General features: G+C 40.7%; 4 protein-coding genes across 4 annotated transcripts; 2 read left to right on the top strand and 2 right to left on the bottom strand.

The window, feature by feature from the left end:
* Positions 1-25,129: 25,129 nt before the first annotated feature.
* Positions 25,130-75,621, top strand: LOC134578721 (SITS-binding protein-like). The gene is made up of 10 exons (XM_063437722.1): positions 25,130-25,874; positions 52,517-52,688; positions 55,340-55,547; positions 55,938-56,088; positions 56,483-56,677; positions 59,815-60,083; positions 62,345-62,481; positions 70,801-70,922; positions 72,120-72,299; positions 75,104-75,621. The coding sequence occupies exons 1-10, from the start codon at positions 25,410-25,412 to the stop codon at positions 75,278-75,280; spliced, it is 2,076 nt and encodes a 691-aa protein (XP_063293792.1). The 5' UTR covers positions 25,130-25,409; the 3' UTR covers positions 75,281-75,621.
* A 47,758-nt stretch (positions 75,622-123,379) lies between these two features.
* LOC134579005 (ras-related and estrogen-regulated growth inhibitor-like) lies at positions 123,380-191,409 on the bottom strand. Its single transcript, XM_063438142.1, has 4 exons — positions 191,168-191,409; positions 163,859-163,915; positions 127,936-128,009; positions 123,380-124,838 (listed from the first exon to the last, which is right to left on the bottom strand). Exons 1-4 carry the CDS (start codon positions 191,274-191,276, stop codon positions 124,356-124,358), a joined length of 723 nt encoding a protein of 240 aa, XP_063294212.1. The 5' UTR covers positions 191,277-191,409; the 3' UTR covers positions 123,380-124,355.
* A 14,898-nt stretch (positions 191,410-206,307) lies between these two features.
* Positions 206,308-224,392, bottom strand: MRPL21 (mitochondrial ribosomal protein L21). Its single transcript, XM_063437284.1, has 7 exons — positions 224,248-224,392; positions 215,941-216,001; positions 215,596-215,681; positions 212,544-212,707; positions 209,795-209,847; positions 207,931-208,034; positions 206,308-206,427 (listed from the first exon to the last, which is right to left on the bottom strand). Exons 1-7 carry the CDS (start codon positions 224,318-224,320, stop codon positions 206,363-206,365), a joined length of 606 nt encoding a protein of 201 aa, XP_063293354.1. The 5' UTR covers positions 224,321-224,392; the 3' UTR covers positions 206,308-206,362.
* A 128-nt stretch (positions 224,393-224,520) lies between these two features.
* IGHMBP2 (immunoglobulin mu DNA binding protein 2) lies at positions 224,521-282,496 on the top strand. Its single transcript, XM_063438127.1, has 15 exons — positions 224,521-224,610; positions 228,756-228,925; positions 231,299-231,491; positions 232,105-232,202; positions 234,082-234,245; positions 236,945-237,145; positions 238,892-239,039; positions 242,539-242,713; positions 243,225-243,407; positions 245,274-245,392; positions 248,697-248,791; positions 258,739-258,862; positions 265,750-266,598; positions 269,660-269,841; positions 282,232-282,496. The coding sequence occupies exons 1-15, from the start codon at positions 224,540-224,542 to the stop codon at positions 282,421-282,423; spliced, it is 2,964 nt and encodes a 987-aa protein (XP_063294197.1). The 5' UTR covers positions 224,521-224,539; the 3' UTR covers positions 282,424-282,496.
* Positions 282,497-288,358: the final 5,862 nt, after the last annotated feature.

The following is a 288,358-nucleotide window of genomic DNA, read 5'->3' as shown; positions in this document are numbered from 1 at the left end:
CACACACACATACACACACACTCTGCATCCACTATACACACACTCACTCTGCATCCACTACACACACACTCTGCATCCACTACACACACACTCTGCATCCACTATACACACACATACACACACACTCTGCATCCACTATGCACACACTCTGCATCCACTACACACATACACTCTGCATCCACTACACACACACACTCTGCATCCACTACACACACACTCTGAATCCACCACACACACACACACACACACACACACACACACACACACACACACACACACACACACACACACTCTGCATCCACTATACACACACTCACTCTGCATCCACTACACACACACTCTGCATCCACTACACACACACTCTGCATCCACTACACACACACTCTGCATCCACTATACACACACTCTGAATTCACTATACACACACACACATACACACACACTCTGCATCCACTATACACACACTCACTCTGCATCCACTACACACACACTCTGCATCCACTACACACACACTCTGAATCCACTATACACACACACATACACACACATGCACTCTTCATCCACTATACACACACACACTCTGAATCTACTATACACACACACTCTGCATCCACTACACACACACACACTCTGCATCCACTATACACACACACACATACTCTGCATCCACTATACACACACACTCTGCATCCACTATACACACACACACTGCATCCACTATACACAGAAAGTAAATAACCAAAACACATGTATTCACACAGAGAACCAAAAAAATATAATAATAACAATAATTGAAAAAAAGATTTATATACGTGCTCGTACATTAGCGTTCTTTTTTGATTACGTGATCATCCGTAGAAGTTACATGAAATCTGCTATAATATGCAATAAAATATTGAATCTCTGTAAGCAGGTAATAAGAACAGTATATACACACACTTGGCAATAGATTTTTGTGACCTACTGGTTAACACAAGGCCAGCGCATGATACAGGGTTATCAGTAATGATTAGAATGGAGATTCCACCTGGAGCCGAGATAAGCGTGTTCACATATGATTTTATAAAATGTGTCTACTTTGTAAAGGCGAAGAATACAACAAATTACAGAACTAATCAGTAAGAGTCCTTGTACGGGTATATTTTTAGGTCTTTTTTTTCTAACACGTATGCTCACCTTTCATGCAGTGATTACGTGTATTTTACATGTATGTGGAAACTGGCTAATGCCCAGAGGTGCCATTTTTACCAAATATTTTCATTTTATTATGTAACATTTGCCACACAATTCATGAAAAGGTAACAAAAAACAAAACAAAAAACCCCCCTAGAAGCTCTCAAAAGCCCAAAATAGAATTCTTTTTATACGACTCAGACATAGTTAGCCTGCCACGGTGGTACTGGTTAACACAATTTGCGAGCTACGGAATTGTTGAGTATTATAAAATTTATGAGGATTAGAGAGCTGATCTAAAATGTAATCCTTAGCGCTTGGCATAGCAAAGAATTATACCATAGAGAGTTAATCTACCAAAGAAAGGTTTCTTTAAGTGAGAGATTATTAGCATGAGGAATTTACTGAATTTAAGACTGTGATTGCAGATATAAATGCATAAAGTCTTTACACTCTCTCTACACTTAGACTCACACAGAGCATTGACCCAGAGGACTATTTACCCACGATAGCACACAGCGTATCTTTATAATATGAAATCAATTACTATGCACTGATCACATTTGCCAAATCTATTAGATATATCTAGTACAATGTTTGATTGAACATAAACCTTGGTAGAATTTGCTATTTATAAAAAAAAAAGAAAGTGGGTCACTCTGCATGACTGGGATATTACTTGATCCACCTGTGCTCAATCAATCATCTTCTTATATGGTCTGATATGTGAGCTTTACTTGACAATAGGTTTTGGAATGACATAGTTGTTAGATTAATCCATGTGGCTTTAAGGCGTTTAGTATTCCATTCTCCAATTACAAAGCATTTAAGTTACATTCTATCCTTGTCCTGGGGCCCATGCTAAGAATGACTTAAGGTACAGACCTGCAATGTCTTCTCATTGATCTGCTCTGGGAAGTGTGTGATTGGATGGCCACAGAAAGTCTGGGCGGGGTGAGAAGGGGAGGGCTTCCAAAGGCTGCAGACATTAGAACGGAAGGTTTTGCAAGCTGTTTTTATAAATACACCCAATGAAAACAATCATAATTAAATGTTTTAACTGGGGGTATATCTACTAAACAGTGATTTAAGAAAAATGTGGGCAGTGGAGTGTCCCTTTAAGGACATACCAGCCAACTGACTGTATGGACTTCATTTCCTCTGATCATTTCCTCTGATGTCGTGTAATAAGTGGTCATTACAGAGGGAAAACACTGCCACTGTAAATTTAAAGGAATACTACAGTGTCAGGAATACAAACATGTATACTTAACACAATAGGTGTGAATTTGTGAAACACATTTAGGTCCCCGGCCCACCTTGCCCCCTGTGAAAATGGTAGTTTACTTACCTCTTTCTAGTGCCGCACTGGTCTCCTTGTGGCTATAGGAAGCAGTGGGAGACAGCACGGAATAATGCAGCCCTGGCCAATCAGCATCTCCTCATAGAGATACATTAAATCAGTCCATCTCTGTGGGAAACGTTCATTGCCTCCATGCACAGCCTTGAGACACTGAACGACACTGCTGCACATTGTGGGGTTCCCTAGCCACCCCACACATGGGGAACAATATGCCAATATGTTGGGGGATGGGGCAATAGAAATACACCCTCCTTATTTAATTAATTACATGCTGCCTATGGGTGCTCACAAATTAATTTAATAATTAGGGCCCTCAGCCACCGCCAATGACTAGGGGCTGGGAGGAGAATGTTAGATCCTCCCTCATGAATATTAATATTAGGGCCCCCAACCCTGGGTCGTTACTTTTAAATGTTAAGTAGATATACCAGGTGGGGGCATATGGGGTGATAGTATTATGGAGGCCTTATTGACCCCCAGAGGCTTTTTATTTATTTATTTAGTGTGGTGACTGACTAGCAAGCTCTGGCCAGCTGCCACATAATTAACTCTTGCGCCACAGAAGTTGTTTTTTCCCCCTGGTGGCTGCTAGCCCTCTCACTCAGCAAATAGTACTTCAAATTATCATTAACGTGAATCATAATTTGCGATTTCCATTTGGTTCCAACTTTTATTAAAACCAGTGATTTGTGAATCTTCAGCATCCGATTTAGTAACTTTGAGAATTGCCAATGCAATTGAAATCAGTTTCACCGGATTTTTCCCTTCCGTTCAAAATTCATTGTTTAGTGAATAACCTCATACGATTACAGGTAACAATCATTCGTCGTTAACTGACTGACGTGTTTGGCTAGCTGTATCTGTCTATAAACCTATTGAGTAATTATATTGGTGTGTTAGCTGTGGGGAGTCTACAGCAACATGTGATACACTGACATCTAGTGGTAGTAAGAGTTAGCAGTTGCAGGTTAGATTCACTGCATAAAAACTCTCAGAGGTTTGTTCCCTAAAGTGGGAATTCGAGGTGAATTTAAGGAAAAAAGTTACCTGCGCTTTCTCCTTAATCCCTATGTATATTTAAACAAATGGAGGTCATTTAGTTACTCCAATGGCCATTGGAGGGAATGCCCGCCTGCCAACATCAAGGCAGACCCCCCTAAGCGGGTCCTAACACTGACCCTTCAGCCTGCTTCCTTGAGCTTCTGGCAAAGATATCTCTAATGAGACAGAAAGGGGTATTTTTTATAAACACCCCTATATACTTATTAACCCTTAATAGGGAACACATGGGATGGGCAGCAGCATTGTAACCAGGCTGTGTGATACAAAAAGTGAATACAAATACAAAGAAACAAGTCCTGCGCTCAAACTCCCATTACTCCTGGGCGGCAGCAACAACCACAGTACACATCAGCCCAAATATATACAGTAAAAAACAAAGAAAAAACATTGTTTTTTTAATATTCTTCACATGCTTTCGCTTTTTTTTTTTTTTTAAACCTATGGGCGTATTCCATGGGCCTGGAGCTGCAGCTCCACCAGCCCCTATGTTAATCTGACCCCGCTTATCCCCCTTACTCCCCTTTTGTCCATCTTATCCCCACATTTGCCCCTTTTGTGTCTCTCTCATACTTTTGCCACTTTTTATATCTGTCACACAATGAGTGACAGGTGGGGCGTTCCATTATTGAGTGACAGGTGGGGCGTTCCATTATTGAGTGACAAGTGGGGTGTTTCATTATTGAGTGACAGGTGGGGCGTTCCAATATTGAGTGACAGGTGGGGTGTTCCATGCATCCCCTCCTGCCTGCCACCTGGGTTGGACATCCTTCCCCTTGCACATCCTCAGTTACTCTTCAAAAAATATGTTTTTAAGTATTATTTTTTTTAATCAAGGATCCATAAGCGGACCGGTGTTGCCTGTTGTCTGTGACTTGTACCGACATCACATCGTGTAGTATCCCCAGGGGCTCTTCGGTCTGATTAAAAAGTATCTCCTGGGTTGCTGGCTCCGCTTGGTAGTGGTGGGCGGCTGCTCTTGGTGCTGGATTCTGCCGTACCTGGCTCCATGCTTGGCGGCTCCGGTTCTGGGTACACTCTCTCGCCATGTGGCCCCATTGTTTGCACGTATGGCACTGGATATTGGCTCTGCCCTTATATCTGGATGGTGGAGTGTGCCCCCCCAGGGTTGGCCGGAATGGGTTTGCTGTAGGTGCAGTAGGGGTAGCTGTATGAGGTTGAGCGGTGGGTCGAGGGTACCCTCGGTTGAGGTTACCGTGATGCCTCCTGGCGTCATAGTGCTGGTCTGCTAATCTTGCAGCTTCTGTTAGGGTGAGGGGTTTTCTATCTCTCACCCATTCATGTGCCTCTGGGGACAGACCATTGAAAAACTGTTCTAACAGCAGCAATTGCCGTAACTCCTCCATGGTGGTTGCTTGACTGGCTTGTATCCACCCCTGGGAGGCTTGGTCCAGTTTGCGGGCCCACTCTGCGTGGGAATCTTTCTCTGGTTTGCGCAACCCTCGAAACTTGCGCCGGTATGCCTCTGGGGTAATGGCGTATCTTTCCAGTATAGCCTGTTTTACCCGGGCATAATCTTTACTGTCCTCCCTGGGTACAGCCCGATAGGCTTTGGCTGCCCGACCTGACAGTTTGCCTGCCAGTAAAGGTAGCCACACTGCCTGCTCCAAATCATGCAGGTCACATAGCCTCTCAAAGTCTTGTATATACCCATCAATCTCGTCTTTCTCTTCACAGAACATTTTAAACGCATGGTATGGGATCTTAGGCTTTACCTGGCTGACGACTGAAGCAGTAATAGACTTTGCTCTGGGAGGAGCATCCTGCGGTCCGTGTGCCATCACATACTCCTGCACATCCGCCATCAGTACTGTCAGTATTTCTAGTGGTACTGGCTGGGGTAAAAATTCCATCCTGGTCCTCATTTCCTTTTGGAAGGGGGTTTCTTCCATGGCTGGTGTGGGTGTAACGCTGCAAGCTCTGTCTCCCTCCATCAGTTCGGCAATCAGCACAGCTTTTGGCTTATTGCTGGCTATCTTACCCCTGGCTTCCAATAGTTCCTTTAACGTCTGCCGTTTCAATGCAGTGTAGTCTGTCTCCATTCACCTCTGTGTTCGGTTCTTTGTTGTATCCGAATTGCCATTCACTTTCCTGTTCGGTAGTTTCAATTACCCGAACACCGCTTTTCGGCTGTAAGGTTGGATCCCGTCGCTTGCCGCCAATTGTAGCGGAGCTGCAATAATAAATCCCAATATCTCCGCTGGTATAGAAGGTAATCCAAAGTAAAGCGCTGGAAAAGAAGGCAATATCCCAAATCCCCCAGTAACCGGACGAAACACAGCTCAGGGAGGCAACTGACAATTTTTATTCACGGCTCCAGGAGTTAACTGACAATTTTATTCACGGCTGTTAGCCTATGCATGCTCTCTATTCTAAAACCCACAAATAAATTTTTATACCAGGTTAACACAGCTATTTCAGACAACCTTTAAATGTTCTGCAATATGACCTAAAGTGACTAGGTTTGCCACAACCGTCACTGTATGGAATTTAGATTATGTGTTGATGCCCAAGGGGAAAATGGGAAGATAAATATACCTACCTGTGCGTGTCTCCTACCTCCATGTTTTTCTCCGGTCCATCTTCATTTCCTGCTGCTTTATCTACTAGTAGCACATGTCACTGGTGTAATCCTGCACTTTCCCAAGGATACAAAATGGAGGGCTATGGGAGATCCCATGAGACTGCAGGTCCCTTCTTAGATGATATCTTGCTTAGAAATGATAGGAATTGCACAAAATGATGCCAGTTCTCTCAAGGTTTATGAAAGCGTATGACAAATGGCGAGACATAGGAGTTGTACTTGTTTAAAGTTTCGCCCTTTGCCACATTTTTTCTCAAAAATCAACACTTATATGAGAAGACGTATCGGTGAGGAAAAGTAGTCCCTACACGGTCAAAAAACTAATTTCAAATGTTCTTGAAAACTACCAGAGTGTTGGAGTATGTCCGCCCCACCCCACATACTGGACCCAATGGAGCGTGTTTACGGTCTATTTAATATACAATGAAGACGTTGTGGTGTCGGAAGTATTTATTTCAACATAGCGATTTCTTGCTGGGGATAATATCATAAATAATATGTTACCTGTGTAAAACCAGAAAGGGAGTATTTTTCAGAGTATCTCTCTAAGTATTATTAAGTAATAAATACGTAAAGGGACGTTTGATTCACAGCCTCCAGTTTAGCTCCCACAATGCTGATTCACCACTGGATAATACAGAATAGGATTGTAATACTCTATAGATCAACAGCAATAGCAGATCTGAGAGAGACTGACCTTGACGGACTGATCTCTCTTTTCAGCTATGTAACTATGTAACTACGTGACTACTAGAGGTCATCGTCCCTTTCAACACTTACGGAATGTAACTCCTATATTTGGCGTCTTTCTACATTTTATTTTAGTTTAAAGGGGCAATAAAAGTACCATAACCACTTCACGCATTGGTTAGCTAGTATAAGAAATTCTGTCAAAGTTTGATGCCAGTCATGACATAAATTGGTGATTAAAAAAACCTAATGGACAACTCCACAGTTAAAACCCATTAAAAAATTATATTTACTAGATAAACCCCCAATGAATATGTGCATGCATTTTTCAGGTATATATTCGTTGGAGGTACATCTTAGAAGAGCTTGCAAAAGCTGAAGTGCTTTATGGGTCTGGAGTTGCCCTTTACGGAGCACAATACTGTTAAGAAAACAAACCTTCTTCGGTGCTGCTCACATCTCTGCCTCCCGGGATGGCCCAATACAATGCTTTCCTAGGGGCTCCCACATCACATGACTGAGTTTTAGGAAGCCCCTCCAAGGAAGCACCTCTAGTGGCCATGATCAGGAAAGAGAACTCTTATCTCTGTCCTACCTCTGCCTATATTTCTCACTGCACCCTCTTCTGTTTTATGCTCATGCGCACCCACTAACTACACCAGCAGAGGTTTCTACTCTACTTCAGTCCTTAAAAACCTACCACTTACTCCCTCAAACCTATACCCGCACATCTCATTTGCACTCTGTCTCCTTCTCTGGCTCTGCCCCTCACTAAAATATTCAATCTCTTCCTCTCCTCTGGGATATTTACTTTACCTCCAAGATCCTCAAGAGAGTTGTGTATGCTAGACTGACTGACATCTTTGATGCTCGACCCACTTCAGTCCGGATTCCACACTCATCACTCTCTTGAAACTGCCCAGACCAGAATATCCAATGATTTAATTGCTTTTAAATCAAATGGTCACTACTCTCTCCTTAGTCTCAGCTTTCGACACTGTTGATAATCAACAACTTCTTCTCATCCTCCATAAGCTCGGCTTACGAGACTCTGCATTATCCTGGTTGTCCTCCTATCTCTCCCAGGGCTCTCTCAATGTTTATTTTTCTGGATCTTCCTCTCCTACGCAACTCCTCTCTGTTGGTGTTCCCCAAGATTCTGTCCTTGGTCCCCTACTGTTCTCAATCTATACTGCCTCCCTTGGTAAACTCATCATCTCTTTAGACTTCTAATATCATTTCTATGCAGATGATGCGCAAATCTATCTGTCCTCTGCTGATATCTCGCCATCCCTCTTGACTCATGTCTGCTATTTCCAAGTTAACCTGTCCAAAACAGAGCTTCTCGTTTTATCTCCCTTATGTGATGCTACTCCTGTGTCTGTGTCCCTCCAAGTCAATAGTAAAAACAAAAGGGAATTGGGGGCACACGTGGAACATGCATCTTGCAGGAATGGTGCTGACATAATGACCAACATGTATACAGAATACAGATAAAGAAACAGTGCACAAATAAAATACATTTCTAAATTCTATAACACTTTAAAATTGCCTATCTCAGCACATATGGGGATTTAGTTCCACCATATGGCCATATAGTGTTAAGCCCAACACTTTTTCACAGTACCCCAATATCGGTGGGTCCTACACTAATCCCGACGTGGGAGATAAATCAAATAGTGATATTGCTAAATAAGATAAAGTGTTTTTATAAGAACTTTGTGAATATATATCATTCAAAACAATTGTGATAAACGCAATAAAAAAAAAATTCAATGTCAAAACTAAACTCCCTCCAAGCCAATGTCACATGGGGGTATTTCTGTACTTGGGAGCAGTAGCAGAATTTAAATCTGGGTTTACAGTAATGAGACACACAGTCTGTGAAACTCCCCACGAAATGAAACATTTATTAAAATATACAAAAAAACTATATATATCCAGCAGTTTTGCTAGAGATTGGTCATAAAATAGTTAAAGGAAAAGTGTCTATATAACGTTTGGATATACATCCTACTTTCTACAAATATATACCTATAGTGCATTTTATGTTTTATTCCATGGCTGCTGTTATAGAAACACCTCAACAATAAAACCAGATATTTAATTTTTTTTTACATATATATTTACATTTACAAAAACAGTTACATTTACTTACCTTTTTCTCTATTTGTGAATTTTTGCCCTGGTAGACTGTTGGTGATGACCGACGCGCTTCATGTCTGGACAAAACTGGTGCATGCACGACACTTGCCATAAATGCGCCAATTAAAAGTGGCCATCACCCATTCAACTAATTTCCCCTTTAACGATCATGTAAACTGAGTGCGCTAGCAAGCCCTCCTTGCTTTCAGCTTGACTGCCAGGGAGGTGTTCCTCAGATGGTTCCTCCAAGCATCATAACCACTACAACCTGAATCAACCAGAATCTGCCTATAGTATTATTTTCCAAAGCTAAGGCCTTTAAAGATGTTTATAATTTAGCAATGTGGAATTGTTTGTTTGTGATATGTGGGTTTTCTGTAATAAATGTTCACAGTTTCGATCTAGAATGGAGTGGAATCTTAAAATCGCAGATGTAATTAGTTTTTTGACTTCTCTGAAAGCATTGCCAATCCTACGTATTTGCTCAATTAATACATTTTAAAAGCAAACTCCATCACTCTTTGTTTAATTGCTTAGCCTGCGCTATAATTAATGTCTTCCGTACCATAACTGCCACAGTAATTAATTTTAAGTATCTCAATTAAGCTCTTGACAGCAGATGAGGTCTAGCAGCAAGTCATACTCTTGAACAGCAGGTGGTGCACTGGTACAAGTGTTTGAGTTCCATTAGTACTGTATACCAGCTTACTATAGTCTGCCTTTAACCCCTTAAGGACCAAACTTCTGGAATAAAAGGGAATCATGACATGTCACACATGTCATGTGTCCTTAAGGGGTTAAGCAGTTCTATAGCTTTAAACCATATTGTTCTCGTTCATGCAATACACGTGTTCTTACCAGCACACATTTATGACTAATTATCGTATGAGAACATAGGCAGGAACATGCAACCTGTATTGTATTTGGAGTTTATCTCTGTGCTGGTAACAGTACCTGTGTTATTCAAACATGCCAGATGACACTTCGGATTTTGTTTATTCCCATTACTGGTTGATGATCCGCTTCATGTTTTGCATGGTCTGTCCATTTAAATTCTTTATCTTTATATGCAGGTAGGTACAGCAGTGCCTGTATCGCCACAACATTATTATCACGCTCGAGTATTATATCCATAGCAAAACAGTATTATGGCATGTTGAATTTGCATATTTTTTTTTTTTTAGAGTTACGATTTTAGCTAATAGTGTTTGAGTATTAGATAACAGGCTTAATTATTCCACCTCAAAACAAGGCTAAACAGTCGAACCTCGTATAAGCTGCAACATTTAGAGTCTAGGTGTGTCCCCAAGTGTTAGGCAGCAAAATAGTATGTAACAAGCTTCATTATGAATAAGCTAACGCAAGGCCTGCCAGGTGCTGAGTAAGCAGGAGTAATACTGTAGGGTTATGGTAACTGGCACATTTGGAAGTCAGCAGAGGCTTATAATAGTATGCCTCGGAGTTATGACTAGTGTCTGGCAGATCAATACGTCAGCTTGGGATTGTGAATAGGCAGTTGAGTGTTTAAGCGCAGATGGGCGTTGAGCCGTGAAGCAAACTGGGCGATGGCAAAAGGACCCCAAAGGGACGCAATAGCGTAAACACCTCTACATCCAATCTCTAATCGCTGCTGTCTGAGACATAATGTGAATTCCAATCCGTCTGAACATTGTGCAGGCCCGGGAGATATTCCGCCTGTGCCACCAAGTTCTGTGTCAGGCAGAACTCCCAGAAATCCATTGCCAGACGAGCCAATAATGCTGATTGAGTTCCGCCCATGTGGTTGACATACCGAACAGCCAATATGTTGTCCATACATAGGTGAATGCAGTCCTTGGCAGAAACTCCGAATCGCAAACGATCCCGCTAGCAGCTCCAAGGCATTGATGTGCATTCTGGATTCGCTCAGAGATCCAAATACGGCCCTGCCGTTCCATGCACATTGTTTCCCTGTCCAAGGCAGATTTAGCAGTCAGGAGACCTAGGATGGAGGGAGTACATTAAAGAGACAGTATAGTTACTAGAACAACTACAGGCATTTTCATGTGAACACTGCCTTTTTTGAGAAAGGGCAGTGTTTACACACATTTTCCCTTTGGACACCATTCCTCAGATGGCCAGTATACATGCTTCCTTGGGAAGTGCTGCACAGACTGCATGGAGATGCTGAACTTTCCCCATGAGATGAATTGATTCAATGCATCTCTATGAGGAGATGCTGATTGGCCAGGGTGGTATTTGGCTCCGTCTCCCACCCACCTCCTTGGCTGAGATCATCAGAATTAACAATCTCAGCCAATTGAATGTTTTCTGATTATGTCAGCCAAGGAGGCAGTACGTTGGCAGAGCCAGACATAAGAAGCCCCGCGTGGTGCTGGAAAAAGGTGATTAACCCCTTAATGACACAACTTCTGGAATAAAAGGGAATCATGACGGAATATATCCGTCATCTGTCCTTAAGGGGCTAAATCAACTTCCTCACTTATTTAACCATTGTCTGGCTATAACTATATTAGACAAACTGTATTTCTGCTTCCTTGCTGGTATTATCTCATGTTTATATTTACATGCTGACTGTGCATCCTATAATTAAACTAAATTCTATGCGGTTTAGGAAAATTACAAAGAGAAAGGATTAAGATATTCATCAACAAAATCTCTTTGGGTAAAGCACCATTTTATACCAGCCGTCTTTACGCTGCACCTTTCAGTGTTCCTGTAAAACATTATTTCACCTTACTTATCCAAATGGTTAGAATAATGACATGATAAATGAAAACTCTTGGACAGTTGGACGGTGGGTCAGCGTTCTACCAAACGGTATTGAAATCTCTGAGTCCCGATTTTTGGCAGGGCGCTTTGTTCTTAGCAGAGTAACTATTTAAAGCATACTACGTAAATACGTTTTCTCTTTCACTGATCGCTCTCTCTCTTTAATTTTTATTGCAATGTCATATTTTTCTCCATCTCGTTGCACATCAAAATGAAGATTACTGTCTTGACGTCTTCCGCGGATTTAAATACCGCCAACACTTTATCCGAAATTTAGAAAATCTCTGTGTCAGCTTAAAACTGAATACCGTAAGAAGTGTAATTCTTTTAAAGTGACAGCATATCATTCTTCTGGGAGAAAGGACACAAAAAAGGACACGCGCTTTACGAAGTCCATTATTACTTTATTTTAATGTAAGGTGTGAAGCTATTTTATTATTTTATTTTATCCTGCTTAATGACCCTTTCTGTGGGCACTGCTGTACTTATTGTGATGACTCTGAACTTTCTATAACCACTGCGTGTTTTAATTCATTGTCAGCAATCGGCTCCACTCCAGTATCCCAGCATCATGTGCATCATGTGAGCCAATGAGATAAGTCCTACACCTGATAGTGGACATAGACTCTCTGTCTGAAGTAGTAGAGACAGAGAGCGGCACCCAATGGATACCATGTAAGGTTCGACTCCTTACAATGGAGGGGGGCATCAGGGCACTAATAACTCCATAAACCCAGCAGCGTAGTGGTTATAGTGCTTGGAGTGTTCTTTTAACCAGGCCACTCTCAGGTTAGAAATGTGAAGGTTTATTGAGAACCAGGACTCTTAAAGTGGAAGGAGACCTAAAAGGGGGAGAACTTGAATTAAAAAAGATGAGGGGGGGAACCCTAACTTTTATTGAAACTGGGGGGATATTAAAAAGCGGTCTCACATGATATTAGCTTGGATATTAGCCTGGCTAGATCTCTGATTAAACAAACTAATAGGTAGTTAACCTCTGTTTAAGGTGGTAAAGTGGTAAATTAAACACAGACCGCCAACAGGGTGAAACAAAAATCACTCGAGATTTTATTATTTGCCATATGCTCGTGACACCTGTTACTCCGAAGGAATTCAATATCAAACCACTCACTATCTTGTCATCTAAAAATGACAGGGTACCATCATTTCATCGTTATCATAAGAATAAAAAAGACTTGATAAGTAGATTTATAATATTTCCTGTAGATGGCGTCATTGAGTTACTGCTAATTGAACGGTATGTAACAGCATGAACTCGATTTAGGGCTTCTGCAAGCTGTGCTTTCAGTTGACAGTTTTCGGTTGTCAGAGACTGTACGAGTTTGTAGAGTGTATTGTATGCACATTTTATATCAAATCTAGAAACAAGCATGGAGTTAGTATGTTATGGCACGTGTAGAATGGATCATGTTTGCATTACCAGAGAATGAAGAAAAGTTCCCTGTAGGGGATGTAGCAGGCAGAGTACCAGGGAAGTTGCTTTGATAGATCATTGTTGGCAACTAATGACCATTTATGTAATCCATCATTAGGAACGAGGCAAATCAATTAGTATAGTTTAATAATATTTAATTATGATAGAAAGTCACATTATGGTAAATTTTATTCCTGTGTAGTTATGTTACATGGTCATAAACTAAAATAAAAAATAAAGATTTTGAGCTCCTAAAAATAAGGACAGATGATTCTGTTCACATAGAGAGACTGTTTGACTTAAAGAGGGGCACATGGGAGGTATAAGGTGTCATAAAACCAAACAAACAGAAACCAAAACGTTGTGTGATAAACGTTGAATTGCTCTCTGGTGGCTCAGATAAGGGCTGCCAGGTATATTTCATCCAGTTATTCGAACTGCTTGCAGTTATCGCATTGTTTGTGACAGCTGAATCAGAGAGACAGCTGGATGCCAGTGGCCAAAGTTGAGTAAAGCAGTTGGACTCAGCTGCAGCGTTGTTGGCCTCTAGTTTGTTTGGCTCTGAGTTGTCCAAACACGCACTAGACCTGACCTCTAGAGTAGTAACATTTGTAGACCATTTTACGAGGCCATATAACTGGGATAGTGATGGCAAACATTTGGAATTGTAGTTGTAGAGGACTACAATAACTATTATCCAGCCATTCAGCTGTAAACATTGGACCCGGGATGTACAGTGACCAGCAATGGCTGCTCTTTCATTTTGCAATTGATATGAATAAAGTTAACCATCAATGTGAATTACGGATTGCACACTTTAAAATGTATAAAGTACAGCAGTTATCCCAGGCTCTGTCCTTTTCATGTCCCATTCTATTATTAAATACATAGTAAACATTTACAAAACGACATCACAATCACACACCTCCCAACATTTCAAATGGACAAAGAGGGACGCTCTAATCTTAGGCTGTGAGCGTAAGAGTTGCCAGGGGCAAGACTGTTCTAAAAAAAAAAAAATGAGATGACTTACTAATAACAATTTATAGAACTAAAATGTAATTTAGAAAAAGAACAATGTATCCCTTTTACACAGACTGATTTCTAAACATATTTATTGTAGTTTAAAGTCACATTACTGGGAGTATTATTACTGTGGGGCTCTGTTATACACTCAGACACATTACTGGGAGTGTTATTGCTGTGGAGCTCTGTTATACACTCAGACACATTACTGGGAGTATTATTACTGTGGGGCTCTGTTATACACGCAGACACATTACTGGGAGTATTATTGCTGTGGAGTTCTGTTATACACTCAGACACATTACTGGGAGTATTATTGCTGCGGAGCTCTGTTATACACTCAGACACATTACTGGGAGTATTATTGCTGTGGAGCTCTGTTATACACTCAGACACATTACTGGGAGTATTATTGCTGCGGAGCTCTGTTATACACTCAGACACATTACTGGGAGTATTATTGCTGTGGAGCTCTGTTATACACTCAGACACATTACTGGGAGTATTGTTGCTGTGGAGCTCTGTTATACACTCAGACACATTACTGGGAGTATTGTTGCTGTGGAGCTCTGTTATACACTCAGACACATTACTGGGAGTATTATTGCTGTGGAGCTCTGTTATACACTCAGACACATTACTGGGAGTATTATCGCTGTGGAGCTCTGTTATACACTCAGACACATTACTGGGAGTATTATCGCTGTGGAGCTCTGTTATACACACAGACACATTACTGGGAGTATTATTGCTGTGGAGCTCTGTTATGCACTCAGACACATTACTGGGAGTATTATTACTGTGGAGCTCTGTTATACACTCAGACACATTATTGGGAGTATTATTACTGTGGAGCTATGTTAATTCTTCATTAATTCCCCTTCTATAATATATACCCTCTGTCACTTCCCTGTCACTCAGTTATTCCGTTGTTCATTTATTATACCTTATCTAGTTGGGGCGCTCCCTTTAATTAATTCGATCACCGTGTACCTCTTGCGTTCCTGACCTCCATGACCAGCTTCTCGATCTATAATTATCCCTACATGTCATTGCCTGGCAACACGAACACACACAGGTTAAGTGGTTTCTTTCTCTCGTTTCAGGGTTTGCAGTGGGTCAGTGGACCTAGTGGGGGAGATTTATAAAAATGTTCGGAAAAATTTCTTTATATCTCTAATCTGTTGTCGTTTATTGTTCTAAAATTTGTCTAAATCTGTTGGCTTTTCTCTGCCTAAATTCCTTCATTCCCCCCCCCCCCCCCCATAAATATCCACTTGAGAAAAGTCTGCCAAGTTTAGAGTGATAGGGAAAAGAGAAGTGAAGATTAATTTTCTGTTGCTTCACCAAAAAAAGATGCGAACTTAGGGTGAAAACACGATTTAATACATTTTACCAAAACAGACAGATGTGCTGCGCTTACATCACCATTCTTGAAGACAAGAGAAGTCCTTCCTGTTTGGCGAGATTAAAGCTGTCGCCTAATGGCTCCTCTGCCGGCCCAATCAACTTGTCCAGAAACAAGAGGATACTCAGACAGATATCAGTCAGCAACCTTCGAAAGAAGCAGGCCGAAAAGACGGACTGGCGTGTTACTGGACCGTAGAGTGGGCGGCCTTAATGCTCAGGCAGGAATAAGAAGTATCAGAGGTAAATACTGAAACAATATAGGCCAGTGTTAGCTATACAAAGTCACGGCAAGCTGGGTCAGGTACAATGGAGTACAGGAATTAACAGAACTCAAGAACGTAGTCTCCTCTCATGCACTGGAAGTACATGAGTAGGACAAAGCTCAGAGTCATGGATGTAGCTTGGATCTGGTACAATAGGGATATAGGACTGGTCAAAGCTGTAGGTCAGGGACGTAGGGTCAGGAATAAATGATCAGGAACATCAAAATGAAGCCCACATGATAAGATGAAATGCGTCACACTGGAGTAGAGTCCGTGTTTAAATCACATTACTGGAATTACAAGCTTTTCCCGGAGGGCTGATTACCATAGCTACATGTATTGCATTTGATTTTAGATTTTTGGATATGCAATATATGGTGTAACACTATTGGCCCCGTTTGTTCTTCTTTTATTCTAATGCTGCATTGCCTGTGCAAGGAAAGAGTCGGGAATCATGTAGGGTATTTACCCCTCTTCATGGAAGCTGTTTTACCCAGAGCCAGGTAAAAAGGCTCTGGTATATGTGAGTGCACTAAATACAAGACACACACACACCATTTCTTCTATGATTAACAGTATGCTCTATGGATATGTATATATATTTATTTATAAAATACTTTACCAGGAAAGATACATTGAGATTTCTCTCCTTTTCAAGTAAGTCCTGGGTCCACAAAACATTGCATTGATACATTATGGTACAATAAAATACAAAAAGAATATTAATACTCAATATATACAAAACATAACATAGAACAGGTAGGAAATATATAATCAACCCTAACACGTGCATTCTGTTTTGAGATATGTAGAGAGGGATCTCTTATTTTATAGGATATGAGAACAATGACAGCAATACTATATATAAGTATAAGAAAAAACAATTATGCATTAGAAACGGCACATTCGGATATCTGGAATTTCATGCACTTTATGATGTTTCTAATGCGACACATTGATTGCATTTTGCACGGTGTGGGGAATGTAAGCAGCTGAAACTTTATTGTATTTAACTAACACTAGTTAAGCGACTCTCACGTTATTTTTGGTTAATACTATTGACTTTGGCTATAAAACCACAAAAAGGACACCGGGACAATGATGACATTTTAGGTTTGATCAGCGCTGACTTAGTAAAAATGATGCTGTGTCAAAACATTTGAAATCATGGCTAGATTAACGCAAATGCATCATAATTGGGGAGTGACCTTACAAAACGAATCTCCCCAGGTTGCTGGGCAAAGGCCTAGAGCTTCATCTCTAATAAAACGCCATACAGATTTATCAGAGACATTGATCAAAGGCAAATGCAGACTATAAATATATCTACTGTGTAGTTTCCATTTCCCTTCCTATCTTTAACCTTTTTATATAAAGAAGATATTCAAGATTGTTCCATAATTCCTCTCAAAAAAACAGTTTCATCTTCCCATATATACATCTTATAAAAAGTGCATTTATTACAATTGACAACCTTTGAACTTGTATATTAGAATTAAAATGTTTGCCAATTATCTCATGTGACAGACCTCTCTGTCTTTGAATTACTTTTATTTCCCCTTCATTTGTCTGTTTGTTCGGCTATTTCCCTGTCCATACAGTGCCTACGCTTTATTCCCTTTTTACCGAAAGATTTGCCGAACGGCCGGCCACCCAGCATGGAAGTGTGCTGCTTGTTAACCTCTTGGCCCCATCAGAACGTTGTGGTTAACCGCAGACACTTCCTAATTGTCAAATGTCGGCTGGGTGGTCGTCGTTCGTATGAACAAACGCTTGGCGGCGGCCATCTTGGACATACGAATGCCCAGGGGTGTTCGTCGACGATTTCATGTTACTAAAAACGGCCACTATTTTCACATGAACACCGCTGAAGCCGCCGACCACCCTTCATCTGTTCTCCCATTCATACGAACACAGTCCGTTCGGTACTTTTTGCCATGAACAGAGTCACCCCAGATAGCTATCCCATGGAGCTCATTCGTATAACGAAAGACTATGTGAAAGACTTTGGCTCCATGGCAATTGAACTGTGTGTATGGGATCTGAGCGCTATTCGGTAATAATGTGCGCTCAGGTCCAGGCTATCTGGGGATTCGTTGAATGTGGGGGTTCGGTTCGTGAGTTTTAGAGTTGTATATTTTTTCTGTATTTTTTTTTTTTAAATTTGACAATTTTTAATAATGTTTTGGGGTACAGAAAGGAAAGAGGGATTATCCCATATGGATTTGGCTTTGATGGTGTTGGGGTTAGAGGCTATGTAGGAGTGCGCCATTTGCTCGTAGTCCCAGTTAAGGGTTACTTGCTCCCTTAAGGCTTTTGTGCTCGGGACTTTACCTCTTTTCCAGGCTCTTGCAAGCAACGTGTTCGCCGCTATTAAGACCTGGAAAGTAAGTTTGGTCAGTGGTTTAGGTATATCTCTCGGTAATATGAACAAGATACAGTGGTCGAGGGTACAACACCACTCTGTTTGGGTAACGATTGATACCTCCTTTGTGACCATTTTCCAGAAGTCCTGGAGGCTCGGACAAGACCACCAGACATGTAACATTGTACCCACTCCCTCCCCACATCTCCAACATTTATTGGATACATTTGGATATATGCGGGCAAGTCTATCGGGTTACGTAGTACCATTTGTACATACGTTTTCTCATCAACCCAAAGTGCGTTGCGTTGTGTTACCTCTATGTGCCATATGGGCTTTATCCCATTGGTCTTCCGGGATTGTGTATCCCAGCTCCTTGTGCCACGCATCCCTGTATGACCTGGTCTCTAGTGGTTGCGTATCTATCAACACTGTGTAAGTGGTAGAGAGTACTTTCCTCGGGGGGGGGGGGGGGGGGTAAGGGTGGTGGTAAGGGCTATGCATAGCTTTTTGAATTGTGTCAGCTGTGTGGATCCCATGTCAGCTTTACAGTTTTCTAATATGTACGACTTTAGTTGGAGGTATGGGAACAGTTTGTTTCCATGGAGCAGCTGGTACAAGCGTGTGCATCCCCGCTAGACCCATGATCTATAGTCTAGGAGTCATGTAGGAGGCTGGTGGCGAGGGAGGACTGCCCCTTGAGCTCTTCCTGCTAAGCTTCTTTGCGCGCCCCGCAGTGATGCCGGAGCCGGGATATGACGTCACTCCGGCCCCTGCATCAAGAGGCGTGCGAGGGAGCTGAGCAGGAAACTCGGAGCTCCCTCGCCGCATGCATTGACCGGCTGCCTGGTACCACAGCACAACAGGAGCCAGCCCAGCAGCCCAACTGGGCCCCACGGAAATAGAAAAATAATAAATTTTGTGTGTGTCTGTTAGTGAGTGTGTATGTCTGTCAGTGTATGTGCGTCTTTTAATGAGTGTGTGTGTCTGTCGGTGAATGTGTGTGTCTGTCAGTGTGTGTCTGACTCTGATTTGGTGTGTTTCTGATACTGAGTGAGTGTGCATGTGTGTCTGTTGGTAAATTTGTGTGTCCATCAGCGAATGCGAGTGTGTGTGTATCGTTGAGTGAGTGTAACTGTGAATGAGTGAGTGTCTTTGTCTGTCAGTGAGTGTGTGTGTTTCAGTAAAAGTGTGTTTTGGTTAAACAGTGTGTGTGCCAATGACTCAGTGAGGGCGTGTGTCTGTGAGGCAAAGAGCATGTTGGTTTTAAAAAGGTACATTTAGATTGGAGGGAGGGTGCCTGAGTTTTGTCATGCAAAGAGCAGCACAAAACCAAAATACACCACTGACCACAAGAACCTGTTTTGTAGATTCCCAATGGTTCCTCATGAGGGAAAACAAGGAAACCTTTAGCTTCAATAGTACGAATCCTTTCTTCCATCTTCCTTCTTAGCCCCTGATCTTATTGACCTCTTATGAAATGGTTTATCAGCATACCCTATTCTCCTAGTTAGTCAGCCTGCCAAGGAGACTCAACCAGCAGTGACAAGCCTTACATTTTTAGATCACCGGGTCACTCCTGCTTAGTTAAAGTCATGATTCTACCAGCCAAGCGATTCTTCCAATTGTTGTTATGAGTGTTAACTCACTTCCATTCTGCTACTAGAACTATACCATTAGTGTATCAGAATGGCTTATTACTTCAAAATGAGGCCGGGCAACATGGTCTCTCTGGAAGAAAAATATCAGGCGAGATTAATCTACGATGAGTTACAGCAACCCTAAATGTGATCTCCAAAAATTAAAATAAGCCAGAAACAAGGTGGAGGGAACACTCGCCTGAGAAGGGGCGACCTTTATTATGCTTATTTTTTTTGGTCAAATTAATTTTAGCTCCTTGTGTCAATAGAGGGGACACCTATAGATGGAGTCTGTCTGCTGAGCTGAAATGATTTGTTTTTGCTCCTTGTCATCATGGGATACACATAGAAACTGATTGAAGCAGCCAACTCAAGCATGTGGAGATATAGTTTATTGCTTCTTAGTGGGACTGAGAATGCTTTGAGTGTGTCGGAACTTGTCTATGGTTATTTCTGGTCAGACTACTGAATTCAGACCTATACAAAATATCCTGCAGGGAGGCTGGATATGATGGGAGGACCACACGGACACCACTCACATGCTTTCCATTATCCATGCTTACATTGGCTGTCAACAGCTCCATTGCCTTTTACACTTAGGAAAACCCAGACATGTGCAAATTATTGCTTTAATATATTAAAGAATGCAATCTCAGTTGAGCAGTCTCTGTTTTAATAAAAATATGTACTGAATTAAAAAAGACAACATTCACAAATTCTTCATAAATGTTTGTCAATCATGTTGTAATTGATGAAGAACATCAGACAATGTTTAACTTGTAAATATTGTAAAAAGAATTTGGATCTTAAAGGAACACTCCAGGCACAAAAACAACTTCTTCTAAATGAAGTTGTTATGGTGCCCTGAGGCCCCTGGCTCATTCATACTTTCAGTTGCCTCCAGCTCTGTTCTCAGCCGCTCCGGCGGCTTCCGGCTTCTCTAATTTCACTTACATTAAGAGTGGAGTGTTGCCAGGCAGGGGCGCTGCTGATTGGCTGGGATCCAATCAGTGACTCACCATTCACAAAACTGTCTTGAGAAAGTTGTTATGGTGCCTTCTTGTGACTAAACTGTACTTTTAATATTCCTGATACATTCCCACACACATGACATTCAAAATGCCCAAGAAGAGCACTTATTTTAAGGGTAAGGCTGAAGGACTCTATTGAAGGAATCTATTCGTCAATATGTATATATTTTTTTTATATACATGTGCTTGAAGTCAAAGCTTTATTTTGGGAAATTAAATTGTTCCAGTGCCCAGGAGACATATTTAAACATTGTACTGGGTTATGTGGAGATATAATAAAAATCCCTACGCCCCCAGATTTCTGGCTTGTGAAGGGGCCTAGAGACCAACCACCTCCCCACAGACTATGGGCCCTGTCCAAGACATTATAGGAAATTAAGTTTTGGGGGTCAGATTCCCTGGTGTCTTGTTGGGAGGGGACACAGAAGAGGAAAATATTGTGTTAGTATTTACGGTTCTAATTAACTCTCATCAGTCCAGACCAAGTGTTGCTGGGGAGGGGATTGGGTTGTTTTATATTCTATTGTTTGGAACACTACCTGGAGTTCAAATCTACATAGGAGCTGTATATATAGAGTGTTGTGTCTTCAATAAAGCGTGTTCATTTCCCCACCTACATATAGTCTTGACTAATGTGTGGGGGAAAGGGATATTAGCCACAGTAGTCCTTCCAATGGAATAGGTCCCCAGAGATCACAGTTTATCTTTGGCTACAAGATTGGAAGCACTGTATGGTCCTCTGGTGGAGGAAGCTGGTGGTGGAGCTCAGCCTGAGTACAGGAGTTCAATTACAGCTGGTGGAAAGTGGCAGTATGCTACCTTGTTTCTGCTTCCACAATCAAAATAACCAATCCTAGGCTGCATCTCTAGGGTGGATGGAATGTTACTACAACAGCCTAAATCAGAGCACACTAAAAGTTCTGCTGGAAGTACGGGACCAGCTGGCCAACAGCATATTGAAAGCGGTCCTTATGGAACTGATGAAGGAGGACCAGAGCCACGATGTCAGTGTAGCTGAAATCAAGGAGCAGGCATTTCAAAAGAGAGTTTGAAAGTGACTGAAAGTGTATGTTCCCAACTTACCAGGGCAGTGATCTGACAAGTGGTGGCTGGCATTATCAAGCAAAAAGAGTGCTTTGCTTAGCCGAGCTCCATGCCATCACCAGGAGTTCTGGCAGAGAGTATGGGTCCAACCAGTCAGAGAGGGTGATCTGAACGTCAGTGGCCAATGTCGCTAGACAAATGAGGGGGGCTTCTCTTATCTGAACTGCAAGCCACCATTGGGACCCACTCTGGAGGAGAGTGAGTTCTAGCAGGGGATTCAGCAAAGACTGGCAATGTAGGGGCTCAACCCCTCAGAGACACGTATCCAGCAAGTGGTGGCAATTTTCACTTCGTTTTTGTCTTCTGTTTTAAAGGGAACTAGATCAGAAATGAAGAAAAGATTCTGAAAGTGTAAGAGAAGAGAAAACAATATGAGAAAGGTAAGTTTAAGCTAACAAAATCACTTTAATTCTATAATTTATGGAAGCAGCAGCTCTACATGTTGCTTTACCTAGATGTGACAAAGTTCTTAGTCTCTTCATTGGCGATAGTATCGAGTTCATTTCCACGCATAATACGACAAGTGCGGTGCCTTAATACTGCATTTGATCGATGCCAATGCCCTGGCCTGATCCATTCCCCAGTAACCTATGGAGTATTGCTAGAAGGCTAATTGGACTAAGACAAGCATTAACTGAGTAGAAACAAATTGGCGTTACACAACTTAGCAATTTTGTTCAGTTGATTGCCCAGTCCAAATATACATCTTTCTTTGTATTTACAAAAATATTAAATAATAGTGGGTGTTCTCAAACCTTCTATCTATATCTTTTTAATATGTCAGATGATTGTATAGTAACAAAAACAATTCTACACAACCTATTTGTTTTCTAATTCTTTATTTTTGTTGTGCACGCATTAACAACATGCTTGGATAGCCACGACAGCTATAGCAAGCTTATTAGCAATAAAGTATAACAATAGCATGGTATTTCGAGTGACGGCACAATTTTTAAAATAATAAAGATAATTCGCAGAATCTAACAACATAGGGTGAAAGGCAATGTGTGAAAAGAGTTTCCATTCTGGTCGTAGGGTTAGTTTTGGTGTATGTGCTTGTGGTCTGGAGTGAGCATGTAAGTGAGGGCATGGTGTGCGCTTATGTGTCGCATGTGTCGAGGTTGAGTTAGGACCTTGCCCTCTAAGGGAGTCGGTCAATATGCCTTTGTTGCGGGGTACAGGGAAACTCCATTTGTAGGCCATGTGGGTGATTGTAAGGCAATGTGGAAGGTGGAGGCTGTACATAGCCTAGGCTGTAGTAGGTAATAAAGATTAACGGAGGATACTGACGTGTAACCTGGTGAGGTATTTGAGCAGCTCCTTGTTAGTGACCACGTTGTGAAGTAGTTGGGGTGGAGCTGGGGGCGGGGTGGGTAGTGAAAGGAGCCAACATGTCCGGGTTATGCCCAGTTCGGCGGTAAGTGGCCGCCGTGTAGCAGTCCTGCTATGTGTGTGCAGGAAGCTCTGGGTTATACATCCATAGAAGCCTATGCCTGTTAATCAACATTCATATTATATTAATATGGATAAAAAGGAGAACATGAGAAAAGAAAGTAACATAAAAACAAAACGAAAGTCCCGGTTCAGGTGGTCTTCATTCCAGGTGATCCCCTGGATGCTGGAACAAATGGGACAACATTGGCTGGATCCAAAGCAGTAATGGTCGATTTGGTTAGGAGTCCCATAGCTGCCAAGACAGTGTCCATCTCCGCGATGTCTGTCGCTTTATATTCCTTGTTGGATGAGGAGTACGTGTGATGGTCCCCAACGATACTTCACTCCCTTGGCTGTCAATGCCGCTGTAAGTGGTCAGAGAGATTTACGCCATTGCAGGGTTGTGCGCGAAAGATCAGAGTAGAACGTTAAGTCCATGTCTTCAAAGCGGTAGGGATTCTTCCCTTTGATGGCGCCCATTAAAGCAGCATTGTCTTGCCCATTTTGAAATTTGACCAGGAGGTCACCTGTTGCAGAGCTTGCGAGTTGTGGTGGTTTGGGCAGGCAGAACATGCCATCCAACTGCACCCCTTTAGCTTGTTTAGGGGACAGGAGGGCCATTAAAAGCCGTCTTAGGAGATGGGGAAGCTCAGCTGGGGATATAACATCTGAGAGGCCTCTAATTTTAATATGCTTCCACCTCCTCTTGTCTTCCACAGCTGCTAGTTGGTGGGTGAGTGTAATGTGAGCTGAGGAGAGGTCTTTGACCTGATTCTGTAGCTCTGTCATTTGTACTGCCTGTGCCTGAGTGGTTTGCTCCACTGCTGAGAGGTGATCAGTGAACCCCTTAACATCCTCCCTTACCTGGGAGATCTCCATGGAGAGCGACTGACGTAGGTCGGTCAGGAGAGAGGTAAGTATCTCCATGGTAACTGGGAGACCCATCGTCAGTTGTTTGGGTTTGTAGCCCAATGTCTCAGGGCAGTGGAGGGATGTGTCGTCTGAGCTCCCAGAGTAATCCTCAAAGTCAGCCGCCATATTGGGTCCTGCCGCGCCATGCGGTCTCCTCAGTAGGTCGCCTATATCGGCCGTGAACCGCGGGGGATCTGGGCGTGGTTTTTTAGTTTTTCTCCTCATTGGTGGAGGAGTGTTAGCAGGCTGTCTGTAGTGTGGTAGGGTGCTTTTTGCGGTCGATTTTGGGCCTTATTGGGCTGCGGTCGACGGAGAGCAGTATGCGACCGTTCAGTATGCGACCGTTCATGCCGAGAGCTGGCTCCACCCCTACACAACCTATTTTTTATGTAAAATATTTTGACTATAATCTATAAAGAAATAAATCAAAGGTCAGTGCAAATCTGAATGTGCAAAATCCAAAACAGCTTAAATACAATAATTCAAAAAGCACTGATCCTGGTTTATAATAAAACCAATTATTAAACTACATTCAGTTGATTTCTAACTCATAGTTACTTGGTAAAAGGAGAAGTTAAGCTTTTGTCCTGATTGGTTGAGGTTTTAATTCTTGGGGTCACTAGAAGTGTAACGGATTAGTCAAAGTCCACATGCTGGAGACGTCACTCCTCAAGCACCTGAGTCAAATCTGGATGTGGGATGTCTCTGGCACTAAAAGGAATCAGCACAGTTGTAGCTATTTCAAGACTCTCTCCTTCCAGTGTTCAGAGAGAACACTGTTAGATAGAATAACTCTCTGTTACTTAGAGCAACATGTGCTAGGCTGAAGATGCCTTTTCCAAGATCACATATGAAAATGCTTTTCCCAACTTAACGTATCTTGTTTTTTTTTTCTGTGAAATACAAAGGATTTTTTTGTTGTGATACTTTATTTTTTTAAATTTACTTATTGAAAGCGTAATAATACTACCAATAATTTGAAATGCCTCATAACCGTACACGGAACCCCAGCCCAGTTCCCGATGTAAACTGGGATTCTGGACTTAAAGAGATGAATGAGACGTGGAAAGGAGCGATCGGTTGCCTTGGAGTGGCCATCTTTTTCATTATGACTATCGGGATCATATATTGGCAGGTGGTGGACCAACCCAACAAAAACTGGATCCTGAAGGGAAGGTTTAGTGGGCTGATATGGGAAAGGACTACGCAAACACTGATCCTGCAGACGTTAAGTGAAAACAAAACGTTTGTCGAGATCGATGTAGGAAATTTTCCCGTTATGGAACAGCCGTTTGTTAAGAATTTGTGCTGGCTCAATAAGACTGAATTTTGCTACACGTGGGATTCTGTAACCGAGCTTAAAATTTCGCTAGACCACAGTTTCTCAGCTGGTACTGAGTGCTACAGTATAACATGGACTCCGATACATTGTGACGTGAAACTAAAGGTAGGTTCATGATCACATAGCACTTGGAATGGTCTGTCAACTAAACAGCGACTGAGTTGCGCTGAGCTTGCAAAATAGAAAAATATTTCACGATGGGTGTTCCAGCCTAATTTTCGCCAGCTTGTTATTGTGCATGATTAGGGTTGCCAGATCCACCATGATTGTTTTCCTGGACAGATATTGCTTATTTATAAAATGTACTTCCTTGCTGTATGTAGAACTCATATGCTACAGGATTTCTAACTGATTAATAATTGGATATCCTACTTACAGCATTGAATTTGACATGCTATGTACTGCTAATGTCAATGTGTATTAGTGATCTGTGTCCAAGAAAACATGCTGGATCCGGTCACTTTATAGTTCAATTTTGCTGATTAAAATGAGTGAGATGCACTTTAGAGCCTATTCAGTGGTGCTAGGTGAATTGAGAACCAGCTTGCAAATGTTGGTCAAAATAGACGATTTCGGAAGATCATCCATTGCCTCCAAATGAGAGAATATTTCTAATATTTTTACATTTTACATTTTGCAAGTTGGTTGTCAGTACGATGTTTAGTGAATACGCCCATGCTTCAGGAAGTTTTTCATTCAGCCAGATACACATTGCCAATTCCATTCTACGTAAGCTAAACATAAAGTGAGCAGGACATTGCATATATTCGTCAGGGCCATTTTTAGATCCAGTGAGACTTTGTGCAAATTTCTTCTAAAGAGTGTCAGCTCACAGGAGCCACTGAGGTGTTCACTAAACTGAGAATTTTAGAAACCTAAATGGAAGCTGCAAAACTGAGGCTAAAATAGCTGATTTTGAAAAGGCTAATATAACGCCAGTATTGTAATTCCTATTTAATCTTCTAAACATTGAAATGTAGCCAGTAACCCGATCTATGATGTTCTTATCTAGATTGTTAAGCCTACCAGGAAGATAATCTGATCTTGGGTACATTGTAACATTTTTCCATCTTTTTATTATTTATTTTCCTTTTCATCATGATAATCAGTGGTTAAAAGAAATGAAAGGACAAATGGCTCCTGTGAATTGGCCGTACTTGCACAGACAGCCCTGAGATTACTTCTTTTTCAAATAAAAGCTCTCCAGTCCATCCCTCCTCAGAACATCCCCCATGGCGTATTCTGGTGTCAAGTTATGTTAAATTACTAGCTGATACCTGTCTGTCCAAAAATACATTTCAGGAGACTCTGAAACCCTATACGCTCACTTAGTCGCAGGCTACAGAAGGATATTTCATTTGTAAAACATGCTTAGGTTATTAGTAAAATCTGACTGTGTCAGTAATTGCCAGCCAGCTGCACTGATACAAGAAGCTTCTGCAAATGTGTAAGAAGACCGATTTATTTTTTAGAACGATAAATGTCATATTACACATTTGATTGATTGTAATTGCACAATAAACATTTTGTATAACATTCCAATGTGAATGGCTACATATATTAGAGAGTGTACATTGAATGCATGCAGGAATTACATTCTTATACTTTGCTTTTGTAAGTTTAAAGGTGTTGGGACAAATAGGAGCTCATTCACTCTGATAGGAATTGTAGAAATAAGGGGAAAAAATGCACATTTTAGGCCAAATTTGAAACAATCTCTAGGTCAGCTATTTGGCATAAAACGTGCAATTATTCTGACAACTGTTCATATTTTACAGCGTCTGTGTGTTTGTGTGTGTGTTTCACTCTGTCAGGGTTATTCTCTACAAGGAGAATTCAATGTAAATTTAAAGATAATTTCAGACTTAACCCCTTAATGACCAAACTTCTGGAATAAAAGGGAATTATGACGTGTCAGACATGTCATGTGTCCTTAAGGGGTTAAGGCCAAAGTAGTTAAACTTAAAGCATAGTTAGCTGTGAGAACTTTTCCAGTGCAGCTATTATACGTGGAATCCAGCGCAGCGGAGTATGTTGGCGCTCTATAAATGTCAGTAATAAATAAATAAATCACTTGGAATTCTCACTGTAGTGAATAACTCTAGTCAATATGTTAAACCTGTTTTATTATGATTTCCTGCATTTCCCTGTGTCCAAGATTACGTTGGTGCTTTAAAAATAATAATTCCAAACTGCATTTATTTGGTACTTCCTCCTATAAACACATTATTTATACCGCACCATTGCCGAACCTCAGGCTTACCTTAGGGCCACGTTTCCGAATGTTTATGGAGAACCTGCAGTCACAGCCAGCTAACTCCAGTTTCTGTGTGGTGTACGGGCTCTCAGAGTACACCGAGTTTCAGTTACCCCGTCCTGAATGCGACTGAGCGCATTCTGTTTAAATTTCAATCAATCATTAACTCAGCTGCTCAGAGCTTGTTTTTCATATTTCTGTAAATTAAAAATGTATTAAATATATTGTGTTTAGGATTTGAAAGCGGGAGATGAAAATGTTTTGATTAAGAAAAACTCAATGAAAAATAATTTTGTGTAAATGTTATTTAATCTATGATTTAAATTTGTAATTTGGTCCCTTCAATTTTCTTCTTATAGACATTTGTTATATTAATAATAAAATATTCAATAAAGTGATGTTTAAGCAAATGTGGTTCACAAAGATTAATCCATAGCTGATTTACTTTATTAATTGAATCTTTTATAATTGTCTGTCAGTCTACAGCTGTCATTTCATGTCTGTCTGTCTGTCTGTCTGTCTGTCTGTCTGTCTATCGGTCTGTCTATCTATCTATCTATCTGTGCATATACAAAAATGCCTGTGCTCTAAGTTCTAGCCTGTCTATGAAATTATATACAATAATTAATAATTGATAATGACATGAACAAACCCCAATTTTATTAGGTATTATTTATGTGTGTGTGTGTGTGTATAAATATACACTTTGATCTTTTTGATAAAAATTCAGAGTTCAAGGTCTCAAGCACCAATAATAAAAACCCCCAGCTGAGGTGTTACTGCTAATAAGTTCTGAACAAACAAACATAACGCTTATTAACATGAATAAATAAAATAAAATTAAACTCCAAAAGTGACATTTAGAGATGTCATTTAAAATGGCCATCTTTGAATAATCTTAGAAACCTGACCTGTACTCAATTATAAATTATTGATAACAATTTGGTATAGAAAACTCAAAGTTACATAATGAATAAATAGATATAAACGAAAATAGTATTAAACTTTAAATGTAACGCTAAATCTCTGTAAACAGATTGTTAGACATGTGGTTTATTTATGTTAATTTATAAACTAAAATATTACTTTAGTTATATGATTATATTGCAGAATGAACACAAATCATCATTTCCCTATTTCTATAACTAGCTTTCAGTTGAATGGTTTTAGCCGAATTTTGATTCTGCTCACAGAGGTATCGATTGCATATCATACTTACATATTAGCTTTATTATTTAAATACGTGTCATTTTGAGTGTCCCATTATCACAATTGTTGATATTAAATAATCTTAAAATGCAAGTTTTGACATAAATGCAGGATATGTTTTATCAAACACTTTGTGTAGAATTGTGCAGAGTTTATTCTTTACATATCTTAGATATTAGTTATAAATAAATAATATATATATTTAGGGATCTTTATGAAGCTGGTCCTTAAATTTAGATGATGATAAAAACAATAATACAATTATAAAATCCCGAATTGTGTAAAAATGTACGGAACTTATTATGGACAGCTTTTTATGAATATTATAGAGAAACCAACCCACCTTACGTACATTCCATAGGTTTTTTCCTTGAAGTCCCACTTTTTTCCCCACGTTTAAATCTGTAGTTTGGTTTGATATTCATTTCCCATATCTGATTTCTTTAGACTAGTGGGAGAGAGCAGTAAGGGATCGACGTCACACTGCATTTATTAGCATAAAAGCTAAGTGCGGACCTTAAAATGAGCATAGTGATTGGGAATTTCTATATTCTGAGAATGGCATGCAATGTCTTGGAATGGGAATATGCTGGAATATGTGGAAATTAGACTTGGTTTCAAAGAAATTGCGGTTCATTTGAATTTTGGGTAATTCATCCGAATTTCGTAACTCCCAAATGCCATATGACTGAATCACAAAACAATACGTGCAAAGTGACCAATAAAGGAAAAAAAGTAATAGCAGTAAAAAAAAAATCTATATAAATATATACATACAATAAATATATCAAAATAGATTATTTTTTACTGATCTTTTTCCCCCTCTATTGACTACTTCTTATCACCTGATCTGTGAATCAAATTTTGGGAATATGCGCCTATCAGTGTACAGCAAAATATATACATAATATAATATAGATAATATTTACATTTTGCAGAACACTTTTGCAGTATACATTTTTGAGCAATTCTGTTTCCAAAAATGGCATGAAATTTGTTTTAACCGAAACACCCTCGTTTTGAATCACTCAAACAACATTTTTTTTCCCGACAAATCAGTTGGGCTTTACCAAAATTTTAACGGTGCACATGTCTTGTAAAAAGTAGTTAACAAAGAAAACGAGGCAGTATATTTTGGCAAAAATCCTATATTAGACATGATTTTAATATTAGTATGCCTTCTCTGATTCTTCATTAGGTCAGTAGGGGAATTAGAAACCTGCACAGCTTTTTAAAGCTCTTGTGTAGGCCATCCCAACCCTGTGGACTTCGCTACATAAAGACCTGTAATGTTTAATGCCACTTTTGATTAACCCATTGTCCAAGAGGCCTGCTGCTATATTTTTTCTGAAGTCCAACAATAGGGTCTTAAGCACCACAGCAGTGAAAGGTGAAGTATCTTTGTGATGCATATGGCTGTACAACTGTATCACTGTGCATCCCGGTACACAGCTGTATACCAGGTGAAGGAAGACCAGTTGAAGAAAAAAGTTCCATGCACTGCTATGCTTAAAGGCACATTTATTGGAACCAGAGAAACACAGCAATGTTTCGACCCAAAATTATCTTTGTCAAGCTGATTTTGGGTCAAAATGTTGATGTGGTTCCAATAAATGTGTCTTTAAGCATAAGAGTGCATGGACCTTCTTTCTTCAACTGGTATTTATATTTTGATGGGATAGTGCTGGCCCATGGTCCAGTTAAGCACCTTATAGGCTTGTGGATTGGGTGAAATTCCTGTTACCTGTTTATACACATCTCTCTGACTGGCCTGAAACAACACTTTGACTATGAACTGAATACTCATACAGACAATAATAAAAAAATACCCTGAGATATACTGAAGGCGAGAGTAGTCCAGATTTTTTGTTAATTTTTTTGTGTGTAAGATTACCCAATCATTCCTTGGAACCCCAGCAGTGAATACAATGCCTCCACATCACCCAGTAATGGAGACAAGGAAATGGGAAGAGTTTGGAGACAACACCATATATTAACCTGTCCCACCATCTATTAACCTGTCCTGAATCCTCAAATCCTTTTGGGTATAATGCGACAAGATTTGCACACCTGGATTTTCTGCCATTCATCTCTGCAGAGCCTCTCAAGCTCTCTCAGGTAGAATGGGGAATGTCTGTGGACAGCCAATTTCCTGAGATGCTTGATTGGGCTCAAATCGGGGCTTTGGCTGGGCCACTCAAGGTCATTCACAGAGTTGTCCCTAGGTGACTCTTGAATTGACTTGGTTGTGTGTTTGGATCTATGTCCTGTTCTAACATGAACTGTCAACCCAGTCTGAGGACTCTGGACCAGGTTTCCACAAAGGATTTCTCTCTAAAATGTTCTGGTCTGATTGAAGATTGAACTGGTTGGCCTCAATTTAAAGTGTTATGTCTGGAGGAATCCAGGTACCCATGTCACCTATTTTTTTCATATTTATCTGCTTCTTCTTTCTTATGCTTTCTTCACCCACTCCAGGTGGGATACTGGTCTAACCAATCATTGTCCTATCACTAGGAAAGCTGGGAAAGTGCATTGGGCGTGCCTGACAGATTTACACATGTGGGCAGTGGGATTCATGCAGAGCAGGTTTCAGCGTTGGGTTTCTCTCTCCTGCTGCCCTACAATGATGCCCTGTTTCTGGCACTAGTGAACTGGAATGAAACTGAGATGGGTTGGTAAGAGGCGGGGTGGGGATGGGCTGAAGAAACTCATTTAGCTGAGAGGCGTGCTCAATAATGCAATCTGAACAAGTTTATAGTGAGTTAATAAATGTTCATTACGTACTTATTAAAGTCTGTCTTGCTTTATTTTGGTTTGTATATTTGTTTAAACGTGTTTACTTGCTGGTTTACAAAAGTAATTGTCAAAAGAGGCATGTCCCTTTAATACAGCATTGGTGTCACATACAGCAGTCTTTAAATTGTTTGCCAAACTTACATTGTGGGTCGATACCTTAAATAGAGGCATTGTGTTAATCTGCTCAGTGCTTCAGAGGATCAGTTTAAAATCAGTTTGGGATGCTTATGGTTTCACTAATGAGACTCGGCAAACCTCATGGGAAACGTCCAGTCTCTTTGTGGTCCTAATGCTGTTTTAGACTGCCTTGGAAGTCATGTGAAATGTTAAGCTCACTAATCCTGGCCTGTTATAAAAGATAATGCTTTATGGGTATGTTAGGGGATGTGCAGTTAGAATGAGAAGCAGCATTGCTGAAGTATACGAAGAAAGCCCATTAAATGGCACGGAATGTTGAATGCTGTTGTCAAGGTAACTGTAACAACTCTCTGTTTTACTGCCAAACAATGAAAAAACACAGAGGAATTTCATAATCAACAACGCTATGTCCAAGTCAGAATTACTTATCAAATTCCTTTCTTTAGCCTCATAAAAAGACGTTTCCATGTAGAGTCATTTTCCTGAGCTGATCATTTTGAAAAAGAAAAAAAAATGCAAAAAACTTTTCATTTAGTCGTGGGTAATCAAATCTCATTATTAATAATATGAAGAAACATATCCATCGAGAGAGAGAACAAATGATTATAGCGACGTAATAAAACAGAGTGATCAGCCAGCAGTGATTATAGTGACGTAATAAAACAGAGTGGTCAACCAGCAGTGATTATAGTGACGTAATAAAACAGAGTGGTCAACCAGCAGTGATTATAGCGACGTAATAAAACAGAGTGGTCAACCAGCAGTGATTATAGTGACGTAATAAAACAGAGTGGTCTACCAGCAGTGATTATAACCACGTAATAAAAGAGAGTGGTCAACCAGCAGTGATTATAACCACGTAATAAAACAGAGTGATCAGCCAGCAGTGATTATAGCGACGTAATAAAACAGAGTGGTAAACCAGCAGTGATTATAGCGACGTAATAAAACAGAATGGTCAACCAGCAGTGATTATAGCGACGTAATAAAACAGAATGGTCAACCATCAGTGATTATAACCACGTAATAAAACAGAATGGTCAACCAGCAGTGATTATAGCGACGTAATAAAACAGAGTGGTCAACCAGCAGTGATTATAGTGACGTAATAAAACACAGTGGACAACCAGCAGGGATTATAACCACGTAATAAAACAGAGTGGTCAACCAGCAGGGATTATAACCACGTAATAAAACAGAGTGGTCAACCAGCAGGGATTATAACCACGTAATAAAACAGAGTGGTCAACCAGCAGGGATTATAACCACGTAATAAAACAGAGTGGTCAACCAGCAGGGATTATAACCACGTAATAAAACAGAGTTGTCAACCAGCAATGATAATAGCCACGTGATAAAACTTAGTGGTCAGCCAGCAGTGATTATAGCCATGTAATAAAACAGAGTGATCAACAGGCAGTGATTATTTACATTATTTACACTTTGGGTTAGACATGAATATGTTGGTGTCTTCTGGCAATCCAGTAACCTAATTTGGACCCTGTACTATAAGTATGCTGATAGCCTGATACATTTTGATCTCTCTCTTGCCCTTGTGCTACTCATGATCACTCCAGTACCTCCTACTGAAATACTACTGTTTCTGAGTCCCTCCATAACAGAACGTTTTCTTCCCTAGCTCAAACACAACCCATCGCATGTTAGTGTCCTTTAACAATAAACAAGCTACCATCAATTCTATTTACCAGACTGCCCAAGTAATTTGACTCAATTTTCCCAATTTCATCTTCAAAACATATTTCTGTTCTTTGTTTGCCCCCGTTTTCTGCCATCTTCCTAGTGGACTTCACTAAAGCTGTTCTTTTCTCATGTAATATCTTTTGTCACATCCCGTTTCAGAGCAGCACTGTCATCATTTGGGGAATTTGCCAAATTCTAAAAGTCCCCGATGGTGACATCGCCGCTGGTGGTCCAGTGGCCGTGGGGGTTAGGTAAAGGTAAGTTTACTTACTTGAACCTGTCCCTTGTGGGAGCTGCCATCTATATCCACATCCTACTAAGAGTTGCGGCTCCCTGTGCCACTGCGTTGTGAGCTCTCTGATGGTAGTTAAGCATTATGTGAAACCTAAATTAATTTGCAATAAACAAATTTAATTTGCAATTATACTAATCATTTATACACCATTGCGGGTTACATAGCCTGGCGGTCATGTATACATAAGTGGCGGTCTGAAGAAGTCATTGGAAAAAACTAATTTACCAAATAATAATGTTACAGGTCAGAAAACAGTATTAGATATTTTTACCACATATTCTATAATCCTTTTACGTATATAAACCTATATATTCTTTGTACATGTTTCCACATATATTGTATATGTATGCATATTGCATATATAACATATGTTGCCACTTTAACTTTGCATTGCCAGACACACACACTTATACAGGCACACATATACACACTGCTCTATGTCAAGCGTGAGCAGGACATTGACTCACTGATCCACTTAACTAGGATATGTAGCAAAGACATCGGAGTGACATTTGTACTAGATAAGTGTGGGCAGATGATGGCAAAAACAGGGAAGATGATCAGGGCAGAAGGAGTTCAAGTACCAGAAGGTCAACTAGGAGTTGTAGAGAACAGCTATCTGGGGTACCACAAACACATGGCAACCATGAGGAAGAGGAAAGGAGGATCCAAGTACCTCCAGAGAGTCAGACAGATCCTGAAGTTTCAACTCAATTTCACACTTTAAGTCCTGCAAGTTGTATGGTGGGACTTCCATGGATGGGTTTGTTGTCCCAATACATCCCACAGATGCTCAATCTGAGACCTGGGGAATTTGTAGTCAAGGCAAAACATAGAACTTTTTGTCATGTTCCTCAACCCATTCCTGAAGAATTTTTACAGTGTGGCATTATCCTGCTGAAAGAGGCCACTGTCATTGGAGAACACTATTGCCATTATGGCATGTGAATGGTCTGCAACAGTCTCTAGTTAGGTGGTACGTGTCAAAGTAACATCCACATGAATGGTTGGACCCAAAGATTCCCAGCAGAACATTACACAGAATATAACATTGCCTCCGCCGGCCTGCCTTCTTCTTCCCAAAGTGCATCCTAGCCATCTCTTTCCCAGATAAACAACGTACACACATCCGGCTATCAATCTATTCTAAAAGAAAATGGGGTTTATTAACCCTTTTCCATTGCCCCATGGACGATTTCTGATGCTCCCATCCCCACATGTACGTCAGTGAGCCTTTGGCACCCATGACACTGACGCTGGTTCGCTGGTTGTCCCTCCTTGCACCCCACCCACTGTATGTACTGTTTGTCTATTGTTTTCCTGGTGAAATTAGGTGATTGGTTTCACTGTAGGGTTTGGACGCACCGTTTAACACCAATTTGTATTTGTTGCACTTATTGTTAAGATACATGAAATTCAAGAGCTGACTGTTAACTTGCTGCCTAATATACCCCACCCCTTGACAGATGCCATTGTAACGATATAATCAATGTTATTCAATTCACCTGTCAGTGGTTATAATGTTGTGGCTGATCAGTGTATATATATATATATAATTCCAGTGAACACGTATGGAAATGTTAATTCTTTCTACTACCGTTCCCCACATTTTGCAGTACGGAGCATATAATGATTTCCTGATGTTTATCCCCTTTTGAACTCTTTCCGTTGCTGCTTATGGGATTAATTTAAACTGTCCTTTATTTTGCAAGAGAGGTAAAAGATTAACTAATCCTGTTGGGATTAATATTCCAATAATCCCTTTCTGTGCTATTAGTCAAAAGTAGCTAATTATTGCACTCACTGCTAATCACTTCACTGCCAGGGAACGTATTGTATAATTAGGCTTATTTAATTATTTGGAAGCTTGGGTAGAAATGATAATTCCCGGAGAGCCTTCTCATGCCAGCAGAGCGTAATATTTTATTTTATTTTTTAATTCACTGAACCGAAAATTAATTCATGGGAGAGCTATCAAAAAGGTGATAGGCAAAGCTCAAGGAGGTGGGTTTAATGCTGCCGGACGTAAAATAAAACAAGCGGAGATACAATTATTTAAAGGATTGCAATTCTGAGTTACCCAAGTTAAAAACAGACGTATAAACACATCAGGGCAAATATGGCCACCTGATACAGCTCAGGGAAGGGCTTGCAGCTGTTTGCCTGGAGAAATCACAGCCTAATTTTGATCAATGGATGGCTCTATTTATGCTATATGTATGGATTGATAGATATGTGGATCGATAGATGAAGGATATTTTGATATGTGACATCATACATCCATGCAACTACCATGAGTATGACTCGACCTGCATGACATTATTTGTATCCATGGATAGTTCTGCAAGGGCAGTGTGCCAGGCAGGCTTTTAAAGTTACCCTCCATTGCAAGCCTGAAGGGTCTTTGTGAATTTGTACTCGCCAGGGATACATTTTCACTCTTCAATGGCTACTGAAGAGTGGAGTGAGTGAACCCTGGTGACAGGTATGTTAAAGCCCACTATCTACAAAGTCTCGACTGGTTACATCCATGGTTCTCAAAATCAGTATCTAAAGGCACATTTGGTCTTTCCCTCAACTGGAGAATTGTGAAAATGCCTTATATCAGAGGTGGCAACTTTCAGCACGCCCCATGTCGTGGACTACATCACCCCCGATGCTTTGCCAGCATTATGACTGTAAGAGCATTATTGGGGATGTTGTCTTTTAACATCTGTAGGTGCCAAAGTTGCCCACTCCTGCGTATATTAAAAGTTAATATTATTATAATATAATTACAAGGTTGATATATTAATTTTTATAGGTGCTACAGATTTTACACAAATGTGCACAAAGTCGCATCAACTGTTCATGAAATGGAAGCTGAAAAATGAAAATTAAGGAGAAAAAAAGCCCTTTTTGTAATTTTGATGATTCAGCTGCTTAATAAACCAGTTCCTGATTTGCCCTCTTTATGAAAATCAATGGATCCGAAATAGATAGAATTAGTTTCAAATTCATTCATTTTCGATTCATTTGAGTTTGTAAAAAATTTGGAAATTCTGAAGCTTTTGAATTAACGAATTTGGATGGAATTTGGTTCAGAACAAAACAAATTGCACACATCTAACATTAATTCTTTATCATGGCAGCTCCATGTTGGCTCTCTGTCAGCCATCCTTTAAATGTTGCCCATTTCTGCCAATGAACATAGACCTCGATTTAATTCCTGCGACTTAACACAGTTGATAAATATTGTCTGTTTTCACCTATTTGTGATTGGCTGGAATGCTATGACGGCCACAGTTAGTGGAAGAAGAGAAAGAGTACCAATGTTTCATTAGCAATGTGACTGTGCTTGTACTGGACGAGACTCCGTGGGTTTATCTTGATAAGTCTTTCTATACATTTAGAAGAAGACGGAGAATCACATGAAAAAAAGGTTATTAACACAAGTTGAAAGGGATTTTCAATATTCTATTCAATATTCTTTATTAAAAACGTCACCTGAGTTGCTTTCTAGCAGCTGTGCTTTATGGGCAGGGCAATGGCTTCAGGAAGGTGTATTACACAGTTTACTACAAAGCCTTAAAAATTCTGAGGAGCATTATATGCTCAACATTTTTTTTTCTTACTTTTAAGATGATGTAAAATGAATACAGATATTTTTAAAGACAAAAAAAAAAAAAACGTCACCTGAGAGGGGCTATGATAACATTATACAAATATATTAGGGACAATACAAACCATTATCTGGAAATCTATTCATAAACCAGACTTTACATAGGACACGAGGTCATGCGTTTAGACAGGAAGAAAGAAGATTTCGTCTGAGGCAAAGGAAAGGTTTTTTTTACTGTAAGAACAATCAGGATGTGAAATTCTCTGCCTGAAGTGGTGGTTTTATCAGAGTCATTACAGATTTTCAAACAGCTACTAGATGCATACTTGCAAAAACAGAATATTCAATGATATAATCTTTCAATGTAGGGTAATAGCTTCTTGATCCAAGGATAAATCTGACTGCCATTCTGGGGTCAAGAAGGATTTTTTTTCCTAGTTTGTTGCAAAATTGGAAGTGCTTCAAACTGGGGAGTTTTTTTTTTTTGCCTTCTTTTGGATCAACAGCAAATTACAAATGTGAGGAAGGCTGAACTTGATGGACGCAAGTCTCTTTTCAGCTATGTAACTATGTAACAAACTTTTTTCCAGGTAGTATAAGCAAAAAGAAGTACAATTATGAACTACAACTTTGGGTCAAATTATTTTTGTCTGCATTTTTTATACGTAGCCAGGACCCACTAATACAACAAAATAGAACAGTATAGAACAATATAGACTCCGTTGCCAAATTATTATACACAAAATTCAAGATCCATAGATTTTGTTAAGATTGCAGTTCTTTGCAAAAAGAAAATTAACAAACGAGAAACTAAAACTCAGTTTTAGTTAGAACTATTGGAACACTATTAAAGGACAAATAAAGGCACCCAGACTCCTTCGTCTCAATGAAGATGTCATCTGGGGTCAGTGGTCCTCAGAGCTTAACCTTGTAATTTAAAGGGACACTATAGTCAACCTGAACAACTTTAGCTTAATGAAGCAGTTTTGGTGTATAGAACATGCCCCTGCAGCCTCACTGCTCAATCCTCTGCCATTTAGGAGTTAAATCCCTTTGTTTATGAACCCTAGTCACACCTCCCTGCATGTGACTTGCACAGCCTTCCATAAACACTTCCTGTAAAGAGAGCCCTATTTAGGCTTTCTTTATTGCAAGTTCTGTTTAATTAAGATTGTCTTATCCCCTGCTATGTTAATAGCTTGCTAGAGCCTGCAAGAGCCTCCTGTATGTGATTAAAGTTCAATTTAGAGATTGAGATACAATTATTTAAGATAAATTACATATGTCTGAAAGTGAAACCAGTTTGTTTTTTTCATGCAGGCTCTGTCAATCATAGCCAGGGGAGGTGTGGCTAGGGCTGCATAAACAGAAACAAAGTGATTTAACTCCTAAATGACAGTGAATTGAGCAGTGAAATTGCAGGGGAATGATCTATACACTAAAACTGCTTTATTTAGCTAAAGTAGTTTAGGTGACTATAGTGTTCCTTTAACTCCTTGCGGTGTTTGTGTTTAGCTGTAATTTTCCTCTTACTTATTTGCTGTACTCACACATATTATATACCATTTTTCTCGTCATTAAATGGTCTTACTAAAGATACCATTATTTTCATCATATCATATAATTTACTATAAAAAAATTATAAAATATGATTAAAAAATGTAAAAAAACACACTTTTTAAAACGTTTACCCCCAAAATCTGTTACGCATCTACAACCGACAGAAAACACCCATGCTAAATAGTTTCTAAATTTTGTCCTGAGTTTAGAAATACCCAATGCTAACATGTTCTTAGCTTTTTTTGCAAGTTATAGGACAATAAGTACAAGTAGCACTTTGCTATTTCCAAACCATTATTTTTTCAAAATTAACGAAAGTTACTTTGTAACACTGATCTCTGTCAGGAATCCCTGAATAACCCTTCACATGTATATATTTTTTTTTAAAAGAAGACAACCTAAGATATTAAACTTGGGGTATTTTGACTTTTTTCATGCAACCATTTTACCACCAATCTATGCTAAATTTAAAAAAATAAATAAATAATTGGTGATTTTTTTTTGACATATAAAGCATGTACTGAGAACTTTAAGGGTTACTGCCAAAGAACACCCCAATATGTGTTCAGCAACATCTCCTGAGTACAGTGATACCCCCCATGTATAGGTGTGTTGGGTTCTCTGGGGGCTAAAATAACTTATTTGGAGGGTGCGCATTCCAGTTTTCCAACTTAGAATTTTCACAGATGGCCATGCACCCATTTAGTGACATTTTTGAAGCCGGCCAGTGTAATTTACCCTTGTAACGGAACGCAGTATATTAGTCCACGATATCCGTTGGTATCTTCAGGAAATCCACAGTCAGGACAGAAAGCAGGGCAATATTCCCCATCCTCCCAATAACCGGACGAAACACAGTTTGGGAGTCAACTAACTCGCTTTATTCACAGACTTCCGTATTTATGCAGTTCCCCGTGCAAGGGGTTTCCTTACAGCTATTACAGGGGATTTCTCCCATCAGGCATTGTAATTATCCCAACAGGCATTGCTGCACGAGAGGGATACTCCCACTAAAATGGACGATTAAGTGGATTATCCCCTCGTGGAGCAAAACCGACAATTTATACAGAAATCCATATTTTATACATTTTTACTCGCTTTTAGACGAATGACCATTCGGTAGATAGCTGGGGTCGGCGGGCACATTTAGTGAGAATACCGCTCCGATCCCAGCTAAACTAACCGAACGCCGCACAAAATACATTCAAACATTGAGTTCGGTCTAAACGTACCGAACATTTATGGGGAACATAATGTACTAAACGCGGCACTCCCGAACGCTCTGGAAGTCCAACGGTGTTCGGATCATTGAGTAGCCGTTTTCGGTTCCAGGCTCTCGACGACCGAACACCGCTGCAGAGACAAAGGATCCAAGATGGCCGACCGCCGCATGGTCGGTAGCCGATCGGCGGCCACCTAGGAGAGCCCTTAATTACCGATTGCAACATTGTTGCAATCGGTTAATTGGTGCCACACGACTGGTGAATGTGTGATCTACCTGGGGAGCCCGCATTCGTACGGCGAACGGCCGGGATAGCCATGTTCCGTCAACGGATGCTTTGTATGCTGGCAGGGTACGGCGGCCAGTATGCGAACGGCTGTAACATAGCATTATTACAGGTAAAGACTTACAGTATACATTCAGCCTATGGACAACCTACAATACATATAGTTCAGAAGTGGCTAGGTTTGCCACAATGCTCCCCCAGAACCAAGCCGGCATACACAGTCTGATCCCAACGGATCGGCTTGGGGATGTCCGGGGGAGTACTCACAGATCATTTTTCTAATTCAGTCTGTCTGGATAACCCGTCGGCGTTACCGTTTTGTTTTCCTGGCCGGTAGTGGATGGTAAAGTCAAAGGGCTGCAGCGCCAAACTCCAGCGCAGCAGCCTGGCATTGTCTCCAGATACACGGTTTAGCCACACCAACGGGTTGTGATCTGTGAGTAAGGAAAAAGGTTGTCCATACAAATACGGCTGTAACTTTTTAAGGGCCCACACCACGGCCAGGCATTCCTTCTCAATGGCGGCGTAGCTCACTTCACGGGGTAACAACTTGCGGCTTAAGTATGCTACGGGATGCTCTCCGCCATCGGCTCCCACTTGGCTCAGCACTGCCCCCAATCCAAACATTGAAGCGTCTGTGTGGACAAGAAATCTTTTAGTTGGATCAGGAGCCGTTAACACAGGAGCATTAGTTAGGGCGGTCTTGAGCTGTTGGAATGCCTGCTCACACTCTGGGGCCCAGACAACCAGTCGAGGAAGGTTCTTTTTGGTCAGGTCCGTCAGGGGTTTGGCCAGGGTGCTGTAGTCGGGTACAAATTTCCTTTAATACCCCGCAGTTCCTAGGAACGCTAGCACCTGGGTTTTGGTCCTGGGGGTAGGCCACTTAGCTACGGCCTCAATTTTGGCTGGCTCGGGTCTCTGCTGCCCACACCCTACTCGGTGTCCTAGATACTGCACCTCGGCCATCCCTACATGGCACTTACTTGGTTTTAGCGTTAACCCGGCTTCCCCAATACGGTCTAGGATCGCCCCTATATGTTGGAGGTGATCTTCCCAGGTCTGGCTGAAGATGGCTATGTCGTCCAGGTAGGCACAGGCATAGTCCTGGAAGCCGTCCAGTAGCCGATCTACCATCCGCTGAAAAGTAGCCGGAGCGTTTTTCATTCCGAAGGGCATGACCTTGAACTGGTACAGGCCAAACGGAGTGTCAAACGCCGACTTGGGGATGGCATCATCGGCTAAAGGAATCTGCCAGTATCCCTTACATAAGTCAATGGTAGTGAGATACTGACCCCGTGCCATCTTATCTAGCAGTTCGTCTATACGGGGCATCGGGTAGGCATCAGACACTGTCTTGGTCATTCAGCCTCCGGTAGTCAACGCAAAATCGGGTCGTGCCGTCCTTTTTAGGCACCAGGATTACCGGCGATGCCCAGGGGCTATCTGAGGGTTCGATAACCCCTAACTGCAGCATTTCATCCAGCTCGGCCTTCATATGGGTCCGGACTGATTCCGGAACCCTATATGGTGCCTGTCGCATAGGTAGCTGTCCCGGGGTTTCAACCCGGTGGGTGGCCAGCGGAGTGTACCCAGGTAAATTGGAGAAGGTAGCCCCTTTAGCTACGATCAGCGCCTGTATCTGGGCACGCTCGCGAGGGCTTAGCCGCTCCCCCAGTTGAACCCCCCGGGAGGGCTCTACCGGCTCTTCCGGTTCTAGCAGATCAGGTAGTGGCAAGTTCTCCTGATCTTCTATGGCGGAGGCACAGATTGCCGTCACATCCTCTATCCGCTCGTGGTAGGGTTTGAGCATGTTGACGTGCAGCATGCGTCTCTTCCCCACCCCTGAGCAGGGGCCGATCACATAGGTAGTGTCGCATCGCTGCTCCACTACCTGGTATGGGCCTTGCCAGATCGCCTGCAGCTTATCTGTGCGGACAGGTTTTAAAATTAAAACCTTCTGTCCCACTTGAAAGCTGCGGTCCCTGGCTCCCCTATCGTACCATCGGCGCTGACGTTGCTGGGCCGCCTGGAGGTTGGTGTGCACAGCCTGGGTTAGCGCTTCCAGTCGGTCTCGGAACTCCAGTACATACGATACAATAGGGGTTTCGCTAGCGGTACTCTCCCCCTCCCAGTGCTCTCTAATCAGGTTTAAGGGTCCCCGTACTCTTCTCCCAAACAATAGTTCAAATGGGGAGAACCCGGTCGATTCTTGGGGAACCTCTCTATACGCAAAGAGCAGGTGAGGTAGGAACCTCTCCCAGTCTTTGTGGGTTTCCCCGAACGTCCGAAGCATCTGCTTCAGCGTCCCATTGAATCGTTCACATAGTCCATTGGACTGGGGGTGGTAGGCTGAATTGACTATTGGCTTAATGCCACACACCTTCCACATCTGTTGGGTAACCTCAGCAGTAAATTGGGTGCCCCGGTCGGATATTATTTCCTGGGGAAACCCTACCCGGGAAAATACTTTTATTAGAGCTTCCGCCACGGTTTCAGCGTGAATGTTAGAGAGGGCTACCGCTTCGGGATATCGGGTGGCGTAGTCCACCACGGTTAGAATGTACTTTTTCCCAGAGGGACTGTGTTTTGGCAGGGGCCCTACTATGTCTACTGCTACCCTGCTGAAGGGTTCGGCGATAATGGGGAGGGGGCATAACTTGGCCTTGTGGCGATCCCCCCGTTTACCTACTCTCTGGCAATTCTGAGCAGCTCCTGCCTATACTTCCGTGGTACCACTAACTGTTTGTTAGTCAAGGTGACAGACCCCCCCACGTCCTTGGCCGTGATACGGTACAATAACTCTTTCTCCCACGTGTAATGCTCCCCCTCTAGCCCGGCCTGGTCAGCTTGTGCCCGGTCCCTATAGACTTGTAGAGTGGGATCGGTCCGTACTTCAGTGACAAAGGTAGTCGGGCTATCCCAGGATATGGAAGTCGGGTGGGGGTCGTGGTCTCTTACCTGAGCCTCAGAGTGTATCGGTGTAGCCGTGGTGCGAGCCTGTTGCCGTGTGGTTACTGGATGGGCTTCCTGGTAGGGGGCCTGTGGAACAAAGGCAGAGGTCATCTGACCCAAATCATTCCCTAGCACAACATCTGCTGGTAAGTTCTGCATCAGCCCCACTTCTACTGTCCCCTCTCCCGCACCCCAGTTCAAATGTACTTTCGCCGTGGGTAGTCGGTATACAGCTCCCCCGGCTACCCGAACAGCCACAGATCCGCCGGTATGCGTGCCCTCCGAAACCAAATGGGGGGCTATCAGGGTTAAGGTAGCTCCCGAATCCCGCAGTCCCTGAACCTCGTTCCCCTCAAGTGTTACCAGTTGTCGGTGATGCTGCCGGTTATCAGTGGCTCGGACCGACATGACTTCGTGTAAGATACCCAGAGGTTCCTCCGTCTGCACACTCCATAAATCCTGAGTGGCGGGTTCCCTCTGGTAATGGTTAGCAGCCGCCCTGGGTGTGGGGTTTGGACGGCCCTGATTCCAGGTGGGCCTGTTGCGATTCTGGGTGCATTCTCGGGCCATATGCCCCCATTGTTTACAGGAATGGCACTGGATGTTGGCCCGCCCGTTGTATCTGGAAGGTGGCGGTATCTGTCCTTGTGAGGGACGGAACGGGGCGGCGGTGGGCGCTAGAGGTGGTGTAGCGCTAGGTAGTCCTGGGGGTCGGGAGTAGCTTTTGGCTACAGGTCCTTGGTGTCTCCGGGCATCGAAGTGTTGATCGGCCAATCTAGCCGCTTCCGTTAGGGTGAGGGGTTTCCTGTCCCGCACCCATTCTTGAGTCTCCGGGGATAATCCATTAAAAAATTGTTCCAGCAACATCAGCTGGCGCAATTCCTCCATGGTGGTGGCGTTGCTGGCCTGTATCCACCCTTGGGAGGCTTGATCCAATTTGTGTGCCCATTCTGCGTGCGAATCTCGCTCTGGTTTGCGTAAGTGTCGGAACTTGCGCCGGTATGCCTCTGGGGTAATGGCATACCTCTCCAAGATTGCGCGTTTTACTTTGGCATAATCTTTGCTGTCCTCACTGGGTACAGCACGGTACGCTTCGGCTGCCCGACCTGCTAGTTTGCTTGCTAGCAGTTGCACCCATACGGACCGTTCTAGCTCATGCAGATCACACAGTCTTTCAAAGTCCTGCAAGTACCTGTCTATCTCGTCCTTTTCCTCGCAAAAAGCCCTGAAGGCCTGGTACGGGATCTTGGGCTTTACTGGGTTGTAGAGGGAACCTGTGTTGGACTCGGTTCGAGTCAAGGTGTGTTGCGGGCTGTGTGCCATAACATATTCCTGCACATTTGCCATTACCATATTCATCATGGCCTCCGATATAGGTTGCGGCAAAAACGCTAGCCTGGTCCTCATCTCTCTTTCATAGAGCGTTTCCTCCATAACTACTGGGGGTGTAGCGCTGCGGGCTTGGTCTCCCTCCATCAGCTCGGCAATTATTGTAGCCTTGGTTTTGCTGCTGGCTACTTTCCCTCTAGCTTCCAGTAGTTCCTTTAAAGTCTGTCGTTTCAGTATGGTATAATCAATCTCCATACGAATTGCCTTTGCTTTCCTCGTACGGTAGTTCCCGTACACGAACTCCGTTTTTCGGCTGTAAGGTTCGGATCCCGTTTTTTGCCACCAATTGTAACGGAACGCAGTATATTAGTCCACGATATCCGTTGGTATCTTCAGGAAATCCACAGTCAGGACAGAAAGCACGGCAATATTCCCCATCCTCCCAATAACCGGACGAAACACAGGTTGGGAGTCAACTAACTCGCTTTATTCACAGACTTCCGTATTTATGCAGTTCCCCGTGCAAGGGGTTTCCTTACAGCTATTACAGGGGATTTCTCCCATCAGGCATTGTAATTATCCCAACAGGCATTGCTGCACGAGAGGGATACTCCCACTAAAATGGACGATTAAGTGGATTATCCCCTCGTGGAGCAAAACCGACAATTTATACAGAAATCCATATTTTATACATTTTTACTCGCTTTTAGACGAATGACCATTCGGTAGATAGCTGGGGTCGGCGGGCACATTTAGTGAGAATACCGCTCCGATCCCAGCTAAACTAACCGAACGCCGCACAAAATGCATTCAAACATTGAGTTCGGTCTAAACGTACCGAACATTTATGGGGAACATAATGTACTAAACGCGGCACTCCCGAACGCTCTGGAAGTCCAACGGTGTTCGGATCATTGAGTAGCCGTTTTCGGTTCCAGGCTCTCGACGACCGAACACCGCTGCAGAGACAAAGGATCCAAGATGGCCGACCGCCGCATGGTCGGTAGCCGATCGGCGGCCACCTAGGAGAGCCCTTAATTACCGATTGCAACATTGTTGCAATCGGTTAATTGGTGCCACACGACTGGTGAATGTGTGATCTACCTGGGGAGCCCGCATTCGTACGGCGAACGGCCGGGATAGCCATGTTCCGTCAACGGATGCTTTGTATGCTGGCAGGGTACGGCGGCCAGTATGCGAACGGCTGTAACATAGCATTATTACAGGTAAAGACTTACAGTATACATTCAGCCTATGGACAACCTACAATACATATAGTTCAGAAGTGGCTAGGTTTGCCACAACCCTCATCAAAACAAATATTTTTGAAACCTAGACACCCTAGCGTATTTCAAATGGTGGTATTTTAACACTCTCAATGCACTAATTCACCCACACGTCTTTGTCAACCTTTTGGGTAGTCATTGTTTTGTGTTATTGTTCTCTCACATTGTACTTTAGGCATGGATTCTCAGCTCCTGTTAGGTGTTACTGCCAAAAAACACCCCAATATGTGTTCAGCAACATCTGAGTGAAGTGATACTACCTATGCATAAGTTTGTTGGGTTGTTTGGGGGGTGCAATGCCAAACTTCTGACATGTGTTTTTCAAATTTGACATATCTTCTTTGCCTATCTTCATTTTGGGGGCCTTTTTGCATATCCCAATTTATTTTCTTGTCATGAACGTGCATATATTTGAAATGTTGACACCCAAAGGTATTGTATATGGAGTGTTTTGATGCCTTTGATACAACTGTTTTAGCCCAAAAAATTGGAGAAAGTGTGTGGTGGTAATTCTTCAATTTTCCTTTTTACACACATTGCTTTTTGACTGTGATTTAGGGGAGCCTGTTGTTGGTTATTGCAAGAAAACACTCCAGGTTGCTTTCTGCAAGGCCTCCTGAGTACACCCATGCCCACCATGCATAGGTTAAACTTGATCATAAAAATAGTCTGGAACAGTAAAAGTAAAAAAACAACAACTCAGAAAAAAAAAAAAACGAATGGCAAATGAAAATAACAATAAAACATGGACCAACAAAACAACAAAAAAGTGTTGTGGGTTGCAATCTGCATTAAGTAAACTGCAACCTTTTTGTACCAGGCTCTTGTCTTGCGTATAATTAGGTAGGGCTGCAGCAGCTGATCTTCCAGATCAACCCCACCCATATGCCGGTTATAGGCCTTGATGCACACTGGCTTCCTCGTTCTCTCAGCTCTGCCACGTACAGAGACCTCCACAGTCCCCTCAGTGTGGATGGTGGTAAGAAGGTACACATCCTTCTTGTCTCTGTACTTAACTGCCAACAGCTCCTCTTGGCCCAGAGCTCAGGTTTCCCTCCTTCGTAGCTGGGTGCGTGCAAGTTGTCCTGGGAAACCTGTGCTGTTCTTTTTTATTGTACCGCAAGCTACTGGATCAAAACAATACAGTAGCTTGAACAAAGGGACACTTGTATAAAATTGTCAGTATACAAGTGGTACCCTTTGTTCATCAGGGGGAATATCAGGTCCCAGACAATCTTGCCACTAGTTCCCATATGTTCTGGGCAACCTGGAGGGTCAAGGTGGGTATCCTTTCCCTCCTACACCCGGAAGGCCTGAGTATACACAGTCTCACTCTCACAGAGCTTATACATCTTTACACCATACCTAGAGCGCTTGGAAGGAATATACTGCTTGAATCCCATCCTTCCCTTATACTTCATCAGGGTTCATCCACGCATATATTCCTTCCAGGTGTATAAGCCTCTCCAAACCTGGCAGCGAAGTGGGTAATCAGGGGGCAGATTTTATACAGCCTGCCAAACGGGGGAGGCTCCCTAGAGGGGCCCAGGCTGTTGTCACTGAAGTGCATGAAATGTAGAATCACTTCATACCTCTTCCTCGACATACAGGGGGAGTAAATGGGGGTAGAGCAGATGGGGCTACTGCTCCAGTAGGAGTGGATGGAGGGCTTCTTTATGATGTCCATCAGCATAGTCAATGCCCAGAATATTTTTTATTCTAGCACATCGAAGGGGGCCCATTGTTGCTTTGCCAAAAAAGAGTCAGGCTTTGCAGCACGGAACTGATGGGCATCTAAATTAGTTTGGGCAACAACGTTCCCCAATACATCATCGCCCAGAAACACCTCCAAAAAATATTGGGGGCTAAATCCTGCGACATCCACATTGATGCCAGGATTTGTGGTGAAGGGTGGGATATCTGGCCTCTGGCGATGAGGCGCTACCCACTGTGATCTATATAGTGATCACTGGCAGGATAGCTCAAAAAGAGCTTTTGGGTCTCACAAAAAAATAATCACAAAAAATGAACCCCTAAAATAATGCACAGACAGCAGAAAAGTGCTACTGTGCATGAGCCAGTGATTATAGTGATCACTGGCAAGATAGGGGTTAATGGCTCTGAAAAGAGCCTTTGGGTCTCACAATTTTACAAATCCCTACCTAAAACTACCTAAATCTCTCTACCTAAACACAGATCTCTCTCTCTCACTAAAACACAAGTGAAGAGAGGGAGGGAAATCCATTCTGATCAGAGTCAATATTTACTAATATTGATCTGACCAGACAAATGGGGATCATAGTTATAATAAAATTGTTATTGGGGCAAGCTCTGATCGGATGACCCTAGCCTGCCTATATAATGAGGCAGGCTAGGGACACTCCCAGAAGCCCCATGATGCACTGCCTTTAGAAAGACAGCGCCATCTTGGGAGCCACATGGCGGGGGAGGGGGGGAGCTTAGGGGGTTTAATAGGTTTATTTATTTAATTTTTTTGTTTAATTTAATTTCTTCACTGAGTGCCTCCACCTGCTCGATGGCTTCCGATGCTCTGCCTCACTACCCGGTGCCACGTGGAGCAACCTGGAAGTGATCGCTCTAGGGGCCCAGCAGTGAGTGGGGCTATTGCACGGTACCTCAGCATTGAGGCATTGCTGCAATACCATCAGAGTGGCTGGAAGCGATCATGATCGATTCCAGAGCTCTAATTCTCCGCGGACGTATCAGGTACATCCAAGGTCGTTACTGACCGTTTTTTTCTTTGATGTACCTGATACGTTCGAGGTCCTTAAGGGGTTAAAGCATAACTGTTTAGTAGCTATGTCAATGCTTACATTGCAGGGTTAAATACACCTCTAGTGGTTGACTTCCTGTTTACTTGTCAAATGGACATTGTAGGCTTATCTAAAACTATATATTAAGTTTTGACAATTGCATATGTATATTGGTATGTATATTGTTAATTGAAATATCATGTGGTAAAAAGGTCCATTACTGTTATTTTTGAATGATTGCCTTCAGATAATATGAGTATTTGACCATCTAACAGTTGTAGAGCCGTGATCACAGATGATGTTGGACAACATGAGTTGAGCAGTAGTTTTCCTGCAGACATGAAAAACAGGCTTATTCGTGTTGGGCCGATAACATGTTCTGTGGGATGAACAGGTCTTGTGTTGAGTGATTAGGGAGGATTGGCTTTGGCAAAAAAAGAAATAGGGCTTACACATCCGTGATCTGATAATTTGTCACCCTGCCAGATCCTGTCATTTTTTCCATTAACTGGTGACAAGCTGTACACATAACTCATAAGTCTCTTATAATGCACCTGAATGCACAGCACAGCATTTCAGAACCTGAATCAGGGTGAGTATTGCACACAGACCATAGATAGGCAATACTTTGTGCTCCAGCAACTGTGCTATTCAACGTCCATAAGGCACAGGCAGTCTGTTTATTGAACAACAGTCATCATTTATGTCAACAGTTTGTGAATACCCAAATAAGATATAAGTGGGATATAACCATTCGGTACATGGGGGCATCAGGCTTAAGATGTACACTCGAATGCCAGACACCACCAAACCTGTTACTGTGTTGCAATAGAATTTTTTTTTTTAAATGTGGCTGAATTCATTCTACAGAGCCGTACTTACTTACGCCAGTTTGAAAATTGGTGTATTCAATCCATTTTCTGCACATTATCACATTTTAATTGTTGATATCCTATAGACTAACTGCGAAATTCTCAAAGGCCTAAACATACCAAGATGGTGCTTGTATGATAAGTTCATTCCATTTCATGTGCATGATAGTTTATTGAAAACTCCAGAACCATTCCTTCGATGAAGATGGATGAGTACAGGCTCATAAATCTGGCATAAAAGCAGAGACATAAGAACCATGTTTGTAGTGGATCACCCATTTTGTTAGAATTGAAATCGCAGTAAAAACATGATTTATTGGTGTATAGAAAGATGCAAGAGACCTGTATCTCCAACATATCTCGATGGACTCTTTACTGAACAAGCCCCACTTTGTGTGAGAAGGCGGGCAACAGACTACCCTGCAACCTACACAAAGACCATGGGTTGCAGAGATTGTAGGTTGAAAAGATCAGGTTTTCTTGTGCATTTTGGGTCTTTTTTAAACCATACTAATTTAAAACATTCATTACAAAGTATACTCTTATGTCCGGTACAGTTGGTTTTCATTTTACATACATAATTCTTTTGAATGTTAATGTGCTAACATTAGAGCTCTATCCACCAAACGTTCAATCTCTCTCTTTCCAAATTCCCAGGTGGTGCAACATTACTCATGTAACGAAAATGCTGTCACCCAATTTAGATTTCATTCTCAGGACAGGAGGTCACCACCCTTGCCAAGAAACTGATGGAGAGAGTAAACAAATTATTTAGTGAAGCTGTTTGAGAGGGTGCATGGAAATCGGAAGAATTAACGTTTTGCAGACATGATAAAAGAGAGGGTAGTTGTAGTGAAAGATTGTATGGACTGCAATAGTTTTTCTTTCTCTTGGTCAAGCTGCTAACTGCTGAAAAAACTATTTGATAGTGTAATCCATACACATGCCTCTCCCTGCACTCGTATAAGATATTTTAAGCATGTGGTCCGGATGTAACGCTCATAAATTAATAATAACTAGCTATTTGTATCCAGAGAGTGTGTTCTCTGCTTGAGTTTTGCGGAATTCAAGGGGCAGCCGCTATCATTTAACAAATGTACTGACCAAATGGAATTCCCCCAATATATATAAAGTATGACAATGGCCACGATTTAATATTTTAGACACGCTTTTTAAACATGATCTGATTAGACATTTTCTAATGATGTATCTACATTAAGGGAACCTTTGTAGATAAATAATTTTAAAAGGTTTTCTAACAGATTGTGATCATTTGTAAAGTTTATCCAAAAATATTAAATTGAGGACAATGTGATAAGTTTCAATGAAATCACAGAATGTCAGGGCTATAACTGGAGAGTAGGGAAAGCTAGGAGGGTATGAATGCAAAGATGTTTTGGCCACCCTCCCACCCACTTGATTGTTCACACAGGCACACTGTAATGAGCATCTTGTTTGGGTTGGCAGTGGAGAGGAAAGTTCTGGAGGTTCTTGAATTATCAGTTGATTAGTGAATTATCGATTGATGCCCACTTCATTGATTTGAAATGGTTATGGTGCCTGAAGTCAGTAGATGCACATACAGAGATTAATTCCTTAGCTGCGGGAGATGGAACACCACCTACGGCAGCATCATTAGCAAGCCCAGAGCAAAACTGAGGGCTGTCTAATATTGATTCTGTGCAAATTTGGACTTCCGTGTGGGTTCTGTCATCCCCTGAGTCTATGCCATTTGAAATGTTGGAAGGTATGTTTGATGATGTCTGTGTCGTCTACAGATAAAAGGCTCTTTGGGCACACAAATGGCAATATGATTCCACCTGGTCTGTCTCACAGCTAGCTAAGCTCCATCTTACTGTTTGGGCATGTAGGTAGCGTGTACATAATATAGCAAAGCTCTTTCCTACCCTGACAGAGGAGACAGAACAATGGCTGGGAGATGGCCTGATAAACAGTATGGAAGGGGGAAACGTGATCTTGCTGAGTGGCCCCTCACACTCTGAAATGGATTGTGACTTAAACACATCTATAGATTAACCAACAGAGCAGAAGTAGTATGTCGAAGGCATTGAAAATGTAACTAAAAGGGAATTAGCTCAGATCCAAAAAACAGCTTTCAAGGCTTCCCAATTCACTGTCCTTTTCTCCGAATGAATGTCAAAATGTGAGTGCCCGCAGCGTTTATGAATGAATGCTGAGAACATTGTAGAAGTATATAGCTTGGAGCCCTCTTGCCCCCCAGTTTACATTTTTTGAATTGTTGTCAGGGGTGCATGACAGTAAGAATCTCACACAATCCTATATTTGCTTCTCATTTATCATTATTTCATTTCTCTGCCCATTTGTGCTGGCTTGCAAAGATTGCACGGCTTCATTAATTGTTCCTGCTATCACTTCTGTGCCTTCTGCCTATGTGTGGCTACGTGAGTGACAGAGAAATATCTATCATTGGGTGTTCTTTTTTAGGATTGCTTTTCAATGACGGACATATTCTGGTATGGAGGAGCAAGTACGAGTGCTCAGCACTGGCCTATGAACAATATGAACATGGCACTTCAGCCTTTTATCATCAGCAACCTTAAATCCAGTCCTTCAGCCTATGGGTCAGTCCTAGAGCGATACTTCTTAGGATCAACTGGTAAGTTCTTGTAAATTCTTTTATGTGTTGAATTTACCAGCTTGTATGACCTAAGTGCTTATTCTATGAATTTGAACTCGTAATGAACTGTAATACACTGAAAGAAAGTGTAACATGTTTAGTAATACCTAGGTCAGGGGTAGGCAACCTTTTAGCAGCACTGTGCCGATATAGGTTTGTGATGTCCCGTAGCGTGCCGATCCTATTTTTTTAAATTGAGGCATGTATGCTGCCGTATTCTGCTTGTGTTATTTTAACTGTAATTGCTTTGTATCGTTGTATTTGTGCGTAAATGAGCTATTATATTGTATATGTTCATTAGTAGTTTATGGTATCGTGTATGATACATATGAATGTGAGGTGTGTATGAGGGCTGCTTGTGGAATTGTGTGTGGATGGATATGTCACATTGTGTGTTAGGTAGTGTATGGGGGCTGTTTGGGGTTTTGCACGTGAGAGACTGCATGTGGGATTGTGTGCATGTATGTAGATTGTTAGTGGTGTTGCGTTTGTGGGGATTGTGTGTATGTTTGTGTGTGGGCTGTTCGTATTATTTGTATGAGGGGAGGCTTATTCTGCAGGTCTGTGTATATCTAGCAGTGTGGGTGGCTTCCCTGGGTTCCAGTGGGGACCAGGCTGGCCAGGTACAGGTCAAGGACAGGAGCTGCAACAGCAGCTGCAGGCTGCTCTACTACAGTGTGGATTCTCATTCACAAGTGCTGGGAGGAAGTGATCTGAGGTCACTTCCTCTACGTTCTGCAATGCATAAATTGAGGATTGTCCTTCACCACCTTTTCGTATTAGCAGATATCTGAAGTTTTACTGAGACTCCTGATAGGCCAGAGCCTGTTTGGCTCTAGCAGCCTTGAGTGCCGTGGAAAGACACCTCGAGTGCCGTGCATGGCACTAGTGCCGTAGGTTGCCTACCCCTGACCTAGGTTTAGGCTCTGAGACCAACATTTGTCATTGTCTGATCTTTGGAGAAGAGTTGGTTAACACAATGGCAATCTCTTCATCACTAAAATGCAGACTTCTCCATAGATAAGGTTTCCAATGGGACTGTCTTTCTATCTATCTATCTATCTACATGTCTGTCTATCTCTATCTATCTATCAATCTATCTATCTATCTATCTATCTATCTGTCTGTATTTCTATCTATCTATCTATCTATCTATCTAATCTGTCTATCTATCTATCTCTATCTATCTATCTATCTATCTATTTATACAGTATCTATCTATCTATCTATCTATCTGTCTGTCTGTCTGTCTGTCTGTCTATCTATCTGTCTATCTATCTATCTATCTGTCTGTATTTCTATCTATCTATCTATCTAATCTGTCTATCTATCTATCTCTATCTATCTATCTATCTATTTATACAGTATCTATCTATCTATCTATCTATCTATCTATCTATCTATCTAGCTATCTATCTATTTATACAGTATCTATCTATCTATATATCTATCTATCTATCTATCTATCTCTCTGTCTATCTATCTATCTATCAACCTATCTGCCTGTCTATCTCTATCTATCTATCTATCTATCTATCTATCTATCTATCTATCTTTCTATTCTATATGTCTGTCTGTCTGTCTGTCTGTCTATCTATTCTATTCTATATGTCTGTCTGTTTGTCTATCTATCTATCTATCTATCTCCCTGATATTGTAAGTTAGATAACCTGTGTGGAGATTCTGTTGTTGAAGATTCATTACTGTCTGGCTCTGTGCAAGTGTCCAGTAACAAGTGCCTAGTGTCTATATTTCTTCCGAATGCCTCGATTGAAATGTCTATTTCAGTCTGTCCTCCAGAGAGAGATCCTCTCCTGTACTTTATGGTATTGCATACTCAGTGGCATATATACACGTTAATTTTACCTAGTCAGAGGTAGAGGCTCACCGTGTCCTCACTCCTGGAGACATATCCATCTTGGATCCATTTTAATTTTAATTTTTTTCTTGTGTTTATTATATTTTTAAAAATAAATTGATACGTTTAGCTAGCATCCAGAAATATATAACATGATATTAGTAAATTTACAGTTAAAGGAGGTGATGTGCATTTGAAAAATCAAAGATTATTAATTAATGTTTAATGGACCATTCTTTGTTATATTTTGAGGAGAGTTACAATAGTACTAAGACCCAAAGAATGCTATAGCCTATTTTTTTTTCACATGGCTTTTTTTTTTTAGTGGATAGAACATTCCTAGTGTAGTTTATTGTAAACCAAACCTCTGGTCCATATTTTTTCCATATCACCATTGGAACAAACCATAGAGACTCCAGATTCTAATCTGTTGGTTTATAGACTGCTACAATAGGTCACTAGTGTGTGATCTGATATTCTAGTGCACTCAGACACTGCCACAAAGAAGCCATGAAAGTCTTGAATATTTTGCTATTACAGTCCCAACTCTTTCTGCTTCGTAGACCAAACCATGAGGGATTGGATGGCTAACCCCTTTGATCTCTCACTCATAGCAAGTAGGAAGAAACAAGTGGTGGACACTTCGCACATCAGCATGTTGCTCTATTAATAATCAATTTCCTAAAAAGAGCCAATGTACTGGTCAGCTTTGTAAAATGGATCATTCCATTGCGTGACAAGACTTTCTTACATTTTACTTTATTTTCAACAGGCGTAGCAGTATTGATCAACCCAGATGTTCCAGTGTCTGTTTCTATAGACAGGAATAAATCATTTTGTGTGGAGACACCACCAAGTACAGACATGTCTCCACTGCAGTATACAGTGTGCGTTGGCGAAACCATCCAATCTGTCCATCATGAAATGGAAAGCCTGCTGTATGAGAAGCCGAGACGGCTTCCAAGCATGGATATACTCGGGTAATCCCATTGTAATACTGATTTATCTGACCACTTTTTGCATCCTGTTAACGTTTACCTTGTGATAGTCGAACGTTTCACACTGCCCACAAATCATACTTCATCACAAATGATTCCAAGACAAAATATCAGCAGTCACATCATCCTAAATGTTTGCTAGTCAGATGGTTTACGGTGAGCTATAATTAGTCCCAGTAATTAATTGTTCGAACCACTGGCAATCAAGTAGATATTAATAGAAGGTTTAGTTATTTTGTTGTCATTGTTTGTTTTTTGTGCAAATTGCATGGACTTTTGCATGGACCAACGTCGACTTAATATAGTGACACAGACTTTGACATTTTAGAATTTTGAATGTTTTTTTAATTTTTGCTTTTATTTTATACGCAGGATGCCGTTATGGAAACACTACGGAATATCTGATTCTGCAGCAAAGCTTGAAAGAGAATTACGATCATTTAATAATAAGCTCAGAAGACTTGGATTGGGGGAATGCCTGATTGCTATTGACGAACATTCCACAATGTTACTTTCTAGTAAGGTGAGAATATACATTTTTCTGAGACCAGCGTAAACCTTTAGTTTGAAGCCATAGGTCACTCCATGAGCGTTTTTGTAAGAAATAGCTCTTTCCATCAGGCATGTCCGCTTGACATGAAATATAACAAGATGTAAACTTGTGTCCTCCAACTAAAGCGGCAAAAAATCATTAACTGTGTAATTATCTATAAAATAACATGACCATTGGCTTAAAGAGCACTCTAATAACTACAACCACTTCTGCTTTTAGCCTGTAATCAGCGACCACCATCTTTTTACCATAACCACTGCACTGAGCTGTAGTGGGAAAGATAGCCCATCAAATTGCATTTCTTTTTACAATTTTTTTGCTCTGTTAAAAAATGTGATTGCTAATTTTTCTTTTCTCTCTGTAGGACCACAAACTCGGTATGAACCAAGGAGAGACGCTGCAAAGACACAGACGAGATCCATATCTCCTTAAGAATTTAAATTTGTTATTAACCACATCACTGTATGCCCATATCAACTCAGAGCCATTTCAGATGTACCTGCGGGAAGAGAATGAAAACTACTGGCTCAGTCTTCATTCAAAACTCGACGGCTCACTGGTACTGTCAGCAATGTATTCATACCCACCAGTTTAGGAGTTTTAAATACTGTTATAATAGAAACAAATAGGTATGCAAGTAAATTACAAAGTGTACTTTTATTTAAACTGCCAGGTGATAGTAAAGTAAAACAAAATAATGTTACAAATTGAGCAGTCTGCATGCTATAAAAACCATGATATTAAACAATACGCACTTACTGTTATCTGGTATCTTGGAATGAAAAGCTCCATGGGTAATACACTTCAACTTAACTTAAAACCAGTGGTTTTATGGGATGTTTTGTGGTGTGCTTCGGGCTCAAGACTCTTGTGTTTTTGAAACCTTGCAACACCCTAGTGAACTAATTTGACCTCAGTGTACTGAGATGCAGCCAAAGCGGTGGGATGGTCTACAACGCTTCCAGAATCCAGTTCAGATGCCTAATAATGGCCCTGCTGTCACCCGGCTGGCTGGCGCGCGAGGGAGCACTGTCCCCTGGGTGCTCCCTCTTCAGCTCCCTCGCGCACCGCACTGAAACCGGAGCAGGAAGATGACGTAATCTTCCGGCTCCAGCATTAGTACGCGGTGCGCGAGGGAGCTGAAGAGGGAGCACCCAGGGGACAGTGCTCCCTCGCGCGCCCGCCAGCCAGCCGGGTGACAGCAGGGCCAGCAACACCACTCTACCCCAGGGAATCCCCCCAGCTCTCCCACAGGTAAGGAGGCTGGGGGGATTAAAAAAAAAAAAGTTTGAGTGTGTTAGTGTTAGTGAGTGTGTGTGTTAGTGAGTGTGTGTGTTAGTGTGTGTGTTAGTGTTAGTGTGTGTGTTAGTGAGTGTGTGTGTTAGTGTTAGAGTGTGTGTGTTAGTGAGTGTTAGTGAGTGTGTGTGTGTTAGTGAGTGTTAGTGAGTGTGTGTGTTAGTGTTACTGAGTGTGTGTGTTAGTGTTAGTGAGTGTGTGTGTTAGTGTTAGTGAGTGTGTGTGTTAGTGAGTGTGTTAATGTTAGTGAGTGTGTGTGTTAGTGTTAGACTGTGTGTGTTAGTGAGTGTTAGTGAGTGTGTGTTAGTGAGTGTTAGTGAGTGTGTGTTAGTGTTAGTGAGTGTGTGTGTTAGTGTTAGTGAGTGTGTGTTAGTGAGTGTGTTAGTGTTAGTGAGTGTGTGTGTTAGTGTTAGAGTGTGTGTGTTAGTGAGTGTGTGTGTGTGTTAGTGTTAGAGTGTGTGTTAGTGAGTGTGTTAGTGTTAGTGTTAGAGTGTGTGTTAGTGTGTGTGTTAGTGTGTGTGTTAGTGTTAGAGTGTGTGTGTTAGTGTTAGAGTGTGTGTGTTACTGAGTATGTTTGTGCGTCTGTCTGTCAGTAAATGTGTGCGTCTGTTCATGAGAGTGTGTGTGTGTGTGTCTTAAGCACTTACCTTTCTCCAGCGCCGGACTCCCTTAACGCTGGGGATCTCTCCGTCCCCATCCGCCTCTCAGCTCCGAATGCACATGCGTGGCAAGAGCCACGCGCGCATTCAAACCGCCCATAGGAAAGCATTACTCAATGCTTTCCTATGGACGTTCAGCGTCTTCTCACTCGATTTTCACAGTGAGAATCGCAGAAAATCCTCTAGCGGCTGTCAATGAGACAGCCACTAGAGCAGGGGTAGGCAACCTTTTAGCAGCACTGTGCCGATATAGGTTTGTGATGTCCCGTAGCGTGCCGATCCTATTTTTTTAAATTGAGGCATGTATGCTGCCGTATTCTGCTTGTGTTATTTTAACTGTAATTGCTTTGTATCGTTGTATTTGTGCGTAAATGAGCTATTATATTGTATATGTTCATTAGTAGTTTATGGTATCGTGTATGATACATATGAATGTGAGGTGTGTATGAGGGCTGCTTGTGGAATTGTGTGTGGATGGATATGTCACATTGTGTGTTAGGTAGTGTATGGGGGCTGTTTGGGGTTTTGCACGTGAGAGACTGCATGTGGGATTGTGTGCATGTATGTAGATTGTTAGTGGTGTTGCGTTTGTGGGGATTGTGTGTATGTTTGTGTGTGGGCTGTTCGTATTATTTGTATGAGGGGAGGCTTATTCTGCAGGTCTGTGTATATCTAGCAGTGTGGGTGGCTTCCCTGGGTTCCAGTGGGGACCAGGCTGGCCAGGTACAGGTCAAGGACAGGAGCTGCAACAGCAGCTGCAGGCTGCTCTACTACAGTGTGGATTCTCATTCACAAGTGCTGGGAGGAAGTGATCTGAGGTCACTTCCTCTACGTTCTGCAATGCATAAATTGAGGATTGTCCTTCACCACCTTTTCGTATTAGCAGATATCTGAAGTTTTACTGAGACTCCTGATAGGCCAGAGCCTGTTTGGCTCTAGCAGCCTTGAGTGCCGTGGAAAGACACCTCGAGTGCCGTGCATGGCACTAGTGCCGTAGGTTGCCTACCCCTGCACTAGAGGCTGGATTAACCCTCAGTGAAACATAGCAGTTTCTCTGAAAACTGCTATGTTTTCAGCTGCAGGGTTAAAACTAGAGGGACCTGACACCCAGACCACTTCATTGAGCTGATGTGATCTGGGTGTCTGTAGTGGTCCTTTAAGTGTATGTGTTTATGCATGCACTGGCATACATACCGCGGTCGCACGGGTCGCAGCCCTGCGACCAGGTGCCCGCCGCCATGTGTTGCGGCCCCAGCCTGCGCAGAGTAAGCGCTCGTGCGGGGGGATGGGGGGGCCCCGGATCAGTTTTCGCACCGGGGCCCCATGGGTTGTGTGTACGCCACTGTTTCTAGTGCTATAATTATCCTTCTTTAGAACAGGTGCCCAATATTCAAGGTGTGGTCTTACATCATCAGTATAAGTTGACAGTAAATCAGATAAGAAAGATACTCTATATCTCAGAATGTAAGTGCAGTGCACAGTTAGATATGGACCCATTTGTGAATATATCTACACACACACACACACACACACACATAGGATGTTGTTTTGTGAGACATTATGGGAAAGTCATTTTATTATTAAATATCATTTTTTAGTCTAGGTGTCTAAGATGGAAAACTAATTAGAAATAGTTACACTAAGTGATATGGTACAAGCTATAGTTAGATTTTATTAGAATGTCTATTAGTGGTGTAGATTTTCCATGTTAACCATCGTTTATAATCCTTTTTCTTTGCAGTATCCAGTTCTTACAAAGTGGAAGGGGCAGTTTTCTGTGAGATTAAATATAACCAGTGAAACGGCTGTTAACTGGTATTTGAACACTGTGAGCTCCCTGAAGAGCAAGCTTGGGGCCAAATATGTCTCATTTGAAGGGGTGGGAGGAAATACATTTATAGAACAATCAATGAATCCTGCTAAGGGCTTGCAAGGAGACCATTACACAGGCTTCCTAGCCTCCCTAGTGGCAAAGCTTGGGAACTCAACCATAATTACGGCAAGCACAAGGTGAGTCAATAAAATCATACCTCGGATAGACACACTGCTTTAAAAATCACGTGTTTCAGTATTGGAGTTTGTGATTAAACCTATTTAACTTTTGGAGCTATCTTCCTGGAGATGAGTCTCTTTAAAATATTACTTTTATTTAAAAAAAACAATGCTATGTTACCTGATTAATAACTTTGTGGCAGATGATGTCACAGGACTGGGATGATATCATAGAATTTGTCTAACCCCTTGTCCTGGAGGGTTTAAAGAGACAGCATTGTAGTGTTGTTTATAATGATGCAGAGCACAGCAGTTTATTGTACGTAGTAGGTTTAGTGGTAGTTAGGTATATACACAAAATAATTGAGCAACAAATCAAAGAGTGACAAAAATCTCCCATCTACCTGCTGAAGAGGTACAGACCAGAGAAAAGGATACACACTGTCCATTTAGGAGAATTATACAGAAAATAAAAACGTGATCCCTGCTCACCAAGGACAATTTATTAGAACAAGTCTTTATTCTTCCAAAATATATATAAAAACAAACAAATACAAAATATACCATAGATGCTTAAGCTCCACAATAAAGTGATTATCCAACAAACAATGTACTCACATATAAAGACTCCCATCAGTACCCCAAGTCTTAGTATTGCATTTTACAAACAAAATTATTGCTCAAGGGATTCACCGCCTGTAGTGTTCACGGCCTGTAATATTCACCACTTGTAGTACTCACCGCCTGTAGTATTCACTCCCTGTAGTATTCACTCCATGTAATATTCACTCCCTGTAGTATTCACTCCATGTAATATTCACCGCCTGTAGTATTCACCGCTTGTAGTACTCACTCCCTGTAGTATTCACCGCCTGTAGTATTCACTCCCTGTTGTATTCACTCCCTGTAGTATTCACCGCCTGTAGTATTCACTCCCTGTAGTATTCACCGCCTGTAGTATTCACCGCCTGTAGTATTCACTCCCTGTTGTATTCACTCCCTGTTGAATTCACTCCCTGTAGTATTCACCGCCTGTAGTATTCACCGCCTGTAATATTCACTCCCTGTTGTATTCACTCCCTGTAGTATTCACCGCCTGTAGTATTCACCGCCTGTAGTATTCACTCCCTGTAGTATTTACCACCTGTAGTATTTACCACCTGTAGTATTCACTGCCTGTAGCATTCACTCCCTGTAGTATTCACTGCCTGTAGTATTCACTGCCTGTAGTATTCACCGCCTGTAGTATTCACTCCCTGTAGTATTCACCGTCTGTAATATTCACCGCCTGTAGTATTCACCGCCTGTAGTATTCACCGCCTGTAATATTCACCGCCTGTAGTATTCACCGCCTGTTGTATTCACCGCCTGTAGTATTCACTCCCTGTAGTATTCACCGCCTGTTGTATTCACCGCCTGTAGTATTCACCGCCTGTAGTATTCACCGCCTGTAGTATTCACCGCCTGTATTACGTCCATAAAATAATGATTTAATCCGACCCCAGTGCTTCTCTAATAAGCTGGTCCCAACTGGCTACAGGTCAAAATCTGTTTTTCAAAATTTTTACATTTTGGAAGAAACAAAAGTATTTTTTCTATTAACTTCATTCTAGTATCACTTTTCTTTTACACGTTTTGAGTCCTATATTCTGGGTGCACATGATTCATGTCTTTAGTGGTATTTAGAGTTAAGTGGTTTTAGACAGAGGGGCTGTTTAGTTGTATTTGTTTTTTTAGTTTTTTTAAGCACATATTTTTTCTTTTTTCCTAATTGTGGAAGAATTGTGGAAGGTTCCGATGACCTCCGTTAAATTTGCAGGTCAGGCATCTTTGTAGTTTATCCTTGAATCCTGTCCTTACAAAGAAAGCATTTTTCACGTTTTATGACTCTGAAGCAATGTCAGTGGATTTTCTTTGATCGACTACTCACATTAAATTACTGCCTACACCTAGAATTATTTTTTCTGGTTTGCATTCTGTGTTTCCCACTGAGGCTCAAATAATTCCAGTTGAGATGAAAAATGTAAATGTGAGTATATACCGGTATGTTATTATTTGGGACAATAGATATAATTCCAGTCAATACTTAATTAGTAATTGCTCTGTGGCTTCCATACCAAAATGTCTTCGTCTATTTATTTATTCAAAAAAAATCCAATATAGGTCGTGGTGTTCATAGACTATTGCTTTTTACTGGAAACAAATAAAAACAATCTTACAAAATACAATCGCATTAAAATAAATAAATAGAATAATTTATCTTTTTTTCTGTTTTACAGGTCAAACTATTTACCAATATTTGTTCAGATGAACCCATTATATTCAGACTGGAGCTACAATGGAATTAAAGGAATGATTCCGTCAATTCTTCATTACAGTTTGTTAGGATACAATTATTTCATTCCAGATGCAGTAGGTAATTCCCTTCATCCTATCTGTGTGAGCAGGCATTATAGGCTACCTGTAATACACAGCGTATATACTGCTACAATAATAATATACAGTCAATGTATCGGAGAACTAAATCCTTCCTTTATTATCTATGCCAACTCTTGAGTGTCCCATGTTTAAATTTTCAATCAGTTTATATGTGTCAATGACGTTTGATGAATTTGTACCTTCGTTTAGGTACCACACTCTGTGCACAACGGTAAAGAACTCTTGAATTTATAACCCACAAAGCATAGGCCAAATCAGAATGGGGAGGCAGAGGAATGCATTATGGGTGATAAGAGTGATCAAGCTTAAAGGGACACTTTAGTTTAATTAAACAATTTCATCTCACTGAAGTGGATATAGTGCTTGGAGTCCCCTGGTGCTGTCCATCCATTCAGTGTTAATCCATTTTAGAGTAGTTTAACACAGAATTAGGATCTGGATGTAGCCATACCAATTCATGCCAGCAGTTGACAGCTGTGATAGGCTGAAAGCCATCACCTAATACTCTCACCCGATCACAGTTGCCCATTGCTGCTCAGGCCAATGCTTCCTCGTTAGCCCAAGTAGCCCTGAGGGCATTTAGGATTAAACATTTAAAAACAGTTTAACACTGAATGGAAGGGCAGTGCCAATGGACTCCAGGCACTCCAATCACTTCAATAGATAAAATGGTAACAATTCCTAGAGTGTCCCTTTAATGTGATGCTTTAGAGTTAGAGATGTAAACTCTTTAATTTTCCTCTTCATCTGCAGTGTTTGCCCTGATTTTACCTTGTCTGAACTGGATTATGATGTAATTTGCTACATCATTCATTGTGGGGATATTTATGGGATAATAATAGTAAACAGTTGAGAATTGCCCACTATTTCAATTTTCAGATCCCAAAGATCGTTATCGTGTAAGTGAAATGTATTCCAAATAAATAAAATCACAATTTGTTATAAAAATAGATACAATTTATTGTGAAATTTTAAATAATAATAATATGTAACATGCGTGACAATAATCAATGAATATTTAGGATAACATGATATGCAATACAATGGCAATACAAAAACATTTTTCAATCGTTAACAGCCTTAATTGTCAAGACTAGATTTATGACTGTCTTTCACAGAGACAAAGAAAAACTTACACAGAGCTACAGAGCTTAAGGCCATAAAACTTAGCTAACAGTTAGAATAACCCTTTCAATGCTGGCTAGACCTCCTAAGTAATTAAGATCTATTCTCATGTAATTTTAAATAAAAGAATAATTAAACCAGTTCATTAGTCATTTCCTGGAACCATCTAATAAGATTAATCTACCATGTTCTATAAGCAGAATTTTAACTTGCCTAAACAGATATTTTATCTTATTTTAGAGCAAATCAATACATCTGGATAAATATCACGATATGCTAACAGGTGATATGTCACATAAATACATACTTATTCTAATTCCATCTGCAGCATGGAATGGTTATAAATATATACTTCTTTAACTAAGTTAACTAAGATTTCTAAATATCGAAATCTGATCGTGATTTATCCAGTCATATATCATGCTATTAATTTTTTTTTTTTATTAATTTAGATTAATTAAATGAAACCAGTATAATTACCAATTGAGTAGATGTTCTCATCAGATATTCTCAGGTAGCTAAGTGTCAATGAATGTTTCTTTCTCGCTCTCACTCTGCTTTTCTTTCTTAGCCTGCTTCCGACTGCCTTGCCCCCGAATGCTCAATCTCTTGCTTTCTCTGCATACCTCTCTCTTCCCTTTGTCTTAACTTTTAAAGGGAAAATTCACTAGGTGATAGACCAATAGAAACATTGGAGGTGTGGTTACCTTCCAGATAACAATTTAAGTATTTGGTCTATAGAGGGCAGTCTCGTCCCAATAAACATACCTATCCAGGAAAGAGTTAACTTTTCCTGGTGGCTATTTTGACGTCATTTACCTTATCTTTATGGATGTCTATAACTTAAAGGACCACTCTAGGCACCCAGACCACTTCAGCTTAATGAAGTGGTCTGGGTGCCAGGTCCAGCTAGCTTTTACCCTTTTTTTTATAAACATAGCAGTTTCAGAGAAACTGCTATGTTTATTCTGAGGGTTAAGCCAGCCTCCAGAGCCTCTAGTGGCTGTCTCACTGACAGCCGCTAGAGGCGCTTGCGTGCTTCTCACTGTGAAAATCACAGTGAGAGCACGCAAGCGTCCATAGGAAAGCATTATGAATGCTTTCCTATGCGACCGGCTGAATGCGAGCGCGGCTCCTGCCGCGCATGCGCATTCAGCCGATGACGTCGCGAGGAAGAAGAGGAGGAGGAGTAGAGCTCCCCGCCCGGCGCTGGAGAAAGAGGTAAGTTTAACCCCTTCCTCCCCCCAGAGCCCGGCGGGAGTGGGTCCCTGAGGGTGGGGGCACCCTCAGGGCACTCTAGTGCCAGGAAAACGAGTATGTTTTCCTGGCACTAGAGTGGTCCTTTAAGTATTCTCTCAGTTTAAATAGTTTCTTTAAGTTTTGTCCAGACTATGTGTCTGGCAAATTCTGCTATAATTTCTAATATGACAGTTATAACTAAATATGACCCCTAAACTTACAATGGGACGTTATACAATATCGAAAGTAAAATTAAATTATTTAATCTTCTCTGTCACAAATGTCTGGGTTTAGAATTGATTATATTCCATTAGCATTTAGCTAACAGTCTGTCCATCCCCGTTCTCATCACTTATCAACAGGTTTGTATATACTAAGCATTCCTTTAGCTCTGGCAAAGTGGTTAGTTTTACAGAAAGGATAGAAACCTTGTGTCTTTTGTTAACTTGAAAATAACAAAATGTAGTCTGCTCTGTTCAGAATGACTGACAATGTACATTTTAATTTCTATCATAGCACAAAATGTCTGCCGATATAAATACCCTGACATCATTTACATTTTAAGAAACAGAGCATCTCGAGAACAAAAAAGTCGAGACAAATTATAGGTGATTTTCAGTGATTTGTTTCCCATTTAATTAGGTGAAAATCAGTCTTTCACCAACTATTGCCTGTATTGTATCTATCCAAGCGCTGTAACCACTTCAGTGAGATGAAATTGTTGTATTAAAGGACCACTCTAGTGCCAGGAAAGCATACTCGTTTTCCTGGCACTAGAGTGCCCTGAGGGTGCCCCCACCCTCAGGGACCCCCTCCCGCCCGGCTCTGGAAAGGGGAAAGGGGTAAAAACTTACCTTTTTCCAGCGCTGGGCGGAGAGATCTCCTCCTGCTCTCCTCCTCCGATCCTCCTCTTCTCCTCCCCGTCGGCTGAATGCGCACGCGCGGCAAGAGCTGCGCGCGCATTCAGCCGGTCACATAGGAAAGCATTCACAATGCTTTCCTATGGACGCTGGCGTGCTCTCACTGTGAAAATCACAGTGAGAAGCACGCAAGCGCCTCTAGCGGCTGTCAATGAGACAGCCACTAGAGGACATAGGGGGAAGGCTTAACCCATTCATAAACATAGCAGTTTCTCTGAAACTGCTATGTTTCTGAAAAAATGGGTTAACCCTAGAAGGACCTGGCACCCAGACCACTTCATTAAGCTGAAGTGGTCTGGGTGCCTAGAGTGGTCCTTTAAAGGGACACTATAGTCACCCAGACCACTTCAGCTCAATGAAGTGGTCTGGGTGACAGGTCCCTCAGGTTTTAACCCTTCAGATGCAAACATAGCAGTTTTAGAGAAACTGCTATGTTTACATTTGGAGTTAAGCCAGCCTCTAGTGGCTGTCTTCGGGACTAGAGGCGCATCTGCCATGCTGGAGGCGAATTTCATCTCCTTTGCGCAGAGCGTCCTTAGTAAACTATTCCTATGGACACTTTGAATGCACATGCGCAATTGGCTCCGCTGACGTTGGCGGCGGAGGAGAGGTCACCAGCGCCTGGCGCTGGAATAAGGTAAGCTGCTGACACGGTTTTAACCCCTTCAGCGCCACGGGAGGGGGACCCTGAGGGTGGGGGCACCCTCAGGGCACTATAGTGTCAAGAAAACCGCTTTGTTTTCCTGACACTGTAGTGATCCTTTAACTAGAGTGTCCCTTTAAGCTTGGTCAGTCCTATCAAGCTGCCTGCGTACCACTGTTCCATCACTGCCCTTGTTGAGGAAGTGAATACAGATGATAGACACTCTTACCTCTGCTGCCCCTGAATCTTCTCTGAAGTTTGCTTTTATAAAATAGCTATTGCCACTAGAAACCACTTCTTATAATGTTATTATGACAAGTTTATTGTTGGCTGCAAAGAGAATAACTAATGCAGCTGACACATTTATCTGAAATGTTGTTACATTTTCAAAGCTCTTAGCTATGCCAAGCTGTTGGCTGAAGTAAATAATTAAATGAAGTGTATTGCAGTCTTGCAGCTTAGTTGGGCTAATGGGCTCAGCATTTCATTATAACACTTTATGTAACTTTATTGAAGCAGTTTTTGTGTATTGTATTAACTATTTAAGTGTAAAGTCAAAGAGAGATCTAAGGGTTCCATCATTTACTAAATGATGTGACCTGGCTAGTTTCGATGACCGTACCTACATTATTAAAAGCTTTTATACGTGGATCTTTTTAATTACATCACTAAAAATAATAATATCTATGTGGGGCATGCCTATTGACTTATTGAGGGTACAATATTATGCTTTTTGGGGACAGTTAAAGTCCTCTTGCTTATATTTCACTTGTTTTATACAATGAAAATAATGTCGTTTATAGTAAAATATGCTGCCAACAAGGTTAATGCCTAACACATATTGCATGAAAAGGTTGTCAGTTCTTTATCGCAATTCCTTTCTGGTTCTTCTTTATGATATCTCTAGAAAACAAAATCTTGATAGAGAACTGCCATTGACACATTTCAAAGAAAGTCTCCCCCTATATGTCTCCGTCATGGAGTGTTCTGTTTCCACATGCTTTCACCTACTCTGCCTTAACATAGGCCAAACACCGCACAAAGCTCGTAGACTAAGACAAGGACATTACTATAGAGCAGGGGTCCTCAAACTCCGGCCCCCCAGATGTTGCTGAACTACAACTCCCATGATTCTTTGAATTACATAGCTAGCCAGAGAATCATGGGAGTTGTAGTTCAGCAACATCTGGGGGTGGCGGAGTTTGAGGACCCCTGCTATAGAGCATAAAGGGAATAATGGGTACATAGCTAGAATCTTAAAATGTTATAAAATTAAATGTAGGTTTTCAATCTTGTAGCAGACTTGGTAAGTACTGAACCGTGATATATATACACCAATGCAGATATTCAAATTATTCAAAATGAGTTAAAATGTCATAGTTATTATATTATACACACACTGTTGCAACGTTCTGGCATGTTTTACTGGAAATGTCCTGATTGATCATAAGTCGTTGCAGCTGGTTGATATCCACGCAAATATTTTGTGGTTATACAAGTCCCATAGACATGGATACATTACTAGCATAGAGTTCCATTTGTATTCCAGCATCAAACCAGAGAGCATTGTGGGTCAGTAACTCAGAGCACTCCTCATTCATCTTTCTAGAAAAGGGGAATTTCTAGGTAACTCAGGGCAGCCCCATGGAGTTCAGCACCAACAGAGGACAATATAAAACCAGTGTAGACCAGCTCTGTGGGAATAAAATGGGCAGGAGTTTATGTATATGGAATAGAACTAGACGATTGTCTTACCAATGTATTTTTTAACTAATTTTTTTAACTATGGATTTACGATGCCGATAGTATTTGTGATAGGAATGGCAGTGAAGTAGAGCAGTAATTCCGGGTGGTAATAAATATCTGTCCTTTAAGACAGCGATGGACAACTTGTCTCCAATTGCCGATAGTCATGTTAAGTATCATCTGGTCACTCATCATCTTGTAAAGTGTCAGCGTTACTGCTTTGGAACTTTCCAGATAGAGTTTCCACTGCAGAGACTCGGTGTCAAGACGTACAAATGAGGACACAATGTTTTTTAAAATAAGACCATTGAAAAGTTGACAGATAGCAATATCGTTGAAGGAGAGGGTTCTATATTAATTTCTAAATGCAAAACTGGAGCCGAACTGAGGGAGAGAAAGGTTAACAATGCCGTTCTTTCCAACTTTCGGCTTTTAGTTCTATTAAACTGATGTAATAATGTAGAGAGCAAAAATAAAGCCTCATTTTCTGCAAAGTATTAAATTGCAAACAGCTCAATGGATATTTCTGTTAATGGCGTTGGCTTGTTGTCCTCTTTTCACCTGCATTGAGACATGATATGGTGCTATCATGCAAAACTATTCAACAAGTAACTACAATTTACACTTCAATCTATCAGACGACCCTCTGTATATTGATATTTACTTCAGAATACAGTCCGTTTTTTATCTACAAGCGGTTAAGGTACCTTTCTCAGCTGTTGGCTTACAGATAATCCTGTGATTTGTAGTCCAACAGGAACTGGAATTCCAAGGCTGGACCCCCTGTCCTAATTCTATAATTGAATCACATTGCTCACATAGCAGATTGGATCTCAGGTATATCCCAGGTGCAGGCATTCAGGAGTCACATCTATGGCAGGTGTTACTATCTCTGAAACATGACAATATGCTTTGGTAACATTGTTAAACCAATGATTTTACGTGGCACGCTTAACTGACCCAGTGATATGATCATTCTATGAATGTATTTAATATTTAAATAAAATTGACATTGCTATTGTGAATCAGATTCCTCTTGGATCTCTAGCTTGTGTCAAACTGCTCTAAAATGGTTTGAAACCTGGGGCATGGTGTCTGCTGTCTAACCACTGTATCGTCTTGTATTGGTCATAATGTCTAGAATGACCATTTAAGATTCTCATGAAGCTGGTAGGTTTAGGTTTGCAAGCACATATTGCAAAAAGAAGGGACACATGATAGTGCATATAGGAATAGAATCTCATTGTTTGGGATAGAGGGAATACAAAGGCTGCAGACAGCACATCTGGAACTTTTGCAAGCAGTATTAAATGCATGCATGTTTTCCTTGGGAGAACATCTATTAAATTGTGGGTTTTTTTTGTTTTGTTTTTATATGTATTTTGTGTTTGGGTAGTGGAGTGCACCATTACGTAGCATTCTAAGTACCAGTGGGGCACTGCAATTTGTAGGTGTTTGTGTATTCTAGGAATGAGACTTTATTTTTATTTCATTGAAATGTGTTTAGGATTTTGAGAGAAATAAAGCATGGAATATGGATTTTTCTGAGTTTATTTAAGCAACCATGACTTTGCCCTTTGACGTGTCCCTGGGCAAAGTGTGGGTCTACAAGGGTCTATTGTAAAGTCAAGGCGACCCAACCAAATAAGTCACTCACACTATACTTACTACACTGATGTATTATATTGACTTAATACAACGCTAATGTTTAACTAAGAAGTGTATTCTGTATTTTCAAACAGGCCATAAGCAACAAAGAGATCCCGTGTGCTTACAGACACATATATGCTTAAAGGACCACTCTAGTGCCAGGAAAACATACTCGTTTTCTTGGCACTATAGTGCCCTGAGGGTACCCCCACCCTCAGGGTCCCCCTCCTGCCCGGCTCTGGAAAGGGGAAAAGGCGTAAAACGTACCTTTTTCCAGCGCTGGGCGGGGAGATCTCTGCCTCCAATCCTCCTCCGTTCCGCCCAGTCGGCTGAATGCGCACGCGCGGCAAGAGCTGCGCGCGCATTCAGCCGGTCGCATAGGAAAGCATTATCAATGCTTTCCTATGGACACTTGCGTGCTCTCACTGCGATTTTCACAGTGAGAATCACGCAAGCGCCTCTAGCGCTGTCAGTGAGACAGCCGCTAGAGGATTTGGGGGAAGGCTTAACCCATTCACAAACATAGCAGTTTCTCTGAAACTGCTATGTTTATAAAAAAATGGGTTAACCCTAGCTGGACCTGGCACCCAGACCACTTCATTAAGCTGAAGTGGTCTGGGTGCCTAGAGTGGTCCTTTAATGTCACATACAGTAAACACATTTCCCAGGTTCAAACCACGCATCTGTACTATACAGGGCATTGCAGGCTGTTATTGCAGTGTGCAAAAATCAATCTAATACATTTTACAAATCTGTTTACTCACATTTTATTGATTATAAAGGCTATATGTTTTTATAATTTTTAAGATTCTTTCAAAACAATATTCAGCCATTGGGAAATGGAACAACAGCTCTACTTGAATGTTATTGAATTGCCAGAGTTCTAAAAAAACTATGCATATAAAATGTGTATCATTCACCATTTCAAGCTGTATAGCATTTTGTAACGTTTATGGCATATTTTCATCTTAAGGAGGAACATTATCGGGAGAATTTTTAACAGATGAAGAGTTATTTATACGTTGGCTGCAAATTATGACGTTCCTACCTGTCATGTCCTTTAATACTCCACCTTGGGTTTGCTGTGATGACTGGGTGAGTGAGATACTTTTCACTGAGGATGACAAGAGGTAACTGGATGATAGTGTACCTTTTATCTAGCGTTGATTAATGCTCTTCCAAACTATTTTATACCCTTCATTTTACAATAGTAAAACATGACTTAACTTATAAGTGTCAATTTATAATGTGCATTAAGAAACATATTTTATTGAATGATACTACAACTAAAGCACATATTTTATTGCGTACATTAAATATGTTACATAGTTACATAGCTGAAAAGAGACTTGCGTCCATCAAGTTCAGCCTTCCTCACATATGCTTTTGCTGTTGATCCAAAAGAAGGCAAAAAACCCAGTCTGAAGCGCTTCCAATTTTGCAACAAACTGTTCCTCTATGGGGTTCTGTTTTAGGCTGACAGTTCTTATGGGCCAGGGAAGGAGATCTTCAGAGGTTATCATTCTCTGATGAGCTCAATCATTAACTCATTTGATCTAATCATGAAACAGAGAAGGAGAAGTCTGTCTATGTTTCCTTCTCTAGACTGGTGGATGACTCATAAATGGCTCCAAGAACCTCACCAAACACGCTGGAACAAGTTAGAGATGGAGTCATCGAGGGTCACCAAAATGATAGCCCTGATAACCATGTAACAATGAAATCAATCTGAAAGAATTTATAGTGTAATAAACTGTAATTACTTTCATTCAGGTATATTCTATTTCATTACATTGTTACATTTCATTCAATACACCAGATATCATTTGATCTGTTTATCAGGAAGATCTGTTCCTCGTGTGTTTAAGAATTAAGAATAGGGTTAAGCCCTGACAGTGTTGGTGCTGTCCTGAAGGCCTGGAGTCACGGGGATCGTGGTAGTCTTCGTGTTTTGATTTTATCGTGGTTCCCAAAATGATCCAGCATTTATTGTCATCCACATAGTTACACCCTGAATACAGCCATTTATGTTCTGCAGCCTAAAATATCTTTTGTTGAATAGCCCATTTTATTTTACGTTACAGTAGATACTCATTCCTCTGCACACATGGTTCACAGTCCTTATATTTACTTTTTTTGGATGAATATCACGTTTTCTGTTTTCATTTTGATACTTTTATTATGTTTGTTAATTTTTTAAAAGATATACTCGTTATAGTACTGAGCAGAACCAGAAAAACACCCTGATTCTTTGTAACCATTACAAATGTATTTATTCTCTTTATGAAATAGGTCTTAAATCTTACACGACAATATATCCAGAAACATCAAGAGTTTGTTGTTCCCCTGCTGATGAAATATGCTGAGGAGTGGCTCAGCTCTGGGATGCCTATCTACAGACCAATTTGGTGGCTCAGTCCAGATGACCCAAGGGCATTCACAATAGACAATGAATTTCTAATAGGAGATGAGGTAAGCATTAAAAACATAAACGTGTTAAATATAGAATATAGGATTCTTTGCTCAACCTTATGCTCAAAATATATATATAAAAAAAAGTGCTTGAGAGCAAATAAGCCTAATGTTTCAATGGGGAGGACTTTCCTACTTAACTACTGTGTTAAGTAAAGCAATGAAACACACTAGGATTGCCAAAAATATCTTAAAACCACAACCACTTTTATTCACCCCGTGAGGCCATAAAATCAATTCAGAAAGAACCAGAGTGTAACCAAAGTCAAGAAGGTTTGGCAGATCAGCTTATCACTCCATGCGTCTTGTATAAACCATTTGAAGACCCCCTTAGGGTGGCATGCAAGTATGATGTGTAGTAACCTAGAAGAATTGTTTAACAATTCTGGCTTCAGCTCCTGGCATGTAATGCACAAGGTGAACTCTCACGCATGTGTGAATATCCAAAATATATCACAAAACTAAGGAAAATATCACAAAACCTACATAAAAGCGTATGAGAATATACTTATAAGGGACAGAGATGCTTTACAGCAAAATGTAAAAAAGACAAACAAAACAGAACATATAATAATCATATTTTTACCCAAAGAGGAAAATTTTAAATAAATAATTGCGTGGTCCTTTGCACCCTAGTTGAGTTAAACCATCCCAGTGTATGTTCCTTCAAATAAAATGTGCTCTAAATAATTTGCCAGTTCTATGGCTTGCATTTTATTAAATACCTCATTTGATGTAGACATTATTGAAAAATATAGATTATTGCACAAATCTGCACTAACTGATCAAAGCTTCTATATAAATGTAAAAGGTGAAAGGTTCTGTTTTGAAGTTGAAGCCAATTAGTCATTGTTTCCTTTGGAAAATAAAATTTGAATACATCTGTATTTGCTAAAAAAAAATAAAAAAAATAAGAATAGGATATTCCCAGAGCAATCTGCTATCGGATAACATTAATTGGTCAATCTATCCACAAAATAAGGATCCTGGAGAGATAATACATCTTGTTTGTCGGTTGTGGTTAATAACATTTTGCTCTACCTCAAGGAGACTCAATGAAATGAAGCTCTTCGTTGACACCTTAGTTTCACCCCCTCATGTTATTGTATCTGTGCATCGTCCTTGGTCTCTTTTTTATTTTATCATCGATTGTCTGCCCATCTCTCTGCTTTACCACCTCCACAACTTTCATAAAAATTAACCATAAATAAATCTAACTTGCCCGCATTTTCTTGAATGGTGTATCTATTCCATTAAGGGTGCCCATGGGGTCTCCCATGCTAAATGTGGCTTTTAAAGGTACATGATAGTCGCACAGATCACTTAATCTCAATGAAATGGTCTGGGTGCCATGTCCCTGTCTCCTCCACCCAGTTTATCAGAAACTGCAATGTTTACTTGGTGGAGTTAAGTATGACAGTCACTGGAAGCACTTCCACTGCACTGACCCAGGAACACTAGGTCATGTGATGTGGAGGCCCCATAGGAAGTCATTGATTCCATGTTTTCCTATGGGGAGGTTTGAATGCGTTTAGCGCTCGCCGCGCATGAGCGTTTGTTAGCCCCAACCCTCCTCTATGAGAAGCATTGGATTGGACCATCACGGAGGAGACATAAGCAGCACTGATGGAGCACTGGCACTGGAAAAGGTGAGCATACCTTTATGCCATTAAATTTTTATTGCATGGGGAGGGGGGTCTAGGAAACGATTAGGGATGGTGACATTTGTATTCCCAATGCTATCATGGTCCTTTAAGAGGGCAGGGATGATAATATACCCAGGTGACATCATTGTGGGGTCAATCACAAAATAAGGGGGTTGAGGTGGCAAAACGCAAAAGCCAGGCAGGTAAGTACTCAGATCATCCTTCCTACTTCCCAAGATGGGAACTAAAGTTTGGGGCTCTTTTCAATTACCAAGCCCTGGGCAAGGTTTAGCTTACTTACCTTTTATAGTCTAATATTTTTTTTTTTAATTTAAGTTAAAGTTACAGTAAAAACTAGAGTTTCTTTAATCTCCCCTTAAAAACATTCCTTTAATTTTAAGGACTTATATGTTCCAATAGCACAGAATCAATACATTCTAAAGAAGCAACTGCTATTTGAAGTGGCAATCACCAATGTAACCCCTCTCCGTTTAGTGATGGAAGACTTGCCATATTTCAGGAGGCAGGAAGAAATTACCAGGGTTATTCACTGAAGTGATTCTTGCCAAGAATCCTATGTTAATTTAAATTTTAAGAACAAAATAGCTGAACTCGTAAAAAGCCAAGTCAGGTACAATTTTTCCACAAAAATAAGACATCCCCGTAAATAACCCCAGTTTATTTTCAGGGAATGCTTGTAATATAAGCCCTACCCCGAAAATAACTCCAGTTTATTTTCAGGTGATGCTTGTAATATAAGCCCTACCCTGACAATAAACTCTAGTTGCTAGTCTCAAGTTCGCTATGTTTGGGGAATTTTCCCTGAACATAGATTTACGGGATTTCATACTGAACGTAGACCTACTTTCTAGCACATGCTTGCTAACGTTTTTCCCCGAAATAGGACACTGCCAAAAAATAAGCCCTAGTGCGTTTTTTCGGGGGAAACAAATATTTATATAAAACTGGGTCTTATTTTCGGGGGAATCACAGTGTGTTTCCAGTTCAACTACTTTGTCCTTAAATTTAAATTCACTTTGCATGTTTAATGTTAGTGAATATCCTTTGGATTTGGTCAATGTTAACTCATGCGATATATTGGTAGATAAAGAGTACTAGAACTGAGATCATTGATGAGATAATTCTCCTTCCCCTCAGATGCTGATCGCACCCATTACAGAGCAAGGCGAGGTTCAACGAGACATTTTTCTTCCAGGAAATGGCTATCAATGGGTGGACACAAAGACCTCCCAGGTGTTTGACGGCGGTACCATTCTGAAACGCTATTATTGCAGTTTGCTGGAGATTCCAGTTTTTATCAGGAAAACCACATAGTCAGAACTCTTATTGATAAGACTTACAAATATCACTTCTGAGAAGAAAATTACTATAGAAGTGTCTCTTATTTAGAGATGACTGCACTTTTCTACGCACTCCAAGGATCATATGCTTTTATTTTTAATTATCTTTCGTTACATTATTATTATTATTTTTGTCTATGTCCAGATTTTGACTCATTTACCTTTGCCACCACGGTGTCATCTTCTCTTACTGAATAACGGTGTGCTGTGATATTAAAAGCTCAGACCAATATCCACTATTATGTGTTGCAAAAAAAGTCTTAGTAAATTACTTGCAATATCTACCTCTCTCTATTAACAAAGTGATTTAAAACAGCTCAGCGTCTGTTTGTTTATTTTTAGATTTTTTTTTAAATGAAATGAATATCCATTCCATAAAGTCTTATGTTGACTAAGCACACAGTTTACTCGTCACTGGAGGTAACTTTGATGGGACACATAGATTTATCAACGTATTCTGTTCTAAAAAGTGGTGCAAACATGTAAAAAGCAGAGGGTTACTAACGGAATGTGCTTGCTGGTTCTACTGGTTACCGATAACCTGTTACTGTCCCGTTCTCGCACCCGACCCTAGACTCTCGCCTGTAGGACTTCTTCAGGCTGTAAGTGCCAACCCAAGGGACATCCGATTTTCTCTGTCTCTGCAGTCCTTCAAAAAATCACCCAAATAACACAATTCTTTAGAGATGTCTATGAACTTGTGTATTTGTCCCTTATCCCTTTAGATTGTGAGCTTCACTGTTTCCGTATGTCATATGCTTTTTGTTCGGATGTAATGTTTGTCTCATTGGCTTATTGTACAGCACTGCAGAATATGCTTGACTGTTAGCGGGTTTTCATTCCCCACCTCTCCCCATGACTCCTCTCCTGCAACTGTCAAAAATAACTCAAGTTCTCAGTAAATACTTTTCTAACAACCTACTTCGTTACCCCTACTTTTACCCTTTGTGTCACTATACCCCACTCCCTCTAGAATGTAAGCTCATTGAGCAGGGCTCTCCACCTCTCTGTTCCTGTGCGCCCATTTATCTGGTTACAATTACATGTCTGTTAGTCCACCCATTGTACAGCGCTACGGAATTTGCTGGTGCTATATACATAATAAAATAATAAATATTAACAATATGTTGACACTATATAAATAATTGTAAATGTGATTGCCTCAGTTTTAGTACTTTGGAAGACTTTTTAGAACAGAACACTTTGATTGGTCTCCTCCATTGTTCCTTCGATACTTGTTCTGATGTCATAGTTATATTTACTCGGAAAGATTATATTGTCACGTGTCAGATGCATTCTAAGCGGTGACTGAGAATTGAATCCAGGCTCTGAGCGTAGGGCGATGACCTCAGAAAAAAAATCAGGACTACATTGCATTATTGTAAGAAATCTCACATTGTACATTCGATATTAATTAAAAATATATCAAAATCCTTCAAATATTTGTCCCTGAAATATGTGTGGTTCTAACTGTTACCTTTTAGATGACCCTGTCACCTTACGAAATATCATATCGATCATTAAAGCATACATTCTTTGTTTTTATCTAACTACTGAATAGATTTTTGAAATGATACTTATGATGTAATAGATATATCATAGATGGTACGATCTCTTTTATCAGGATCATGCTTGAAACAATAAACTACATGGTATATAACTACCCCTGTTTCTTGGTTTATGGCTCAGTTACTAAATATGTATAAACATTTTGAAGAAACATATAAATTCAAGGGTCAAACAGGAGGTAAGGACCAGCTGCATGGTGTATATTGGACTCTCTAACCAAATAATCCAGGGAATATGAATGAAATAAAAATCAGTTTGTTGATTCCTTCATTGTTTTTATTTTTTGTTTTTGTTTTATTATGTCCACATTTGTATGACGGACTAGTAATTTATTTGAGCTACAATACGAGGGCAGCTGAATAATGCTTTTTGTGTGTTTGTTTTGCCGTTTATGTTTGTTGTATCGTTTACACTCACACTCACACTTTCATGTGAATGAAGCATGGTAATACATTTTTATATGATTCTGATTAATCGTTTCAGTACCAGAATTGTGTATACCGATATTTTCTTTCATTTTTAATTGCTGGATTAAATTTAGTGCATGGAATCTCACTTGCCTTCCTTTTTGGTCCAGAACTGAAGCTATGACAGACGTTACATGAGTTTCTCTACCAAACCCTCATTGTTTCCCTATACCTCAGTGTGAAGGGACTTAAAATAGCAGATGGACACCATTCCCCTCCTTCTAAACTATAAGCAAGTTAGGAATCACATTAATATATGCTAGCAATCTATGGGAGAGAGGAATGGTCTAAAATATATTGTTACGGAACATAGCTTAAATATTAGATGTTATTTCACCTGGCAAACACCTGTATAGTACAAGAGTTTAATGTAACCTTACTGCTACATATGGGAATTATACGGACCTATAGATACTGACCTGTAGATACTGACCTATAGATATTATTGTAATTAGGCTGCATTGCTGAGAATTCCATTTATAACACTCATAATGGGGTATTTAACCATTTTTATTTAACTGGTAAAATTGTATTTCTGCTTAATAGCTATTAAATCAGAACTTGTCTGAAAAGAAATGGAATTTTAACAAAGCTATAGAAATTGTATCCTTAATATGTCTGTGACTTTTTTCATATTTTAATTTTGGTGACAGCAATCTGTACTGAAAACGTCTGTCTGTTATATTTGTCTGCTAGCTATGTATCACGTTTCAACTGCCATGTCTGTTATCGAAATGATGTCTATATTATTCTGCATTTCACAATGCCTCTCATGACCCATCTATGTATTAGCCCTACTACTCCTGCCTCTCACGACCCAGCTATGTATTAGCCCTACTACTCCTGCCTCTCATGACCCATCTGTGTATTAGCCCTACTACTCCTGCCTCTCATGACCCATCTGTGTATTAGCCCTACTACTCCTGCCTCTCACAACCCATCTATGTATTAGGCCTACTACTCCTGCCTCTCACGACCCATCTATGTATTAGCCCTACTACTCCTGCCTCTCATGAACCATCTATGTATTAGCCCTACTACTCCTGCCTCTCACGACCCATCTATGTATTAGGCCTACTACTCCTGCCTCTCACGACCCATCTATTTATTATCCCTACTACTCCTGCCTCTCATGACCCATCTGTGTATTAGCCCTACTACTCCTGCCTCTCACGACCCATCTATGTATTAGCCCTACTACTCCTGCCTCTCACGACCCATCTATTTATTAGCCCTACTACTCCTGCCTCTCATGACCCATCTGTGTATTAGCCCTATTACTCCTGCCTCTCACGACCCATCTATGTATTAGCCCTACTACTCCTGCCTCTCATGACCCATCTATGTATTAGCCCTACTACTCCTGCCTCTCATGACCCATCTATGTATTAGCCCTACTACTCCTGCCTCTCATGACCCATCTGTGTATTAGCCCTACTACTCCTGCCTCTCACGACCCATCTATGTATTAACCCTACTACTCCTGCCTCTCACGACCCATCTATGTATTAGCCCTACTACTCCTGCCTCTAATGACCCATCTGTGTATTAGCCCTACTACTCCTGCCTCTCACGACCCATCTGTGTATTAGCCCTACTACTCCTGCCTCTCATGACCCATCTATGTATTAGCCCTACTATTCCTGCCTCTCACGACCCATCTGTGTATTAGCCCTACTACTCCTGCCTCTCACGACCCATCTATGTATTAGCCCTACTACTCCTGCCTCTCATGACCCATCTATGTATTAGCCCTACTACTCCTGCCTCTAATGACCCATCTGTGTATTAGCCCTACTACTCCTGCCTCTCATGACCCATCTATGTATTAGACCTACTACTCCTGCCTCTCATGACCCATCTGTGTATTAGCCCTACTACTCCTGCCTCTCACGACCCATCTATGTATTAACCCTACTACTCCTGCCTCTCACGACCCATCTATGTATTAGCCCTACTACTCCTGCCTCTAATGACCCATCTGTGTATTAGCCCTACTACTCCTGCCTCTCACGACCCATCTGTGTATTAGCCCTACTACTCCTGCCTCTCATGACCCATCTATGTATTAGCCCTACTACTCCTGCCTCTCATGACCCATCTATGTATTAGCCCTACTACTCCTGCCTCTCATGACCCATCTATGTATTAGCCCTACTACTCCTGCCTCTCACGACCCATCTATGTATTAGCCCTACTACTCCTGCCTCTCATGACCCATCTATGTATTAGCCCTACTACTCCTGCCTCTCATGACCCATCTATGTATTAGCCCTACTACTCCTGCCTCTCACGACCCATCTATGTATTAGCCCTACTACTACTGCCTCTCATGACCCATCTATGTATTAGCCCTACTACTCCTGCCTCTCACGACCCATCTATGTATTAGCCCTACTACTCCTGCCTCTCACGACCCATCTATGTATTAGCCCTACTACTCCTGCCTCTCATGACCCATCTATGTATTAGCCCTACTACTCCTGCCTCTCACGACCCATCAATGTATTAGCCCTACTACTCCTGCCTCTCACGACCCATCTATGTATTAGCCCTACTACTCCTGCCTCTCACAACCCATCTATGTATTAGCCCTACTACTCCTGCCTCTCATGACCCATCTATGTATTAGGCCTACTACTCCTGCCTCTCATGACCCATCTGTGTATTAGCCCTACTACTCCTGCCTCTCATGACCCATCTGTGTATTAGCCCTACTACTCCTGCCTCTCACGACCCATCTATGTATTAGCCCTACTTCTCGTGCCTCTCATGACCCATCTATGTATTAGCCCTACTACTCCTGCCTCTCATGACCCATCTATTTATTAGCCCTATTACTCCTGCCTCTCATGACCCATCTATGTATTAGCCCTACTACTCATGCCTCTTATGACCCATCTATGTATTAGCCCTACTACTCCTGCCTCTCATGACCCATCTATTTATTAGCCCTACTACTCCTGCCTCTCATGACCCATCTATGTATTAGCCCTACTACTCATGCCTCTTATAACCCATCTATGTATTAGCCCTACTACTCATGCCTCTCATGAACCATCTGTGTATTAGCCCTACTACTCCTGCCTCTCATGACCCATCTATTTATTAGCCCTACTACTCCTGCCTCTCACGACCCATCTATTTATTAGCCCTACTACTCCTGCCTCTCACAACCCATCTATGTATTAGCCCTACTACTCCTGCCTCTCACGACCCATCTATGTATTAGCCCTACTACTCCTGCCTCTCACGACCCATCTATGTATTAGCCCTACTACTCCTGCCTCTCACGACCCAGCTATGTATTAGGCCTACTACTCCTGCCCCTCACGACCCATCTATGCATTAGCCCTACTACTCCTGCCTCTCACGACCCATCTATGTATTAGCCCTACTACTCCTGCCTCTCACGACCCATCTATGTATTAGCCCTACTACTCCTTCCTCTCACGACCCATCTATTTATTAGCCCTACTACTCCTGCCTCTCATGACCCATCTATTTATTAGCCCTACTACTCCTGCCTCTCACGACCCATCTGTGTATTAGCCCTACTACTCCTGCCTCTCACGACCCATCTATGTATTAGCCCTACTTCTCCTGCCTCTCACGACCCATCTATGTATTAGCCCTACTACTCCTGCCTCTCATGACCCATCTGTGTATTAGCCCTACTACTCCTGCCTCTCACGACCCATCTATGTATTAGCCCTACTACTCCTGCCTCTCACGACCCATCTATGTATTAGCCCTACTACTCCTGCCTCTCACGACCCATCTATGTATTAGCCCTACTTCTCGTGCCTCTCATGACCCATCTATGTATTAGCCCTACTACTCCTGCCTCTCATGACCCATCTATTTATTAGCCCTATTACTCCTGCCTCTCATGACCCATCTATGTATTAGCCCTACTACTCCTGCCTCTCATGACCCATCTATGTATTAGCCCTACTACTCCTGCCTCTCACGACCCATCTATGGATTAGCCCTACTACTCCTGCCTCTCACGACCCATCTATGTATTAGCCCTACTACTCTTGCCTCTCATGACCCATCTATGTATTAGCCCTACTACTCCTGCCTCTCATGACGCATCTATGTATTAGCCCTACTACTCCTGCCTCTCATGACCCATCTATGTATTAGCCCTACTACTCCTGCCTCTCACGACCCATCTATGTATTAACCCTACTACTCCTGCCTCTCATGACCCATCTATTTATTAGCCCTACTACTCCTGCCTCTCATGACCCATCTATGTATTAGCCCTACTACTCCTGCCTCTCATGACCCATCTATGTATTAGCCCTACTACTCCTGCCTCTCACGACCCATCTATGTATTAGCCCTACTACTCATGCCTCTCATGACCCATCTATGTATTAGCCCTACTACTCCTGCCTCTCATGACCCATCTATTTATTAGCCCTACTACTCCTGCCTCTCATGACCCTTCTATTTATTAGCCCTACTACTCGTGCCTCTCATGACCCATCTATGTATTAGCCCTACTACTCCTGCCTCTCATGACCCATCTATTTATTAGCCCTACTACTCCTGCCTCTCATGACCCATCTATGTATTAGCCCTACTACTCATGCCTCTTATGACCCATCTATGTATTAGCCCTACTACTCATGCCTCTCATGACCCATCTATGTATTAGCCCTACTACTCATGCCTCTCATGATCCATCTGTGTATTAGCCCTACTACTCCTGCCTCTCATGACCCATCTATTTATTAGCCCTACTGCTCCTGCCTCTCACGACCCATCTATTTATTAGCCCTACTACTCCTGCCTCTCACGACCCATCTATGTATTAGCCCTACTACTCCTGCCTCTCACGACCCATCTATGTATTAGCCCTACTACTCCTGCCTCTCATGACCCATCTATTTATTAGCCCTACTACTCGTGCCTCTCATGACCCATCTATTTATTAGCCCTACTACTCCTGCCTCTCATGACCCATCTATTTATTAGCCCTACTACTCGTGCCTCTCATGACCCATCTATGTATTAGCCCTACTACTCCTGCCTCTCATGACCCATCTATTTATTAGCCCTACTACTCCTGCCTCTCATGACCCATCTATGTATTAGCCCTACTACTCATTCCTCTTATGACCCATCTATGTATTAGCCCTACTACTCATGCCAATCATGACCCATCTATTTATTAGCCCTACAACTCCTGCCTCTCATGACCCATCTATGTATTAGCCCTACTACTCATGCCTCTTATGACCCATCTATGTATTAGCCCTACTACTCATGCCTCTCATGAACCATCTGTGTATTAGCCCTACTACTCCTGCCTCTCATGACCCATCTATTTATTAGCCCTGCTACTCCTGCCTCTCACGACCCATCTATTTATTAGCCCTACTACTCCTGCCTCTCACGACCCATCTATGTATTAGCCCTACTACTCCTGCATCTCACGACCCATCTATGTATTAGCCCTACTACTCCTGCCTCTCACGACCCATCTATGTATTAGCCCTACTACTCCTTCCTCTCACGACCCATCTATTTATTGGCCCTACTACTCCTGCCTCTCATGACCCATCTATTTATTAGCCCTACTACTCCTGCCTCTCACGACCCATCTGTGTATTAGCCCTACTACTCCTGCCTCTCATGACCCATCTATGTATTAGCCCTACTTCTCCTGCCTCTCACGACCCATCTATGTATTAGCCCTACTACTCCTGCCTCTCATGACCCATCTGTGTATTAGCCCTACTACTCCTGCCTCTCACGACCCATCTATGTATTAGCCCTACTTCTCGTGCCTCTCATGACCCATCTATGTATTAGCCCTACTACTCCTGCCTCTCATGACCCATCTATTTATTAGCCCTATTACTCCTGCCTCTCATGACCCATCTATGTATTAGCCCTACTACTCATGCCTCTTATGACCCATCTATGTATTAGCCCTACTACTCCTGCCTCTCATGACCCATCTATTTATTAGCCCTACTACTCCTGCCTCTCATGACCCATCTATGTATTAGCCCTACTACTCATGCCTCTTATAACCCATCTATGTATTAGCCCTACTACTCATGCCTCTCATGAACCATCTGTGTATTAGCCCTACTACTCCTGCCTCTCATGACCCATCTATTTATTAGCCCTACTACTCCTGCCTCTCACGACCCATCTATTTATTAGCCCTACTACTCCTGCCTCTCACAACCCATCTATGTATTAGCCCTACTACTCCTGCCTCTCACGACCCATCTATGTATTAGCCCTACTACTCCTGCCTCTCACGACCCATCTATGTATTAGCCCTACTACTCCTGCCTCTCACGACCCAGCTATGTATTAGGCCTACTACTCCTGCCCCTCACGACCCATCTATGCATTAGCCCTACTACTCCTGCCTCTCACGACCCATCTATGTATTAGCCCTACTACTCCTGCCTCTCACGACCCATCTATGTATTAGCCCTACTACTCCTTCCTCTCACGACCCATCTATTTATTAGCCCTACTACTCCTGCCTCTCATGACCCATCTATTTATTAGCCCTACTACTCCTGCCTCTCACGACCCATCTGTGTATTAGCCCTACTACTCCTGCCTCTCACGACCCATCTATGTATTAGCCCTACTTCTCCTGCCTCTCACGACCCATCTATGTATTAGCCCTACTACTCCTGCCTCTCACGACCCATCTGTGTATTAGCCCTACTACTCCTGCCTCTCACGACCCATCTATGTATTAGCCCTACTACTCCTGCCTCTCACGACCCATCTATGTATTAGCCCTACTACTCCTGCCTCTCACGACCCATCTATGTATTAGCCCTACTACTCCTGCCTCTCATGACCCATCTATTTATTAGCCCTACTACTCCTGCCTCTCATGACCCATCTGTGTATTAGCCCTACTACTCCTGCCTCTCACGACCCATTTATGTATTAGCCCTACTACTCCTGCCTCTCACGACCCATCTATGTATTAGCCCTACTACTCCTGCCTCTCATGACCCATCTGTGTATTAGCCCTACTACTCCTGCCTCTCACGACCCATCTATGTATAGCCCTACTACTCCTGCCTCTCACGACCCAGCTATGTATTAGGCCTACTACTCCTGCCTCTCACGACCCATCTATTTATTAGCCCTTCTACTCCTGCCTCTCATGACCCATCTATGTATTAGCCCTACTACTCCTGCCTCTCATGACCCAGCTATGTATTAGGCCTACTACTCCTGCCTCTCACGACCCATCTGTGTATTAGCCCTACTACTCCTGCCTCTCACGACCCATCTATTTATTAGCCATATTACTTCTTTTCACGCTAATCCTGAAAAACATCAAGAAGTGTTGAATATTTTTCCAAAGTCATTTACCTTTTTTTCATATCTCAGAGTTTTGAATCTTAACCTATTTTGGCCATTTAACTAATGGCTTAGTCTGAGTTCATAAGAGCTCTACAGACTTAAGAGAAGGCACTTGAAGGCACTTAACATAATGTAATTCCACATTTATATTCTACATTAACTTTCATCTGACTTAAAGTTCTGTTAGCCCTGTCTTGATCACAGTAGAACGAGGTTATGGGGTATAATCAGAGACCATGATGACCAAGTGTTTGATTGCTACTGCACATAATGTTATTGTTGTTCTATTGCCACTTCTCACTGTTGTTTCAAGTTTGTCTACACTTGTAATGCCTCAAAGTACTTACATAGTGTGTCTGTCTATTGTGTAGCACTGCATCATAGGTTGTCACTTTAAAAATTATTTTATAATAATAGCTAAATGTACTTTGATAAGACTAGGTCCTGTATACCAACGAAGTAGCCTGTTATGTTGATAATCACACTTATAAAAATGGCCTGTTATTTAACATCTGTTATAGGCATGTGCTGGCAAAATCTGTATTTGATCGACTGTGCTGTAGTTTTAGTACAGTTTCTGAGGGTCAACGGGATAAATATTTTCCATATTTACAAAGCAGTAATCTTCCCGTCAATGCAGCTCAGTATGTAAGTGCATATTAATAATGAATTCGTCATGACTACATTTGTTATTTTACTTTGAAGAATAATACAGTATTTGGAATAAAATGGATCTTTGTATCTTTGTTTCAATAATTTGTTTCTTCATTTTGGAAACAGATAATCAAAACATTCTTTTTTTCCGACATTACAATAATGCTGGTATTATAAGAATGTCTAAACTGGTTAGTCATAACCACTAAGCATCAAATCAATGTTCTGAAAAAGGCCGCCATACATCTGCTAACCCTAGACATGTCCCTTTTTGTAGAGAATAAAAGCTGAAGAAGAGATACTTGATGTTCCTTGATTTGTCATCAGCGGAGGAGCTTTTAATTGTTCTCAGGTGTATCCCTTAAACTCTATTTTTAAAAGAATCTAAGATCCACTATTAACTTCCACTATAAATTTACAGAATTCGGTGGGTTTCACGTTGACTAACTGATTCTTGGTTGTTCTGTTTTATTCACAGTGACCTAGTACCACCAGATCTGACTTTTCTCCAGATTATCAACTATGAAACTGGGTCATCAGCACTGACCTGTTTCTTGTTTACAAATTATAAGCTTTGACTTCCTTGTCCGAATCTTGTTCTGTGTTTAGCCACGTTATGGACACCACTACATTTTCCTGGGTTCAACTTGTGGTAACAAGTTAATGTTTACGTGTAGAGCACTGTTCTACAATAGCTGTGTAAAATCTACTTAAATACCTCAGCAACGTGGAAATAGTTCTCCAGGTCATTATATGTGACACCCCTGATACATGATGTCAAAGACATACCTGGAAATATATTTGATACTGCATGAGTTACATGGGTAGTTGTTCTCCTGGGCAGTGCCCCCTTTTCTGAACACAATAGTTCTGGAAGTTCTACTCCCTAGTTTGACCACCCAGTTTAGGTCCATAACCTACCAGCCACAAGGGGTCCATAAATATATACAGGTTGCTTAAAAGTCCTCTCCTGATTAAAAGCAACAGCATGTGTGCTTAGTCTAGTGGTCCACTACAGTAGAGAGTTTTACACTCGAACACTGTATGGGTCTATGCACAACCCTCTTTTTGACTGAGCTAGAGACAGTGATATCATTCCTTCCTAGGCCGGCTGTAGACATGAATGCCAAATGTGTATAGGTCACATTTTGTTATTATTATACAAAGGTTTTTATAATTAACATATCGTGAGAATGAGTGGAAATTGTGTGTTTATTAAAGGAACATTCTGGACACCAACATACATTATGTTGATTTGAATATTTTTGGCCTTATATTCATGTTATTTATTTCTAGTTGAAAACTCTTTAGTTTTGCTTAAAAATAAAAATAAAAATATTGTGCAGTTTTCTGCAGCAAAACTCCACCCCCTTAGCAATACCTTCGTATTTCACAGAATGTCTTGCTGATTGGAATGTAAGCAGTGTATCTCAACCAATACTAGTTCAGTATGAGCTAAGACACTGACTTGAGTCTTCAACCACAGCTAACCACTGCCCAGTTATTATCTGTATAGTGTTTGAAAGCCAAGCTAAGAGTAGAGGGGGCAGATAGAAAGAAGGAAGTGAATGACAGTGCTGGTGAAGTGATGTCACACTGATCTCTTATTGGCTGAGTATGTACTCAGAGTACATCTAATAAGGAAGTTTGTTTGCGAAAAGATAGGCCGAGGCTAAGGGGGCAGGGTCATGCTGCAGAAAACTTTAAATTGTTTTCATTTCTAGAAAAACTAAAGAGATTTGAATGTGGAGAAAAACACATTATGAATATTAAACCAAACCTATCAAATGCACTTAAAGGAACATTATTGAGTCAATAATACAAATCTGTATTTTTACAGCTAAAGTGTCCCTTGACCTATTCTTATTCAAATACCCCCCTCTCCCCATTTGCATTAACATATTTGAAAAAAGAAAACGTTTTACTTACCTTTTTCCAGCTCCGAGGATCCTTCAGTACTGCGCACCTCTCCGCCTCCCACAACATTATGGAGGGGACATGGCCTACTATGGCGTGGTCTAATCTAATGCTCCTAATAGATGAGCATTTAGAAACCTAATGTGCATACGTGGCGACTAAAGTGCGCACATTATTATTATTAATTATTAAGCGCCAACTACTTCCACAGCGCTGTACAATGGGTGGAGGTGCAGTGGGGATGTCTCCCACAGGGGCGTTGCTAGCGTCTTGAAACACCTGCAGCTTCAGCCCAAGGTAAAACTTGATGAACCCCACATTAGCAGAGAGGTGGAGATGTCATGACATATCCGTCCTCTGTATCCATGAACAGCATGCTGTTCATGCTCTTTGAAAAGCAGTTGCCCCCTCCACCAACTGTAGAGATACGGGGCAAAAGATCCCCACATCCAGAGCTTCAGTCCCCATGACAAGTATCTGCAACAAGACAAGTTGGAAGCACAGGGACAGAGGGTGTAGAGGGTCATGCTCAAACAAGCTTATATTCTAGAGGGAGTGGGGTATAGTGACACAAAACTTAAGGGGGGGAATGTATTTCATGTATGGGAAAAAGTAGGTTATTAGAAAAGTTTACAATGAAGGGTTAGTTTATGACAGTTGCAGGAGAGGAAGATATTAACTGTATAATTGATATGCTTTCCTAAAGAAGTGAGGTTTTAATGTTTTTTCTGAAGGAACTGAGACTGGATGAGAGTCTAACAAAGCAGGGAAGGGAGTTCCATAGGGATGACACAGCTCTGGATAAGTATTGAAGGTGATCATCAGAGGTGGGAGTACGAACAGAGGATAGGTGCAGATTTTCTGTAGAGCATAGAGCCTGGTCGGGACATACTTGTGTATTAGTGAGAATAGGTAGGAGCAGTATTGTGAAGGGATTTTTAAGCAAGCTCAAGACTTTTAAATTGGACCCTAAATCTTACAGGAAGCCAGTGTAATGACTGACAGAGAGCAGAGGCATGGGAGGTGCGGGCGGACAGAAACATGAGCTGAGAACACGCAAAACCACTGAGAATTTGGCGAGTGACTGGATATGAGTGGTAAAGAAGACTTTGGAGTCAAAGAGAAAAGAGCTGATGAGAGGAAGAGCTAAAATTAAACACTGAAATAGCGCTGGGAGAGGTAGGAGGAGAATCAGGAAAGAGCAGAGTCTTGTAGACCTAGATTATTGAGGATGAGAAGTTGTTGATGATCAACCGTGTAGAAATCAGCAAAAAGGTCAAGGAGAATTAGAAGAGTATAGCAACCACTGGATTTAGCAGCAATTAAATCATTGGACACTTCGGTCAGGGGCGTTTTGACAGAGTGACAAACCCTGAAGTGGGTTGAGCAGAGAGTTGGAGTCAATGAAGTTGGTCAATCTGGCGTACACAACTCTCTTGAGAATCTTGGAGGAAAACAATAGAAGCGAGATAGGGCGGTAGTTTGATGGGGAGTTAGGGTCAAGGTGAAATATTGGTAGGGTTAGGAGAGATATTAGAGATCTCTTCTCTGATGACATTCAAATGTTCCTAAAGGAAAGCACTGAATCAATGGACTTAACCCTGCGATGTAAACATTACGGTTTCTAAAAATTCTGCAACGTTTTATATTGCCGCGATTAAAAGGACAGGGATACTGCACCCAGTCCACTTGATTGTGATTTAGTAATCTGGTGACTATAATGTGCATTTAAGTTGTTACGGAGGATTCATTTTAATATATTTGTAATATGTTAAAGTGTATATTTTATTTTTGACAACTCACTGGGATTGATAGGATTTCTCTTCCAATGCAGCTGTCAATGCATGAATTTCAATCTCTTAGCAATGCTGATAAATTGGAGATAAAAAAGGCAACAATAGCTTCAACCCACATTATTAGGTTAGCATTACAAATGAATACACATAGATTATAATACACGGAACATTTTATTTTAAATTAAGATTTTAAAAAATCTGCAGTGATCACAGGGTGTGACGAGTTTTTCTTTTACCTTTAGTTTATTTGGTATCAGAAAGGATTAGACTGTCAGCAGACCTATTTTATTGAAATATTTGCTGTGTTGTTGCATTTATGGTAACAGGGCCACACACGCAGATATTTCTAAGGGTGCTTAGTTGTATCTCTTTTTCATCCCTTTACTGGAAGCATCCCACAAGGAATAATTTGGTCTCAGAAGAAGTTTATTCAGATCTGATTTGCATGGTGATCTTATTCTTATGTTGGACATAACGTGGACAACTGCTGGACTGAAATTTCCGCTTGGAACTAATATTTATGGACATTTGTTTCTTTAAATAGCCCTGTGTTTTAAAAAAAAAAAAGTATTAAGTAGAGTCAGTTAAAGTAAGACGAGAGCTTCTTAAGAACGAGATATCTTTGCCTAGTAGTTCACATTTATGCTCTATGGCAACATACCAGCAAACCACAGGATAGCCTAAAGTTAGCACCAGGCAAAGGTTTTAGTGGATTCCCCATTCCACGCGTGTTGTCCACCATTCAACGGCCTCTTGTTATTGGTCTGTTGCCATGCCGCTGGTATCTTAAAGACCTAAACTTACTTCCCTTCGAGTTTACTGACAGTCGGAAATACCTCAAGCCAGAATACAACCTGTCGGAGTGAAGTGTTTTATTTCTGCTCTGAAAGTATCTGTCGAAATTATTCATCACTGTATATTTAAAATGCATAGAACTCTCCCGAGCCCTAAATGTTGACTTGCCTTTTGAACCAAGTGATTTGGAGATATTTGCTAGCTTGCAGACTTTCACATTATCACATTTCCATTCCAGGGTGTAGCCGAGTGTATTTATAGAAATGTAAAGTTGAAGCAACGTATTTTCGTTCGGCAATAAATGCTTTCACTTTTCAGGAGTTTCCAAACATTTTGAAACATGTTATTCTAACAGAATCCTGTTACATTTCATTCTCCTGTTCCAGCCATAAAAATAAATAACACGTGCCTATTTTTATAAGTATTTTATTTATTTAACTCATTGACTCCTATTTCAGTTATATTGATCTAATCTTTTGTACAGAATAAAGAATAGGACATTCTAAGCATTAGATACAGTTCCACACAAAAGGTTACTATTAAATTTGAACTCAGTTGGTTTAGATGAAAAATTGCAGATTTTACAAAAAGTGCAGATTTGAATATAAATTGATCTTTTTCCACCCCCCAGGCTGTCAATCAGACAGACGGTCTTGTTACTTCCTGGTTTGTTTGGCTCTGTAGAGATAAACTTGAGGCAGTAATTGCCCAGAGCACCTGCCTTATAAAGACTTCTCATTGAGTTGCATTGGGAACTCTGTGATTGGACAGACACAGAAAGCCTGGGCGGGGTTAGAAGGGGAGGGCTGTAACTTTTGTGTAACTTTTGCAAGCTACAGGTGATACTCGAAAAATTAGAATATCGTGCAAAAGTTTTTCAGTAATGCAACGTAAAAGGGGAAACTAATATATGAGATAGACGCATTACATGCCAAGCAAGATAGTTCAAGCCGTGATTTGTCATAAGTGCGATGATTATGGCTTACAGCTCATGAAAACCCCAAATCCACAATCTCAGTAAATTAGAATATTACATGCAATCAATAAAACAAGGAGTGTACATAGAACAATATCGGACCTCTGAAAAGTATAAGCATGCATATGGACTCAGTACTTGGTTTGGGCCCCTTTTGAGCAATTACTGCCTCAATGTGGCGTGGCATGGAAGCAATCAGCCTGTGGCACTGCTGAGGTGTTATGGAAGACCAGAATGCTTCAATAGCGGCCTTCAGCTCTTCTGCATTGTTCGGTCTCATGTCTCTCATCTTTCTCTTGGCAATGCCCCAGCCATAGATTCTCTATGGGGATCAGGTCAGGCGAGTTTGCTGGCCAATCAAGCACAGTTATCCCACGGTCATTGAACCAGGCTTTGGTGCTTTTGGCAGTGTGGGCAGGTGCCAAGTCCTGCTGGAAAAATAAGTCAGCATCCCCATAAAGCTCATCTGTGGAAGGAAGCCTGAAGTGCTCCAAAATCTCCTGGTAGACGGCTGCGTTGACCCTGGACTTAATGAAGCACAGTGGACCAACACCAGCAGATGACATGGCTCCCCAAATCAACACAGACTGTGGAAACTTCACACTGGACTTCAAGCATCTTGTAGTGTGTGCCTCTCCATTCTTCCTCCAGACTCTGGGTCAATCCTCTCCAGGCTGCGGTCATCCCTGCTGCTTGTGCACCTTTTTCTTCCACACTTTTCCCTTCCACATAACTTTTTAGTAATGTGCTTTGATACAGCACTTTGGGAACATCCAACTTCCTTTGCAATTACCTTTTGAGGCTTTCCCTCCTTATGGAGGGTGTCAATGATGGTTTTCTGCACAACTGTCAGGTCAGCAGTCTTCCCCATGATTGTGATTCCTACTGAACCAGACTGAGAGACCATTTAAAGGCTCAGAAATCCTTTGCAGGTGTTACGGCTTACTTAGCTGATTAGAGTGGGACACTTTGAGCCTTTTCACAATATTCTAATTTACTGAGATTGTGTATTTGGGGTTTTCAAGAGCTGTAAGCCATAATCATCGCACCAATGACAAATCACGGCTTGAACTATCTTGCTTTGCATGTAATGCGTCTATCTCATATATTAGTTTCCCCTTTTACGTTGCATTACTGAAATAAATTAACTTTTGCACGATGTTCTAATTTTTCGAGTATCACCTGTATTTTTAGATGTACCCCCAGTGAAAAAAATCATAATTAAATACATGCATGTTTTCATTTGTGGTATTTTACGAATATTTATTTTTTATTTGGGCAGTGGAGTGTCCCTTTAAAGATAAAACGCAGAGAGTAGTTGTAAATGGAAAATGTTCAAATTGGATAAAAGTTGTAAATGAGTGCCTCAGGGTCCTATCCTGGGTCCATGTCTCTTTAATCTGTTTATAAATGGTTTTGAAAGTGTTTGCAGATAACACAAAACTAGGTAAGACAATACAGTCTGAATGCGATACAACATTTCTAGAGCGGGTTTAGATAAACTGGGGGACTTGGTAGGCAAGTGACAGATGAGATTCAATAGAGATAAATGTACGTACCAGCCACTTATACATTAAATGCAGTTGAGTTTAAGATAACATCAGATGAAAAGGACTTCGAACAATTATAGACCACAAACTACACAACAGTATGCAATGTCTGTCTGCCATAGCAAAAGCTAGTAAGGTGCTGTCGTGATCCCCATGATCAAAATATACTTTTGCCTCTTTATCAGTGGTAAGACCCACTTTGAATTTGCAGTGCAATTGTCAGTTTTAAAGAAGGATATTGCAGAACAAGAAAAAGTGAAGAGGCAAGATTCAAAATAATAATGGGGATGGAAAACATTAGTTATGAAGAAAGGCTAGAAAAACGGTATTTGGTTTCTTTAGAACAAAGGTGACTCGGAGGGAATATGACTGCACTATACAAATAAATACAAAATGTGATAATTCCACCTGACATCAGTGAAATAAAATAATACAACTTAACTTATAGGACACAGCCTCCCAAGGTTACCTCCCAGATGGTAACCGCTCTCATCAGATATGTGTTTACAGAAAATGTAGGGTTCTTGCTGATTGACCATTAAAACAAATAATAGCATATTGTCCAATAATCACTTAACGCAAGTTATCAGTTGCACTCACAGGTAAACTTGATTTAGATACCTTAAGGGTGTCACCCTTGATTGTAGTGGGCTGAGTTCTTCCCTCGGACAACCCTCCGGACTGGTACCAAAAATGATTAACCAGAGAATTCTTCCGTAAAAAAAGGGATGTTTATTATATAAAAATAATGATTAGCAATTATTAAAAAGATATGGTCGTCCTACGCGTTTCGTTCCCCTTGAGAACATCATCAGGGACCCAAATAATGCTTAAAACAAATATCAAATAAATCAGAGCCTAAAAACCCATCCCCACAGTTTTCTTTATATAGGGCTACTCCCTAGGTATTCATTGGTGGGCGTCCTTCCTTATATCCTCTGAATTCGTTGGTTATCCGTTTGTGCCAGCAGTCCTCACTTTTCTTTTATTTATTTTCCCACCGGTGATTCTGAGCATCCGTCGGAACTCCTATGATGCACTTCCGTGCGTTTCACATCTGGGTAAAATAAAGATGGCCATGCATTCCAGACTCGTATGTATATGGAACTACATACTCCCCCTCATTTTCTCAAAAAGGGAAAAATAAACTCTGTATTCTAAAAGTAAACTTGTGTTAATATTCTAATGTAAAATAAATGTGCCACATATTAATAATGTCACTAGTGATCACTTTTAGTGCATTGCTTATCAATATAATAATGTAAACATTGTAATAGACAGTTGCCATGATGGAGCCAAGAAGTAATGTTTTCCCTTTTTTTAGTGGCATAATTGGAAATCATTAAAATTGGGGTGTTTTGCCTTCTTTTGACTCAACAGTAAAAGGAAAAGGAATCACTTTTTTCAATCTAGATTACTGTGTAAGTGGTTGAAAGTTTGAAACTAGTAATCGAAGGCAATATTGACTATTCAATGGGAGCTGGCAGGTGGAAACTGTACCTTGGGGCAACTCAAATACACAATATTTCAGGCGACATGCATAAGTTACAACAGAACAAAACAGTGAGTTGGAATACATTTTGTTTTCGTAACCATTTTAGTTTAAGTTCTTTGAGTTGAGAGTCACTTGGCCACAGATCACGTTTTAGTGAATTGCCCTCCCGCTTTTAAGTAGGACTGTGAGGGACAATTCATGGACATTTGTCATTTCAGGAATTTGTGTGAAAGACTAGAAGGAGGGCTGATGCTAGACTTCTCTAAAATATGAGTTTTCAAAGAATGTTTAAAGTGACTCTGTGACATCTATATCGCTTCTCAGTATTCCATACAGATGGAATCATTGTAACATGCCAATATTGACCATGTTCAAATTTCATTGAAATTTTACCACAGTCAAAAGATATGATAAGACTAAGTAGAGACTACTTTGTCTCAAGATCATGTCCGAAGTTGAAAAATCTGACCAAAGAAGGAGGTTTTGTTGTGAATTTCTGTCAATTCTCTACAGCTGTGGGAAAAGTGTGTCTTCTCATTTTGTGAAAATTGGTCTGTTGAGAATCACAAAGTCTCGTGCAATTCTCCATAGACTTCTCTAGATTTCATTTCATGCACGGGTGAGATGACAGCATTGACACCACTCCTGTGGTACGAAGAATTAGTAGCTGCAGTGGGGGATGTCTCCTACAGGGGCGTTGCTAGCTTTTTGAAACACCTGCAGCTTCAGCCCAAGGTAAAACATGATGGACCCCACATTAGCAGAGAGATGGAGATATGTCATGACATATCCGTCCTCTGTATTCATGAACAGCATGCTGCTTATGCTCTTTGAAAAGCAGTTGCCCCCTCCACCAACTGTAGAGATCCGGGGCAAAAGATCCTCACATCCAGGGCTTCAGTCCCCATTACTCCCCTCTAGGAACACCTGTGTTCAGGGGTCTTTTCAGAATATTCAAACACCCCTGAAAGTGATAGAAACTTTTTTAAATTGTGAAATATGGAGTACCACCAATCAGAGTGAGGTAAATCATTTCTACGGGTAGGTGCAGCATGAGACAGGAGAAAAATGGGAGAAGAAGACTTGAGACCTGGAACGCACCAGTGGGATGGTATTTGGAGACAAGGGTTGATATACAATGGGGTGCAATGTTAGAGCTCAGTCAGTCAATGATCAGGAGGTCAGATTATATTGTTGAAATTATGGAGGGCCAGTGGAAAGACTAAACTCTAATTTTCTTCATTCTGTTTATACGTTTGGTTTAAGCAGGTTGTTTCTTTTTTTTCCTGAGGATAGATGAATTCTGAACTATTACCCTTTTCACTTATAATCTAATCAAATTTGTGTATTTTTCTTGTCTCTAGTGCCACTAATGACACACAAGAGTTTATAGCTGGACATTGCGATTCTATCAAGTCTCTACCCTGGGCCCATATAAACAAGGCAGCTGTAGAGCTGTGGTGTAGGGTGACCAGCTGAGACCAGGAAAAGCAGCTGACATATAATCAAGATTTCCAGCTGCCAGAAGTCCTGAAAAGTGTATGTTGTGGTTCCCCTAATCTCTCGGGAAAATAAAACATGAAAAATGTGAGCAACATCTCTCTTAATCCTACTGGTGAACTGTTGCCAGTATCGTAACGCGACCTGCGATGCCTGTCTCTGTTTCTGGACTCAGTGATATTTAAGAGTAGAAAATGTGTTAGCATAAGAAATATTTCACACATTTGCTAGAGCAGATGATATTACAGTAACATTTCATTAGCTCCTAAGATCCTTCGTTATGCAGTAGTATAATTTAAAGGTGGCAGTAAAAGGGCTTCAAGAACTAACATGTAATGTGTGAAAATCTGAAGAAAAAAAAAACTTTTGAAATGTAAATAATTTTTTTCAATCTATTTTTTATTGAGTCGCATTTATAAGAGACGTTGCCGAACCAAAATGTTTAGAAGAGTCATGGAGTGCATGAGCAATGACATAGATCGTGAGCGTAACTGAGCTAACGCAAATGAAGATTGGTATATATCAAGATGCTATTTGCAAGTAGTCATAGAGATTAGTCCGGCCTCTTTTAAATTAAATAAAGCCATAACATTCTATAAGTGCATCTAATAGTAAGATCTTAAAATACACTAAGTGATTAAGATCTACTGCAGGAGCAGGACGTCCCCGACACTCTAGACAAAACTTTTGAAATTTATCATGCCTTAATTTAACATTTTCATTTTTTTCTTGGAATATATATATATATATATATGTATATATATATATATATTTTTTTTTTTTAATTACTATTTATTTATTTATTTACAGAAAAATAAAAAAATACAGACAACAAATGCATTAAGGTTTCCTCGTAAGGGTAAAAGTATCAAATTAGTTAGCCACTGATTCCAAATTCTGTTATATAGGAATTGTTTCTGTCTAGCTAAGTAATACCCCTTTTCCATTAAGCATTGTTGAAATATCTGACTTATAACCCTAGGCCATTGTATAACATCTTGACTTTTCCACTGCCTTGCTATTACAATCTTCGTTCCTAGTAATATTTGTATTGTCAAGGCTTTGTTAGAAAAATCAAGATGGTCCAAACCTAAATGGAATAGGGCCGTTTCTGGTGAAATTTGAATTGTTGTTTCCGTCAGTTCTGAAATGAAAGCAAATATTTTCCGCCAAGTACTCTTAATGTTATTACAAGACCACCACATATGAATTAGATTCCCTGGTTTATTATCACATTACCAGCATATTGGGATTGCGTTGAATTTCTGTACTTTCACTGGATATAAGTGAAAGACAGCGAGTAATCTTTCCTATTTGAATCCAACTATCCCACCATTGTTTCTTATCTATTTGAATTGACATTTCCTTTCCCGATGACTCTAGAGCTTTATATTTTATTGTAGGTAGGCTAAATTCTAACAAATCGGACCAAGCTCTTACGATTTTTTTGTTTGAGTTGTTGCTTATTAGTTAGTCGAATTGACGTTTTTTATTTTTTTTCCAGGCTTCTGAGCCTGTCCTCATTAGGCTCTATCAAATGTGAGTGTATCCATAATAAAGCACTAACCATCACTTTAATATCAGAAATATTACACTATATGTGTGTTTATATTTTTTAAGCTGTACTTCCTTTTAATATTCGGGGTAAGTGTTTTTAGCCTTTAGCGCTCCACCAAAACTGGGGTGGGTGTATATACCACACAGTTGAGTTTCATTGGTTCTATAACGTTGTGTAAAGGTAAGAGGTACTTACACATAGGTGGTAGCAGCTGTTTTGACTTAAGACTTGAATTTTGCACTTTTAAAGCACATGTTGCACAAATATGCACTTGTATCACTTTTACACTATAATCCCCACCTAGAATTCCTTATGTGGTCGTCCATAGGGGTATCTGGAAGTAAGTGCAAAATACCAGGTAAAAGTAAAAAATAGAAAATAAAAACTAAAAAGTATGTGGCATAAAAAAGATAAAGATAAGCCAAAAATACTTTATTAGTTAAATGCAGAATAAAACCACAACGCGTTTCACCCTTTTGGTTTTTTTTTCAAGTTAATATGTGCTGTGTTAGAAGATTATCTGTTGCCTCTTACTTGTGTGGCGTTAATTAATCTATAAAATTACGTTTGAATTATAACTGAAGTAAAACGATATGATAACAGACACGCGAGTAGGTGAACTACATTTACACTGCCAGATGAAGATACTTAATTACTGAGATTTCAGCTTAGAAATACAAAGTATTTTCACAGCTCCTTGGTTTGAAGAAGGACATCCTGGAGTAAAGAATAGCGGGGGAATCCTGACCTCGATCAACAGATGTGCTATCTGGCTGCCAGGCCTGTTATCCTTTCAGAGACCGGATGTATTTGGTTCCTGTGTTGTAGAGCATGTCCTTCTGATGGAGGGGCAGATTAAATAAACATGCGGGTAACTAGGTAAACAAACTGACATGTCCTTGGTAAAACATATGTCCTATTGCATACACATACAGTTATTTACAAAAAGGTGAATTGCTAAGAATTCAGAATGAACGTTAAAGGACCACTATAGTGCCAGGAAAACATACTCCATCCGGGCTGGGTGGAGTGGAAGGGCTTAAACATACCTCTTTTTCCAGCGCCGGGCGGGGAGCTCTCCTCCTGCTCTCCTCCTCCTCTTCGCCTCATCGGCTGAATGCGCATGCACGGCAGGAGCCGCGCGCGCATTCAGCCGGTCTCATAGGAAAGCATTTACAATGCTTTCCTATGGACGCTGGCGTCTTCTCACTGTGATTTTCACAGTGAGAAGCACGCATGCGCCTCTAGCGGCTGTCAATGAGACAGCCACTAGAGGCTGGCTTAACCCTAAACTGCTATGTTTATATAAAAAAGGGTTAAACCTAGCTGGACCAGGCACCCAGACCACTTCATTAAGCTGAAGTGGCCTGGGTGCCTATAGTGGTCCTTTAAGTTTAATCTGTAACAGCCAACAGCTTGGTTGATCTGATATCAGCTAGCGCACACACGTGTTGCTGCTGTTTTGAGTGCTGTATGCAAAATACCCCAAGTAATCATAAAACAGGAATGGGCAAACTGTATTAATTAAAATGTTCATGGTTCGCCTCTGACCTAATTGCTGTGACTATAACTGGCAGAGATGTTTGGGAGTTCTAGTTTATATACATGTAGACAGTCATAGGCAATGGGAAAAAAAAGAAGGCAGAGACGGTTGCGCCTTAATAAGATGGGATGTACCAAAGTCAAAATGACAAAAATTATATATACAGTAAATCAAGTATAGTCCAAATAAAATAATATATAGATGGTTGATAAAAAAAAGTCTTGGAGGGGACAGCCAGACATGAGTAAAATCAGGGATTCTTGGAGGTAGAGTGCTTGTAATTCCAGAAGTGCATGGAAAACATAAAAAGAGAGCACTCCAATGGTATAATATAGTAGAAAATATTTTTTTAAAATTTATATAGAGTCAGTTCTACTCAAATTTACCAGAGCTACATCCAGCTCTGGTTTGTATAGCGTGAAGTGGAATAATCCCCACTTCTGGGATATATGTGGTAGGTAAATTCTTCAGATGTTTTGGCAATGATAGAGGTTCCAAACCGAGAAGATTAGAAATGGCAACAATATAGTGCTCACTGTAGTAATATACAGTATAGGAGATGTACTCACATTTGCTTGAGCAAGCTTACTGCTTGATGTATAGGGCGCTGGTGGTATTATCCCCACCTGGGATTCTTTAGTCCTCTTTGAGATGATAAATCAGGATGCCAGATAAAATAAATATTTAAAAGATTTCTTTATTGATAACAAATACATAAATAATATATCTACAATGCGTTTCGCCTTGTAAGGCTTCTTCAAATAGACAAAATTAACAGAATTTTGTTAATTTTGTCTACTTGAAGAAGCCTTAGAAGGTGAAACGCGTTGTAGATATATTATTTATGTGTTATCAATAAATACATCTTTTAAATATTTATTTTACGTGGCATCCTGATTTAAGACTTCAAGACTTTTTATCTACCATCTATATATTATTGGATTTGAACTATACTTGATTTACTGTCATTTTGACTTTGGTACATCCCATCTTATTATGGTGCAACCTTCTCTCCCTTCTTTTTTTCCATTGCATATTGTGGGGTATTAAAAGGGAACCCCTTTCTGTTTGTAGATGTGCTGCCTTTTCATAATATATTATAATTTCTGTGGTCGTCCTTAGCACTGATTCTTTTTTACAATTTTCTATTGCTATAGACAGTTATAGGCAGCCTGTGTCTGTCTTAAAGGTATCCGAGGTCAGAGAACAAGACTGATATAGATCAAAAGAGATGCCACACAAGACTACTACACATGATTTACAATGTTTTTCATCCATGTCAGTGCTAGTAGGTGGTAATGCATGCTTGGGTAGACACCACACACAACAAGTTGTGTCTAATAATATACAAATAGTAGATACTTAGAAAGTTATGAAAAAGTTCAAGGGATACAGTCCAAATATATCGCCAAGTGCTTGCTTCTTATAGAGCCAATAGATATTTCCTTGGGTACATGAAATAGATAGAAAGGTGAACCAATGATATACTACTTCTTCATACGTGGCAGACGTACAACACAAAGGTGAATGATTTCCCACTCACCTATTAGAGAGCGTCAGAGCAAGTTTTGGTTTTGATAGTATGCACAGGGATGTATTTACCACAAGGCAAACAAGACATTTGTCATTTTATGTGTATCTGAGAGTGTGTGCCTGTCAGTGGGTTTGTCAGTGAAAGTGTGTGTTGGTTAAACAGTGTGTGCCAATGACTGTATGTGTGTGCCAATGACTGTGTATATGTCAGTGAGTGTATATAAGTGCATGTATCAATGAGGGCATGTGTCTGTTAGTCAAAAAAGTGACCTTTACACGAATTGGGGGGGCAAATTTAGATTTTGGGGTTGCCCGAATTTTGTTGTGCCTAGGGCAGCACAAATCCAAAATACACCACTGAGTATGCAGTGGTATATAATCCTCACTTATGGTTACATATGCTTCATCAGAAGCCTCAGTTATGTTTACTGATGGATGCCCATAAGAGGGTATTATACCACAGCATGCTATCAAAACCTGGAGCTTGTTCTGAAGTTACCTAATATGTGAGCGGGTATTCATACACGTTTATGAGATCCCTCTGTACATATCTCAAAATAGAATGCACCTGTTATGGTTGATTATATATATCTTACCTGTTCTATGTAAAATTTTGTATATATTGTGTATTAATATTGTTTTTGTATTTTATTGTACCCTATTGTAACAATGCAATGTTTTGTGGACTCAGGACATACCGTATATACTCGAGTATAAGCCGACCCGAATATAAGCCGAGGCCCCTAATTTTACCCCAAAAAACTGGGAAAACTTATTGACTCGAGTATAAGACTAGGGTGGGAAATGCAGCAGCTGCTGGTAAATTTCTAAATAAAATTAGATCCTTAAAAAATTATATTAATTGAATATTTATTTAGTGTGTGTATATAATGAATGCAGTGTGTGTATGAGAATGCAGTGTGTATATGAGTGCAGTGTGTATATGAATGCAGTGTGTATGAGTGCTGTGTGTGTGTATGAGAATGGTGTGTATGAGTGCAGTGTGTGTGTATGAGAATGCAGTGTGTGTTTATGAGAATGCAGTGTGTGTATGAGAATGCAGTGTGTGTATGAGAATGGTGTGTATGAGTGCAATGTGTGTGTATGAGTGCAGTGTGTGTGTATGAGAATGCAGTGTGTGTGTATGAGAATGCAGTGTGTGTGTATGAGTGCAGTGTGTGTGTATGAGTGCAGTGTGTGTGTATGAGAATGCAGTGTGTGTGTATGAGAATGCAGTGTGTGTGTATGAGAATGCAGTGTGTGTGTATGAGAATGCAGTGTGTGTATGAATGCAGTGTGTGTATGAATGCAGTGTGTGTATGAATGCAGTGTGTGTATGAATGCAGTGTGTGTATGAATGCAGTGTGTGTATGAATGCAGTGTGTGTGTATGAGAATGGTGTGTATGAGTGCAGTGTGTGTGTATGAGTGCAGTGTGTGTGTATGAGTGCAGTGTGTGTGTGTGAATGCAGTGTGTGTGTATGAATGCTGTGTGTATGACTGCAGTGTGTGTGTATGAGAATGCAGTGTGTGTATGAATGCTGTGTGTGTATGAGAATGCTGTGTGTGTATGAGAATGCTGTGTGTATGAGTGCAGTGTGTGTGTGTGTATGAGAATGCTGTGTGTGTGTATGAATGCAGTGTGTGTGTATGAATGCAGTGTGTGTGCATGAATGCAGTGTGTGTGCATGAATGCAGTGTGTGTGCATGAATGCAGTGTGTGTGTGTGTGTGTGTAATGCAGAGTGTGATGCAGAGCCTTGGTGGGGGTTGGGCATTTTTTATTTTTTTATTTATTTTAATATTTTTTTGCTTCATTACATTTTTTTATTATTTTTTTTTATTTTATTATTATTTTTTATTGTATTATTATTTTTATTTCATTATTTTTATTTTTTATTTTTTTTATTATTATTATTAATATATATATACACATTTTTTTCGTCCCCCCTCCCTGCTTGCTAGCTGGCCAGGGAGTGAGGCTCTCCTTCCCTGGTGGTCCAGTGGATGGGCACTGTGTAGGAGGGGGCTGTGGGGGCTGCAGAGAGATGTTACTTACCTTTCCTGCAGCTCCTGTCAGCTCTCTCCTCCTCCGCCGGTCCGTTCAGCACCTCGGTCAGCTCCCAGTGTAAATCTCGCGAGAGCCACGGCTCTCGCGAGATTTACACTGTGAGCTGACAGAAGAGCTGAACGGACCGGCGGAGGAGGAGAGAGCTGACAGGAGCTGCAAGAAAGGTAAGTAACATCTCTCTGCAGCCCCCACAGCCCCCAGTCTGTATTATGGCAATGCAAATTGCCATAATACAGACAATTGACTAGAGTATAAGCCGAGTTGGGGTTTTTCAGCACAAAAAATGTGCTGAAAAACTCGGCTTATACGGTAAATACAGTTAGAACGAAATAACACATCTATATATTTTTTAATTATTTATTTTTAAATTTTTTTGTTTTTTAAACGTATTTACCGTATATACTCGAGTATAAGCCGACCCGAATATAAGCCGAGGCCCCTAATTTTTCCCCAAAAAACTGGGAAAACGTATTGACTCGAGTATAAGACTAGGGTGGGAAATGCAGCAGCTACTGGTAAATTTCTAAATAAAATTAGATCCTAAAAAAAATATATTAATTGAATATTTTTTACAGTGTGTGTATAATGAATGCAGTGTGTGCGTATGAGTGCAGCGTGTGTGTGTATGAGTGCAGCGTGTGTGTATGAGTGCAGCGTGTGTGTATGAGTGCAGCGTGTGTATGAGTGCAGTGTGTGTGTGTATGAATGCAGTGTGTGTGTGTATGAATGCAGTGTGTGTGTGTATGAATGCAGTGTGTGTGAGTGCAGTGTGTGTGTATGAGTGCAGTGTGTGTATGAATGCAGTGTGTGTATGAATGCAGTGTGTGTATGAATGCAGTGTATGAATGCAGTGTGTGCAGGGCCGGTGCAAGGATATTTGCCCCCCCATATGTCCTGACCTCCCCTCCTCCTCCCTCAGTGGTCCTTACCTCCCCACCCCCGTGTTCCTTCACCCCCCTCCCCCAGTGGTCCTGACTCACCCCTCCCCTAGTGGTCCTTACTTCCCCCTCCCCTCCCCTAGTGGTCCTTACTTCCCCCTCCCCTCCCCTAGTGGTCCTTATCCCCCCCTCCCTCCCCTAATGGTCCTTATCCCCCCCCTCCCTCCCATAGTGGTCCTTATCCCCCTCCCTCCCATAGTGGTCCTTATCCCCCCCCTCCCTTCCTCCCATAGTGGTCCTTATCCCCCCCTCCCATAGTGTTCCTTTTCTCCCCCCCTCCCTCCCATAGTGGTCCTTATCCCACCCCCCTGCCTCCGATAGTGGTCCTTATCCCCCCTCCCTTCCATAGTGGTATAGTGGTCCTTATCCCCCCCCCTCACTCCCATAGTGGTCCTTATCCCCCCCCTCCCTCCCATAGTGGTCCTTATCCCCCCCTTCCCTCCCATAGTGGTCCTTATCCCCCCCTCCCTCCCATAGTGGTCCTTATCCCCCCCCTCCCTCCCATAGTGGTCCTTATCCCCCCCCTCCCTCCCATAGTGGTCCTTATCCCCCCCCTCCCTCCCATAGCGGTCCTTATACCCCCCTCCCTCCCATAGTGGTCCTTATCCCACCCCCTCCCTCCAATAGTGGTCCTTATCCCCCCCTCCCTCCCATAGCGGTCCTTATACCCCCCCTCCCTCCCATAGTGGTCCTTATCCCACCCCCTCCCTCCCATAGTGGTCCTTATACCCCCCCCCTCCCACAGTGGTCCTTATACCCCCTTTTTTTTATTATTTTTTTTATTATAATTATTATTATTTTTTTTTATTATTATTTCTTATTTTATTTTTATTTTCGTCCCCCCTCCCTGCTTGATATATGGCAGGGAGGGGGGCTCTCCTTCCCTGGTGGTCCAGTGGCAGTTCAGTGGGGGGAGAGGGGGGCTGGCAGAGCTGTACTTACCTGTCCTGCAGCTCCTGTCAGCTCTCTCCTCCTCTGCGCCGTCCGTGCAGCTCCTTCTATCAGCTCACACTGTAAGTCTCGCGAGAGCCGCGGCTCTCGCAAGACTTACACTGGGAGCTGACCGAGGTGCTGAACGGACGGCGCGGAGGAGGAGAGAGCTGACAGGAGCTGCAGGACAGGTAAGTACAGCTCTGCCAGCCCCCCTCTCCCCCGGTCTGTATTATGGCAATGCAAATTGCCATAATACAGACCTTGACTCGAGTATAAGCCGAGTTGGGGTTTTTCAGCCCAAAAAATGGGCTGAAAAACTCGGCTTATACTCGAGTATATACGGTACTTGAAAACGAGAGAAATCTCAATGTATCCTTCCTGGTAAAATATTTGATCAATAAATAAATAGTTTATGTTGTACATCTTCCACGTATTTTTAACTAATGAATATCCAACATTTGACATCACAGGAATGACGCAGACCAGTCAAATGGTACTTAGGTCTACTTCACACCTCCTCTCCATACTTTGCCCTACCAAAAAAAGAGCATTTCAATACGGATTGTTTCTCTGTTTTTTGACCTTGACTTGTTCCTGACTAGGAACGAGCCACAATAAAAGGTCACTCTAAAATGTGCAGTTTTACTGTATTGGAGGATCCGGGGGGGGATGGTCCAAAAATCTGTGCCAAACCACTATTTGCCTCAAGAAGTGCAACACATCTCCTTCACATAGAGTTGATCAGGTTGTTGATTATGGCCTGTGGAATGTTGGTCCAATCCTTTTCAATGGCTGTGCGAAGTTGCTGGATATTGGCAGGACCTGAAACACTGTCGTATACGGCAATTCAGAGCATCCCAAACATGCTCAATGGGTGAAATGGTCGGTGAGTATGCTGGCCATGCAAGAACTGGGATGTTTTCAGCTTCCAGGAATTGTGTACAGATCCTTGCAACATGGGGCCGTGCATTATCATGCTGCAACATGAGGTGATGGTCATGGATGAATGGCACAACAATGGGCCTCAGGATCTCGTCATGGTATCTCATTCAGATGAGCTTCCCTGAGATGGTTTCTGGCAGTTTGTGCAGAAATTCTTTGGTTATAGACCTGTGAAATTCGTTTCAGTCAGAATGTGAATTCGGACGAATTTCGGGATATTCGGACACTCGGGTACTTCCGAGTGTCCGAATAGCTGAATTTCCGAAGTCCCGAAGTTCTGAAATTGCTGAATTTCCGAAGTGTCAAAGTGTCGAAGTGCCGAAGTTTCAAAGTGCCGAAGTTCCGAAGTTTCCGAAGTTCGAAGTGTCAAAGTGCTGAAGTGCCGAAGTTCCGAAGTGCCAAAGTTCCGAAGTTTCCGAAGTTCTGAAGTGTCAAAGTGCTGAAGTGCCGAAGTTCCGAAGCACAATATTGCCTAAGTACTAATATACTTACCCAGTGGAAGAATGAAGAATGTTACACTGTATACAATTTTAAATAAAAAGTATACAAACATAGCCAGGATTCAGCTGTAAACATTTGCAACACTTACAACAATCATGTAACACACATTCATAAAAAGTTACTTAGCCTGTCAATAGAATGACAGGAATGAATAAGTAGATAACTCCCTAATTCCCACGGTATTAGGGAACTATCTACTAAAAGGCTGAAAGACCTGAATTGGTCTTTCAGCCACATTTACTAATACTAAGTAAAGATTACTTAGTATTAGTAAATTATGCCCCTACTCGCTATACCGCGAGTAGGGTCATGTCTATTAAATAGTGAGCAGCCTGTGGCTGCTCATTGTAAAAAACAAAAACAAAACACGGCCCCCACCCCTAAACGGCGGGTGGGGGCCCTAAAATAAAATAAGGGGGGGACCTATTGTCCTCCCCCTGACCCCCACCCCTGAGTGGTGGGTGGGGCCCCTAAATTAAAATAAGGGGGGACCTAATGTCCTCCCCCTGGCCTCCACCTCTGAGCGGTGGGTGGAGGCCCTAAATTACAATAAGGGGAGGGGACCTAATGTGCTCCCCCTGGCCCCCACCCCTGAGTTCCGAAGTGTCGAAGTGCCAAAGTGCCGAAGTGCCAAAGTTCCGAAGTGTCGAAGTGTCGAAGTGTCAAGGTGCCGAACCGAAGTGCCGAAGTCCCGAATTTCAGAATGCCGAACCTAATTTTTTCCCCATTTGGTTATGCAAACCGATTGCTGCAGCAGCTGTCCGGGTGGCTGGTCTCAGATGATCTTGGAGGTGAAAATGCTGGATGTGGAGGTCTTGGGCTGGTGTGGTTACACGTGGTCTGCGGTTGTGAGGCCGGTTGGATGTACTGCCAAATTCTCTGAAATGCTTTTGGAGACGGCTTATGGTAGAGAAATTAACATTCAATTCACGGGCAACAGCTCTGGTGGACATTCCTGCAGTCAGCATGCCAATTGCATACTCCCTCAAAAATGTGCAACATCTGTGGCATTGTGCTGTGTGATAAAACTGTAAATTTTAGAGTGGCCTTTTATTGTGGCCAGCCTAAGGCACACCTTTGCAATAATCATGCTGTCTTATAAGCATCTTGATATGCCACACCTGTGAGGTGGATGGATTATCTCGGCAAAGGAGAAGTGCTCACTAACACAGATATAGACAGATTTGTGAACAATATTTGAGAGAAATAGGCCTTTTGCGTACATAGAAAAAGTTTTAGATCTTTGAGTTCAGCTCATGAAAAATGGGGCAAAAACAAAAGTGTTGCGTTTATAATTTTGTTTAGTATAGATACTCTCTAGGTCTCCCTGCAAACCCTCCACGTGAAGCCTGATTCAGAGACCCCTCAATGCTTTCTCAGAGATTCTATGAGCATAAGTCCCAAGTGTCTCTATTTAGGATGGACAGTCCCTATTTTGGGGAGAAGACAGAGGGAAGCAGCGTCTTAAAAAAGTCCCCTCAAGGGGGGCGGGGCCGGACTGCCATGCTGACTGGTCGCATGCTGGAGAGGCTCCTGAGGGAATCAGCCCCACAAGCTGACAAAAATGCGGCTACTAAGCCTAAATTAATCTAAAATAACAGCAAAAACACTGCTTGGCTGTCGGTGATGCAGCAGACCCCGAGATCGGGAGTTTTTGGAGCCCGGGAGGGCGAAAAAAGACTTTGGTGTCTGCGGCCTAATCGAGGAAGAGGCGGGGTGGACGGCCGCTATCCTGCCTTCTCCCTCGGCTATCACATACCGGCTCTCTGATGTGGTCCTGGTCCCGTTCCCACCCCTTTGGACCGGTGGGGGTTATCCCGGTCCCCACTGGAGGGCCCGCGGCAGCGGGGAAGGGAACGCAACAATTTAATCTCCCGCACTCTGAAGCTAAAATGGCCGCCATCTATGCCATCACGAAAAAGCCAGTTTTGAGCAGCCTGCATGAGGAACCCCTAATGAGGCTATGGAAGAACCTCTGCCCTCACTCACGGGCTCCAAGGAGCATAAAGACCAACCGTTGCAGACATACTATCGGCAGCACCCACTCGCACCCCAGCACAGACTCTCCAACGACCACTCACCTAAACCGAGAGCCTCAAGGAGGGAAAAACCTCATATCGCTGCCAGACTTCTGGGTGGACACACACCTGCGGACTCTGATGCCGACTCCAGATAGAGCTCGATCGGAGGAAGCCAGAAACTAACTTGTGCTGCGACCTGAGACAGACAGAGCCGAACTAGCTGGGCTGACCACTATACTGGGACACCTCTCCTATCACACTTAGCCAAGTCGATGGAGGGAGGGGGCAGAGGGGTAACCCAGATCAGCTACCATGTAGATGTGCCGTTAGCATTAACCTTTATCTCCCTGTGCAGTGGGTCCCCAGAGGCATACTCACTACTTACCTGTCTAACCTAGTTGCTACTCATACATTACTCTATCAATTAAAACAGGCTTAGGCTCTTACACATGTTTGAGTTTATAGTATGCTAGATTGAACCTACAAGGCATTACAAACAAGCATAAAGTATGCAAAATATACAAATTAGCATGTTACACAACACGACTATAACTACTTCTTTATCTTGTAATTTTTCTTGTTTAATTCTTGTTCCTACTCGACCAAAAAAAAAAGTGCAGCACCTCTTGACTATATATACCAATTGTTTGCAATACTATTGTATACTAAACATGTCACCGATTAAGCTTGTAATCATCTCTGCACTCAAAAATAAAGAATTAAAAAAAAAAAAAAAAAAAAAAAGTCCCCTCAAAATCCAATCAGAAAATTCAATATGCAAATAAACAACGTATGGTGTATTTTCAGATGAACAGTGAAATAAATCAAAGGAAAAGCACTTACACTTTTTTGCAGTTAGTAATTAGCTCAAAATATACACGCTCGTGCGGTATAATCCCCGCCTATGGATCTGTGGAATATCTTAATCTTGCGAGTGGGGGTCTTTATGGTTGACCAGAAAGAAGAGACTATTATGGGCCCAACTTCCTCTGTCCCTCTTTTCTATCCTAATGTCCCTCTTTTCTAGGAACTCCATATTGTTGGTGTGTCTGAGTGTATAACAGAACTCCACAGCAAAAATACTTCCAGTAATGTGACTGAGTGTATAACAGAGCCCCACAGCAATAATACTCCCAGTAATGTGTCTGAGTGTATAACAGAGCTCCACAGCAATAATACTCCCAGTAATGTGTCTGAATGTATAACAGAGCTCCACAGCAATAATACTCCCAGTAATGTGTCTGAGTGTATAACAGAGCTCCACAGCAATAATACTCCCAGTAATGTGTCTGAGTGTATAACAGAGCTCCACAGCAATAATACTCCCAGTAATGTGTCTGAGTGTATAACAGAGCTCCACAGCAATAATACTCCCAGTAATGTGTCTGAGTGTATAACAGCAATAATACTCACAGTAATGTGTCTGAGTGTATAACAGAGCTCCACAGCAATAATACTCCCAGTAATGTGTCTGAGTGTATAACAGAGCTCCACAGCAATAATACTCCCAGTAATGTGTCTGAATGTATAACAGAGCTCCGCAGCACTAATACTCCCAGTACTGTGTCTGAGTGTATAACAGAGCCCCACAGCAATAATACACCCAGTAATGTGTCTGAGTGTATAACAGAGCTCCACAGCAATAATACTCCCAGTAATGTGTCTGAGTGTATAACAGAGCCCCACAGCAATAATACTCCCAGTAATGTGTCTGAATGTATAACAGAGCTCCGCAGCACTAATACTCCCAGTACTGTGTCTGAGTGTATAACAGAGCCCCACAGCAATAATACACCCAGTAATGTGTCTGAGTGTATAACAGAGCTCCACAGCAATAATACTCCCAGTAATGTGTCTGAGTGTATAACAGAGCCCCACAGCAATAATACTCCCAGTAATGTGTCTGAGTGTATAACAGAGCTCCACAGCAATAATACTCCCAGTAATGTGTCTGAGTGTATAACAGAGCTCCACAGCAATAATACTCCCAGTAATGTGTCTGAGTGTATAACAGAGCTCCACAGCAATAATACTCCCAGTAATGTGTCTGAGTGTATAACAGAGCTCCACAGCAATAATACTCCCAGTAATGTGTCTGAGTGTATAACAGAGCTCCACAGCAATAATACTCCCAGTTATGTGTCTGAGAGTATAACAGAAACCCACAGCAATAATACTCCCAGTAATGTGTCTTAGTGTATAACAGAGCTCCACAGCAATAATACTCCCAGTAATGTGTCTGAGTGTATAACAGAGCTCCACAGCAATAATACTCCCAGTAATGTGTCTTTAACCCCTTCAGGACCGGCCTGTTTTTGCGATGTTGTACATTAAGGACCAGAGCTGTTTTAACACCTTTGTGGTGTTTGTGGTTAGCTGTAATTTTCCTCTCTCTCATTTACTGTTCCCATACAATGCTGTTTATGCTGCAGCATAGCTTTTGGACCACCCTATCTAACAACGTGCAAAGTAAATACACCGATTTATTTTCTAAATTAAATAGAGATCCGACAGTGACATTTAAATCTCTTTATTACTAAAGCAATCACTGTAATGCTGCGTTTTATAGCAGAGAGTATATTTTGGAAACAAAGCTAATATTCTCGCTGCACCAAACTTCAATTCCCAGGTACCAAACAAATGACATACTGCTTCGAACTTGGAACTCAGGACAATTTGTCAGCAGAAAACAAAAGATCGGGGCAAGAAAAGCTCTCAAAGTCCTAGAACCTCATTAAGTAATTGATGACAAACCTATTTGTATCTGCTTTTAGGACGATCGGTTAAATATAAGCCAGTCTCAATCATTTTTGTCTAAATTATTAAATTCAATGATGCAAGGAAACAGCACATGGGAGGCGGTATAGATTTAAGGATGGATTTTCTTAGCGATTGCGTTCTGTATATTTACATGGTCTATTATATTGTCCATCTCTCTGCCAATGATCCCTGGCATTCTGGATGCTCCTGGAATCCCACTCACAGCAGTACTAGAACAAGTATGTTCATACGAGTATTAACATAACATACGGAATTTCTGTATTATTGCTGTTATGGACCTCAAATCCCATTATGCTTTGCTTGTTCCATAACTAGCACCATGCAGCCATCCCATGTTCCCCTATAAAAATATGGGGACTTACAGAAGCCACTCATTTTAACCCTTTACCCACTCCATGTTGATAATTGGTGGGACACACACACACACACACACAAACACACACACACAAACACACAACTGGAGCTGGGAGTATCCCATTAGGAAAGTTCTTAAAACACTGTGTGATTAGTGATCCCATATCTGAGAAACTGATGTTACGTATATAGAATATTAAATGAAATATATGTATGTCTTCCATAGTGCATGGTTACCAGAACGTCTTATGTGATAAGTAAAATTAAAAATACTTAGCAAATCTGCCCAAATTTATGTATTTGCAGGCTCACACATTGCTGAGCACCTGTTTGTCACATATTTTGTATGGAACTTAATCGTTGATAATACGGTGCCTCCTGGTGGTGGATCCAGGTATAACACTGATTGGTATATTGTAAATAATGTCTTGAGAATGATTGGGGCATTAGGCATTGCATTGATGTCCTTTCACATACTAATCAGGAATATTCACATCTTTTAATGCAACAGGAGCAAGGAGCAAGGAACTGCTTTTACCTATTCCACTAAAAACGCTAATACTGGCAAGCTCGTTTCAGCAGGATCCCCATCAATATATTGTACGTGTAACAGATTCAGATTCAACTGTACTATTTATTTATAAAATATTTTACCAGGAATGATACATTGAGATTTCTCTCATTTTCTGGGTTCCTGGGTTCAAGATTATCCCAGTACAATGTGCACACAAGGACAATGAAACACAGCCGGCCTCATTTATTGTTAAATTTCCCTTGCAGGCTCTGTTTCCTATGACTCCAATACAATTCATACTACCGATGCATATGATGAGTATCTTGACTACTGTCTCATTTCACCCCACAGTCAACATGATGTGGCAGCCTAGTAGGACTCAAATAGTGTAGTGTGTCAGGATATTTCCCAGTGAGCAAGTCACAACCAGGAGAGCACTGAGGTCCTGGGCCACCAGACCAAGCACAAACCCACACAGTGCGGCTCTAGCAAATGCTAGATGTGAAACTACTTTAATCATCAGGAAAATAGTGCTTTCTTTGAGACTGCGACTATCAAAATCTTTGTGCTGGTGGTCTGAGGCACGAATCATGCATGGTTTTTGGAGGTAAGTGGGCTTACAGATGACCACACCTGCAGAGCAAGGGGACACTATGAGACGCTCTGAATAGAGATGATTACACACACACACAAACATATGAATTACAAGATCATTATATATATTAATAATAATTTTTGAAAATGACAATTATTCTTGAACGTGTGAAGTATTTTTTTCTAAATAGTTCAAAGGTTTATGAACGACATCACGTTGCTGTGTAAAAACAAGCAAAAATGAATCTTAAACTTGATTTGCTCCTGGTTTTTATTTGTCCTTAAAACGCACAGGAGATATTGTTTAAGACATATTGGGCACTGCAGTGTTTTGAATCTGCCAGACACTCTAGCGAAGAGGGATTGGGAACGAGGACATGGCATTTGCCAATATAATCTTCAATTCAGATTGCTCAGCACATTATGTAACATTACAAAGGTAACAATGTCATTAAATTATTAAAATGTGTTCCTGGCAGTTGATGCTAATTGATTTTCTGACGCCACATATATTTCATACTAGATTTACGGTATGTTAGTAATCTTGTTTGGAGAATCTTGCCTTCCTAATGCACTTTTTGGGTTAATGTTTTTTCCTTTAAAACGGAGAAGGATGGGGGAGAAATTTGTGCTATTAACCCCTTAAGGACACATGACATGATTCCATTTTATTCCAGAAGTTTGGTCCTTAAGGGGTTAAACAAGATATTATCTGCTTTACAAATGAAAGAAAAGTCATCTCTGATTTCTCCAGCTGATGCAAGACATACTTTCTTCAATCTCAGCTACTGTCATCATGTTAACTCTTTGAGCATTAATTAAACGGTGAGTTATTTACTTATAGTTGTTAATGGAAAAAATGGCACAACCATAGATTTGGAAAAATAATAGAAACCAATTTGTGATCTTTACAGTCGGGTTAATAGAGGGCAGTACATATATAGCCATTAGGCAGTGGAAGTGACCCTATCATGCAGCTAATGCTATATTAAATATCTTTCATATTTGCAGCACTTAAAGAGGCAAGCATCAGTAAAGACTCCTTTGATTGCAAAAAAAGAGTGGCTCCTCCAATCAGGTGCCTCTTACTCTGGTCTATAGAGCCTGATATTTGTAGAGGTATAATGCGGTTGCATTTATCAGATAAGATGAATGAAACTGCTAAATAAGCTGATAGCCGGCTAGCTCTCCTCAAATATCCCTGAAGGTTCTAGAACCCGACCAGAAGTTCCAGAATTCTAACTAAGATTACAAAGATCTATCTGAGTCTTCAGATACCCGTCTAGGGCAAGTTTGTACTTTACACTCAGCATAAATCATATTTAATGCTCTTAAAAACAGTAAAAGAAGCTGGAAAAGAAACTATGACAGGTGTATATGGTAGAAGTGAACATATCAAAAGATGGAGATTAAGATCACCTCCTTGAACGTTAAGGGTCTTAACGCCCCAAGGAAGCGCCGACTAATGTTCAAAGAACTGAAAAGGATGAAATCCGACATAGCATTGTCCAAGAGACCCATTTGCCAAAACAGGCCCAGTTTCGGCTGAGAGACCACACCTATGCCGGATCGTATGAAGCCAGGTCCCATCGCAAACGCAACGGGGTGGCGATCCTCATTAGAAGCAGCTGTCCCTTCCGAATGAATTCTCAGGAGACAGACCCTGAGGGTCGCTTTGTTATCGTTTCGGGTACCCTACACTCGCATACCATTCATCTGATAAATATATACGCGCCGAATCATCCGGATCCTGGGTTTTGGAACATGCTCCGGGAAAAACTCTCGGCTCTGCCCCACGGCATGGTGTATATGGGGGGTGATTTTAATGTGGCCCCGTGCCTGGCGGTTGACAGGAGCTCGAGGGATGGAATATAGGGCAGGGGTAGCCAGGATCGGTTACTTAAAGATTTCATAGCTGAAATGGGGATGGTAGATATATGGCGAGCTCACCACCCGGGTGACAAAGATTATTAGTTTTACTCAGCTTCCCATGGCACATACTCGAGGATAGACCTCTTCTTGGCTAATGCGTCGGGCATGTCTCGAACAGTGGGGTCAAAGGTGGGCAATATATCATGGTCGGACCATTCACACGTGTCAATCACATTGGGCAACCTATGTGTAGCATCCCCATGGACGTGGAAACTGAATGCGTCTTTACTACGGGACACGGAGATACAAGAACAGATTTGGAAAGGGATAATAGAATACTTCGATTTGAACACCACACCGGAGGTGAACGCGAGCACGATATGGGCGGCTCACAAAGTGGTTATGAGAGGGACCCTGATCAAATTGGCCACCAGAAGGAAGAAAATGAAGCATCAGAAGCTGGAGACCTTACTGGGACAACTGAAAACCCTGGAACAGAAACACCAAACTATGCCGGACGAGGGAACCTACAGGCAACTGGAAGCAGTGAGAAGAGGCATCCGTACACTATTACTGGATGATACGGCTAGATCTATGATTTGGTCAAAACGGACATACTTTGAAAAGGCTAACAAAATGGACACTCTCCTGGCTAGGACGCTTCGACCGGACGGCTGTAACTGCACTGCTTGGTAACCGATTCACCATTCAATACTGCGTCATATTGAACATGTACACTGCTTGGTAACCGATTCACCATCCAATACTGCGTCATATTGAACCTCTACACTGCTTGGTAACCGATTCACCATTCAATACTGCGTCATATTGAACCTCTACACTGCTTGGTAACCGATTCACCATTCAATACTGCGTCATATTGAACATGCACACTGCTTGGTAACGGATTCACCATTCAATACTGCGTCATATTGAACATCTACACTGCTTGGTAACCGATTCACCATTCAATACTGTGTCATATTGAACATCTACACTGCATGGTAACCGATTCACCATTCAATACTGCGTCATATTGAACATCTACACTGCTTGGTAACCGATTCACCATTCAACACTGCGTCATATTGAACATCTACACTGCTTGGTAACCGATTCACCATTCAATACTGCGTCATATTGAACATCTACACTGCTTGGTAACCGATTCACCATTCAACACTGCGTCATATTGAACATCTACACTGCTTGGTAACCGATTCACCATTCAATACTGCATCATATTGAACATCTACACTGCTTGGTAACCGATTCACCATTCAATACTGCATCATATTGAACATCTACACTGCTTGGTAACCGATTCACCATTCAATACTGCGTCATATTGAACATCTACACTGCTTGGTAACCGATTCACCATTCAATACTGCGTCATATTGAACATCTACACTGCTTGGTAACCGATTCACCATTCAATACTGTGTCATATTGAACATCTACAAGGCTTGGCAACCGATTCACCATTCAATACTGCGTCATATTGAACATGCACACTGCTTGGTAACCGATTCACCATTCAATACTGCGTCATATTGAACATCTACACTGCTTGGTAACAGATTCACCATTCAATACTGCGTCATATTGAACATCTACAAGGCTTGGTAACCGATTCACCATTCAATACTGCGTCATATTGAACATCTACACTGCTTGGTAACCGATTCACCATTCAATACTGCGTCATATTGAACATCTACACTGCTTGGTAACCGATTCACCATTCAATACTGCGTCATATTGAACATCTACACTGCTTGGTAACAGATTCACCATTCAATACTGCGTCATATTGAACATCTACAAGGCTTGGTAACCGATTCACCATTCAATACTGCGTCATATTGAACATCTACACTGCTTGGTAACCGATTCAGCATTCAATACTGTGTCATATTGAACATCTACACTGCTTGGTAACCGATTCACCATTCAATACTGCGTCATATTGAACATCTACACTGCTTGGTAACTGATTCACCATTAAATACTGCGTCATATTGAACATCTACACTGCTTGGTAACCGATTCACCATTCAATACTGCGTCATATTGAACATCTACAAGGCTTGGCAACCGATTCACCATTCAATACTGCGTCATATTGAACATTTACACTGCTTGGTAACCGATTCACCATTCAATACTGCGTCATATTGAACATCTACACTGCTTGGTAACCGATTCACCATTCAATACTGCGTCATATTGAACATCTACACTGCTTGGTAACCGATTCACCATTCAACACTGCGTCATATTGAACATCTACACTGCTTGGTAACCGATTCACCATTCAATACTGCGTCATATTGAACATCTACACTGCTTGGTAACCGATTCACCATTCAATACTGCGTCATATTGAACATCTACACTGCTTGGTAACCGATTCACCATTCAATACTGCGTCATATTGAACATCTACACTGCTTGGTAACCGATTCACCATTCAATACTGCATCATATTGAACATCTACACTGCTTGGTAACCGATTCACCATTCAATACTGTGTCATATTGAACATCTACAAGGCTTGGCAACCGATTCACCATTCAATACTGCGTCATATTGAACATCTACACTGCTTGGTAACCGATTCACCATTCAATACTGCGTCATATTGAACATCTACACTGCTTGGTAACCGATTCACCATTCAATACTGTGTCATATTGAACATCTACAAGGCTTGGTAACCGATTCACCATTCAATACTGCGTCATATTGAACATCTACACTGCTTGGTAACCGATTCACCATTCAATACTGCGTCATATTGAACATCTACAAGGCTTGGTAACCGATTCACCATTCAATACTGCGTCATATTGAACATCTACACTGCTTGGTAACCGATTCACCATTAAATACTGCGTCATATTGAACATCTACACTGCTTGGTAACCGATTCACCATTCAATACTGCGTCATATTGAACATCTACACTGCTTGGTAACCGATTCACCATTAAATACTGCGTCATATTGAACATCTACACTGCTTGGTAACCGATTCACCATTCAATACTGTGTCATATTGAACATCTACACTGCTTGGTAACCGATTCACCATTCAATACTGCGTCATATTGAACATCTACAAGGCTTGGCAACCGATTCACCATTCAATACTGCGTCATATTGAACATCTACACTGCTTGGTAACCGATTCACCATTCAATACTGCGTCATATTGAACATCTACACTGCTTGGTAACCGATTCACCATTCAATACTGCGTCATATTGAACATCTACAAGGCTTGGCAACCGATTCACCATTCAATACTGCGTCATATTGAACATCTACAAGGCTTGGCAACCGATTCACCATTCAATACTGCGTCATATTGAACATCTACACTGCTTGGTAACCGATTCACCATTCAATACTGCGTCATATTGAACATCTACACTGCTTGGTAACCGATTCACCATTCAATACTGCGTCATATTGAACCTCTACACTGCTTGGTAACCGATTCACCATTCAATACTGCGTCATATTGAACATCTACACTGCTTGGTAACCGATTCACCATTCAATACTGCGTCATATTGAACATCTACACTGCTTGGTAACCGATTCACCATTCAATACTGCGTCATATTGAACATCTACAAGGCTTGGCAACCGATTCACCATTCAATACTGCGTCATATTGAACATCTACACTGCTTGGTAACCGATTCACCATACAATACTGCGTCATATTGAACCTCTACACTGCTTGGTAACTGATTCACCATTAAATACTGCGTCATATTGAACATCTACACTGCTTGGTAACTGATTCACCATTCAATACTGCGTCATATTGAACATCTACAAGGCTTGGCAACCGATTCACCATTCAATACTGCGTCATATTGAACATCTACACTGCTTGGTAACCGATTCACCATACAATACTGCGTCATATTGAACATCTACACTGCTTGGTAACCGATTCACCATTCAATACTGCGTCATATTGAACATCTACAAGGCTTGGCAACCGATTCACCATTCAATACTGCGTCATATTGAACATCTACACTGCTTGGTAACCGATTCACCATTCAATACTGCGTCATATTGAACATCTACACTGCTTGGTAACCGATTCACCATTCAATACTGCGTCATATTGAACATCTACACTGCTTGGTAACCGATTCACCATTCAATACTGCGTCATATTGAACATCTACACTGCTTGGTAACCGATTCACCATTAAATACTGTGTCATATTGAACATCTACACTGCTTGGTAACTGATTCACCATTCAATACTGTGTCATATTGAACATCTACACTGCTTGGTAACCGATTCACCATTCAATACTGCGTCATATTGAACATCTACACTGCTTGGTAACCGATTCACCATTAAATACTGTGTCATATTGAACATCTACACTGCTTGGTAACCGATTCACCATTCAATACTGCGTCATATTGAACCTCTACACTGCTTGGTAACTGATTCACCATTAAATACTGTGTCATATTGAACATCTACACTGCTTGGTAACTGATTCACCATTCAATACTGCGTCATATTGAACATCTACAAGGCTTGGCAACCGATTCACCATTCAATACTGCGTCATATTGAACATCTACACTGCTTGGTAACCGATTCACCATACAATACTGCGTCATATTGAACATCTACACTGCTTGGTAACCGATTCACCATTCAATACTGCGTCATATTGAACATCTACAAGGCTTGGCAACCGATTCACCATTCAATACTGCGTCATATTGAACATCTACACTGCTTGGTAACCGATTCACCATTCAATACTGCGTCATATTGAACATCTACACTGCTTGGTAACCGATTCACCATTCAATACTGCGTCATATTGAACATCTACACTGCTTGGTAACCGATTCACCATTCAATACTGCGTCATATTGAACATCTACACTGCTTGGTAACCGATTCACCATTCAATACTGCGTCATATTGAACATCTACACTGCTTGGTAACCGATTCACCATTCAATACTGTGTCATATTGAACATCTACACTGCTTGGTAACCGATTCACCATTCAATACTGCGTCATATTGAACATCTACACTGCTTGGTAACCGATTCACCATTCAATACTGCGTCATATTGAACATCTACACTGCTTGGTAACCGATTCACCATTCAATACTGTGTCATATTGAACATCTACAAGGCTTGGCAACCGATTCACCATTCAATACTGCGTCATATTGAACATCTACACTGCTTGGTAACCGATTCACCATACAATACTGCGTCATATTGAACATCTACACTGCTTGGTAACCGATTCACCATTCAATACTGCGTCATATTGAACTTCTACACTGCTTGGTAATCGATTCACCATTCAATACTGCGTCATATTGAACATCTACAAGGCTTGGCAACCGATTCACCATTCAATACTGCGTCATATTGAACATGCACACTGCTTAGTAACCGATTCACCATTCAATACTGCGTCATATTGAACATCTACACTGCTTGGTAACCGATTCACCATTCAATACTGCGTCATATTGAACATCTACACTGCTTGGTAACTGATTCACCATTAAATACTGCGTCATATTGAACATCTACACTGCTTGGTAACCGATTCACCATTCAATACTGCGTCATATTGAACTTCTACACTGCTTGGTAATCGATTCACCATTCAATACTGCGTCATATTGAACATCTACAAGGCTTGGCAACCGATTCACCATTCAATACTGCGTCATATTGAACCTCTACACTGCTTGGTAACCGATTCACCATTCAATACTGCGTCATATTGAACATGCACACTGCTTGGTAACCGATTCACCATTCAATACTGCGTCATATTGAACATCTACACTGCTTGGTAACCGATTCACCATTCAATACTGCGTCATATTGAACATGCACACTGCTTGGTAACCGATTCACCATTCAATACTGCGTCATATTGAACATCTACACTGCTTGGTAACCGATTCACCATTCAATACTGCGTCATATTGAACATCTACACTGCTTGGTAACCGATTCACCATTCAATACTGCGTCATATTGAACATGCACACTGCTTGGTAACCGATTCGCCATTCAATACTGTGAGCAAAGTACGAAACGCCTTTTGAACCAGATACAATCTTACTTGTTATCGTTTTCAGATATTACAGTTCCACCATATTACATTCTAATGAAATGTGATACAATCAGATGGAATAACGGATCCGACACTGAGGACGGCTGCATATAATTGTTAATTGCAGATTTGGAATATATAATGCAATCAGTCATTTCTTCTATAATTTTTCTTGATGAACAGAATCTGATCTAGGAATCTAGTGAGAGTTATTTGAACTTCAGTAATACAATAAGCGTCTTATATTACTTGCATGTTTTTCAATGAATTTAATTTGTTCCGCTTTTTTGAGATAATAATAGAAAATGATTTAAACAGGAAGGTTGCATTAAGCTCTATGTTCATATTATCTGAATTATTATTCAGTTCATCAATAGTCATTTTATTAACCTTGGGAAAATGTCTCTCGCTGCCGAGAATTGAACTTATAGTTTCAGCAAGTGGAGCACTAACTGCTGAGCTAGTTCATTGGCAATAAAGGGCACCTATAAACCATAACCACTACAGCTCATTGAAATAATTATGGTGCTTTTATACTTTGGGTTCCGAGCTGCTTGTTTTGAAGACACAGCTTTCAAGTGATTTTGCGAAAGTTGGGCTTTTCCGTCACACAAAGCTGCACTCATTAAGCAGGAGCCCCACTTCCTCATTATCAAGAGCTATTCTGTCTTTATATACTTTATTATGCAATTAAAGAGACTGTGCTAAACAATATGCTGCAGTGGCTCAGTTGCTTAGAATGTCCCTTTAAAAATTTTAAGATATAATTGGTATGTAACATTTCAAGCTAATTTGCTAAAAATTTAATAGAATATAAAAAAATACCTATTAAAGGAACACTATAGTTCAGACAAGCATTCCTAATACTATAGCGCTGGATTAGCTGTTGAGGTTACAGCCCCTCTCAGCGTGGAGTTTGCAGGTGATTAAACTTACTTTTTTTCCATCACTGCACCTGTCTTGTCATCACTGACCCTGCCTTTATGGCTGAGATCATCAACCTTGATAATCTCAATGAATCCAATAGGAAAGGATTGGGAGGCTATTGCAAATGTGTGGCAAAATGCTACACCAATCAGCATCTCCTCACAGAGATACATTGTATAAATGCATCTTTATGTGGAGTGCTCAGCGTCTTCATGCAGAGTGTGGAGATGCTGATCGTAGGTGCTGCACACAGCACAGTACTGATATAGGAAGCATGTCTAGTGGTGGCTTGAGTGACTGCCACTGGAATTGTTAGTAGGCAGTAATGTAAACACTGCCTTTTCTCTGGAGAGGCAGCGTTTACTTTGAAATGTAGATATGTGTAATTCGTTTCGTTCTGAATGTATATTCGGAAGAATTTCGTGTAATTCGGACATTCAGATGCTTACGAATGCCTGAAGTTCAAATTGCCGAATTGGCAAATGTCCAAATTGCCGAAGTGCCGAACCGAATTGCTGAAGTTCCGAAGTGGTTTAGGGGTTAGGAGTTAGGGTTAAGGGTTAGGAGTAGGGTTAGGGTCCGAATTACTGAATTCTGAATTGCCATAGTTCTGAATTGCCAAAGTTCAGAATTTCGGAAGTGCCGATCCGAACTGAATGCCATTGGTCCGAATTGCCGAAGCAGACACATTTTTTTTTAACCCAAATTTCCGAACCAAACCAAATGTTTTCCCATGCACATCCCTATAGAAATGCCTGCAGGGACAGGCTATACACACCAGAACAAATATAATTAGCTGTAGGGGTTCTGGTGACTGTAGTGTCTCTTTAAATATTCTCCCTTGCACACAGATGTTAATGTTTGAGTAATAGCTCACAGCGTCTTTGTACTGGTGCCCTGTGATAATATTTCACATTGTAGTTGTATTTTGGCACATGTAATTTCCACAGTAATAACCCCACCTTTCATACATGTATTTGCACTTCTTGTCTGTTCTAATACTTTTATACTAAACCATTTATAATCACTCTTAAAAGACCTTTGTTCAGTTTGAAATATTGCCTTTCATGGGCACATGGTACACTTACCATTCACTGACACATGGTGCACTTACCTTCCATGGGCACATGGAACACTTACCTTTCACAGGCACATGGTACACTTACCTTTAACGGGCACATGGTACACTTACCTTTCACGGGCACATGGTACACTTATCATTCACTGGCACATGGCACACTTACCATTCACTGGCACATGGTGTACTTACCTTCCATGGGCACATGGCACACTTACCTTTCACGGGCACATGGTACACTTACCATTCACTGGCACATGGTATACTTACCGTTCACTGGCACATGGCACACTTACCTTTCACGACATATGGTACACTTACCTTCCATGGGCACATGGCACACTTACCTTCCATGGGCACATGGCACACTTACCTTCCATGGGCACATGGTACACTTACCTTGCACATAACACACTAGATATTATCATGAAAAGGTTCATTAAATCCCAGATGACAAGGATGAATAAAAGGAATTCAGATAACTAACTGATCAATCTTGATGGAGTTACTCCTTTTCACGGCTTGTATTCTTTGCCTTTGGTTTTGTGACTGCTGCCAGACTGAGATATCTATTTGTTGTTGTTTTTTTTCTTTTCATGTTTTCCCATTAAAAAAGATTGACTTTTACAGACATTGCACCATTAGACCATTCCATATGCAGACTTTATTTTTGGATAAAGACAAGTCACAATATTAATAATAATTGTGTTTTCTTTTGTAGTTTTCTATGAATCCAAAATAGATATTTTCATTTTAATATTTTTCCTAAAAGGGTAGACACACGTTGAGACTGCTCAAACTGCATTAAAAACATCAAAATGAAAACATAGATCCCGATACAATCTAGATTTCAAATATTCAGAATTGTTACTCTTGTCATCTAAATGAAGCACTGCAATCAAAGTGTGACTGTCTGGTTTAAGAGACAGAGAAAAGATGTGAGTGACACACAGAAACGAGGCTGTTTAGATAAGGTAGAAATACTCAAAGAGATCGTCTTCGATCAAAGAGAGGAACAAAAACAAAAAGATCTTTTAATAAACAAATAATGATACAGAAATTAGAAAAGAGAACCTCTGGCAATGATCATGTTTGCCGTCATCGCCACATTTTCTGATAAACTATTATAGGAAAATATTGGCTTACATTGGCACATATTGCACACCGACCGTGTATTGAGTAAAATAATTCAAACTAAAATATTCTGAAAGAGATACATTGACTATGGCAGCTTTAACGCACTGGTATAGCAGGATGAACAGTTTTTTGGAAACCCAAAAATTATGTAAAAATACAAGGCGTATGTCAATGGGATTTTTACCCAATTAACATATTTCATTTTTCTATCCTGACCAATGTGTTCACTTAAGTCAGAATTTAAAGTGAATTAACAGCGAATTTCACATTTCAGGTTAAAATAGGCAAGCTGAAAAAATTCTCTAAGGGAACTGTGGTTTCAATTTGGCTACTCTGGCCTCAGATTTGAATTCTCACATTAGAGAATAATCATGTGAGATAAAGGAAGTATTCCAGTAGAGATAGTGTTTAAGACATGTGGGCTACAACACCATGTAATGCAAAAATGATATGAAAATGTCATTCTCTATAGAACTATAATAATATTATAATATTATGAATATAATAATAAAAATGGCCCGAAAAATTCAATCATGCACTAATTATTTTAATGCAATAGGTGAAAATACTGTTTTAAGTTTCACATTGTATATTTAAACATTCTCTTGATAATACGTTTGACTCTTTATATGGAGACATTATATATTTGTGTGGTTTTCAAATGGTATTTGAATGTTGGTGAAGAATAATTTATTAAAAGGTGTCTGTTGTGCAAATATGCAGAATAGGTTTAGAATTGCTTTAAGAACTTTAGGGAGTTGTGTGTTTATGGGGTTAATTACACAGACTTGATCTTCTTGTCTATGACAGTGACATAGGCTACACCTCCCAGTGATGGTGGTCAGTGGTTTTTCGTTGATGGACAGTTGGCTGGTGATGATGGTTTTTCTCTACATTTAACACCCAGTTTGATTTCATTAAAACCTCACTGACATGTTGCTGTTTTTGGGGTATTTAATTGGAACCTACCATTGTCTTGCTCATTGTTGAATATTTAAAGTATCGAGTATCGAGTATGTGTCCGAGAATAGTTATATATGCAAATTGGGTATTACGATATTTCAGTCTTAATTTATCTTTTATTGTGACTTTGTATATATTTATAATATTTATGTCTGTTAATAAATTAATTATTCTGCTTAATCTGAATAAATATCGTCCGTAATCCACTGTAGGCCATGTTTAGAGGTAAGTGAAGTGGCTTATGTTTCAGTAAGCTTGAGCTTAGTCCTTAATCCCGCTTTTTTGCTACTTATTCCTACTTTACCCCTCCCATGTTTCGACCATTTTTTCATTCCCCAACCACTTTCCGCTATATCAGCTATGGCATAGTATTCATTTGCTGATGATGTTTGGTGTATACGAATGTAAACTGGCCCAGATTAGAGTTAGTAGTAAATTGTAAGAAAAATCCAGAAAATACATTCTTAGCGTTATCTACTCCGGTTAATACTGTTCATACTGCAGAATTAGAAGTATCAGGATACGTTTACACCCACAATTCATTCCGGAATGTAATCTCGAAACGAATTGAAACTTAGACTCCTGCCACTTGTGTTTAGTGCAGAGTTAGCGTACAGTTTGGGAATTTTTTCCATTAATTTTGAAACACCCCTTTTCTTGAAGGAGCCTGGCGAAAGGTTTACTTGTTTCATCAACTCGTAGTAAATAGTATTAAAAACTACAGCCGTCTCATCATAGCTGTCTCTCGTGGAAATTTCGTAACATGGATACTTCAATGCCTTGGACAACTTTTCTCCTTCTTCAGGTGAAACCATGCGATCGTACTGGAGATCTTTCTTGTTTGCCACTATCACAACAGGAGGAAGGTCACTGGTCCCTTTTTTTGCATTGGAGTGGATATGGTTAATAAGAAAACACAGTCTCATCACTTCGTCAAAACTACAGCGATCGGTCACCGAATAAACAACAGCGAAACCATCACCCCACTTGATTTTCTCTTCGATCTGTAAAGAATCTTCCTCCTTTGGGTAAAACCAAAACAAAGATAAATCATTTTACAAAAAACATTCTCTTTTTGTACTCATGTTTCCAATTTAGTATTAATCCAGTAATTTGTTAATTAGCCATTAAGCCAAGTGGGATGTTTTCTCTAAACATAGAATTGTAGAGAATTCAAAAATAAAACACAATATTTTGGGAGTTGTAAAATATTTCCAAATCAGCTATTTTGGGGATAAATGTAGCATTTCAACTTTTAATAGACAACAATCCTGTGTTTAGTGAGTAAGCTTTACTATAAAATGACTAGACACCTAGTAAACGAAGTAAGACGCTCACGGTTCCATTTTCTTTTTCTATGATGTTTGGTTCTCTTGGACTTATACTGAAATAACGTTTCTTGAATGCAGTCACATTATATTAATCACATTGCTTCAAACTCTGTCCGTGTTGTGCACTCAGCACCAAATTGACCTTAAAAAGTCAAAATTTGGTGAAAATCCTCAAATATGTCCAGAAGTGCAATTTGGGTATTTCCCCAAACATAATTCAAGGCTTGATTCAGAAAATCGCTCTAAATGTGCTCATCTCGATGAGAGGTATTTAGTATTTTCCAGAAATCTGCTGCCCTTGGAACCTCATTCTTTACTATAAAAGAAAAACTATGAAATAACCGATGCAAAAAAAAAAACAAAAAACATTCTGAATGTATAAAAAAAATAATTCATAAAAAAAATACAAGAATATCACCAGGTAAAATTTAAAAGGTGCCATCGCCTCTCTGGAACTTACGCCCTTGAATATAACACAGAGAATTACCAACAAGGGGTTAACTTTTCCCTGCAATGCTTGCTCTATTTTCTTTCAAATTTATATTAAAAGGACACTATACGCACCAAGACCATTTCATCTCATTGAAGTGATTTTGGATGCAGTGTCCCTGTCCCCTTAACCTTGCAATTGTAATATTGCAGATATTGAGAAACCGTAATAATTACATTTGAGGGTTAACTCCAGCTCTAGCGGAGGTTGAGCTTGAACCAGCAGCGAGAGACATTGGTGCTGGAATCAGGTACCTGACAAAAAGATTTTTTGAAACCTTTCTGCACTGTAAGGGGGGAGGGGGAGATTGCTAGAGAGGGGGCCACTAGAGGGCACTGTAGTGCTATGAATAATCGTTCTCTTTAACATTTAACCAAGAGGCACAGTCAGGGCAGGCAATGCAAATCAGGAGGAGAAATAGATACATTGTGTCAGTTGTCCTCTCTTCTCCATGGTGACTGCGAGGAGGAAAGGAAAACGATTACCAGTGACCTGTGATGGAGGCTCCCAGTTGCAATATAAAGAGATGTGGATTTCTACAATTAATTATATCTTTCACACGTCAAAAATACATAAAAATAATAAAAGATGAAGTAACTTAATATTAAAAATTCTAGGAATTGTCTGATCTCCTTTAATCCCTTTTATTTCAGCTTCGGTTAAGCTCAGCTCCTGCATTGTCTTCACTAGATACAGAAATAAAACTCTGAAGAAAACTCCGTACTATTATTACATCAAGCTGGTATTAAAGCCCAGAAAACCAAAATAAAAAAGTGTAATAATAAACAAGTAAAAGTGTGTATTTTAGAAAAATCTTGGTTGGTTCCAAGATCTTAATGCACAGTTTTGCAAATGCACGTTTTTACATTAATGATAGAAAAAGTGTAAAAGTACTCGAATTTCACATTGGAACACCGCTTTAACGGAATCATTTGTAGTACTGCCAGTAGATGGCAAAAGCAGACAACATCAAGAACTCACTCCGCGTACAGCAAAGTGAGATGTTTAACGTTATCTTACATTGTGCCAGATATTCCACGGTCCTGGACAGTTGGCTAGCAAAGCATGTTATTGATGATGAACACTTTTAGGCAAATAAATATGATTTTTTTGGCTTCTTGATAGAGTTTCACTACAGTGACAGCTAGAATTTTCTAACTGTATATCATTGACGCTTCCTGGGTTCCTTTTCACTCACCTCACCCCCTCTGAAACGTTTGTTCGTGCCATCACAGGGAGGTTAACTCATGCTTCGCAGCTATCCCCATTTGAGCAGTGTTACTCTTAGTTACACCTGTTATTTTCAGATTTTGTGCAAAGCCACCTCACTCCATGGCATTATCTGTTCCATGCTTACTTTTGGTTATATACGATGACATATGTTGCTTATGATCTGAGTCCATATATATATAGGAAATAGTTCTATGAACTCTAATGCTGCATGTTCATTATACTCAAAGAAAATATTTTTATTTAATTAAGAAAACTTTTATTTATTTAGTTAAAAAAGCCACAAAACGTCTGAACATATTTAGAAAATGATCGACATGAAGTACAATTACTTTAAAGAAACACTATAGGGTCAGGAACACAAACATGTGATCCTGTCTGCTGCTACTGGCTCTGCCCGTGATCTGCCTGCTTGGCTGACATTATCAGAAGTTGTGTTCTGAGCCAATCACAATGCTTTCTGATAGGAAAGCATTGGATTGGCTGAGATTGTCAAGGAGGCAGATCAGGGATAGAGCCAGCACAAGTCAAACACAGCCCTGGCCAATCAGCATTTCCTCTTAGAGATACATTGAATCAATGCATCTCTAGGAGGAAAATTCAGTGTCTGCATGCAGAGGGTGGAGACACTGAATGTCAGTCACACTGTGCAGCACTGCCCCAGGAAGCACCTCTAGTAGCCATCTGAGGAAAGGCCAGTGGTTGTATCCCTAGGATGTAATGTAAACACTGCATTTTCTCTGAAAGCCTGAAGGGACTGATTCTACTCAACAGAACAAATACAATACACTGTGGTTGTTCTGGTGACTATAGTGTCCCTTTACGTTTTCTGTAATGGTAACTAGACAAATTCTTACAACATTTCAACCATTCCTAATATGTTAGCTAATATGCTTTTCTTATGAATTATAATTCATATTACCATTATTATTATTTTTATTATTATTTCAGAATGTATCGTGTTAATATAATTCTTTATTAGGATTTACATTCGAGCCCCAGGCTATATCACTGTTTGTTATTTTTTTCTTTGTCATTTGTGATAAATCTCTATTTCCGGAGTCCTACCTGTCCAGCGGTATCTAGGATTTCAAAATGGACAAATTCTCCATCTATTGCAGCCGTATGTCTGTAAATCATTTCTGTCAAGAATAATAAATCGAAAATGCATTAAATATGCAAAAGAATGAACATATAGATTGTATTGGTCATTCATATAAGCATTTAGTGTTTACATAGGCCAGTTCGTGATTATAAACAATGCAAGAACTACTCCCAAGAGCCTATACTGCTCAAATAAAACATGTGAGTACTGAGAAAAGCCATTATTACAATAACATACCAGACCAGCCACGCTAAATCAATATACATAGTATCTGTGAGACCTAATGGAATGCTATACGTTTTATATTAGGACCTCTAAATCAATATACATAGTATCTGTGAGACCTAATGGAATGCTATACGTTTTATATTAGGACCTCTAAATCAATATACATAGTATCTGTGAGACCTAATGGAATGCTATACGTTTTATATTAGGACCTCTAAATCAATATACATAGTATCTGTGAGACCTAATGGAATGCTATACGTTTTATATTAGGACCTCTAAATCAATATACTTAGTATCTGTGAGACCTAATGGAATGCTATACGTTTTATATTAGGACCTCTAAATCAATATACTTAGTATCTGTGAGACCTAATGGAATGTTATACGTTTTATATTAGGACCTCTAAATCAATATACTTAGTATCTGTGAGACCTAATGGAATGCTATACGTTTTATATTAGGACCTCTAAATCAATATACATAGTATCTGTGAGACCTAATGGAATGCTATACGTTTTATATTAGGACCTCTAAATCAATATACTTAGTATCTGTGAGACCTAATGGAATGCTATACGTTTTATATTAGGACCTCTAAATCAATATACATAGTATCTGTGAGACCTAATGGAATGCTATACGTTTTATATTAGGACCTCTAAATCAATATACATAGTATCTGTGAGACCTAATGGAATGCTATACGTTTTATATTGGGACCTCTAAATCAATATACATAGTATCTGTGAGACCTAATGGAATGCTATACGTTTTATATTAGGACCTCTAAATCAATATACTTAGTATCTGTGAGACCTAATGGAATGCTATACGTTTTATATTAGGACCTCTAAATCAATATACTTAGTATCTGTGAGACCTAATGGAATGCTATACGTTTTATATTAGGACCTCTAAATCAATATACTTAGTATCTGTGAGACCTAATGGAATGCTATACGTTTTATATTAGGACCTCTAAATCAATATACTTAGTATCTGTGAGATCTAATGGAATGCTATACGTTTTATATTAGGACCTCTAAATCAATATACTTAGTATCTGTGAGACCTAATGGAATGCTATACGTTTTATATTGGGACCTCTAAATCAATATACATAGTATCTGTGAGACCTAATGGAATGCTATACGTTTTATATTAGGACCTCTAAATCAATATACATAGTATCTGTGAGACCTAATGGAATGCTATACGTTTTATATTAGGACCTCTAAATCAATATACTTAGTATCTGTGAGACCTAATGGAATGCTATACGTTTTATATTAGGACCTCTAAATCAATATACTTAGTATCTGTGAGACCTAATGGAATGCTATACGTTTTATATTGGGACCTCTAAATCAATATACTTAGTATCTGTGAGATCTAATGGAATGCTATACGTTTTATATTAGGACCTCTAAATCAATATACTTAGTATCTGTGAGATCTAATGGAATGCTATACGTTTTATATTAGGACCTCTAAATCAATATACTTAGTATCTGTGAGATCTAATGGAATGCTATACGTTTTATATTAGGACCTCTAAATCAATATACTTAGTATCTATGAGACCTAATGGAATGCTATACGTTTTATATTGGGACCTCTAAATCAATATACTTAGTATCTGTGAGACCTAATGGAATGCTATACGTATTATATTAGGACCTCTAAATCAATATACTTAGTATCTGTGAGACCTAATGGAATGCTATACGTTTTATATTGGGACCTCTAAATCAATATACATAGTATCTGTGAGACCTAATGGAATGCTATACGTTTTATATTAGGACCTCTAAATCAATATACATAGTATCTGTGAGACCTAATGGAATGCTATACGTTTTATATTAGGTCCTCTAAATCAATATACTTAGTATCTGTGAGACCTAATGGAATGCTATACGTATTATATTAGGACCTCTAAATCAATATACATAGTATCTGTGAGACCTAATGGAATGCTATACGTTTTATATTAGGACCTCTAAATCAATATACTTAGTATCTGTGAGACCTAATGGAATGCTATACGTTTTATATTGGGACCTCTAAATCAATATACTTAGTATCTGTGAGACCTAATGGAATGCTATACGTTTTATATTAGGACCTCTAAATCAATATACTTAGTATCTGTGAGACCTAATGGAATGCTATACGTTTTATATTAGGACCTCTAAATCAATATACATAGTATCTGTGAGACCTAATGGAATGTTATACGTATTATATTAGGACCTCTAAATCAATATACTTAGTATCTGTGAGACCTAATGGAATGCTATACGTTTTATATTAGGACCTCTAAATCAATATACATAGTATCTGTGAGACCTAATGGAATGCTATACGTTTTATATTAGGACCTCTAAATCAATATACATAGTATCTGTGAGACCTAATGGAATGCTATACGTTTTATATTAGGACCTCTAAATCAATATACATAGTATCTGTGAGACCTAATGGAATGTTATACGTTTTATATTAGGACCTCTAAATCAATATACTTAGTATCTGTGAGACCTAATGGAATGCTATACGTTTTATATTAGGACCTCTAAATCAATATACATAGTATCTGTGAGACCTAATGGAATGTTATACGTATTATATTAGGACCTCTAAATCAATATACTTAGTATCTGTGAGACCTAATGGAATGCTATACGTTTTATATTAGGACCTCTAAATCAATATACTTAGTATCTGTGAGACCTAATGGAATGCTATACGTTTTATATTGGGACCTCTAAATCAATATACTTAGTATCTGTGAGATCTAATGGAATGCTATACGTTTTATATTAGGACCTCTAAATCAATATACTTAGTATCTGTGAGATCTAATGGAATGCTATACGTTTTATATTAGGACCTCTAAATCAATATACTTAGTATCTGTGAGATCTAATGGAATGCTATACGTTTTATATTAGGACCTCTAAATCAATATACTTAGTATCTATGAGACCTAATGGAATGCTATACGTTTTATATTGGGACCTCTAAATCAATATACTTAGTATCTGTGAGACCTAATGGAATGCTATACGTATTATATTAGGACCTCTAAATCAATATACTTAGTATCTGTGAGACCTAATGGAATGCTATACGTTTTATATTGGGACCTCTAAATCAATATACATAGTATCTGTGAGACCTAATGGAATGCTATACGTTTTATATTAGGACCTCTAAATCAATATACATAGTATCTGTGAGACCTAATGGAATGCTATACGTTTTATATTAGGACCTCTAAATCAATATACATAGTATCTGTGAGACCTAATGGAATGCTATACGTTTTATATTAGGACCTCTAAATCAATATACTTAGTATCTGTGAGACCTAATGGAATGCTATACGTATTATATTAGGACCTCTAAATCAATATACATAGTATCTGTGAGACCTAATGGAATGCTATACGTTTTATATTAGGACCTCTAAATCAATATACATAGTATCTGTGAGATCTAATGGAATGCTATACGTTTTATATTAGGACCTCTAAATCAATATACTTAGTATCTGTGAGACCTAATGGAATGCTATACGTTTTATATTGGGACCTCTAAATCAATATACTTAGTATCTGTGAGACCTAATGGAATGCTATACGTTTTATATTAGGACCTCTAAATCAATATACTTAGTATCTGTGAGACCTAATGGAATGCTATACGTTTTATATTAGGACCTCTAAATCAATATACATAGTATCTGTGAGACCTAATGGAATGTTATACGTATTATATTAGGACCTCTAAATCAATATACTTAGTATCTGTGAGACCTAATGGAATGCTATACGTTTTATATTAGGACCTCTAAATCAATATACATAGTATCTGTGAGACCTAATGGAATGCTATACGTTTTATATTAGGACCTCTAAATCAATATACATAGTATCTGTGAGACCTAATGGAATGCTATACGTTTTATATTAGGACCTCTAAATCAATATACTTAGTATCTGTGAGACCTAATGGAATGCTATACGTTTTATATTAGGACCTCTAAATCAATATACATAGTATCTGTGAGACCTAATGGAATGTTATACGTTTTATATTAGGACCTCTAAATCAATATACTTAGTATCTGTGAGACCTAATGGAATGCTATACGTTTTATATTAGGACCTCTAAATCAATATACATAGTATCTGTGAGACCTAATGGAATGTTATACGTATTATATTAGGACCTCTAAATCAATATACTTAGTATCTGTGAGACCTAATGGAATGCTATACGTTTTATATTAGGACCTCTAAATCAATATACTTAGTATCTGTGAGACCTAATGGAATGTTATACGTTTTATATTGGGACCTCTAAATCAATATACTTAGTATCTGTGAGACCTAATGGAATGCTATACGTTTTATATTAGGACCTCTAAATCAATATACATAGTATCTGTGAGACCTAATGGAATGTTATACGTTTTATATTAGGACCTCTAAATCAATATACTTAGTATCTGTGAGACCTAATGGAATGCTATACGTTTTATATTAGGACCTCTAAATCAATATACTTAGTATCTGTGAGACCTAATGGAATGCTATACGTTTTATATTAGGACCTCTAAATCAATATACTTAGTATCTGTGAGACCTAATGGAATGCTATACGTTTTATATTAGGTCCTCTAAATCAATATACATAGTATCTGTGAGACCTAATGGAATGCTATACGTTTTATATTAGGACCTCTAAATCAATATACATAGTATCTGTGAGACCTAATGGAATGCTATACGTTTTATATTGGGACCTCTAAATCAATATACTTAGTATCTGTGAGACCTAATGGAATGCTATACGTTTTATATTAGGACCTCTAAATCAATATACTTAGTATCTGTGAGACCTAATGGAATGCTATACGTTTTATATTAGGACCTCTAAATCAATATACTTAGTATCTGTGAGACCTAATGGAATGCTATACGTTTTATATTAGGACCTCTAAATCAATATACTTAGTATCTGTGAGACCTAATGGAATGCTATATGTATTATATTAGGACCTCTAAATCAATATACATAGTATCTGTGAGACCTAATGGAATGTTATACGTTTTATATTAGGACCTCTAAATCAATATACATAGTATCTATGAGACCTAATGGAATGCTATACGTTTTATATTAGGACCTCTAAATCAATATACATAGTATCTGTGAGACCTAATGGAATGCTATACGTTTTATATTAGGACCTCTAAATCAATATACATAGTATCTGTGAGACCTAATGGAATGCTATACGTTTTATATTGGGACCTCTAAATCAATATACATAGTATCTGTGAGACCTAATGGAATGCTATACGTTTTATATTAGGACCTCTAAATCAATATACTTAGTATCTGTGAGACCTAATGGAATGCTATACGTTTTATATTAGGACCTCTAAATCAATATACTTAGTATCTGTGAGACCTAATGGAATGTTATACGTTTTATATTAGGACCTCTAAATCAATATACATAGTATCTATGAGACCTAATGGAATGCTATACGTTTTATATTAGGACCTCTAAATCAATATACTTAGTATCTGTGAGACCTAATGGAATGTTATACGTTTTATATTAGGACCTCTAAATCAATATACTTAGTATCTGTGAGACCTAATGGAATGTTATACGTTTTATATTAGGACCTCTAAATCAATATACATAGTATCTGTGAGACCTAATGGAATGCTATACGTTTTATATTAGGACCTCTAAATCAATATACTTAGTATCTGTGAGACCTAATGGAATGCTATACGTTTTATATTAGGACCTCTAAATCAATATACATAGTATCTATGAGACCTAATGGAATGCTATACGTTTTATATTAGGACCTCTAAATCAATATACATAGTATCTGTGAGACCTAATGGAATGCTATACGTTTTATATTGGGACCTCTAAATCAATATACATAGTATCTATGAGACCTAATGGAATGCTATACGTTTTATATTAGGACCTCTAAATCAATATACTTAGTATCTGTGAGACCTAATGGAATGCTATACGTTTTATATTAGGACCTCTAAATCAATATACTTAGTATCTGTGAGACCTAATGGAATGCTATACGTTTTATATTAGGACCTCTAAATCAATATACTTAGTATCTGTGAGACCTAATGGAATGCTATACGTTTTATATTAGGACCTCTAAATCAATATACTTAGTATCTGTGAGACCTAATGGAATGCTATACGTTTTATATTAGGACCTCTAAATCAATATACATAGTATCTGTGAGACCTAATGGAATGCTATACGTTTTATATTAGGACCTCTAAATCAATATACTTAGTATCTGTGAGACCTAATGGAATGCTATACGTTTTATATTGGGACCTCTAAATCAATATACTTAGTATCTGTGAGACCTAATGGAATGTTATACGTTTTATATTAGGACCTCTAAATCAATATACTTAGTATCTGTGAGACCTAATGGAATGCTATACGTTTTATATTAGGACCTCTAAATCAATATACTTAGTATCTGTGAGACCTAATGGAATGCTATACGTTTTATATTAGGACCTCTAAATCAATATACTTAGTATCTGTGAGACCTAATGGAATGCTATACGTTTTATATTAGGACCTCTAAATCAATATACATAGTATCTGTGAGACCTAATGGAATGCTATACGTTTTATATTAGGACCTCTAAATCAATATACATAGTATCTGTGAGACCTAATGGAATGCTATACGTTTTATATTAGGACCTCTAAATCAATATACATAGTATCTGTGAGACCTAATGGAATGCTATACGTTTTATATTAGGACCTCTAAATCACTATACTTAGTATCTGTGAGACCTAATGGAATGCTATACGTTTTATATTAGGACCTCTAAATCAATATACTTAGTATCTGTGAGACCTAATGGAATGCTATACGTTTTATATTAGGACCTCTAAATCAATATACTTAGTATCTGTGAGACCTAATGGAATGCTATACGTTTTATATTAGGACCTCTAAATCAATATACTTAGTATCTGTGAGACCTAATGGAATGCTATACGTTTTATATTAGGACCTCTAAATCAATATACATAGTATCTGTGAGACCTAATGGAATGCTATACGTTTTATATTAGGACCTCTAAATCAATATACTTAGTATCTGTGAGACCTAATGGAATGCTATACGTTTTATATTAGGACCTCTAAATCAATATACTTAGTATCTGTGAGACCTAATGGAATGCTATACGTTTTATATTAGGACCTCTAAATCAATATACTTAGTATCTGTGAGACCTAATGGAATGTTATACGTTTTATATTAGGACCTCTAAATCAATATACTTAGTATCTGTGAGACCTAATGGAATGTTATACGTTTTATATTAGGACCTCTAAATCAATATACATAGTATCTATGAGACCTAATGGAATGCTATACGTTTTATATTAGGACCTCTAAATCAATATACTTAGTATCTGTGAGACCTAATGGAATGTTATACGTTTTATATTAGGACCTCTAAATCAATATACATAGTATCTATGAGACCTAATGGAATGCTATACGTTTTATATTAGGACCTCTAAATCAATATACATAGTATCTGTGAGACCTAATGGAATGCTATACGTTTTATATTAGGACCTCTAAATCAATATACTTAGTATCTGTGAGACCTAATGGAATGCTATACGTTTTATATTAGGACCTCTAAATCAATATACTTAGTATCTGTGAGACCTAATGGAATGCTATACGTTTTATATTAGGACCTCTAAATCAATATACATAGTATCTGTGAGACCTAATGGAATGCTATACGTTTTATATTAGGACCTCTAAATCAATATACATAGTATCTGTGAGACCTAATGGAATGCTATACGTTTTATATTAGGACCTCTAAATCAATATACTTAGTATCTGTGAGACCTAATGGAATGCTATACGTTTTATATTAGGACCTCTAAATCAATATACATAGTATCTGTGAGACCTAATGGAATGCTATACGTTTTATATTAGGACCTCTAAATCAATATACATAGTATCTGTGAGACCTAATGGAATGCTATACGTTTTATATTAGGACCTCTAAATCAATATACATAGTATCTGTGAGACCTAATGGAATGCTATACGTTTTATATTAGGACCTCTAAATCAATATACTTAGTATCTGTGAGACCTAATGGAATGTTATACGTTTTATATTAGGACCTCTAAATCAATATACTTAGTATCTGTGAGACCTAATGGAATGTTATACGTTTTATATTAGGACCTCTAAATCAATATACATAGTATCTGTGAGACCTAATGGAATGCTATACGTTTTATATTAGGACCTCTAAATCAATATACTTAGTATCTGTGAGACCTAATGGAATGCTATACGTTTTATATTAGGACCTCTAAATCAATATACTTAGTATCTGTGAGACCTAATGGAATGCTATACGTTTTATATTAGGACCTCTAAATCAATATACTTAGTATCTGTGAGACCTAATGGAATGCTATACGTTTTATATTAGGACCTCTAAATCAATATACTTAGTATCTGTGAGACCTAATGGAATGTTATACGTTTTATATTAGGACCTCTAAATCAATATACATAGTATCTGTGAGACCTAATGGAATGCTATACGTTTTATATTAGGACCTCTAAATCAATATACTTAGTATCTGTGAGACCTAATGGAATGTTATACGTTTTATATTAGGACCTCTAAATCAATATACATAGTATCTATGAGACCTAATGGAATGCTATACGTTTTATATTAGGACCTCTAAATCAATATACTTAGTATCTGTGAGACCTAATGGAATGCTATACGTTTTATATTAGGACCTCTAAATCAATATACTTAGTATCTGTGAGACCTAATGGAATGCTATACGTTTTATATTAGGACCTCTAAATCAATATACATAGTATCTGTGAGACCTAATGGAATGCTATACGTTTTATATTAGGACCTCTAAATCAATATACATAGTATCTGTGAGACCTAATGGAATGCTATACGTTTTATATTAGGACCTCTAAATCAATATACTTAGTATCTGTGAGACCTAATGGAATGCTATACGTTTTATATTAGGACCTCTAAATCAATATATTTAGTATCTGTGAGACCTAATGGAATGCTATACGTTTTATATTAGGACCTCTAAATCAATATACTTAGTATCTGTGAGACCTAATGGAATGTTATACGTTTTATATTAGGTCCTCTAAATCAATATACTTAGTATCTGTGAGACCTAATGGAATGCTATACGTTTTATATTAGGACCTCTAAATCAATATACATAGTATCTGTGAGACCTAATGGAATGCTATACGTTTTATATTAGGACCTCTAAATCAATATACTTAGTATCTGTGAGACCTAATGGAATGCTATACGTTTTATATTAGGACCTCTAAATCAATATACTTAGTATCTGTGAGACCTAATGGAATGCTATACGTATTATATTAGGACCTCTAAATCAATATACATAGTATCTGTGAGACCTAATGGAATGCTATACGTTTTATATTAGGACCTCTAAATCAATATACTTAGTATCTGTGAGACCTAATGGAATGCTATACGTTTTATATTAGGACCTCTAAATCAATATACATAGTATCTGTGAGACCTAATGGAATGCTATACGTTTTATATTAGGACCTCTAAATCAATATACATAGTATCTGTGAGACCTAATGGAATGCTATACGTTTTATATTAGGACCTCTAAATCAATATACATAGTATCTGTGAGACCTAATGGAATGCTATACGTTTTATATTAGGACCTCTAAATCAATATACTTAGTATCTGTGAGACCTAATGGAATGCTATATGTATTATATTAGGACCTCTAAATCAATATACTTAGTATCTGTGAGACCTAATGGAATGCTATACGTTTTATATTAGGACCTCTAAATCAATATACTTAGTATCTGTGAGACCTAATGGAATGCTATATGTATTATATTAGGACCTCTAAATCAATATACTTAGTATCTGTGAGACCTAATGGAATGCTATACGTTTTATATTAGGACCTCTAAATCAATATACTTAGTATCTGTGAGACCTAATGGAATGCTATACGTTTTATATTAGGACCTCTAAATCAATATACTTAGTATCTGTGAGACCTAATGGAATGCTATACGTTTTATATTAGGACCTCTAAATCAATATACTTAGTATCTGTGAGACCTAATGGAATGCTATACGTTTTATATTAGGACCTCTAAATCAATATACATAGTATCTGTGAGACCTAATGGAATGCTATACGTTTTATATTGGGACCTCTAAATCAATATACTTAGTATCTGTGAGACCTAATGGAATGCTATACGTTTTATATTAGGACCTCTAAATCAATATACATAGTATCTGTGAGACCTAATGGAATGCTATACGTTTTATATTAGGACCTCTAAATCAATATACATAGTATCTGTGAGACCTAATGGAATGCTATATGTATTATATTAGGACCTCTAAATCAATATACATAGTATCTGTGAGACCTAATGGAATGCTATACGTTTTATATTAGGACCTCTAAATCAATATACTTAGTATCTGTGAGACCTAATGGAATGCTATACGTTTTATATTAGGACCTCTAAATCAATATACTTAGTATCTGTGAGACCTAATGGAATGCTATACGTTTTATATTGGGACCTCTAAATCAATATACTTAGTATCTGTGAGACCTAATGGAATGCTATACGTTTTATATTGGGACCTCTAAATCAATATACTTAGTATCTGTGAGACCTAATGGAATGCTATACGTTTTATATTAGGACCTCTAAATCAATATACTTAGTATCTGTGAGACCTAATGGAATGCTATACGTTTTATATTAGGACCTCTAAATCAATATACATAGTATCTGTGAGACCTAATGGAATGCTATACGTTTTATATTAGGACCTCTAAATCAATATACATAGTATCTGTGAGACCTAATGGAATGCTATACGTTTTATATTAGGACCTCTAAATCAATATACATAGTATCTGTGAGACCTAATGGAATGCTATACGTTTTATATTAGGACCTCTAAATCAATATACATAGTATCTGTGAGACCTAATGGAATGCTATACGTTTTATATTAGGACCTCTAAATCAATATACTTAGTATCTGTGAGACCTAATGGAATGCTATACGTTTTATATTAGGACCTCTAAATCAATATACATAGTATCTGTGAGACCTAATGGAATGCTATACGTTTTATATTAGGACCTCTAAATCAATATACTTAGTATCTGTGAGACCTAATGGAATGCTATACGTTTTATATTAGGACCTCTAAATCAATATACATAGTATCTGTGAGACCTAATGGAATGTTATACGTTTTATATTAGGACCTCTAAATCAATATACTTAGTATCTGTGAGACCTAATGGAATGCTATACGTTTTATATTAGGACCTCTAAATCAATATACTTAGTATCTGTGAGACCTAATGGAATGCTATACGTTTTATATTAGGACCTCTAAATCAATATACTTAGTATCTGTGAGACCTAATGGAATGCTATACGTTTTATATTAGGACCTCTAAATCAATATACATAGTATCTATGAGACCTAATGGAATGCTATACGTTTTATATTAGGACCTCTAAATCAATATACATAGTATCTGTGAGACCTAATGGAATGCTATACGTTTTATATTAGGACCTCTAAATCAATATACATAGTATCTGTGAGACCTAATGGAATGCTATACGTTTTATATTAGGACCTCTAAATCAATATACTTAGTATCTGTGAGACCTAATGGAATGCTATACGTTTTATATTAGGACCTCTAAATCAATATACATAGTATCTGTGAGACCTAATGGAATGCTATACGTTTTATATTAGGACCTCTAAATCAATATACTTAGTATCTGTGAGACCTAATGGAATGTTATACGTTTTATATTAGGACCTCTAAATCAATATACTTAGTATCTGTGAGACCTAATGGAATGTTATACGTTTTATATTAGGACCTCTAAATCAATATACATAGTATCTGTGAGACCTAATGGAATGCTATACGTTTTATATTAGGACCTCTAAATCAATATACTTAGTATCTGTGAGACCTAATGGAATGCTATACGTTTTATATTAGGACCTCTAAATCAATATACTTAGTATCTGTGAGACCTAATGGAATGCTATACGTTTTATATTAGGACCTCTAAATCAATATACTTAGTATCTGTGAGACCTAATGGAATGCTATACGTTTTATATTAGGACCTCTAAATCAATATACTTAGTATCTGTGAGACCTAATGGAATGTTATACGTTTTATATTAGGACCTCTAAATCAATATACATAGTATCTGTGAGACCTAATGGAATGCTATACGTTTTATATTAGGACCTCTAAATCAATATACTTAGTATCTGTGAGACCTAATGGAATGCTATACGTTTTATATTAGGACCTCTAAATCAATATACTTAGTATCTGTGAGACCTAATGGAATGTTATACGTTTTATATTAGGACCTCTAAATCAATATACATAGTATCTATGAGACCTAATGGAATGCTATACGTTTTATATTAGGACCTCTAAATCAATATACATAGTATCTGTGAGACCTAATGGAATGCTATACGTTTTATATTAGGACCTCTAAATCAATATACTTAGTATCTGTGAGACCTAATGGAATGCTATACGTTTTATATTAGGACCTCTAAATCAATATACTTAGTATCTGTGAGACCTAATGGAATGCTATACGTTTTATATTAGGACCTCTAAATCAATATACATAGTATCTGTGAGACCTAATGGAATGCTATACGTTTTATATTAGGACCTCTAAATCAATATACTTAGTATCTGTGAGACCTAATGGAATGCTATACGTTTTATATTGGGACCTCTAAATCATATAATGCTTATTGGCATTTAGGCCTCAATTTAATTTGTTTGGATACGTTTTCCAAATGATTGAATATTTTTGGATGAGCATTTAAAATGATTTATTTTTTAAAATATTAAAATAGTAATAAAATGGTTAACCGTGTTGAGGTCCCCTCCGACTCCTCAATCCATTCCGCATACCCCCCTTGACGATGTCCGAGTGAAAAAAATATATTCTTTTCTCAAAAACATCAAATTATTAAAATAATTTCCAAATATCAAATCTTTAAAAAAAATATATATTCATAAAAATTAAATTATTTGAAAAACGTATCCAAAATGATTTAATTAAGGCCTATGGTCTTGCTGTAATAAGCTTTCCAAATGATTCAATGCTGTTAGAAAATGTTTTCCATGTGATTAATCTATTAGCATTCCCATAGACTTTAATGGGGATTTCTGTAGATTAATCAATTAGAACATTTTGCTGACAGTAATCATTTGCAAAGTTTGTTGAATTGAGGCCCATATTGGCTGATGACTACTCCAGTAGGCAGAAAGGGATCTTACTGTTTTTTTCCTTTCTAGACCTCATATTCTCCGGGTTATAAGGCCTTGTGGCCAAAGTACCTTCTTTCTGTATCCATCCCCCTTTTTTATAATTCTTTGTTTATTTTTATCCTTTTATGCTTTTTGTTAGTTGTGGGCAAACAGGCTTTTCTTTGTATGACAACAATTGTAACAAAACATGCAATTATTTTTCAATTGAATTTTGCATTTTGCTTTTCTGATGGAACATGTTCTACATTTAAATAAAGAATTAAAAGGTTAGAAGACTAAACACCTGGACCTCCAATGATCTTCATGTCAATAGCATGCATGCAAACCACAACAATACTCAATAGATGAATATATGAAGATATGAATGAATTTTCCGTTATGGGAATATACAAGGTATGGCAGCGAAAGCTGCTTGAAGATCTGCCCTTTTTACATTTTGACAAATTCAGGGAAAACATTTCTCTTGAAGCTCTGGTGGACATTCCTGCAGTCAGCATGCCAATTGCACGCTCCCTCAAAACTTGCGACATCTTTGGCATTGTGCTGTGTGATAAAACTGCACATTTTAGAGTGGCCTTTTAGTGTGGCCAACCTAAGGCACACCTGTGCAATAATCATGCCGTCTAATCAGTATCTTGATATGCCACACTTGTGAGGTGGATGGATTATATCGGCAAAGGAGAAGTCCTCACTAACACAGATTTAGACAGAGTTGTGAACAATGCTTGAGAGAAATAGGCCTTTTGCGTACATAGAAAAAGTCTTAGATCTTTGAGGGGAAAAATTGGGGACAAAAACAAAAGTGTTCCGTTTATAATTTTGTTCAGTGTACATATAAAATAGATATATGCATCATTTCAATTAAAGGACCACTCTAGGCACCCGGACCACTTCAGCTTAATGAGGTGGTCTGGGTGCCAGGTCCTTCTAGGGTTAACCCATTTTTTCATAAACATAGCAGTTTCAGAGAAACTGCTATGTTTGTGAATGGTTTAAGCCTTCCCCCTATGTCCTCTAGTGGCTGTCTCATTGACAGCCACTAGAGGCGCTTGCGTGCTTCTCACTGTGATTTTCACAGTGAGAGCACGCCAGCGTCCATAGGAAAGCATTATGAATGCTTTCCTATGTGACCGGCTGAATGCGCGCGCAGCTCTTGCCGCGCGTGCGCATTCAGCCGACGGGGAGGAGAAGAGGAGGATCGGAGGAGGAGAGCAGAAGGAGATCTCTCCGCCCAGCGCTGGAAAAAGGTAAGATTTACCCCCTTTCCAGAGCCGGGCGGGAGGGGGTCCCTGAGGGTGGGGGTCCTTTAACGTTATCCCGGGCCCGATGGGGTCTTCCCTACACATTACAAGATAGGGAGAAACTCTTCCTCATCTGAACTGTATGGGGAGGCTGCCAAGGTGGGCGGGGTGGTCGCATTAGAAAGCCATCTGGGTCTGTATCAACCAATCCCAACTTTGGGACCTCAACTCCCAGTGTATAGTACATCATGCCCTACACTAGACACAATCACGGTCCTAATTTTTAACTAAATGAGACAGACAACTGAGGAGCTGTTGCAGTGTGTTAACCCTAATTAACCCAGGATCAAACCCATGCCCATTGACACCTTTATAGGAGGAAATGGTGGAGATCTCCCAACCAATCCTGTTGCGCCTACTGGTGACTATAGTCGTTCTCTGCAGAAGTAGTTTATTGGAATTTACCGTAACAGAAGAGAACTACACACACTGGTTCCATTCAATGAAAAATATGAATGAGGGCTGCTCAAACATGTGAATGGGAGATTCTACTGGCCTTTATCTTGCCATGTGAAAAATACAGGATGAGCTTCATAGGTTTCTCCGTGAGATGCAGACTTACACTCGGCACCAGGAGTATATTGCTAAGATGCCTAAATTGTCCGGTCTGTGTGAAATGGCAATTTGAAACAATCTGTATAACTATTCCACTTTCACCAAGAGTAAAATGACATATTAGATGCCTCTGGCAGCGAATTGCTTCTTTATCTATAAACTGTATTGCTGTACTTTGGAAAGTAAATGACACTAATCCTTGGATTTAAATTCCTTTCATAAGGCTTTCTAAATCATGTACGGTATGATTTGGAATTAACGGCTTTACTCCTGAAAGAACCTTGGTGTCCCTAAACAACATGTTTGGAAAAACAGTAATTAGGGAGTATGGATTTTTCTCTCAAATTAGACATGATTGTTTAATGTTTTAAATTACATCTGTCATGTACATGTGATGCAATGGGACTTTATAGAGCAGGGGTGATGAAGGAGAGCTATTAGACATAAACGCTTACTGTTCTCTGGTAAAGAATCACTGAAGTTAGAATTCAACAATTGTAGTCAAGCACAGTTTGACACGTGCTATAGAGCATAATGTCATTGATGCATCGTTTTATCCAACATTGTAATGTTCTGATATAAGTCGCTGATCTGCATTGACTGATGCTATTGATCTGCAATGATGGGTTCTGTTAATTACATTAGAACAGCTAACTTTCCTAGTTTAATTTGTTCGGACCGGACTTAAATTAAATGTTCCCATTTGGCCCAGTGTAAGGCTCTCAGGGATATTTGCACTAGTGTATGTTCTGTGTTTTGTTTAAGTCCCATTTTATTTCAAGAATAGTGATGTCGCGAACGTAAAATTTTAGGTTCGCGAACGGCGAACGAGAACTTCCGCAAATGTTCGTGAACGGGCGAACCGCCATAGACTTCAATAGGCAGGCGAATTTTAAAACCCACAGGGACTCTTTCTGGCCACAATAGTGATGGAAAAGTTGTTTCAAGGTGTGACGGTACAATCCGTTACTCCGTCAAGTATTCCCTTCTTCCCATAAAAGAAAATCACCCAATATTAGTGATGTACCGAACTGTCCGCCGGCGAACAGTTCCCGGCGAAATTAGCGTGTTCGCGTTCGCCGCGGCGGGCGGACACATGCGCAGTTCGATCCGCCCCCTATTCGTCATCATTGGGCAAACTTTGACCCTGTGCCTCTCGGTCAGCAGACACATTCCAGCCAATCAGCAGCACTCCCTCCCTTCCACACCCTCCAACCTCCCTCCCAGCATCCATTTTCGATTCATTCGGAAGATGCATGCTTAGTGAGAGGAGGGAAAGTTTAGCTGCTGCTGATTAGATAGAAAAATTGATAGCTAGGCTAGGGTATTCAGTGTCCACTACAATCCTGAAGGACTCATCTGATCTCTGCTGTAAGGACAGCACCCCAAAAAGCCCTTTTTAGGGCTATAACAGCAGGCTGCTTTTTTTTTTTTCCTGTGTAATGTAATTGCAGGTGCCTGTCTGCCAGCTTCTGTGTGAGGTTCACATTGGATACTGTGCCTATTTGCCCAGTGCCACCACTCATATCTGTTTTAACAATAGGTTAAGCTTTACATTTAAAATAAATATTTTTTTTTCACTGTAATAGAAGAGCAGTTAGTTGTCTGCAAGCGTCTGGGTGTCAGGCCTACTTCAGCGTGTGCTCTGCAGACCTGTGCCAGCGTGCTTTGACAGTTGCCAATCATATCTGGTGTCTCTTTAGCGTGCTTTTACAAAGAAAAAAGGTTTCCAGTGTAAGCTAATAGCAGACAGTCAGTGTCCTTCAAGCGGCTCTGTCAGGCCTTCCTTCAGCGTGTGCCCTGCACAACCCTGCCAGCGTACTTTGACAGTTGCCACTCATACCTGGTGTCTCTATAGCGTGCTTTTACAACCAAAATTTTGTTTCCACTGTAATAGAAGAGCAGTTGCCTGCCTGCCAGCTTCTGTGTGAGGTTCACATTGGATACTGTGCCTACTTGCCCAGTGCCACCACTCATATCTGTTTTAACAATTGGTTAAGCTTTACATTTAAAATAAATATTTTTTTTTCACTGTAATAGAAGAGCAGTTAGTTGTCTGCAAGCGTCTGGGTGTCAGGCCTACTTCAGCGTGTGCTCTGCAGACCTGTGCCAGCGTGCTTTGACAGTTGCCACTCATATCTTGTGTCTCTATAGCGTGCTTTTACAACCAAAATTTTGTTTCCACTGTAATAGAAGAGCAGTTGCCTGCCTGCCACCTTCTGTGTGAGGTTCACATTGGATACTGTGCCTACTTGCCCAGTGCCACCACTCATATCTGTTTTAACAATTGGTTAAGCTTTACATTTAAAATAAATATTTTTTTTTCACTGTAATAGAAGAGCAGTTAGTTGTCTGCAAGCGTCTGGGTGTCAGGCCTACTTCAGCGTGTGCTCTGCAGACCTGTGCCAGTGTGCTTTGACAGTTGCCACTCATATCTTGTGTCTCTATAGCGTGCTTTTACAACCAAAATTTTGTTTCCACTGTAATAGAAGAGCAGTTGCCTGCCTGCCAGCTTCTGTGTGAGGTTCACATTGGATACTGTGCCTACTTGCCCAGTGCCACCACTCATATCTGTTTTAACAATTGGTTAAGCTTTACATTTAAAATAAATATTTTTTTTTCACTGTAATAGTGTCAGGGTACCTGTGGTATCTACCTCCGAAAGAGGTAGAGACTTAGCTGTTCCTCCATCCAGACGGTCTGATGGCTCCCTTCCCCGCGGTCTATCCGGTCATGCTAGGCCGGCCGCGAGGGAGTGACTGCCTTTTACAGCATCTAGGCAGGAAGTAGTCATCAGGACACTCCCCCGGAACAACCTGTCAGTCAATTGCTGCAGGACCAATCAGGACGCCTCGGAGGCGTGGTTACTGCTCTGAACAGGGTATTTAACAGAGCTTCTTTCATTAGCTCATTGCCCTGTCGTGGTTCTAGCTTGTTCTAGTCACTCAGTGCTTGTGTATTCTATTATCCCTTTTGGTTTTGACCCGGCTTGTTTACCTTTCTCTGCTTATCTCTGTTACCCTTGATTCGGCTTGTCTCTCGCTTACCTGTCTTCTGTTACCCTCGACCTCGGCTTGTCTTTGACCATTCTATACTGTACTACTTACGTTAGTCCGGCCATTCTAAGGTCCGGTATACGTATCTGGCTACTGTTTGTACTCTGCGTGTTGGATCCCTGTCCCGATCCTGACATTACGACAGGGCCAATGGATCCTGCAAGTACAAACAGTCAGCTGGCTGCTCCTGATCCTAGGTTTGAAGCCATGGATCACAGAATGGATCAGATGGCGCTTGCGCTACAGGCTCTATTAGCTTGTGCCAATAACCCACCAGAGGAGATACGTAATACCCCTGTTTCTCCTGTCGGTTCAGGTCTAGAGGTAGCCACAGTGGGTGCTTCTTCTCGCATTACCCCCCCAGTACGCTATGGTGGGGCTCCTGAGAAGTGTCGTGGTTTTTTAAACCAAATTAGTATCCACTTTGAATTGCAACCTCGCTCTTATCCTACAGATAGGGCAAAAGTAGGATTTATTATCACCCTACTCATTGAGAAAGCTCTGAGATGGGCCAACCCACTATGGGAGAACGATAACCCATTAGTTTATAACTATAACGCATTTGTAGCTGCTTTTAGAAGAACATTTGACCCTCCAGGTAGAAAGGTTAATGCAGCCAGATTACTGTTGCGCCTGAGACAGGAGAACCGAACACTGGTGGATTATGCACTAGAGTTCAGGTCTCTGGCGGCAGAAATCAAGTGGAATGAGCAGGCGTATATGGATGTATTTTTGAATGGCCTATCTGATGTAATCCTTGATGAGGTTGCTACCAGAGAACTCCCTGAGAATTTAGAGGATTTAATTTCGTTCATCTCTCGTATAGATGAACGTCTAAGAGAGAGACAGAACACTCGAGAGAGGAACCAGAGACCTTCTTTTAGGTTAGCTCCCGCTTTTCCAAGTCCTGACTCCACGATATCTTTGCTTACTGAACCTATGCAGATAGGGTATACCCGCCTCTCTGAGGAGGAAAGACAGCACAGGAGAACAGAGGGTTTGTGTATGTATTGTGGAGCCAAGGGTCATTTACTCTCGAACTGTTCTAACCGCCCGGGAAACGCTCGCACCTAAGTCTCTCTAGAGGACAGGCCTTGGGTGTTTCTATTTTGTCCTCTACTCCTAATTATAAAGATCACAGGCTTCTGCTACCAGTTTCCTTAACTTGGGGGAAGGAAGTAGTAAGGGCTATGGCATTGATAGATTCCGGTGCTGCTGAGAATTTTATCGACCAAGCCTTTGCTAGTAAGAACAATTTCCCATCCCAGCTAAGGGAGACACCTTTGGCCGTTGAGGCCATAGATGGTAGACCACTACTAGACCCTGTTATCTTTCGTGAGACCATACCCATTGATTTAAATGTTGGTATCCTACACGTGGAGAATTTATCTCTTATGCTCATTTCGTCTCCTTCCGTTCCCATAGTTCTGGGGTACCCATGGTTGAAAAAACATAACCCTATTATCGATTGGGAGTTAGGAGAGATACTCTCGTGGGGCCAGGGCTGCCAGGATCGGTGTTTGTGCAAGGTTTCTCCATTAGCTAATATTAACATACCGGAGAATCCTACTCAGTCCACAGAAAGACAAATACCAGACCTTTACCTAGACTTAAGGGCAGTGTTTGATAAGAAGAATGCCGATTATTTGCCTCCACACAGGTCATTTGACTGTAAGATTAAGCTTCTACCCGGCACTATGCCTCCGAGGGGCCATGTATATCCTTTGTCTGTTCAGGAAAACTCGGTTCTAGAGGAGTATATTCGGGAGAATTTAGAAAAGAGATTCATCAGGAGGTCTTCTTCTCCAGCCGGGGCTGGGTTCTTTTTCATTAAGAAGAAGGATGGCACGCTGAGACCTTGTATCGATTACCGAGGCTTGAATAAAATAACTGTCAGAAATGCCTATCCTATCCCACTGATTACCGAGTTATTTGATCGTCTTAAGGGCTCCAAAATCTTCACCAAGTTAGATCTCAGAGGGGCTTACAATTTGGTGAGAATCCAGCAAGGTCACGAGTGGATGACGGCATTCAATACCCGGTATGGCCATTACGAATACACTGTTATGCCATTTGGACTATGCAATGCTCCTGCAGTATTTCAAGATTTGATTAATGAGGTACTTAGGGAGTTTCAGCATGATTGTGTTATTGTTTACCTGGACGACATACTAATACACTCTAAGGAGATTGAGACTCACCATAGACAGGTCAGAAAGGTATTACACAAGCTGCTGCAACATGGTCTATATTGCAAATTGGAGAAGTGCAGTTTTGATCAGTCTCAGGTAGACTTTCTTGGATACGTGATTTCTGGGGAAGGTTTTAAAATGGATCCTGTAAAACTCCAATCTATTTTAGACTGGCCCTTGCCCAAAGGACTCAAGGCTAACCAAAGGTTTATTGGTTTTTCCAACTACTATAGGCGCTTCATTAAAGGATACTCCTCTATCATTGCGCCTATTACCAATATGACCAAACAAGGGGCTGATACTAAGTTCTGGTCTAAGGAAGCTCTTGGTGCTTTCAAGACTCTCAAGGAACTTTTTGCCTCGGCTCCCATTCTAGTCCATCCTGATACGACTCTGCCTTTCTTGCTCGAGGTCGATGCCTCTGAGACAGCAGTTGGGGCTGTTCTGTCTCAAAGGTTAGGGGTGGATAAACCGTTACACCCTTGTGGTTTCTTCTCTAAGAAATTTTCTGGGTCTGAGAGCAGATATGACATCGGGGAAAGGGAACTGTTAGCAGTCATTAAAGCCTTAAAGGAGTGGAGACATTTGTTGGAGGGGACCCTACACCCTATTACGATTTTGACGGACCACAAAAACTTGTCCTATATTGGGGAGGCTAAGCGCTTATCCTCTAGACAAGCTCGTTGGTCCTTATTCCTGACTCACTTCAATTATGTACTGACTTACAGACCTGGTTCTAAAAACTCTAAAGCCGATGCATTATCTCGCCAATATGAACCTTCTACTGTACCTGAACCAGTTCTTTCTTCTATAGTTCCGAAATGCAATATCATTGCTAATACGAATCTCAGGATTCATTCTCCATTACTGGCCGAGATCATTAAGTTGCAACATCTAGCACCTAAACAGACTCCTGCGGGCCGTCATTTCGTTCCTCCTGCTCTTCAACTGGAACTTTTACAGTGTTTACATAATAGCAAGATGGCGGGACATCCTGGTATTCGCAAAACTTACGCGTTGATCTCTAAGGACTTCTGGTGGCCTGCTTTACGGAGGGATATTGAGGAGTTCATCGCTGCATGTGAAGTTTGTACTAAAACCAAACAACCCCATACGCTTCCATGTGGATTCCTGCACCCCTTGGAGGTTCCAGAAAAACCATGGTCCTGTTTGGCCATGGACTTTATTGTCGATCTACCTATCTCTAAAAGACAGACTGTTATCCTCACCGTGGTTGACAGGTTTACTAAGATGGCACACTTCATTCCCCTGCCTAAACTCCCGTCTTCTCCCGAATTGGCAGAGATATTCGCTAAGGAGATTTTTCGCTTACATGGGATACCCTCTCAAATTGTATCGGACAGAGGCTCCCAATTTGTTTCCCGCTTTTGGAGGTCCTTCTGCTCTCAACTTGGTATTAAATTAAACTTTTCTTCTGCCTATCATCCTCAGTCTAACGGAGCTGCTGAACGTACCAACCAGAAAATTGAACAATATTTACGATGCTTTGTTTCTCATATCTGTTTTAACAATTGGTTAAGCTTTACATTTAAAATATTTTTTTTTTTTCACTGTAATAGAAGAGCAGTTAGTTGTCTGCAAGCGTCTGGGTGTCAGGCCTACTTCAGCGTGTGCTCTGCAGACCTGTGCCAGCGTGCTTTGACAGTTGCCAATCATATTTGGTGTCTCTATAGCGTGCTTTTAAAACCAAAATTTGTTTTTCACTGTTATAGATTGAATAGCAGTTACTTGTCTTCAAGCGGGTGTCTCAGGCCTACAGTGTGTGCTCTGCAGAACTGTTCCAGTGCACATTGCCAATTTACGTTGCACTCATTAGAACCAAACACTGTGGGGTGATTTCACCAAGGACCACACGACGGAACAGGATCTGATTTTTAGGGTCCTTCAAATTGAAAAGGAGGATCCGGTATTTATTCTTATATCTGCTGTCAGTACACAGGAAAAGTTTAAATATTTCTTGTTCTCCGTTCTCTGCAACTCCACGCACCGACTCATCCAATACGTGAAGATCTGGGGTTTCTCTCACTCCTCTCAGTAGTGTATCAAACAGAGTCTGCACTGTGGTAACACGGACATCTTCAGGACATAACTCAACTATTTGCAGATAGGCAGTCTGCAGCTTCTCTTTTTCACCTGTTCTCTTCTTTCTCTTATGCGTATTCTTGTCTATATGCAGGTGGTCTCTTGCCTTTCTTTTAACCAATTCGTTCCTTCCATATGGTTTCAAAAGATCTCTGGCATCATTACTTTCAATGCAAATAACGTCATCATAGTTAGTCTCCTCATTATTCACCGGGAAGAGAGTGTTTGCACTGACTACCCACAGCATGCTCTTGCCATTGCCTACTCCACCTTCAACGACAGGGTGCAAGTCCCAAGGAGAAGTATCATTCACTTTATTATCTGTCTTTATTTCACAAGTAGTGCCTGGAACATCCTCGTGTGTCACAAGATGTAAATCTGGACTAATGTCAACCCCAGGGTCTGGAAAATCATCAATTTGACATTTTTCGAATAATCCCAGTGGGCTGCCACATTCTTCCTCCTCTGATGGTATTAAAGTTTGCAGAGATTCACTATGGGGTGGTGTCAAGCATTTTGGAGAACAATTAAGCATCTCCATCCCAATACGTTTCAGATGTCCTATCAGCTCTTCCACCCTATGCGATACTATGGGCAGGATACCTGTGACGTCATTACTCACGGCCCTATTTCACGCGGACACTCTGTGTCAGTGTGTATCATGGTCTCTGTGGACAGGGAACAGTCTCTATTCTGCTCTGTGTCAGTGTGTATCAGGGGTTTTGAGGACAGGTGTCAATCCATATCTGCCAAGTGACCCTATGTAGGGGGAACAATCCCTATTCTGCTCTGTGTCAGTGTGTATCAGGGGTTTTGAGGACAGGTGTCAATCCATATCTGCCAAGTGACCCTATGTAGGGGGAACAGTCTCTATTCTGCTCTGTGTCAGTGTGTATCATGGTCTCTGTGGACAGGGAACAGTCTCTATTCTGCTCTGTGTCAGTGTGTATCAAGGGTTTTGAGGACAGGTGTCAATCCACATCTGCCAAGTGACCCTATGTAGGGGGAACAGTCCCTATTCTGCTCTGTGTCAGTGTGTATCAGGGGTTTTGAGGACAGGTGTCAATCCATATCTGCCAAGTGACCCTATGTAGGGGGAACAGTCCCTATTCTGCTCTGTGTCAGTGTGTATCATGGTCTCTGTGGACAGGGAACAGTCTCTATTCTGCTCTGTGTCAGTGTGTATCAGGGGTTTTGAGGACAGGTGTCAATCCATATCTGCCAAGTGACCCTATGTAGGGGGAACAGTCCCTATTCTGCTCTGTGTCAGTGTGTATCAGGGGTTTTGAGGACAGGTGTCAATCCATATCTGCCAAGTGACCCTATGTAGGGGGAACAGTCCCTATTCTGCTCTGTGTCAGTGTGTATCATGGTCTCTGTGGACAGGAAACAGTCTCTATTCTGCTCTGTGTCAGTGTGTATCAGGGGTTTTGAGGACAGGTGTCAATCCATATCTGCCAAGTGACCCTATGTAGGGGAACAGTCCCTATTCTGCTCTGTGTCAGTGTGTATCAGGGGTTTTGAGGACAGGTGTCAATCCATATCTGCCAAGTGACCCTATGTAGGGGGAACAGTCTCTATTCTGCTCTGTGTCAGTGTGTATCAGGGATCATTAGGATAGGTGGCAATCCATATCTGCCAAGTGACCCTATGTAGGGGGAACAGTCTCTATTCTGCTCTGTGTCAGTGTGTATCAGGGGTTTTGAGGACAGGTGTCAATCCATATCTGCCAAGTGACCCTATGTAGGGGGAACAGTCCCTATTCTGCTCTGTGTCAGTGTGTATCAGGGGTTTTGAGGACAGGTGTCAATCCATATCTGCCAAGTGACCCTATGTAGGGGGAACAGTCTCTATTCTGCTCTGTGTCAGTGTGTATCAGGCTTTGAGGACAGGTGTCAATGTTAGGTGATTTCTGCCCTTTATGGACTAAAAGCAGACTCTGCATCAACTGTGTAATTTTCCATGGGAGTTTTGCCATGGATCCCCCTCCGGCATGCCACAGTCCAGGTGTTAGTCCCCTTGAAACAACTTTTCCATCACTTTTGTGGCCAGAAAGAGTCCCTGTTGTTTTTAAAATTCGCCTGCCCATTGAAGTCAATGGCGGTTCGCGCGGTTCGCCGGTTCGCGAACATTTGCGGAAGTTCGCGTTCGCCGTTCGCGAACCGAAAATTCCGGGTTCGCGACATCACTACCCAATATTCCACGAGTAGAAATATCCCTGGAATCGCCGAATAATCCACACATGAGCCAAAGCTTAATGCTGGAACAGGACTGATTTACTGGCACACAGAACTCACAGTTTATGCAACATAAAACTCCTCCTCTGGGCCAGGCTAGATAATTGAGTTCTTACAATACACACAGCTCTATTATCTGCTGGCCGGAACATTTACAGTTTTTAACAATTTCAGAAAAGTACTTTTTATACAACATACAAACATAATTTCAACATCCCTGGGTAGCCGAGGATACTGGTGGTCATGTATCCAAATTTCACAAATTTCCGTTTGGTAGTTTCTGTGTCGCATCGTGTTGAAGTTTGACCGGCTTGCCATGTGGAGGTATCCGATCTAGAGTTCCATAGAATCAGTAGCAAGAGCCGGTCTCCGTTTGCATCTAACTACACGAAAACCACCGTTCGTATGGCATAGCTGGTTACATGTGAATGTTCCCCTCATTCGGTAGATTCTATCTACGGAACGCCAGTTTGATTCGTGGAGGGGAACGTATTCATCCAGGACTTCCGTGGGGACCGAGCGTTCGCATGGTTGCCGTGCCGAAATTAGTTCCAGGCAATCCCTGCATAAGTCCCGCTGACTGCGTTTGTGAGTTCTAAGATGGCCGCCATCCTTTGTTCTCGCCACGTGTTCGTATGCCGAATGGCGGCCACCTAGTAGCAAGGAAACATGTATATATACCCTATACTAGGTGATGTCCCAAGCTGTACACAACATCAAAAGCGACACATGTGCTGACTCTATAAAAGGAGACTAATGAGAGGGATCCACATTATACATGATGTCATAATAAGGCACCAAGAAGTGTGTGTATCAGAACTCAGAAAATACATAATTTCTGTGATCACACGGCGCCGGGAGCGACCAGTATCATGACACTTGTCTTGGTGGTGGCAGCTTGTGATACTAGAGTTAAGTATTGGTGGTATTAAGGTTTTATTTTATAATTTTTCCAGTGCAGCACAGACAAATGTATTATTTATTTTAACCATATGATCCCCAGAACTAAGTAGCAAGCATGCATGGAGTAGTGTGTGTCGTGACACCCAAAGGCTGGCCTATCATTGCCATTCAAAGTTAACACCTTGGATGGCAATGATAGGATGCAAGTCCCGAGGGAAATGTTATCTGACCATTTTTAGGTTATCATTGTAATCCATCATTTGACAACTTTATTTGGATAGTGCAAAGTTAATTTATTACATTTATTTTTTGGCCACCGAGGTACATTAGATACAAAAGTATTTGATCCCCTGTTGATTTTGAACGTTTGTCCACTGACAAAGAAATGATCAGTCTATAATTTTAATGGTAGGTGTATTTTAACAGTGAGAGACAGAATAACAACAACGAAAATTCTAGAAAAAAACACGTCAAAAAAGTGATACATTTATTTGAATTTTCAATGAGTGAAATAAGTATTTGATCCCTTTCGACTTAGTACTTGGTGGCAAAACCCTTTCACAGAGGTCAGATGTTTCCTGTAGTTGGCCACCAGGTTTGTACACATCTCAGGAGGGATTTTGTCTCACTCCTCTTCGCAGATCCTCTCCAAGTCATTAAGGTTTCGAGGCTGACGTTTGGCAACTCGATCCTTCGGCTTCCTCCACAGATTTTCTATGGGATTAAGGTCTTGAGTCTGGCTAGGCCACTTCACGACCTTACTGTGCTTCTTCTTGAGCCACTCCTTTGTTGCCTTGGCTGTGTGTTTTTGGCATTATCATGCAGGAATACCCATCCACGACCCATTTTCAATGCCCTGGCTGAGGGAAGGAGGTTCTCACTCAATATTTGATGGTACATGGACCCCGTCCATCACCCCTTTGTCCTGTACCCTTAGCAGAAAAACACCCCCAAAGCATAATGTTTCCACCTCTATGTTTGACAGTGGGGATGGTGTTTTTGGGGTCATAGGCAGCATTCCTCCAAATGCTTTGTTGCTCAATCCCACCAAATGTTTGCATAGTTCTTGCATTATCATATATTATCATATATATCAATATTCACTGCATATGTGAATGGGGGGCCCGGGCCACCCATGCGGCCCTGAGCATAGAGTGCAGGGCGATAAAATGGTTAGGTAAAAATTTAGCACAAGGATGAGCAAGAAATCTCTGCTCAATCTCACCAAATGATTTAAAACAAACAAACCTATAATTACTTCTTGCCTGAACTATTTAATCAATCCGGTTTAGTCTACAGAAAAATTTAAAATGAAATAGGTTTTTGTGATGAATGTGTTAAATTAATCTTAGTAGTTTAATTTAAAATGATCGGCTTAATTTTAGAGCTTTTGTATTTTTCCATAAAGCACGACACAGTGTAATTAATTCATCCAGAAAGTTTAATATCAATTCTTAGGCTCCTTAAAAAATGAAAGACAGAAAACAGCCCTGGCTTTCTGTAAAACATTATGAGAACAGTTTAAAATATGCATGATGGGAATACCAGGCTCTTCCTGCGGAACTTGGTGAGGACTATTACCAGAGCAGCTTGAGCACCAGAGATTGCCAGCACAGGCTTGCCACCAGTGGATTTAGGGGTTTATTCAGTAGACTGTCAGTGCTGCAGAAATGGAAACGTACTTGCAAAAATAGCTGAATGGGAAAAATGTTTAAAATTAGTAATATGGCGGAGCCTAGCTACCAAGGCTTATATTTAACCACAATGGGACGTAAGAAAAAAAAATCCAAATCGGACCGTCCCAACCTAGGGATGAACATCGGCGAATTATGGCGCTGTTCCGATCTCTCGGACGACCTGGCCTCAGAGGAGGACGAGACTTTCTTGCACACACCGGCAAAACCCCTGCCAAAACAGACAGAACCGGACACATCCCCAGTCACAATATCGGTCCTGAAGGGGCTCCTTGCGGAACTACAGACCACCCTACAAGCTGACATTGCCACGATAAGAGGGGGTCTGCAGGTCCTGACAGACCGCATCGGGAACATAGAAGTAACTGCTCACCAGGACTCCCAGCGGATACAGGCGCTGGAGCAGGCGGTACAGGACCTCCAACGGCAGAATCACGCCCATGAACACCGCTTTGCGGCCCAAGAAGACCTACACCGAAGGAACAACTTAAAAATCAGGGGGGTACCCGACGCGGTTCCCGAAACGGAGTTGCCGCACTTAATCAGGAGAATGATGGGAGACTTGCTGCCGCCAAAACAGGCCAAAGCAACTTCCCTGGACAGTCTTTTTCGTATCCCTAAACCGGCCAAAGCCCCGACAACCGCAACGAGTGACCTGATCATTCAATTCCGGAATGGAGCAGACAAGACGGCAGTCCTGAAGGCACTCAGGGGTAAGCCAAACTACAGCTTCAAAAATATGGCCCTAGAAATCTACAGTGACCTATCAGGCAGCACAATGGCCTGGCGGCAGTCACTCAGGCCCCTCACCTTATTGCTCCAACAGCGCAACATTGGATACCGCTGGCGTTCACCCCGCACGCTCCAAGTGACACACGGAGAGACTACTTACACCTGAGAGATGCAGCCGCACTCTTAAGGGACCTAGGACTCCCACAGGACTACCTAACACAGCCGCAGCCGCAACCCACTAACAGACCCTCGCACAACTGGGACCCAAGCAGGGACACTCTGTTCACCCCACGAAGACCCACAGCGGAACCATATGCTACAGCAAGCACATGAAGCCCTGTAAGGTTCCCTGATAGGGACTGATCATGATTGGGACGCTTTCCTGATTGCCTCCCGTTACTGTTTCACATTTTCTGTTCGGTACTGTTTTACATTTTATGTTCCTTGTTTGGTCGGACCTCTTACGACATATTAAACTGGGCACTAGAAGACTAATAGCAAGTATAGCCCTCACACTGTCAAGACCACCCTTAGCCCCAGCCGTAGAGCACCCTCACCTCAGATCCTTTATAGCTAAAGAGCCTTGAGCCAGCAACGCACATAGGACACACGCTGCACCCGACAAGATGGAGAGCAAGCTCACTTAGGGTGTGACTTATGCCCAAGTCACCAGAGGCCCTCCAGAAGGGGCATTGGATGAAGCCAAGCCAGGAGGAAGACTCTTCCAACTACCCCAGGGGAAGACGACTACAATCACTACCCATGGCTCCTGCTAAACTAACTGTTATGCGTTTCTTGTTTATCTTTCTTACTTTTATTTTTTATAACTGAAGGCATAGCTTATAAATAGCCAGCCAGTTAGCACGCCCTTACTCAGCACCCCTGAGGGCTCAAGCCCATATGAACAGCACAGCAGGTTAACCCCTCATGTATCACTCCCTACCCAATAGAGTGCACTCTCAGGCACACTGCCTATACACGTGGCTTCCCCCTCATGCATAACTCGCAGTTTGGCCCATCTAGCCATAGACTGAAGACTATACTAGCCTGTTTTATGCAAATCCCCCTATCAATGTCAGCACATAGAAGCAGGTTACTCTAGCTTAAATTAACCCCCAGTGGCCCATAACCTAACGCCTAGCTAGCCTTCACTTAGCTTTTACGCAGCATCATACTCATATGGCCAGATACATGGCGAGGCTATTCACTATACCAAGCAAGACTCGGCCATGAAACCTTTTATTGTTTTCCACTTAACATACTCTTAAAGAATTTTGTTTAGAACTAGCATGTTTACACACTAGCGCCCAAGTATAGCATCTCGCTTAACTCTATTCATACACAGTGGACATGCACTCAAACAACTGAACAACGATACCCAGTATAATGTTACCTAAGCATGTTTCATACCATGTTAATACTTACCTACCTTTAAATATAAAATTTGTGCTAGCTATCTCATGTACCTCTCTGTTAAACTGTCTATAATGCGTTGGAGGACTGCCTTTGGGGTACCTCTCAACCGACTGTTAAAGCTTATGCACTACAAAAATAAAGAATTAAAAAAAAATTACAAAAAAATTAGTAATATAATCCCCATCTGTCCTGAATTCAGTTAAACAGTCACAAATTTGGGGGTGACACAAAAAAGTAAAAAGCGAGTGCATCACACGATGCGCCAGTGCTAGCCTAAGGTTAACTTGTACCAACAGGAAAGAGCTTAACCAGAGCTCTATGTTTTATGATTTAAAAATCAGTCTATAATGCTCAAATTATAATGTTTTTGTTTTGCGTATGTACATTATTCAGCAGGATCAGTGACAGTACATACACCGTGGGACTTCTTAGTGTGTGAGTCATCTAAGATATCCCAAGCCATCTGCTTTTCTCAGTGGGTTCAATCAGTTTCTCTAAAATTTTAGCATTTTTGCTAATTAAATGAGATGCTGCAATTGCTTAAATATTATGTATTATTCGCATACATGTTCATATCTGGGTTTCAAGCTTGGCAACGGCCGGGTCATCTCAGTAGTGGCTGCAACAATGGTTTGTTAATTTGATAGAAAAATACTTTGTTTATACATTGTTGACCTCCTAAGTTTATGTAAAGGTCTCATATCAATGTTTAGCTGGAAAGACCCTTCCTGCACAATTAGACATGGTTTAGGGGTAGTGAGTAGCTGAGTTCAGGAGTTTGTTTCACTGCTCTTCCCCGTATGAAGAAGTTGCTCAGTCATGGGATCCTAGGCTTAACATCTAACTTAGAATGGAGAGCACATTGGAGCGTGCATTTGGGATTAATGCTCCTCAAAGACCTGAGAGCATCAATCTCAATGATGGTTTGTTTATCTATAGTTGTATCACTCTTTCTTTTCTGTTCTCACCTCTCTTTATTGTACTTCCACCCAATTTCATCAGCTCTCCTGGTGCCCAATTCATGTAAATCTTATCAACAAACCCGCTGAAGTAATCTGCATTTCTAGCGGTTCTGGTGACTGTACAGGCCTTGAGTTGGGTTGGCCACCTCAGTGTGACTTGTATCTTAGAATGTATGGTACAACGTATTTATCGTACCTGCTATACAATCCATTGCAAAGTTATTTTTACAGCTACATGCATTAGTATGTACCTATAGACCTTGTTGAAGAACTAAGAACTCACAGTAAGTGAGTCTACACATTTGAGTTGAGTGATTCTTGATAGCGGCTAGTGTAGTGTGCACTCCTCCTACGCTTTGTGTGCAATGGAAAAAGTCATAAACGTTAAGATTTAATTAAAAATTAGCCATCAGTGCTAAATAATGTGCAATATAACGTTACTTTGTGTCAATTTCAGTTTATAGAACTCTACTGGTAACAGGATATAAAATGTAACCAAGCTTTAATTAGTACATGCCAAATATAATATGGTAATCTACTCGCTTTGTGTTTTACAACATTTTATCACGTTTAACAAAATGATTTTAAACTACGCTGGGAAAAGGAAGGATGTAATTATTATTTTCTACTATATAAAAGGAGACATCAGCACTATTCACTGTTTTTTGGGTTTTTTTGGCATTTGAATGTTGTTGCTGGACTTCTTACAACCTTGCCTTGTGTGAGTTTTTGCCTGATATTTATATTTGGTGTTTTTGTCACCTACAATCATTATCACCTCATGTCCCCATGTCATTGAATAAAGTCATAGATCCGCTGGTAGTATATTGCAGCTTATGCCTCCTGTATCTAGCACATTACTAGGAGATACATTCATTAGCGTATGACATTTTATTACACCACCTTCACACCATCACAATGGCTGAATAAAAGAAGCATTCTTCATGGCTGCTATCAGTGAATGCCAGTCTGGGGTGTGCAAGCGTATAAAGAGCCCGAAAATTAGGCAGAAAGTACAATTTAAAAAAAGCACAGAGATCATTTTAATCATTTTTTTAATAAAAAAAAATTCCTGAAGGAAACAAATTTCACTTATTAAACAAATAAAAAAAAAGCATTCTAAATTATTTATTTTATCAAAACCTCTATTCAGGTAACCAAGATAAATGTAATGCAGGATCAATTCTTTAATAACATAAGATTTGTATGAAAGGGGGGCTATGTTACGGGGGCTTCTCGTAGAGAAATCAACTGATAATTTAAACTGGCAAGAAGTAGCTTGTACAATTCAAGTGGAAAATGACTGCATGCAATGACCAAATGTCCAGACACATGGTAAAGAAACCCGTTGCCTTGGTAATGCATGCTGTTGTTATTTTAAAGGACAACAAAACCAGTTTTTAAGAGATATTAATTTGATTAATTTTCCTGTCTTTGTGTGTTTTAGTAAGTATTTCAATTAAACCTGTGCCTCGGTCAGTCAATATTGAGTCTGACTCAGTGAGTGTATCACAATGTACATGGTTGAATGGCAAGAACACGAATGTGCTACCATTGCACTCGAATGGTAGATGGATTCGGGATTATTAGCCCTATATTATTGCTGTTGGCATGGAACACTGAATCATCAGGACCCAGATCCAGCATACAGAGTACACACCAGCAGAGGTCCGTATCCACACAGGACCATTGGCGCACTAGTAGAGTCGAGCTGTCTGCAGTGCACGTCTCCCGGAGAGATCCTTGTTGGGACGCACACACAGAATCACACCGTCCTTACCGGCGGCTGGATTTCAAGCGCAAGTCTGTCAAGGCAATCCACATCAATCCCAGCCAAATTCGAAGGGCCTTGTATATTACTGCCCCTCATAAGACTGGTAATAACTGTTTGAACTGTTCCTGATTTATATTTTTAACTTTTAATTAATAAACTGTTTTTTGTAATTTACATCCAGTTTGTACCATTGCTTTCCATTTTTGGTGATACACTGTTTGTATTACTATAGCAAACAGTTTTCTATACTGTATTGCTACATTACATATGTTTTTTTTTATCCTGACTGTATCTTTGTAATATATAAAGTATAGCATTTGGTGCAAGTATCAACTACCCTGCTTTGGATCAGGGATAGAGATATTTGCACTGCACATATTATTTGCTGCATAATATCATTCATTATTCCTAATCCTATTATTATCTTTGTTTTTATGTCACAATTGTATCCTTTTTTTATTAGCATTATTTTTATCCTTTTATTCCTTCCTTTTTACTCCTAAAAGTATATCTGTATTTCCTTATATGTATTTTTTATTTCCATTTTTTTTTTCATTTCTTAAAGGCACAGTCCATCTTATATTTTATATTTATATTGCACTTTCTATCACCATCATATTTTAGCCATAATCACAGGTCAGCTACTGGTATTTGCACGCTACTTCAGAGGGTTCAATCTGCCGCTTTTTTTATAGGTTTTACTTCCAGTTTGAGCGACCCAGTGTTAGTCAGACGCCCTTTTTCCTGTGTATTACACTAGGTAACACTGAACCATTTATTCCTGTTGGCATGGAAGCCTAGAACCTACTGTTGAAAAAGGTAACATTATACTACAAATGCTGAATATGTTGTGCAAAATACATTTCTGAGACAAAAATAAGGATAAATAATAAAAATTCTATAATTTTACCCCAACAAGCAGCAAGGCTATATTCATATATTTTTACATGAGAATAATATTATAATTGCATATGGCTTGAGTTTAGACTGAATGGACAATGGGTGGATGTGAATGGTATACTGTAGGCTTTGGAGAAATTTAGGCTTAGTAAGAACAAGCCATTGTTTTAAATTTACATGGCATGGCAACATGGTATTCTGAAATATGTGAAGTCACTATGTGTGCAGTCTGCACCAACCCCAATTCAACAACCTTTATCATAAGGGTGAAATGTCAGCTCATTAAAAAGTGTGTTATCGGGGCTTGCTTTGGTTCACCTGTGTGCTTCCTATGGAAATGCGTCAGCCACTTTCAGTGGCGTACACACAATCCATGGGGCCCCGGTGCGAAACTGATCTGTGGGCCAACCCCTCCCCTCGTCTCCCCCCCACCCGGACCCACCCCCCTGACCGTGGGCCACCCTGATACATACATACAGACACAAAAACACACACCCCGACAGACACAGACATACATACACACATAGACACATACATACAGAGACAAACACACGCAGACACACACACGCAGACACACACACACACAGGCACACACACACACAGACACACAGACATACAGATACAGACACACACATACAGACACACACATACATACATACATACAGAGACACAGACACACAAAGACATAGACAGACACACACAGACATAGACAGACAGACACACACAAAACAGACACACACACATAGACAGACACACAAACACAAAACAGACACACACATACAGAGACACACACACACACATACATACAGATACACACACAGAGACACACACACACACATACAGAGACACAGACACACATACAGAGACACACACACATACACACACATATACAGATACACACAAACACATGCAGAGACACAGACACATACAGATACACACACACAAACACACATTCAGAGACACACAAACATACAGACACACATACAGATACACACGCACACATACAGATACACACAAACATGCAGAGACACAGACACACACATACATACACATACATACACACACACACATACAGAGACACACACACACAAATACAGATACACACACATACAGAGACACAGAAACACACATACAAACACACATACAGAGACACACACACACACACACACATACACAAAATGTTTCCTACCTTTTGCTCAGCCTGATGGGAGTTCCCATTTTGACTCCCTCCTTCCTGCTTCCTCCCGCATGGCTCTCTGTATGCTGGGAGGAGTAACTGGTGAGTCACTTCCTATCAGCAGTGATGTCATCACAGGGGGCCCGGTCGGGGTGTTAAAGCGCCCAGCGCTGACCGGGCCCCCTGACAATCCATGTCCATCGGGTGGCCCTGACAGCATGGGCCACCCGATGGACCTCTTAACATGCGAACCCAGCGGTTTGACACGCGGGCCGGGACAGCAAAACGTGGCAGCTGGTACCCGGTCGCAGGGGTCCGCAGGGCGGCCGGGCCCCCTGGAGTGATGGGCCTGGTCGCAGCTGTGACCCCTGCGACCACGGTATGTACGCCACTGGTCACTTCCATTAGCTCAGAAAACCTCCCTAGTTATCTGAATAATTAATTCCGAATGAATTCATAAAAGTGACAATTTCAGCCTCAATTTCATATTTTTAGATCCAGTTTTCAAATAATTTAATATTTTTGGATAAACTTTTACAATGATTTCACTTTTTTTTTTTTTAAATATTAAAAATATAGTTTTTTTTAATATTCATATTTTTTATAGATGATGCTTTTTGTTATATATTGAGATTATATATATATATATTTACATTTTATAATTTTATTTCATTTGTAAGAAATGTAAAATTTTGAAGAAACAAACAAAAACATTTCAAAAGTTTATCTAAAAATATTAAATCATTTAAAAGCTTATCTAAAAATATAAGGCTTTCAATTGAAACTGCCATTTTTTTAAAACATTTTTTTTACTTAAAGTGTTCCTTTAAGGGCCTCACAGTTGTTTACACCAAGGTATGGTGTGAGAAGTGCTCTGTTGTTCTACATTACAATTCAACATATTATATAGATAGTCCACTATCTGCTACTTTAATGTTTCTTTGTGTCTCTGTTTGCTCATTTTAGATCCCTTGAAACGGAACCGAATGCAGATTATGTATAATTTTACTCCTGTTGTGATGTTTATTTATTATTACTGAATGACTAGAGACAGTTTAAATTATTCAATTTTATAAATTATCATAAAATGTATTACTTACCAAGAGTTGGATCATAATCCCCGATGAATCGTTTTGTAATAAATCGTACAGTTAGAGCTGTAGCGAAAAATAGAAAAGAACGTTTTTTAATTAGTAGAATTATGATATTAAAGAAAATACAATTAAAAGGTTGAGCAAACTGTAACTCAACTTGAACTTGTGAACTATCTTAGATTTGTATTTAGATAACAGACAATAGTGCATTCTTTGAAGAACTAAAATACTTAAAATATGTCTAATTAATGTAAGGGTCAGAATGAAATAATTTATTAAAGAATGATGCCTGTGGCTATTTTGTGACATCATTAATCAAACCTAAGTTAAACCATTCTTTGGTTTTCCAATAATGTTAAGACGTCTATTTCATGCTTGTGATACAATATAAACACTGTGACGAAACATACGATACAGACTTTAAAAGCAGATTAACTCGTCAAAGCTTTGTAAACCAGTCTCTGTTTATTTCAAAATGTGTTGGTAACCTGTACTATTGTCTTTGGTCATTGATGATTTGATGTGACCCAAATAAAATTTAAAAAAATGTAAAAAGAAAAAGAAAACATACCACGCCTGTTTTGTGACATAATTAAATCAACCTAAGTTATGGGTAGATGTGGATAAGTAGTGTGGAGGGAGAGAAGGGATGAGAGCACAAAAGGCATATGGGGACCAATGGGGAAGAGGGAGCTGGCCGCTGGGCATAGACAGGGAAATCATGAAATAATGTGAAAGAGGGAAAGAAGGGTTGGAAGAGCATAGAAACAATAACTAGAAACCAATGGGAAATGATGGGTCATTGAAGAGACATGGGAGGTGGGAAAAGCAACTTAAAAGGAGACTGATCTCAAAAGTAGGGAAAGAGGAAAAGATAAATTGAAAAAGAAAAAGAGATGAAAGAGGAAGGAGATGACAAAAGAGAGGTGGACGAGTAACATGATAAAACAAACAGGATTATTCAATAAAGTGAGAATTATTGAGAAGCCAACATAAATGTAAAGTACATTTCAAATCTGAGACCAAAATAGCTGAATGCAAAGCGTTTGGAAACTCTTTCCGATAGACCTTTCTTGGCATTCACTTTGAATTCGCAACAGATCTTACTTTCAAAAATAACCCTGTAAATTAATAAAATGTCTTTGTTAAAAATAAAATAAAAAAATAGATAACAGATATTCCAATAATCCCTTTTACACCTTGATATATTTTTAATTTATGACTCCTCTGGCATTTAAATTCACACTATAAAGAACTTGATTAAACAACAAAAAAGAGCCAAATAATACACTTCACCAGTCAAATGCACGCATTTATCCAAAACCACAGATGAACTCCTAGCCTGCTCATGCAAAAGCTGTCACGGGAGTCGTTACCCGACATGCAGAAAGAAGAAACCACAAAATGTGGATCCGAAAGACCTATTACCGAGCATTAGAATGGTCGGTCAAGAATAAATCAACCACAGGAATACTCAGAGTCAAGACAAAGCCGGGGTCAGGATACCAGAAATCACAAGTCAAATACGTAGCCGGGGTCAGGATATCAGAAATCACAAGTCAAATACAAAGCCGGGGTCAAACACAGGAAATCGCAAGAGAATCACTATGAACACTAAACGAGGATCTAACAGAAACCAGGACAGGACAATGAATGGGGGCTAAAACAAGCCTTAAATACGGTTACTATGTTCTGATAGGTCCACCTCATCACTGCGATCCAAAACAGACTAGGATCACAATCATGACCTGCAAGCAGACAAGACTAATCAAGGACGGGCCAAAGTCAAGGAATAGATAGAACTTTTATTAAGGTCAGGGATTCCAAAGGTAAGCAGTCGAGCCGAGTCAAAAACCATATCAAATACCACAAGTCAAAAAGCACTCTCAAGTAAGAGAGACCACGAAAGGGGAAAGAGTAGTGGTCAGTCACTGTAGCCTTATGTAGCCCTAGGCTGTATACTATTGGCCTGTGTTAATAATGACATCATAATGTGCACAGGTGACAGTGATGTCATAAAATAACACAGTCATCGGGATGTTGAAATGGAGTCGCAATAGGAGCGGTCCTCGTCTTGACAATGGAATGATGCTCGCAGTCAGTACACTGAGAGCTGTGGGCATCAGAAGTAACACAAGAATGACACACAGTGTCACTACATGCTTGTCGGACGCTGGAGTTATTAAAGTGCCAAATGATTCCTAATAACTAATTTCCAGATTGTTTCTTTCTATCTTGGCTTATATTTCTATTTAACACAGCTCGCATTAAATGTAAAATAGACTGTGCTGTCTCTGCTCACAAATGGAACGTTGAATGTTGTTACGCAGTGATATCACATTATTATAGCTGTGCTTCAAAAGGTTACGTGCTAGTTGAATTAATATGGAAATACTTTCCTTACATCATTTCAATTGCTCACCGAACGAGTGAAGACAACTAAAAAGTAAAAGTACAGCAAAAAACATTTAGGGGCATTAAACACTTCCTGACATCAAGGAAATCCCATCGCAATGGAGATCAAAAAAAGGGAAAATAAGATCTGACAAGTGCATCGGTAATAGTAGCAATTAATAAGGAGTATGCTGAAACCGCTAATGATGTTGTTCATTAAGTGAGTTAATCTGACAATTTAGTGAGATAAGTGGATAAGAGGCCAGAGATTCGATGAGAGGAATGAAAGGTACTCTTGTGACTATGGAGAACGAACAATTCCTTTGTGCAGAGAAGGAGTTAGGAGCAGTTTAAAACTCTGCTAAACTCTCGGAGACTCTTATGAAAATGTGTTTCTCCCTACAGAGCATTTTCCCAAAATGTCATGTTTTTAGCACTTCCCTAGGTTGTTTTACCTTTACTCCACCGGTTGATTTGTTCCCTTCTTCACATATTTTGTCTTTTTGCAATTTTACCCAAAAAGATGTGATGGAGGAACGAACAAGTACCCCTTCCTTTTTTTTCCAGATGTCCAATGCTGTGACAAGCTTTAATCACAATTATTATGCCCCTATGCTTGATGTCTGGAGGATAGAGGGTCAGTCTTATCTAAAAGATAGCCGGGCAAATTCCCACATTGGCCACACGACCAGGACCCAAAGAGACGGGTTCATAATTTATCACAATGGTATTGGCCAACATAAAGCAATTCCCTTAAAGTTTATTTTCCACCAGGGTACTTGCTCTTATTTTAGGTTCACCAAAGCTAAATTGAGAAAGGGTACCCTGATGGAAAAAAAAGTCTCCAAAAGTCAGACTTTCCATTAAAAATACTGTCTATGGAGATATTTCATTGAGGCGACCTACAAAACGTAAGCATGTTAAACCGTCAAAGAAGGAGAAGTAAAAAGATGGCAGCACAATGAGAACCTCGCAGAACCTGTCTACCCCTAAATCAACAAGGACTCAAACTGACTATGGACAGTATGTTCTGTCCATTGTTGGGCAGAACTTTGGCTTCACAGATTTTGAGTAATAGATTTTCAGACTTGGACCCTGTATTTTTTCCTTTTTGTACTTCTCTGCTATTCCAGTTACTTGATCTTGGATTTAAACAGAGAAACATAGAATGTGACGGCAGATAAGATCCATCCGTCCCATCTAGTCTGCCCAATTTTCTAACTACCTTTATTAGTCCCTGGCCTTATGCCTATCCCACACATGTTTAAACTCCTTTACTATGTTAACCTCTTCCACTTCAGCTGTGTCACAAGTGGCGGTACCCTTGTGTGTCTGATGATGATCGGAGTCAACCTCGTGGAAATGAACTATCAGGACCTGGTGCAGGGTAACCACATGCCCCCTGGTGTTGTGCACCAGGGTTTGTGCGGCTACATACCAGGGCCCTGATGCCACTTTGCGGATCCCAGGAACTAGGAGAAAATATGCAGACCTCCCAGGATCTGGATAGGGGGGCTCTGCAGCCGGAATGTATCCAGTACTAGAAACAAGGCAAGACTAGAACAGGCATCAAAGAAGAAAACAAGACAAAACTAGTAGAACCCAGAACCAGAGAAGGATAGAAATCAGAACATGTACACAAGACATGAGGGAAACATGAACAGAAGCCATAGCCAGAAATGACCTGCAGCAGGAACAGGGCTTGACAAGCTGGAAGGCTGTTCCATGCATCCACTACCCTCTCAGTAAAGTAATACTTCCTGATATTATTTTTAAACCTTTGGCCCTCTAATTTAAGACTATGTCCTCTTGTTGTGGTAGTTTCTTCTTTTAAATATAGTCTCCTCCTTTACTGTGTTGATTCCCTTTATGTATTTAAATGTTTCTATCATATCCCCCCTGTCTCGTCTTTCCTCCAAGCTATACATGTCAAGATCCTTTAACCTTTCCTGGTAAGTTTTATCCTGCAATCCATGAACCAGTTTAGTAGCCCTTCTCTGAACTCTCTCTAAGGTATCAATATCCTTCTGAAGATACGGTCTTCAGTACTGCGTACAATACTCCAAGTGAGGTCTCACCAGTGTTCTGTACAATGGCATGAGCACTTCCCTCTTTCTACTGCTAATACCTCTCCCTATACAACCAAGCATTCTGCTAGCATTTCCTGCTGCTCTATTACATTGTCTGCCTACCTTTAAGTCCTCAGAAATAATCACCCCTAAATCCCTTTCTTCAGATGTTGAGGTTAGGACTCTACCAAATATTCTGTACTCTGTTTGGGTTTTTACGTCCAATATGCATTATCTTGCACTTATCCACATTAAATGTCAGTTGCCACAACTCTGAACATTTTTCTTGTTTACCCAAATCATTTGCCATCTGGCTTATCCCTCCTGGAACATCAACCCTGTTACATATATTAGTATCATCAGCAAAAAGATATACCTTACCATCAACCTTCTGCAATATCACTAATACAAATATTAAAGAGAATGGGTCCAAGTACAGATCCCTGAGGTACCCCACTGGTGACAAGCCCAAGCTTCGAATATACTCCATTGACTACAACCCTCTGTTGCCTGTCACTCAGCCACTGCCTTACCCATTCAACAATATTGGAATCCAAACTCAAAGATTGCAGTTTATTGAACGGAGGATTAGAGGATTTGGCACATGGTCAGGTTATTTTGAAGGCTAAAGAAAGGGAAAAAGGTAGTTCTTTCAGGGGTTGTAATTCTTGTAAAGCTTGTCACACTGTTAACATAGAAAGAACAGATACATTTTCTAGTTTTATTACAGGGGAGGTTTTCCATATTAAGACCGAGATAAATTGCCGCACGGACTATGTAGTTTATCTACTGCAATGTCCGTGCGGCAAACAATATGTTGGTAGAACCAAGAGGGTCTTGAAAGTTTGTTTTATGGAACACATTAATAATATTAAAAAGAATTTAGCTACCCATTCTATTCCAGTTCATTGTAATTATTGTCCACTATTTTCCTTCACTAGTTTTAGGTGCACTGGCATTGAAAGGGTATTAATGGATTGGAGAGGGGGTGATAGAGTAAAAAAAATATCACAACGTGAGACTTACTGGATCCACAGACTGTAGACATTGGAGCCAGGAGGATTGAATGCAGATGTGGATCTAGTGTGTTTTCTATTATTGCATTTCACCATTTGTATTATATCTTTGAACTTTTTAGAAATTCGTATTATTAGTAGTTTAGTATTAATTTTATCAGATTGATTGAGGTTGAAAGATCCTTATTCTAACACACAATCACCAAAAAAATAAATAAAAAAAATAAAGTTATAATAAGTTATTATTATTAAAGAAAGATTGACACAAATGATGTTAACAAATGTATTGAAATTTATTGTAATTTGTTATACAAACTAGATATATAAATAGTAAACTCACTAAAATTAGGGGACAGATTACATGATAATATAAGAATCATATTATTAAATATTGTATATTGAAGTGGATTAAATACAATGATTTGGTGGATATTGTACAAATGGTGTAGTGTAAATTTTTTATGTACTATATGGGAAATACATTGTTAGTGGGGATGGAGTTGTGGAGTGGGAGTATTCACATGTATTTTTATGGCCAGACATTACAGATTACAAATGGAACGCAAAAACGAGGTTGAAACGCATGCCACTTCTGGTTATACACCACTTCCGGTTTAATGAGTGCAGTTGGAACGCACGGCACTTCCGGTTTTTTGGAACGCATGAAATTGCCGATCATTCAAGAGGTCGAGATCAGCTGTGAATACTTAGGATTATGATCATCAACAGATGAACTTCATCAACACAGGACCAATGAGGAGGGACTGAGAGGCACATGTGACAGAATTACATCTAGGGATTGGCCCTATTTAAAGGACTTTCAGTGGGGATTTGTTAGGCTGTTTTTTGATTGTATTGTATCAACTGTATTTTAATATTGTGGTCCCTGAGGAAGTCCCTATTTTGTAAAAGGGACGAAACGCGTAGGACCTTGTTTATATTTATTTTATCTTTATTTTTTAATATTGAATTAAAGCCGCTTTTTCAAAACTTCACCCGGAGTCCTGTGCTGGAGTGGAAATATCCAGGGGATCTCCCCAGGCCCCCCATATCTTTAGGGGAGGCACCATACATGCTTGAATTGTCCAAAATCCTGTGAGTGCATTTCATATTGCGCAGTGTTTATATTGTAAACTGTGTTACACTATATTTTCTTTATTCATTCTTATTTAGACCAACAGCCGGTTCCCTCGTTGTGTTTTGCATATTCTTGTGGTCAAGCTGATCGCTAGCTGGGAGCGATCTGCGGGAGGCTGTATTCATCTACATTTGATAAGTATCCTTGTATATATATTGTGTGTGTATAAGGTACATTTTCGTTGGTTGTTTTAGTTTATTGATGAACCTTCTATGTGCAACAGTGTCAAAAGCCTTACTGAAATCTAGGTAAGCAATGTCTACTGCACCACCCTGATCTATTATTTTAGTTACCCAATCAAAAAAATCAATAAGATTAGTTTGGCATGATCTCCCTGAAGTAAACCCATGTTGTCTCTGATTTGTATCATGACCACTCTCCCTTGCTCCCATTCTGAATACCCTCCAAGGTGTATTATCAATAACGGACTCTTCCATTTTTAAAGGACATTTTTCAATGTCTCCCCTCTAGTTTGATTATTTGACTCTGAACTCACACTGGTTAAGAACTGCTTGTTTATCTCTTTCTCTTGTATTGTTTTTATTTTTTTATCATTGGACTGAACTAGCTATACGAAGGCTTCCTACCTTAGACATAAAACCTTGCTAAATGATTGGACCTGTATAATGAACTAACTTCTAACCTGAGTTACCAATTTCCATAGACCTCTTTCCATTTTACCAGTAAACAAATACCAACACCCACTTAGTAAAACTACCATTTTCTGCTCATTTCACCAAGCTTGCCAAACTGCAAAAAAACTTTTTTGTAGCTGCTACAAACAACCGTCATGCTTTTTCAAACTAACATTGGACAAATGACTCAAAGTTTCTGTTATGTTGATGCATTCTGCGAGTTACTAAAAATAAAACACAATACTTATACAATGGAGGAATTGAGTAAGATTTTTCATTTTCAAGAATCTAGATTTTCCTAAAAATAATAAATAACTAAATACACTTGCTCACATAAATATTTATATGTTTTGTTTTGTTTTTTTACACACACACTAACAAGAAAGCTGGGTTTTTCATGAACTATCAATCCTATGCTGAAAAACTACCTATCAAAGACAGCACTTATTTTATTTATTTATTTTATTGGGGTGTTTGGGTTGCGATTGCTGTAAAATGTAGCAGAACTTCGTTTAACCATTTCAGCATCCATTGCATGGTCAACGTCTGGCTTTGCAATGTGTCCAACCAATCCTAGTACTCCAGTGGTTAATATCACAATGGACAGTACATGATAGTACCAGTCCAGTACTGTTTGTATTAAATTCTATGAAAAAAATATATTGATTTGCCAAAGAACACAGTAAGTATCTCACTCTCCACCAGACAGCTGATTAGAACAATTACCAACAGAAATCTTCTCTTCCTTGGCTCTCTGCAGTATGCCTGCCCACAGCAAGCCAGCACAATCTGCTGTTATCAAGCCATGAATCATCTGTTTCTCTGCTTATTACAAGATCACAAACAAATAATCTGATGTTATGTTTACACTTTTGATTGGATTTGTGGTTATATTTACCTAAATTTGACATTATCCCTAAAATCCTCACCTGAAGATCCTAAGCTATTTTTAGTGGTCCGTCGAGTATAAATATGGAATATATGCCACGGAATCTTATGTTTATCCGCATAAAATACATTGTTTGCTCCTCTTATAGATGTGGGGTAGATTCAATTTGTATCCAGTTCTGTAATCAAATAATTTAGACTGCATAACAACCTAATGATCAATTAAAATGTTATAACCTGAATAGCTCTGACAGAAATTATGATTCTTAACATTCTTACTTTTGTTATGTTCCTTTTGTTTAAGGAACTTGCATTACCAATGTTCATGAAATTGGGCTCAGTGGGTGTGTCAGGGTCTTACCTGATGTGGAGTCCAGTATGCAGAGATATATGCTCACCCTTGCAAATAAACACAGGCCAAGGTGGTCAGGTAAGATGATTGGAGGACATGTACCATGTGACCGGAATGGATTAATTGAACATGGATATTTAAATAAATTTCTGAACCTGGAAGACATCACAGCAAACTGAAGAAGCTTACCCAGCGAAACGTGTATCGGCATTGAAGGACTGCACTACATACCGATAAGTTCATTTTTACTTGTTTTTAAATGTATGCATAGTTTTTGTTTTTTTGTTTTATTATTGGTGCTGAATAAATAATGAATTTGAACCCCATTCAGTAGTCAGTCCTGTTCCAGGTTCCAGACAGGGGAGTGCATCCCAAAATTTGACACCAAGCTTTTACACCTGAGAGCCAAGGCACATATGGGCTCTCAATAAGGTGAGAGTCCATTTCTAATAGTGGTTATTGTCAATGATACATCTAGATATACTTCACCATAATCCCTTGTCTTGTTTATTTTGAGATGTTCCAATTTTCCAAGAAGGTGGGGTGCTGCCCATAAAAGCACATCAGCGTTGTTATAGAACCTTATCCTCAGGCTCCGAAAACTGTGAGTGTGTCTACCTATTCTACTTTGTGTTTGGCCTTTTTTCAAATACCATCTGCACTACGTCTGTTTTGTTCTTTTTTTCTCTTTACATATTACCCCACAACCTGCATGAATGGCCAAATAGTAGCCAACAGCCTCCTAAATTAATGTGACATTTTGGGGCCTTATCAATTTCTGGTAATCCATGTACATAGATATCCTTCCATCAATGTTTATCTTCCATCACATCCACAAGCTGAACATGTAACTGTTTATTTGTGATATTTAAAGCAGCTTGACTGATTCTTCAACAGTATTTTGCGTCCATCCTAAGTTCTAATATTCTAACACTCTCTTCGGCAGTCTTTAATCTACCACTGATTTCCACCCCTTCATACAGAGAGGCCTAACGTACTGATCAATCATACATCATAAAGACTTGTTTCCAGTTTTTGGGGCAGGCATCGTGACCTCACTGTAATAAGGACAAAGTTCCATGCAGTTCTCTAATCAAGCTGCTATTGAAAGACAGTTGATCTTGGTAAGATAAGCCATTTTGGTCAAATGTTTGAGAGAAGGACTCCTAAAGAAGACACTAATACCTGGCTGGTCAGCTGGTCTTTTTGTAGCTGGTTTCTTCGATCTGAGCCTCATATCAAAAAGTAAAATGGAAAAAAGTGCAGATAGTTCATAAAAATACACAAAACTAATAAATTTCACATGGCACTTGAGTGAGTTATGTTTGCTTGCAGAGGCATGTTGTTCACCCCTAGAACAATAAATAGAACATTTATCTGATGGTTGTAGGAACTGGTTGTGTTAGAAAATTCTCTGAAGTTCTGAAACCAAATAGTTTTATTCTGTGAGAAGGAGGACGATTTGTTAAATAGGAAAATTTGAGTTGAACGTCACAATGATGTTTGCAAGCGTTTTATTTATTCTGAACTGTCTAAATATTCTGATTACATGTTATTGCAGGATTGATAGCTGTTGATTTCAGTCCAAGTTTGAGTCTCTTTTATATAAACCTTATGCCAAAGGCCTCACTGGTTTTATATTTTCCAGATATATTTCTTATATATAATAAAGTGTAGAAAAATTCAACTCAATCTCAGTAGCAGAGAGGCCTATGTCTCACAGAAAACACCACTCATTTCATGGGGTCAATTCACAATGAAAGTCCTACCAGATTGGTCCATTCACAATGAAAGTCCCAGATTGGTCCATGCACAATGAAAGTCCCAGATTGGTCCATGCACAATGAAAGTCCCAGATTGGTCCATACACAATGAAAGTCCCAGATTGGTCCATACACAACGATAGTCTCAGATTGGTCCATGGACAATGAAAGTCCCAGATTGGTCCATGCACAATGGTAGTCCCAGATTGGTCCATGAACAATGAAAGTCCCAGATTGGTCCATACACAATGAAAGTCCCAGATTGGTCCATGCACAACGAAAGTCCCAGATTGGTCCATGCACAATGGTAGTCCCAGATTGGTCCATGCATAATGAAAGTCCCAGATTGGTCCATGCACAATGGTAGTCCCAGATTGGTCCATGAACAATGAAAGTCCCAGATTGGTCCATGAACAATGAAAGCCCCAGATTGGTCCATGAACAATGAAAGTCCCAGATTGGTCCATGCACAATGAAAGTCCCAGATTGGTCCATGCATAATGAAAGTCCCAGATTGGTCCATACACAATGAAAGTCCCAGATTGGTCCATACACAACGATAGTCTCAGATTGGTCCATGGACAATGAAAGCCCCAGATTGGTCCATGCATAATGAAAGTCCCAGATTGGTCCATGCATAATGAAAGTCCCAGATTGGTCCATACACAATGAAAGTCCCAGATTGGTCCATGCACAATGGTAGTCCCAGATTGGTCCATGCATAATGAAAGTCCCAGATTGGTCCATGCACAATGAAAGTCCCAGATTGGTCCATACACAATAAGAAGTCCCACCAGATTGGTCAATGCACAATGAAAGTCCCAGATTGGTGCATGCACAATGAAAGTCCCAGATTGCTTCATACACAATGAAAGTCCCAGATTGGTCCATACACAATGAAAGTCCCAGATTGGTCCATGCACAATGAAAGTCCCAGATTGGTCCATGCACAATGGTAGTCCCAGATTGGTCCATGAACAATGAAAGTCCCAGATTGGTCCATACACAATGAAAGTCCCAGATTGGTCCATACACAATGAAAGTCCCAGATTGGTCCATACACAATAAGAAGTCCCACCAGATTGGTCAATGCACAATGAAAGTCCCAGATTGGTGCATGCACAATGAAAGTCCCAGATTGGTCCATGCACAATGAAAGTCCCAGATTGGTCCATGCATAATGAAAGTCCCAGATTGGTCCATACACAATGAAAGTCCCAGATTGGTCCATACACAATGAAAGTCCCAGATTGGTCCATGCACAATGAAAGTCCCAGATTGGTCCATGCACAATGAAAGTCCCAGATTGGTCCATGCATAATGAAAGTCCCAGATTGGTCCATACACAATGAAAGTCCCAGATTGGTCCATACACAATGAAAGTCCCAGATTGGTCCATGCACAATGGTAGTCCCAGATTGGTCCATACACAATGAAAGTCCCAGATTGGTCCATGCACAATGAAAGTCCCAGATTGGTCCATGCATAATGAAAGTCCCAGATTGGTCCATACACAATGAAAGTCCCAGATTGGTCCATACACAACGATAGTCTCAGATTGGTCCATGGACAATGAAAGCCCCAGATTGGTCCATGCATAATGAAAGTCCCAGATTGGTCCATGCATAATGAAAGTCCCAGATTGGTCCATACACAATGAAAGTCCCAGATTGGTCCATGCACAATGGTAGTCCCAGATTGGTCCATGCATAATGAAAGTCCCAGATTGGTCCATGCACAATGAAAGTCCCAGATTGGTCCATACACAATAAGAAGTCCCACCAGATTGGTCAATGCACAATGAAAGTCCCAGATTGGTGCATGCACAATGAAAGTCCCAGATTGCTTCATACACAATGAAAGTCCCAGATTGGTCCATACACAATGAAAGTCCCAGATTGGTCAATGCACAATGAAAGTCCCAGATTGGTCCATGCACAATGAAAGTCCCAGATTGCTTCATACACAATGAAAGTCCCAGATTGGTCCATACACAATGAAAGTCCCAGATTGGTCCATGCACAATGAAAGTCCCAGATTGGTCCATGCACAATGAAAGTCCCAGATTGGTCCATGCATAATGAAAGTCCCAGATTGGTCCATGCATAATGAAAGTCCCAGATTGGTCCATACACAATGAAAGTCCCAGATTGGTCCATACACAACGATAGTCTCAGATTGGTGCATGCACAATGAAAGTCCCAGATTGCTTCATACACAATGAAAGTCCCAGATTGGTCCATGCACAATGAAAGTCCCAGATTGGTCCATGCACAATGAAAGTCCCAGATTGGTCCATGCATAATGAAAGTCCCAGATTGGTCCATACACAACGAAAGTCCCAGATTGGTCCATGCACAATGGTAGTCCCAGATTGGTCCATGCATAATGAAAGTCCCAGATTGGTCCATGAACAATGAAAGTCCCAGATTGGTCAATGCACAATGAAAGTCCCAGATTGGTCCATACACAATGAAAGTCCCAGATTGGTCCATACACAATGAAAGTCCCAGATTGGTCCATGCACAATGAAAGTCCCAGATTGCTTCATACACAATGAAAGTCAGTTTAATCTCAGATGTATTAAACTCCAGGTTGTAAATGGTTAATCAAATCACTATTTCCAAACAAGTGAAATCCATGACTGAGATAGTAGGATACCTGTGAGATTGTTACTCACTCCTACCTTTGTAGCAGCTATTGCACCATTGCATTAATACATAACATGAATGCAGCCAGGCCAATGGGAATAGTATAAAGTAATGTTGCAGGATACATTCTTCAATGACAAAACTATCAAGATTCCAACAGACATTCTGGATTCCAGCATAGCAGATATGTCATGACAAACATTCATAAAGCAAAATTAAATATTGTAAATGTAATAGGAAAACAATGAATGGGCTTGCTGCCTCCAGTGTTACTCACCTGGGAGAATGTAATTTAAATACCTATACACAGTGTTAAATACATAATATATATTGTATGTACATAAAATAAAACCTGACGTGACATTGTCTGCATACTAAATGGTAACTAGATTAGGGTTATCTGTGCTAAAACAAGTCTGAAGTGCGGTGGCGTGCCCGTCCTATTTTAATTTTGAATTGGTGTTTATTGATATATTCTGTTTATGTATGGTTATGACATTATCCAGCTTGTGTTATGTGTGCGTATATGTGGGCTGTTTGTGCTGTTGTGCATATGTGAGTGAGCAGTTTGTGGCATTGTGTGTTATGTATGTGGGCTGTGTATGGGGTATTGCTTGCTTGTGAGGGTTGTATGTAGTATGTGTTGTCTGCATGTCATAATGTGTGTATTGTTGTGTATATGGGTGGAGGGGCTCTTTTTTTGTTGTGTGTGTCATTGTGGGCTGGCAGTTGTGTTGTTTAGGCAGGGCTGCCTGTAAATCTGTGTGCGGGGTCTTTTTAGTATTTATGTGTGGTGGAGGCTGTTTTAGCATCATTCATCACTCATGGGATATACACACAGACACCAATACATGCTGACAGACACACACACTGCCCCAATATATACTCATTCCAATTCACAAAGCCAGGCATACACACAATGACACACCACCTCACATAATGTTACACACATGCTAAATCACACTTTTCTCACACAAACATACTGCTAGACACACACTGCTATATGCACACAACTTCACAGTCACATTCCACTTGGTCCAAACTAGCAGACATTTGATGCACAATCAGGCAGGTTTGGGGAGGGAGTGATTCTTGGTCCCACTATCACCCTTGTTGAGCAAGCTACGAGGAACATCTGGTGATCTCCCCAGCCAGTCTGTTTGAGTCTGGCAGCCTGCATTCCATGCCAAGGCTCCTCACACGTCAAGCATGGCACGTGTGCCCTAGGTTGCTGACCTCTGGTTTAGATAATGCAGTATATATTAAGTAATTCATTGAGCACTAACGGGACTTTAGAAAATTGGCATCTCTTATGTATATTTATTCACCTGCACAATAATATCAACGTATTGTATATTAATTTATAGGAAGAAAAATTGGCTTCTACTAGTTTATTTCTAGTGCATATAGGTGTTAATGTTATCAAATGATTTTATCAAGTAATGAAGAGTGATAGGGGACTCATTCATGTGACTCTAAGACAGAACAGCTGGAGCAAAATCTATTGTACCTGAAGCACTTGCCATTCATTCATTCACAATGTACTTGAGACTATATATCCCTTATACTATAGAGCAGGGGTACTCAACCTGGTCCCACTGGTGGGCGGTTTGGGATTTCAGGTGGTGGGTTCTGCAAAAAACACCTTGTGGGCCTTGATGGCCATGGGCCAAGGCAGGCAGGGGAGATCCTTTCATCTTCCCTGCCAGCCCATCAAAGATCTCCCTCACTGGCCCGCTGGGACTTATTGCTAGTAGAGGGAGGGAATGGCCTGGGAGGCCCTGTGTTCCTCCTACGTTACCATGGCAAATACAGCGCTGTGCTCACAGGAGGACAGGAGAGTCAGCCTGCAGCTGGAGGAGCTGCAGGCTAAAGTGAACATGCCACCACTGGACCACCAGGGCTTGCAGCACTATGTCCCCCCTCCCTGGTAAAAGGTAAGAAGGTAGATTCACACCCACCTACACACAGCATAGACCCTATGCACCCTACACACACTTCCCCCTCACACACAATATGCCCGTAACACACAAACACAGACTGCCCCCTCACACATACTGCCCCCTCAAACACACTACACCCTCACACACTACACCCCACCCACACACACTGCCCCGTCACAACCTTTGCCCCCCTGATACTCACTGTACTCCTCACACACACACTGCCCCCTCACACACATTGCCCCTACACCCAATGCCAACTCACACGCACTCCACCCTCACACACACACACACTCCACCCCTCACACACTCCACCCTTCATACATACACATTACCTCTAACACACACATCACCTCTCACACACACACTGCACCTTACACACACAGACACCCTGACACACACTGCTTTACTCACACACACAGCACCCTTCACACACATACAGCAACCTTCACACACATACAGCACCCTTTACACACACAGCACTGTTCACACACATATAAAAGAAGTGGAATAGAACATTTTTTTAAAAAGGAAAAAAAAAGATACATTTTAGTACATATTTTTTTTAAATTCTCTTTTCTAAAATAAATAACTTGCACTTGCGCTATATAATTAGTTACTGCGGCACTGGTGGGCGGTAAGGAAATTTTACCATTAACAAAGATACAGAAGTGGGTGGTAGGAATTACAAGGTTGACTACCCCTGCTACAGAGAATAGTCAAGAAAGATGGACCGCAGCTTCCAAACCTGCTCCCTTCTCCCTCTTTGAGAGAATGTTTCTCAAGAGGTATCAAAATGTAATCCCCAAAACGCATTGTGGTTTGATTAAATTAAATCTGTTGATTTAGCAGTTGGTATACCAGCAGAATTGCTACAACACAAGCAGATCATGTTTCAGTACAAAATATGTGTATGTATGTGTGTCATGTCTTCACAAATAAACAGGATTTGCAGACACGGCTATTTTTGTTACAAGCATTTCTCCTTTAGTAACCTTGACAGATAACGTTTGGTTATCAGCGAGGAGCTATGCACTGTAATGACACAAGAACAATAACATAAATGCTAATCAAAATCAATATTTCATTCTTTTTTCCAAGTTGATTTAAACTTCAGTAACAAGTGAAACAGAAAATTGATTATCTATATTGTGAAACAGGACATGAGAAATGTGAAACTCAAAGAGATGTCTAAATTGCAAATGTTAAGGTGAAGTAGCCGTTGTGTGAATAACTCATATTGACCATTTTTCGCATTTGGCTATTTTGACTAAATTGACCTCTCCTCCTTTTCAGCTGACCACAATTCCTAGTTAAGTGAATAACCCTAAGTGTTATAATGGTCACATCTATTGAGATAAGTGTATATTTCTACCAGGTTCCATGGATCCAGACTGATACTTTGTTAAAACTAAGAATATGTGGAGATGTTTATGACCCACATGAATAGTCACCAATAACAGTCTGTACCAAGCCAAATATTTGTGTAACCTTCTTGTGATATCTTTTATTCCACTTTTGAAGGTACACCAGCCCTATCAAAGCCTACGCATTGGCTAAAATAATCAACAGGATTGCGGTATGTTTTGTCCGGAGGGAACCTTCCCAGCATTTTGGATCTTCTCGTACATGGTTTCCACAATAACAGTACTGCTGAGCAAAAACTACCTGCAAAGCAATTTGTGAAGCTGTTTGTCCATTTTCATTGGCCAGGTTTTTATTGTAATTCCTATTAGGCACTCTGATGTTCCTGTGAGGGCTGTCGGGCAATCAAGAGGCTCCTGTGCTTCCTCTCCCCTTGGACAGCATTAATGAAAGCCAGGATCCTCACTTCCAGTTCGTTCCTCTGTGTGTCACAACCTGCAACTTCATTACTTTATTAATTTAAATAGTGTTTTTGCCCTGATACCCTTGCCCTGTTGTGGTTTCCATTGAGGTTTCCAATTAGTGGCGTTTCTGTTTTATGACTTCCTGTATAATTGACCTTTGACTTGTTTCACCTGACTCAGAGCATATTATTTATTTATTTATAAAATATTTTACCAGGAAGGATACATTGAGATTTCTCTCGTTTTCAAGTATGTCCTGTGTCAAGTATCTATTGCCCTGACCTTGGCAAGGTCTCAGTTTCTCTGTATCACTGTAACCCTGACCTTGGCTTGTTTCCGTTTACGATTTTTCCTGTATTCTTTCATTAGCCTGTCCACTCTAAGGACTGGTATCACGCTCTATATGGATTCTCTATTTTTTACAGAAGTTTTGTGTGCTGGAGTACACTATTTCTGATAGCTTTACACTTATCTTTTGGATTTTACGTTTAGTTTTTTTGGAGCAGAACACATATAGGACAGATAGAGCAGTTATTGTCCCTCTATCATCAACAATACACCAGTCATGGATGCAGATTATCCCCTGCCTCCTGCTACCTTCCAATCCTCCTTGCTCTGTGTATTTTCTTACATAGTTTGAAAAACTTATTTAAAAACAAATATTATTTAAGATAGTACATATTTTGCAGTGCAGAAGCACTACAGCTATAGACAAAGTGTAATAACAAATCCTGGCATTGCAACGTCAGCTTTACATTAGAGCCAAGAATGCTCATGCACGTTCTTGCCAAAAGTTAGCAGAAAAAAAAGCCAACATATAGAACCTTATAGAGACAAGTTCACATGAGGATAAAACCTGAACTTTTACCCTTCCAATGCGAAATATTTACAGGCTCCTTCAACGTAATTTTGGTAGGTTCATTTTCTTCTTTCGACTCTCGGAGAAAGTAGAGAAAATAAACTTATAACTCGGAAGAAACATTTAAATGTCAACCAGTCCTATCAGCCTTTAGCAACTTCATCATAATGTTTATTAAGCAACTATATGATATTATTATTAATTAGCATTTTTGTAGCCGGCTTGCTATGTTTATTTACATCCTTGGAATCTGTGATGTCTATTTTTTCATTTTTTCACAAATCAGATATTTTTTAGTTTAGACTATGAAAGATAAAGTATCATTGAAATATACAAAAAAAAAAAATATTAGACCAAATGAAGGCTTTTTCTCCAGTTAGATTCTCATCAGTAAAAGAAAACAGCTTTTCTATCAATAATTAGCAAACAAGAATGTACTTCAATTAATAGCAGAAGGTTTACACAAAGTTCCAGTCTGGGTTCAGGAAGGTTTTTGGACGCGGCTATGTTGCATAACACAGGACAGATTATAATGAAGCAAACTACAGAAAATCCTGGAAGCTGGTCAGTTCTCACGGACCTGCTGCTTTTAAACTTTGCATGTCTTGCTCCAATACAAACAGATATCTTCTTGCATTCCAGCTATGGTGGAACTCGATAAATCTGTTTTGTTCTCAAGCCTGGGATTTACTGTAGGCCACCAACTTCGGCTAACTGAGGAGGCCCAGAGAGAAATAGGTTTTCTAATGTTTATTTCCACTTGCCAACAGGAGTGCTGTTTGGCTTTTGAGGATCTGGCTTCTCTCATGGATGGGTCCATGCTGAGACTGCTACAGGATATTTCTCCATGGATGGTAAAATTAACGAGCTTGAGTCCCAGACATAATATTGCTAAAAGACAATGTGATACCATGATGTTTTTCCTGTGTTACTGGGTACTGGTATATTGGGCCCTCGGGATAACAGTAAATGGAACTGTGGCACTGAGTACTGGTATATCCTACGGCACTGAGTACTGGTATATCCTGTGGCACTGAGTACTGGTATATCTAGTCAAGAAAATAGACACAGTTCAAGCAATACCCAGATTGCACACACTTGTCTTACTCCAGCCTGCTCAGGTGTATAAAGATACATGCAGGTGACAGACTGGACTGAAAACACTGATTTTGTTTAGAGTAATTCTTCCAAGTCTGTCCAGCTCCCCTCAAAGAGAAATAAAATACAAATAAAAAACTTGTGCTGAGGTCAAGTTCACCCTCAGCCTAGTCCTCCTCCATTGATGTCACTTCCCCATAGAGGGATATAATGGAGGGCGGTCTGAGGGGAGGACACAGGCAACATGGACGGGGGCTGGGCTTCCATTGATTGACTGACACCAGCAGAGGGGTTAATCTCTGTATGCTCAGCATTTCATAGCAAAAAGCAGCGCATACAAACTCCAGGCACCATTACCACTTCAAACCACTAAAGTGTGTTTGGAGTAATCTTTAAAGCAATAAGAGGCATTCCTATCCAGACAATGAAAGGACATGTGCTCTAGGATGACACCATAACTCAGCTCCCTCGGTTAATGTTTTTTATAGCTTTAAGGAAAACCTCATATGGTACTAACTAAATCCTTTGAAAATAGAGAAATCAACAAAGCAGAAACAGACAGATTGACTTTCAAGTATGATGTAAGAGAATGGGATCCACAGCCCTTAGCAACTGGGTGCCACATGTATCAGTCCAATATACTGGCTACTTTTTTAGAATCTGTGTAAAATAGAAAAATACATTGTTTTCAGCAGCATGAATCTAGTATTGTGTAAGGCCTTAACCTCTTAATTCCCGAGCATATTTTTAATGAAAAACTATTAACATCACATTTATTTGAAGAAAGGGCAGGGGCGGCACGTCCATGAGGCGGCTCTGGCTGGGGACTCGGATTTTTAAACTTAGCTTGCTCCGCCTGCACAGAACAGCCAGTGAAGTCGGCCGGCCTCTTCTGATGATGTCAGGAGGATGGGACGTGCCTTACACTGCTCTTCTCACAGGACCGCTGGGGAGTCTGAGAGAAGAGCAGAGGAAGCCACACCCTCCCTCCTGACATCATCAGGAGAGGCCAGCATACTTCCCAGGCTGATGTGTGCTGCCTCCGGCTCCTGTTCCACTCCTCCCTGGAGCCTCAGGAAAGGGGCGAAATACACTTTTGTTTTTTTTAAATGAATCTACTTTTTAACTGGCCTACCACAGCCCCTGTCCCCCTATCTCAGTCACTATCCCCCTTTCTCAGCCCCTGTCTCCCTTCCTCAGCCCTTGTCCCAGTTCCTTAGCCACTGTCCCCCTTCCTCAACCACTGTTCCCCTTCCTCAGCCCTTGTCCCAGTTCCTTAGCCACTGTCCCCCTTCCTCAACCACTGTTCCCCTTCCTCAGCCCTTGTTCGCCTTCCTCAGCCATGTCCCCCTTCCTCACCCACAGTCCCCCTTCCTCAGCCCATGTCCCCCTTCCTCAGCCCATGTCCCCCTTCCTCAGCCCCTGTCCGCCTCCTCAGCCCCTGTCCCCTTCCTCAGCCTCTGTCCTCCTTCCTCAGCCCATGTCCCCCTTCCTCAGCCCATGTCCCCCTTCCTCAGCCCCTGTCCGCCTCCTCAGCCCCTGTCCCCTTCCTCAGCCTCTGTCCTCCTTCCTCAGTCCATGTCCCTCCACCACCACAGCCCCATACCCTCAAAATGCCTCTTTGCCTGTGTAACCGAAATACCTTGCACCGGCCCTGAGCAAGGGATGCATAGCAAGCACATGAACATAACAAAACACTGCTATTTTATGTATAGATTGCTTTGCAGACAAAAATAAAAATTTAAATCATGTTAATTTACATTTATTAGTTTAGTTTTCATTTTTCAGTTTATCACACAGGGTCTGAAATGTTTATATAATGTAAAAACAAATGCAGTAGATACTCATATTCTCAAATGCAGTAGATACATAAAAAATGGTAAAATACCTGGTTGGTAGGTATTAGTAAGGATCCTGAAGGCATTACTTGCATTGCAGCTTACTAGAAATAGCAAAAGAATGTAAAAATAATGTCTTCTGTTTCTAAAAAAAAGATTTAAAATTTCTACAGCGATCTTTATCATTCTCTGGAATGCTAATGGAATGCTAACAGTGACTTGTTTACTTCTCCCCCCTCTCTGACTGTAGGAATGATATGACCCATTAAACTTCATGTGCTGTTTGGAAACAGGAGATGATGTAACATTTTCAGCAAACTTACCGTCATCTTCAAAAGCAAAGCAGGTTAACCAAATGCAATCATCACCTAAAACAGAGGCCTCGAAATACAAATTTGTTTAACATTAGGGTGGGCTTCAGCCAACCTGGCACACACCATACTCATGGCAGTAACATGTAGTCAAAGCAAAACATGTAAGATAAAGGGCAGGGATGAGGTGCAAGTCCAGAAGTGCTCATGGAGGCTAAATATTGGATTTAAGGCAGCACTGTGACCTACTGGGGACTTTACAAAATTTGCAAGACCCCTAACGGTGGAATCGCCGGGTGGGGGCATGGAAAGGTGAGATGACTAACCTGAGCCTGTCCCTCACGGGCACCGCCATCTCTCTTGCTCTGCTCCTCTTCAACAGCTAGCGTTCCAGCACCAGGAGCCAACGTCACTGCTATACTATCACCCATGAATTAGAGTACAGCATTGAGGTCTGCGGAGGATCCTGCGGGACCACTGAATCTTCCATAGACAAAGTCAATTCCATGCAGCCATCACTGGTGACGGCTGCAGGGATTAACACTTACACTCCGCCTTGTGTCAATAAGTGTCAAGCGGAGGAAAATACAGAGACAAAGTAGTCCCTGAAAGTCCCTGATTTGTCTCTGTATATCGCTCGACTGGGGTGTCATTTCAGTGAAAATCCAACACAGTCAAATTAAGTATTTCATAAAGATTCTATCATCCTGAAATACTAATTTTTCGGGGGGTTTGAGAGGAGGGTGACAGTGCTGCTTTAAATGGAGACCATTACCCAGTGTGAAATCTGTTTGTCTCAGCTGATATCCCAAAGTAGCAGCTGTGATTTTTTAATTCATTTCACCCAAGGGGCATCCGAATGCAATGTAGAACCTGGCAACACTTTCAAGCCCTGCTTAACAGAAAGAAGCATTCATATGTGTTCCAAAAATATGGAGAATTGTTGACCCTGGACAGATTTAAGAACTTGCTACAATGTTATAAAGAAGACTGTAATTCTGAATTGGAGCCTACTATAAAACGATGTATCGTTTACCGATGTATCTGCTCAAATATTACAAATACAGAACTGTTCAGATTGCAAGAACTATTTAAAGAGACCCACTGAAGAACAATTAGAAAAAGCAATATTTGAACACTTTAACTTGTACGTTGGAGCCCCAGTAAAACTAGCTGGTCAATGTGACAACTCTCCAATGTGCCATGCATCCAGATTCTTGTTAAATGTTTTTTTTTATTATTTACATTTTTTTTCAAAATATTACTATAACAAACGTTTTCAATGAAAAAGGGGAAAACAGAAAATGAAAAGGTATTAACATCCATCCAGACCTTCACAATCAAAGAATGTTATCATGATAATAAACAATCGCACAAACAGCATGACAAGAATAGTAAATACGCAATAAAACACTGACGGCATCGACACTTTAATCAATTATTTAATTATTAGACTAAATATTCATTTAGGTCAGTTGTAGGTCTTACTCATAAGGCATATGCACATTTAATGTAGCCTTCCCATGTGTTACAATAATATTTTCATTCATCCACTATGTAGGACGATTGTCTAATTTCGTACCGTTTATTGTCTAATACCAGATACAGAGTCTCTTTAATGGATGGTACGTTCGGTGTTTTGGATTCTAATCTAGAAACAATTTTATCGATTCCTAAATCTACGAGGCACAGTGAAAATGATTTCTACCAGCAGGTAGTTTAATAGATTTGTTCATTGAAATGAATGAAACGTGAAACTGGCTCATGGCTACAAATTAGGGCTGATAAAAAGCAGACTAGCAACGAGGAAGGAATCATGAATCCACAACCATCTCTTGCCATTTATGAGTTGGATCCTGATGCTGCAACCCTTATTAGATTTTCACAGCACAAATTAGACCATTCATCCAGGCATTAAGTGAACAGTCGTTTCATTATCAGGGTTCATTCGTTAGCTCTGGTGCACTAATTCCCCTTTAATTCTCATGGTGATGAATCTTTTTCCAGGAATTTAGACTTGTTAAAGTAAAACTGTCCCTTTTCAGGTGTTTGCATGTTTTTGGCAGGTGACATGTCACCGTGGGGGCACAGGGGAAAGACAAAGTTAGATATACTTACCTGGACCTCTCTCTTTTTTGTGTTTCCATCTGATTTTTGGTCAGAGGTTTTTAATAATATTAATAAAAGGTGTCTAGGACCCCAATCATTTTTAAACCAAAATATTTGCTGTCTATGAGTAACCTAGCAAGCCAAAGTGTGTATTCGAGTGAACTGAGGGGAATTGGTAAGAAAATTGCAATATCTATGGCAAGGTAGCCAATTTAGCAATAAAGAGCTGAATTGGATATTTTTTAGTTTTCCTATTTTAGCCTAGATTTTGCAATTCCCTTGCTAATTCACAACAATCCACTTTTTACAGGATTATCCCATTTAGTATCAGAAATCTGAAACTGAATTTGAAATTTAAGGCCAAACTGTTCAAACTGAAAATATTCTCCAAGTAGGCTATGCTTACAGTTTGACTACTTTGGCCTTAATTTTCAAATTCACCTTAAATTCACTTAGTCATTTCCATTTATGTACATGCCTCAAAGTGGGGATCTGATTTCAGTATCCCTTCACACCCACAATTCATACAGACATGCACAGATACACATTTACAGATTCACATACAGATTAACAAACACTCACAGGTTCACGGACACACAGATGTAGATACACCGCTTGACAGACGCTCACAGATTCACAGACACCTAGAGGTATATAATAAAAATGAAACAAGGTGGGCACACTCAACTTAACTGCAAAGTAGCCCCTAAATGAAGCTAAATAAGCAAATGCTGGGTGCTCACTTACATGAGGCTCTATCCCCCAAAGAACCCAAATACATATGAATATGAATAGAGTAAGGAGCACAACCATAAATATTTATGTACAAGAAAAATCTTTATTAAATGGGTATATATTATAATAATGTCTCTTTAAATTTTAAACACAAGATACAAAGTCATAATGCTGTAAAACATCTACCAGAAAAGATTCTGGGCAGATATAAGCGCACAATGCGTAATATATCGGTGAAAGAAAACTGTAATATAAGCAAACAACTATAATGCTAATACAATCAAAACCCCCCCAAAAAGATATAACATATAAAAATAATACAAAAACCATACCAGACTAAGTGAGAAGCAGGGACAGAGTCAATCAAAAAGCCCCCAACGTTTCGGCGAAAAGCCTGTATATACACAGATTAACAAAAACTCACAGAGTCAAAGACACAACAGTGCATTTACACAGATTAACAAACACACAGATTCACAGACACACAGGTGTATATACACAGATTAACAAACACTCACAGACTCACACATACACACAGATTTATATACACAGATTAACAAGCACTCACAGATTCACAGACAAGCAAATGTAGATACACTGTTTGACAGACGCTCAGAGATTTACATATACACACAGATGTAGATACACAGATTAACAAACACTCACAGATTCACAGACACACATGTGTATATACACAGATTAACAAACACTCACAGATTCACAGACACACAGATGTAGATACACCGATTGACAGACGCTCACAGATTCACACATACACACAGATGTAGATACACTGATTGACAGACACTCACAGATTCACACATACACACAGATCTATATACACAAACTAACAAACACCCACAGATTCACAGACACACAGGTGTGTATATACACAGATTAACAAACACTCGCAGATTCACAGACACACAGATGTTTATAAGCAGATTAACAAACGCTCACAGATTCACAGACACCCAGAAGTAGATACACCGATTGATAGACGCTCACAGATTCACAGATGTATATATACAGATTAACAAACACTCACAGATTCACAGACACACATATGTATATATACAGATTAACAAACACTCACAGATTCACAGACACACAGATGTATATACACAGATTAACAAACATTCACAGATTCGCAGACACACAAGTGTATATACACAGATTAACAAACACATACATATTCACATACAAACAGATTCACAGACACACAGGTGTATATACACAGATTAACAAACACTCACAGAGTCACAGACACAACAGTGCATTTACACAGATGAACAAATACTCACAATTTCCCATACACACATGTGTATATACACAGATTAACAAACACTCACAGATTCACAGACACAGAGATGTAGATACACCGATTGACAGAAGCTCACAGATTCACACATACACACAGATGTAGTACAGATTAACAAACATTCACAGATTCACAGACACACAGATCTATATACATAGACTAACAAACACTCAGAGAATCACAGACACATGTGTGTATATACACAGATTAACAAACACTCACAGATTCACAGACACACAGATGTATTTACGCAGATTAACAAACACTCACAGATTCACAGACACACAGTTGTATATACACAGATTAACAAACACATACAGATTCACAGACACACAGATTAATAGACACACAGGTGTATATACACAGATTACCAAACACACACAGATTCACAGACACATAGATGTAGATACACCGATTGACAGGTGCTCACAGATTCACACATACACACAAATTAGCAAACACTCACAAACTAACACAAACATAATAACTCACATACACACAGATTAACACCCTCTGGCAGATTCAAAGTCACACTCACAGATTCATACACACGGCTTAACACACATTCACAGACACAGATTCCCACAGACACAGTTACAGATTCACATTATTTTTGTTTTTCTCTCATGTTCTACTTGTAGGGCATAGAGAATGGTTCCACTAAAATTCACCGCCAGTAAGTCATGAATTGTTCCTACGGCTGTGCAAAGCTATTCTAGGGCATTTCTGCTCCTACAAGAGGGCATCGGCAATGCCGTGTCCATTGACAGTCCTGGTTGGAAGGTTTGGAGTATTGCTTGTGGGCTGCCGTACTCTCTGTGTCTGGCCATTGGGCATTACCACCAAAGTGAACCAAATGACTGGCATGGTTCCACCTTTCCAAATTCCATACCTCCCACGTCTGGAAGATATGTCAGTATATTATACAGTGTTACCTTGCAGAAACAGAGGTTTGCGCTTCCTCTGCTAGCGCTTTCGGAACTAAACTCAAGACATCATTCTCAACAGCTGAAGATAACATTACCCATGATTACCCATGATAGCCTAGAGAGTTCCAATGTTGAAAGTCATTGACAAAGATTTTGTGTAGTATAAAAATTACAAATGTTATTTTGTTTGTCAGTCAGTGTTTCATATTGCACAGCAGCAAACGTTCGTCATTCTTGGCAAGAAAAAAGGTTTTGTTAAACAAACCAGACATTCCTTAAAACGTAGCCGTGCAACATTTACTATATTTCTGCATTATTGTCATCTAGCAATCAGTAAATGCCCACAAGCACATTAACCCAACAACAAAGCCAAAATCACATCAATTGGACCATTGTTTGAAAGTTCATAGGTAGCTTGAAGGCTTAAATTACAAATGTTAAAGGGACCGTCATCTAAATACTGTGTCGACCTTTGTGTATCCCAGATGGGCTAATTTACAGCCAAAAAACTAAATTATTAACTTGGGTATTAAACTCCAACCTATTCACCAGACTAATTCACTTCAGTACCTTGACCTTCAATGAGCTTGCCAGACACTAAAACCACCACAGTGCTCTTAAACTGTTAGTTTTAGAATAGTTTAGAATGGTTTGATTTCTAACCTGGAGGCTGCAGAGTGTCTGCTGTCAAATCTCCTGGACTAAGCCTTGCAGTGCCGGGCTAAGCTCAGACAGACTTGTAATACAGCTCTCTCTAACTTGTAATACAGGTAGGCAGTGGAACTTGTCAGACCCCAAGCAAGAAGTAAAATTATTCTAAAGCGGTTTGAATACTTACATTGGGGTGGGCGCCACATCACTCCTGGAACCATAACGACCACAGTGCGCTGCTGTGGTTATGGTGCTTGTATTGTTGCTTTAATGCATGATGCGTACATAATGCGAACAGATTGACTAAAACATATTTGAATGGAAACCTTAACGGAATAGTGTTGATTATGTCACAATCAAATCTATTTTATCACAATTCAATGTGTTAAAATCTATCTGTTTATCTCTTTTAGTACAGACCGATACTGAGATGCCATTGCAGACCTCTGATGGATGTATATTTCGATGCACACATTCAAAAAGTAGAATACAACTTAAATTACAACCAAACCAAACAATAAATACGTTTTTGTATTCACTAAACTGGATATTGTGGGGATCTATGAAAGGAATTCCAATTTCAGGCCAAATTAGATTAACTAAAAAAGCGATCAATTTCAGCTATTTTCACAACTCATTTATTTTGACCTTTAATTTGTATCCGCCTAGTTCCTAACTCTTCCCGATGCTTGTTTTAATTAATTATCCCTTATAGCATATGTGTGCCAACCAGCTCTTTTTGTCAAAATACCATCGAAGATCGACAAAATATAAAAGGATATTTACCGGTTTTGCCTACGGCGCTTTGCCCCAACACCACGATGCGCATGGTCCGTGCAGAAGCCAGGCTCAGGGATCTTCTCAAAGGACGTGGAAGAGGAAAGTTTGAGGTCATTATATATTATCTCTGCACTTGTAACCCTTTACGTAGCCTGTTTAATTAGATAAACAGCTAGACTGAGAGAGCTAAATGCATACTAAACGGACACAATGTGCCATGCAATTCAATCTCTTTCGCTGTGCTTTTTGGTTTGGCAAGGAGTAAATACATTTCTGTCCCGCAGCCAACCTTCTCTCTCCAAATCAAATATTTCCTGCCTACTTGATAGTTTACGCCCGCCTCCTATTCTTCTGGCTGTTGAAGCATAAAATGACATGCAATGTACTGCAAGGCTCTGGCACAGCTTATGAGCAGTTTGGAAGCACAGATCATTATGTAGTGTCATTGGGTCACACAGAATAAGTGAACAAGAATGGTCTTTTTGTTTAACTTGTTCAGTGCCGGAATGAGGCACCCGGCATCTGACAATCAGATGGGTTGTCCTTTCACGAAAGAAGAGCTTTTATTTAAAGGGACCTTAAAGCCACAAATCAAATTGCACTTGTTTTAAAGTCAGTGTTAGAGCACATTTGTTTTAATACACAAATAAAAAAAAATAAAACACTGTTAGAATTGATACATTTTTAACTGTTAGCCAAATAGAATCACAAAGATGGAAAATATTATTTGAGATGTTTTTGGAGGACAGAACAGTTTTGGTTGATCTTATAAATTGTGCGTACGTTCATATTCTAACCTATTTTTTGCAGATTTACTGTGCTGTGTATACAAGGATAAACTAAAGATTTAACCCACACAACGTTTTCTGACACTTTTCACTTTTTTTAAAGTGCTGTCAAAAACCGCTCAACCTCCTATGATAAATTCCAGGATTACCCAGTAAAAGTAAAATTTTACACTAAAATAGACAAACTAAAAACATTGCTGACTGTGAGAATATCTCCTGTTCTTTGGCTTAAAATGTAAAATCCACTATGAATTCCTAATAATTGACACATTTGTGATTAACCCTTAACCCTTTTGTCCCCATAAAATTATCGTTTGAGACAAAACAAAAACAATAGCATAGAGTGTATTTTAAACACAGGATGCAGTTAGTTATCACATATGTGTATAGATTGCTGTTCACACATAAAAATTAAACTTACGCAATTTCACACGTTTTAATTTGTCATTTATTATTTCATTCTATATAAAAAAAATACTGAGGGAATAAAAGCTTGAGAATGTCTACAGAAGTAACGCTTATTAGAAATACAAAATACACTTTTTTCACATTTATTAGTTATGACATAGAAACATAGAATGTGACGGCAGATAAGAACCATTTGGCCCATCTAGTCTGCCCAGTTTTCTAAATATTTTCAGTAGTCCCTGGCCTTATCTTATAGTTAGGATAGCCTTATGCCTATCCCACGCATGCTTAAACTCCTTTACTGTGTTAACCCCTACCACTTCAGCTGGAAGGCTATTCCATGCATCCACTACCCTCTCAGTAAAGTAATACTTCTGGATATTATTTTTAAACCTTTGCCCCTCTAATTTAAGACTATGTCCTCTTGTTGTGGTAGTTTTTCTTATTTTAAATATAGTCTCCTCCTTTACTGTGTTGATTCCCTTTATGTATTTAAATGTTTCTATCATATCCCCCCTGTCTCGTCTTTCCTCCATGCTATACATGTTAAGATCCTTTAACCTTTCCTGGTAAGTTTTATCCTGCAATCCATGAACCAGTTTAGTAGCCCTTCTCTGAACTCTCGCTAAGGTATCAATATCCTTCTGAAGATACGGTCTCCAGTACTGCGTACAATACTGCAAGTGAGGTCTCACCAGTGGTCTGTACAATGGCATGAGCACTTCCCTCATTTTACTGCTAATACCTCTAACTATACAACCAAGCATTCTGCTAGCATTTCCTGCTGCTCTATTACATTGTCTGCCTACCTTTAAGTCATCAGAAATAATCACCCTTAAATCCCTTTCCTCAGATGTTGAGGTTAGGACTCTATCAAATATTCTGTACTCTGCCCTTGGGTTTTTACGCCCAATATGCATTATCTTGCACTTATCCACATTAAATGTCAGCTACCACAACTCTGACAATTTTTCTAGTTTACCTAAATCATCATATCATCAGCAAAAAGACACACCTTACCATCAAGACCTTCTGCAATATCACTAATAAAATTTTTAAAGAGAATGGGTCCAAGTACAGATCCCTGAGGTACCCCACTGGTGATAAGCCCAAGCTTCGAATATACTCCATTGACTACAACCCTCTGTTGCCTGTCACTCAGCCACTGCCTTACCCATTCAACAATATTGGAATCCAAACTTAAAGCTTGCAGTTTATTGATGAGCCTTCTAGGTGCAACAGTGTCAAAAGCCTTACTGAAATCTAGGTAAGCAATGTCTACTGAACCACCCTGATCTATAATTTTAGTTGCCCTATCAAAAAAATCAATAAGATTAGTTTGGCATGATCTCCCTGAAGGAAACCCATGTTGTCTCTGATCTTGAAATCCATGTGTTTTTAGATGTTCAACAATCCTATACTTTAACATGGTTTCCATCACTTTCCCCACTACTGAAGTAAGGCTTACTGGCTTATAGTTGCCCGACTCCTCCCTATTTCCTTTCTTGTGAATGGGCACAACATTCGCTAACTTCCCGTCTCCTGGGACTACTCCTGTTATCAATGATTGGTTAAATAAATCTGTTAATGGTTTTGCTAGTACACCACTAAGCTCTTTTAATAGCTTTGGGTGTATTCCATCAGGTCCCATTGACTTATTTGTCTTTACTTTTGACAGTTGAAATAGAACCTCTTCCTCTGTAAACTCACATGTAACAAATAACCTATAGAATATGACAAAAATAGATTACTAAAATTTGTTAAATATGTGTGTATTTTTAAGGACCTCGATGGCACTACTAGCAGTACAGTTTACTGAAAATGGAAACATAATGTAAAAAGATTGCCTGCAATTGAGCACTGTAAATGCATTTAAATCATATAGTCCTAAAGTAGAGGTATGTAGTTAATTTCAATGAACATTAATGTAATTAAATTCCCTCCTCCTCTGACTGTAAGAATGATATGACCTTTGATGCCTCCTTTACTGTTTTGAAGTAGAGGGGGTGGCTTTCATTTTCAGGTCATTTGTCAGACATTAAATAGGTAGAATGGGTTCCTGGTAAAGAAACGTGTTCCTCTTCACGTTGGTAATATAAATGGAGTACACATATATGTAAGTGAGACTTACATAACAAAGGGATCCCTAAGTAATGTTAATGGACTAGCAATGCGTCAACATTTGAAGGTTCCTTCACAGATAATTATGCCTAGTAGTCAGTGGTGGAACTGGTGCAATAATTCTTTTAAACCCCCCCCCAATCGCAAGGATGGCTTAAAGGTAAATCCCCCTCTGTCATACAACTCCCACAATGTTTTGCCAGCTGTGGATCTACCATTTGCCCATGCTTTTTGCCTTTTGGTTGTATTAAGCATTGAGTAGTGTTTGTGTGTTTGAATGTTAGCATCTTTTGTATGGAGTATGTAGTGTTTGTCTTTGAATGTAGGGGTGTATTTGTAAGAAGTTTGGCGTTTGAATGCTGAGATGTAGGCACAGATACACTGCCACATACACTGATATACATACAGACACATGCTAACACACATCCAGATACAGACACACATGCAGATACACACACTGACACACATACAAATGCACACATACTCAGGTACAGAGATGCACATGCAAAGACAGATACACAGACACACAGATACACACACAATGACACTATTACAGATACAAACATGGATACATATATATATATATATATATATATACACACAGACACACAGGGGCACACACTGACACAATGCAGATACACAGACACACACTAACATATATACAGATACATAGATGCACAGATGCACACACTGACACCCAAGCTAACACAGCCACACACACACACTAACACACAGACACACACTAACTCACATACAGACACACAGATACACACACTGACACAAATGCATATACACAGACAAACAGAATGGCACATAGATACACAAAATGACACACATTCAGATACACAGAATGACACTCATACAAATACAAACACTGACACATACAAATATACACATACAGACACATATACATGCACACAGATACACACAAAAAGATACACAAGTGAAATAAAAAATTTTTTATCCAGCTTCCTGTTTCCTACCTTTTGGGTGCAGGATGGTGGCTTCCCTGGGATATGAGACTCCAGTTTGCAGTCCCGCTCCCGCGTGTCTCGTTTTTTGTTAACAGGGAGGAAGGAACCGTCTGTCACTTCCTCTCTGTGCCGGCTTCCTAGATTAAAGGGGTCCAGGAGCAGTTTTGAATGGATGCAGCACTGACCAGGCGCCTAAAGACATATTGTCATTGGGTGGACCTAAGAGAGGTGGACCTCTCACTCAGCGCACGGGACCCGGTGCAACTGCACCACCAGCACTGGTGATAGTTCTGCCGCTGCTAGTAGAAATGTGCCAGAAGCAAATTAACTCCATAAACCAATGTATTCTTTAGTAATGTGTCTGAAGGAAAACCATCCTTCCTAACTTTTATGTAAATTTGCCAATGAGTAGTGTGTAATGTACAAAATGCCTTCCTGTTATGATTTATGTCGGTAATGTGTGGCACGTTTTACGGATGTTGTAGCAGATCGCAGGGGAAATTCAAATATTATTTTGCTGATGAATCATATTTTAAAGGAAAACTATAGGGTCAGGAACACAAACATGTATTCCTGACCATATAGTGTTAAAACCACCATTTAGCCCCCTGGCTTCCACTTGCCCACCTAAATATAGTAAATTCCTACTTTTATTCCAGTCTGATGCTGCTGCTGGCTCTGCCCCTGATCTGCCTGCTTGGCTGACATAATCAGAAGTGTTGATCAAAGCCAATCACAATGCATTCCCATAGGATTTGGCTGATACTGTCAAGGAAGCAGATCAGGGGCAGAGCCAGCACAAGTAAAACACAGCTCTGGCCAATCAGCATCTCCTCATAGAGATGAATTGAATCAATGTTTAGTATCTGCATGCCGAGGGTGGAGACACTGAATGTCAGTCACACTGTGCAGCACTGCCCCACTAGCACCTCTAGCAGCCATCTGAGGAACAGCCAGTGGAGGTAGAAAGTGTTTACAGCAAAAAGCCTGACTATACTCACCATAACAAATACAATAAGCTGTAATTGTTCTGATGACTATAGTGACCCTTTAAATATCACTGTGACCAAATCCCTAGACCCAAGTTTATATTTATTAGTTACTTTTGCAATTCTTTCTCACTTTAAGGAACATTTGAAAACGTCTTATATGGAGATGGCATGTCATAACATCTCTGTCCAAATGAGAGAACGTCAGTAGCACTTTGTACAAGTGAGGCTCTATTTGGATGGTAGGACTGCCTTTCTGATAGATTTGTGCATTTTTTTTCAAACTAATTGTTGTTTTTATAAATTTTGGGTGATTTACGAGTTGTCCCCATTCCGTAACTGCAAAGCGCCATATGACCCAATCCAGAACAAAAGATATCAACAATGGACAAACAATGACAAACACCAATGAAAACGTACCAACATAGGGAAAATAAGGAGAAGTAAAACAAACTATCTACATTTATATATTTAGGGTATATATTACCGTATATATTTAACAAATATATAAATATATCTTTTTTATGCTCCTTGTTTTTCCTGTGTTGGTTACTTCTTCTCCTTTGATCTGTGATCCTAAAGGTGTGACAATGCACCTACCAGTGTACTGCTAGCTATGTACATAATATTAATATTTTGCAGTATACTTTCGTCTGTATCGTTTTCCAAATTGTTGCATGGACTAAATTCATCTAAACCAAAACACCATATAGATGAGTTTTGGACCACTCAATTTATTGTTTTTTACAGAACCAATTTGTTTTGCCGTGCACAAATGGACTTTATGACCACCCTAGCTAACCAATAAACCAATAACAATAAACATTACAAGCATATCCCCTCTGAGGCCCTGCCTCTCACTCCCAGCCCCACTCGATTTGACACTCATTGTTATGAGGTATAGGATAGATGGGAATACCCACCCTGAGTGCCTTGTTAGGAAAATTAGAAAAAGAGGAATTAGTGGCACACCCAGAACATACATTTCTCAGCAGTGGTCCTGCCATAGAAATCAAAATATATACAAAATACAGGTAAAGGGACAACGCACACACACACAAAAAACTAAAACAGTTTTAAATTATATAAGGCTACTTAAAATCACCTATATCAGCAAACAAATATAGGAATTCAGTTCCACCATATGGCCATATTGTGTTAAGCCCACCACTACTTCACAGTACCCCAATATCGGTGGGTCCTACACTAATTATGTCACAGTACCCCAATATTGGTGGGTCCTACACTAATTGCGTCACAGTACCCCGATATCGGTGGGTCCTACACTAAAAGGACAGCTCCTTTTTAAATTATGTTTGTTGGCACTGTTACTGCAATATGAAATCTTAAATGTTTGACAAAATTCATGTTGAGTGAACTTGGCAACATTTTGGTTCTGGCTGCCCATGTGGACGGGATCAGTTTGATATGCAAATGGTATAGGTTCTTTAATTGCACAAGTAAGAAAACACTTTTTTGAGACCTGAGCAGGGACTAACCGAAGGGCAAACTGTTGAGGTTACTTTGAGTTTTTGCACATTCTCATATTCTCTGTTTTTGTTACCAGGCAGTGTGATTTGAATTAATGTTCTGCCCTCCCAGGCAAAGGTCAGAAGGGAGGGGAATATGAAAATTAATGATTTAAAAAAAAAAAATAAAAAAAAAAAACCAACAACACTTAAAGGACCACTATAGTGCCAGGAAAACATACTTGTTTTCCTGGCACTATAGTGCCCTGAGGGTGCCCCCGCCCTCAGGGCCCCCTCCCGCCCGGCTCTAGGGGGAGGAAGGGGTTAAACTTACCTCTATCTCCAGCACCGGGCGGGGATTCTCCTCCTTCTCTCCTCCTCCTCTCCTCCTCCTCGGCTGAAGAGCCGCGCGTGCATTCAGCCAGTCTCATAGGAAGGCATTTACAATGCTTTCCTATGGACGCTGGTGTCTTCTCACTGTGATTTTCACAGTGAGAAGCATGCAAGCGCCTCTAGCGGCTGTCAATAAGACAGCCACTAGAGGCTGGATTAACCCTATTGTAAACATAGCAGTTTCTCTGATAGAAAAAAGGGTTAATCCTAGCTGGACCTGGCACCCAGACCACTTCATTAAGCTGAAGTGGTCTGGGTGCCTATAGTGGTCCTTTAAATATTTATTAATCTACCCACCTACCCCCACAGACCCACAATAACTCTCCACATACACACTACCCCCCCATACACACACACACTGCCCTCCCATACACACAGTGTACCCCCACACACTGTGCCCCTACACACACACAGTACCTTCACACACAAACTGCACCCCTCACACACACACACACACACACACTTCATCCTTCATAAACACAATGCACCCCCTTACACACACACACACACACACACTACTGCCCCTATCCCCGACTACAGCCCCTATCCCTGCAGATCTCAGGTAAGTTGTCAAACTGTTCTTAAACAGTTTGACTATTCCCTTGAAGGGGAACCATGGCACTTCAGAGAGGTGTAGTGGTTATTGTGCCTGGATTGTTTGTTTAAATTATAATCATTATATAATAACACCGTATGGATAGAATATATAGCAATACAAGAATGATCTCACTAGGTGCTATTACTCACAGGTACTCCATCAAGCACCAAATAAACACAAATATTACCAAAAAGAGAATGCACACTAGAATCACCAATGATTCATTCAATATTTGCATAACTTTCATTGGTGATTCTAGTGTGCATTCTCTTTTTGGTAATATTTCAATTATAATCTACCAGTGCCCCTCCCAAGATTAGGTTCTGGATCTGCGCCTCAACGGCAAGCATTTCTGCGCTGTACATATGTACAACCTATAAAATTGCTGTGACTTGGGGTGCCTTGGAAAAATATTGAAATATTAAGGACGTCTTGAACCTTAAAAGTTTGGGAACCACTGGGCTAACCAGCTTGTAACATTTAACATTAGGTTTAAAATGCTTTTGATTATTGATTCTTCAACCCTTTTCATAAATATTCACTGCCAATCAGTATATTGTTGTTTAGAGTTTCTGTATATCATGACGCTTACAATTAGCCCCATTGATGACTTAAAAAAAATATATTTATTTTTGTTTATTCAGAAATATTGATAATTATTTTTTGTTTGTTTTCATATATTCTACTAATTTAAAAACAAACAATTATTAAAAGGAGTTTCAAAATGATACTCAAATTTGAAAGAATAATTTTTTTGTGTGTGCGGATTTTAGTTGTTTTGATTTTGTCCCCACAATTAAACCAATTAGCATACAGGTATAATTTACAGTTTAAAAAAAAAAAAATATATATATATTTATTTTATCTGAATCTTCTTCACCTCTCGTTAACAACTTTCTCTAAAATGCAAGGATTCTAGAAGCAATGAAATGCAGAACAAGTTGGGTCAATAAATGTAATCAGAAGATGGAGGGAAGGGGCAAAGAAAAAAAAGATTGAGGTAAGAGAAAGGAGAGGGCAGGGGAGGAGAAATAAACATGTGGGTGGGTGGGGTTGGAACACCACCACATGGGTAAATGTCAGCACCACTGTGCAAAGACAGCAGGGACCCACAAGACAGGGAGCCAGGAAACCCAAGAGTACCCGAATCTAGTGTGAATGTATCACACAGCCAGCCTCCAAATTCCTCCGTATTTCACATAAATGTAATTTTAGCCATCCGAATTCCAATCAAAGTGTGAGGTTCACCTTTCCACCATTTGGATACTCAGTATCTCAGCTGTAAATATTTTGTGACACAATCTCAGCGTGGGAAGAACGAGTCGGGCCTAGTAGAGTGAGCCATTCCACAGGGACAGCACGAGAAGTGATCACAAGATCAAAACAGCAAAAACGTGCGTTAGCATAAATGCTCAATAGCATGTATTTAAAATAAATGAACAAAACACTTTGGCTGTTTCCTACCCGCTCCATCTGTCTTTCTTCTGCAAAACAACTGATTTAGGTATGTGGCCAGGAACATTGTATCATTACTTCATTAAATTGTGTTTGCTGCTGTCATTAGAATGTGGGATGTTACAGGGGTCATCATTCACAACAGCCATCAAACATCTATGCCAGCTTTATGCAATGGGGGTGGTAAAAAAAACAAAACATTATTTTATATTATAAAATACAAAGATAAAAAAACAACTATTAGTTATACTTTGTTTAAAAAAGAAAAATAAATATATATATACCTATTGTGACAAATAGTTAACAGTTCCCATAAACACAGAATTCTAAGCACCCCCCCCTCACCCCTATGAAAAAAGAGAAAGATAAGGTAGATCAAAATAAATTAATGATTTTATTAACTGGACATTGCAGGCACAACAATTCTAAAAAAAAATATTTTCATATTTGACAACCGCATGAGTATATATGCGCATATTACGGAATCTGTTGGCGCTATATGAATTGCAATAATAATAATAATAATAATAATAATAATATTTCTATTTGTAATATTTAATGATCAGCCACAGCTTTAAAACCACTGACAGGTGAAGTGAATAAAATAGATTATATTGATACAATGGCACCTGTCAAGGGGTGGGATATATTGGGCAGCAAGTGCACAGTCAGTTCTAGGAAAAATGGGGGGGGGGGGGGAGGGAAAAGAATCTGAGTGACTTTGACAAGGTCTAAATAGTGATGGCTAGATGATTAGCTTAGAGCATCTCTAACATTACAAGTCTTGTGGGATGTTCCCGGTGTGCAGTGATTAGTACCTACCAAAAGTGGTGCAAGGAATGACAACAGGTGAACTGGCGTCAGGGTCTCAAGGCTCATTGATGCACGTGGGGTGAGAAGACTAGTCCATTTGATGCGATTCCACAGAAGAGCTACTGCAGTTTAAATTGCTGAAAAATCTAATGCTTGCCATGATCAAAAAAAGTGTCAGAACACACAGTTTGCAGCGTATGGGGCTGCGGAGCCACAGACCAGTCACAGTGCCCATGATGACCCTTGCCCACTGACAAAAGCATTTTCAATAGGGAAGTGAGAGTCAGAACTGGACCATGGAGCAATGGAAGAAGGTTGTCTGGTCTGATGAATCATGTTTTCTGTTGGGATATTTATGGGGTTATAAATATTAAAATAATATTTTCATAAAAATTATCAAAAATTAATTTAATAATTTTTATTATATCAAAATTGATATCTTGAGAATTAACCACTATTTAATTATCTTAGAGCCTAGAGAACGTTCATTATGAGGATTTCTACTCCATACAGTAAATCACAATTCTTTATAAAAATATAATTTATTGTGACAATAATGATAAAATAATAATAATATGTAACATGCGGGATAATATCAGTGAATATTTAGGTATAACATTGGTATACAACAGAATGGCAATGTTTAAACAAATTCAGCGTCTACAGCATCAACTGTCAAGAACTTAGCAAGATTTATGACAGCTTAGAAACCAACTTAACACAGAACTCAAAACTTCACAGCACAGCGAGAAGGCTGATAGTTAGAGCACACTGATTAACTCTTCCAATGCTGGCTGCAATCCTCCTAGGCATATAATATCCTATTCTATAGCAATTTGTAATTAATGCAATGTTCAAATCAGACCAACCATTCCTGGAACCATCCAATAAGAATCATCTACCAGATTTTACATTAGCCAAATTTTAATCTGCCTACATAAGAGTTTCTCTCTCATTTCAGAGCAAGTCAATATTTCTGGATAACAAGTGTCATGCTAACCTGTTGGTAAATAATACCGTTAATATATCGTTAACGTTAATTCCACCTGCAGTAATGGAATTTTTATAACCATATATTCTTTAGTTAACTAAGATTTCTAAATTTAAATCTGACAATTTATCCAGGCATATATTCCTGCTATGTAAAATTTTAATTAATTTAAATTAATTAAATAAAACCAGCATAATTACCATTTATGTTGTAGATATTCTCATCAGATGAATTCGATAGTCCCAGGAAATTGAATGGAAGTATGGTTATGATTGTATGCAGTAGAAAGTATTAAGAAATATGTGAGTTTAAGAGAGAGTTGATAGTTTCTTGAAGACAGTCAAAGAGAGTTTGAAAGAGTGTAAGTCCCAGAGAGTGTGAATGTGTGTCCTGAATCTCGGTCCTTCTGTTCTCGATTTCTTCTTTGTTCTTACTTTTTAAAGGGCCTAACTTTCTGCACGTCAGTAGTTGATCGGCCAGTAGGGAACTGTAGGTGTGTACACCTTTATCTAGTTTTTGGTCAGTAGATGGCGCAATTACATCACCAAAATTTCTTGTCCTGGAAAGAGTTAACTAATTTTGATGACGATTTTGACGTAATTTTGGCTTATCTAAATGGCCTGCGTAAATCGCAAGACGTGTCACATCAAAGCATTTCTTTCTCTCTTAACCAGACTGAGCGTCGGGCATATGTCTTTAAACCTACCTTCTGACATGTCTAAACCTTAATTTCACCTCTTGCTTACAATAGGACTTTGTAAGATTTAGAAAGTAAAATTAATTACTACGTTTTATCTGTCACTGGTGTCTGGCTTCCTTGGTGAAGCTAACATTAAGAAGAGTATTAAGAAGAGTATTCCACACCCCCCTTCTCTGTTAGACTCATTGCCTTGTTTACATAACGCATTCCTTAGCTCAGGCTTGTGACTAGAATTACGTAAAGAGAAATTATATGTCTTTCTTAGCCTGTAAATCCAAAATGGAGTCAGCTTTGTTCCAAGTGTAACTGGCAGTAGACACTTTTAATTTCTATTTTAGCACAAAATGTCTGCCGATATAAATATACTGACACTTCTTTTAGATCAGGTGAATGGCCGTGTGCGTCATTTACCTGGGGAAGAGATCGCAATAGGATGCACAATGGTAATAAGGCACGCCGGCTAAGGCAGTGTTCTGCTCTGGGCAATGTTCTGCTGGGAAAGCTTGGATCTTTGGACTCATGTGGGTGATATGGAGGAATACCCTAGTAGATAGTGCAGCCAGCAGGCAAATAGTACTTAAAATTATTGTTCTCTTGCAAAATGCATTCAGTACTAAATCTCTGTAAAATCGGTACTTTATGAATACTCCAAATCCTATAATTTGTATACTGATTTTCATCCGGATATCAAATGCGACCAGCCAGTTGCTACATTATTTGGTCAAATCAACCAAATTCTAACTTGAATTTCTAAGTGGAAACCTGAGAATTGCCATTCTGTTTGAAATTTGTCAATTTTCACTGGAGTTTGTCCATCCTGACAAAGCTCTGTGTTTAGTGAATAATCTAATTATCTTTTATGAGAAGCATTCTATTGGGTAATTGTGTCATTTGATTAGTGAATTTGTGGCCATCACCAAGCATGTGCCAACTTTCTTCTGACAGGAAGGGGAGAATGTTAATTCCAATCTCTCTGGTTAGGAGCAGAAATAAGAAAAAGGTAAGATAACTTTATTTCTCCTGCTTCCCCTCAAATAATACAGTCCCAAACTTCATATTCCGGACATGTTTATTTTAACACCAATTATCTCATTTATAAATTGTATAATAACAACCAAGTGTAACAATGATCCTCCTGTTCTCCCGTACATTCTGCACCCTCCTACTCAGTAACATACTATCCAACATTTCAAATGGACCAAGTAGGACTCTTATTAGGAGTATGGATGGGGATGTGGTGAGGGATGAGGCTGTTCTGAGAAATGTTCAGGGACTTACTAATAATTTATGTAACTAAAATGTAATTTAGAACAAGAACAATGTATCTTATTTACACAGACTGATTTCTAAACACATTTATTGTAGTTTAAAGATACATTACTGGGAGTATTATTGCTGTGGAGCTCTGTTATACACTCAGACACATTCCTGGGAGTATTATTGCTGTGGGGTTCTGTTGTACTCTCAGACACATTACTGGGAGTATTATTACTGTGGGGTTCTGTTATACACAGACACATTCCTGGGAGTATTATTACTGTGGAGCTCTGTTATACACCCAGACACATTACTGGGAGTATTATTGCTGTGGAGCTCTGTTATACATTCAGATACATTACTGGGAGTATTATTGCTGTGGAGCTCTGTTATACATTCAGACACACCAACAATATGGACCCAGATGTTTAGTAGACTGCTATAGGATGAGGACAATGTGGCTCCAAGTTAGGGTATCACTAGGCAAACCCTTCCAGCATGTCTAGACATACAAATGTAAAACTTGGATCCTCTAACTAAAGGACTGCTGTGTCCAAACTGTGTTGTAGTGGATATGGTGCTTAGCATGCCCCTTAAGTTTTTACAAGTCAGCAATATGTGATTAGTAATCACTAATCGTCTGATGTAGGACTGCAGTGTTAATTTTGTTATTTTCTTTATAATCTTTCAAACACGCTTCTGACTGCAGTGATTGCTTTCATCCATGTTTTATACTTTCATTTATGCATTCCAAATTATTTTATAATGCTGACACTGTAGATTTCAGCTTTGTCCCCCGGCCCCCTGGAGTTTGCCTTTCTTATATTTAATTAGTTGTTCCATTAAGTGGAAAAAAAGTATTCCCAATATAGTCTTTTCCATGAAGGGTATACAAAGTGCAATCTAAAAAGGCTTTGACTGTGGATACGGGTTGATACAGATTTGCTTTCTCATAGGTGCTGCAAACAAAGCATGTCTATTCTATGAATGTGCCTCATTTCATTCACTCCCCTTCATTACATTTCAAATTAATTTCAGATCTGTAATACTAACTAAAGATGCTGGTAGTAATCAGGCTCTTGCAATAAATTCTGTCCTTTCCTGAATTATCAACCATAATAAGAGAGAAACGCATCCAGATTACGATATCTAGAATCATACAAACCAACGATAAAGAATAATCAGGAAGAACAAACAATAGCAGCAGTGCCCTCAAATTTCACAAATCCTATTGGCGATAATCTCCTGGTAACTGAATACTTTCACACAATATCAGACCGTACAGAACATAGGACAAAGAACCGAATGCAAACTGACTTTTAGGAACGATTTTGGGAATATATTTTGTTTTCTAACATTCACCCTTTCCAATAAATGACCGATACTGGGATCAACTCTCTGCACATATAATTAAGATGAGTTTGGAGGTATATAAAGTTATGTGTGGCTATCAGGAAGACGGCAACTAGAAGTGTTATTAACCCTTCAATGCAAACATTCCAGTTACAAATTGGCAAAGTTTTACTTTGAAGGGTTAAAACACCAAAACCACTGCACCCAGACCACTTCACAGAGATGGTCCTTCAAGCTTTTAAAAATTATATATTTCTATTTTCCGGTGCCTTCATCCATCTCCCACAAAACATACAGCAGATGCACAGATGTAAATGTTAGAAGTGGGGGGGGGGGAGGGATGTTAAATATATTTACACACACACCAAAAACTGTTTGGGGTTACATGCAATCTCTGAGATAGCTTATTGTTTTATATTTTTACTGTTTTTCAGAATGCGTTAAATGTGTATGACAAAGTATAAACTATAAAAGTCACCAAAAATTAAAATGTAAGAGGTCTGTAAATGTTAGGCAGATTCTATTGCATAATCCTACTTATTAAATTAAGGCTGTTTATCTTTGAATTTCAAAGCACAACAGAACAATTATATTAAGTAATACAGTGTCATTTCTGAATGTAGGTGTACTTTAGCACACAATCACCCAAATATAGTTGACCATTATTGTATTGGCAGTTAATGTGTTTAATTATTAAACTCAAATCCCGTGTTGATTAATGTAATAGAGCATATAACTATACCTGGAGAAAACAATTATCAGATGGAAGTGCAAAGATGTAGTAAAAAAAAAAAAAAAATACATTATTGTAACAATGAAAAAAAGATGCACAGAAAATACAAGCTGAAATGTGTTTTAATAGTTTAAAGAAAAGTACAGAACAAACAGATACTTAAGATAAAGCAGGAGCAAGTTCAATAGTGTTTATCCTCAGGACAGTCTGCGGCGTCACACTCCCTGCAAAAAGAAAAGATCATTGTCAGCATCCAGACTAGTTGTAGGGCTTTGAGACGGACTATCAATAATATTGGCAATAGTACGACCATATTAATATATATATATTATGTTAGATTACTGGTTTTCAATTTTAACTTGAAGCTGTCACAATATGTGTGATCATCATTGACCCAAGAGACACGGCTAGGAGAAAGACATGTCTGTGTATTCAACTGTTCCACGGCATGGTTTTATTTACGTAAAAAGGGACACACGTCACCTCACAGCAAGCAAACACTTTTAAACAAATACACAAACCGAAATAAACCAAGACAAACTTTGAAAAGAATGTAATAAATGTTTATATATTTACTATAAACTTGTTCAGAGTGCATTTAGGGGACTTTATTCAGCCTTCCCCCACCCTCACAGACCAGTCCACTACGGACATAAACAGGGCATTATTGTGAAGCAGCAGGAGAGATAAACCAACATTTGCTCTGCATGGTCACATTGATCAGAAGACTCATTTTCTTCTCCCCAACTGCACATGTGTAAATCTGCCAGGCATGTCCAATGCACTTACTTTTGTGGAAAGCATAATAAAGAGGAAGCAGGTAAATATGATGAAAAAGCTCATTCAAATCTAACAGTTGTCTCAGAGTGATGCAGGTCCCTTTAATGTTCTCTTATCTACCTGCGTACTAACAGCTGTCTAATTATCTAGAATAAATGTATTGTGAAATTTGAATGGATTTTCTTATCAAATAAAATACAATTTGTGAATTTACACACATTTTATGGAATGTGATATTTTGATGAATTTGGTACGGATATACCATGTGGATTTGATTAATGGAACACTTAAAGTGATACTCAGAAACCCTAAAGTAGCCCAGCTTGGTGAAGTGCTTTATAAGTGAAGAGTTTGTTTTCTTTTTTCACTTTACAAAATGTATAGATTTTAGTAGACATTGGCACTTTTATAAATTAACCTGGTTACACCACCCTGACTTTCAATCAGACAACAGGTCATGTTACTTCCTGGTTTGATCACCTTGGTGGAGCTAAATTAAAGAGGCAGCAATTGCCCAGGGCACCTGCCTTGCAAAGACTTCTCATTGAGCTGCATTGGGAAGTCTGTGATTGGACAGCCACAGAAAGTCTGGGCGGGGCTAGAAGGGGAGGAATTTCTAAAGGAGCAGACAAAAGACTTGGAACTTTTACAAGTTGTTATTCCCTCTAAGAGATGTCCTCCCTCTTAGAGTACATACGCAGCTCAGTCACTGACAGCACTAGCCTATGAGCTGAACTGCAGTCAAGAGAACACCCAGGCAGATGGGTAAGTATTTGTCTGTGTGTTCCTGTCCTTATTTACCTCTCAGCATGGGACTTCAAAATGCTGAGTGTGACCAGGCTATAGAAGCGCTGTTTAGCAGAGGTAGGGATTTATAAGTACTGAACACAAGCTAAAATGGCAGTTACAAACATAGGGCAACCTCCCCGCAGTCCTTTAAAACATACATTTCTTCCTTTGATATCCATGTCTTCTCCAAAACTTCATGATTATCTTTGGCTGTGATTCCGTTTTCTCTATTACTGTAGCTTCAACGCTCACCAAGTCTTTCCTGCAATAATTAGAACAATGCATATGAAGGTTAAAATAAACGTGAGTAGCTAACATAGCAGCCTAGTTGGGGTATGTTTTTGGCCATTATCAATTAGACACCCTTTTCATAAAATGTTCCTTTCACATGTGATAATTATTTGGAGAATGGAAGGATGAGATTAGTCTTAATACTCTTTATTCTATATCAGGGGTGGTATATCAGTAAGACTCCTAACTGATGTACAACTACAACTCATATGTTTTACCAAATTCAAGGCTTTCAAAGCATGACGGGAACTGCAGCTCTGTAACATTAGTAATGTTATGTAATGTGTATAGCACACCAATTCTATACACAGAGTTCTTCTCTTTATAAAATTTGATTACTATTGAAAACTTTCCTTTTCCTCCTATTCTACAATCCCCTGAGGCCAAATGTAGGAATCTTGTTACATTTATCACAGCAAAAAAATAAAAATCACACAAACACAATGGGGGAATTGTCACTTCTCTCTTACAATATACAAGAAGGTTTAAAAAAATGACATCACAATCAGGTTCAGAGAAGGCAAAGCCAGGACAAATATTGGAAATTAGGAGGAGAAATAGGAACAATGTGATCCAGATGCTTTGCCTATACTGACTGCCACGTACAAATAAAATATTATAGGAGCCACTGACAGAGAGCTAAGGAGGAAGCGTTCATTTGCTGGACAATAAGGTGTGGAATTCCATAGTTTTATTTTTACACCTCACAAATATAGATTTGTTAAATAAGAAATAACACAATATATGAACAATGAGAAATATAACCATGAGAGCATGCTGTATTGTTTACCATGCCAGGAGTGCCGCTGTGCATCCCACAGCAAGAGGTCGGACCATTTTAGCATATTTTGATAACTTACCTGGTTTCAACGGGTGCCAGCACTGAACATGGTCCTCTCCAGCAAGAGAATTTGGATGCCTCCATCAAGTAAAGTACAGCCAATGCATGACCATGCTCATTGGCTGAGAGCACTCAGCGCCTGCATGGTCCTGCTTTTGTCCTACACCAGTGGCTGTGGGAGGCCGGCACGAACCAGTCAAATTATCAAACTGTGTTAAAATGGTTTAACATCTTACTCACTCACTCTAGTCCAATATTATGGCAAAGAGTGCGACATGATCACCAGAAGAATAATCACATCAACTACTGCACATGTGCTGTAGTTGCTGGGAAGGAGAGCAGGACAGCGGTCTGCATGAAGGTTCTCCTGCTACCATAATTCTTCAGCACAGATGCTATTCTTTTGGCCGCACTTTTTTACAGAAAGTTAAATGACAGGTGATTAAAAGTTTTTTTTGTTTTTGTTTTTTATGAAAAACATTTGCTAGAAGTTATGAAAGCATGACAACACAGTACAAAACATTAAATTGCCTGCTCTGACTTAAGTTATGTGTACCAAGACAGGTATACTAAAAGAACCATTTTCAAGTAGATTAACCCCTTAAGGACCAAACTTCTGGAATAAAAGGGAATAATGACATGTCACACATGTCATGTGTCCTTAAGGGGTTAAGGAGAGAACGCACTCATTCAGGGATATACATGCCTCTTTGTGACATGTTTCATAAACCTGGCTGCTAGCCATTTCAGTGCATTTCCCAGAATAATTCCCAATTATAAGGCCTTTTAAGAGTTCACAATAGGGGTGCTTCTGAATTTGTTTGCATTCTTAAAATTAAGCAGCAGAAAAGTCTAATTATTTCAACGTGTGCGGAGAGGAATTTCCTTACCCAAGCAGAGGTTTTCCAATGAGTGTAAAATCCTCGCTGCCAACAAGCAGTACCTTTAAAAAAAAAAAAAAAAAAAAAGTTGTTTTATTTATAGACTTAGATGGAAAGAAAAAAAAGATGGAAACAAAAAACAAATCTGTTCTGTTGTACATAAGCCAAAATAGAGTTTAACCATTTAACAGCCAAAAGGCCAGACAGCAAAGTAATCTGTTATAGACTCCTTTCTGAAAAGGCTAATAATCAGTATTCCATGTTATTGCGGTTTGGCCATGGAACTTTATTATGTTAAGTATAACTTTGTAACATTGTACAAATCAGCAGAAAAACAGCTTGACCGTAGAGAAGTAACTATACAACATGTACAGAAAGGTCTCAAAAACAAAGGGTGCAAGTATGATGTGACAAGTTAATACAAGACCGTTTATTTTCTGCCACTATATAAACTCAGGGATGAGCTGAATTAAACTGGTGATAACTGCTCCTCAGGAGTGTAACTCCCACTAATCCCAGATATAATACATATACACAGGGCTCATAATTAACACTTGCCAACTAGCCATTGGTGTTTACAATTCAGATATAATAAGTGGACAATTCGTCCATGTCACTGTGCCATAGACCTCACTCCCCACAAGAATCCTCAGGGCTGTTTGAGACAGGAGCCATACCGCTGATACCTACAGACAAAAGTTGGGTTAAACGTTTTAGCCCTGTTCCTTTCTTCCTCGTCACCTGTCAACTTGCATTTCTCAAAAGGGATTGGGCTGGAGAATTAATTTTAACAGGGTGAGGGGGACACTTTCCCTTCACACTTGCTCTGAAAAACGTACCAGTAGCAGGAGGTTATTGTAACACCAGACAAAGTCAAGAATGGAAAATTGCTCTCCCAAGCTTCCAGATAAGCAGCTATATATAACTACGTTCCGTGTACTCGGACATTCTACTAAGCAGAGATATTTTCACAGGAATTAACAATAGAAACTTATCTGTAAAAGATGTCTAGCTGTTCTGCTTGGTATAGCATGGGATGATTGAAATCATTGTTTACCTATCTGGCATCTTGAAAGTTAATCCAATAAGGAGCACGTGAATCATCTTAAATATAAATTCTACTGCTTAGCCCATCACAACACAAACAATCTACACATTTTGAATCTGTTCTAGAAGAAGAAAGTAATTGCCTGAATGTTATAACCCTGCCAGTGACTGTCATCTGATGCTGGACATCCTCACACTTTGCATGAGGACATCCAGCATGATTGAAATCCCGAGAGGAAAGCATTGCAGCAATGAAGTAAGGAGAAGTCGGAGGGGGCAAAGCACCTAGGGAGATCAGCGCTGGAATCGGGTAAGTACAATGAGGGTTTATTAACTCTTACAGTGCGGTGGGAATACAACAACTTTGTATTCCTAGCACTATAGTATCACTATAACGTTTCAATGAAGAATGTGCCTCATATTATTCATGGTGTGTTTTCACTTATGGTTTATTCTGCCCCCCACTCCTCCTATTTTAGAACACACTGAATAAGCGGTCTAGAAAGAAGTAAACAGACATATAAGTCAGGACCATCTTTAACTTAGGGCAAATGGGGTATCTGTGCTCCCATAATCTGCAGGAGGTCCACAGAAGCTGACCCTGTGCCCTCTATAAAACCACATGTTTATGTCATTACAGTGGCTTCAAAATTAGACGCCTCTGTGGCTAATGAGCCCCATGTGCTGTAACAGTATAGTGCGAATTTCCCAAGGTGCTATATTAGCAAGGGCCTGTTATTTTTTTCTTGTGTTTGAGTGGTGATGCCCAAAGGGGGCGCCATGCACCAGCTGAATCAATAGGTGGAAGGTTCTCAGTGCAGTATTATTATGCTCACTACGTACAGAGCTATTTCAGTTTCTGAGAAGCTGCCTACCATTTCAGTTGCTGGGCTATAGCAGCAAATGATAAATTATTTACACTTCTGTTGCTTGTTTTCTTTTCTCTACTATGGAATGGGGTGTTGTCAGAAAGAATAGCCCTTAGCCGGCAGCCCCCCAGTGTATTTTATTTTGTTTAAAACCGCTGACCTGCTTAAAGTGCATGAATACATATACCTAACAGCAGTGCTAATCACTGTGTGCAATAGCTCCATAGACACTGAGCGGCACACACATAGACATCAGAAGAAAGACACATTAAAAGGGACACTATAGCTCTTTCATCCCAGCAAAGTGGTTATAGTCCCTGGAGGCCCCTGGTGTTGTCCTTCCATTCAGTGTTAAACATTTTCAATCAGTTTAACAATAAAAGAGGGTCCCTGGCCACCTAGAGCCTGACAGCCACTGGAGGTTTGGCAAAGAGAACACTCACCTTAGACTATCAATTGACACCAGCAATCGTCAGTAGTCACTTTCAGCCAATCATCACCACCCGCTGCTGCTCATGTTAATGATTCCTCATTAGCCCAAGCAGCACAGAGGGAGAAGGCTGCTAAAGACTGTCATCTAGCCTTAAACCAATAAAAACTGTTTAATGGTGAATTAATAAATGGATGATGCCAGGGGACTCTAGACACTATAACCAGTCTGCTGCCCTAAAATATTGGAGGAAGAAGATAATGTAAACATGACTTGCTAAGAATCTCCAATTAGTAAAGAATCGGTTAAATGTCTACTTTGCCGTCCACTCGTTTTGTGGATGGTAGATGAAGTAGAACCAATCAGTTATTTGATTTCAAGGTTTCATTCAGGTAGGTAGTGAAATCCTCACCTTTTCTAACCGGATTCGGTCACCACATTGGGCTTCTACCGCGCAGTCTAGTGAAATCAGGTCCTCGTTGGTTACTTTCCATTGTCTGTTCGAAAAATATATCACCGCAAAAAGTCTACCACATTGTCCTGTGGCTATTAGATTGTTTATTTTCTTCAAAAGCTCTATTAGAAAGGAAATATATATACACACACACACACACATTTATATAAGCAGGTAAAATCCATTATTAATTTCCCAATTTGGTTGAAGGAAAACACTTCATTATAAAACAATTTAGCAGAGATACCTCCAAAGAAATCATGCTTGTAATTCTTTCTGCATGTTTTCTTTGGTAATATAGGAAATATTAGCTTGCACGAGTTGCAGATTTAGTATCAGCAGCTACTGCAAACCTTTCTTTCCCAATCAATAAGAAGCCTTGCGGACCAGCTGCACTTGTGACTGGCTACCTATTGAGAGTAACAGTACACATACTTGGCTGGCAGTGATAGGCTGAGGGCATCAGCTGATGTTCATAGATAATCACTAGCACACAAGTCAATAATTACTCTTTTGTATGACAGCCGAGCAGAGGAGAGGAGAGGAAGGTAGTGTGGAAGAGCCCCTGGGGACCCAACTGTGTAACACTTTTAAGGGACACTCCACTACCCAAGTATATATGTGAAAACATTAATTTTATAATGTATTTTTTTTTGTTCATTCAGGGTATATCTAAAACAGAATGCAAAAGCTGCAGTTTTCTTGGCTGCAGCCTTTGCAAGCCCTTCCCTTCTAACCCACCCAGACTTACTGTGGCTGTCCAATCGCAGACTTCCCAATGCAGCTCTATGAAAAGTACACGGAAGGCAGTTGCTCTGGGCAATTGCCGTTTCCTGAGTATATCTCCACTGAGATAACAAAACCAGGAAGTAAAATGAAAAAAAAAAAAGGACACATTCTTCACACATAAAGCATTTCAGCAAGGCAAGCTACAGTTCATTAGGGGTATGGAGTGTCCCAATAAGATAAGACATCACCCAGAGACTAAAGACTAAACCCCAAAGCAACATTACTGAGATGTAGTTGTTTTGTAAAGGGAAGTGTTCCTTCAAGCAAAAGTTACATGACATGGGGGGGGGAGCAATGCTTAATTTGGCATACTACACATGCTTCCTGGTTGCATTTTGTTTAAAACAGATAGTGAAAACATAGCCAGCTGTTTTGTTCATCCAACATGCACATTAAAGGGACACTGTAAGCACCCAGACCACTTTATTCCAATGAAGTGATCTGGGTGCAGTGATCTTGTCATTTTTAACCCTGCAATGTTTTGTAGAAACATCAATGCTTACATTGCAGGGTTAAACATACCACTAGTGCCCGTATTCCAGAGGAGTGTCCATTGCATGTAACACAGTAGTTCAAAGGAAAGCATTGATTCAGTGTTTTTCCATGAGAAGCATCAGATGAGCACGCAGGACCCCTCTATGAAGATTGGATGGACTGGACCATCGCTGGAGGAGGCCATGACTCCTCAATGATGTTGCGGGAGGTGGAGAGCCAAGCAGTGTCGAGGGAGTCTGGGCGCTAGAAAAAGGTTAGTAAAACCATTATTTTATTTTTATTACAAATGGGGGGAGCAGTACTCCTCTAATCAGGGACAGGGGAAGTTATCTCACCTGACAGGTTCTTATGTTAATATAAATCCCCCATAAATGCAGTAAATACATCATAAATCACAGAGATACATGATGAATTCAATGTAGACATTTTAGATATCAATGAACCTCTGATCCAGTGCCCACTGTATCACTTTCATGGATGTAATTATTCTGTAACACCTTCCTTCTCGGCTGCTCTCCTTGTCACTTGATTCTTCAGCACAGAGACTATGCTGAAAAAACTCACAGACAGGATGGAGAAAGACCCATTTTGAAGCATTTCTTTTCTTCCAACCTATACATTTGCACAATGTTGTGACGGACCGCCTGGCACCCCGACTGGGTGCCTCCGCCAATCGATGCTTCCTAGAGTATTTTAGAGCTTTCACAGAGTACTTCCAAGCACTTCACCAGACTACATAACCACTGGTATCCATGCAGCCAGCATCACAGCTTGGTTGGGGTCTCGCTGTCCTCCATCCAACCTGGATCCAAGACCGGGATCCAGCTTCCAGTGGGTAGACCTCTCCTACTCCAGAAAGTATAGCAGGATAGCTCTTACAAGAGCTAGTGATAATAATCCACGGAGGTATAGTGATTATAGGAATCCCCAGAGTGAATATAGCTGTTCCCTCCAAGCATGACACGAGGCTCTATGTTGAGGGTGAAGGAGAACTGTTTAATGGCAGCCACAACTGGCCTTAAATGCAAGTCCCCATGCAAGGGGTTTTCCATAACATATTCCAGGTGCATTCCCCACTCCAGGTCCAGAACACTCCCACACAAAACAGGATAATCCCTCCCCTGTACCTGTCAGATAATTGAGTCAGGAACTGTACTAAACTCAATTATCTCCAGGCACAGAAAACACATTTTACAATAACCCGAAAGTACCCCCAAAACACATGGAAACCCCTTACAAAAGTCATATCCCCTGATCGCCGCGATCTGAGGGACCAACATATCCAAAAAATCACCCAGATTGGTTCAGGGATTTCCAAGTCATATATTATCTCCCAGGCACAGGGGAGGGATTACCCTGTTTTGTGTGGAAGTGTCATGGGCCAGTGAGCCTGGATTAAACAGATCATCTTACCCCTTCATGAAGTCTAGGCTCAAGTTTGGGGGATTGGGAGCTATATTCACACTTATAATCACTACGGCGCTTGGGACTTGGGAGATTCTTCACGGATGTATTCAGCTGGAGTACTGGAATCCGTTACAAATGTATAGAGAGAATGTGTGCTCTTTAAAAAGAGCATACATTTTACCAAGCATGACAGGTACCCTTTGGTGTTGCGCAGGTTAAGCGATCCCTTTAAATTAACAGATTGCAGATTTGGTAACTCATGCCTTGTATTTGTAGCTGGTAGCTCCAGCAGGAGACTGTAAGACATTTCAAAACCAACCTTTGTGCTGTTCTGCTTCTTCGATGGGGTCTGGAAGCTTGGTTTCTGGCCAAGGGGGTTCAGATAAAGATGTCTTGGGAAGAGAACTGCAAGAAACAATTAAGCATATGTAGAGTCACATAAAAGGCCATATATAAATCAAATGCTTTGTACAATAGGGCCACATTGATGTACCCAAGTGTGTTGGTCAAGTAGAATTCATATTCACATTTTAACCTTATTGAAACATGATTAATGCAATATACTGGTCCGAGATAACCAACTCTAAGTACTTTTTCAATGAACAAAGTATGAAGAAAAAAAACAAAGAAGAAAGAAAATCACATAGTAACACTCCATATTTACCGATGTTGCAGTGTCCGATTATGCAAACCCATGCATTGGAGAGAAGGTCTAGACAGGGCAACTGTAAAAAAGAAATACAAAATATTAATAATAATTTGATTTGTAATATATTCCCTAACCTATTTGCATTTTGGGACAGTTTAAGTACCCTTGATAGAAGTTTGATTTAGCTTGAATTTTAGAGTATTAAATGAGGTATGTTATTATTACTATATTTATATCGCACTAACATATTCCACAGAGCTTTATTATTATTATTATTATCATTACCATTTATATAACGCCAACAGATTCCGTAGCGCTTTACAATATTATGAGAGGGGGGATTTTACTATAAATAGGACAATTACAAATAAACATACAGGAACAATAGGTTGAAGAGGACCATGCTCAATCGAGCTTACATTCTTTACAGTTATAGATAGTGGTTATAGTGCCAGGGGTGCCCTGGCGTCCTTCCAGAGTAGTCTGTCGAATTGTTTTAGAATGATTTGACAACTTGCCGGAGTCCTGCTGGATGCCTGAACAATATCTGATCTCTCCAGCAGAATGAGGATTTTGTATTAGAACAAAATAAACTGATGCAGGAACTGAATCACTAAAATTGTCGACTGACTTCTCTCGGTATGTTGTCAAATCGTATCAAGACGGTTTGACATCTTACCGTGGGGCATGATGTGGGAGTGTGAGCGTAATTGCTCTTAAAAGCAGAACTACATATTCGGAACCTGAATGGACCGGCAGTCTGTGGGATCAGCTTAAAGCTCCCTTTGGAAGTAATAAGGAGTACTAGCATCCGCTGATACATTTTAGCCAATTTACTGTTTGGTAAGCACAAACTTTAGGAAGGGAACTTTTATAGTTTTTTGCATGTTTTAGGGTATTATCATTAATAATAAATAAAATGATAAATTGCCTGTTTCTTATATTAAGTAATAATAATGATAAATGATAATGGGGTAATACTTTCACATATATACATACTGATGATGTCAGAATAGCTTGAAGGAATACAGGGTGGTTACACAAAGTGAGAATCTGATGTGACATTTACATTTAAAGGAGCACTATATGGTCAGGAACACAAACATATTTCTGACCCTATAGTGTTTAAACCACCAGCTAGCCCTCTGTTGCCTCCCTAAAGATAGAAAATCTTACTTGTATTCAAGCCTGAACACCTGTCTGTCTCAGACCTGCAAGCTGACTGCTGACATCATCAGAAGTGTTGTTCTAAACCAATCACAATTCTTCCCCATAGGATTGGCTGAGACTGAAGGAGGCCGATCAGGGGCAGAGCCAACACAAGTCAAACACAGCCCTGGCCAATCAGCATCTTCACATAGAGATGAATTGAATCAATGAATCTCTATGAGGAAAGTTTAGTGTTTGCATGCAACGGGAGGAGACACTAAATGTCAGTCACACTGTGCAGCACCAGGAAGCAGTTCTAGCAGACATCTGATGAGGGGCCAGTGGAGGTATCACTAGGCTGTAATGTAAACACAAAATTTTCTCTGAAAAGACAGTGTTTACAGCAAAAATCCTGAAGGAAATTATTCAACTCACCAAAACAAATTCAATAAGCTGTAGTTGTTCTGGTGACTATAGTGTCCCTTTAAGGTCAGAGCAGCTACACTGAAAGCAGACTTAGAGAATGTTTATTGTTTGACTTTAAATGTGAAATTCCCTTTAAACTCACAGTTGGCAGTCAGTGTGTCCCTGTGACCCCCGCTGGCAGTCAGTGTGTCCCTGTGACCCCCGCTGGCAGTCAGTGTGTCCCTGTGACCCCCGCTGGCAGTCAGTGTGTCCCTGTGACCCCCGCTGGCAGTCAGTGTGTCCCTGTGACCCCCGCTGGCAGTCAGTGTGTCCCTGTGACCCCCGCTGGCAGTCAGTGTGTCCCTGTGACCCCCGCTGGCAGTCAGTGTGTCCCTGTGACCCCCGCTGGCAGTCAGTGTGTCCCTGTGACCCCCGCTGGCAGTCAGTGTGTCCCTGTGACCCCCGCTGGCAGTCAGTGTGTCCCTGTGACCCCCGCTGGCAGTCAGTGTGTCCCTGTGACCCCCGCTGGCAGTCAGTGTGTCCCTGTGACCCCCGCTGGCAGTCAGTGTGTCCCTGTGACCCCCGCTGGCAGTCAGTGTGTCCCTGTGACCCCCGCTGGCAGTCAGTGTGTCCCTGTGACCCCCGCTAGCAGTCAGTGTGTCCCTGTGACCCCGCTGGCAGTCAGTGTGTCCCTGTGACCCCGCTGGCAGTCAGTGTGACCCTCGCTGGCAGTCAGTGTGACCCTGTGACCCCCGCTGGCAGTCAGTGTGTCCCTGTGACCCCCGCTGGCAGTCAGTGTGTCCCTGTGACCCCCGCTGGCAGTCAGTGTGTCCCTGTGACCCCCGCTGGCAGTCAGTGTGTCTCTGTGACCCCGCTGGCAGTCAGTGTGTCCCTGTGACCCCTGCTGGCAGTCAGTGTGTCCCTGTGACCCCCGCTGGCAGTCAGTGTGTCCCTGTGACCCCGCTGGCAGTCAGTGTGTCCCTGTGACCCCCGCTGGCAGTCAGTGTGTCCCTGTGACCCCCGCTGGCAGTCAGTGTGTCCCTGTGACCCCCGCTGGCAGTCAGTGTGTCCCTGTGACCCCCGCTGGCAGTCAGTGTGTCCCTGTGACCCCCGCTGGCAGTCAGTGTGTCCCTGTGACCCCCGCTGGCAGTCAGTGTGTCCCTGTGACCCCCGCTGGCAGTCAGTGTGTCCCCGCTGGCAGTCAGTGTGTCCCTGTGACCCCCGCTGGCAGTCAGTGTGTCCCTGTGACCCCCGCTGGCAGTCAGTGTGTCCCTGTGACCCCTGCTGGCAGTCAGTGTGTCCCTGTGACCCCCGCTGGCAGTCAGTGTGTCCCTGTGACCCCCGCTGGCAGTCAGTGTGTCCCTGTGACCCCCGCTGGCAGTCAGTGTGTCCCTGTGACCCCCGCTGGCAGTCAGTGTGTCCCTGTGACCCCCGCTGGCAGTCAGTGTGTCCCTGTGACCCCCGCTGGCAGTCAGTGTGTCCCTGTGACCCCCGCTGGCAGTCAGTGTGTCCCTGTGACCCCCGCTGGCAGTCAGTGTGACCCTGTGACCCCCGCTGGCAGTCAGTGTGTCCCTGTGACCCCCGCTGGCAGTGTGTCCCTGTGACCCCCGCTGGCAGTCAGTGTGACCCTGTGACCCCCGCTGGCAGTCAGTGTGTCCCTGTGACCCCCGCTGGCAGTCAGTGTGTCCCTGTGACCCCCGCTGGCAGTCAGTGTGACCCTGTGACCCCCGCTGGCAGTCAGTGTGTCCCTGTGACCCCCGCTGGCAGTCAGTGTGTCCCTGTGACCCCCGCTGGCAGTCAGTGTGTCCCTGTGACCCCCGCTGGCAGTCAGTGTGTCCCTGTGACCCCCGCTGGCAGTCAGTGTGTCCCTGTGACCCCCGCTGGCAGTCAGTGTGTCCCTGTGACCCCCGCTGGCAGTCAGTGTGACCCCCGCTGGCAGTCAGTGTGTCCCTGTGACCCCCGCTGGCAGTCAGTGTGTCCCCGCTGGCAGTCAGTGTGTCCCTGTGACCCCCGCTGGCAGTCAGTGTGTCCCTGTGACCCCCGCTGGCAGTCAGTGTGTCCCTGTGACCCCCGCTGGCAGTCAGTGTGACCCCCGCTGGCAGTCAGTGTGTCCCTGTGACCCCCGCTGGCAGTCAGTGTGTCCCTGTGACCCCCGCTGGCAGTCAGTGTGTCCCTGTGACCCCCGCTGGCAGTCAGTGTGTCCCTGTGACCCCCGCTGGCAGTCAGTGTGTCCCTGTGACCCCGCTGGCAGTCAGTGTGTCCCTGTGACCCCCGCTGGCAGTGTGTCCCTGTGACCCCCGCTGGCAGTCAGTGTGACCCTGTGACCCCCGCTGGCAGTCAGTGTGTCCCTGTGACCCCCGCTGGCAGTCAGTGTGTCCCTGTGACCCCCGCTGGCAGTCAGTGTGTCCCTGTGACCCCCGCTGGCAGTCAGTGTGTCCCTGTGACCCCCGCTGGCAGTCAGTGTGTCCCTGTGACCCCCGCTGGCAGTCAGTGTGTCCCTGTGACCCCCGCTGGCAGTCAGTGTGTCCCTGTGACCCCCGCTGGCAGTCAGTGTGTCCCCGCTGGCAGTCAGTGTGTCCCTGTGACCCCCGCTGGCAGTCAGTGTGTCCCTGTGACCCCCGCTGGCAGTCAGTGTGTCCCTGTGACCCCTGCTGGCAGTCAGTGTGTCCCTGTGACCCCCGCTGGCAGTCAGTGTGTCCCTGTGACCCCCGCTGGCAGTCAGTGTGTCCCTGTGACCCCCGCTGGCAGTCAGTGTGTCCCTGTGACCCCCGCTGGCAGTCAGTGTGTCCCTGTGACCCCCGCTGGCAGTCAGTGTGTCCCTGTGACCCCCGCTGGCAGTCAGTGTGTCCCTGTGACCCCCGCTGGCAGTCAGTGTGTCCCTGTGACCCCCGCTGGCAGTCAGTGTGACCCTGTGACCCCCGCTGGCAGTCAGTGTGTCCCTGTGACCCCCGCTGGCAGTGTGTCCCTGTGACCCCCGCTGGCAGTCAGTGTGACCCTGTGACCCCCGCTGGCAGTCAGTGTGTCCCTGTGACCCCCGCTGGCAGTCAGTGTGTCCCTGTGACCCCCGCTGGCAGTCAGTGTGACCCTGTGACCCCCGCTGGCAGTCAGTGTGTCCCTGTGACCCCCGCTGGCAGTCAGTGTGTCCCTGTGACCCCCGCTGGCAGTCAGTGTGTCCCTGTGACCCCCGCTGGCAGTCAGTGTGTCCCTGTGACCCCCGCTGGCAGTCAGTGTGTCCCTGTGACCCCCGCTGGCAGTCAGTGTGTCCCTGTGACCCCCGCTGGCAGTCAGTGTGACCCCCGCTGGCAGTCAGTGTGTCCCTGTGACCCCCGCTGGCAGTCAGTGTGTCCCCGCTGGCAGTCAGTGTGTCCCTGTGACCCCCGCTGGCAGTCAGTGTGTCCCTGTGACCCCCGCTGGCAGTCAGTGTGTCCCTGTGACCCCCGCTGGCAGTCAGTGTGACCCCCGCTGGCAGTCAGTGTGTCCCTGTGACCCCCGCTGGCAGTCAGTGTGTCCCTGTGACCCCCGCTGGCAGTCAGTGTGTCCCTGTGACCCCCGCTGGCAGTCAGTGTGTCCCTGTGACCCCGCTGGCAGTCAGTGTGTCCCTGTGACCCCCGCTGGCAGTGTGTCCCTGTGACCCCCGCTGGCAGTCAGTGTGACCCTGTGACCCCCGCTGGCAGTCAGTGTGTCCCTGTGACCCCCGCTGGCAGTCAGTGTGTCCCTGTGACCCCCGCTGGCAGTCAGTGTGTCCCTGTGACCCCCGCTGGCAGTCAGTGTGTCCCTGTGACCCCCGCTGGCAGTCAGTGTGTCCCTGTGACCCCCGCTGGCAGTCAGTGTGTCCCTGTGACCCCCGCTGGCAGTCAGTGTGTCCCTGTGACCCCCGCTGGCAGTCAGTGTGTCCCTGTGACCCCCGCTGGCAGTCAGTGTGTCCCTGTGACCCCGCTGGCAGTCAGTGTGCCCCTGTGACCCCCGCTGGCAGTCAGTGTGTCCCTGTGACCCCCGCTGGCAGTCAGTGTGTCCCTGTGACCCCGCTGGCAGTCATTGTGTCCCTGTGACCCCGCTGGCAGTCAGTGTGTCCCTGTGACCCCGCTGGCAGTCAGTGTGTCCCTGTGACCCCCGCTGGCAGTCAGTGTGTCTCTGTGACCCCCGCTGGCAGTCAGTGTGTCTCTGTGACCCCCGCTGGCAGTCAGTGTGTCTCTGTGACCCCCGCTGGCAGTCAGTGTGTCTCTGTGACCCCCGCTGGCAGTCAGTGTGTCCCTGTGACCCCCGCTGGCAGTCAGTGTGTCCCTGTGACCCCCGCTGGCAGTCAGTGTGTCCCTGTGACCCCCGCTGGCAGTCAGTGTGTCCCTGTGACCCCCGCTGGTAGTCAGTGTGTCCCTGTGACCCCCGCTGGCAGTCAGTGTGTCCCTGTGACCCCCGCTGGCAGTCAGTGTGTCCCTGTGACCCCCGCTGGCAGTCAGTGTGTCCCTGTGACCCCGCTGGCAGTCAGTGTGTCCCTGTGACCCCCGCTGGCAGTCAGTGTGTCCCTGTGACCCCGCTGGCAGTCAGTGTGTCCCTGTGACCCCCGCTGGCAGTCAGTGTGTCCCTGTGACCCCCGCTGGCAGTCAGTGTGTCCCTGTGACCCCCGCTGGCAGTCAGTGTGTCCCTGTGACCCCCGCTGGCAGTCAGTGTGTCCCTGTGACCCCCGCTGGCAGTCAGTGTGTCCCTGTGACCCCCGCTGGCAGTCAGTGTGTCCCTGTGACCCCCGCTGGCAGTCAGTGTGTCCCTGTGACCCCCGCTGGCAGTCAGTGTGTCCCTGTGACCCCCGCTGGCAGTCAGTGTGTCCCTGTGACCCCCGCTGGCAGTCAGTGTGTCCCTGTGACCCCCGCTGGCAGTCAGTGTGTCCCTGTGACCCCGCTGGCAGTCAGTGTGTCCCTGTGACCCCGCTGGCAGTCAGTGTGTCCCTGTGACCCCCGCTGGCAGTCAGTGTGTCCCTGTGACCCCCGCTGGCAGTCAGTGTGTCCCTGTGACCCCCGCTGGCAGTCAGTGTGTCCCTGTGACCCCCGCTGGCAGTCAGTGTGTCCCTGTGACCCCTGCTGGCAGTCAGTGTGTCCCTGTGACCCCCGCTGGCAGTCAGTGTGTCCCTGTGACCCCCGCTGGCAGTCAGTGTGTCCCTGTGACCCCCGCTGGCAGTCAGTGTGTCCCTGTGACCCCCGCTGGCAGTCAGTGTGTCCCTGTGACCCCCGCTGGCAGTCAGTGTGTCCCTGTGACCCCCGCTGGCAGTCAGTGTGTCCCTGTGACCCCCGCTGGCAGTCAGTGTGTCCCTGTGACCCCCGCTGGCAGTCAGTGTGTCCCTGTGACCCCCGCTGGCAGTCAGTGTGACCCTGTGACCCCCGCTGGCAGTCAGTGTGACCCTGTGACCCCCGCTGGCAGTCAGTGTGTCCCTGTGACCCCCGCTGGCAGTCAGTGTGACCCTGTGACCCCCGCTGGCAGTCAGTGTGACCCTGTGACCCCCGCTGGCAGTCAGTGTGACCCTGTGACCCCCGCTGGCAGTCAGTGTGACCCTGTGACCCCCGCTGGCAGTCAGTGTGTCCCTGTGACCCCCGCTGGCAGTCAGTGTGTCCCTGTGACCCCCGCTGGCAGTCAGTGTGTCCCTGTGACCCCGCTGGCAGTCAGTGTGTCCCTGTGACCCCCGCTGGCAGTCAGTGTGACCCTGTGACCCCCGCTGGCAGTCAGTGTGTCCCTGTGACCCCCGCTGGCAGTCAGTGTGTCCCTGTGACCCCCGCTGGCAGTCAGTGTGTCCCTGTGACCCCCGCTGGCAGTCAGTGTGACCCTGTGACCCCCGCTGGCAGTCAGTGTGTCCCTGTGACCCCCGCTGGCAGTCAGTGTGTCCCTGTGACCCCCGCTGGCAGTCAGTGTGTCCCTGTGACCCCCGCTGGCAGTCAGTGTGTCCCTGTGACCCCCGCTGGCAGTCAGTGTGTCCCTGTGACCCCCGCTGGCAGTCAGTGTGTCCCTGTGACCCCCGCTGGCAGTCAGTGTGTCCCTGTGACCCCGCTGGCAGTCAGTGTGTCCCTGTGACCCCCGCTGGCAGTCAGTGTGACCCTGTGACCCCCGCTGGCAGTCAGTGTGTCCCTGTGACCCCCGCTGGCAGTCAGTGTGACCCTGTGACCCCCGCTGGCAGTCAGTGTGTCCCTGTGACCCCCGCTGGCAGTCAGTGTGTCTCTGTGACCCCCGCTGGCAGTCAGTGTGTCTCTGTGACCCCCGCTGGCAGTCAGTGTGTCCCTGTGACCCCCGCTGGCAGTCAGTGTGTCTCTGTGACCCCCGCTGGCAGTCAGTGTGTCCCTGTGACCCCCGCTGGCAGTCAGTGTGACCCTGTGACCCCCGCTGGCAGTCAGTGTGTCCCTGTGACCCCCGCTGGCAGTCAGTGTGTCCCTGTGACCCCCGCTGGCAGTCAGTGTGACCCTGTGACCCCGCTGGCAGTCAGTGTGTCCCTGTGACCCCCGCTGGCAGTCAGTGTGTCCCTGTGACCCCCGCTGGCAGTCAGTGTGTCCCTGTGACCCCCGCTGGCAGTCAGTGTGACCCTGTGACCCCCGCTGGCAGTCAGTGTGACCCTGTGACCCCCGCTGGCAGTCAGTGTGTCCCTGTGACCCCCGCTGGCAGTCAGTGTGTCCCTGTGACCCCCGCTGGCAGTCAGTGTGTCTCTGTGACCCCCGCTGGCAGTCAGTGTGACCCATTCTCAGGGTGTTATTCTCCCCCCAGGTCCCCCTTGGTTCTCCCCCGGGGTGTGTCCCTTACCGGCCCCCAGGGCTCTGCCTCCCCTCCCGGCCAGCCAGGTTCCCGCTATCCGAGCAGACGCAGCCAGAGACATGTTTCCACCCGAGCCCGGCACTGGCTCCCACCGCTCCCGTAGGATGTCACAGCGGTCCGCCGGCAGGTCGCTTCCCCCCGGAAACAAAGTGCCCGCGCTGCTGGTTCCACCCGGCAGAGGAAGTGCGGAGGGCAGACCGGGTTACACCGGGTGTGAGAGTCCGGGGGGTGAGAGCTGCACCCCGGGTTTAATAACCGGTACCTGGGAGCCGGGCTGGGGATGGAGGAGTTTGTGAAAACCCAACTGGAGCTCCTGGGAGAGGAGAGAGAGGCTGAGATCCAACAGAGCAGGTCCAATCACTGACTGACTGACTGACACACTGACAGACTGACTGACTGACACACTGACTGACTGACACACTGACTGACTGACACAAACTGACTGACAGACTGACACTGACTGACGGACACAAACTGACTGACACAAACTGACTGACTGACACAAACTGACTGACTGACACAAACTGACTGACTGACACAAACTGACTGACTGACTGACTGACACAAACTGATTGACTGACACAAACTGACTGACGGACACAGACTGACTGACGGACACAGACTGACTGACGGACACAGACTGACTGACTGACACAAACTGACTGACTGACTGAAACTGACTGACTGACACAAACTGACTGACACAAACTGACTGACTGATACAGACTTACTGACTGACTGACACTGACTGATATACTGACTGACTGATATACTGACTGACTGACTGATATACTGACTGACTGATATACTGACTGACACTGACTGATATACTGACTGACTGACACTGACACTGACTGACTGACTGATATACTGACTGACACTGACTGACTTATATACTGACTGATACTGACTGACTGACACTGACTGACACACTGACTGACACTCTGACTGACTGACTGACACTGACTGACTGACACACTGACTGATATACTGACTGACTGACACTGACTGACTGACAGACACACTGACTGACTGACCGACTGACACACTGACTGACTGACCGACTGACACACTGACTGACTGACACACTGACTGACACTGACTGACTGACTGATATACTGACTGACACTGACTGACACACTGACTGACTCACTGATATACTGACTGACACTGACTGACTGACACACTGACTGACTGACTTTCTAATTCCCTCATTATTACTGTGTGTCTGGTTTTGGCAGTTAGCTCATATACAACATGTGACTTGAAAATGGTAATTAAGTTTCATGTAAGGGCCCCTCTATCAGTTATAATATATATTGATATTTAACGTTCGAGTGTCCCTTTTTTTTTTTCTTTTTTCTTAAAAAGAAAAAAAGTCTTAAAAGCAACTTAATGTACCTGTAATACTGCAGTGAGACCGGCTCCTCTCTGCATTGAGACCGGCTCCTCTCTGCATTGAGACCGGCTCCTCTCTGCATTGAGACCGGCTCATCTCTGCAATGAGACCGGCTCCTCTCTGCAATGAGACCGGCTCCTCTCTGCATTGAGACCGGCTCCTCTCTGCATTGAGACCGGCTCCTCTCTGCATTGAGACCGGCTCCTCTCTGCATTGAGACCGGCTCCTCTCTGCATTGAGACCGGCTCCTCTCTGCATTGAGACCGGCTCCTCTCTGCATTGAGACCGGCTCCTCTCTGCATTGAGACCGGCTCCTCTCTGCATTGAGACCGGCTCCTCTCTGCATTGAGACCGGCTCCTCTCTGCATTGAGACCGGCTCCTCTCTGCATTGACACAAACTGACTGACACAAACTCACTGACTGACTGACACTGACTGACTGACACTGACTGACTGACACTGACTGACTGACACTGACTGACTGACACAAACTGACTGACACAAACTGACTGACACAAACTGACTGACACAAACTGACTGACACAAACTGACTGACACAAACTGACTGACTGACACAAACTGACTGACTGACACAAACTGACTGACACAAACTGACTGACTGACACAAACTGACTGACTGACACAAACTGACTGACACAAACTGACTGACTGACTGACACAAACTGACTGACACACTGACTGACTGACACAAACTGACTGACTGACGGACACAAACTGACTGACACACTGACTGACTGACACAAACTGACTGACTGACGGACACAAACTGACTGACTGACTGATGGACACAAACTGACTGACGGACACAAACTGACTGACGGACACAGACTGACTGACGGACACAGACTGACTGACGGACACAGACTGACTGACTGACACAAACTGACTGACTGAAACTGACTGACTGAAACTGACTGACTGACACAAACTGACTGACACAAACTGACTGACTGATACAGACTTACTGACTGACTGACACTGACTGACTGACACAAACTGACTGATATACTGACTGACTGATATACTGACTGACTGATATACTGACTGACTGATATACTGACTGACACTGACTGATATACTGACTGACTGACACTGACTGACTGATATACTGACTGACTGATATACTGACTGACTGATATACTGACTGACACTGACTGACTTATATACTGACTGATACTGACTGACTGACACTGACTGACACACTGACTGACACTCTGACTGACTGACTGACACTGACTGACTGACACACTGACTGATATACTGACTGACTGACACTGACTGACTGACAGACACACTGACTGACTGACCGACTGACACACTGACTGACTGACACACTGACTGACACTGACTGACTGACTGACACACTGACTGACTCACTGATATACTGACTGACTGACACTGACTGACTGACACTGACTGACACACTGACTGACTGACTGACACTGACTGACTGATATACTGACTGACTGACACTGACTCACCGACTGTTATTATTATTATTATATAATTAATGTTTTATTATTATTGTTATTATTAATGTTATTATTATTATTATTATTAATATTAGGAACATGTCAGATTATAAGGTTTCTGTGAGAACCTGTTCAGTAGTTTTTATTATGTAGATTATTCCTAACTGCATATTATAAGGTTTATTCATTCTAATTCCCTCATTATTACTGTGTGTCTGGTTTTGGCAGTTAGCTCATATACAACATGTGACTTGAAAATGGTAATTAAGTTTCATGTAAGGGCCCCTCTATCAGTTATAATATATATTGATATTTAACGTTCGAGTGTCCCTTTTTTTTTTTCTTTTTTCTTAAAAAGAAAAAAAGTCTTAAAAGCAACTTAATGTACCTGTAATACTGCAGTGAGACCGGCTCCTCTCTGCATTGAGACCGGCTCCTCTCTGCATTGAGACCGGCTCCTCTCTGCATTGAGACCGGCTCATCTCTGCAATGAGACCGGCTCCTCTCTGCAATGAGACCGGCTCCTCTCTGCAATGAGACCGGCTCCTCTCTGCATTGAGACCGGCTCCTCTCTGCATTGAGACCGGCTCCTCTCTGCATTGAGACCGGCTCCTCTCTGCATTGAGACCGGCTCCTCTCTGCAATGAGACCGGCTCCTCTCTGCAATGAGACCGGCTCCTCTCTGCATTGAGACCGGCTCCTCTCTGCATTGAGACCGGCTCCTCTCTGCATTGAGACCGGCTCCTCTCTGCATTGAGACCGGCTCCTCTCTGCCTTGAGACCGGCTCCTTTCTGCCATGAGACCGGCTCCTCTCTGCCATGAGACCGGCTCCTCTCTGCCATGAGACCGGCTCCTCTCTGCCATGAGACCGGCTCCTCTCTGCTGTGAGATTACCAGTTCTGATAATCTCTAGTTAAGGCCAATTCTTCTCATAAGGCAGCACTATGGACTAACAGAGGGCATGTGAGACGCTATGAGAAGCATTAGTCATGTTTGACATTATGCTGTGTGTGATGGTACGGAACTTAAAGACCTTCGAGAAACGAAGCAGATGTAATATCTAACAGACTCTAGAGCCCTTGGAAGAATCTCACAATTTATCAGAAACTTTAGTGGTTTCCATTGCCAGTGGAAAAGGACAACCTCTATGCACTAAAACCTGGCTTTGTGCTTAGTATGCCCCTTCTAAATATACTTTCTGGGCAGCGTAGCAGCTTCATTCGCAATAAGGTCCTTAGCGCTGTCTTACCTTTTTAGGGGTGAAACCCCTAACCACTTAAGGTAAAATGGTGCTTGGGACTTACTTGCTCCTATAAAAACTTAATTGTGATGAAAGCTGGAATGATGCCTGAGGAGTTAACCCTGCAGGTCTGCTGCTGGGGTCCTTCCATGATGCTGACCTTAATTTCGTATGACAATCTTCAAATATAATATTAAATAGAATAGCTTAGCTGGAAGAAAACTACAAGTCGGCTTTAGACGCAGCATGGCTGATATAGAATTCATTTTACAATTAGGATTTCCGTTTGCTACAATGTGGCGTTTAGTGAATAACCCTGAAAGTGAATTTTACATTTTATACGAGTATATTTCGTCCATGCAGGGCCTGGCAAGAAAGTGTATCTTTAAAAGAGCTTCAACGCAAAGGTGTTTGCCTTCTAAAACTTCAGGTAGCCAACCAAAGGACTGGACTCTATGGACGCCTGCTTGTGACATTTACGCCCAGGAAGTATGACTCAGAAGCAGTGCTGCCAAGCAACAGCTTTGGATCAGGTAACAAATGTATTGGTATAAGCGCAATGCTCTCGTGTTAGTATTTTCTATATTAGAATACAAAAAACAAGTATTATCCCCTTAAGGACACATGACATGTGTGACATGTCATGATTCCCTTTTATTCCAGAAGTTTGGTCCTTAAGGGGTTAAACAGGTGCTGTGGTGAAAGGAAACCCAAGAAACAAAGTCCATTTTTCATATTGAAATAAAAGAAAAATTACGAAAGTAATATTCACAAGCATAAAAGTAATAACACAACATCTACACATACTATGAATATTATAATAGAAAACCTGTTCACATTAAAAAAAACATATATCCAGAAAAGTAAAAACATTAAAAGAAATCTCAAATAGAGAAAAACCACAAAAAACAAGCAAAAAAAAAAGAATGGACAATAAAGGGAGGAAAATAGTCACCTTCTGTCATTAAAGGACCACTCTAGGCACCCAGACCACTTCAGCTTAATGAAGTGGTCTGGGTGCCAGGTCCAGCTAGCTTTTACCCTTTTTTTTTATAAACATAGCAGTTTCAGAGAAACTGCTATGTTTATTCTGAGGGTTAAGCCAGCCTCCAGAGCCTCTAGTGGCTGTCTCACTGACAGCCGCTAGAGGCGCTTGCGTGCTTCTCACTGTGAAAATCACAGTGAGAGCACGCAAGCGTCCATAGGAAAGCATTATGAATGCTTTCCTATGCGACCGGCTGAATGCGAGCGCGGCTCCTGCCGCGCATGCGCATTCAGCCAATGACGTCGCGAGGAAGAAGAGGAGGAGGAGTAGAGTTCCCCGCCCGGCGCTGGAGAAAGAGGTAAGTTTAACCCCTTCCTCCCCCCAGAGCCCGGCGGGAGTGGGTCCCTGAGGGTGGGGGCACCCTCAGGGCACTCTAGTGCCAGGAAAACGAGTATGTTTTCCTGGCACTAGAGTGGTCCTTTAAATAGAACATACACTTTTACAGAATGACCGGATTCTTCATATTTTGCACTTTTATTGCTCTCCAAATAACTCGAGAGAGGCATGAAGAATTGGGCAGAAATAAAAAGTAAAAAAATGAAAGTATCCCTAGACCAATCTGCCAATCGGATGATACTAGGCAAGAAAGCAGAAGATGTCCCCGCACTTCTGAACGAACGTGCCCCAAGAGTGTATCCGCGTCAATGATAATCTCTAACGTATCCAATGGGAAAGCATCATGATTGAAATTAGTTTGTTTGGTCTCACGTAAGAAATGAGTAACTGACCCGAATAAGTATGGTCAACATCACAACACAGACAGCCTCACAGGATTGAGGTCCTATGTGAAAGTACGTGTACACAATATCCAAAGTTAGCATCTGTGTATGAAGAGAGATGGCAAAATGAATTCCTTCAGATGTGAATGAAAAACTATCAACATCAACGGCCCCAATGTCCAAGACCCGACATAAAGAAACTAAACACAACAGCAGATTACATTTTGCTGACAGAGTGTGAGACATTCATTTTCTAACTAGCAACACAGAAAACAAAACATATCAAAGAGAAGAATATTTCAGGCCTGATGGATTGGCCAACCAAATCCTGTGCATAAGAAGCATACAAGAGGATCCTTACTGGTCGAAATCCCTTGTGCTTGAACATGAGAGAGACATTCACCGTCCTATAAAACTTACCTTCCGAGAAAGGTTGGGACAAGAAATTAAAAACTAAATGGGAGGACCCGTACAGGGTTTGAAACCTCTCTTCAAACACCATCAGTTCCATACTGAAAGGTAGCTTAATCATGTTCCCAAAGCTTAAGGGTCACAGAGCAGTGTCCTAACTGTCTGTGATAAATACTCAACATTCCAGGTACCGCAAAAATTATCCAAGGCATCTGTGCGTATAAAACATAGCAGTGCCGATTTAACATCCAGAATTATCTCACACTTGTTGGCCATATCTGATGCATGAGGCAACTGAGTGTCCCTGGAGCGGTCTCACCCACAAAGGATTCACATATGAATTTGAAATCCGTACCCGGCCCCACGGGAATGTCTGTCTGAATTTGATGAAGTTTTCAACCCTTGAACCTCAGTTTTCATTTAAATGGGACTATGCTGATTGTTTAATTACAGTTAGAGTTTGCCATTACCACTTGTGTCTTTAGGCTTTGCCATCTATCCACTACTCTTTCTATACAATGATGCAGTACGCCACTGTCTTTCTTCCTTCACCATCAAATTACCCATGGAAATATACTTTGTGTGGTGTTTATACTATATATACTGTTTCATTCCTGTGATCTGTATAATGTTTGAGTTTCTCATTCTTCACTTTGTATAACTGTGCTGAGATCCCCACTCTACATGGTAGATTATAAGATGTGCACTGTGATAGAATACCTGTATTGCAGGTGATATTGTGGGACTCTATGAATCCAGTAGCCCCGGTGAACCTCTTGCTACAGGGATCGTGGCTGGGATTACTCAGAAAAATATTAATGTGGCCTTTGATGAAGCCAAGAATGAGTCATTGAACCTGGGAAGTGAGTGTACTTACAGGCTGCTCAAATTGGCAAATGATGTCACCTTCAAAAGAATTAAAAAGTAAGCCCTTTTTGTATTTGTTTTTTTTTTCTTCTTTTTAGTCGTGAATTTGGTAAGCACTAAACTTTATTTTGTAGTTATTTTTGCTCATTTAAAAGAAGTAAAAGTGAAAATAATGATGTAGACTGAAAACTGTGAAAGAAAGCCGCGTCTGTGTATATACATGTCCTTATAAGCATGTACATGAGCTATTTACCAACTGCTGTTGGTGTGTGAGAGAATCTCACTGATGTAATAAGTACCTCTTGCCTTAGACAAAGTAAATTGGTATAGGGTCCCTTTTATCAATTTCCAAACAATCTAAAACAGGCGTCTCCCCATGAGTAGTGATGACTGCTGGTGAGTGGAGCATTGGTTTATTCCATACATTAGGTATGAGTCTAGCAGGAAAAGGATATAAAATAGCATTTATTTTGGAAAGTGCATGCCTTATTGACAATAAAGGAGTTGCTATTGATCTATTAAGTAAGCATAGTGTGTCCCTTTATAGAGCTATAGCAGTTGATTATATATTGTATACTTGGTGGGCTTATGTCGAGCAGAATAGCAGAACTATCAGTAAGAAAACAAATAAAAAAATTACTGATTATCTTTTGTCATCTTTTGTCCATAGGGCTTTGACCACCTTGGGTCAGTACCATACTGGACCAGCATCAAACTTGATCAATGTTCTCTTCTATTCTTCTGAACCAGGCGGTTCTACAGCATCCAGTAAGACGTTCTGTAGATGCAATCACAACTAACATTTGTTTTCTCCTCATATTATAAGCCATACTACAGAGAAAGTAGAACTCGTATTATTGTAGAGCTTCAGATTCCATGAGATATGTAAACATTAGAATATGTCCCTTTCATCACTGCCATTGGCCAAACCTTCTGTAGAACATAGAATTTAATCATTGTTGACTTGTTGGCCAATTGGAGTTTACCTGTGACTTCTAAGGGAAGTTGAGCCTCTGTTATCGTTTTATAAAGTGGCCCAAGGACTTTTTTTTTTCTTATTATTTGTTTTTTTGTGTGGTTATTTTTTGTTGAAAATGGGTGTTACAATCAAAGCAGGAGGTGCCTCGCTTTGACTTTTATTAACATAGTATTAAAACAGTATCAAACAGTATATTGATATTTTGGAGTACACATCAATAGGCACTGTACCAAAGTATAAACTGGTATATTTTTAGTGGTCTTATAGTTCAAAGAACCAGGGAAGGAAAGGGGCGAGGGTAGAAGGGACACAGGAAGACCTAGAGAGATGCTCAGTTGGACGTTCAAAAGCCCAATTTTAGACATTTTCCAATCCATATTATGGCATGGAAGAAGAGGATTATGGAGGTCATGTGAGATAGTTTGATCAGGGAGTCCAAACAGAGTACAGTGCTGGAAAGTAACTATTGGTGGAGACATGGATTTCTTCCCCTACTGTCAAGAGAGTTTATTGATTTCCAAAACAAAGGAATTGGGGATTAAGCGGGTGACATAGTCAGTGGCCACCCCCTGGTTTAATTAACTTATTTTTTTGACAAACCTCTTATCAGAACATGAGCTTAGCATTGCCGTGCCTATTACATATCTAGTTCTGGTGTCCCCAAAACTGTTGCTAGAAAAGAAGGAGCTGGAGGTCAGTGGTGGCCCTGCAAGTACCATTACGGGATATACAAATATACCAAGATGTATACGTACACAATGGTAGAGATGATGATATCTTATACAATTTAACCTCAAAGAAAAAAAGAGAACATACACGATAATAGTGTAGTATACATCTATTATCTTGTATGTTCTCTTTTTTTCTTTGAGGTTAAATTGTATAAGATATCATCATCTCTACCATTGTGTACGTATACATCTTGGTATATTTGTATATTCCCTCTATATTCAAGGCGCGGTTACCTTCCTCTTTTTTGTTCACGCTATTCTCTTACAAGGTTGGGGTTCCTTGTATTGGTTACTGCTGCCTATTTGCATTATATAGTGAGCGCCTAATCCACCCATTTTTAAGTACCGTTAAGGAGCTGCTCAAGGTCCTCTCACCTGTTCTTCCACTTAGAGTAAATGAACACGTGAGAGTCCCAGGCTAGCTTCCAAATCGTACTACAGACCATCAGTACATGGCATTAATAAAGACACAAACACTTGCGTCTCTGATTATATCGGGATCACAATATTTCCTAGACTTTTATTTTATCAGCACCAATTTTTTTTTTAATTTAATTTATTTTATTTTTTTTCAGATTTTCTCCAGGGCATTTTTTTTTATTTTATTTAATGGAAAAAGGATAATTTTGATAGGTGATTAGCTTTGTAATTTTTATACTCTATGTATTGGCTGATTTCTTTGCCTAGAATTAACTGAAAACACCATAAACCTGCAAAATGCATTAAAACCTTAAAATCTGTTGGATTATTTTCCTGACAGCAAACATGAATAGTTAATTTCTTATATTTATTTATATTAAATAGAGCGTGTAAAGACTGATAAGCCATTAACAACTCGCAAGTTTGGAGTCACATTACAATCAAATGAAAATGGATACAAGGTTTTGAGCAGTTTGATAACAATAATTCACACTTTGAGTATTTTTTATTCTATTAGGAACATTGGACTTTTTCAACCCATCCCTGGATGACTCTCAGAAAGAGGCTGTTATTTTTGCCCTTGGCCAGAGAGAAGTCGCTATCGTGCATGGACCTCCTGGAACTGGTAAAACTACAACAGTGGTGGAAATCATCCTTCAAGCTGTCAAGCAAGGGTTAAAGGTATACAAAGTGAATCCATTGCTTTCTAAGTCATGTAATTTTTTGCTGTTGCTGTAACTAGTATCCTTTAGGAGAATATCATAGTAATTTTAATGTAACTGTAATCACTAAAACATGTTGTGTGGTAATGGTGCTGTGAGTATGTGGACATCACTCTCCCAGATTTCTGTCATTGTGGCTCCATCCGGCATTCATAACTCAGCCCTCTCAGGAGTCACCTGGATATTTGTACTAAGTGTGTCCAAGTTTGAAAGGCAATGGTAAGTGGAGTGTTCCGTGGTAAGAGGCCCTGAGTGCAGTTTTGCTGAAGTGTTTTGTTTTTAATGTGCAACACATACTTCATAGTATACATTTGGGAAATAAAAGCTAACTCTATAGTTTTCTATATTGCCGGCTACTTAAAGGGGCACTATAGGCAGTGTCCCTGTCTCACTTAGTCCTGCAATGTAAACCATTGTAGTTTTAGAGAAGCCGCAATAATTACATTATGTCCGGACAAACCAGTGGCTCAAAACGCAGAATTAAGTCAAACACGTAACAAACAGCAAACAGTAAATATGTATTACCGGGCCTTAGAATGGCTGGATTTAACGTAATAGAATGACCAGTCACGAGCCGAGATCAGGAATACAGAAAGGAACAAATACGGTAAGAATAAAGCCAAAGGGTCAGGGATACAAGAAATACAGGAAGTCAAGCCAAGATCAATAACCAATAAACAGAATCAGGAGTGCGCTCTTGGATAACCAACCGGATGGAAACCACTACAGGGCACTGAACAACTGCAGGATTGGGTTTAAAAAGCCCAGTAAATCCTGCTATTTGCCAGTTTGGGTCCCTTGACCCCAGAACGTGCGTACACGGTGAAAACGTGACGCCGCACGCACGTTCATGTCACTAGTGACATCATTGTGTAAAAAATTGCAGCGGCCGGCATTCTTCCTAACGCTGGACCTCTAGCAGCTGTCAATCAGGGAATGTTACCAGGTCAACTTACAAAGGGTCAATTTCAAAGAAACCTGCACTTTTTGCTAAATGAAAAAAGAGCACACACTCTGACACACATAAAATCTTTCAGTAAGCTAAAGTGCTTTAGGAGTCTTGAGTGTCCCTTTTAGGAAAAGAGCCTTAAATAATGCAAGATATCTTCAGGGCCGGTGCAAGGATTTTTGACTACACAGGCAAAGATACATTTTACTGCCCCACCCCCCAAAAAAATGCATCTTCACCTGTGTGTCATGTAACCCCTGCCCTTTTGAATTTCTTAAGTGTTTTATATTCTATCATTCGAATATCTTACTCCCTTTTTCTCCTTTGTGTGTCACCAGTTTTGCTGTGTTTTATCTCCTCGTGTGTCTCTTACAACCCACTTGTGTATTTTTTTACTTACTCCAGCCCCTTTGTCTGTCTTTCTTCTCCCCAGCTCCTTTGTGTGGCTCTTTCTTCCCCTCAGTCCCTTTGTACGTCTCTTTCTCCCCACAACCCTTCTGTCTGTCTCTTTGCCCCCCCGTGTGTCTTTAACCCCTATTCAGCCTCTATGAGTTTCTCTTCGTGCCCCCTATACCTTTCATTGTCCCACCTCCCCTCCTGTGCCTTTCAATGTCCTCCACCTTTTATTGCCTCCCCTGAACCTTTTATTATCCCCCTCCCCTCCTGTACCTTGTATTGTCCTCCCTCCCTTCCCTCCTGTACCTTGTATTGTCCTCCCTCCCTTCCCTCCTGTAACTCTTATTGCCCCTCCTTTTCCTCCTGTAACTCTTATTGTCCCTCCCCTCCTCTAACTCTTCTTCACCCCCCTGCTGTAACTCTTCTTCTCCCCCCGCTGTAATTCTTCTCTCCCCCCGCTGTAATTCTTCTCCCCCCTGCTGTAACTCTTATCCCCCCTGCTGTAACTCTTATCCCCCCTGCTGTAACTCTTATCCCCCCTGCTGTAACTCTTATCCCCCCTGCTGTAACTCTTATTGTCCCCCCCAACTGTAACTCTTATTGCCCCCCCCCAACTGTAACTCTTACCCCCCCCCCCCCCATAACTCTTCTTGTCCTCCACACCCCTCATACCTCCCTCATATTGTGCCGCCTTCTTCTCTCTCCATGTAGCGTGGTTGAGCGGGCGGTAAGCAGTAGAGGATCCTGTTTCCTCTCCCGGTCTGACAGGAAGCAGTTTGTTGCATCTCCTGTCAGACAGGGTAAACCGTGGCCTGCCCGCTCGGCCACTCTACAAGCAAAGACCGGCAGGAGGGGAGCACTATGCAGGGTGCTCTCCTCCTGCCAGTCACCCGAGGAGCGCACCTTGTGCCGCCTTATGGTAGCGGCGGTCCTGGATGTCTTCCCACTCCACTAGTCATGGATCCAACTTCAGTGGAGAGGATGTATCTGTTTAAGCAAGGAGAGTATTAATAGTACAGGATGTTTGTACTTCAAAATCAAATGACACATTTATTATGCATAACTTTAAACTCCAGAACATGTATATAAAAAAAATCACCAAGCGCTGCCCAAAGCGTTTCGTCACCTTAAGATGCGACTTCCTCAGGGAATTCAGTAATACGGTGCAACCGCATAAAAGACCACAAAAAAAGCCTCAGCTTGACTAATTTGGGCTGAATTTTGACCATAATGATTTCAGCTCTCTGTAAATTGTAGTTCAGTGAATAACCTCTTTAACATATACTGTAATGTCCAGTTCTTTCTATCGCCAGATCCTTTGCTGTGCTCCTTCTAATGTTGCTGTCGACAATCTGGTGGAACGCCTAGCTGTATACAAACAGAAGATCCTACGGCTGGGTCATCCTGCTCGACTCCTGGAATCTTTGCAGCATCACTCTCTGGATGCTGTACTGGCACGTAGTGACAACGCACAGATTGTGGCTGATATCCGAAAAGATATCGACCAGACCTTGGTAAGTATAGAACTATAGTGCTTACTGCCTCTGACTCTAACCGGCTTGGCTTTGGGAATGTATACACTTGGGTTATTGGTTTGGGTTTGCTGCTTTGGAAAAATTACTTCTGGTAAGTCAATGGACCAGTACAATCTTTGCTGGATTGAATTCTTCTCTCCTTTATTTATCGTGATTGGCTTGAAGTTTCAGCAAGGACATTTTTCTTTATATATTGGGTCGCTCTGATTTATGGAGCTAAATATACACACTGCAACATCCTTGGTTGTTATTGTTTTATTGACGTCTGATTTTTGCTGCCTATCTTGCCAGGGAAAACTCAAGAGTTCTCTACATCATTTAGCTGATAGAGGCTTAATATTGTCCCATTGGAGACTCTTTATAAAGCACAAATATATGTTTCAATCCTCAAAAACATCATGAAAGATTCCATTCTGTATGCACATTAAATCATTACATAATAATGTGTATATTTATAGTTTGCATAAGTGACTAAAGTGTATGGCTAGACCCTAGTTTAATCCATATGTTTAACTTTCAAGTATTTTTTACAAAAGCAGGGCTTAAAATTTCTACTCATCACTGGGCATTAGCGAGTGAAAATAGCCCTAGAAAGTAGAATTTCACCCCAGACCAGTCACGGACACCACACATGGATGGCAACCACCATGGTCTGCCAATCCAACGTGCTGCTAGAAGGATTGACTGTACACAGCATTAGTATACATCTCGGGCTGGATATATGCTGATGCCGGATGTCAAATTGTTGTGGACAGAATATTAACTTTAGTAAAATGCCTATTTACTCTGCATAACTATAATCAGTATTATTCATAAGTTACTTTAAAATGGCCGCTAGGGAGTTACCCCTCCCATCGACTAACCACCTTAATTAACAAGATGGCGCTGGAATGTGGAGGAGAATGCCATGACGACAGTGACATCACACCCGGTAGGATGTACATTAGATGAACCACTTCACACCTAACTAATTATTGATGTATTTTCTCTGTTATCTATAATTATGCATTTGATGTATTCTTGCTTTATAAGGGGCATACCGACCCCCTGGATTAAATTTTCCTTAAGTTTTTCATTAACCAGAAAGTTGTGTCCGCTGTGAATTACTTTTGGGAGGGTGCACACATTTAATTTAACAATTTGGACAGGGGCAGATATACAAAATTATCAAACACTTGGTTAGATCCAAGACAATTGCCGGATGTCAAATAAATTCAGTAATTAAATCTAGCTTCATCAGGAGCGTGAGAGATATTCTATGCCAAAAACAGCACTGTTTGTTTTTATTTGCAAAGCTGCAGGGGGAGCGTTTATGCACCAAAATTAGTTTATTAAGATGAAGTGATTTTGGTGTTTGTACTCTTCCTTCAAGTTTGAACCTAAGAAAGTCTTTGCTTGCCTCTTGAGACACTACACTTCTCCTTCTGAAGCTGGCATGCTGTAAGGAAACTTAGACAGAGAATCTGTAACAATATGTATCGGAAAATATATGAAGGTTTCCATACAAGAGGATTCCATAAAAGAAATGCTGATCTTGGCATGTGTTCGATGCGTTAATTGAAAATCATTTTCTAGCTTCTATTGCTACTTACCCCCTTCACCCGCTACATTAGCTTTCATGTATAATAATAGATTATCAACTTTATTTCTGCCCTTCTGCAATTATTTTGTTAAAACCTAAAAAAACCTATTCCTAATCACTCTTTTCATTTGAACATTTTACAGGCGAAAATGAGAAAGTTACACCGAAAGGAAGATAAATACAGCCTTAAAAATGAAATCAAAACTCTCCGAAAGGAACTAAAGACCAGAGAAGAAGCTGCAATGACTGAGACATTAAAAAACGCAAATGTTATCCTGGCAACAAATACAGGTCTGTGTCCTTAGTACTCGGTGTGTTCAGTATTCGTATTTTACTTGTAGTGATTGCAAACTTGTGAACTATGATTCGCATGGTGTTCAGCTAACCAACATCATGGGAAACTGCAACTCTATGCTCATTGCTATCCACTCCTGTAGATATTCTTTGCTCTATGTCTCTCCTGTGCTCTGTCTCTCTCCTGTGCGCTGCGTCTCCTGTGCTGTATATTTTCTAAATATTATTTGTAGCCACTGTGATGATGATTTTGTTTGATAAAATCATTGACTGTTCAGGCTGTGGAGTGGGATGATTTGTTATAGCACAGAGGCAGGTTTAGTCCTGTGAAACGGTGGTTCCCTACCTTTCTTCACTTGTGAACCCTTTGGCAGCTAATTTCCTGCAGATACACAAACACTGCCACACATAGACACAAGCACTGCCACACATAGACACACACACTGCCACACATGCAGATGCACAGACACACATCTAGATACACACACACACACACACACAAACACACACTGCGACTCATGTAGATACATAGACACACATACTGCGACACGTGTAGATACATAGACACACATACTGCCACATGTGTAGATACAGACACACATATACAAACACTAACACATATACAGATACTCACACCGACACACATGTAGATGCACAGATACAAACAATGACACATATACAGATACACAGGCATACCGCTGCACACTCTGACACACATACAGATACAAACACTACATACATATAGCTTCAGACATACAAAGTCACACATACAGGTAAAAGTTTTAGCCACCTTTCAGTTTCCTACATTTTGGGTGCAGGAGGGGGGCTTCTGCTGGCTGGGGCTGTTGGGAGTTAAGGGCTTGCTCTTCCAGTCTGCTCTCTTCTCTCTGTGTGTGGGTCTGAATATGCTGGAAGGGGAGGAAGTGACAGGCTTTCACTTCCTCTCAGTGATGGCTACCATCATTACTAAAGGGACCCGGTCACGCAGTTAAAGTGCTGCAGAGCGGTTTCCAACCTATGCAGTAGCTCCGCCATTGCGGAATTACCCCACTAATTAGAAATTATATCCCTGTATGTTATGTTTTTGCAATAATTTATCCAATTTAAGTTTAAACATCTGTATGGACTCTGATAAAACCACTTCTTCAGGCAGAGAATTCCATATCCTTATTACTCTTACTGTAAAAAAAACTTTCTTCCAGCCTAAATGCGTGACCTCGTGTCCTATGTATAGCCCTGTTTATGAATAGATTTCCAGATAATGGTTTGTATGGGCCCCGAATATATTTGTATAATGTTATCATATCTCCTCTCAGGCACCAATTTTCCAAACTAAAGAGATTTAAACATTTTTGTAACGGCACCCCCAGGCATAAAAGGGGTTAACAGCCATTTATTAAATCTTCCCCTTCCAGAGACACATGCGCAGCTACTGCAGAACCCCAAACTCCCGAACAGGATACCAAGTAGCACTCCAAACTCCCGAACTGGAACCTCACAAATAGCTGCTAGCAGCTAAACAGGAAAAGCACCCAAGCGGCTTACACTCCTGGCAATCAGTCTCTAACAGCATACAGTAAATCCCCCCCCAAGAACGAGACAAAGCTCCGTGTTGAGGGTCAAGCAGTGAACAGACAGAGCTGTGGGTTTATTGTTCTTATATACACATTAGTATCACCCACAGGGTTTTGGAAAACAACCAATAAACATGTACAATACACTCAGACACTCCCACACAAAATCCTCCCCTCTGCCTGTGATACAATTACCTTACACAATGGGTAATGTAATTATCACAAGCAGAGAAATACAGTTTTTCCACATTATTCATAACTTTAACAGTATTCATCACATTCACATAAAACATTTTCAGAATCAGCATACTCCAAATACAAGCATACGTCAAAATCATACAAATTGGTCCAGTGGTTCAAAAGATAGATCGTAGTCCTTTGTGACCAAATGAAGCATGGCTTTTCTGCCCAAAACCAGTTCCACAGAGTCTTCTATCCTGGAGATAATTGGGAAGTAATCCAATTATCTCCAAGGACAGAGGCAAAACTCCATTGAACACATGGCAGCAAAAGACAATAAAATACATAAAAATATATAACTGTGCAGCCATTGCATAAAACGGGTACATTCAACATATCCCGAGATAGCTCAGATCTGAGCACACATTATTACTGAATGGCGCTCAGATCACACACATACAGTTCAATTACCATGGAGCCAAAGTCTTTCCCATAGTCTTTCATTATACGAATGGGCTCCATGGCTTAGCTATCTGGGGTATCACTGCTCAAACAGGGCAAGCACCGAATGACCCGGCTTTCGTGTCTTTGCAGGGGAAAATCAAGCTTTTTAACATGGGGACATAGTCCAGAGGCAACAGGCGGGCAACCAGGCTCCTCCAATGCAATGTGGCGAGATTGGTCTTGTCACAATTTTTAACCTTTCTTCGTAACTAAAATGCTCCATTCCTTTTATCAATTTTGTAGCTCGTCTCTGCACTTTTTCTAGTACCATAATATCCTTCTTTAAAACAGGTGCCCAAAATTGCACAGCATATTCAAGGTGTGGTCTTACCTTAAATTTCATTTGCCATTTTAGTGCCCAATCCCCCAATCTATCCAAATCCCTCTGCAGCAAGGCAATATCCTGCTCACATGTTATTACTTTACAGAGTTTTCTGTCATCTGCAAACACTGAAACATGGCTTTCAATGCCCATTTCAAGATCATTTATAAATATGTTAAAAAGAATCCTAAAACAGAACCCTGAGTGACACCACTTACCACCATTGTCCAGCCTGAAAATTTACCATTAATGACAACTCGTTGTTCTCTATCCTTAAGCCAATGTTCTACCCAAGAACAAGAATAATCATCTAGACCAATTTCTTTTAGTTTGAAGACTAACCTATTGTGTGGAACTGTATCAAATGCCTTGGCAAAATCTAAGTAGATCACATCCACTGCAACACCCTGATCTATACTTCTACTTACGATAAAGTTTTAGCAGTGTTTAAGTGGAGGAAATGCACATTCGTATTAAGACCCATAGGTATTCAATACCGTCAGTTGTAGTATAATTTTGAAACCTTTATTATAATTTTATCGCAGATTTACATTTTTATATAGAATGAATGTTTAGCTTATGTGCTTTATTCAGGAATCTCACTTTTAACTCTATCATAAATAATTGAAGCAATTGGCCTGGAATGGTGGTTCTAAGAAAAAAGGTTTGTGACTTTCTTTGATCAAAGGCCTTTTTAAAACTTTTATATATGACTAAGTTCATCAGCACAAAATCAGGTGTTGTCTTGGCTCTACGGCTAGAGATTTCTAAATGTAATCAGCACAAATTGTCTAATGATCCCACATTTGTGGATGCAGCATGCCTCTTTGAGAAGTAGATTTTCTATGCTAATTACCAGTAATTGTTTGTTCTGGAATTAGAGTGCTAAGCACATCAATCTCATTCTATTTTCCAGGTGCTTCATTAGATGGGCCTCTGAAATTTCTTTCTGATAATTATTTTGACCTGGTGGTGATAGATGAGTGTGCCCAGGCCTTGGAAGCTTGCTGCTGGATCTCATTGCTGTTTGCTAAAAAGTGCATTTTAGCTGGGGATCATAAACAACTGGCTCCCACAATCCTGTCTCACAAGTAAGGAAGCAGAATTTGCAAAAACACATTTCTTTTTATTTATTTACTATAATGTTTCTGTTCCGTGTAAAATCACATCTGAAAGGATAGGCTGACTTTCTTTGACACTCATGTCCAATCATGTTTATATAGCTGCTCGCTACAGCAATCCTAATATTCCATTGCACCTCTTCTAAGTTACCTGTGCCACTGTAACCGCTTATCTGGACATACCTGATGGAAAGGCTCTGGGGTCGACCATGCTAGCTCTTCCTCTTGTTCTCGTGCCAGTATTGAGAGATTTTGTTTTGTACCAGAAGCGAGGCATTTTGAAAAATGTAATATACATTTTATAGAAGTATAAAATGGGGAGATCTGCCCGATATAAAATTTATAGAAGTATAAAGTGGGGATATCTGCCCCATTTAGCTAAAACAAAATGTCTCTAAAACAGTTGGGTTTGTTTTTTGTTTTTTGGGGGTTTGGTGTTATCTACTTCTCCCAATAGAAATCTGAATAATCTTTTGTGCAGAGCTGCAGAGAAGGGTCTGTCACTCAGTCTAATGGAACGATTAATTGAGAAGTACGGAAATTCTATCGTTAAGATGCTGACCGTCCAATACCGTATGCACCAGTCTATAATGCAGTGGGCATCACAAGAAATGTACGAAGGGAAACTTCTTGCACATTCTTCTGTTCAACATCATTTGCTCAAGTAAGTAAAATAAAACCGGCTGCATATATCTACACACTGAGAGCCAAGTAACAGTGCATTATTAAACCATCCCTGTGCACAGGATATATGTGTTCGATCTTTTTACAGCTTTGCCATAGATGTAACCGATTTTCCTGCTTGGTTGCCAGTGTTAACTTTCGGATATTACATCGGAATCACTCAGTGTTAAAATGCACTGCAGGGAATACAAGTTCCACCGTAATGTAATTCCCCCCTTTACACCAAATTAAAAAAAGAGAAATTTACGCTTGCAATGAATATAACAATGAATATATAGCACAAATCTGAGCTTCCTCTGAACCTCAATGGATAGCCGTTCAGGATATGAGCGCCCTGAGAATTGTGATGATCCCTTGCCGTTTTTATGGAAAATTGTCAGGAGAGAACAGACCTTGGAGCTCAGCAATCTGTTTCTACACCACATGCATCCAGCCTCCCCCTCATTGTATTCCCCCTCCTCCTTTAACGTCACTATGCAGTGCAGATCAGCCATGTGTGAGTGACAGTGTTATCAGTCCCATCCTAGCCACTTACACTGTTTTAGAAGCAGATTAACAAATGTGTGATTGTACTTTACTCAGGCTCACATTGATTGATCTGCATAGTTATTGAAAGCAGTGGGTGGGCTAATACGTTCATATGAAGCCTCCCAGCGTGCATGCTCTGAGCACAACTCTTTTCAAAGGCTGAGCATGATGAGACACATGGTTTAAAGCTTCTGGAGGATTGAGTATTTAATCTCTACCCTATTAATATTATCAACTACAGCCCATCGTATTCTGATTATAGATTTGCTGGATGTACGTGATGGAAACCGTTGTCCCCAGGGATTGCGTTTCTCTGTTATCGCTTGATTGATTTCATTTGGTGGCAGAACGTGATATTTTGGTTCAGTGATGTAGTTGTAGTTCACAGGTGCTTCTTGACTCCTTCATTTTGTATTTTTTTTAAATAAAAAGAAAAAATTAAAAATCTTACTTGACCTTTCTGACTACCTGCCCCTCCTACCTATTCGCTCTAAATTAGAGGGAATCTAGCTTCAATCAAATGTGAATTCCCTATGCAAAAGTTAAGCCTGCATTGCTTTATTTGAGTGCTGGGGCCCAGCCGCTATTGCTGTAGTTTTCAAGGCATTTAAAGGGCACCAATTATGCAGGTTTTGTCAGTATCCATACTGGAACAGATGTTGGGAATATCTGAGTTCTGTACGGTTCATGTGCTTTGAGGACTAGGATAGGAATTATTGCTCTATTCCTATAGTCCAGCTTCGCTCTATGCATGAAAGCCTGTATTACGTGTTCTGTGATCTCAAGGAGCTGGTGAAATATGCAAAACTGCTGTGTGACCTTATTTTATGTTCTATGTTATAGAGGGGGTACAGGCAGTCCTTTTTAGAAGACAATTCTCCTGTATACACAAGTGGTAATCCTGTTCCCTATACAGATTCCATTTTTGTTTAAGAACAGTTGACACACAGATTAATCCCCAATAATAACAGATTTGCACGAGAGTCTAAAGTATACAGATTTAACACCTAATAATGCAATTTAATTATGGTAAGGACCTTCCAGACCTGCGCTACTTTGGAGTAGCTGCAATCTTGTCTGAGTAATGTGACTAAAATCCCCTTTCTGTCTTAAACATGTGATTTCTATGTGTTTTTTTATTTTATTTATTTTTTTAGTTTTCACATACCCCATTTGTGATAACACTGTGTTGGTAGGAAGTGCTTCATAGATATTTGTGTACCATCAATACACACAGAAGGAATAGTGGGCAGTTGAACAAGTGAAATCAAGGAGAATAAATTGTTTGCTGAGATTTTATTTTTATTGAATCTGCTAGAGACCTGCCAGGAGTGTCGCTCACGGAAGAGACAAGCATGCCCCTGCTGCTGATTGACACGGCCCATTGTGGTCTCTTTGAAATCGAGGTGGAAGATGAGCAGTCTAAAGGGAATCCAGGTAGGACAATCTGTTTTGTCTAGGAAACTATAGGTTCCATATATAATGGAATCCTGTTACTCTCCTGCACCTTTTGTTTTTGTGTGAATTTCTTGTATAGGTGGTGCGACTTGATGAGACATGGATGTTTTATGTAATAATTGTTTGTAACTGGTAAATAACTGTTACTTTTGATAAGAGTAAAGAAATGAATCCATCACATACAATATACTGCATTCTCTCTCGCTCTCTCTCCTTCTGTACACATACAATATACTGCATTCTCTCTCTCTCCTTCTGTACACATACAATATACTGCATTCTCTCTCTCTCTCCTTCTGTACACATACAATATACTGCATTCTCTCTCTCTCTCCTTCTGTACACATACAATATACTGCATTCTCTCTCTCTCCTTCTGTACACATACACTATACTGCATTCTCTCTCTCTCCTTCTGTACACATACAATATACTGCATTCTCTCTCTCTCTCCTTCTGTACACATACAATATACTGCATTCTCTCTCCTTCTGTACACATACAATATACTGCATTCTCTCTCCTTCTGTACACATACAATATACTGCATTCTCTCTCTCTCTCTCTCTCTCCTTCTGTACACATACAATATACTGCATTCTCTCTCGCTCTCTCTCCTTCTGTACACATACAATATACTGCATTCTCTCTCTCTCCTTCTGTACACATACAATATACTGCATTCTCTCTCTCTCTCCTTCTGTACACATACAATATACTGCATTCTCTCTCTCTCTCCTTCTGTACACATACAATATACTGCATTCTCTCTCTCTCTCCTTCTGTACACATACAATATACTGCATTCTCTCTCTCTCCTTCTGTACACATACAATATACTGCATTCTCTCTCTCTCTCCTTCTGTACACATACAATATACTGCATTCTCTCTCTCTCTCCTTCTGTACACATACAATATACTGCATTCTCTCTCTCTCTCTCTCCTTCTGTACACATACAATATACTGCATTCTCTCTCCTTCTGTACACATACAATATACTGCATTCTCTCTCTCTCCTTCTGTACACATACAATATACTGCATTCTCTCTCTCTCTCCTTCTGTACACATACAATATACTGCATTCTCTCTCTCTCTCCTTCTGTACACATACAATATACTGCATTCTCTCTCTCTCCTTCTGTACACATACAATATACTGCATTCTCTCTCTCTCTCTCTCCTTCTGTACACATACAATATACTGCATTCTCTCTTGCTCTCTCTCCTTCTGTACACATACAATATACTGCATTCTCTCTCTCTCCTTCTGTACACATACAATATACTGCATTCTCTCTCTCTCTCTCCTTCTGTACACATACAATATACTGCATTCTTTCTCTCTCTCCTTCTGTACACATACAATATACTGCATTCTCTCTCTCTCCTTCTGTACACATACAATATACTGCATTCTCTCTCTCTCCTTCTGTACACATACAATATACTGCATTCTCTCTCTCTCCTTCTGTACACATACAATATACTGCATTCTCTCTCGCTCTCTCTCCTTCTGTACACATACAATATACTGCATTCTCTCTCTCTCTCTCTCCTTCTATACACATACAATATACTGCATTCTCTCTCGCTCTCTCTCCTTCTGTACACATACAATATACTGCATTCTCTCTCTCTCTCCTTCTGTACACATACAATATACTGCATTCTCTCTCTCTCTCTCCTTCTGTACACATACAATATACTGCATTCTCTCTCTCTCCTTCTGTACACATACAATATACTGCATTCTCTCTCCTTCTGTACACATACAATGTACTGCATTCTCTCTCTCTCTCCTTCTGTGCACATACAATATACTGCATTCTCTCTCGCTCTCTCTCCTTCTGTACACATACAATATACTGCATTCTCTCTCTCTCTCTCTCCTTCTGTACACATACAATATACTGCATTCTCTCTCGCTCTCCTTCTGTACACATACAATATACTGCATTCTCTCTCGCTCTCCTTCTGTACACATACAATATACTGCATTCTCTCTCTCTCTCCTTCTGTACACATACAATATACTGCATTCTCCCTCTCTCTCTCTCCTTCTGTACACATACAATATACTGCATTCTTTCTCTCTCTACTTCTGTACACATACAATATACTGCATTCTCTCTCTCTCCCTCTTCTTCTGTACACATACAATATACTGCATTCTCTCTCTATCTCCTTCTCTACACATACAATACACTGCATTCTCTCTCTCTCTCCCTCTCTCCTTCTGTACACATACTGCATTCTGTCTCTCTCTTCTTCTGTACACATACAATATACTGCATTTTCTCTCTCTCTCTCTCTCTCTCTCTCTCTCTCCTTCTGTACACATACAATATACTGCATTCTCTCTCTCTCTCCTTCTGTACACATACAATATACTGCATTCTCTCTCTCTCTCTCTCTCTCCTTCTGTACACATACAATATACTGCATTCTCTCTCTCTCTCTCTCTCTCCTTCTGTACACATACAATATACTGCATTCTCTCTCTCTCTCTCTCTCTCCTTCTGTACACATACAATATACTGCATTCTCTCTCTCTCTCTCTCTCTCCTTCTGTACACATACAATATACTGCATTCTCTCTCTCTCTCCTTCTGTACACATACAATATACTGCATTCTCTCTCTCTCTCTCCTTCTGTACACATACAATATACTGCATTCTCTCTCTCTCTCTCTCCTTCTGTACACATACAATATACTGCATTCTCTCTCGCTCTCTCTCCTTCTGTACACATACAATATACTGCATTCTCTCTCTCTCTCTCTCCTTCTGTACACATACAATATACTGCATTCTCTCTCGCTCTCTCTCCTTCTGTACACATACAATATACTGCATTCTCTCTCTCTCTCTCTCCTTCTGTACACATACAATATACTGCATTCTCTCTCTCTCTCTCTCCTTCTGTACACATACAATATACTGCATTCTCTCTCTCTCTCCTTCTGTACACATACAATATACTGCATTCTCTCTCTCTGTCTCCTTTGTATGTTAAAATTCCCCCGTTTAATGCATGATTGCACTAAAGTTTCTTTAATGAATGTAATACTTTAAAAATCTCCCTTTAATAAGTTGTTTGTACAGAAACTGTATTATTTGCAAATATTATTTATGAAGGTCAATGTGTTTAATATATAAACAATATTAAATGTTCGTGTTTTTGAAATACACATTGTACAGACATCACTAGTGTGTAATCTAGTAAAAAGGCCTTTAAAAAAAATGTGTTATTTAATTAAATAAATTTCTTCTGTCAGGGGAAGTTCGTCTGGTAGATTTGCACATACAAGCTCTCACTAAAGCCGGAGTGAAACCTCGTGATATTGCGGTCATAGCACCATATAACCTGCAGGTGAGGCTCTCTAAAAACACCACAATGTATTGTTTTGAAATCAGGGTTCCCTGCCAAGTAGGACATTCTGAGTGAGAAGAAAAACACAACAACAAAAAAAGCCCTTTGGACATTTCTGCATCCTGTTCTGTGATGTGCTTATGTAGCTGTGAGACCGTAAACCTGTTAGGTGACCACTTTCTGTAACGTTTATTCTGAAATAAAGTGCTTATGTTTATTTGCTTTCCGAACTCCCATAGTCCACCCGGAAGAAACCGATTTAAATGAAGGATTTCAGTTATAGATTTCTGTTTTAGTGCTTTGCTAGGAAGAACATAAGGGATTTATTGTTTGTTGTGTTCATGTATGCCCTTAGAAAAACAAACCGTACAAGGTTACTTATTTAAAATGTGTTTAACAAATCATTAAAGATCAGCTCATCTGACACACAAAGGTCATCTTTAGTCATTTGTATTTTTATAAAACTGTAGGAACTCTCTCTGGAAATAGTTAATGGCATAGTCTACCCAGTACCTGGGTTTCATTTGGCGATGACCAAAAATACATCAAATATATGTCTCTGTCTATCTGTGTGTGTGTGTGTGTGTGTGTGTGTATATATATATATAATATGTGTGTATATATGTATATGGATAATTTTATTTATTTACTTGTTTGTTGTTGTTGAGAATGGCACTCTCCAGGTTCTATTTAATTGACTGTCAAATAGTTTTAGAGCCGTAATGAGATGTGTAAGCTCTCAGGGTGTCTAAGCCTAGCCCTTGCACCTGTCATTGCCATCCAGGATAACTTTATATAGATAAAATGTTTTAGAGAAACTGAATTATCTGAGTAGCTGGTGATGGGTTACGGCTCTAGATGCTGGGAGAACTCCAGTTTGTGTCAGACTGTGTAAACCCATTTGACACCCCAACACTCCTTGTTTTATGTCTACAACATGAGCTGTAACGATTTCACTGCTTGGAATGTCCCATGAGCAGTGCTTTATGGTCACAGCAAGGATTCTGGAAGTTGCAGTTCCATCCTTAGCTTTATACTGTAGAAAGCCATCAGCTAAACAACTCCCAGAAGCCTAGGGCATGAAATCATGTGCAGTTGTATAATTGAAGCAAAACTTTTACATACTGCAGTTGCAAGGGAGTAGAGAGGCAATCTGAAACAAGATAATTATAATTTATTTAAAAATCACTGAGTTAAGAAACAGCCAGCATAACTTATTAGAACCTATCCTGAACATTGCACCTAACATGTAGTACCTGGAGTCTCTCTATTTAAATGATCTGATGCCTAATGTTAGGATATTATTCTATTAGGCTCAATAAATACATTAAGAAGCAAGTGACATTGATTCTAGGTTTGGTGAAAGGATCCTTTACTGCCATAAGGACATTGAGCTAACGTATTTCAGTGAGGTTTAAAGGGAGTCGATTATCAAAGAGTGACCTGCACTGGATCTTATGAATAGTTTAAATATCTTTCTTTCCAAAAGGTAAAAACTATGAATGGAATCATATGGAGCACTTTACAATGTGACAGTTAAAGAAAGGAACTGCATAACTAAGTTGCAGCTTGCAGAGAACAAACTATTTGTACGCTGAGCCAAGGCTGTACTTAAATGTATCTGTGCCTTGGAAGCAAATTTACCATCCAGAAATGCCCAGTCGAATATTATGTGATTACTGGAACAATACTGCCACATTTTATCTTTATAGAATCAGAATACTTTAAATCAGGCCCCCCCCCCCCCCCCCCCCGCGCAAATGTTGCCGAACTACAACTCCCATGATTATTTCAATGAAACAGATAGCCAGGGAATCATGGGAGTTGTAGTTCAGCAACATCTGGGGGGGGGGGGGCCGCAGGTTGGACAGCCCTGCTTTAAATGAACACTACAAACTCCTTCTTCTAGGTGTTCACAGAGTGTCCCCTCTGTCATATTTCATACAAAGTGCCCGTTTCAAGATAAATCATCACTTTTGTAAACTGTCTGGGGTGCACACTCCAAGCTGTCAGACAGCCAGTAGAGAGCTCTTCCTGAAAGTGAAATGGAGGCTTCTATTAGAGTATCATTGTGGCAAAGATGCCTCTGCCACAAGCTCCTTCGAGGAGCATGCTGGCTAGCCTCCTGCCCAAGGACTTAGTCTTAATGCTAAAAGACTTCGTGGGAATTCCCTGTATGGTTCGGGAACCTAACAAACCCACGAACTAAGGACCACCCGGATGCTTGTTAAGCCCTATTGACACCTTTTAACGATTCACACCTCAGTGTTCTAAGTGTTCGGCTGGGTGGCCACCGTTTGTATGCACGAACTCGTGGTGGCGGCCATCTTGTTTGCACGAACGCAGGCAGTGGTGTTTGGTCGTCGAGTGCATGGAACTAAACTCTACCTCGCGAACAACGCTTAGCTTCCATCATCGCCTACGTTCGGTTCTTTACATCTTGGAAGGACACTGTTCGGTGGAATCATTTGAATGGATCGGGTGAACAAGCTCCACGTTACAACAATGGACTGCGTTCGGTAGTTTGTTCATTTTTATACTCCCGAAGTTGACTGACGGCTACCACTTTTCTTATGGAACTATTTTGGGCAGGAGCCTTGTGTGCGGTCGGTCAAAAGTTGACTTCCATGGAAAATCCGAACCACTGAACCGATCTGAGTGATTCTTGTGAGGTTTACATGGATTTTGGCGGTACTTTTGGGGTGTTTGGAAATTGTGTTTTTTTGTTTGTTTGTTTTTCTCTGTACCTGGAGATAATTGAGTTAGTGCAGTTCCTGGCTCAATTATCTCTCAGGCACAGGGGAGGAGTTTGTGACATGTATACATTCTGTGACTGTGCTTCCATTAAACAGATGACTTCTCAGCTCAATAAAGTGGTCTGGGTGCCAGGTCCATCTAGGGTTAACCCTGCAGCTGTAAACACAGCAGTTTCAGAGAAACTGCTATGTTTACATTAGGGTTAATCCAGCCTCTAGTGGTTGTCTCATTGACAGCCACTAGAGGCGCTTCTCACTGTGAAAATCACAGTGAGAAGACGCTGAAGTCCATAGGAAAGCATTGAGAAATGCTTTCCTATGAACTGATTGAATGTGCGCACGGCTCTTGCCGCCCATTTGACGTTGACGTCGGAAGAGGGAGTTCCCCAGCGCTGAGGGAGACCGGCACTGGAGACAAGTAAGAGTTTAACCCCTTCAGCCCGGCGACGGTGGGACCCTGAGAGAGAGAGAGGGGGGGAACCTAAAGACTTTATAGTGCCAAGAAAACGAGTTTGTTTTCCTGACACTATAGTGGTACTTAAAAGCCTGGCTCATGTGTGGGGGCACACGTTATGGTAGCTCGGTGATCACTAGGAAACGTGTTTGGCAGAGGTACCCAGTCGGGGTACCAGGCGGTCTGCCGCAATCATTACATTCAATGCTTTTCTGTAAGAAACACTGCAGTCGCAGCATGGCAGTGGCTGTCTGTGCACTGTTCCCTGATTCTTCTCTGTGAGATGCATGGCAGTTGCTGTCTATGTGCACTGTGCCCCGATGCTTCTCTAGGAGAAACACTGCAGTCACAGCATGGCAGTCGCTGTCTCTGTGCACTGTGCCCCGATGCTTCTCTATGAGAAACACTGCTGTCACAGCATGGCAGTCGCTGTCTCTGTGCACTGTGCCCCGGTGCTTCTCTGTGAGAAACCCTGCAGTCACAGCATGGCAGTCGCTGTCTCTGTGCACTGTGCCCCGGTGCTTCTCTGTGAGAAACATTGTTTTGGTGAGGAGAACATCAGTAATGATGATATCCCAGAGGAAGAATAGAGCTACGGCAAGGGACTGTCTCTGGATTAGAAGGAAGTTAACTCTTTATTTTGAGTCATGGGGCGCCACGTAATCGGAGTAGTCAGGAAAGGATGTGGTACTGAGAGAGGAAAGTGAAAGAGGTGAATGTCTACTCCTACATTCACACACTGACGGTTCACACAAAGCGTTCCTGCATTCATGCTGATGCTGCACACAAACACACCCTTGAATCCATATTCACCCCTGAATTAATAAATGCAATTACACTCTACATTTATATTATCTTCATAGATGCACTCACACTGCAACTAAAATTCACACTCACACACAGTGCCGAGAACCTTCCTTTTATTAAAACCAAAATGCTGTTTGTGTGCGTTTTGCGGGTGGCTGGCAAATTTTAGACCTGGCTGGTAGTTTAATACTTGAAATGTTGAGTCCTAATCTGTTAATAGTAAATGTATGTGTGTGCATATAGCTGATGTGAAACATCCAAAGACTTAGAGAGAGAGAGTGTGTGTGTGTGTGTGTGTGTGCTGATTATTTCTTACCCATCAATCCCTAACACTTGGCTAGTCTCAGGAATGGCAGAACCATGTTTCAACACATGAAGAACAGCATGACAAATCTTGAGGACATTGAGAAAAGGTGCACACTCAACGTTGAACTGACAGAATGAACAAAATGAAAGAGCGAATAATCTGTTCGATAAATAAGTAGGCAGAGAAAGCGGCAACAGTATAGGAGGAAAGCTGATCATGGAAAAGTAACAAATAACTAGATGTGTCAGTTCTGAAGGAAATCAAATAGCAGAATAGATCAACAGGATAAACAAGACACCAGACAGAATAGGAGATATATGTATGTGTATATAGTTCTACATAAAATTGTAAAGCGCTACGGAATCTGTTGGCGCTATACAAATGGCGATAATAATAATATTAAATCGTTCTTAGACAAATGTAGTTAAACCACCAAATTGTCCACATTCTTCTGCTGTATGAAAACCTCAAGCACTAATATTCTTATCAGTAGTATCGTGTGATGTTCCAGGGATTTTGCCCTTGGAATTCTATTATATTGAAAAGACATGCTATTGCTGTCCTCGTTGAGGACCCAGACAGAAAATAAACCTGTACTTGCAATACCACAAATGTCCTCCACACAGCTCCGTTTATAAGCAAAAGTCTTTGAGTCCTTACTTTAAAAAGTTCTAATAATGCAAGCAAAATATAATTTTATTTGATATATTTCAAATTATTATAGACTGTTCCCAAGATAATGATAACATCTGAATATGGAAAATTAATTAGCAGAACCATTCTAGAATTTTAATATAATTTAAACTGCGTTTTAAATATTCTTTTCAAGTATCACTTTGAATTTGAAATATGTTTGAATTAACCGAGGGAGTCTGTACGCTGGCATGTGAAAATAGCCACTAGGGGATCTGTATTACCGTATGCTTTGTTCTTGTATAAATAAGCATTAAGTGAGGAGTAGATGCTATGTTTTTAAAATGTATTACTTAATGTTCAAATCAGGTTCTCACCCTCCTGCACGCCCCAGCGGCCTAGAAAGCATTCTAAGCTCCGTTTAACTGTATTCCTGCACATCTATTTACCAGTATTCCTGTATTCCTAAAAATGGCTGTCCACTTATGCTCGTTATACGACAATACATATCTTTAGCACACTTAGGAAGTCATTTCAGAATTATGTTAAAAATATATACTTTTTATGTTAGTTTTTAAGCAGTATTATTAAATGTATTATATATATATTCAATTCATTATTTTAACATTCATATTACAATAATATCCCTTACGTGTTTTGCTAACTACTACTTCTGATCCTCCCCCCCTTCCCTTTAATATGTAGAATAAAGCTTTATTTACTTTTAGACCTTGCTGTGCTGGTCTTCTCATGGAAAAATCTAAGACAATCCAATGTTTCCGCATAGGGATGCAATGGGGAACCAGTGCACGTATGCGGCAAATGCCGTGCTGTGCCAATCAGCATATCCTCATATGGGGGGAGCGTGTTCAGCATCTTCATGCAGAGTTTGAAAATCCAGTATAAATCGAAGGACTACACCAGGAAGAGCCTCTGAGTGACCGCCTCTAGAGGTGGCTTTATGTACAAACGGAAACATTATCTTTCTCAGAAAAAAATGTTTTTACAGTTGTCAAGGTCCAGGCACAATCTCTTTGCACCAGAATCACTACATTAAGCTACAGTGATTGTGGTGCTTAGTGTCCCTTTAAGTCAATATTTAATACACGTTTCCCTGCATCAACATTAAAGAGATACTATAGGTAACAAAACAAATTTAGCTTAATTAAACAGTTTAGTGTAAATCATCATCAATCATCTCTGAAGTCTCTCTGCTCCATGCTCTGCCATGTAGGTGTTAAATCACTTTTGTTTATGTTTATGTAGCCCTAAGCCACACCTGCACTGGCTGTGACTGAGCAGCCTGCATGACAAAAATTTTAACTTTGTAAATTATCTTGTGCTCTGTAAATTAAACTTTAATGTCTCTTGCAGAGTCTAGCAAGCTATAACTGAGCAGGAGATAAGAAATTCTAAATTAAACAGACTGTGCAATAAAGGAAGCTTAAAGGGACAATATAGTCCCCAGAACAACTACAGTTTAATTTAGTTCTGGTAAGTATAGCATACCCCTGTAGGCATTTTGCAGTAAACACTGTCTTTTCAGATAAAAGGCAGTGTTTACACTACAGCATTGGGACACCTCCAGTGGCCACTCCTCAGATGGCTGCTAGATGTGCTTCCTGAGGCATTGCTGCACATTGTGCAGCAGAGACATTCAGTGTCTCGACCCTCTGCATGGAGACGCTGAACTTTCCTCGTAGAGATGCATTTATTCAATTGGATCATCAGAATTGACTGTCTCAGCCAATCCAATACTTTCCTGGCAGAAAGCATTGTAATTGGCTGAGATCATGACTTCTCATGATGTCCGCTAAGGAGGCAGATCAGGGGCAGAGCCAGCACCAGCAGACTGGAATAAAAGTAAGATTTTACATTTAGGGGAGCCAGGGTTGCTACATAGTGTTGTTAACACTATATAGGGTAATGAATACATCATTGACCTTATAGTGTGCCTTTAAACATTAGATCTCACTTCACAGGAATTGTAGTGAGCCTTTAAACATTAGGTCTCACTTCACAGGGATTGTTTAGGAAGGCTGTGTTAGTCACATGCAGGGAGGTGTGACTAGGGTTGTATAAACAAAGTGATTTCACTTCTAAATGGGATATAAATTGAGCAGTGACTTTGTCTACTAGACAGCCACTAGAGGGAACTTCCTGATTTATAGCAAAGATTTTCTTTACTAGAGCGTCGCTGGACGTCCTCACGCTGTGTGAGGACCTCCAGCGTCTCTCAATTCCCCATAGGAAAGCATTGAAAATCTTTTTCAATGCTTTCCTATGGGGAGCGCTAATGCTCATGCGCGGCATTGCCGCACATGCGCATTAGGTCTCCCCGGCTGGTGGGCGGGATCAGTCTCGCCCACCAGCCGACGGAGTCAGTAGGAGGAGCGGCATGGAGGAGGAGGCAGCGACGAGCTGCCTCAGGTAAGTCACTGAATGGGTTTTTACCCCTTCAGCAACTGGGGATTGGGGGGTGGGAGGGAGAGGGAACCTGCTGTGCCAGGAAAACGGATTGTTTTACTGGCACTGGAGTTTTCCTTTAAGGTGTATACTATACATTAAGCTGTATACCGTACATTATGCTGTATACTACACATTAAAGCACCACTGTAGGCACCCAGACCACTTCAGCTCAATTAAGTGGTCTGGGTGCCAGGTCCATCTAGGGTTAACCTTGCTTGCTGTAAACTGCTATGTTTACACTAGGGTTAATCCAGCCTCTAGTGGCTGTCTCACTGACAGGCGCTTCCGCGCTTCTCACTGTGAAAATCACAGTGAGAAGACGCTGACATCCATAGGAAAGCATTGAGATTCAGCGCTGACGTCGGAAGAGGGAGCCTGGCGCTGGAGAAAGGTAAGAGTTTAACCCCTTCAGCCCCCTTGAGCCTAGCGGGAGTGGGACCCTGAGGGTGGGGCGGGCCTAAAGGCCCTATAGTGCCATGAAAACAAGTTTATTTTCCTGGCACTATAGTGGTCCTTTAAGTGATATACCGTACATTAAGCTGTATACTATACATTAGGCTGTATACTAGACATAAAGCTGTATCCCGTACATAAAGCTGTATCCCGTACATTAAGCTGTATGCCGTACATTAAGCGATATACTGTACATTAAGGTGTATACTATACATTAGGCTGTATATTGTACATTAAACTGTATATTATACATTGAGCTGTGTACTGTACATTAAGCTGTATGCCGTACATTAAGCTGTATATTGTACATTAAGCTGTATACTAGACAATAACCTCCATGCCGTACATAAAGCTGTATACTATATAATAAGCTGTATACTGTACATTAAGCTGTATACTATACATTAAGCTGTATACCGTACATTAAGCTGTATGCCGTACATTAAGCTGTATACCATACATTAAGCTGTATACCGTACATTAAGCTGTATGACGTACATTAAGCTGTATATTGTACATTAAGCTGTATACCATACATTAAGCTGTATACCGTACATTAAGCTGTATGACGTACATTAAGCTGTATACCATACATTAAGCTGTATACCGTACATTAAGCTGTATGCCGTACATTAAGCTGTATACCATACATTAAGCTGGATGCCGTACATTAAGCTGTGTACCATACATTAAGCTGTATACCGTACATTAAGCTGGATGCCGTACATTAAGCTGGATGCCGTACATTAAGCTGTATACCATACATTAAGCTGTATACCGTACATTAAGCTGTATACCGTACATTAAGCTGGATGCCGTACATTAAGCTGTATACCATACATTAAGCTGTATACCGTACATTAAGCTGTATACCATACATTAAGCTGTATGCCATACATTAAGCTGTATACCATACATTAAGCTGTATACCATACATTAAGCTGTATGCCGTACATTAAGCTGTATGCCGTACATTAAGCTGGATGCCGTACATTAAGCTGTATACCATACATTAAGCTGGATGCCGTACATTAAGCTGGATGCCGTACATTAAGCTGTATACCATACATTAAGCTGTATACCATACATTAAGCTGTATACCATACATTAAGCTGTATGCCGTACATTAAGCTGTATGCCGTACATTAAGCTGGATGCCGTACATTAAGCTGTATACCATACATTAAGCTGGATGCCGTACATTAAGCTGGATGCCGTACATTAAGCTGTATACCATACATTAAGCTGTATATTGTACATTAAGCTGTATACCGTACATTAAGCTGTATACCATACATTAAGCTGTATACCGTACATTAAGCTGTATACCATACATTAAGCTGGATGCCGTACATTAAGCTGTATACCATACATTAAGCTGTATACCATACATTAAGCTGTATACCATACATTAAGCTGTATACCGTACATTAAGCTGTATATTGTACATTAAGCTGTATACCATACATTAAGCTGTATGCCGTACATTAAGCTGTATACCATACATTAAGCTGGATGCCGTACATTAAGCTGTATACCATACATTAAGCTGGATGCCGTACATTAAGCTGTATACCATACATTAAGCTGGATGCCGTACATTAAGCTGTATACCATACATTAAGCTGTATGCCGTACATTAAGCTGTATACCATACATTAAGCTGGATGCCGTACATTAAGCTGGATGCCGTACATTAAGCTGGATGCCGTACATTAAGCTGTATACCATACATTAAGCTGTATACCATACATTAAGCTGTATACCATACATTAAGCTGTATGCCGTACATTAAGCTGTATGCCGTACATTAAGCTGGATGCCGTACATTAAGCTGTATACCGTACATTAAGCTGTATGCCGTACATTAAGCTGTATACCGTACATTAAGCTGGATGCCGTACATTAAGCTGTATCCCGTACATTAAGCTGTTCTGGTGACTATATTGTCCCTTTAAAGTTGTGGGTTGAGTTGTAAATGAAGTGGCTTTGTTTCACTTGCTTTGAGGAATATCTAAGATCCACTATTTATCACGTTATTGAAGTTACACATATTCTTTTATTCCAGGTGGATATGTTAAGAGTGTGTCTCCGTCAGAGGTATCCGGACCTAGAAATCAAATCTGTGGATGGTTTTCAAGGAAGAGAAAAAGAAGCCATTGTATTGTCTTTTGTGAGGTCTAATACTAAAGGTAGGTAAATGTGACTAATGCCTTGAATACTAACCTCCCATCCTTTACACAGACCGTATATTATAGGTTTATAACTCTAATTCGCATGAATAGGGATCGCTGTTGATTACAAGTCTATCTTCTTAGAACGCTGGAATGAGGAATGATAATCCGCAGTCTTTCATATTGTGTAAGGTGAATTGTACTCCGCATACCTACCACTACCAGGTGGGGACATGCCTTGCTTCAGTGGATGAAATGGTTAAAAATCACCATTTGTCTGCAATAGACCTAAAATAATGATTGGGGAAAAAAACCTCTAACACCAGGTGTTAGTGATTTAATAAATGACAGATTTGATGAATTGGCAACGAGTGGATACACCCCTAAAGTCTATATATCTGTGCATGAATCTTGCACATATTTCACCACTAGTTCTAGAACACTGTCATCAAATTCAGGTTTTTGTGAGCACATCCCTTTCTGTGGATTATCTTCTATTTCTGCTTGGAGACCAGTCCATTGAATCCTCCTCCCTCTCCATAAAACTGCACCAAATCACATTACCTTTATCCCAGCTCCCATTTCAAGGGATGACTTATTGGATTTCTCTGCAGTAATCTCTCTCACACCTCACTGCATCCCTGGCTGGATATTTGGAAGGCGTTTGGGGAATATAATCTGAAGAATGTAAAAATGCTTTGGTACTTGGCCAGTATTTGAAAAAATACTGCATGATTTAATGCTGAAGAGTAAATCCATTCATTATCTGTTGAAAGAAAACAAAATCGCATACACTAGAATTTGTTTTATCCATTTATTATGACGTATACTGATGTATACTCTGTCCTTTTGCAACAATATAAATTTGGGAAATGAGATTTGTATGTGATGTTATTGACACGTTCAGTGCTGTTGTTTTACTGGAATGATACAGGAAGATTATATTATATAAAAATTATTATGGAGGTCTCTAGGCACACAATGGTACTGGTGATATATGCCTGTTTTGTTTACATAGTTCCGTGTAAGTACGGTCATACCTTTGTATGCATGGAGAGTTTAGTATAGTGGGCTTCTGTCATTGCAGATTCTCCCCAGACATGAAAAGTATTTTAATTGCAAAATGTGTATTTCACACTATTTTAATAGAAGTATGAAAAACCTGTTATAACAAATAAAATGTGTGCATTAAAAGGCTGGCATTTCTCCAAAGCTAAATCATTTGGTCTGTATATTAAAAGGATTTAAAAAATAAAATAAAAAAATATATTAATTTGGAAATGTCTCCCCAAAATCAAATGAAGGTGAGGAAATAAACGTAATCTCCTTTTATCAAAACTAATTATGTAAGGTGGCATGCTGTACTTCTTAAAACTTTAATTCACCTCTTTAGCAAATTGACATAAAGGGGACCCAATCGTTGTTAAAACGGCTACTCATTATGACCATGCCTACTTTTCAATCACTGTTTTACAACTTGCCAAAAATCTGCTCGTTTCACATTATTGAAATCTGAAAAGTCTCGCCGGTGTTGATGCAATCTGTCACATGCTGATTGCAACCATTCTGGTTTGTGAGGATTCACCTTCTGGATTGTTTGACTCCAGCTTGTTACCAATCCTGTTAAAGAGTTAATTGTTGTGTTTTAATTACACTGATTGCAGTCGATCTGGGCCCTGTTCTCTCATGAATAGTGAATAAGAAAAACCTCTTCTAGTGGTAAAATTTTAGTGTACGGAACTGTCTGATCCTCTTGGGCTTCCCACTAAAGTTGGAAGCAGTTCATTAGCTAATGCACACAACGTATTCATTATGCATTTAATACTTTTAATTATGAATGTTCCACATTTCAGTGTATTACTAGTGTCTTTTCCTCAAACAAAAATAAAATTGTACTTTTGTTACACTGTAAAATAAACTGCAAAGTGGGGATTAATTTGCTTAATACAGATAGGAGTGATTAAACTCTCGATTAAAAAAAAAAAAAAATAGATTTAGGAAGTATAGATTATTTTATCTTAATAGTAAAGATACTACGAGACTTGTCCAATTTTCCGTAATGTCCCAGGGGGCATTTCAAATGCAGAGTTATGCATTTTACAAAAATCTTAAGTAATATCGTAATTTTCTGTAGCCATAGGTTTTTAGTGTGCTTGTGGGGGGATAAAGATATGAAAAGTGTCTTGAGAAGTATAGAGAGCACTCTCAAAGTCTATAACCCCTCTTACCTTCATGTTGTGTCTCCAGTTTTTTGTTTTTTTTATATATATAACCTTAAATCAATTTTTATTTTTTTACAAAACCATAACAGTACATATACACAAGCAATGCTCAGTATGTTATTGTTTTGTTTAACACATTATTGCACTTGTACAAAACAATACAATTTGCAGACCACACAAAGGACACATCCTGGTAAATGAAGGGGAATGGTTAAAGATTTTAAAAAGTTATTGTTTTTGAAGATACTCCCACTACTTTTGGGCATCATTACTTTTGTGCCTCCAGTCCTTGCTGTCCTTTATGTGCCCCGTGGGGTATTTAATATCTTATTTTGCAACAGTGAGGTTGGCTGTATAAGGTCTCAACAAGGCTTGGGACACTTGTTGGCTCAAGCAGCAGTGAGGACTGGGATTTTTTATTTTATTTATAAATCAATCGGTTTTCCTTCATAGCACGATGTGAGTAATTGGTGATTTTGAAGTACTACATAATAATACTATATTTTGCGGGTTATTAGTGTATTTTTATGACGGGATAATGTAGTATAAAACATATATAACCGCTCTGTTGTTTCTCCTTTTCAGAGATGAAGCTGTCAATGATTATATATCAAGCAGTGAGATATAACTATACACCAAAACAACATTTATTCACAAATAAACCTATTCTCCCATGGTTGTGTCAGTACCCCTAGTTGATACTGATGCTGTTCAGAAAGATACAGTAGAGGCGGCAGGATGACTAGTTTGTGGTTTGGGACCCAGACCTATTCTGTCAGAGTTTCTCCTTTTCTCCGGGGAAAAAGCCCAACAAGGATCCTCCCCTTCCAGCTCTACGTGATTACACTATTTGCCAAAAGGAGCAGCAACCATTAGGGACACATCACCCCAAATTTCCCTGAATCATCAACTGTATGCTTGATGGAGTGGAGAACCATTCTAGCTCATTAGACAGGTTCCCAGAGTTTAAACAGAGCGCAATGTTTAGAATGGAGAAGGAGGGGGGCGCAGATAAGCTCCTGTTTGAGAAATCTTCACTTTAACTCATGGAGGGAGGAAGAGAACCTTCCCAGCTGTCAATCAAACCGCTAATCTCCTTCCGATTAAAGAGTCACTGTGCACCTGAACCCGTGTTTGCCCCAGGGATCTGTAAATACCTGATCCTCCCTGGCTGCTCCTGTGTCCAATCTAGTTAGCCTCTCTCACTGCTTGTGTTCTCATTGAAAAGCCTCCAATTCTGGAGAGAAGTCTCTGTCTGGTCATTTCCCCAGCATAGACTGAAAAGGGGAGGGCTTGCAAAAGCTGCACGCAGAGATCTGCAGCGTTTGGAAGCTCATTTTAGATATACCCCTAATGACCGTATGCATGGGTTAATACGTGCAGGTTTTTGTTGTGGATAAAACAATAAAAGGGTCATGGACTTCTCAGGACCCCACTCAGGACTTCAGCCCATATCAGTTTCCCCTTAGCAGCATCCACCTAGGGTCTGCATCACAAAGGCCAGTTCATGGGGGGTTGTATGGGGGAGGTTGACCATAAGCTGTATAGTCTCCCTTTAATTAGCAGGAAGTGAGGTTGGAGTTGGGGTAACGTCCGTTACAGATACCTTTATATTTACCCATCAGAAAACTTCATGAGGACTCAACAGTGCCAACTATATCCACTTCCTATAGGATTGTGGGGGAAACCCACATTAATTCCTGTCTCTCTGATACATTATTCTGCAAGCTGGGCAGTCCTGTTGGTCATTATGTAAACACTTTGATTGTTTTTTTTTAATTTTAACTTTTTTATTTTTCAAAAAAATGTATCACAATAGACAGTACAGGACAGTAAGGACTTAATAAAAAAAAATAAAAATAGACAATAAAACAATAAAACAATAAATACGTTTCGACAGTACTAGCCCTCTAAGATACTGAATCTTTTAGTTTATTACCCTTAATTATCCTCTTAATTATAAATTGGACGACATACCAAATTTAGTATCTTTACTTCAACTTGAGAGAACCTTAAATAACTATTTACTGTCTATGATAAATGATAAACCATGTAAGCATAAAAACAAAACGAACATAAAGTCACACTGTGCCGAGATCTATATATATCCTGATAAATAATACCTTACTATAGGGCTTGATATTTTCCCCTTTACTTTTTCCCTTTCTTCTACTTTCTCTTTTTTTTTTCTTTAAAAAAAAAAAAAAGTACATTATTAATAGCCAAGAAAACGGCTTTATATAGAGATACAAAATATATCAACATTACAGCCCCAAGACGTATCAACAATGTTAGCTCTGTAAGATGAAAAATTATTAAAAAAAAATTCTGATCTGTCTATATTCATAAGTCACAGAAAGTTTATCATCTTTTATTCTTCTCAAAAGAATGTTTTTTTTTTTTTTTTTTTATTGTTCGCTACGTAGTTTTTTAACAGTAGTGTCCAATACTCATATTGTGCTAAAATCAAATAATGGATACCACTATTTTCCTTATGTAGGGCTTAACTTTTTTACCCATTCCTCCCATTGTTCTATTCTAGGATTAGTATAATTGTCTTGTCTCAGGATTCCAATCTCCATTTTGCAATGGTTCAGGACCTGAAATTTTATCATTTCCCAAATGGGGGAATCAGATAATTTCCAATATCTCGCCAATGTTGCTTTGGTCTCCGTTAGAATGTGGATCACTATATCTTTTTTGCTTCTTGAAATTCTAGGCCAGCCTAGATGTAATACAAAGGACTTACAGGTAAAGTCAAGATCTACTTTTATCACCTCTTGACAAAATGTTGCTACTTTGTTCCATAGTTGCCTTAGGTTTGGGCATGACCACCAGATGTGGACATAGTCTGCTCTAGATGAGCCACATCTCCAACACTTATATTGAGAGGATGGGTACATTTTTGCCAGTTTAGTGGGGACATAATGCCATCTATTAATGATCTTATAATGACTTTCAGATGAATTTAAACAATGAATAGCCTTAGTTACGGCATTATTTGCATTTATCCACTCATTTCTTGTAATAGTAACCTGTAGGTCTTTTTCCCAAGATACAAGGGCTGGAAATGTTGGGCTCAATTTATATAATTTATATAGTTTAGCACAATGTGATACTAAATTTTTATTACTTTTAGAGTTAATTAGATTCATGAATGTATGTAATCCTTCAAATGACTCTATGGCCCTATGTTTATGTAGAAAATGTTTTATCCTTAAATATGTAAATTTCTCTCTATAGGGAAGGGAAAATAACTGCCTAATGTCCTCAAAGGACATAATTTGATTCTGTTGCATTATTTGATCTATATTATTAATACCATTAGCCGTCCAGTTTTTTATATTTAAATCTTCTATATTGACTGTCAAAATGCTGAATGGTATATCCGTGATAATTTTATCCAGTATCTTAAGTCTCTTTTTCCAGTTTTTCCACTGCCATAATAAATTATCCGTAATTAGGCCTATGTTTGTATTATTTCTCTTTTGTAGACTCCAAAATATAGCTAATAAGTCTGGAGATCCCAGTCTTGTGGCTTCTATTTTTGCCCAAGCTTCCTCTGCGGAGCTCTCTTTTAGTGATATAATTAAATGAGCCAACGCGCATGTCTCATATATCTCTAAAATATCTGGGACCCCCAACCCACCTTTTTTGGAGCTCATATTTAGTATTTTTTTATTCACCCTCGGTTTTTTTTTCAGCCATATAAACTTCTCAAAAGCTGTCTGTATCATTGTAAGCCATGGTTTTGGGATTTTAAGAGGTATCATGCGGAATATATAGCTCCATTTGGGCATTAAATATGATTTTACAACATTTATTCTCCCAATCCATGATATCTCTGCAGTTCTTAAGTCTTTAAGTTGTTTATTTATTTGTTTCATCATAGGGAGAATATTGTTCTCTATGATTTTACTTGGGTTACTTGTAATTTTGATACCTAAATATTGCAAATGTTTCTTAGCCCAAGCGAAGTCATATTTATCCCCAATCTTCCCTCTATCTTCCTTACTTAGATTTTTTGCTAATATAGTTGTTTTATCTACATTCAGCTTGAGATTGGAATAATTTCCAAATTCAGTTATAACTTTCATCAATTCATCCAATGATGGTACAGGATCTGTAATGGAGATTAGGACATCGCTGGGCAGTCCTGTTGGTCATTATGTAAACACTTTGATTGTTACTCTTGTCCCCAGATTTTGTAGACCTTTTTGATGCTTTGGAGATTGTAGTTCCTGTTAAGGTACAGAGTATTCCAGCATATAAATGCAAAACTGTGACTGAACAATATAGACACACAAACCAGAAAAAACACAATGGTACATAAACAGTTTTTGTTCTGTATTTTTTTTTGTGTTTTTTCGTTTGTTACTGTACAACGATGTCATTATAATTTGTTTCTCTCTCTAGATCCTTTTAAACATTAAAGTAAAATGAGCAAAATTTTGTTTTAAAAACCCTACTCTGGTTCATTTTCATTGTATTTATTTTATTTTATTTTATTTTAAGAATACATATGTATGTAATGCACATAAGTTATTTATTTAATTTGGTTATTTTATGCATTTGCAGTATATTTTCTTGTAATTCTCTTGTCTTTTCCAGTTGGCTGATTTTTGGTTCCGGTGAGATTGTTCTGTAAAACAGGTTTTTATTAATGCTCTCTATTTCATTCAGGTGAAGTGGGATTTCTCGCCGAAGACCGAAGGATAAATGTAGCTATAACGCGTGCACGTCGTCACGTTGCTGTGATTTGTGATTCCCATACGGTCAGCAACAACAAATTTCTAAAAGACCTGGTGGCTTACTTCAACCAACACGGAGAAGTGAGGACTGCTTTTGAATATCTTGAGGATATCGTGCCTGAAAAATATTCTCAAGAAAAGGAGACTAGTAGCAAACAAGAAACCAGAGCAAAGAAACTCACAAGTACGAAGCAAAAGAGGCCAGCCGCAGAGAAACCAGAGAAGCAGAAATTCTCTGAGCGTTCCAGCAGTAAAGCAACGGACAAATTACAAATTAAACTGGGAAACACTACAGAGAACGTTCATGAAAATAAGAAAATTGGTGAATGTTCTGAAAACCAGACAAATAAGGACAATCTGAGAAAAACGATTGACGATTTTATGAAGGACCCACATAAAACTCACTTGGCGTTCCCTTCTACTCTTACATCACATGATAGATTGTTGGTTCATCAGATTGCCGAAGAATGCGGTCTACAGCATGTGAGCATGGGAGATGGTAATCAAAGATGTATTTCAGTTTCCAAAACCGAAGCAATTTCAAAAGATACGGTATCTCCGAAAATGGATGATTCAGCCCCTGAAAAGCTATTTCAGTTACGGCCTAAAGAAAAAGCCGAGAACGAAAAGGAGATAAGTGTTGCCTCTAGTAGCATTGATTTGAAAGTGTTGCATATGGAAAAATTGCAGAGGGAACAAAAAAAACTCGAAGAAAGTACTCGCAAAAAACAAACGGCCACTGCTCAGAAACCTGCGGAAAAGAAGAAAGCAGATGCTAGATGTGAGTAGATTTATGGTGATAATACATACCTAATAAGGCTATTGCAGCCAGTGTAAGTGCAGGCTGTGGGAGTAGTAATGAATCACAGGTTGATTAATTACAATTGATTAAAGAATAACTCCAAGCGCTTGCTAATGGTTTGACTTCTTACCTTGGGTTCTCAAGATGCCAGTCACCTCCTCTATGAGAGCCGGAAGCATGGCAGTGCAATGAGATGGCCCTGTATAGCATAGTTTAGCTTAGTGGTGAGTGCTGGTAGACCCCAGGTCACAAGTCAAAACTGCCTTCCATGGCCCTCCTAGCATCATAACTACTGCAGTGTGCTGTAGTGGTTATGGTGGTTGCAGTGGACCTTTAAGGTGATTAAGTGAGAGATAGCACTACAGATCCACCCACAATTAATGTCCTCCACCATACAGATAAATGTATGTATTTAATGTTCAGACTAACAAAAGCATAGATGTTGCGATGTAGAGAATCCAGATCAAAACAGGGATGGAAGAAAATCAGCTAGCATTAGGTTCCAGATTAGATGTGTAGATTTATAAAAACTGAATTATGCAGCGTCTCCTCTGATATGCAAAGGGGAATCAGGAGATTTAAACTTCTCTGAGTGTTGATATTAGATAGATGTATTCAAGACTGACCCTGGGTCTTTAGAACTCAAAGAAAAGGAGTATCCATACGGTTCTATAACATACATTCTAGTGCATTAATCTACACAATACATCTCTATACGTCTTTAAATATGTATAAACATCAATCAATGAACACAAAACATAAAACAAAATAAAAAACTACTTAATAAATGAAACTTGAATCGAGTGGCAAATAGAATATCCGTTGATAACAAGAAAAAACTAAAAACTTACTGAGTGACGCTATAGGTTCTATAAGATAGGTGTGCTTCCGCACATCTAAAGAGCCCCTTAATCATTAGTCAGGAACGTAGGCTTATTCATGGATCATTCCTTCTTTTCTAAAAACCTTAAGAGAAATTCAGTATGTTGTATTTTCCATTAAGCTTTACTTACGGAGCCCTTTTAGTTTTTTCGTGCCCCCTTAGTCAAATACTCTGTAATATTTATACTCTATTTGATTTTAAATATTAATTTGCTTCACATCCCCCCTTCTTAAATTAAAACAAAGGGAAACAATTTACAAAAATAGAAAATAAAAAAAGGTTTTTAGATGGTATTTTATATATTATTTACCTGTTCCAGGTGCTCTATAGTCAGGCTTGCAAACCGACACCTATGAACCCCGTTTGGTAGATCTGTAAGACACACCCAGGGTTATTTACCAAAAGGAAGAAATCAAGAAAATGTTTGGAAATCAAAGTTCATTTCAAACTGTAAACCAACATGGCTAAACTGGAAGCATAATTGATTTGGAGATTTTTTCCAATTCAGAGATTTGTGGCCGTAAATTAGAAATTCACATTGGATTCTTGACAATTCTTATTTAGTAAATAACCCTGTAAGTGTGACATTGTTATTATTATTTATAAAGCGCCAACAAGTTACGCAGCGCTGCACAATGGGTGGACTAACAGACACGTATTTGTAACCAGACAAGCGTGACGCACAGTAACAGAGGGATTGAGGGCCCTGCTCAATGATCTTACATGCAAGGGGGTGTGGGGTATAGTGACACAGTAACAGAGAGATTGGGGGCCATGCTCAGTGAGTTTACATGTTAGAGGGAGTGGGGTATAGTGGCACAGTAACAGAGGGATTGAGGGCCTGCTCAATGATCTTACATGCTAAAGGGAGTGGGGTATAGTGGCACAGTAACAGAGGGATTGGGGGCCATGCTCAGTGAGTTTACATGTTAGAGGGAGTGGGGTATAGTGACACAGTAACAGAGGTATTGAGGGCCCTGCTCAGTGAGTTTAGATGTTAGAGGGAGTGGGGTATAGTGGCACAGTAACAGAGGGATTGAGGCCCTGCTCAGTGAGTTTACATGTTAGAGGGAGTGGGGTATAGTGGCACAGTAACAGAGGGATTGAGGGTCCTGCTCAGTGAGTTTACATGTTAGAGGGAGTGGGGTATAGTGACACAGTAACAGAGGGATTGAGGGCCTGCTCAATGATCTTACATGCTAAAGGGAGTGGGGTATAGTGGCACAGTAACAGAGGGATTGGGGGCCATGCTCAGTGAGTTTACATGTTAGAGGGAGTGGGGTATAGTGGCACAGTAACAGAGGGATTGAGGCCCTGCTCAGTGAGTTTACATGTTAGAGGGAGTGGGGTATAGTGACACAGTAACAGAGGGATTGGGGGCCATGCTCAGTGAGTTTACATGTTAGAGGGAGTGGGGTATAGTGGCACAGTAACAGAGGGATTGAGGCCCTGCTCAGTGAGTTTACATGTTAGAGGGAGTGGGGTATAGTGACACAGAAGGTAAGGATAGTATAAATTTGTAGATTGGTAGAATAGTATTCACTGAAGACTGTGTGTTTCTTTTGTTTGTTTTTGAAGTGACAGTTGCAGGACAGGATTCATTTGGGAGCTATTAACAGTTTCATTGTCTGCAAGTTGAAATGAGCCAAATTGCTTGTAGATCTGATCGTTGGGATTGAGCTATCCAGCTGTGATGGGATTCCATGTTACAAGATAGACATGTAAGGGGCAGAATCCAGACTGATATAGATAGCCAAGCTGTGATTAACGGAGTTGGAGAATTTCTCCAATGCGATTTATATGTTGGTCTGATTGTCATTTGGTTTTACTGTCACTGAGATCAACTGCTTAGTGAATAAACCCCATGCACTCTGTCTGGCTGAGCAGCATATAATTTGCTATGTAGCAGCTGGTGATCTACATGTTGGCTATCACTGACAAACCCCTTCTTGTCCTAAATTGTTTTTTCTCTATTTCGTATTTTGCCTAAACCTGTTCACAGAGGTAAATCTGTCTCTGCATTATATTAACTACCTAGAAAGGCATGGCCGAACTTCTCATGTATTGCCCAAGTTTAACAATTTGCACTTTCTTTGTACATCACACATAAACAGAAATGGTTTTACTCGCTGTAATGCAGATATTTTGTGGTTCCAGGTAAAACAGACGCTAATGCCGCAGTCACTGGTGCCGATGACAATTTCGATGCATTAATTGCTGCTGTGGTGAAGTCTGACAACACGTGTGGATTTGCTAAATGCAAAGCAAGCGTTATAACAGTCTGGGATCTCTGTATACACTGCAATAAACGCTACTGCCTGAGCCACCATATTCCAGAGGTAATACTTTCTATAAAGCCATCATGGCTACCAACGTTGGTAAGCTGGTACGGGGAAATGTCCCCAGTATTCTACGTGGTATTATATAGGGAAAGCGCCTTTATTTAACCTACAGCACAACGCTATAAGCTTTTAAAAATATTTCATTAACTTTATTATTATTTTATTTATAAAGCACAAACATATTGCAAAGAACTGGGTCTTGGGTTACAAAGTATTCTAATCAACTTATGACAGAGTTAGGTAAACCAGAACAGGGGGGGAACGACCAGGGGAGGGCTGGCAGCCTTAGGCCTGGGGGGCAAAACCAGTCAAGTGGCCCATTGCGCCACCAAATCAGTTCACCATCCATGCCCACCTTTTCCTGGTTTTATAACGGATATTGATGTTATGCTAATCAGTAGCTCTTTGCCATACCCGCTCCTTCACGGCTCTGACTTTCAATGTTGTCAGAGCACAGGCTGAGAATCTCTGAGCCTGTGCTCTGACTCACTAACTGAGCGCTGGAACCACGAGGGAGAGGATATGATCTGACTGCACCTACTGCTGGTGCGCACCAGTGGACCACCAGCGAATCGTTTAAATTAAATATGCTGGTGTACCCAACTTGTGAGCTGTGTTGGCCACGGGTGCCTCTGTTGTCATGGCACCCTGCGTGACCGCACAGCTTGCCCACCCCAACGGCTGGCCCTGCTGACACACACTGACGTTACTACTTAGACATCCCTCAATATTAATACAGACATCAGAGTAAACGCCAATAAACTGTGGAAACAGAGCTGATCCCCCCAAATTTATAAAGGTTTGCTTAGAGGATTTATTGTAAGATTAAATCATGCCTCCTCCTCTCTCTCCCCCATGCGCTGCTCTGTAGGCTGGGAGGAAGTGAAGAGTAATCACAGTCTCCCAGCACAACGCCACCTGTGGCTGCATGGGGAACAGCTGTTTAATGTAATGCTTGCAGGACGGCCAGCTGCCGCAGAACCTCTTTGTTTCCGTCTCTGCAAAGGGCTCCAGGCACTGCTTGTTGTGAGTGTGAGCCACTGTAAATTAGGGGCAGAGGGCAGAGGGCACTTGCACTGCGGTCAAGACGGGTCTGGGCAGGAGGAGAGTGCAGTGCAATCAGTGAAATCCCCTCCTATGGGTCACCAGTAGACTGGTGCACCTGCCCAGGATCAGAGCCGGTGCAAGGATTTTTGCCGCCCTAGACAAAATATAAATTTGCCACCCCCCCCATGTGACATCACAATGCCCCACCCATATGATCTGCCATATGAACTAACGCCAGTGCTGCACACAGTGTGTGTTTACATTAAAAAGCCTGCAGGGACCAGCTATAGACACCACAACCACTTCATTAAGCTATAGTGTCCCTTTAATGTGAGGTAAATTATAGATTACTGTCACTAATAATATACTAGATTGCCTACTTACAATTAGATGAGGATGATGATGAGCTGCAGTTTGGCTCCACTGGTCTGGTGTAGAACAGGATCTCTGGAGGCTGTTTGCAACTGTGGTCACAAAATTCAATGTTCTGGGAGAATTAGAAGCAGCTCCATTTTTTGGGGGCCTCTTACACAGCTCAAGGTCTGGGCCCCAGGGCCTGACGGTGAGTATGCCCATAAGGCCCACTCATAAGTCCACTTATATGTTCCACCCACCCATGAGTTCGCTCACAGGGAGTGGAGTGTGTAGGGGATGTGTTATGAGTTATTGTAGAGGATCTAATATGTGTGCTTATGGTATGTAGTTTATAGGGATACCAGTTTGTGCAGGTGATGCAGTGTGTTTGTGTGTAGTGGAAGCAGTGTGTATCTGTGTATAAGGGATGTATTATGTGTTTCTGGTTGTGTGTAAGGGATGCATTGTGTGAATCTGTGTTTGTATGCATAAGGGATGCAAGGTGTGTGTCTGTATGTGTGTGCATTGAGTGTAAGAGATGCATTGTGTTTCTGTGTGTATGTAAGAAAAGCAGTGTGTGTGTGTTTGCATTGTCTGTTTCTGTGTATGTGTGCAAAGGATGCATTGTCTTTGTGTGGGGGTTGCATTGTGTGTGTGTGTGTAATGGATGCATTGTGTGTTTCTCTGTGTGTAAGGGAAGCATGTTGTGTTTCTGTGTATGTATAGGGATGCATTGTGTGTTTCTGTATATGTATAGGGATGCATTGTGTGTGTGTGTGTGTGTGTGTGCGCATAGTGTGAAAGAGCTCCCTGTCTTGCCCCCTGTCCTATAGAGCTGTCCCTTCTGTCCCTTAGAGCTTCTTAACCCTCCTACTTCTTCTTACTCCCCCTTCTTCTTCTTACCCCCTCTTCTTCTTCTTACACCCCCCCTTCTTCTTACTCCCCCTTCTTCTTCTTACACCCCCTTCTTCTTCTTACTCCCCCTTCTTCTTCTTACTCCCCCCTCTTCTTCTTACTCCCCCTTCTTCTTCTTCTTATCTCCCCTCCTTCTTATTCCCCCTCTCCCTCTTCTTACTCCCCCTCCCCCTCTTTTTCTTATCTCCCCTCCTTCTTATTCCCCCTCTCCCTCTTCTTACTCCCCCTCCCCTTCCACCCTCTTTTTTTCTTATCTCCCCTCCTTCTTACTCCCCCCTCTTCTTACTCCCCTTCCCCCTCTTCTTCTTACTCCCCATCCCCCTCTTCTTCTTACTCCCCCCTCTTCTTACTCACCCCCTTCTTTTTCTTATCTCCCCTCCTTCTTACTCCCCCCTCCCCCTCCCTCTCTTCTTCTTACTCCCCCCTCCCTCTCTCCCTACTCCCCCTCCCTCTCTTCTTACTCCCCCTCCCTCTCTTCTTCTTACTCCCCCCTCCCTCTCTTCTTACCCCTTCCCCTCTTACTCCCCCCTCCCTCTCTTCTTACTCCCCCCTCTTCTTACTCCTCCCTCCCCTCTTCTTACTCCCCCTCCCTCTCCTTACTCCCCCCTCCCTCTTCTTACTCTCCCCCCTCCCCTCTTACTCCCCCCTCACTCTCCCCCTCTTCTTACTCTCCCCCTCCCCTCCTCTTACTCCCCCCTCCCCTCTTACTCCCCCTTACTCTCCTCCTCTTCTTACTCTCCCCCCTCCCCTCTTCTTACTCCCCCCTCTTCTTATCCCCCCACCATCCCTCTTACTCCCCCCTCCCCTCTTCTTACTCCCCCTCCCCTCTTCTTACTCCCCACCTCCCCTCTAACTCCCCCCCTCCCCTCTTACTCTCCCACATCCGCTCTTCTTACTCCCCCTCCCCTCTTCTTACTTCCCCTCCCTCTCCTTACTCCCCCTCCCTCTCCCCCTCTTCTTACTCTCCCCCTCCCCTCCTCTTACTCTCCCCCCTCCCCTCACTCTCCCCTCCCCTCTTACTCCCCCCTCACTCTCCCCCTCTTCTTACTCTCCCCCCTCCCCTCTTCTTACTCCCCCCTCTTCTTATTCCCCCACCTCCCCTCTTCTTACTCCCCCGCCTCCCCTCTTCTTACTCCCCCCTCCCCTCTTCTTACTCCCCCCTCCCCTCTTCTTACTCCCCCCTCCCCTCTTCTTATTCCCCCACTCCCCTCTTCTTATTCCCCCCTCCCATCTTACTCCCCCCTCCCCTCTTCTTATTCCCCCCTCTTCTTATTTCCCCCTCCCCTCTTATTTCCCCCCTCCCCTCTTCTTATTCCCCCCCTCCCCTCTTCTTATTCCCCCCCTCCCCTCTTACTCCCCCCTCCCCTCTTCTTATTCCCCCCCCTCCCCTCTTCTTATTCCCCCCCCTCCCCTCTTACTCCCCCCTCCCCTCTTCTTATTCCCCCCTCCCCTCTTCTTACCCCCTCCCCTGTAGCGTGGCCGAGCTGCTTTCCGGTCCCGGCCGGAGTGATGGGAAGGTGCACACTGAGTGTGCACTTTCTGTCAGTCCGGCCAGTTACAGGAAACAGAAACTCCGCGCGGAACAGGAGTTTCTGTTTCCTGTAACCGGCCGGACTGACAGAAAGTGCACACTCAGTGTGCACCTTCCCATCACTCCGGCCGGGACCGCGGACTGGAGACCGGCTCGGCCACGCTACAGGGGAGGGGAGGGAGGGGAGAAGCTGCTGCAGCCGTCTGAGCGCTCTTTACAGAGCGCTCGGCGGCTGCAGCATTTAAAGGGCCGGCCCGCCGCGGCCGGTCCTAAAATAATTTCGGGCGGCCTGGGGGGCAATTGCCTCCCTGCCCCCCGGCCCAGCCCGCCCCTGGGAACGACGACCTTCGTCTAGTAAGCTTATAATCCAATACCTTCTGTTCTTTTTTATGTCAGCCTCTTTTAACAATTGCTAGGGGTTTATGTGTTGTGGGGATAAATATGTGTATGAGTGCATGTGCCATACAAGAAATATATGGTAAAATAATAAATTAAACCTTAAAATAGATGCTCACACATTGCTGTAAATATCCCAGTCTTTGCAGCTTTGGATGTAAAATCTCACAATGCCTGGACTTAATTCAATCCTTCACACATAACTTTCTATACCAGTGCTATGCTTGATCCAGCAGCCGTGGCTAATAGTGACAATAAGAGTTTCTTGGTGGGTTTATGGAGCACAAAGCTAATTTATTAAAAAGTAATAATAAAGATGATTTAAAAAAGAAAAAGAAACATGCTGGCTATCACCTGACCTACACACTGCATCTATTTATGTAAGGCCTGGACTGACACTTAAAAGTGTATCTTAATGGTACACAAAGATTGGACTTCCCACCCTCATCATAACTTCATCTCGAAAAATCTCCAGGGTTTAACTGCTATATAACTCATGCTTGTTTATTTTGAGTAGTGCTTTACATTTATAGTTCAGTGTTTGGCGTTTCCTGAAAATATTTCTATTGTCTATAAACTATAATTTCAGTTGTATAACTAAAATAAGCATTTTTTATGGGTTTTGTTAGCCTTGTTTTGGGGTCAAGAGTATGCACAGGGATGAGTGAAGCATCCAATGAGATAGACTTGACCCTTCGGTAGCCTATGACAAAGTGTTTTCCCAAACTGGCGATTGTCTGATTTATCTATAATATTGTCTACTTGTGGTTGAACTTCAACGCACTCAGGGTTTAGTGTATTCATTATTATCTGTCCAGGGCCGAGTAAAAGACTACTTTTCATTTAAATCTTTTATCTACTGGAGACTTGCCTACCTTTATATAAGAAAATCATTTTATATAAATCTTGACTACATTCTCGTGCAAATAATTCATGGGCGCCTCTTGTAAAACACATTGGAAATTAATTTCTTTCAAAGTTATCTCCTAATAAAAGTGATGTCTATTTAAAATGGAATTTATCCTCTGTGTAATAACTGTAAGATAAGATTTATTGGCAAATTGTGATTCAGTGACATGCTTCCCATTCAATTGTTTTGTTATTGCAATCACATGAAGCGATCATCACATTCCCGTTCAGAGCACGTCTTCATACCAGAGTTTTCATATATCACTATCCGGTACTGCGAATAGCCTGCTAGCAAATCATCTAACATACTCTGATCAGTATTTGCACTGGAGCCTGCTGCCCAGACGTACAGAATATCAGAAAAGACCTCTTTGCCTCACCTATTTCTTTAATAGCAAAGTATCGTTTTTTTAAATGATTAGACACATGCGCATGTATATTAGAATATTTCAGAGCTGTGTCTATGGCTGTTTACGGTTTCTTGTTTCTGTCACTTTATCGCTTTACATTTTTAATAACAATTTGTTTGATGCTATCAGAGAGATTTCCAACGGGCTGAGGAGTCACAAAGCCGTTCTAAAGCAGCGGGTCATTGTAAATGGTAACTACAGCAAGTCGGTAATCGGAAATCATAGCGTTGCCTGTGTTTCCATACTGCACAGAACAGAACATTTCTCTTCACTTTGTCCGTTTGTTGGCCAAAAATTTCAGATGGAAAGTGAGAATGTGAGGTTCACGGGTGTTGACGTTGGGTGCCAGGGAACTAGTTTTCATCCAATCCTTTAAATATTGTTTGGCAAAAAAATTGATGGACTACTGCACCCTTTGCTTCCTTGCACCTTAACCACCAACAGTAAGATATTGTGATTGTGGTGCTTGTTATGATCAATGTATTATCATGTATGTATGTAGCACCAGACATTTCATCTGCTCTAGGTACAGCAACATAGGTTTACTACATTTATCCCCTCTTTGACTCCTTAAGGATTAAAAGTGTCATATCGCCAACTGTTAGAATGTGCACAGGGAAAAAGGCTTCTATTTATCTTACCCATGTGGCAGGTACAACCCCTGTTTTAACCCCTTTCCGACCAATGACGTACCAGGTGCGTCCGCCAAAACACTGTCGTTAATGACCGCGGACGTACCTGGTACATCATTATCGCCACTTACCTGATCGCTGGCGATCGCGATCCTGGGGTCTGCCTGGTAGCTCAGGCAGACCTCCACTGCCCGAGCAATCAGGCAGACCTCCACTGCCCGAGCAATCAGGCAGACCTCCACTGCCCGAGCAATCAGGGAGGCCACCACTGCCCGAGCAATCAGGGAGACCCCCACTGCCCGAGCAATCAGGGAGACCCCCACTGCCCGAGCAATCAGGGAGACCCCCACTGCCCGAGCAATCAGGGAGACCCCCACTGCCCGAGCAATCAGGGAGACCCCCACTGCCCGAGCAATCAGGGAGACCCCCACTGCCCGAGCAATCAGGGAGACCCCCACTGCCCGAGCAATCAGGCAGACCTCCACTGCCCGAGCTCTCAGGCAGGCCACCTAGTGCCCGAGCAATCAGGCAGACCTCCACTGCCCGAGCTCTCAGGCAGGCCACCTAGTGCCCGAGCAATCAGGGAGACCCTCACTGCCCGAGCTCTCAGGCAGGCCACCTAGTGCCTGGAAAAAAAGTTAAATAAAAGTTTATAAAGTACTTAGATCATATATTTACATGCACATAAACACATATACACCATTATTAAAAGTGTATTTTATTATTAATTATATATATTAATATTAAAATACATTTTTACGTTAAATATATACAGGTGATACTCGCAAAATTTGAATATCGTGCAAAAGTTAATTTATTTCAGTAATGCAACGTAAAAGGGGAAACTAATATATGACATAGACGCATTACATGCAAAGCAAGATATGACAAATCATGGCTTGAACTAAGTGTGATGATTATGGCTTACAGCTCATGAAAACCCCAAATCCACAATCTCAGTAAATTAGAATATTACATGCAATCAATAAAACAAGGAGTGTACATAGAACAATATCGGACCTCTGAAAAGTATAAGCATGCATATGGACTCAGTACTTGGTTTGGGCCCCTTTTGCAGCAAGTACTGCCCCAATGTGGCATGGCGTGGAAGGTATCAGCCTGTGGCACTGCTGAGGTGTTATGGAAAACCAGGATGCTTCAATAGCTGCCCTCAGCTCTTCTGCATTGTTCGGTCTCATGTCTCTCATCTTTCTGTTGGCAATGCCAGGTCAGGCGAGTTTGCTGGCCAATCAAGCACAGTAATCCCATCGTACGTCCAGGGCAAATAGGAGACCCCAGCAGTCCCCCTGCAGCAGCTCTGGCCACCCCGGCCCTCCAGGGCCATGTGATCACCATGATGTCTATGGAGCTGCCAGCAGTTTGTCTGAGCTGTCAAGCAGTCTCCCAGGCTGCTAAAAAGTAAAAAATAAAATAAAATATATAAAGCATTTTATAATATCATACATATATAATGCATATATATGATTTCATTATAAGTGTACTTTCAGATATAGACACGTATATCTCAAAATACACTAATAATGAAATCATATATGCATTATATATGTATAATATTATAAAATGCTTTATTTATAATATATTATACATATATAAGAAATAAGTGTTTGTCTACTTTTTAAAATGGTATGTCATGGTGGGGTTAATTTTAAATTCTGGGCTGCCATACCGTCTCAACGGCAACATAGCATATCTGGCAAATAGCAATTTACTTAAACAGAAATTGGCAAATCTTATGTTTGACCCTGTAACTTTCCAAATCACCATAAAACCTGTACTTGTGGGGTACTGTTGTACTCGTGAGACATTACTATACACAAGTATGAGTGTTTTAGATCAGTAAAATTTATTATACTGATATCATTGGTGAAATGGCAGTTTGTGTGAAAATTGCAAAAAAATATATAAATGCTAATTTTGACCAGTGTTTGTGACCAAGTGGCTACTAAAAAAGACTGGACATGCCCCATTTTGAATACCATGGGCTGTCTACGTTTACAAATTGTATGCCATGATGGGGTTACTTTTCATTCCTGGGCTACCATACGTTCTCAAAGGCAACATAGGTCCATCAAACCAATCTGGCAAATTTCAATCTGCAAACATGGAAAAGGGGAAAGCCCTACATTTGACCCCTGTACGTTTGCAAAAACCCATAAAACCTGTACATTGGGGGCACCGTTGTACTCGAGAGATGTTGCTGAACACACATTGGTGTGTTCTTTGTCAGTAACACATAACAGTAACTGAGAATCCATGCCTAAAGTACAATGTGAGAGAAAAATGACTACCCAAAAGTTTGACAAAGACTGATGGTAGAATTAGTACATGGAAAGTGTTAAAATACCACCATTTGAAATACCCTGGGTTGTCTACTTTTCAAAAATATATGGTTTGATGGGGGTAAATTACATTGGCCGGGTTAAAATGTCCCAAATAGGACATGGGTGCATGATGACCAGCTGTGAAAATTCCAAGTTGGAAAACTGGAATGCGCACCCTCTTTTAGCCCCAGAGAACCCGACACATCTATACATGGGTGGTATCACTGTACTCGGGAGATGTTGCTGAACACATATTGGGGTGTTCTTTGGCATTAACAATTAAAGTTCTCAGTACGTGTATTCTTACATTGCTATGTGTGTCAAAGAATCACCAATTATTTAAAAAAATAAAATAATTTGGCTTAGATTGGTGTTAAAATGGTTGCATGAAAAGAGTCAAAATACCCCAAATTTAATACCTTAGGTTGTCTTTTTTTTTTTTAATGATATACATGTGAAGGGTTATTCGGGGATTCCTGACCGATATCAGTGTTACAATGTAACTTTCGTAAATTTTTAAAAAATAATGGTTTGGAAATAGCAAAGTGCTACTTGTACTTATTGCTCTATAAGTTTCCAAAAAAAAAAAGCTAAGAACATGTTAACCTTGGGTATCTCTAAACTCAGGACAACATTTAGAAACTATTTAGAATGGGTGTTTTTTGGCGGTTGTAGATGCGTAACAGATTTTTGGGGGTCAAAATTAGAAAAAATGTGTGTTTTTTTTTTTTTTTTTTTTTTAATTCTTTCATCATATGTTATATCGTTTTTTATAGTATATGATATGATGAAAATAATGGTACCAATATATAGACCATTTAATGGCGAGAAAAACAGTATATAATATGTGTGAGTACAGTAAATGAGTAAGAGGAAAATGACAGCTAAACACAAACACCGCAGAAATGTAAACACAGCACTAAGTCTGGTCTGGTCACTAAGGGGTTAAAGAAACACTCCAAGCACTTACATACTACAGCCCCCTGTAGTGGTTATGGTGTTCGTAGTGCCACGCCACCCTCCCATATTAAGAAGTCAAATTGTGTGCAAGCCTTTTGACAACTTTCCTGGGGTCCACTGAGTCACCAAGACTTTCTGCTGCTGGAAGATATAGCACTGAGCTAAGCCCAGCAGTAGGCGTAGCTGGCCCAACACATCGGGGCTTAGCTAAGTGATGCTAATGAAAGTTTAGAATAGGAGCTTCTGGCCAGAGACCAGTAATCCTCAGGTGATTTGTCATAATTTGGAAATAGTATTACTACCCATCCTTGGTGGGCACCAGAACAAGGCACTCCTGACACCAGAACCACTACTGTAGGCTAATAGAGATGATTAAATGAAAGGGGTACTCTAAAGACCATGCTGTCTGGAGTGGCTAGGTGCACATTTTAAGAACAGTTTACTGCAGAGGCAGAGTACACCTCCCAACCATCCTGATTTCTGCTCGACAGTCCATATCCAAATAAAGTGGAAGGGAATATTCCGAGATTACGGTCTCTGGCAGGTACAAAGCTGGTGTCCGTAAAAAGCTTGAAAAAGATTGAGCTTAATACAAGAATAAAGTGAAACCAAGTTATGTTAAACTAAGGTGGTTGATACATTTTGCGATCCCTGTTTTTATAGAACTCCTGAATTTGGTAGAGAATTCAACTCCTAAAGTCTAGCCCTTTGTATTTCTGTTGCTTGGCAATCTACTTGTAATGTCTAGTAATCAGAATTTCCTATATGTGTTTCTGTGCCAAGTGTAACTGATGGGCTGTCAATACAACTAACTTTAGCATTACTTACGTGGTCGGCGTGGCAATCCTATGTCCACGCAAGGGCCAATATATAAACACTGCTCACATTAGGAGCGCCTTCTTAGAGACGCACAAGGGGCGCCGTGTAATTTACGGATCTTACGGATTAGTTCGTGTCGATACGGCATTCCCATTCACGCACATTTTGGGGTCGCAGATGTGACGTGGACTAATCAAATCACACCTAACTGTATTTAAGTTTTTTGGGGGCCCAATTTACAGTGTTCTATCTGTAATACTCTCGTGAGAAAATGATTTGGAACTCAACCGCAGGTGAAAAAACCAATTGGATACTGTCACTTTTAATAAAATATATTTTATTTAAATAAAGAACTTTAACCTTGCAGTCTCTTGCAGCAATAATGTATTAAAATAATAATGCATGAAGAATGGGAATCTTGGTTAAGTATAACTTCACAAGAAAAATAGTAATTGGTTGCAAGTGAAAATAAGGAATGCTTAATTAGCAACAAGTAGAATAGTCCATTAAACTTCAATATAAAGTTGACAGAGCAGGTGATTCCTGTAGTACAAAGTAACAGTCTTAACTTGAAGAAATAAACTTGATAAAAAAAAATATGCCCTGGTATGAGAAGTGGTGTAGTTATTTGACTCAAAGAATAATAATTAAAGGACCACTATAGGCACCCAGACCACTTCAGCTCAATGAAGGGGTCTGGGTGCCAGGTCCCTCTAGTTTTAACCCTGCAGCTAAAAACATAGTTTCAGAGAAACTGCTATGTTTCACTGAGGGTTAATCCAGCCTCTAGTGGCTGTCTCACTGACAGCCGCTAGAGGCGCTTCCATGATTCTCACTGTGACGTCAGACGCATGGGCGGAGACTAATCGAAACCCGGAAGTCATGCAGGTAATGCCGATCGGGATGAATTCAACATGGAAGAGTTCCGAGACCCTATGGAGGAATCCTAGTACCTGTTTAGTTCGTACCTATCTGATTTCTCTAGTACTGACCCAAGCTTGTTCTTGGCTCTGATTACTTCTGTTTCCCTTACCTTGCTAGGTTTTACTTTCTTCTGGTATTCCATTTTCCTATGGCAAGTTTCACAATTAGTCTGTCTCCCATTAACCTGACCTAGGCGTGTATTTGACTGTGATTTCTCTAAGGCCCAGTAATAATCTGTTCTATCTTGTCTGCTATTGGTATCCTAGAGTCCTCGTCTTAGAACATATCCACGTGACACTTACTGTTCATTAGGTTTACATTCCCTCTTAGTTTTCCCCCCTAAATAAAGTTACAGAATCACCAGAAACGATATGGTACATATATTAAGAATTACGTAGCCTTTGGCAGAGCTTCTAAACTGTATGCCTGAGATATACGAACAACATGTTTATTAACTGATATTATTGATGATTATCCAGCCATGAATTGCTTGAGCTTGGCAAATCTATCATGTGACTTCTTGGACAATATTAGCTTGCGAGGTATTTTCATGTTGCGTTGTACAGTTATTTGGAGTCACTTCAGTAATGAGTAGTAAAAATGTATTATTATTATTTCCAAATGAAAGGTTTTCTTATCGAAACTGAATTTCACAACAGAAATCTGAAAAACTAAACGAGCTGGCTATAATAATTCATCAAAAACACAATTAAGGTAAACTAGATGTGTTGGTTTTTTTTGTTTCCTTGTTTGTAACAAACACAATATTTGACATATTTCGCAAGTTGCTTCTGTACACATTTTAGACACTGCAGGTGAGCCCTTTTCTGTTTGTGTCATTGTATTCTTTATTCGTAGTGTTGCTGAATCAGAGCTACACAACTTAAAGATGATACTTTGAAAAAATTATTTTGTCTAAAAGAAATTGCTTGTTGCTGTGTCTCTCATAGACGAAACCAGTCATCCAAATCTTAACACCTTGAATCATATGGGTTTGATGGCTACAAATGCCATTAGTAATTCAGACATTGCCAGAAGTAAAATTGTGTACCATGTATACAATGGAAGCCACTTATTGTGTCTCCTATGTTCTCAAGGCGTTAACTTTTATTAACTCTGTTATCTAATGATTATAAAATGTCTTCCAGGTTCATGGATGTGGTGAGAGAGCGAAGGCCAATGCCCGAACAAGGATTAGCAGAGAAGGTGTTCTTTACGCAGGAAGTGGACAAAAAGACCACTCTTTGGATCCAACCAAAAAAGCTCATTTACATCGGAAATTAGATAAGAAAATCAATGACTTAACAAATCAAAGGAAAATAAAAAAGAAGGAAAAGTGAATATATATAATAAATATTCAAATAGGATGTGTGTCATGTGGATGGGAATTAAACTAAGAACTGCTTTCATTGATGAGAATATTTGTTTTCCTGAATATGTTCTTTCAATAGAGAATTAAGTAGGCCGGTGCAGGGGGTGGGGGGACTATGTCTTTCACAAATATGAGGAATTTCAAAACCCTGTGATTGAATTATAGTCTACTGTTTCAGGTTGATCTTATGTCATGAAACTCTTAATTTCTACTAAGTCCCTTATATAAGTTAAACACTACTACATGCGAAATGCGTCAGGTGAGTGTTATCATTTATTACTTCCCTGTAGTCTGTCTCAGCCCTTTTGTTCTTTTTATATACTCCTTGGCTGAGATTACAAATGTTATTCTATTTTATAATATCTTTTTTGTTGGCTTTTATAAATTTCTAGAAATTGTATTCTTTAGCAAAACAAACTACCAATTGTTTGTCATTTTTAAAATACTTAAGTAATTCGTTTATAATTGTCAACATCCCCGAATGCCTCGCTTAATCTAGCCCAAAGGGTCTGTTTACCAGAGGCTGTTATCAACACATTTTTATTAAATTACATTTATATTGGTTTGTTTTATTTTTTTATAAATTTACTTTAAAACTGAAATACCAACAAAGACTGATAGATTTAGCCATGTTTTTTTTAACGCTACCAATCTTTAGTAAATCTATTTTCTAACCTATATGTTTAACTGTTTACATAAACTGTATCTCATATTGTGAATCCAGGTTGATTCTAAATTGTAGTTAGATCTCATTTTTAAATAGCATCACAGTTTTAAGGGGTGTGTTGATCACATTTTAATTTCTAATCCGTCCTAGTGCATCCACACTGTTCTAGTACTTGAGGGTTTATCAAATAATGGTGAGTGTGAAACCACTTCGCAAACATTGGGCTACAATAGCCAGCCAGCAAACATTGTCTACAGCCAAGCCGGAATCCCCAACAGCTAAGCCGGATTTCCCCAAATCCGCTTTATTTTGCTATGCAAGTTCTCGCTTTCTGATTGGCAGTGCCAGTTGCATTGAAGCTCAAGGAAGCAAGGTGAATGGTTAGAGTTAGGACCCACCTAGGGGGGTCTGCCTTGACGTTGGCAGGTGGGCTTATCCTCTCATGGCCATTGGAGGTAACTATAAAACCTACATTTGTTTAAAAATACATAGGGATTAAGGAGAGAGCGCAGGTAACTTGTTTTTCTTTGGTTTTTACTATATATTGGGGCTGATGTATACTGTAGTCATTGCTGCCGCCCAGTGATGGGAGTGAGCGCAGGACTTATCTTTCTCCAGTTGCATTGGTCAACATTTCAATTAAGGATTATACCATCCTGACAGCCATAATAATACAATAAGTACGTATAAAAACCAAATTAAAAGTCATTATGTGCCCCCATGGGATGAGTAAAGGGAAATATACCTTTTTATATTAAGATTCAGAACATGAAAGAAAAGGCTCTTCACGTGGACTTAATGATTCTCTAATGAATTTACTCACTGGCAGCCATGTTTGCTATTGTGTATTCTATTATCATTGTACAGCGCTATGGAATTTGCTGGCGTTATATAAATAATAATAATAATCATGTTGACTCCATCAGTTGTATTCCAGTATTACAGCTAAAGTGTGTGGTTTTATTGTTTTTTATTTTTTTACAAAATGGTCTAAATCTCCTCTTGTCGTGATGCCAAACCGAAAACTGTTCTGTATTTTTTTTCTTAGCTTGTTATAGCGTTGCTGGCATTCATGCCATACTGATTAGAATTCAGTAAATGCTATCGATCACATACCGCCATTGTATTGTGATCAGGATCAGAATGTGTAATTCATGAGTCCTGGATGTGAAATCAAATAAGTAATCACCATCAATTATTTCTCATCAGTAGCTCATGTAGTGCTCACAAGTCCTGGCCAGCAGAATGTTGGAATAATAAATATCTTGCAAAAACAAGTTCATCCAAGCAGTGAACCCCCTCTAAGCTAAACACTAGTCCAAACCAAGTATGGATTCAGCAAGGGATACTATGTATGTGTGTCAGCCTCTCTCAATGCGTATCGTATGTTCTGAGACTGATCTAAAAAGTCATACACATGAGTAGCTGCTTTGTCCTCCTCCTTTAAATGAATATTCAAAAACCATAAGTATTACAGCGTACTATAGTGGTAAGGTTACAGGAGTGTTTGGTGCGCAACGGATTCCAGGTAAGTTGTCAAATAGTTATCAGTCGCCTCCATTATGAGCCTCTCGGTGAGTGAGTTAGCCGAGGAGAGTTAATTAACAGAATCTATGGAATAGGTCCAACAGAACTGCACGTAACGGCTGATATGTAGGAAAAATATTTTTCTGGTCAGGTGTGATTTTACTTCTTTGTTATCTGTACATGTTTGTATTGGTATTGCAATAATTATATTGACATTTATTTGTTTTTAATACATAGATCACTCCTTTTTTTTGTTTTTTTGCACTTATGTATTTTACTATATACAAGCTCATATCAAATCAAGTATTTTTTTTTTTACAATAGTTTTAGAATGAGCATAAAAATTATCTTGCAACGAAATATATTTTTGTAAATGACCAACATTTTCCCCCAGTCTGTTTATGCCATAATCCAACATAGATAATTCAATGGCTGTTTGAATCATTGTAGTATTAATTAATTTAAGTTAATAGCGGTCTATAATGAGAAAAACAGTTGTGCTTTTTTATAATTATATATTTTAATTGTTTATTAAAATTTCAAAAATGTACATATTTTCATAAAGTGAGCTTAGCAAAAAAAATGAAGATAGCAAGAAAGCCTGTGTACGTCTTCGATTACAATATAATTAATGATTATTTCACATTTTCGGTTACAATATTATTGCATTTATTCATAAATCGTAAATCACCAAAGATCTTCGTTGTTAAAGGTAATCATTGGATCAAATTCAGTATACAATTGCTATTTATATTACAAGCAATATCAAAACCATTTATTTATAGTAATCATATGGAAAATATATTTTTTTCACTTTTTTTTTCCTTTTCTTTGAAAAAAAAATCTGAAATCATTGTTTACTTCTTTTACAGTGAAAATACTTTTTTGGAATAACTGAATTGAGAGGAATACATAGTAAATATACTCAGATAATCAGAATTATGACCATATAGCTGTCAGGGACGTATACAATGCTAGACAAGACATAGGCGATCTCCCATAATGCTCTGGGGGAGTTCTTGCGACAGCCTTTACCTGCTGTACATAGGATGGCTCTCTGACATTGACACAAGGCTTGTAGAGAAGTGCAACCAATCTACTAGGTACGGCCAATAAACCTATTTGGCATATTGATGATTGGCACATACTTTAAAAAAAAAAAAATTATACCCATTACCCAAGTTTTTTTTGTAGCCATGCCTGTTGACGGTCAAGTTGTCTTAGTGAAAGCACATATGTAATATAACGAAGCATTTGCTGTGAGAGAGATTGTTAAAGCGTTAAATAAAAAGGCAAACTGGTCTGCGATACGTACCGGGGGATTAGACTTAGGGTTACAATTCCAGCTGCAGACGTTACATAAGGTTGTAAATCATATTCTAGGAAACTTTTGTCACATAATCCATGAGAACAGAGTGCTCTAATTTGGATCTCTACAGACATTGTATTAACCATTACTTGTTTTGTTTGTGTTTAATTAAAAGACTGTTTGACTGCCCCAATTTGATAAAATTGCAGAATTTTTTATTATACCCTATATGGCAGAAATCTACTTGTGAAAATTGAATGTACCATTGCACAAAATAAGTAAAAATCACTATTTCATTTATTTGCATATGTTTTCATTAGATACAAATGTGACAGACTTCAGACACACAAAGCTTTCCGTGTGTTATTTTAATAAATTGTTAGTATTATTCATGTGGTATTCTGCATTATTTATTTGTGATATAATTTCATGATATCTCTTGTGTTTGAAATACTGCAGGTTAAATTATAAAAAAATATATATATATTTGTCTCTGATCTCCTCATCAAAATATGTATTTTTAGTATGGATCTTGTAGGAGTTTTCTACACATTGAATGAGATCATACCACCTGCTTACACAGATAATCCTCAATCAGTCTGTAGAGGCTAATTAATCAAGCAGTTAATTGCGGTAGTCGTTGGGACGAGCCTCCCACACACAAGGTGACGTATTTACAGACTATATAGTAAAGTTTAACTATTATGATGCACTGTAGTGGTTATGGCATAAGCCCCAACATCGGCGTCCCGTATTTTTTGGTCCAGTCCCAACTTTGTTCCCTGGCTTTCCAAAAGCAGGTCACCAGGTCACCACTGAAATCGGGACAGTTGGAAAGCCTGGTTATGGTGCCCGGATTTCCAGTGTAAGTAGTAAAACAGTTTAGTAATGGTTTGACTTCTTACCTCCTCTCTACCTTTAGTAGAACCGGAAGCTCCTGCTTAGGAATTTCTGCAAGTGCAAGGCCAGCTCATTGGCTGATCAATCTCGGCCAACAAGCTAGGTCCTGCACTGCCGGGCTTATCCCAAAGCTGAGTGCTTCCACCAAAAAGGAGGCATTGCAAGGCCGATCCAATGTGAGGAGTCAAAGCAATCTAAACTCCTTGACAGGAGTCAGCAGGGCACTCCTGGAACCATAACCACTACAGCACGTTATAGCCGTTATTTTGCTTGGACTGACCCTTCAAATTTTTGTGCATGTTTAAATAACTGATAATGTTTTTTTTTTCTTATTTTGAAGGAAAAGCAAAGCCGTTTTTATAGTATTTTTAGTTTAGTTTTTAGGTTCCACGATTAGCATCACAGCCTGATAGTCTTTAATTTTCTTTCTTTTAGGCAATATGAAGTGTTTCCATAAGAAAATGTCCCCTCCTGAGGTCTCTACTGTGTACAGACTTGATATGAATTGCTAACTGTTTGGAAACATAAGACCGAAGTAGTCCATTCGGCCTAATTTTTCTGGCTCTGCTATTTTGACTTATATATTCTTTGCATTAAAATTACATCTTATGAAATACCATTAAGAATAAAGTGTCACTAATTTTTTAAAAAAGTGTTACAATAACAATAATTAAAGTGACACTGTCACTGTCTGGCGACTTTGCAAATTTTGTGAAGACCCCCAACGGTGACATTGCCGCTGGGGGTCTATCTGGGGACATCACCGCTCTGTGCAGGGAGTGAAGCAGGAGCCTTGCAGTCAGATTCTACCTCCGTCCAACCAAAGGTGTATGAATAAGGCAGAGGGATCTGGTGTTCTGTGAAAGTAGGTGCCAGATTTTCCAGTATTTTTAAATATGGCATTTTTCTTAAATTAAGTATATCTTTTCATTACACGCTGCAAGGATAATTATAGTATTAAAAATGCATTTCTGGTGAGAGTTGCCCTTTAAGCTAATATTCAGCATTGTCGGGTCTATACAGTCTCCTGTTGAGTGGGATATTCCATAATTTTTTATAAAGAATCTTTTTGGTCATTGATGAAATAATTATTGGTCCACAAAGAGTAACCATTCAATGTCTCTAACTCTGTAGTGCAAGAGCCAAATTAATTAATTGTATTGTCACCTCAATAAATGACTTGATTTATTGCCTGCAGGATTTGGCTCCTTCATAGAGCAGGGCAAACCTTTGCAAATGCTTCAAATCAATATTCATGTGTCTAGGAAAACAGAATGGATCTGGCAAAGGATTTCCCTTTCTTCCTGGAGAATTTCGGCATCAGAATATTTCTCTGTAAAATCTGCTTCAGTATTTGCAATGCTAGCCACAAAGCCCCAGCTCCTAGCATGTGCTGAATGTCATGAAATGTATTAGACGGACATTCTTACAACTAGCCTTCCAAGTAAAAAAAAATACAATAAAAATTACTCTGATGGGAATTTGGCTCAGGAGCTCCAC

This window comes from Pelobates fuscus, chromosome 12 (assembly GCF_036172605.1).
Source record: "Pelobates fuscus isolate aPelFus1 chromosome 12, aPelFus1.pri, whole genome shotgun sequence".
In the NCBI taxonomy this organism is placed as follows: Eukaryota; Metazoa; Chordata; class Amphibia; order Anura; family Pelobatidae; genus Pelobates; species Pelobates fuscus.
Note: the sequence above shows the minus strand (reverse complement) of the source record. Positions and strands in the feature narration are given on the sequence as shown.

What these genes read in the sequence shown, in the direction of transcription:
- MRPL21 (XM_063437284.1), bottom strand. Translation starts at nt 224,320, where the DNA reads ATGTCTCTGGCTGCGTCTGCTCGGATAGCGGGAACCTGGCTGGCCGGG. An exon ending in AATCGGACACTGCAACATCG is followed by an intron (nt 215,682 to 215,940) that starts GTAAATATGGAG and finishes TGTTTCTTGCAG; the next exon opens with TTCTCTTCCCAAGACATCTT. An exon ending in AGAAGCAGAACAGCACAAAG is followed by an intron (nt 212,708 to 215,595) that starts GTTGGTTTTGAA and finishes CCTTTCTAATAG; the next exon opens with AGCTTTTGAAGAAAATAAAC.
- LOC134579005 (XM_063438142.1), bottom strand. Translation starts at nt 191,276, where the DNA reads ATGACCTCAAACTTTCCTCTTCCACGTCCTTTGAGAAGATCCCTGAGC. An exon ending in AAGCGCCGTAGGCAAAACCG is followed by an intron (nt 163,916 to 191,167) that starts GTAAATATCCTT and finishes TTTTCGCTACAG; the next exon opens with CTCTAACTGTACGATTTATT. An exon ending in GGATTATGATCCAACTCTTG is followed by an intron (nt 128,010 to 163,858) that starts GTAAGTAATACA and finishes TATTCTTGACAG; the next exon opens with AAATGATTTACAGACATACG.
- LOC134578721 (XM_063437722.1), top strand. Translation starts at nt 25,410, where the DNA reads ATGCCTCATAACCGTACACGGAACCCCAGCCCAGTTCCCGATGTAAAC. An exon ending in CAATGTTACTTTCTAGTAAG is followed by an intron (nt 56,089 to 56,482) that starts GTGAGAATATAC and finishes TTCTCTCTGTAG; the next exon opens with GACCACAAACTCGGTATGAA. An exon ending in CAAAACTCGACGGCTCACTG is followed by an intron (nt 56,678 to 59,814) that starts GTACTGTCAGCA and finishes TTTTCTTTGCAG; the next exon opens with TATCCAGTTCTTACAAAGTG.
- IGHMBP2 (XM_063438127.1), top strand. Translation starts at nt 224,540, where the DNA reads ATGGAGGAGTTTGTGAAAACCCAACTGGAGCTCCTGGGAGAGGAGAGA. An exon ending in GCTGAGATCCAACAGAGCAG is followed by an intron (nt 224,611 to 228,755) that starts GTCCAATCACTG and finishes TCGTCCATGCAG; the next exon opens with GGCCTGGCAAGAAAGTGTAT. An exon ending in TAGCACCATATAACCTGCAG is followed by an intron (nt 248,792 to 258,738) that starts GTGAGGCTCTCT and finishes CTTTTATTCCAG; the next exon opens with GTGGATATGTTAAGAGTGTG.